Source organism: Leopardus geoffroyi, chromosome D1 (genome assembly GCF_018350155.1).
Source record: "Leopardus geoffroyi isolate Oge1 chromosome D1, O.geoffroyi_Oge1_pat1.0, whole genome shotgun sequence".
Taxonomy (NCBI): Eukaryota; Metazoa; Chordata; class Mammalia; order Carnivora; family Felidae; genus Leopardus; species Leopardus geoffroyi.
The window spans coordinates 68,963,875-69,169,105 of NC_059329.1; the positions used below are offsets into that span (position 1 = coordinate 68,963,875).

The 205,231-nt window shown below is 45.1% G+C and overlaps 1 protein-coding gene and 1 long non-coding RNA gene across 9 annotated transcripts; one reads left to right on the forward strand and one right to left on the reverse strand.

The window, feature by feature from the left end:
- Positions 1–690: 690 nt before the first annotated feature.
- Positions 691–192,976, forward strand: PARVA (parvin alpha). 7 transcript variants are annotated; one of them, XR_006714074.1, is made up of 15 exons: positions 775–1,086; positions 101,808–101,897; positions 101,977–102,047; positions 104,306–104,408; positions 141,963–142,103; positions 148,821–148,936; positions 153,140–153,198; positions 155,437–155,456; positions 156,817–156,878; positions 157,591–157,659; positions 161,247–161,348; positions 162,078–162,150; positions 189,288–191,422; positions 191,625–192,014; positions 192,802–192,976. XR_006714074.1 is itself a non-coding variant. In XM_045484548.1 (13 exons), exons 1-13 carry the CDS (start codon positions 951–953, stop codon positions 171,956–171,958), a joined length of 1,119 nt encoding a protein of 372 aa, XP_045340504.1. In that variant the 5' UTR covers positions 691–950; the 3' UTR covers positions 171,959–173,930. The 7 variants fall into 7 exon arrangements, 1 of the variants encoding a protein (XP_045340504.1); XR_006714075.1 differs by having other exon boundaries at positions 191,681–192,014; XR_006714073.1 differs by having other exon boundaries at positions 189,288–190,133; positions 190,906–192,014.
- LOC123601388 lies at positions 100,041–154,839 on the reverse strand. Of its 2 annotated transcripts, none has more exons than XR_006714079.1 (2): positions 154,405–154,839; positions 100,041–100,263 (listed from the first exon to the last, which is right to left on the reverse strand). It is a non-coding gene; the product is annotated as an uncharacterized LOC123601388 (long non-coding RNA). The 2 variants fall into 2 exon arrangements; XR_006714078.1 differs by lacking the exon at positions 100,041–100,263 and adding an exon at positions 105,713–105,877.
- Positions 192,977–205,231: the final 12,255 nt, after the last annotated feature.

Here is a 205,231-nt window from a genome sequence, read left to right on the forward strand (position 1 = left end):
GGCGAGCACAATAAAATGTGTCTTTTCATCATTTCCAGCAAGAGTCCTTGAAACACTGAGGCTTGTGCCACTCCCCTGTTATCCCAAAGGAGTCTGGTTGCCATCGTGTTGCATTCAGTTAAGGCAGGAAAAGTTTGGGGAAGGGGGCTGTTTCACAGGAGCCCATGGTCCCCAGACCTTCCCATTCGTGTTTCCACCAACATTTGGGATCCTCCTTTGTACAAGCCTTTATGCTGCTTAGATGCGGGTGTCTGGTAAAAAATAAGAAGCCTCAGCCCTGCTGCGCTCATGAACTTGGAACTTTTCCGTCTGGAGAGGAGGTTGATAGCCATAGATCAGGGCAGGAACATGAATATACCTAAACACATTTTGGTTCACTCTCTCTTCCCGGAGCTGACTCACTCTTTCGTGGACACAAGACATGGGCCTAATAACCGTACAGGTAGAAATTCAGGGGGAGTGGAAGCTCCTCACCCAACAGCCCAGCGAAGACACTGGGGGGACAGAGTAGCCGGTAGCTTTGCGTTACAAATCACTGAGCCCCCGATTCGTACCAGGATCTGTAAGGGGTGCAAAGGCCAGGGGCAATGTGTCCTCTAGGTTCGAGCGCTCCCAGGCTGGAAGGACACACACACACACACACACACACACACACGGAGACAAGGCCAGCCGTCCCGCAAGGGGCAGATTTGGGGCGCCCTCCCTTCTCTGGGCAGCCAAGGGGCGCGGACACAGGCCCAAACGGCAAGGGCCCGAGCGCGCAGCTCCTTCCAGGGCGGAGGGCGGCGCGAGGGAGGGAGAGAGGGAAGGGAAAGGCGAGCGTGAGCTGCCTCAAATGCTTGGAATAATTCCGCTTCCGTTTGGAAAGCCGCAGCCTCAGTCCCGCCGCGCCCGCCCAGCGCCAGCTCCGCGTCCCGGCCGGCCCGCGCGCGGCTGCCCGCTCCGCCGCCATGGCTACGTCCCCGCAGAAGTCGCCCTCCGTCCCCAAGTCCCCCACTCCCAAGTCGCCCCCGTCCCGGAAGAAAGATGACTCCTTCTTGGGGAAACTCGGAGGGACGCTGGCCCGGAGGAAGAAAGCCAAGGAGGGTGAGTGCGGCCGGGCCTGGCGCGCTGCAGGGCCCGGGCCGAGGGGCCGGGACTCCGGGGCCGGGCGGGAGCGCGCCGCGGGTGCCCGGCGCGGTGGGGGCGCGCGGCGGCGCGGGAGCGCGCTGCCCGAAATGCGGGCCGGGGCCGAGCGCGCCCCGCGGGTCGTCGCCGCTGTCCCGCTCCGGGTGTCTAGGGCCCGGTGGTGCCCGGGTAGGGCGTCCCCGGGACCCGGCGACGCCCGCGCTGGGCCGGGGGCGGGCGCCGCGTGGCCCGAGGGGGCGGCCGGGCCCCCAGCCGGAGGCGGCGTCCTCCCGCAGGCCCGCGCCCGTCGTTCCCCAAGTTCCTGCGGAAACTTTCCTGGGTGCCGCGCTCGCGCTCGTTGCCCTCGTTGGCCTTTCAAAGCAGCTGGGTTCCTGGACCCACGGAACTCTAGAAGCAGCATCGGCCCCCGGAGCCTGTGTCCGCCCCCAGGGACCAGCAGGGCGCTCTTAGTGATCGGCATCCTATGTTTGTGGAATGAATGAGTGGAAAAGCTGGCTTTCCTAGCGGTCGGGCCCTGTAATAAATGAGGAACTCGCAGTCAGGGAGAAAACTCGGATTAGACACACTTAGCATCACGCGCTGTGACCCTTCTGTGAACTCAGGAGTTGAGGGCTCTTGTAAAAAAAAAACATTTTCTTTTTCCCCGCCAGCGTGGATTGAGGTGATCTTCCCCCACCCAGGACAATTTGCATGTAAAATATTTTGTGTCATTGGCAGATTTCACCTTTCGGATTTTGGTCTGAAAAATGAGGTGACAGTTCTGAAGAAGTTCTGGTGATAGATGTGTCGATAGAAGTTGCTTGTTGAAAGTTTTTCATGGACTGCTTAGCGGTTTGGGAAATAATCCTTTTGAGGGCTGTGATGCTGAGATGTAAAATAAGGTCTGTGTTTCTGAGGTGTCTGAAAGGGTAAAAAAAAAAAAAAAAAAGAACGTCAGTGCTGAGAATTATCACACTCAAAGAACTAAGCTGCTGTTTTCTATATTGGAGTGAGCAAACATGGTTTTCCCCCAATTTGGTTATTTTGGTAAACGACGGTCTGAGTAGTATATAGCCGGCAGCAAATCATGACATCTTGGCTTGGAAAGACCTAAACTACCCTTCTAGGCTTTTCCTACTGTATTCCTGGTATGGGCTGCTTTGCCAAGACTAAACAACTCGGAATTTCTGAAGCCTGTGGCCTACTGAGAGTGCTCACCCCACCTTTGCCCACTCTTTAGAAAAGTTTATGGTAAAAATACAGAGTTGGTCTCTCTGTATCTAGTACTGTTTATGGAGCCAGGAGAATGAGTCTGAGAGTAGCCCTTCACTTCTTTCAAGTGGATTAGCCTGTTTTCTGAAGCCTTCCCTTCACCAGCACAAACATCCTCTGTTCCTCTAGTTGGTCCTCATAGGCACGATTTTTTTTTTTTTTTTTTTTTTTTTTTTTTTGGCCTGCTGGCCTCCTACCCCTTCAGTTTCATTTGGGAGCCCTGCTGGAAACAGAAGGTCAACTCATTCGGGATTTTGAAAATACTGTAGTGAAGGGACTACTTTCGCAGGTGAGGGCAGGGGTAAGGGAACCCAGAAAGGACGATAAGGAACTTGGGAGCTAGCAACCGACAGGTGGAAGCTGTTACCACCTCTAGACCTGAAGGGACAGGGGGAGCAAGCCGGAACCCACAGAGTGCTGGAACTGCAGAAGGGGGTGCCGTCTGACACTGGACAGAAACACAGCCACTGTCAGGAATGTGGAGACGGAGCAGGGAGACGTTGGCACAAGAGATACTCTGTGCGTTCTCTCTTCTTGCCCCTGACTCCCTTGCTGGTGCTCCTGATTGGCTGCACCCGGTGGGATGTCACCAGGCAAGGAATCTGGACAATGCAACGTGTAGGGGTCAACTTCCTCAGGGCACAGAGCAGTGCAGAGATCATAGTGGGGAGTGGGGAAAATGAAAATCACTAGCAGACCCTCTCAAAGTGAGCTGCCCAGAAGTCCATGTAGTAGTGTGGTAGTCTGGTCCAGGTTAGAACAGGGCTGTCCCCTCCTTTGTTATGGTACAGACGCCAGGTTCCAGCAGTGCAGCGAAGGCTGTTCTTCCTTATTCTCTCAGCTACATCACACTGTTCTGTCTCACTGAGTTTCCTATCGGCTTACTCAAAGACTTTTTTTTTTTTTAATGTGTCTTATTATTTATTTTCGAGAGAGAGTAAGCGGGGAAGGGGCAGAGAGAGAGAGGAGACACAGAATCCGAAGCAGGCTCCAGGCTCCGAGCTGTCAGCGCAGAGCCCGATGCGGGGCTCAAACTCATGAGCCTTGAGATAATAACCTGGGGCTCAGACTCATGAACCTTGAGATCATAACCTGAGCGGAAGTTGGACGCTCAACTGACTGAACCACTTAGGCGCACCCTTACTCAAAGACATTGTTACGTTTCTTGCTCCTGAACCACCCCCTTTCTTATCTCAGATGGACTCAATTGGGTTTTTGAAACCAGGTGCAAGATCTTATTTGTGTCTTTGGCTATACTTAACTGTTAAGTCCTGGTCCTGTGACTCAGCCTATTAACTAATCCAGGGGATGTAAATGGTGAGTTGAAGAGCACACACTTCTTGTTAAGGGGCCCACCACCCAGCCCCAGCTGCTTGCCACCACAGGTGGTAGTTCTGTGAGCTCAAAGAAGGCAGTGGGGTTGGTCTGAAATGATCTCTTGGTGTGTGCGTGCTGGGTCTCAGTGATCATTGCTGTACCTGTTAAGGGCCCGCTAACCCTCACTTCGATACTGGTAAGGTTAGATCTTGCTCTGGATCTTGCATAAACCTTCAGCTCTGTGCTTTGCAGAAACCGCTTTCTTCTATTTCCACCCTCCTAATTTTCTACAATATGATTCCTCAAGTTCACTGATATCATTCTATCTACATATTATCTCAGTGCTTGAGCACTGAATTCTCCTGGGCCCAAGGACTGCCATTCATTCACTTGACACCTGTTGTCCCACTGTAGGACACAAAGATTGGAAAGATATAATACACGTTAGATTATTGAGTCAATAAGTTCATATGAAAATATGCTTTCCTAAGAACGCCTACTGCATACATCAAAGAATGACTGTAAATCTCAGAAGAATACATTAAAACTAGTCATCACTCCTGTGTCTTCAGTAAGAAAAAAATAACATCAGAAAGAGAAAATAGAGGTTAAAACCATGATTTTGGGGACCAGACACCTTTGGGTTTGATTTCTGGCCCAGCCCCTTATTTATTGCTATGACTTAGGACAACTTCCTTATCTCTCCAAGTGTCTGTTTTTCTTCATCTATAAAATGGAGATATAGTATGTAACATGCATAGCATGGTATGAATAATGAATGGCAGCTATTAAAATCGATAATTCAATTTGACATAGTCTTTAATTTGAGATAGTCTTTTCGTTATGGACTGCAGAAGATTCCATGGGTTTTGCAGATGGCCAAGGAGCTCATGACACTATGAAGCCCTTATAATCCTGCTTTGGTCCCTTTGGAAATTAGGGATCTTTCCTTGCACGTCCACTATTCGCGATTCCAAAATGTCACATTTCAGCATTTTAGAATATCTGGGCCCATTTTCATGAGTTGTAGTTAACTGGCTTTGTTTTTCACTGTGGATCTTCTCTTTTGAGGTTCTGGTCCTCATTTATGCTATACACAGACCTCTGGTGTAGGTCCTTAGACTAGCCTTTCAGAGTCCTTTGCCAAAGGGCCCCTTTTTTCCTCCAGATCTGTCCTTAAGACTTGCTCTTTCCAGGGACACCATCTTAAATCGTATTGGCCAGCTGAAGGTGCCCTGAACTGGGTCAGCAGCAATGATTATTCCTATCATTTACCCATTTTTTTTATTATCCCTTAGAGCTTAGCATTTTGTCCAGTGCCCAAAGTGTCCAATAAGGGCTTTAATCTGATAACTTTATAATAATTCTAGGGCTTACACCTTTGGTTATCATTGGCCTTCCAGTGTAACCGGGGAAAATCCCAAAAGTCTGCAACAGATTTATGGAATGGGGGGGGGGACCCCAGCCCTGCTGAGCAGTCCTCTTCTTCTCCCCTAAGCAGCATGCATTCTTATTTTCTAAAGTGCCGCCTCAAACCCTCACCACTCAAGCTCAAACTCAGACCCTGAGATAGAAAACTGTGTACCAGGTTTGCCCCAGATCTACACCTCCTTTCATGCTCCTTTCCTGCCCCAGTCCCTTCAGAGAGATCCCTTGTCCCCTTGTTTGTGAGGACCATCCATTTCTGCTTCCCCCAGACTTGGCATAGCTAAATACCCCTGCCCTTGTATCTTCAATCTCTTTCATAGCTACTCTACCCCTTAACATGCTGTAAATACGCTTGAGCCTTTCCCATTTAAAGAAAGTCTCCCGATGATGAGTTCCTCTTAAGCGACTCAACCAGAGGTCTTGAAAGACTTGCCTGTACTGACTTTCTCTTTCTTATTTCCTAGTCACTTCCTGACCCACTATTCCTCACTCTTTCAGTAATCATTTACTGAGTGCATACCGTGTGCTAGGCACCATGCTAGGCGCTGGGGTGTCATGGGGGGAGAAAACAGACAAAAATCCCTGCCTTCATGGAGCTTACATTCTAGCATTGGAGACTGATAATAAACAAGATAAATTGGTAAATTATGTGTATTGTATTAGAGTAGTTATAGGGGCTTTAGAGCAAAATAAAGCAGGAAACAGAACATTGGGTGTTGAGGGATGAGAGATGATGGTTGGCGGTGTTAAATAGGATGGCTAAAACCTCCCTGAGAAGGGTTTTGCTTTTTTTTTTTAATTTCAGAAGTGGGAGAGAGAGCACAAACTGGGGAGAAGGGCAAAGGGAGGGAGGGAGGGAGAGAGAGAGAGAGAGAGAGAGAGAGAATATCCTAAGCAGGCTCCACACTCAGCACAAAGCCCGATGGGGATCTCAGTCCCATGACCCTAGGATCATGACCTGAGCCGAAATAGAGTTGGACGTTCAACCGACTAAGCCACCCAGTCTGCCCCGAACAGAGTATTCTGATAAAGACTTGCGGGAAGTGAGGGAGAGAGTCATATGTGTATCTTGGAAAAGAGCGGTGCAGGCAGAGGGAATGGCGAATTCAAAGGCTCTGAGGCAGGAGTGGACGTGATGTGTTGAGAACCAGCACGGAGGTCACTGTGACTGGAGGAGAAAGCAAGCACTGTTGTGGAAGGTAGTGAGGTCTCAGGGATTAGACTGAGGGTGGGGGCAGGTTGTGCAGGACCCTGGAGGCGATTGTATGACTGGGGCCTTTACTCAGAATGAGATAGGAAGGTATGGGGGGGGGGGTGGTGTTGCATAGAGAATAACACGACTGCACTTCTGTTTCAGCGGGATCATTGGTGACTGAGGGAGTCAAAGCAGGGACACGAGCTAGGAGGCTGCTCTGATGACCCGGGAGGGTGGTGGTGGCGCCCGGAGTGGAGGGGTGGACACCGAACCCTGGATGTAGTTTGAAGACATGGTGGGTAGGGTTTCCTGCAAGGTTGGAGGGAAGACAAGCAGATAATTGAGAGCACTCCAGGGACTTGGGTTTGAACAACTGGAGAGACAAGACTGATTTTAACTGAGCTGGCGAAGTCCACCAGAAGAGCTGGTTTGGGGAGAAAGCACGTGGTGCCTGGTCAGTAGAGGTGCCCACTGGACGTCGCAGCGGCCATGTTAGTTCTGAGAGCCCAGTTCAGGGGGGAGGTGTCTGGGCTAGAGAGTAGAAGAGGTCCAGGGCCTGAGCCCCGAGGCTTTTGAACACTGAGGACCTGTGGAGAGAGACTGAGTGGGAGTGGCTAGTGGGACGGAGGAAGGCAGTTATGCGTGGAGTCCTAGAAGCCGTCGGGTCTTCACCTGTTCCCACTGTTCAGCTTCCCTGGCTGACGGCTCCAGGACCCACGGTCTCCTCTTCTGTCCTGATTGCACTTGGGCTCTTGACATTTCTTTTTTAGCTCTCTTTTCCTTAAAACATCTTCTCCCTTGCCCTCATTCACACTGAAATTGCTCCCTGTGTCTCTGCCTTGTCTTTCTCAGATTCCTTCTCGGACTTTTCTCGTCTGTGTATCCCCTCAGTAGCATTTCCTGGATTTCTGACTTCGCCGGCTTTGCTCTCTGTTTTGGGGTGTGTTTATGTTTTTCTGTCCCATGGATTATCTCACTTCCATGGCTTCAATGACCATCTGCCCACTGATGATGCCCAAATCCACATTTAAATCCAGATCTTTCACTTATGGTCCAGGCACATCTTTCCACTGTCTCTTGGGTATGCCACAGGTTCCTCCAATTCAGCATTGCCCTCGAGGGAATTACTACACTGCCCACTTGCCTCAATCTGCTTTCCCTCTCCCACCATCCCACCAGTTGCTTAAGGCCGTGGTCATCCTATATTTCAGAAGTCAGCAACCTTTTCTTAAAGGGCAATTAGTGGGGCGCCTGGGTGGCTCAGTCAGTTGAGCGACCGACTTTGGCTCAGGTCATGATCTCATGGTCTGTGAGTTTGAGCCCCACGTCGGGCTCTGCGCTGACAGCTCAGAGCCTGCAGCCTGCTTCAGATTCTGTGTCTCTTGCTCTCTCTGCCCCTCCCCTGCTCATGATCTCTCTAAGAAAGAAATAGACATTTTAAAAATTTTTTTAAAAAAGGGCAAACAGCTATTCAAGACTTTGCTGGCCCCCCGCCTGTCCTCAGCTCTGCCCTTGTTACTGTAGATAATAGGTGAATGAACACATGTGGCCATGTTCCAATAAAACTGAGTTATGGACCCTGAAATTTGAATTTCATGTAATTTTCATGTGTCGCAAAATATTCTTGTTTGTTTTCAGTCATTTAAAAATGTGAAAGCCGTTCTTAGCAGTTGGGCTGAACAGAAATAGATGCAGGCTAGCTACAGCCCATGGGCAGAGGTGGGCCCAGCCCTGCTCCATTTGTCTCCACACACAACCGTCTCTGAGGGAGACCTGCCAATTCGACCTTCCCTCCCCGCCTCGGGTGAGGCCTCACAAGTGCTCTTTGTCTCCTTTGAGATTGTTTCATTTTATAAAATTTTACTGTTTTTATTTTCCAGCTGACATGTTGTACATCCACCCTGCTAGTCCTCTGGTACTTTTTTATTCAACGCCCCCCTTCATCCTTTTGCCAATATACCGTTTTATTTAAGCGCAAGGATAATATCCCCTCCGGGCAAACTTCTTAGCCTGGCGTTCAGGACCTTCTCAATTGCTCCTTGGTCTCCCCTTCTGGTCTTGCCTTCAATTCCCTTTCAGGAAGCCTCCATTTTAGCCACACCAAACCACCCTTTATTCCCCAGACACATCACGTTCTTGCACGTTTTAACCTCCCCACATGCTGTTCCAAATTTCTGGAATGACCTTTTTCCTTTCTCTATACAACAAACTTCTATTTTAGTCATTAAAACCCAATTCAGAGCTCCCCTTCAACTTGATGCCTTCCTTAGCTCCCCCAGGGAGCAAGGTGCTTCCTTCTCTGTGGTCCCTCCCCACCTTGTCCGTGGCTCTGTTGTAGCACTGGCCGCATTGCACTGCGACCATCTGTGGGTGAGCCTTTCGCCCCACATGGCAAGAGCCCCCTTCCTGTAGCCCTCCTGCCTCGCATAATATTTAACGCCTAACGATATTGGAGTTTCCGTGCAGTGAATTTCCCTGTATTTACCTTGGTGAAAATAGTCCCCTGCTAACTGGTTGTGTAATCTCAGGCTTCTTCCTCTTGGCCCATTTCTAACATCGGCAGGTTAGGCTACATAACCTCCGAGAGCCCTTGCAGTTCTGGCATTCTATGATTTCTGAGCTCTCATTTCACCAGGCTTCTCTCAAATTCAGTTTTATTGTCTGTGTAGGGTGGTCTGGGAATGACATCATCACAAAGACCTCTTTCTTTCCTCCACTAATGAAGGCACCTCTGTGTCGGGAGGAGGAGATGGGAACCAGGATAAGTGGGCCCCAGCCCAAGGACACCTCCATATTAGGAATCGTGTCTCATGGAATATCTCTGTCTGGTTAACAAGCACAGTTCATAATTATGTTTTAGCCATTAGCACAGAAGAGATGAAATCCTCATGTAAACGTTTGTAAGCATCTAAAATCCCACTCTCATGGAAAAAAGAGCACATTTGGGGAAAGCTCTACAACAATTCCGATGATAACAAAGCTGAAAAAAAATAAAATACTTGAAAATAAGGTATAAGCATTCTGTTAAGTTTTCAGTATGTTCTGCGGCCTGAAATCAGTTAAGAAAATCCGTATGATGGTTTTGTCTGAGGACTAGAGCCCTCAGGACAAGAAGGCCTCATCATCTAGCTTAGGCCCTGACCTCATCCCTTCTCTTCTTTTCCCTGTGGGCTCTGGGAGGGCAGGAGTCATGTCTGGTCTGCTCACATTTGCACCCCACGTGCCTTGCCTGGCACCAGGTACTAAACAGGTTCTCTGCAAAATGGCTAACTAACCGCCTGAATCATCAGTGGGCATCTGATTCCTACTGAGGGTGTCCCCAGGTTACTTCAAATTCTGCCGAACCTTGGATGGCAATTCTGGTCCTCTGATTCCATCCAGGCCTCGACTGCTGGGTGGGTGTGTGGGTGTGTGTGTGTGTGCGTGTGTGTGCGCGCATGTTATAAAACTACCTCCTCCTACCAGGAGTCTCTTTACCCTTTGTGGAAGGACTTTATCACTTATCCCTGTTCTTTGACAAACACACAAGGCCCCCCGGACCAGAGGTTTGGGTCCTAGGATCTGGGGGTAGTGATGATGCAGTGGAGGCTGGGAGCCTGCAAGGAGGTCCGCTGGCCAAGGGCGGTGACCAGTCCGAGTGTAGAGGCCGGAGTTCTTCGTTTTCATCCAGAAAAGCTTGCCCTGTGGAAATGGTGTTGCGGGTATGCAGGACAGTGAGTGAATGATGGAGGACTGAGTGAACTAGCCTCTTGGCAAGGTTTGGGGGAGACCAAAGACCCAAACTCTGCAAGAGAGATTCTGAATTCCTGTAATTCCCCAAAGTCCGAAGTCTCCCTGTTCGTTCCCCTGCCCTGCTCATCCCTTCCTGAGCTTCTCAGCTTCCTTTACTCACCAGATGCCCAGCCAGGGAAATCTGCAAAACAGCCAGAGCAGGGCCACTGTCCTTGCTGCTTAATGAGAGAGCTCAATCACTACAAGACTCCCTACTCCCACCCGCCAACAGATAGAACCTACTAAAAGGGCAGACTGGCTCGCTGCACAATCTGTTAATTGTAGATGCTGTGTCCTTGCTGTGGCCCGGGATGCGCATTTGCATGGAGTGCGGATCGCTGTAGGACTCACCGAAAATCTGGTTCTACTAGTACGTGCTAAGTGATCATTCTGTCGCCGTGAACACGCCAGCCTCCTAAAGCCTGAGAAAAACCATCTTTGTGGCTAGTGTCCTGGTGTTTCTTTCACACGGACCTTAGGGAGAAGGTGGGCCATGGATGGAAGAAGCCGTCAACTTAGTTGAAACAGAAATATTCTTTTCTTTTTAATTTTTTTGACATTTATTCATTTTTGAGAGAGAGAGAGAGAGAGAGAGAGAGAGAGAGAGAGAGAGAGAGAGAGAGACAGAACATGAGTAGGGGAGGGGCAGAGAGAGAGGGAGACAGAATCTGAAGCAGGCTCCGGACCCTGCACTGTCAGCACAGAGCCTGATGCAGGGCTCAAGTTCACGAAGCGTGACTTCATGACCTGAGCTGAATTCGGAGACTTAATCGACTGAGCCACCCAGGTGCCCCAAAATGGAAATATTCTTTACTATTGCACACTTTCTCAGGGGAAGAAAGAATGAACCAAATTGCTTAGCATCTAATTTTTTAACAAAAGTGTTTCTTTTTCCCATTATAAAATTAACCCATGCTTTTGGGATTTATGGGAAGATAGAAAACAGCTGTGCAAATTCCACCTCTCAAAGGCAATCACTATTATAATTTTGGTTTACTTCTGTCTGTTCTTTTTCTTCATGATAACTTTTTATAATCATAAGTATGCCATGTATATTATACAGATAAAAATCCTATAACTGTATTTTTGGTTTATTATTATATAAATATAATTTGTGTTAAAATATTACTAAACATATTTTTACAGGTGCATAATATTCATTGAGTGAATGTTCTCTTGCTCACCCATTTCTTTCGGTCCTCTAGCGCTCTTTTTTTTTCCCCCCTAGAAATAATGCTGCCTAAAGCTTTTTTAAAAATTAAGAACAATTTTCCTCGGATAGAGCCTCAGAAGTACAGTTATAGGGTCAAAGGGTGCCAGTTGGCTTGTGTAACACTGATAGTTTATCATTGATGACCAAAGAGAAATTTCTGCTTTGGGGTCTGGGTGGTCTTCCCAGGAGGCTGTTGGAAAGTAAAACCAACATTGTCAGGCCAGAAGTTTTTGTTTGCTTCCAGCTAGCAGGACCAGGGCACCTAAGTTGTGGGGTGTGGGGTAGGGTTATGGGTCAGGGGAGTGCAATTTCCCTCCTGGCCAGTAACATGTTCACAGTAAGGTGTAGTACAGGCTGGTCTTTATTTCAGAACATTCTCTTGGGCCCATCCTTCCATCCGTACGTGGCCTGGTATATCAACCCAAGTTGCCTGCTCTTCTAACAGGGCCCACGGTGCCTTTGGAATGGTTTTCCTTAAAGTTCCCCTGGGAGTCACAGCCACCCCCTGCCCCGCTGAGTTCTCCCCCATTCGTGTGAGAGCCAGTGAAGGTTTGATCAACAAGTCCCTCCTTGTCTCGGTCCCTTCCTCCCCATCTCCCGACTTCGGAATTCTTGGACTTGCCCCACACTCAATAACCACAAACAGGAGGTCATGACAAGACGGTGGGAAGTGCTATGGTGGACAAATTTGGGTTGCCAGCGTTGAGGACCCCTTAGGAGACATGGTGTTTGCAAGCAGGGTCTTGAAGCCGGAGGAAGAAACCCCTCCCCACCCCAGGCTGACAGAAGAGAAGGGATAGGATTCAGGAGCCTTCTGAGTTTCCGAGGGATCTTGACGGAGTAGGCTGGGCTGATGCCTCCAGGGTTCAGTTTCCTCAACCTGCATCAGGAGTCAGCAGTCAGGTGTCTCATCTCCTCTGCTAAGAGTGGACCTGAGCCAGATGGAGCATGGAATTATCACACCCAGCACCCCAGGGAGTGTTTCTGGGGAGTCGTTTATGGAGGCCGACTCCCTCACAGGGAGTGGTGTGTCAGGGCATTTATTTCATCCTTGAATCATGCTGCGTTCCCTTCACTCATTTCCTTATCTCTTTTAAAATCCAGAAGCCCCTCCCCTCTTCCGTGCTGGGAAAATCCCAGTCGGGCGATGAGGAGCCATGAATGACGCTCTTCATGAAAACGCAGCAGGTCTCCTGGGGATCATGATGGTGATGATGTGGGACGGCCCGGAGGCGAGGCTACTAGACTGTTTTTGCTCCCTCAGTGACATCAACCCAGGTAACGGGGCTCCCCGAAACACCAAGGTGCTCCATGGAGCAGGATCCACGCTCACTCCTTTCTGGGATGTATTCATCAGTACAACCAGTAATCTGCCAATTGCAGTATTTACATTGACTCTTCAATGCAAAACAATTCCTAGCCAACGTGGCTTTGGCCGTAGCCCCCGTGGAGAGGCAAAATTAGGGAGGGGTTCAGGAACAGGATCTGCAAATTTAGGGGACAGGGCATTCCAGCTTCGTTGGGGCAGGCATTGAAGTGGCAGGATGCAGTGGTTCGTGGCATCTGTTGGGTGCCTGCGTTCTGAATCAGGGAGGCTTATCCAAGTCCAGGATGGGGTCTCAGATTCAGGGGCTTGGGGCAGACACTGGTGGAACTGAGCAGGTGAAGGACAGGAGCAGGCTACAGCCTCAGTGTGGACTCGGGAGTCACTGGCCCCACAAGCAGAGGTAAGTGAGGAGGCTCCTAATGTTTACACAGGAACCCTGAGTCTTGCCTCACTCATCCACCCCCCCGCTCCACGCCAGGCATGGAAACAAACTTTCAGTGGAGAGGGGTTTTCCTTTTTGCCAGGGCTGAGCTATCGCTGGCTCCCAGCCCTGGTGAGGTGACCTGTGGATGACAGGTAGTTCATAGTGACAGCCGGGAGAAGCAGGGGCAGCAGGAGCCAACAGTTTTTTTTTTTTTTTTTTTTTTTTTTTTTTTTTAATTTTTTTTTTTCAACGTTTATTTTTATTTTTGGGACAGAGAGAGACAGAGCATGAACGAGGGAGGGGCAGAGAGAGAGGGAGACACAGAATCAGAAACAGGCTCCAGGCTCTGAGCCATCAGCCCAGAACCCGACGCGGGGCTCGAACTCACGGACCGCGAGATCGTGACCTGGCTGAAGTCGGACGCTTAACCGACTGCGCCACCCAGGCGCCCCGGAGCCAACAGTTTTTGATGCTGTTTGCAAAAACGCAAAAGGAGGGTGACACAATTCTGTTGTAAAGCAACCCAGGATACGGGGAAGTGCCGAGACAGCCCTTTGCAAGGAGTAGCAATTTCCTCTTGGCTGACAGTTGCAAGACCTCTCTTGGTGGGCTCAGTAGCCCCTCCAGCACATGTCCCAAGTGCCTGGAGCACAGAACGATCCCTTCACCTGCTTTTCCTCTGTGCCTGTCATTATGGTAAATTACAAGGCTCCCATGATAACTATGGAGAGGCAGATTGATTCGTTCCTTGTGATTGTCGCCGTGCCGGGGTGATGGGCACCCAGATTTCACACCTTGTAATGGCCCTGCCAGGGGTGGATGTTAGCACAAGTGGGACCTGACACTTCAATAAATCTGAGACATTCTGCCGTGGAGATCAAAGTTCAGAATTGCTTAAATTGGTGTTGGAGCAGGTGGGAAACAGGAGCCCAGGGCCAGGAATTGGATAGATGGCAATTGTCGTTCCATTTGTAGGGCCCGAATGTCAGCTTTTCAAACGATATGACATCAATTTAAGTGACTTGGGCTCCCAGCTACCTCGCCTATTTAGTATTACTGGTTCTGGGAAGTGTGATTGGTGGTCTAGCTGATGCTCTAAAAAGGGGGACCTTGGGGAACCAACCCTGCTTGTATATCTGGGGTCAGAGACTTGCGTTTGTGGAGGGTTGGTAACATGGGGTTATTACTATTCATGGGAGCGTGGATGAGCGTTTTGTCTCCTACCTGGATGTGTTGGTAACCTCCCAACTTACACTTCCAGCCATGACCTCTCTCCTGAGCTTTAGACTCATTAGCACATATATGTCATGGCATTGTCATTTGCACACAGAGGTGAGCCTGGATTTTAACACAGGGCATGTAGTTCTCAAAGGCTTCGGATGAGGTGAGAATGTGCTCTGGCTTCTTCTTCTTCTTCTTTGTAATATAATTTATTGCCAATGTATTGGCTGACATACAGTGTATACAGTGAGCTCTTGATTTTGGGGGTAGATTCCTGTGATTCATCGCTTCCATACAACACCCAGTGCTCAGCCCAACAAATGCCCTCTTCAGTGCCCGTCACCTGTTGCCCCCTCTCCCTCACGCCATCCCATCAACCCTTAGTACGTTCTCTGTATTTAAGAGTCTCTTATGGTTTACCTCCCTCCCTCTCTGATTATAACCATTTTGTCCCCCTTCCCTTCTCCCGTGGTCTTCTGTTAAGTTTCTCAGGTTCCACAGAAGCGAAAATGTATAATATCTGTCCTCTGACTGACTTACTTCGCTTACCATAATACCCTCCAGTTCCATCCATGTTGCAGCAAATGGCAGGATTTCATTCTTTCTCATTGCCAAGTAGTATTCCAGTGTATCTCACTGTGGTTCTCATTTGCGTTGCCCTGAAAGGTCATCTTTTCTTGTGCCGTTTGGACATTCATAGATCTTCTTGGGTGCACAGGCTTTTAAGGTCCAAGGAGGTCAGTGCACCTCCCCTCAGTCCTGAGCATGAAGAGAGCTCTGGACACTAACCCAGAAAGGTACACGCCGGGAAAATCTCATCCTCCCATTTTTTTTTTTTTTTTTTTAAGTTGGCTGGGAGTGCCAGAGACTTGCCGCATCCTGTACGAGGTGCAACTCATCTCAACAGAGTGACTGTATTCCTGAAATATTTCCTGCTGAGCAAATTGTCTTAATCCTGTTATACCACCGGCTTTCATTATTGAACTGGAAATTGACTGGAATAAAATTTTGGCCCCAAATTGTAAATGTGGAAATTCTTGATGGTATACCATTACTTTTCAAATAATGATACTAAAGACAATGATAATAACACAAATACATCAGGGGCAAGTACTTTTGCAGAACTAAATGGGCCAGGCAATGTAGTAGATGCTTTACATACATTAACTTATTTGATCTTCCTAACTGCCCCATGAAATAGGTATTATTAGCAGCTTTGCCCCTTTACAAATGAGGAAAGTGAAGGGCAGAAGGCCAGGTAACTTGCCCAAAGTCAAGGTTAATGTACTAGTTAAGGTAGCACTAGCTGCTATGATAGATAAGCCCCAGATTCTCAGATGGTTAACGTAATAAAAGTTTATTTCTTATAGCAAAACCCCATGGCGTCATTCTTTTTTTTTTTTTAAGTGATCTTTACAACCTACATGGGGCTTGAACTCACAACCCCAAGATCAGGAGTCCCATGCTTCACCCACTGAGCCAGCCAGACCTCCCCCACCCCCCTTGATTGGATTGCCTCTCACGTGATCATTCAGGGATCCAAGTACCTTGCATCTTACTGCTCTTCATTTTTCTAGGTTCTTTGAGTCCTCACCGATCAACCAAGGGGGGCTGGTGAGAAAGAGAGCAAGACTTCAGTGGGAGGCTTTTACCTGCCAGGCATAGACTTGATGCATATTGCTTCTGCCTGCTTGCCACTGGCCAGAAGTCAGTCAGTTATGTGGCCACACCTAAGTGCAAGAGAGGCAAAGAAACACAGTTGTCTGCCCAGAGGGAAAGGAAATGAATTTTGACAAATAATACACGTCGTTTTGCCATTGCTGGCGAGTGGAAGCCATAGGATTTGAACCTGGGTAGTCTGGCTCCAGAGACTCAACTCTTGACTCGAACATTCTACCATCTCTCTGGGAACAGTGGCTCAAAGTCTGAGAAAAATGTGGCAGGTTGCACCACTTTTTACTCCATTTCCCTCCCATCTGTAACTGTGTTTGGTTGCCTAGATGCTGTGCTTGGGAATGTTCTCAAAGTCATTGTCTTTCCGTGAGAGGCTCTGTTCTATGCATTTAATCGCCACAATCACCCCCATGAGATAGACAGTTATTATCATTCCCGTTTTCGAGGTGAGGAGGCTAAAGCAGGGAGCTTGGTTATGTGTCCAAGGCATAAGTAAGTGGTGTCTCTGGGCTTCCGGAACCCTCACACCAAGCCACGGAGCAGGGTGGGGGCTGAAGGGAAGATGAGAGAAGGTGAGAAGGCCAAAGCCACCAAACCCCACCCAGCCAGAACCTCGTTTGGATTCTGCTTCTGCAAGTTTTTTATGGGACAGGCAGGGAAGTGTAAGCTCTCACTGGATATTTGATGACCCTAAGGAATCGCTGTTAACTTGTAGGGCGTGAGAAGGGTATCGTGGTCGTGTTACAAAAGAAAGTCCTTATCTTTTCCAGGTACGTACTGAAACGTGTAGCGGGTGGCATGATGAAATGTCTAGGACTTGGCGGGGTACCAGGGTGTCTCAGTCGGTGATGCCTCCGACTCTTGGTCCTCAGCTCGGGTCATGACCTCGTGGTCTTGTGAGTTCAAGCCCCGAGTCGGGCTCTGTGCAGACAGCGAGGAACTTGGGATTCTCTCTCTCCTTGTCTCTCTTCCCCTCCCCCGCATGCTCGAGCACGCTCTCTCTCTCAAAATAAATATTTTCTTTCCACGTCTAGGAGTTGCCTCAGATAATGCAGTGGAGGGATTGAGGTATAGATGGACAGAAGGGAGCCACAAACAGCTCCTTAGTGCAGAATGGTGATGGGTACATGGTGGATTGTCATTCTAGTCTCTCACTTTGGGGCATATTTGAAATTTTCTGTAATAATGATAATAAAAAAGAAGACTTTAACGAGTGGACTCTCTGTAGCCCCCTAGACTGTAAATGAAGTAATGGGGACAGAACATGTTTGTTGAGGAACAGCTGAGCGGCCTGGAATGTTTTCTAAAGCAGGTCCTCAGGGACCCTGTTTGGGAGCTATTGGCCCGTGTGTGAATTCTGATTCTGAGATTCTCCCAGAGGCGGCGTTTAGTGCCTGGAGAACTGAGCTCGGGAAGATAAGCCTGGGGCCTCCGAAAGGCAGAAAGCACAGACTCCCGGGGTGAGAGGGATCCAGGCAAAGTCTGGGCTTTGCCCCGGCCCAGTGGCCTCAGCCCTGGCTAGCTGTGCAGCCCATGACAAATATCTCGCTGAAAGGTACAGCACGGCCCCAGGCCCCAGCTGCACTTTAATTAAACACTGAAAATCCATCAAAGACTCGGCCTTCTCAGCCAGCCAGTTCTCGGAGTCCCAGGTGAAGCCAGCTCTGGGCTGGCTGCGGGCCAGGAGGAAGGTGCACTGCGGGCCCTCCCAAGTCCCTGGCTAAAATCAACAGCCAGGGCTCCGCAGCCCAGCTTCTGACCTGATGCAAATTAAGCTTGGCATTTGGAGATGGTATTAAATTGTCCTAAATCAATATTCTAGTGGCAGGATCAGAACAATTAAAAACCCCGATTTCCTCCTCAGATCGTTGGAGTACATGTGAATATGAATTGTCAGTTCACTTTTAAAACTCAGCAGGTTGAGAAAGGCGGAGGTCTGCTTGGTGATGCGCCGGGCATAATTTATTCCAACCTCAGCATCTCTTCCTGTTTTTACATGTGTGCGACATATGTCAAGCACACAGGGGCGTTCATATATGATATAACGTGTATGATGTAACATCTAATCCCTGCAGCAACCCCAGGAGGCTCTGTCATCCCCCCTTTACAGAGAGGGAAACTGAGGCTCAGAGAGGTGAAGTCACTCACCCAAGGTCTCAGCTACTGAGTGGTAGGGCGAGAATTTGAATTAATTTCTCCAAGCTCAAGGCCAATGCTTTGCCCTCTGTAACACAGCTGGCTTTTCCCAATATAGTGTTTAATTTTCATTCATCATGATAATTAATAGCGAGGAATGAATGGCAACAATAGTGACTGTTTAATAATTTTGTTTCTCTAGTCTTAAAAGTTGGTGGCAATTTTTCTAGTTTGTCCACTTGTTCAACAAACGTTTATTGAGAAGCAGCCTGGGAGGGAGGTTTCCGGGCTCGGGAGTCCGCCAGACTGGTCCCGCCCACCACGTCCGGGCTGTGTGACCTGGTACAAGTTCATCATCGTCTCTGAACCCCAGCTTCCTCATCTGTAAAATGGGATGTTACTAGTACTCACGCCCCAGGTTTGTCATTAAAATAAAAGGAGTTGGTACTCGCAAAGTGTTTAAAGTAAGGCCTGGCTCTCAGTGGGCATTCTGTCAACCTGAGCCCCTGGCAGACGCTGTCAGGGCCCTGGAGGAAGAGCTGTGTCTATGTGCTGTCAGAACTCCCCTCTTCTGTTTAGTCAGTTAATATTATTGCTTCTATTTTTATTAAACCAGCTAAACATGTTTAGGTTTATGGTAAAGAATTCAAAGAGTTGGGGCCCCTGGGTGGCTCAGTCAGTTGAGCATCGGACTTCGGCTCAGGCCACGATCTCACGGCTTGTGAGTTTGAGCCCCGCGTCAGGCTCTGTGCTGACAGCTCAGAGCCTGAAGCCCGCTTTGGATTCTGTGTCTCCCTCTCTCTCTGTCCCTCCCCTGCTTGCACTCTGTGTCTCTGTCTCTTTCTCTCTCTCTCAAAAATAAATAAAGATTAAAAAAAAAAACTTTTTTAAAAATTCAAAGAGGCCAGAAATAAAAACTGAAAAGTAAGGGCTTCTTTCTACTTTCCTATAGTTAGGACTTAGATAGACTAGTGTAACCTGTGATAATAATAATGATGATGATGATGATAGTATATGATAATGTAATAATAGTGTGTCAGAAATGCTCTGTTGTACAAGCATACACACGTGTCTTGTTTTTATACAACTGGAATACCACGGTAAAGGGTGTTCAGCAGTCCATACTTTTCCACTTACCCACTTACCCGTCTTAGGTACAGGCATACCTCATTTTATTACACTTTGCTTTATCGCGTGTCGTGAATATTGCTTTTTTTTTTTTTTTTTTTATATAAATTGAAGGTTTGTGACAACCCTGTGTCAGGCCTGCCGGTGCCATTTCTCCAAGAACATTTGCTCACTTCATGTCTCTCGCAATATTTCAATATTTCAAACTTTATCATTGTTTGTTACATCCATCTGCGGTCAGTGATTATGCCTCGCTGAAACTTGAGATGATGGTTAGCATTTTCTAGCGAAAAATATTTTAAATGTTTTTTAAAAGAGGTCTAAACATTTTTAAGACATAATGCTACTGCACACTTCGTGGATTATACTACAGTGTAAACATAATTTTTATATACACCAGGAAACCAAAAAGTTCATTTGATTCACTTTATTGTGGTATCTGCTTTATTGCGGTAGTCTGGAACCGAACCTACAGTATCTCCAAGATATACCTGTGTCTTTCACATAGGGATGTACCTAATTTTTTTTTTTTAATTTTTTTTTTTCAATGTTTATTTATTTTTGGGACAGAGAGAGACAGAGCATGAACGGGGGAGGGGCAGAGAGAGAGGGAGACACAGAATCGGAAACAGGCTCCAGGCTCTGAGCCATCAGCCCAGAGCCCGACGCGGGGCTCGAACTCACGGACCGCGAGATCGTGACCTGGCTGAAGTCGGACGCTTAACCGACTGCGCCACCCAGGCGCCCCAGGATGTACCTAATTTTTAAGCAACTTTATGCATTGTCTGGATGTGCCATAGTTAAATTTAACCATCTCCCTATTGTTTTTACTAGGGTTTTGCTACTCCAAACAGTGCTGCATTAAACATGCTTGCAAACAAATAAAAGCATTCTGTATCTGTTTATCTGTATAATATAATAAACTCTTAGAGATGGAATTGCTGAGTCAAAAATGTGTTAGGTCTGAGTTTTGTTGGATATTACCAAATTGCTTTCGAGAAGGAAATACTAGGGGGGAAAATGCTACCCATGCTTTAAAATTCATATTTCTTGTTAATCAGTTTTGAAAGAGAGGGTGGAAATGAGCAGTTAGCCTGATCTCTCATTTTATTGGAAATGCTTCTCCTTGGCCACAAATTTTTAGACATTACATTCTCTGGCTCCCCTCCTCAGTTCTTGATACAGAGAGAATGTTCTGGATTTCGAGGCAAAATCCCATGTGTGCTTCATTCTCTCTCCACTCCCAGGCCCCCTGCCCCCCATTCTCTGAGGGAAGGACTTCTGTTCTCTAAGTTTCAGGATAAATGAGGCTCGCAGAGGCCCAGGATAAATGAGGCTCGCAGATTTCTTACGGGAGGAGAGAGTCACACAGGAACATCTTCAAGTGGGTATCTGAAGCCAGTGTCTGGCTAAGCGTCGGCCAGCCTGGCCCAGGCCTTTCTGCCTCCTCGAATTCCTCCAGGCCCACAAACAGCTGGGTGCCGCCAGTGTCCTTCCTTCTGCGTCCGACAGACTGATTTCCTTTTAGGGATGACTGCCTCCACCCACCCCCAGCCAACCAGGAGCAGAAAACCCCATGACGAAAATAATAAATTGCATCCAGGGCCACGGAGGAGGGGAGAGAAATGACTCACAAGCCCCTACATCCTCCTGCCACATTCCAAGAGCTGCCTTCCTTGGGGCTTAAATCACTCCCTGGGAGCAACACCCTGAGCGGATGGTGGAGGAAGGCCAGCTGTTGTTGCTGGCTGGATGAGGCGGGTGGGGTGAGGGCCCTCCCTGGCTGGAAACAAGTCCTGGAATTTTTCTTTAGAATGGGCTGGTGATCCTGGCTCCCCCTGGGAACAAGGCACAGGGCATTTCTGCCCTCAAGGGGCTTGTGCTGTAGCATCTAGAGCCCCCTGTCCTCTTGCCCAGTGCCCTGGAGGGAGACAGACCTAACAGTCTGGTGACCCTGGGCAAGTCACTTCATTTCCCTGAGCCTCAGTTCCCCACCCCCCCCCCCTTACAAAATGGGAAAGAAGAATTCAGTACCAGTCTCCAGGGTTATTAATAATTAATGAGCTAATTCATGTCAAGTGCTTAGCATGGAGGCTGGCTCGCCTTAAACACTTAGTATTACTTGCTATTATTGCTACTGCTACTGCTCCTCTCGACAACTCTGCAAATAAAAAATTAGGAAATGTGGTCTGGCCGTGGCTCTCACCCCTGCCCGTGATTTATAATAATGATTGTGAACATTTATATAGAGCTTACTGTGTTTTAGAGCTTTATGTATGTTGACTCATTTAATCCTGCCAACCCCATGAGTAGCTACGCTGTAGGTTCTGTTACTATCCCCATGTGTGAATATACCAAGGCACAGAGAGTTGAACCTCTAGCCCAGTTAGGAAATAGTGGAGCCGGGATTCAGACCCAGGTTGTCAGCTCTAGAAGTTACTTTCTTTAAATTTGATTCTTTTTAATGTTTGTTTATTTTTGAGAGAGAGCAGGGGAAGGGCAGAGAGAGAGGGAGACACAGAATCAGAAGCAGGCTCCAGGCTCTGAGCTGTGAGCATAGAGCCCCACGCGGGGCTCGAACTCACGGACCACGAGATCATGACCTGAGCCGAAGTCGGACACTTAACTGGCTGAGCCACCCAGTTGTATGTAAAAGTTACTTTCTTAACCACTATGTCATCCTGCCTCTCAATATGTGTTTGTATATTTCTATAGGACAGTTTTCTAAAGATACAGCAGTCAAGTGATGTTTATTTTTTTTTTCTTTTTGCTTGCATTAAAAGAAAATGTTGGTTTTAGAGGCTCCTGGGTGGCTTAGTAGGTTGAGTCTCCCGACTTCGGCTCAGGTCATGGTCTCATGGTTCATGAGTTCGAGTCCTGCATCAGGCTCTGTGCTGACAGCTCAGAGCCTGGAGCCTGCTTCAGTTTCTGTGTCTCCCTCTCTCTGTCCCTCCCTGGCTTGTACTCTGTCTCTGTGTCTCTCTCAAAAATAAATAAACATTAAAAAAGATTTTTTTAAATTGTTGGTTTTTCTTATAATAGCAACATAGCATTATTTTTTTTAATGGAAAATAGGAGTACCTGGGTGGCTCAGTGGGTTAAGCATCCAACTTCTGATTTCTTACAGATTGTGAGATTGAGCCCCAAGTCAGTCTCTGAACTGACAGTGTGGAACCTGCTTGGGATTCTCTGTCTCTCCCTCTCTCTCTTCCCCTTTCCTGCTCATTCTCTCTCCATCACCCCCCCCCCCCCCAAATAAATAAATAAACTTACAAAAAATGGAAAATATAGAAGAGGAAGATCAACGTATTTGTCTACAGTACTACCACCTGACCAGTGGCCTAGATAAAGGGCCGGTTCTTTTTTATTTTCAGTGATAAAACTGTGATGTCCTCCCGTGTATGGCTGCTGTGTAGCTCGTGTAACCTGTAACTCTCCATCCCCGTTTGACAGCACTCAAGCTGGTCTCTATCCTGTTTTTCGGTACAGTTCCATGGTATGCGTACTTGGATGTCACAGGAAGAACAAATTGCTAAAAGCTTCTGAATTATCTTCTTGTCGTGTTAGGTGACACCCCGTTCACCGACTGCTGCTGGTCTCTGAATCCTACTCTGAGCAGCACTGACCTAGACAAACACTATTTACAGTTTAGCGTATTTATTTCCAGCATTTTTCCAGCACTTTTTTTTGTTGTTGTTTATTTTTAGTCTTTATACACCTTTCTTTTGCTCACTACGCTTCGTGTTAGAAAATTACTGTAAGCAATTCTTGAGTGTAATTTTAATGACAATAATATCATAATATTCCATCTGGAAGAGGTACCATAGATTACCAGCGTATTCCCTTTTTCATGGACTTTGGTAGGTTTCCATTTGTTTGCCATGATGAAAATGTGATGGTAGTTTTAGTATAACTATTTTTCCATAGTTAATGTTATTTCCGTAGGGTAGGTTTCCTACAGTGGAATGACTAGGTCAAACAATATGAAGTCTTTGAAATTGCTTGTTAAATTTACCAAATACTTCCTAAAAGTGACGTGCCGGGGCGCCTGGGTGGCTCAGTCGGTTGAGTGTCCAACTTCGGCTCAGGTCATGATCTCACAGCTTGTGAGTTTGAGCCCCACGTTGGGCTCTGTGCTGACAGGTCAGAGCCTGGAGCCTGCTTTGGATTCTGTGTCTCCCTCTCTCTCTGCTCTTCCCCAGCTCATGCTCTGTCTCTCTCAAGAATAAATAAACATTGGGGCGCCTGGGTGGCGCAGTCGGTTAAGCGTCCGACTTCAGCCAGGTCACGATCTCGCGGTCCGTGAGTTCGAGCCCCGCGTCGGGCTCTGGGCTGATGGCTCAGAGCCTGGAACCTGTTTCCGATTCTGTGTCTCCCTCTCTCTCTGCCCCTTCCCCGTTCATGCTCTGTCTCTCTCTGTCCCAAAAATAAATAATCGTTGAAAAAAAAAATTAAAAAAAAAAAAAGAATAAACATTAAAATATTTTAAAAAATAATAAAAAAATAAAAGTAATATATGCCAATATATGCTTCCCACAGTAGTCTATGAGAGTGCCTGCTTACATCCTTTTCTGCATTCACTATTATAATTTGATTACGGGAACAATCTTAATTGTTTTGAGTTGCTTTGATTGCTGATGAGGTTGAATGTTTTCTGCATGTGTAGCCATTTATATTTATCTTTTGCTTTGTACTCAGTTGGGCGCTAGAATCAAATGTTACTATCTTGCACAGATTTCACCCTACTTTAGATCAGAAGCCGAGTAAATCCATACATAAAGTCTGTACATATTGATGTATGGTATCTCCATTATTTAGATCCTTCCCTTTTTTCTGCTGCCAGAACTGGGGGACGCTTTTATGTGATCTTGATGGTGGTTTTTGTCTTTGCACCAATAATGTAGTAAGTATATGGTCTGAATATTTGTGAATATGTTGTGAACATGTTATTTCATACGTTGAAATCCTAAACCCCCAAGTGATGGTGTTAGTCTCTGGAGCCTTTGAGGGATAATTTGCTGGGGGGGGGGGGGGGGGGGGATTAGTGCCTTTATAAAAGAGACTCTAGAGAGCGCCCTTCCCCCATCCGCCATGGGAGGACACAGCAATGGGGGTGCCAGCTATGAATCAGGAAGCAGGTTCTCGCCATATGCCAAATACAACCATTCTGGTGCCTCGATCTTGAACTTCCCAGCCTCCAGAACTGTGAGAAACAAACATATTTCTGTTGTTTTTAAGCTACCCAGGCTGTTGTACTTTGTTAGAGCAGTACATGTGGACTAACACAGGGATTTTTCTTGAGTATTTCTGATATTTCCTCAGCTATGTTTTCTCTATTTTTTTTCTTTTCCTTTCTCTCTCTCTCTCTCTCTTTTTTTTTCCTCCTTTTCTTTTTGGTATGATTTGGACCTATTTAGTAAGTATTGCATGCCAGCTTGAATTAATCAATTTTGAAACTACTGATCTGTTCGAATTCCAGACATACTTTTGTTAATTATGGGAAAAGTAGGAAAAAACTTCTGAAATCTGGATGATTTTAGGAAATACTAGATGCCCGAACTTAAACATTTCACCATATTCCTGTGTATAATAGCTGTATGGGCAGAGTGAAATACTGAGGAGTGACAAGGGCAGTTTGGGCCTGTATTTCTCTCAAAGGGACTTGTTGAGGGCTTGTTTGCCTTTTAATAACATAGGAGATATTTGTCAATAAGACAGGGATGTCTCCCTGTGCCCCAAAGTGCTCCCTTTCAAAGTGTATGGTAAGAGCCACGTGTAGTGGTAATGGTGGGGGCAAAGTATTCCACTGCACTCGAGTCCCCCCTTAATAAGCCTCAGGTCCCCTCCCCGGGTCGGTAGATAGTTTTAGGCAATGCAAAAGACCATAATTGGAATCTATAGTGACCTTATAGGCAAATAATTACAAGTAGCTAAAGTATGGGTATTAACAATTTAGAATGAAAGTTTAGCTAAGTTTCTATTTAGGGAAGCTATTAGTAAGTGTCCACAAAAAAAGTACACCGTGTTCAAATTAGTTCAGAAAAGCTAGGTTAGAAGAGCTTCTTTTCCTCCTATTAAAGCTTGGTACATTCTCTGAATTTCCAAAGCAGCAACAAAGTAAGATATAGTTTTTGCAAAACTTCTTTTGCCTACGGGGTCCTATTTTTCAAGAGCTCCGTCCTCCTAACCCCTTGGCAAATAGTGTCTTGCAGCACACAACAGATCATGGAAAATTCTGTAAGCAGGCCAGCTTCTGTGGCACTGATGTTCACATTGGCTATGAATCTTGGGGATTGTTGTACTGACGTGCAGAATCATTTGCGAACGGGGAGTGATGGCTCATACTTTCTAAGGGTTCGTTTTTGAATTGTAGTTCTTTGCCACCTTTATGTCCAATGGTAGATCAATAACCTTTGGGGAGCAGTAGGATTGGGAAGCCATGGTCACAGGTCAAGTCTTGAATGGTACTGAAAATGCTTCTTTTTGTTACTAAAATAGACCACAGTCAAGACAGCCCAGTGCGTGGAGACATTTAATGCATTTTGAGTTAGAGGACAATATTGCACGGTCATTAAAGAGAATCCAGGCACGGGAGTACAACTCTCTGTGCCTAATCCAAAACCTTCCCATTGAGTGAGCTGTGTGGTTCTTGGCACTTAGTGAACCTGTCATAATCCTCAGGTTCCCCAGCTCTAGAAGGATAATTTCACCCACCAGGATTGATGTAGGGAATCAAAATGCACATTACAGTGCTCACGACCTCAGGTATCCATTGAGGTCCTGGTGGGAACAGTTGGTGCTCTTACAAAGTTGTAGGTTGAAGGGAAGCAGCGAGGGTCACACACCCCAGGGCTGACAATAGCGGAGAACACTTACTACCCCTAGGCCTTCAGGGACAAGGGAATGGGGTGCTGGCCAGCTGCTGGGGACAAAGCTGTGGCAGTAAGAGAAGAGTTGAACGGTCACTGCCAGCTCATGGCCCAGCAGGGAGGGGCCGGGGAATCAACATTCTGCCTCATCCACTGGCCGAACCCAGCTGTGGCAGAGATGGCGTGTGGAGTAGCTAACAGATAGCTCCAATAGGAAGAGCTCAGTACATGTTAACTAATTTTGATGGGTACTGCACAATTAATTTCCATTTTTTGCCTTGGTTACTTGCTTACTACCTGTGTAACTCTTGGAAAATTGAAAATTACTTGACCTCATCGTGCTTCCCACTCTGTCTGCAATGGACATACTGCCTTTCCCGTGACGTAAGATCGTGAATAAACTCTCCATTAATGTGAAGTGTAGAGCTCTTTCCCTTCCTCACAATTTCAAAGAGATTGCGTGCACATGTCCGTTCCGCTTTGTTGCAGCTAATGTGCACATATGCGTAAGAAGGAACTTATTTTCCTCCTGGTGTGGCCTTCTATCTGAAAGTTTAATACCTTCCTGATCTTGTGATTCAGTTACTGAGTCCCCATTCTGGACCTCACAGCTCAGTCCCAGGAACCCAAACACATTTTTCTGATGCTCAGGGTAACTTTTCTGTAATGTACTTGGCACCGCTGAAGAGATATTTCTCAATCTCTCTCTATAACGCGTGGTTAGCTCTGCCCATTCAGTCTTTGTGCTAAAGTGCATGACATCAACCCCAATAGCACATTTCTCAGCTCCCCACCTCCCTCCCTGCACCCCCCCCCCCCCCCACAGAGGCCAATATGGGACATCTCTAAGGTCCAGTCTTCTTTTCTCTATTTTCCTTCTTTCTTTCCAAGGCTTCGTTATTAAACCCAGACTCCATCCTGCCTTCTCCTTTCCCCCCGCTTCCCCCTTCCTTTGCTATTTCTATTAATCATAATGATGCAAGGAGGGGAAGGAGGAAAACTCTTGCTTTCCCAGCTTTGCCATGAGCAGCCTGAGGCTTTGGTGTTGAGGGCACCAGAGCATGGAGCAGGTGTCCTGATCAGTGTCCTGGTGGGTGCTGGGATGCCACCTAACCCTCACGAAGGCCGATTCCCAGGGTTTCCCCATGCTGATGATTGGAGCATCATCACCTTCCCAGTGCCCAGCCTGTGCTCCAAGCATTTCAGCTGTGCCTGAGGGATCCTGATGGGACCCAGAGAGTATCAGCCACATACTTGAAGTATGATATTGTCAAGTGTTTACGCAGTGGGGATGGGGAGAGCCTGATATTTATATAAATAAAGCTAATAAGCCTGTTTATTTATATTCCAACTAAGGGATGACATGTTTTTATTTCATGTGAGTTTCTGAACTAAGCAAGGTCTTGGAAAATATACTAAAGGAGTTAAAATTTAGTTACTCAAATACATTAGTTATTCCCACGAAGTGGCTCCAATGTCTAGGGTGATTGTCATTTCAAAATGTCAGCTAACCTGGGCCTGCTGACTTTAGCTTGCTTGTCAGCTGGCTGGTCTCAGGGTTGATGGCCCTGTGTGGCCTCTAGTTACACCTTGCACATCTGGCAGCCCAAACATGTCCATCCAACATAGCTTCTTCAGTGGACTCTGCCTTTTTGCCCCCTCTCACCAAGTGTACTATCTTCTTTGTCAGAAGTGAGATCTGTGGAAGAAGCAGAATGTGGACACCTGAGTTAACTGGTGCCATGTTTCCAATTTATTCCAGGGATGTTGTAGCATTTCTTCTAAACTTGCATCCCAGGCGGCAACCCAGCTAGCTCACATTTAATAGCCCCCCCCCCCACCCCCCGAATTGGGAAATGCTTAGGTGTTTTGCCATGATCTCAGTTATGGCCTATGAATGGTGTGTTTATTCATTCATTCAGCAAACAATAGATGTTATTCCAGCCTGGATTACCACTGGGTCTTGGGATTGCAGGTTACAACAGGATGCCGTGGGCACTGGTGCTTGAGGGTGAAGGGCTCATAATTTGGAGAGATCAGCCTATTTGTTGCAGAGATGCTAGTATAGTAAGGCCCAGTTGCCTGGACATGCCAAGGAGGGATCAGGGTCCTAGGAAGAGGGTTCAGTCCTAAAGGGGTTCGAGAGTATGCTCCATCTGGGCAGACCCAGGAGGAGGAAAGAGGGAAAGGCCTTGGTGCTAAAAGTCAGTCCAAGAACTTGGAAGTTGCCGGCAATGAGAATTGCTCCTAAGTCTTCTGCAGGGGGAACATCCTTTCATGGGCACAGAGACAGCAGCTGGCCAGGCCTTGAGCCTGTAATTAGGTGGAGACTGGAGAGGCTGCTGAGAGTGGAAAGAGAGCGCTGAACGTGGCCCTATTTGGGGCCGTGTGGGTGGCCCTGTGTGCTTCCAGCTGTGGACAAGTGGCAGAGCCCAGGGCCTCTTCAGTCCCGGCATCTGACCCTGCCATCCTCATCTTCTCTGGAGCTTAATGATGCCATTGTCTGAGGCCCCTGAGGAAGGCTTTAGAAGGCCAGGGAGAAGACACGGAGAGGGCCCCATACTGTAACTGATATGGCGCTCACACGGTCTGTGTGGGAGAGTAATGAAAATCACTCACATGGGCCTAGTTGTACTGTTTACAAAGGACAAACTTTGGGCTGTGCCAGCTACCACCTGGGCATCTGTGTACCAACCACTCAAACCCTCTTTGCCTCAGTTTCCTCATTTATAAAACAGGGATAACAAAAGTCACTGTCTTGCCCATCTAACCAGTTTTTCGTTCCTAAGAAGAAAGAAGGGGCGGGAAGCAGAACTAGGCATACAGAAAAGTGGGGCTGGGGCAGGCCTGGAAGAAAGGCCAGAATGAAATATTTGACTATGGTAGCAGGTGAGATGGTCTCTTGAAATGACTCTGTACCTTGTAATGATGTTTTCCCTAATTACATAAAGAACACATGCTTTTAGTAAAAAATTTAGGAAAAAATATTAAGCATAGCGACCCACATTGAAATAAACCATGGTCTTTTCACAGTTAATATTTGGATTTGTTTTCTTTTTTTTCATTGTTCGTATACCTAATATTTTAATAAAATTAGAACCGTGCTGTGTGTTCAGTTATGGGACCCAAGCTTTTTCAGTGTAATTTATACATATATATGTTTTTAGCTTTGTTTTTACAAAATTGGAATTGTGCTGTGTATCAGTCAAGGTTCTCTGGAGAAACAAAATCAATAGGGGATATATATATGTATAGGTATTTACACATATACACTTTTATACTCATATGTATACATATTAAGAGGTAGATAAAAGTATTTGCACGTATACATACATAGATTTATTTTAAGGGGTTAGTTCACATGAATTGAAAGTCTGGCATATCTGAAATCTGTAGGGCAGGCCAGCAACCCGGAAAGTCAGGTGGGAGTTAAGGCTGCCATCTTGAGGCAGAATTCCATTGTCTTTGGGAAATCTCAGTTTTTGCTTACCAGGCCTGCAGCTGCTTAGATGAGGCCCACCTACATTACAACTTGTACCCTCCTTTACTGAAAATCAGCTGATTGTAGATGTTGACCACATCTACAAAATCCCTACACAGCAGCATTTGGCGTTTGATTAAATAACTGGGTACTATAACTTAACCACGTTGACACATAAAAATGACTGTCACGTACAATATACCCCAATTAGTATTTTGATTTTTTCACTTTGCATGTGATGAATATTTTTCCATAGTATGAAACATTTTATAAGAACTTGATCTTTTTTTTTTTTTTTTCACCAAGTGGCTTTACCATGATTTATTTGGAAATTTCCCTGTTGTCAGATATTATGTGTTAACAAGTTTTTACTTTAGCTTTAACATCATGATAAACATCTTTGGGTGCATTTTCTTTTTATATATTCCTAGAATATATCATTAATGGGGAATTGCTGAGTCAAAATGTTTGGAGATTTTAAGGCTTTAATATACATTGCTGGGGCGCCTGGGTGGCTCAGTTGGTTGGGCGGCCGACCACAGCTCAGGTCATGATCTCACGGTCTGTGGGTTCGTGCCCCGCGTTGGGCTCTGTCCTAAGAGCTCAGAGCCCGGAGCCTGCTTCCGATTCTGTTTCTCCCTCTCTCTCTGCCCCTTCCCTGCTTGCTCTCTCTCTCAAAAATAATAAACAATAAAAATTAAAAAAAAAAAAAGATATACATTGCGAAATTTCCTTTAGGACAATACTTCTCAAGCTATTATCCTTGCACCAATACCATCAGTATAATTGGGTAGCTCGTGCAAAAGATAGATTCTTGGGCCTCTCCCTAGACTACTGAATCAGAATCTGGATTTTCTTTAGACTCCCATGTGATGTGTATGCACGCTAACGTTTGAGAGGCACCACCCAAGAAAATCTGTACTGAATGTTTGTGTCCTCTCAAAATACATCTGTTGAACTAATGCCTGATGTGATGGTGTTAGCAGGTGGAAACTTAGGGAGGGACTTAAGTGGATGGGATTAGTGCCTTATGAGAGGCTCCAGAGAAATCCCAGGCCCCTTCTGCCATGTGAAGACACAGGGAGAGGTGGCCAGCTATGAACCAGGAAGAAGGCGGTCATCAGAAAACTTGACCTTACCAGTGCCTTGATCTTGTACTTCCGGCTTCCAGAACTGTGACATATAAATTTCTGTTGCTTATAAAACATCCAGTCTTTGGTATTTTGTTATAGCAGCCTGAACAGTCTAAAACATACCAGAAGTACATAGAGACTTGTTTTACTTCACTCTCATCAAAATGGGGCATTATGTTTTCCTCTTTGTTAATTTGCCATAAAACGATATTCTATGGGTATTTTGATTTTTATTTTATAACAGATTGATCGAAGAGGCTGGCTACCGTAGGCATTCAATCAGGAAAAAGCCTTTTGTTTTCCAAGCACAGCCTTAAAATATGCTCTGTGATATCTTAGGTGGATTGCATGACTTTCCGGTTGCTTCCATCTGTAAGAGTAGTCTCATTTAGATAATTATGTAGGTTTGGCGTTCTAGTCCAATCTGAAATCAAAACTTCAGTTTCCCGTATAATTCCATGCTCTGCCCCTCCTCCTTGCTCAGCTTCCCCCACCACTCGGGCACCTGGGTGGGGCTAGAGGGAGTTGGGGGCGAGGGGGCGGCTAGGAGGAGTGGGCAGGGGGCCTGGTTGGGCCTTTCACACTTTCTCTACTGCCTCTTCCTGTTTCTCCTCGCCATGGGCAGGGTACCAAGGTATCTGTTGAGAAGAGACAAAAGCCTTCCAATATTGGTGCCATTGTTATCATTCTCTCCCGATTACTGCTGGCTGGACTAGCTCATTGCTGATGCCCCATATTTGGCTCTTCAGAGGCCCGCATAAGGAATTTTCTTAAAAGAGTTCTTCAATGTGGTGAGCCGGGTTGGGATTTGAGTCTCCAGAGCCCATGATGCAATGGCCTTCCCGGTCATGCATTAAAATAATGGCACTCAGAGCGGCTGTTGCTATCACCCAGAGAAAAACATGATGACAGCCATTTAAACTCCCCCAAATGACAGCAAAGTGAACCGAAAATTCTGGTGTTTAAACTGTGCGTAGCTGATGATTAGACTAGGGGAGGATCCACTCCTTTGCAGGTTGGAACCATCTTTTATTCCTGAAGCCTCAGTTCTGCGTTGGGTATCTTCAGGAAAAGTGGTGTGTCCATCATTGTCCCTTGCGACTGCCGGTGTTGCGGGTCTAACTGACCCTAGGGAAAGGGAGGAATACAGGTTGTTATTCTCGGGCATGGCGGAGTTTATCCCCTCTAGGCGATATAAAGGGATAGTTTTCAATGTTGCACTTAGAACATGCTTGGTGAATCAAAAATTCTTTCCGGCCACCTTTTCAAGCTGGTTTCTAAAATCAGGAAACTGTAAATATCCACTTTGGGGCTGGGAGAAGAGAAGGTTGCTTCAGCTCCAGGTATAGGTCACGATTCCTAGGCTTTCCCGCCCCCCACTCTTTGGTTGTTTTCATACCCTCCCAGGTGTTCCCAGCTGCCCAAATGATCCCCAGCGTGACGTGCTCATGGCCTGGAAAGGTTGGATTCTGCCTGCATCATCCTCACTCAGGGTGTCATCTCTCAGCACCCCCCTTGAAGACCCTTAGCACGAGGGCAGTGCTTAATCCAAGGGAGAGGAGCCCCAACAGAAGGCTTTGCGGTTTGGGGGTGTTAGTGGTTGGAAACTTTCTAGCACTCATGCCACCTAGTAGAGAGCAGGTCTTTGTGCTTTCCAATGCATGCTACCTTCCACTGCTAAAAGAAGTCTAACTAAAACACAGGCTTCTCTCCTGCTCAAGAACCTGCCAGGGCTCCCCATCCTTCTAAAGATACTGTATAAATTCCTCAGTCCAGCTTTGAAGACCTGCGGAGTCTGACTTTAACTTGACTTTCCTTTCCTCCACTTCCTAATGGGCACCTTCTGCTGATTGCCTTCCACGTGTGGCCAGCCAGTGCTGGGCCTGTGCCTTTGCTTGCATATTCCCATCTACCCCACCCACCTGGCCCTGCTAACTAAACCCAGCCACCGTGGCCTTCACTGTGCTGTCCCGTGTCTGGCCCTGCAGCCCTTCCTGTCAGAGCAGTGAACCCTGGATCATATGCCTCCTGGTGCATCTGATTGTTTCATGTTTTGGATTGGGTTCCTTGACTTGATTAGGCATTTCTGGTTTGCAGTGACCGTGTCTCTCCCTGTCTCATTGCCTTCCTGGCCAAACACACAGACTGTGCTCAGGCTCACTGATTGATTGGGGCATGGCAGCCTGGTCAGCAGGCCTGTGTCCCTGTTTCACTGAGCAGGGAACTGCTTGAGAGCTGGACCCTGTGTTTCCACCCCTGCACCTCCCTGCTAAACCATGGGTTTCTGACGAGAAGCTTGGGGGGGGGGGGTGGTTCCTTGAGAGGCTGGGGTGTGGAATATGTCCTGTGCTGGAATCCTAACTGATTACCTCTGTGCATTTGGGCATTATCACTTCATTTCCTCCTTTATGTAGTTCAGATTTATTCATTTAACGAGTATGTATTGAGTGTTTAATACATGGCAGGCCCTATTTTGGGAGGTGAGAGTATGCCCTGAATAGGGTAGAGATCTGAACAATGAGAGAGGGCGAGTTCTGTGAAGATCTTGGAAACAAATGTTCCAGAAGGAGGGGTGAGTAGGTGCAGCCTCAGAAATTCAAGGAACTAGAAGGAGGCCCACAATGGCTGAAACGAGGAGGTCGGGGGAGGCTGGCAAGAGATGGGGCTGGGATTTGGGCCCAGGCTGGATTCCCCAGGGCTTCACATGGCCATCAGAAGGCTGTGAGTTTTTCCAAAGACATATCGGAAGCCATTAGAGGATTTTAGCAGGTGAGCAACATGATGTGGCTGATTAACAGAGCCTGCCTCATTGAACGTAAACTATAATTAAATGAGAAAATGTATGTAAGGTGCCTAGTTGTATGCCTGGTACATAGCAGGGGCTTGATAAGTAGTAATTATTATTTTCAGGTTTTGGAGAAAAATGATTATCTCTTACAGTTAGTCTGACCTTAAAAGATGAAGTTTGTGATAGGCTAAATAATGGTATCCCCAGAATGCCCATATCCTAATCTCTGGAACCTGAAAATATGTTAGCTTACATGGCGAGGGAGAATGGAGGTTGCCGATGGAATGAAGACTGCTAATCTGCTGACCTTAAAATAGGGAGAGCCTCCTGGATTATCCACGTGGGTCCATTGTAATCCCATGGTCCTTACAAGCGAAAGAGGGAGGCAGAAGAGAGTCAGAGGAAGGTCAGAGAGATGCAACATCGTTGGCTTGGAAGATAGCTTAGGGGTCCAGAATCAAGAAATGCTGGAGCCCGCTAGAAGCTGGAAATGGCGAGGGAATGGATTCTCCTCAAAAGCCTCCAGAAGGGAATGCACCCCTGCCACCATCTTGATTTTAGACCAGTGGAACCCAAGTTGACTTCTTTCTGACTGCCAGACTTGTGAGATAAGAAGTCTGTGTTTTTAGCCACTAAATATGTGGTAATTTGTTACAGCAGCAATAGGAAATGGATACAAGGATTTTGCGTCAAATACTCTCAATTCCCAGTTAGCGCACTCCCCTATGACCTATGACCCATGAGTTTTTAAATCTCTCTTGTGTTCAGTGCCCATTGATTGACATCTGTGCTTGTGGGGAGTTGACCAGCTAGGAGGAGGCTTGCTGGTGTTTTCTGTAACCTCTAGGGGTACCAAATTCCACATGTGCCTCTAGGTGGCACGTTGTAACCTTCAAGCACGGTGGTGAAATGCGTCCTGCTTTTCATTGGTCTGGGAGGCCAAGAAACTCTATAGAGCTCAAGGTAAGAGACTGGGCTCTCAACCCCAGTACCCTCTGGCTGGGGTACCCAGGAACACACACTGCGAGGAGGGGTGGGATTGCCTTGTGCTGGCCCTGAGCCTCTGCTTAAAGTCCATCTGCCTTTTCCCAGCCATTAGAGCCCAGCCCGCAGGCCGCCTGCCTCCTCCGTGAAGCACCCCAGGCTACCAGCCCATAGGAAGTATTTACTCTGAGACCTGGCCTCTCCGCTGGCATGGACTCTGGGCTAGACTGCTGCACTGTTCAGGTTGTGCCTATTTTCCCTTTGCTAACCATCAGGTCCTGTCTTTGGAGGTGGCAGACAGGGAGCCCCAGGCCAGACACACATTTATGGGCTTAGCAATACCAGTGGTTTGATTGGCTGGGGCTGAATACAAAGGGTTCCTACGGAAGGGCTTTTTGCTTTATCCTTTTAAGGAAGTTCATTCTCTCTGGTTGGTTCTCCTCCTCCTTTTGGAGACAGTGTTAGAAAAATCTCAGCAACAGAGGCCCAGTCGCCTGCACCAGTCCAGCCTTCACGCTGCGGCTGCCAGAACGTTAGCTCCAAAACCTAACTCTGACCTAGTCCCTCCTCCTACTCACCCCATATATAGCTGTGGTTTCCAATGCTTAAATAAGAACAGTAATAATAACAGTAAAATCACTACAGAATCTTCTTCTTCAATGAAATATCACTGTATAAAAATAAAAGTCGGCCGTATACAGTCATCATTAAGTGTCTCGACCCTGTTATCAGACAGACTAGGTTCAAATTCAGGCCCTATCACTTAGTTGATAGCAGGCAAGTTGATTGACCATCCGGTGCCTCATTTTCCTCATCTGTAAAATGGGGATGCTGATAGCACCTAGCTCATGGGGTTGTTGCAGAAATGATATATCACAAGGTATATAAAGTACTTAGCAGAATGCTTGGCCAGGCATAAGTACTGTTGTTCCTAGCATATACGTTGATTTTCTAAGTTCTCATTTATAGCACTTAATTATCATAAAGCCCATCAGGGACAATAGTTTGGCTGTTTGGCTGAACACAGAAATAAAAAAACCTTTTTTTTTTTTAATGTTTATTTCTTTTTGAGAGAGACCAAGAGCATGAGCAGGGGAGGGGCAGAGAGAGAGAGGGAGACACAGAGAATCCATAGCAGCTCCAGGCTCTGAGCTGTCAGCACAGAACCCAATGCAGGGCTCGAACCCATGAACCATGAGATCATGACCTGAGCCGAAGTCGGTCGCTTAACCAATGAGCCATCCAGGTGTCCCAGAAATTTTTTAAAATAAATTTCACTTTTTAGAATAGTTTTAGATTTACAGAAAAATTGTGAAGATAGTACAGAGTTCCCATATGCCCTGCACCTACTTTCCTCTATTGTTAACATCTTACGTTAGGGCGCACGTGTGTTATAAATAGTGAACCAATGTCCATACATAACTATTAACCAAGATCTGTACTTTTTCAGATTTTTTTAAAGTTGTTACATAACAATGCTCATCTTCTGTTCCAGGATTCTATCCAGGATAGCATATTACATTTAATGGTCCCATCTCCTTACGCTCCTCTCCCCGAGTTCTTGGACCTCTCTTGTTTTTGACGACCTCGTCAGTTTCTAGGGAGTCCTGGTGTTTTGTAGGTATTCTGCAGGATGCCCCTCTATTGGAATTTGTCTGATGTTTTTCTCCTGGCCAGACAAGTTGAACGCAGACATTTGAAGTCATTGGGTCACGGATGGCTACTAGAGCTTTCTGTTAGCCTCAGCATCCATGAAATTAGAATCAAATGTCTGTGGGAAGCCTCAGGCACATTTTGGAAAATCACAATGGGGAAGATGAAGTCCCCTATCCTGGGTGTGGCCTCCCAGGTCCTCTGTCCTCTCCGCCCACTTCCTCAGTCTCTTGGGCCTGCAGTGAGCACTCCAGCTTCTCCACATCCTCTGGAGAGGTCTGGGCTTTGGGGCATGTTCATTCTTCTACCTGGAATGCATTCCCTCCTTTCTCTGCCTGGCTAATTCCTGGTCCCTAAGAAAAGACTCTAAGATCCAGTTAAACTCTTACCCCCTCCCTGATGCCTGTCCCACTTTCCCTAAGAAGACAGGCACTGTCCCCAGGGTTTCCACAAGACTTGCACATCTCTTTTCAAAGTTTGTTTGTTTGTTTACTTATTTATTTATTAATTTAGAGAGAGAGAGAGTGGGGGAGGAGCAGAGAGAGAATCCCAGGTAGGTTCCATGCTGTCAGTGTAGACCCTGACGTGGGGCTTGACCTCCAATAGGATGGGGATGACCTGAGCTGAAACCAAGAGTCAGACGCTTAACCGAGCCACCCAGATGCCCCAGCACATCTCTTTTTACATTGTCCTTCTTGGGTCACATCTCTACCTCTTCCTCCAGATTGGAAGCTTCTTGAGAGCAGTGACTGAACCCTAATCCTTTTTCCTCATGCCCATTGTGGAGCCTGGCATACAATAGGTGCTCAAGAGATGCTCAACCAATGACTGACATGGGAGAGAGGTGCTGTATCGGTACTAGCCTTAACGTAGATCATGTTGCATTTGTCCTAAAAATGTGGGGTCCCCCAGTGAATGACGGATGCCTGCGATAAGCCCTTGGGTGGAAAGCTGCTTTGTCCCTGCCCCAAAGAGGTGTGAGAATGCGGTGTGAATACAGAAAGGACCACCAGGGGGCTCCAGGAAGCAGTTCAAAAGCCCTGCCCGAGAGGGAGGCTCAGGGGTGGTGGCTTCTGCTGCAAGCCTTGGGTCCGACAGAATCCACAAAGAAAGTGTGTCAAAAGAGAGGTCTGTTTTGCTACTGATGTGCCAGGCTCTGTACCAAGGACAGGATGTACCAGCCTGTTCTGAAAACATGTGTGGGCCCTGGTCGAGCTCTTTCTCCCAGAGGTCTCTGCCTGAAGAAATTGGGACAAAAGATACTGATAGCTAAGAAATAATGTTTGCAGAAGCAAATGATCTTGTTACAGCCACGAGCAGACCTGCACTTCATTCAGATTTCCCAATTTCTGCTTCCCTTCAGTGTTGATAGTTCTCCTTGGATCGGAAACTCTTAATCCTAAAAGCCAAGATTATCACTGAGAAGTTGGAACCAAAATTTCCAGGCTTTTTTTTTTTTTTTTTTTAATTCTATGAGGAGGGAAAAGAAATAGCTGAGTTAATTTGAGATAATGAAGGTTGAATTAGAAATTGCTCTCTGGGGTCAATAACATCTATTATTTTGTTCTTGTGGCTGATTATTATTAACACTAGTAATAATGACAATAGGTCTCGCTTACTAAGTGCCTACCCCATGCCAACATTGGTGTGGAGATGTCTGCTCACGCCAGGCATTTGCCTTGAGGCATCTAAGGGGAATCAGACCAGCATAGTCCCTGCCCATTCTGCTACAGAGATCTTAGCTCCATTTCATAGATGAGGCAACTGAGGATCAGGCACATTAAGTGATTTGTCAAGCCTTAAGATCTGATCCCTTATCAATCCCGTAAACACACCCCAAAAGGATCTAAAATATTGGCTAATCATAAAATGACGAGGGGCGCCTGGGTGGTTCAGTCTGTTGAGCATCCGACTTCAGCTCAGGTCATGATCTCACGATCAGTGAGTTCGAGTCCCGTGTAGGGACTCTGTGCTGACAGCTCAGAGCCTGGAGCCTGTTTCAGATTCTGTGTCTCCCTCTTTCTCTCTTCTCCCCCGCTCATGCTGTCTCTTTCTTCTCAAAAATAAACAAACGTTAAAAAAAAATTTTTTTTAAATAAAATGACGAGAGGAAGGGAAGGGATAATAACACAAGACCGAAATATATAGACATTACTTTACAAGTAAACCCATCGTTAATAATAATGATAAAAAGAATGATGTCTTACTGTTCTGGGACCATGAACTTCCTAGCATTCATGATAGACAAATGAGAAGATAGGGGAATACTGTAAGAATTTCATACTGTTTGCATTCAAAAGACTTTTATCCTTTAACAAAACGGTTTACTTTAAAAAGCAAAGTTAGGATGGAACCTCTAAAATCACACTTTTTTATTTAAGTTTTTATTTTAACCACCCGGTGCTCATCACAGCAAATGCCCTCCATAATCTCCATCAGTATTTCATTCCTAGTCCCCCCACCTCCCCTCTGGTGACTGTCTATTCTCCATATTTAAGAGTCTATTTCTTGGTTTTCCTCTCTTTCCCCCCCCCCTTTGCTTGTTTGTTTTGTTTCCTGAAATGCACATTCGTCTTTCTCTGATAGACTTATTTCGCTTAGTATAATACTCTCTAGCTCCACGTTGTTGCATATGGCATGATCTCACTCTTGTTTATGGCTGAATGATATTCCGTTGTATAGAAATACCACATCTTTATCCATTCATCAGTCAGTAGATACTTGGGTTGCTTCCATATCCTGGCTGTTATAAATAATGCTGCTCTAAACATTGGGGCACAAACAAATAATAAATAAACATCAGGGTGCATGTATCCCTTTCAATTAGTGTTTTTGTATTCTTTGGGTAAATTCCCAATAGTGCGATTGCTGCATCATAAGGTAGTTCTATTTTTAATTTTTTGAGGAACTTCCATACTGTTTTCCAGAGTGGATGTACCAGTTTGCATTCCCACCAACAGGGCACAAGGGTTCCTATTTCTCTACATCCTTGCCAACACCTGTTGTTTCCTGCATTGTTGGATTTAGCCTTTCTGACAGGTGTGAGGTGATATCTCACTGTAGTTTTGATTTGCATTTCCCTGAAAATAAGTGATTATTGGCAGGTTTCATGTGTCTGTTGGCCATCTGTATGTCCTCTTTGGAGAAATGTCTCTTCATGACTTCTCCCCATTTTTTAATTGGACTATTTGTTTCATGAGTGTTGAGTTGTATCATTTCTATGTTATATATTTTGGATACTAACCCTTTATCAGATATGGCATTTGCAAATAATCTTCTCCCATTCACTAGGTTGCCTTTCAGTTTTGTCAATTGTTTTCTTCATTATGCAGAAGCTTTTTATTTTGATGTAATGCCAATAGTTTATTATTGCTTTTGGTTCCCTTGCCGCCAGAGATAGATCTAGAAAAAAGTTGCTACAGCTGATGTCAGAGAAATTACTGCCTGTGCTCTCGTCTCGGATTTTTATGGTTTCAGGTCTGTTTAAGTCTTTAATCCATTTTGAATTTACTTTTGTGTATGAAGTAAGAAAGCGGTCCGGTTTCATTCATTTGCATGTTGCTGTCCAGTTTTCCCAACACCATTGGTTGAAGAGACTTTTTCCCATTGCATATTCTTACTGCTTTGTTGAGGATTTATCAACCATATATTTGTGGGTTTATTTCTGGATTTTGTATTCTGTTCTACTGACCTATGTGTCTATTTTTCTGCTGGTACCATACTGTTTTGATCACCAGGGCTTCATAACATAACTTGAAGTCCGGAACTATGATGGCTCCAGCTTTGTTTTGCATTTCCAAGATTGCTTTGGCTATTCAAGGTCTTTTTGATTCCGTACACATTTTAGGATTGTTTGTTCTAGTTCTGTGAAAATGCTGTTGATATTTTGATGGGGACTACATTAAATGGGTACATTGCTTTGGGTAGAACTGACCTCTTAACAGTATTTGTTCTTCCAATCCATGTAAACTCACATGTTTGAAAAGGCAGACTCCTCCTTCTAAGGGTCTTGACCCAGCTACATAGGATCCTCCCACACCCCTCCTCTGCCCGCCCCCCCCCCCCATGACAATTGTGCTCCTGTGAGGCACCCATCAGGAGGCTCCCGGAAGCTGGCACCCGTGGCTCGCTGTTCCATCATTTCTGAGGATGAGAATGCTAAGTGGTAAAGCCCAGAACCAAACTTGGAGAACGCTCGAGCCTCCAGCTGAAAGACATTAATCGTCCGTGGACAGCTTTCTTAAACAAAGGAGAATTTGTAACCAGAGAGCAAAGCAGTTTTTGCACAAAGCCATGTCAAAAGGTGGATGCACAGGAACCATTTGGACCTCTGTCCCACACGATAGCCTCCGTCCCTCTAGAAGCCGCCGTGGCTCCCAGGCCCGGGTGTGCATGGTGCCCTTGGCCGGGCTCTGGGGGTGTGTGGGCCCACACGGTGGCCCTGCCTGGCAAGTCTGCTTCCCCTCGCTCGAGACTCATCCGTGCCAGCACGGGGCCGGTCATTATTTTCCTTTGTCAAACCTTTGTCAGCAACTTCGTCCCAAACGTAGTGGTTTATTTTCCCTTTGGCAGTGTTTGCACCTCTAGTAAATAAGAGATAATTATACTCCGGTTTTAAAATTAAAACAGAAAAGCCAGAGATGCCAGTGAAGAATTATTTACATTTTACAGCAGCCTGCATCCCTGGCCAGAGAGTCCCCAGACTTAGTTTGCTGTGTTTCATGCAGACTCTGAGGGGTCTAAGGGATTTACATTGTGAAGTTTTTATTTTTTGCTTCGAGTTAGTCTTCAGTCGTGTTTTAAATTCTTTTGTGTCTTAGGGTCTCTGGAGGAATTTAAGATTCTAAAACTGCGATTAAAATCGTAGACCTTGAGGAATTGCTAGATGCGATGAGAGCATGTATCAGCATTTGGAGATGGTTTTGTTGCACCATGACCTTTCTGTGTGCATAATGCCCTGATGATTTGGCAGCGGGGGGAGAAAGCCGATCTTGTCTTGTGGCTGCAGAGAATTTCCTTCCTTTTCTTTCTTTCTTTTCTTTTTTTTTTTTTTTTTTTTGGTTGCCTAGTTTGTGCTTGGAAAAGTGAAAATATATTCAAACGGGTCCTTCCAAACATTTGATCTTGTCCTAGGAAGTGAAAGGAATTTTTTAAAACGGAATTGGATTCCTCATGTTGTTTGGCCGGTGACCCCCTGTGGGGGGTGGAGAGGTGTGGCGGGCAGGGAGGGGGGGGAAGGGGGAGTGGTGGAGGGGGGGATAGGGCCTCCGAGGGATGGTGAGGGGGCTCTCTTCACTGGGCCTCCAACTTTGCTACGTGGAGGCTTTGAGAGGAGAAGACACCTTCCCCGTGGGTCAGAGGAACAAATACTACAGATCCAAGGGCCGTGTTCTTTTCAGAGCCTAAGGAACCTGCCTAGACCCCGGCAGACTGGCCTCGCTCCTTGCTTTTCACCTACACCCCCCACCCCAGTGCCACCCCCTTGATGGAGTAGACTACTGAGGGCAGTAGGACCTCCCCACCTGGGGGAGAGTTTACTGGTGACAAGTGAGCTACTGGCCGCATGTATGCTGGAGGGCATTTGAGCCCTGGAAATCTCTGAATACTCTCAACGGAACAGCCACTGTAGGGCCCATGGGAGTGAAGATGGAACGAGAAACTGGAAAGCAGGTTTCCAATATGGCAGAGTGGGAAGAGTAAAGTTTTGTGGACTAGGGCCTCAGCTTTCTCGGAAGCCTTTATTTCCACAAGTCATGGGAGAAAGCCGTATTTGGACAATCCTGCATTTAAAACATACCAACCCCTTTGACTGTTAAGTGGCATTTCCCCCCCCCCCCCCCCCGGTTGTGCTGTGCTAACCTGGTAACACTCCGTGATGTCATCACTACTTAAATTTATTTGGAGGGATGAGGAGAGTTTTGGCCGATGAGAAACAACTCCCAGTGTTTACTCCCAAGGGGAGTCAGCCTTTACATCATCTGAACCTAAGACATTTTCTGGACCGCAGTATATATTATCACAGATCTTAATTTGAGGCATAGATGTTAGAATAATTTCATTTTGAAATATGGCGGTAGTAAAATTCAGCATTAACATGAGCAGTCAATAATTCAAACCTTTATTTGCTCTGATATCAAAGGGATATCTTTCTGCTGCCCTCAGCCAGAGGGCAAAAAAAGAGCGAAATCTAGCATTTTGCCAATAATAGTATTTTTTCACCCCAATTTAATTTTTTTCTTTCCTTAAAGAAGAGCCTTCATAATTGATTTGTTTGTTCTCTAAAATCCACGAGAGTCCTGTATAGCTTCCTGGGTCTTTGTGAAAAGGCTCTTGGCCTTTCCCACTCAGCTGTTGGCGCTAATCTATGCATGCCTTATTAGGGGCAGAAAGTTTGCGAACTTCGAACTGTTTATAATCTCTCTGTGTTTCTCCTTTCAGCATCTTAATGCCATGGTGAACTGGCTGCTTTGGCAAAGAGGTCTAAAGTGGAACGATTGAGGGGGGATTTTTCCCCTTGGTGAAACCGATCGAGCAGCCTGTGTAACCAGCTTTAGAAAACTTTTCATCTGTAGAATAAATTTGGCCATTATGAACCTAAATGGCTCTGTCACCCTTCAGCAGGCAGATGGAACATGTGTTTCATATTATTAATTCAAGGGAGCATTAGGGCTGGTGGAAGCAACTTTTAAGAAAGCGGAGTCTACACATCCCCATCTCGCTTCCAGTTCCCCCTGCAAAAGGCACTCTTAAAATTGTCCGGGGCTGCAGAACAGCCCCATCTGATGGGAATGCTGTGTGACATGAACCTTGCCAAAAACTAATGGATCATTTACAGGAAGTAAGAAGTTAAAGGGGAGGATGAGTCAGTAGACTTCAAAGCTAACCCAGTTCCACAGAACTTAAATAATGAATACCAAAAACTGAAGATTTCACAGACAGCTTACACAGCTCTCGGCACAGCTGGGACCCTCACCCAACTCCGGCACTGTCTGCTTGGAGGAAGGATCCCCACTGCCTCTGGAACGGAAAAGGAGATAGGGACAAAGGAGGGACAGAAAGGGGGAGAGAGAAGGGATGGGATGGAAAAGAAAGAAGGGAAGTGATCTGGAAGGGAGACCGTGGGTAGTTAAGTCTGATTTTTGCACAAATATATTTTGTGTGGCAAGTACCCTGGTGCATCTGTCATGTGGATCTCTGTGTAGCTGATTACTAAAGTCAAATAAAATTGTGTATTTTTTAAATGCCACTGAGTCATTTCTGAGCTCATAGACAAGGAGTTTAAGGAGTTCTATTTTGGAACTACTTATAACGGAGAACTGCGTTTGAGAAAACCAAGGGCTGGTTCAGATTATAAGCACAGCGCAAAAGTCTGTCACTTGAAGGAAACTTGTATATCAACGGAATAGAACCGATTAGGGAGATTTATGCATATTACAAAAACATTTTGATTCAGCAATTCCACTTTTATGAGTTTATTCTTAAGAAATCATTGGACATCATGTATGATTGGATACCAATCATATGGTGTAGCCTATAGTAATAGACTATGTCATTAAAAATACAATGCAGTTCTTGGGGCGCCTGGGTGGCTCAGTGAGTTAAGCGTCCGACTTCAGCTCAGGTCATGATCTCCTGGTTCATGGGTTCGAGCCCTGTGTAGGGCTCCGTACTGACAGCTCAGAGCCTGGAGTCTGCTTTAGTTTCTGTGTGTGTCTCTCTCGCTGCTCCTCCCCGCTCTCACTGTGTCTCTCTCAAAACTAAGCATTTTTAGAAAAGTTAAAAAAAAATAAAATGCAGTTCTATATTACTGACATGGAATGATTTTCACAGTATATTAACTAAAACTTTTTCAGATTGTTTATACATATTTATATAGATATATAGATATATAGATATAGACATAGATCTTTTTTTTTTTGCATTGAGAAGTCTGGGAATGTATACCTAAAATAGTAACAGTGATTAAATCTGGAAGGTAGGGTTTGAAGTGATTTTGATTTTTCTGCCTGCGTTTTCTAATTTATTTTCTACAGTGAACGTGTATTGCTTGCCTAATATAAAAAACAATTGGTAAGAGAGGAGGATTTTTCACTCTGAGATAGGATTTGTTTAATAAGCTTTTTCTCCACAGAGAAGGGCCCAAGTTGAATTTGTTTACAGAGCCCCTCCCAATGTTGGGAGGGGAAAAAAACTTTCCCAAATGTCAAAATCCTGTTTCTGGACCTTTTTTGCTTTAAGGGCCTCCTGGTGCCAAGCCTTCCTTCCTACTTATAGCTTGACCTGAGTCTCCTCCAAGGGCTGGACCCAGCAGATACCCTTCCAGCTTGCGGGGTCAGGAGCGGGGCCGGGGGGTGCGCAGGGCACCCCGGGCCAGGCGGCACTCCTTTCTGTGGATTCAGGACCCCATCGCTACCAGGTTCTGATGGGAAGGGACTATAGGCCACTCAAGACCAGCTGGGGTGTTTTCAAAGGCTTAGGGTCGAAGTGGGAAGGAGAAAACATTGGTTTGCAAGAAAAAAAACAAAACGAAACGAAACACCCACCAAAGTGCAAGTCACTGAAACCTTCCTGCTGGCACACCCCTCTGGGCCCTGAGGAAAATCAGGAGCTGAATTCCTGCCCCATTGTCAGAAATTCCCCAAGGACATCGGCCTGGGCCCAATGAGAGTCCAAAGTGGGAGCGGGCCGCCTACCTGGGCCTTTGTTCTCCGCGACAGCTGCTCCCAGTCTCTGACTGGGTGGCATGGACTCTGTTCCCTCAGTGTGGGCTTGGCGAGGCCGTCCCGGCAAACCCCAACCACAGCAGGCCTCAGAGGTCTCCCCTCTGGATCTCGTTCATCCGTGTGTTTGGGGGCTGTGGTGACCTCCGGGACCGGCTTCCCACTTTTGTCTTGTGTTCTGTTTGTTAGGTCCAGCTGGTCTTATCCCTGGGGCAGGATGGGTGTGGGCGGAGGGCGAAGACAGTTGGGATTCTTTCGCTGGTGGGTTGTTGGCCTGGAGTGGAACCGAGCTTCTCGGCCATCCCTACCACAGCGTCCACCACCCCTACTTCATGGTCGGGACAGAAGCTCCACTTCTGACTTGATCTGGAGCCAATGTGATGATTGCTTATTCTCCATAAGCCAACCGCGCCTCATTGGAACCTAGTTTAATCTTTATCCTGCCACCCACTGGCTTTGTGACCCGGGCTGATCACTTAACCTCTCTGAGCCTCTATTTCCTCATCTGTAAAATTTCAGCTTTATTGGGGGTGGAGGTGGGGTTGTTGGACGCTAAATGCCGTGACAGGAAAATGCTTCCAGTGCTGCATCACACTCTGTAATCATAATAATTATTACTGCTGTGATAACTGACATTTATTGAAGAATGCTTTGTGCCAGGAACTCTTATAAACACTTCAGGTGTAGTAATTTACTTAATCCTCACAATGGCCTCTGAGGTAGGTACTAACAAATCCCATTTACAGATAAGGAAATTAAACCATGGAGAGACTGACTGACTTGCCCAAGTTAGTAAATGAAGTAGTGAAGTAACCGGGCTGTGACGAAGGCGTTCTCTTTTGTGTGTGTGTGTTAATTGTGGTGAAACACACGGAGCATAAAACTTCACCATCTTCACCGTGTTTAATTGTACAGTTCGTTCGTGTCAAATACATTCACGCTGTTGTGCAATTCCTCCCCGCAGCTCTTTTCATCTTGCAAAACTGAAACTCGATACCCATTAAGCAACAAGTTCGCATTAACCCTGCCACCCCCAGACCCTGGAAACCACCCTTCTCTTTTCTGTCCCTATGAATTTGACGACTCTAGGTACCTCCTACAAGTAGAATCTTGCAGTCTTTGTCTTTTTTGGCGACCGGCTTATTGCACTTCGCGTAATATCCTCCAGGTTTCTCCATGCTGCAGCAGGTGCCAGAACTTCTTTTTTTTAAGGCTGAATAATATTCCGTTGTGTGTATATACCGCATCTTTTCTCCATTTATCTGCCAGTGAACAAATGTCTCGCTTCCACCTTTTGGCAATTGTGACTAATGCTGTTAGGAACAAAGGTGTATCTGTTTGAGTTCCTGCTTTCAATTCTTTTGGGTATAAACCCAGAAGTAAAATTCCTGGATCATAGGAGAATTCTTTTTTTTTTTTTTTTTTTTTTTGAGGAACTACCACACTGTGTTCCTCAGCTGCTACCACATTTTACGTTCCCACCAGCAGTGCACACGTCTTCCAGTTTCTCCGCATTCTTATCAACACTTGCTTTCTGGTTTTTCGAGAGTAGCCATCCCGACGGGTGTGAGGTGGTATCTCCTTGTGGTTTTGATTTACATTTCCCTAATGGGTAGTAATTTCAGTGTCTTTTCCCGTGCTTATTGGCCGTTTGTGTATTTTCTCTGGAGAAATGTCTATGCAAGTCCTTTGCCCATTTTTTAATCAGGCTGGGTTTTTTGTGATTGTTATTGAATTACCCTAGTTCTTTATATAGTCTGGATCCCAACTCTTTATCCGATGAACAGTTTGCAAATATTTTCTCCAGTTCTGTGGGTTGCCTTTTCACTCTGTTGATTGTGTCCTTGGATGCACAGAAGTTTTAAATTTTGACATGGTCTAATTCATCTGTTTGTACTGCTGTTACCGATGCTTTTGGGGTTCTGTCCAACCAAGGGGTTCTTTTGGAGTGATCTATAGTTGAAGAAAGCTGGAAGAAGCAAATTCTATCCAGTTTTTATGGAAAGTAAGACATGAAGACCGAGGCCACCACTCTGCATGGTGTTGAGCAGTACAGAGAGACTTAATAAAAAAGATAAAGTATAACTAAGGGAAGGCAATTTGAGATTGGATCTCAGCCCAAAATCAAGAGAAAGAGCCTCAGAATACTCTATTACCAGACACTATTTGAGGCAGAAAAAAAGAAAGGGTCCTAAAGGGCTGGGAGCCAAAAAGTCCAAATGAGAGTAAAAAATTAGAAGATGGGAAAATGATGGAGATTCGAGGATCTAAGGGGGGGAGGGGGTGCACATTTGGGAAGGAATTACTGCATGAAATTCGAGCAGAGAAGTTGACACATTCTCCTGGCTGGGGAAGAGGGAGGTTCTTACAGACTGGGTTGAACTGGATGGTACAACTGCGCAGGGGAAAAAGCAGGACCGGAGGAAGCTGAGGTTGCTAATTAAGAGAGAGGGAGGGCTTTTCAGAGACCCAAGGAAATGACTGCAGAGCTAAATTCTTAGTCCCTTTCAGCCTTCCCCATCAGGGTTCCAGTAACAGTGAATCTGGCACAGCCAGAGCAGCAAGGGAGCAGGAGGAATGGGAGCCCTAAAGAGCATGCAAAGAAATATCTGGAGCCCATGCATGCCCTTTGGTTTCTGTTATTTATTTGAAAAATGAAGAGAAATGCACTGTGGCAGGAAGAACCCTGGCCATATTTGCTGCTACCCACCCCTGAAAGTCCGGGCAAGCCCAACAGAGAGGCAAGCACATTAAAGCAGCAGCATTACTCAAGATTGGTTCCCCAAGCCCCAAAGCGGGGAGGAAGTTCAGTTACAAAAGCAGTGTGCTGGGAGGCAAGAGCCCTGGGGCCGCCTGGCTTTGCCATGAATTTCCTCTGTTTCAGTGGTTCCTCACATCTTTTTTTTCTTCTTTTTAATATCCTCTCTTTTTTGAAGTGCAGTTGACATCCAATGTCATGTTAGTTTCAGATGCACAACATAGCAAATCGACAGTTCTGTGCGTTACTCGGTGCTCACCAGGATAAGTGTAGTCACCATCTGCCGCCATACAACGGTTTTACGGCAGTATCGATGATATTCCCGGTGCTGAACTTTCTATCTTCATCTAGAAAACAAAGGCTAGAGCAAGCTGATCTTAGTTTCAGAGAGGCAGAGAGCTTTATTCAAATGATCTCAGGTGGGATGCCTGGGGAGCTCAGTCTTTTAAACATCTGACTTCTGCTCAGGTCATGATCTCGTGGTTCGAGAGTTTGAGTCCCACGTCGGGTGAGCTCGTGCCCTGCTTCGAGTGAACACTAGCCCTACTTCGGGCAAAACGTGTGCCCTGCATGGGGTGAGCTCAAGCCCTGCTTCGGGTGAGCCCTGCTTCTCTCTCTCTCTCTCTCCCCACCCCTCATAGGATTCTCTCTCTCTCTCTCTCTCTGCCCCTCCCTCACTTGCACCCTCTCTCTCTCCCCCCAAAAAACAAAGATCTCAAGTAACGGGGGTTTACTTGAAAGACACCCATTGACAAGAGCTCTGAAAAAGCAGAAAAGTCAGACTGTGAGCTGAGCAATCACCATATCCCACCTGAGATCATTTGAATAAAGCTCTCTGCCTTCAAGCTCAACTGAAGGAAGAAGGAACACTGAAGGTGTTCAGAACCTAAGGCAGCAGGAGAGGCTTTGCAGGTAGAAGTTTCTGGATTTCCAGGCTGGTGTGCCACCACTACAGTGACCCTGTCTACTCTAGATACTTTTTTCCACCTGTGCTTCTACTTATCCATCCTTTCTACTTAAGGTAATGATTGATCTGTGAGCTCAGATCCGGAGCCCAAATACTCGTTTGTAGTGCGTGATGAAAGCAATGATAATGGCTAACATTTATTGAGGGCATCGTATGTGCCAGGCCCTGTCCTCAGCACTTTACAGGTCTTCCGTCCCTCAGTCTTCTTTCTGACCAATCGTATGGGGCAAGAACCATCAGTATTCCCAGTTGATAGATGGAAAAAACTGAGACCAGCGAAGCATTTTGCTTACGGTCACACAGCTCAGGAGGCGGCATAACCAGTGTTCATTCAGGTCCAGAGCCTGTGCTCTTCGTACAACCCGCTGACTCCCAGCAAGGAGGGAAGGAGCTGGCTGCCAGAGATCTTAAATTCCTGCCTCCTTCAGCAGTCACCCGAGCAACTGTCAGCTGTCTATTCATATCAACCTGTCGAAGACTTTCAGTATTTTTCAATCTCTAGCAGCTCTGAGAAGTGGCACCCTCCTGAATTTACTGGGTATTGTAGCTCGATGGACACAGGTGTTTGCCATTATGGATGGCTTGACACGGGACTGGCAAGGAAGTGGGTTGGCAAGAGGGGCAACTACAAAGAGTAGCACAGATGAGGACATCCAAGCATGGGAACAGGGATTACAGACGTCTCAGCCCTAAATACAAGTGTTTGCATTATATCCTATTAGAATATCCAGGCAAAGACATGGGACCGGAATTAGGGGTGGGGGTGGGGGTGGGCGTGTTCAGCTGTGAGAATGAATGAACTCTCCTAGAGAGTATGAGGTGGTGACTCCAGCTACATATGTCAGATTCTTTCCCTGCAAGTCTAAATACCAGATCCAACAACAGATTTTTTTTTTTTTCTTTTAATATGCCTTTTAAAGTCGCCTATGTTTGCGGTAATTGCAGAAGAGCTTTGCTGAAATGGACTTCACGTGGTCTTAAGATCCCCACCAGGGCATATCTCCGTGCCCACCTGGTAAAGCCCACCTGCCGAGGCCATCCTTTATGGACAGGCTGGTGATGATTGCGAGTTTGGTGATGATAACACCAAACTCTCAGTGCCCTAATTGCAGTGCTGTTACTCATTCATGTATGTCAATAGGAGACAGTGACTTACTTAACTGGAATTGAGTTTGGACACTCCTTCCCTTCGTTCACAAGACAATCAGAAAAACCACAAAAGGACGCATTCTAGAAATGTTGGGACTAATGGTAACTTTCTGGTTGTGTTCTTTTGGAGCTAAACTAAGCTCTAGAAATACTGGAACAGGTCGGGCGTGGAGCATTCTTGATTGAGTGCTTCATGACCACTTGATTGAATTCAGAGCCTTACCAGGTGACTGTGCAAGCCAGGTGCTGCAGCTGTAACCTGACTTCTCCCTGCATTGGAGGCTGTTCCAGCCGGGAAGGGCTTTGACTCACAGCTGTCAAATTGTCATCTTCTCTGTCTCATTGGAAATGTTTTGCAATTCTTTCCCTTTTAGGATTCTCATGCTTGTTTTTTGTTTTTTTGTTTTTTTGTTTTTATCTTAAAATCATTCCATATTTACCTCTCCATCCATAGATCCACTCACAGTTTTCAATAACTTCATAAAATCCCTGTGAATTGTTACATCAGATTTACTTAACCTGTTCCCCTATGGTTGCACATTTAAACGTATTTGATTTTGGTTCTTATTAATCTGCCATTAGAAACTTGGTTCACATTTCTTGCTTTTCTTTCTGTTTTGTGTCTCTTTTCCTCTTGTGTACATCCTTGAGATGTAGTCCCCAAGAGGAATGAAGGATCAGAAGGTTTACGGCTCTTGTTCCATACAGTCAGCCAGCCTGCAGAAACCCCGGAGTAATTTACAATGCCCCAGCATGTTCCCTACAACTCTGCCAATACTGTTTTACCATTGTCTCTTATATTGTTTTTAAATAGATGTACAGTTCTTTTGTTATTTCTTTAGTGGTGAGACTAAACACCTTCCCAGGCGTTGGTTTGTCAGGTGCAGTTACCAGTGTGCACAGTGCATATATATATATATATATATATATATATATATATAGTGTGACTGGCACGGGCTGCCACTTATTAACATTCCTTCTCTCTCCTTCTTTTTCCTCTACCTTGTTAGCTCTTTGTCAAGTGGGGTCTCATTACTGATGACAATGTATGTTTATATCACAATGTAAGATTTCATTCCTATTTTGGATCTCACATAATTCACCCCTGTATTATATCTTAGAACTTCCTTTTGTCCCCTTTGTATTTCTGTGGTTACTTGTTATTAAGGAGACCTTAAAATATTTGAATTCCCCTTCCTCTGGTCTTAGGATGCTATTCTGTTTTTCAGTAGTCATGAATTTATCCCACTGCTACAGCTGACATAAAATACACTTTTTTTTCAAATGCTCTTTGTGTTTAATTCGTTCATTGACCAATTTGGAAAGTATTACCGTATTTGGTAAGTTATGAATATAATCTGCTTTTCTTCATATTGATGATACCAGATTATTCTACTGGCATTTATTAAATAGTGATTCCTTCATCCATCATTACTGTGATTCTTTGTTTTGTTTTGTTTGCTGTATTCCAAGGACTTATCAGTGCTTAAATCCATTTCTGGAATCACTATTTGATTAGTCTTTGTCCTGGCTTTGATCCAGCAAAATTCAGTCTTGATGAAGATCACTTTATAATATATCGTTAAATTTGATTATTATATCCTCCTCCAATCTTCTTTGGTATTATTATGTATTTATTTTCCTTATTAATTTTGCTAGTGATTTATTACATTCTAGAACATTCTAGCAGGAATTCAATTGTTCATACGTTAATCTATTTTTTATGGACTAATGTTAACAGATATTACTCTAATTATTTAGGTATTCTTTTATTTTTCCTATTATGATTTTTATCCTTTTTCCTTCACTAGATATCTTATTTACCTAGATACAGAATTCCCAAGTATTTCATTTTTCCCAGTATTGGGCCTAGCACCGTTGTTTTATTGTCTTTTCTAGCTTCACATCAATGGTATGCGTTTGGTTGATCTTGCATTTTCTATTTGGTCTGTTGGATCACCTGCAAAGAAGTGATATTGCTAATCCTGCCTTTCCTATATTCTCCAATTCTCTTCCATCTCGTCTGGCAATATTTTCCAGTATTACCTCCAACAGGAGTGCCGAGAGACGCTTCTTAGGCTTCTGCCTGTATTTGCAGCTACTGGCTGCTCATGGCCATTTAAATGTAAATAAATTAAAAGGTAAAGTAAAAAATTCACTTCCTCAGTCACTTTAACCACATTTGAGTGTGCTCAGTGGACATAGGTGACTGGTTACTACTATACTGGACAGCACGGAAATATTCCATCCGTGCAGGACGTGTTAAGGGATAGCACTGATCTAGGATTTCCACATGAAGAATAATTTTGAAACTCAGATTTAAATCTATGATCTTTTTTACCTTAAGGTATGTGTCTCCTCTTCCTATTTTAAAGACTTCTTAAAAATAGTTAACGTTGAATGTTAATGATGGCCTTCTCAGCGTCCACCAAACTAATTCTTAGATTTAAAAATTGATTTTTTTTATATGAACTGTCCTAATAATTTCCCCATCTAGTGCTGTTTCAGTCTTTGTAAAGTAGCTCATGCTTGTTTATTTTTGGAACTTGCCCCCTTGGTCTATAGGAAATGATGTAAGATTTATTAAACTACGTTCTTATATCAATCAGGTAGTCCTCTCACTCTCTCTTGCTCAGTGTTGTCCTCAGGTGTTTTAGATCAAGATCTCATTTACTCCCTACTATGACTTCTACGATATACAATCTTGTCTGTATTTTGAAACCTTTTGTGTTACTGCTATTTGAAAATTTGGAGATGTTCTCTGGAGAACCCATTAGGGGCTTCTTTTAGAAATGTATGCATGGAGGGGACAGAGCTTTATGAGTTTTCCATTCAACATAATTAGTCCAGTAAGCACCACTGAATGTAAAGCTCTGCTGTAGAACCAGGGGCAGAATGCTCTATGACAGGATGAACGTGGTATTGGCCATGTTCGAAAAGAATGAGGATTTTCACATCCCCTCTCCACTGGCTTCTTCAAGGTCCTCTCCCACCCCCCAGTTCCCCGCTGGTGGACTCCCCAACGTGAACCCCCAGGTCAGCTCTCTCACACACACCCAGCCCCACTACATCGACCTCGTTCCCTTGCCCCAACCACGAGTTTCTCTTGCAGAGGAATGCCCTTTTCCTCCTCACCTCATTCACCCTGAGGACCCGCCCAAAGTTCCTGTCTTTGTGATTTTTCTGAGTGATTTCTCTCTGCTCTCATTTTCATGTATTTCTCGAGTGTGTCATTCTTTTTGGCAAAGAACTATTCACAGCCTTGTCATTTTATCTGAGTATCTTCTGTGTTCTTATGTACCTCTCCTGTGTCTAATATCCCTGTAGGGGTAGGAAGGGAGGAGGATTTCAGGTCTCTTTTTTTTGTTGTTGTTGTTTAGCACACACAGGCCAATATATAGTATGTGGCAGACATTCAGAGATACTTACTGAATAAGTATGCTGATAAGTTAGTGATTCTTACTCTGTTACCCTGCAAACCAGCAAAATCTGTGTCTGTGGGCAGGTTTCAGTAGCTTTGGCAAACTAGTATAACCTATTTGGAGAAACAGGCAAAATAGTTCCCGTAAAGGACCACGCTCATCTTCCTGATTTAATTCAGCTACGTGCTCCCACTCACTCACCAGGTAACTGCTGACTTATGCCCTCCTATGTGCCACAGGTGGGAGATACAGGGTTGCACAAAATAGACATCGTCTCTGGCCTCATGGTGTCCACAGTCCAGTAGCAGAGATTGGTGTTATAGAAGTAAACCACGAAATAAAGATGTTGTGACAAATTGTGCTAAAAGCTACAAAGGAAAGAGAAGGATGGGGATGAAGGTAGCCTGGGTGGCTGGGCTGGGCCTCAGTCAGATTAGGAAGTGACACTTAAGGCAAGAGCTGAAGGGTGAGATACATTATGTTCGTGTGAATGAAGAAACGAGGCAGAGGAAACAGCATGTACAAAGGCCCTGAGGTGTGAAAGAGCTTTGTGGGTTTGAAAAACAACCAAAGGCCAGTATGTGAGTAGAACATGGTAAATAAGGGGTTGGGGGAATTGACATGGTTGAGGCAGGTCCAGATCCAAAGGGCCCTTATGGTGCTGGATGGGGCATTTGGATTTTAAGCCAGTTCTAAGAAATCTGATGTACATTTTAAGAGATTTTTCTAAGCCAGTATACGTGCCTAGTGTCGCTCCAAGCAATGTACATATATTATTCAATACAGAGAATATTCATATGATATAGGTACTTTTAATACACCCATTTTCAGTTGAGGAAACCAAGGCCCAGAGATCGTAAGCAACTAGCCTGGTATCGCATGGTATGTTTGTAAAGGGGCCAGTATATAACCAGGTTGTCTTGAGCCTCCAGAGCTCAAGCTCTGTCTGACTGCTAGGTGGCTTTACCACAACGTCACTTGGCCACTCTGTGGCTTGTGGAGTTGGGCAGCATAGGAGCGGGCAGATAAATTTGGGGTCTCTTGCAGCAGTGCAGGTGAAAGGTCGTAGCTTGTACCAGGGGAGTATGTCATTGGAGAGAAACCAATATTCTGGGGTGGAGCAAAGAAAGAGAAAGGGAAACAAACCTGATACATGGGAATAAATAAGTATGATTTATTTAGACATTTTTATACTCTTTGAAGTCCCATTCTAAAGAATTTAGAAAAGAAACCAAGTAATCAGCGAAAGCACAGTATGAAAGGGAAATAAAAATAGGATCAGAAATGAAATGCAAATCAGACTAATAAAACAAGTTGGTTTTTCTTTAATTGGCAGTGGAAAGAAAAGGAGAAGCAAGAAAGGAAATACAGTTGTTATAAAAGAAATATGTCATTTGAATGGAATATGGTTTATAACTCCTTGCTAAGTTAGCTAACCAAGCTGAAACAGATAACTGAATTAGCGAGTAAGGAGATAATGCAGTTTGTCCATAATTTAGTGTTGTGAAATCAGATATGAAATCTACTGCCCTCTGTGGTACCCGCTGTTTTCCTCCCCTCCATTCCACTCCCCTCCCCTCCCCTCTCCTCCCCTCCCCTCCCCTCCCCTCTCCTCCCCTCCCTTCCCCTCTCCCTCCCCTCCCCTCCCCTCCCTTCCCCTCCCCGCCTGTTGAAATCTGACCAGTCCTCATGACCCTGTTCAAGCCCTTCCCTAAAATAGAAAAATAAAACTATCACCATGAATATGTGATTATTTTAGCCCAAACCAACAATTACCAGCAGTACAGATGGCTTCACAGTACTGGAAACAAAGGTTACGTGATGTTCAGCCTTTTCTATTGAAGAGAGCAAGGAAGGGTTTAATCTGCTTTAGAATTTTTTTTTAAATCTTTTTAAATGTTTACTTCTTTTTGAGAGATAGGGCATGAACAAGGAAGGGGCAAGGAGAGAGACACAGAATCTGAAGTAGGCTCCAGGCTCTGAGCTGTCAGCACAGAGCCCAACACAGGGCTCGAACTCAGGAACCTCAAGATCATGACCTGAGCCAAAGTAAGACGCTTAACTGACTGAGCCACCCAGGCACCCATAGAAATGTTTTCTACCCCAACAGACACATTTTCAAAAACCAACTTTTGGAGCATAAAGGCATAAGAATTATCTAGAACCTTCTATCATGTGGATTACCAAGTGGGCTACATAAAGTTCAGGTGAAGCATCTGTGGGTCAACTGAAGGTGTAAGGTTGTGGGGTAAAAACCTCAAATACAGCTGCGATGCTGTTAACTTTTATTCTCTTGAGAAAAGGTGAATGACAGCGGTTGGAAGTAAATGACCAGCAGGCCATCCAGCGGACACGGGAAGGAACCTGATGCTGGTTGGCAGTGAACAGGACTGTGTCCAGTCCAGGTGTGTGTGCCCCAGGAGCTCACACCGTGAGAGAGCTGGGGAAGGTAGAGGAGCTCCCAAGTGTGGCTGCCGTTCCCACCTCATGGCTGTCTTCTTCAGTACTCCCTCATCCTGGGAGCGGTCTCCCCAGCTGTGGAAAACCCAGGACAGGGCTCCCCACCAGCCCATGTGACCTCCCTTAGAAAGTGAGGGGCCCTTTTAAAGGGTGACAAGTGCTCTCTGTGATGGCACTGGGGCATGCACAGAGCGGCAGTGGAAGGCGAGGAGGGAAATCAGCCCTCTGCAGCCCTGTGCCTTACACATTCCAGATGACAATCTTGGGAAAGCAATCCTGCTGTCATAGGTCAGGTTCGCGTCACTGCACTTCCCTTTTCCATAGGGAGTCCCTCATATGAAAGGAAGGAGGGATAGTAAGGTGAGCAGGAGGAAGAAGAGAAGAAAGGACGAGGGGGTGGATAATCGGATGCTAACACCAGGCCAGTCGTTCATCCATGGACTTGTGTGTGCATCTGGCCTTACTGAGACAGGACAGAGCAGTGTCCCGAGAACTGGAGTGACCAAGGTACAGTCTCGAGGTAACGTCCTTAAAAAGTCAAACGCGTGACCACAAATACTGGTTCGCCCAGACACCATACGCAAAGTCCTTGACGTGGCGTCTGGCGCATATTTGGCACTTGGCAAACCCGGGCCATCATCACAGAACCGTCTCCGTCATCATCACGAGGCTGTGAAATCCTTGAGGACAGTTGTTCATACAACTCGGTTCTCCGAATTGTTCTCCAAATGAGAACTGCATGAATGAGTTCTCCGAATCTGTGGCTTGTGTCTAGTGCAGAGGTCAGAGTCCATGAACGTTTGTTGACCTATTGACTAACTGAATGAATAAACTTCTGAGCACCTATGCCCTGCAGGCACCTCTAAAAGGCATGGAAAAAGCCTCCGAGACTGACCTTTGTCCTAAAATGAGATGGGGCATAAATAAAAAATGTTGTAAATTGAAAAGCCAATGTGGAGGTGAGGTAGCATTTGCAGATGCCAAAAAAAATGAAAAACAGAAGAAGCTTCAGGAATTGGTGGGGGAGGAGTACATTATGTGAGTTGGTAGGGAGAGTGTGAAATGTATTAATCCAGAGTCGGATCAAGTTCAGACGTTGGGAAAAGTAGTAACCCTTTAACCCTTTGGCAGTGGGAATGGGGAGAATAAACCCGTCCCCAAAGCATGAGTTTATAGACATCCTCATTCAGTTGGGTGCTGGTAAATATTTAACAAGTAGCTTTCCAGAAAAAAAAAAAAAAAAAAAAAAAAGTGTGTGTGTAAATGCATGTATAAACTTAAAATTTTCTGATCTAAAGGATCTGTAGCACATAATTCACAAATAATAATAAAATGCCCAATACTTTCTTCTAAACTCCATAAGCCAATTGATTGTCACAGAATGTTTTTGTTGATTTTTTTTTTTTTTTTTGAGCTCTTGTACCCACAGGTGACTTGTGGGTGCAGTTCAACCACGACTTGACTGGTAGAATTTCATCCCGATCCACTCACTCTTTCCCAATACGTTCATTGTTATTAAATCTGATAATGTGATCTGCTCAACTGGTTTTCACCCTGGTGCATATTCATTAAACTAAAACCTCTTTCCGCTTCAGCACTTAGTATGTCAGAACTTACTCATTCACCAGTGACATGAACATCTTTGCTGAATCAGATAATAGCTTTCAAATACTGGAAGAGTATTTTCCTCTCTTTTAAAAAAAAAAATACTACTCACAATGTAATGACTACAGATGTGACTCACTTTTAAGGTTAATCTGCATTATTGCCATTTCTTCCATCTACATAAAGAAAGACCAGAAATCAAGCCCTGACTTGTAATGTTTGCTGATTTCCAAGATGCAGATACCCCCTCTGTGGCCCATTTTGTGATCTCCTTGAAGGTAGAATTGGAGAAAAATCTGTAACAGCACACCATTATGTGGTATTTCTACCATATAGATCCTGTAAATGTAAATAATGTCAAGAGCGTGGATAAAATAAGTGATGAGTTTGAGTCTTTATTACCTCTGTTTTAAAGCATAATTTATTTAATTATAAGTTCATGTTTTAAGTGTTAATAATGGCTGTTTTTGACAACCGGCTCGATGAATTCCTAACAATTTAGTATCGGAGAGCTGGTAGGAGCTGGTTTCAGTATACCTGTTGCCCTCCTTCCTGATGAGAGTGAATGTCTCCTGTTTGGTGAGATGCTCGGTACTTCTCTTCACCTTGCCGCTGCCTGCCATACAAGGCTCAGTGGCCCATGCTGCCTCGGGCAGAACTCCCACAGGGGTTCGTTCCTTTCCTGAGTCTGACACCACAGCAGGCTGCAGGGAGGCTGACACGGACCTAGCCTAAAGCCGCATTACTCACCCTCATCGTGATGTTCAGCGGCTTCGGCTTCGCTATACTTCACATTTCACACTGATTTCCATTGTATCTTTCAAGACAAAAGAAGGAAGGATCTGTGTGGCTGTGACAGAGGACACTTATCAACAGCCCTGGGGCTGGTTACCGCCCCCGAGGTGTTCTTCAAAAGCTCCCTCCTGACCTGCCTTCAGAAAGAGACCCAAACCTGCCCGACAGGTTGGAGAAGTTCCCGACCTTCTGGTCTCTCCCACTCCTCCTATCACAAGCCCAAACTTTTATCGCCAAAGCAAACTTTTACTGAGAAATTGGACAAAAACAAGCTCCCCCTGGCCCTGCCCTCGGCCTTATTTTCCTTTCTTAAGCAATATTCCTTTCACACAGATGTGGAAAGGCTGCCAAGTGGGAGGTGGGGATAACCTGACTGCCCCACTCCCCCTGGCTGACTCAAGACAGTTTATTTTTGCACTGCTTGGTAAAGAGCCCATCTCCTGTCTGGGCCGGTGCCCCTCTCACCCCCTGCAGGCTACCTTGCCCTTCCCCAGGCCCTGCTGGGCCCCCCCACAGTCTGGCGGACGCAGGTGCCTCTAGACCCGCTCCCACATCTGACGGTGGGACAGTGCTTGGATTCTGCCCATTGTTAACTATGAGTATCACCTATCCAGCAACCAATCACAGGGTCAGAGCCACAAAATACCCTCTGTGCTCAGCCCCTACCTCCAGATCCCAGCCAGAAGCCTGAGGCCCACCTCTTGGCTATGGGACCCCTTTTGTTTTTAAGAGAGAAGAACTCGATAACTTTGAATACAGTGAGCATCTTCAGAATCCAGGGTCCCTTCTCAGAGGCGACTGCCCTGCATTTCCAGGTTGTTTCACTCATTTATCCCCACATCCAAAATCCTTTAAAACCCTGGGTACTCTCCCTTGCACCCCCCCCCCCCCCGCAACCAGAACCTTCTGCCTGTTAGACCTTCCAAATCTGCCCAACTGGGCCCTACCATGCCTGTGTCCAGACTCCCCATGCCACCTGGTACCCCACCTCACCCTCTACTGGCTTTCCTGACTCTTGTCACTCTTCCTGTGCCATCAGCGCTCAGTCACCCTGCCTCACTTGCCCACAGGGACTATCTCCTCTTCTGCTACGGGTTCCAAACCTCCCGGCTCATCTGAGCCTGGCAGTTGTTGGAATTCCCAGCTTTCCCTCTTCCGGGCACAGCCATGGCCCCTATAGAGGTAAGGGGAACAGTTTACATTGGGGTCTTCTGTCCTTTGACCAAAATCATAAAAGAATGGAAGGGAAAGGACTACGCAAAGGAACTGTAATGTGATCAATATCCAATCATAATAAAATCGTTTTTCCATTAACATGAAATTTTTCCTACTTTGCTTTGGGTTGCGAAATTACTACTGAAATTGAGTAATTAGATGGTGGATTTTTTTTTCTGATTTTCTTTCTTGCCTGTTGCTTTAAAAACATTGCTCACAGATGTTTAAGAATTTATATTAGTGAATTCCAATAAGAGGCCTCTTAATTATTCAACCTCATTCAGTAATTCTTTTTAAAAATAATGTGCATGTTTAGAAACAGGAGTGTTTTCTAATTGTCACTTTGTGAGAGAAACGTGTTGGGAAATGAAGAGAGTATAAATAGATGTGAATGTCATTTTACCTAATTGAAGGTGAATGCTGACTTTTAGGAGCTCTTGTAGAATTGAGTCCTGGTTCAAACTTGCCTTGAAAGAGATTTATGATCATGGGATATGAAGCCTGGTCTCCCAAGGGCTGTCCCGGTGACCGTTAACTCCTTCAGCTCAGTACTGTGTGCATCCAGAGGGACCAGCTTGCAAGGTGGATGGGAGAGAAAGGAAGGATGTTGCAGACGGTGTGACAGGTCAACAGAACAAAACCTGAAAACAACGGCTTCATCCTGGCCGTGGAACATAAAGTGGTTTGACAAACTAAGAGCCCCATTCTGTCCAGTGTTGGTTTTGCCAGTCGGCCATCCTTTGGGCTTTTGTGTCTTCTTTTTCTGTTCGTAACACGATTTTGCAGAATGTTGCTTGAAGGGGGAATTAGTAGCAGTTCTAGCACTGTTTGTTGTAGACATTATTGTTGAAGCCCGGCATAGCCATTGTGTTTGAGCTCGTTTTCTACCTTGGCCTCTGAAAACCTTTTTCCAGAAAACTGAGTGCTTATGTCTGATCTGTGGTTACACACAAAGGAGATCGTGGTTAGAAATGAGGGCTCCGTTGTGGCCGCGATACTGGAAGATGCTTCCCTGCTGGAATACGGCAAGGCATGGTTTAAAATATTAAAAGGTGTATTAAACTGAATTGTTTTGTTGGGTTTAATACCTTTAGAGGTTGCTAGGGAAAACTAGAGTTCTTAATGACCCACTTGAAGAATAAAATGGCCTTGAACCTGTGGGTCAAATGGTGAATTCCTTCTGCAGGTGGAAATGCTGCACCTTATGGGGGAGGCCAAGTCTCGTTTTTGTGATGACCTTACCCATTTGAAACTTTCCCGGAATCTCTTATCATTAGCTCCCCACCCAAAGGATGAAAAACACCATCTGATTTCCAGTTTTTCCCATCTCTTATTTGAGTTTGCAACTTTCCCGAATAACAGATGGCCAGAAAAATGTGTAAGCCTAAATAAAAGCAAAGCATGGGCTTTACTGTCTTCACTGGTGTCAGTTGCTTTTTAAAATTAAAATTATGTAAATGATCCCTCGGCTTTGAGTAGGAGAGTCAGAAATGAAGGAAACAACCCCAGCGCTTAAGAGTGTTTTAGTTTGGGTTGTGTGTAGAGCTTTTTTTTTTTTTTTTTTTTTTTTTTTAAGCTTTTAATGTTTCCTTTTAAAGGGAAAGAAGAGAAGAGGCATTTGGTAGAAGCATTTTGCAAGTTGCTCATTCACAAAGCACACAGAGTTTCACCGGCAGCCAGCCTAGCATATCGGGGCTGGCAGAGACCATAGAGATCCTTGCTTTAATTGACTTGAGGAGGGAGGAAAAGACCAGAGGAGGGCCTGGCCGCCCCGGGTTTGGCATCTTTCTTACCTCAAGGAGTTAAAAGTCTGGGGCTGAGCGTGATCAACCAGATGGTCTTTAACAGTAACACGGTTCATATTGTTTAGATTATCCTGTTGCAAGCACCGTGCCTCGTTTACCTTTTATGGAATAAAGTGTGGAAAATTGACCACAGATGTAAGTAACCAAGAATGACGGGGAAGCTGTTGTTACCAGGCCTCCTCTTTTCTCTCCAACACTCCTGATCCCGCAGATAAAAATAAAGAGAGAAATGGGAGGCGGGCCGAAAAATAGCTTGCCTTACCTCCACAGCGCGGGTCTGAGCGCCGTCGGCCCCCTGTTCTACGTTTTCATAAATCCACGGTTGGCCTCGAGACTCACGCGCAGGCTGCCCTCAAATTCTGATTTTCCAAGTGCCCTCCAGTTAAAATATCCTACCACGTAAGCACTTTTTCCATCCTGCTCCGAGAGGCAGGGGGGCAAGGGCAGATCACTGACATGGAGCCGTTTTTGCAGCCCTGCCTTCCCGGCAGGAGAGAGAAGTGAGGGGCATTTTGCAGCCCGAGGGGCACAGATAAATTCTGCATTCCCGCTGCTTCGATTACTATCTCAGCTGCGGGCTGAGCCACATTTATCAGAACTAGGCCCTCGTTATTCCCCAGAATGTATCTGGGAGCTTTTACGGAAGAGCTGGCTACCAGAATGGGCCCGGCACAGAAAGGAGCTTGTTGGGACAGGCCTGTGCGTTCCTTTACGGCATGCTTTTTAGGATTATAAAGGCATCTGTGCCTTTTTAAACCCTCAGAGGAATATTCTCCAACCAAAGTCGTACACTGGGCTTTATGATGCCCCTTTGTTTTTACTCCCTCTTTCCTCAGTTCTGTGTACTGTTTGCCAGGGCCACGCTGACTCTTGCCTCTCATCCTTCTCTGTGGCCCTTGTGGCACCCGTCTGGGACCATGGTCAGGTGACTGGGCATCTGCTTGCACGACTGGAGGCAGTGACGGCCACAATTAGCCACTTGGGTCACAAGGGGCCTCTGGAAAACGGACTTCTCAGAGCAGTCTATCGGCTTGCCTTCCCTTTGTGTGGAGCCCGACACAAGATGGGGCCCAGTCCTCTGCTCATTTGTGTTTTCTGTCTTCTCATTCCCATCCGGTTCAGCTCCCTTTTCTCCTGCCAGGCCCTTCTGCTAATCTCTTCCACCAGGCTCTCCCTCTGGAGTCCTGGCTTTGCTGTCAAGAAACTCGCCTACACGAGACACCCTTAACCCGTTCCTCACACACTCTCCCTGGAAACCCCGGCCTGTCTCCCGGACGCCGCTTTCTTCCCAGGCTTCTGGTTCTCCATGCACACTTGTAGTTCACTGTCCTCCATGACCCCTTGGGCACCTCTGCTTTTAAGCCGAGGTGCCTGGTTAGCCCACTCCCGTCTGTTACAGACTCCTGGGTGCTTCTTCATACCTGCTGAGGACTTGGCAGGTGGCTTTGTCATACACTCCTTCCTTACTCCCTGGTGGCCTTCATAGTCCCCTGCTGGCCTGTCCACCAGCGTGTGGTTCCTCTGTCTTCTCTGGTCCCCTGACTGTTCTGTCCACTCCCCCACATGACTTTGCTGCCATGCTCCCATCTGGGATCATGAGTGCTTGCCCTCTGAACTTCCCTTCCCTGACCACAACCTTTCATTTCACCACCCCCACTGCTCTGTAATTCCCGGAAGGACCTCTAGCTCCTGACCCTCTGTTCTTCCAGACCCTCTGTCCCCTCTCACCCCAGCCTCAGGGCTGTAGATGACTTCAGCCACGTTCTCCAACGTTCTCCATTTCCCCCACCCCCACCCCAACTCCATTTGTTCTTCCTCTGCTCCAACCGAGCAATCCCCAGCCTGAATCAATTCGCACGGCCTTTATCCTGAGCCCGCCACGGGCCTGCTAAGAGCTGCTGGAGATAATCACTTAATCTGTCTAAATGACTTGGGACAAACCCTTGGCTTCTAACATTACCCCAGCCCTCAGTGCCACCCCTGGCCCTCGTCCTCAGTTAGCTCCTTTTCTCCCCTTCTTCACCAAATGACGGGAAAACTCACCCCGAGTGCCACCTTTTTGTTTCCACTAAGGCATCAGACTGCCGTCTGGCTTCTGCTGCCACTGAAATTGCTCTAGCCTCGGTTACCTGGGACCCTCCAGTTTCCCAATTTTCTTTCTTCATCTCACAGGGTCTCTCTTCAGCTGTCTGCTTCCTGGAGTGCTCAAGCCCTTCTTCTTCGGCTGTGACAGGCGTCTCCCAAGGTTCCCCCCCACTCTCTCTCTGGACACTTGTGGTTCCATTTCCCCTTTTCTTTCTGCTTCTTAAAAAACTGTTGTTCCCTTAGCTCCCATCCTCTGCCCCCTGTCCCTTCACTCCAGCCAAGACCCTGATCCTGCAGCGAGGCAAGAAGCGAAGAGGGTTGACCATACCGAAGGCCACTTCTGAGAACATCCTTTTGATTCAGCACAGATGGGAAGCAAAACACCCCAGATGACTGAATAGTGCTTAGCAGTGTCCTTCTGAGATGATGGGCATGAATCCCAGGACTGAAAGGTGTTCCTCTTGGTGGTAATAGTGTCAGGGCCCATGGGCTCTGAGTGGGCAAGCCTGTGGCATTAGCAGAGGGTTTGAGCTGCGATGTTGGGTGTTCCCATTCTCACAGGCCATCAGGGACCATGAACAGGAGGTATCTGGAACCTGGAGAAGAGTTGTCATTTCCCAAGTTGGGATGTATAATGGGAACAGGTGGGGTTTGGAATTAGACATTACATTTCAAATCTTGCTCTTCTCTTACCACTTGTGTGACCTTGGGCACTTACTTCTCTCCTGGCTGTACCTCAGTGTTTTCATTAGCAAAGCAGATAACATTATCTTCCTCTTCTTAGAATTAGGGATAATGCACATACTAAGAAGATACGAATTGCGAAGCTCAATTTGGTAGGATGGTTAAGCTGATGTAGACATATCCTCTGAGGCTAACCATAAACCTGACAAAACAGGCAACCCATCAGAAATCACTTGATCACCTCTTTGATGGCACTGGGCTCAAGAGTCACTGGAGAGAATGAAAAGTGGTCTCTGCTCTCAGAATGGTTGAAACGACCTGAAGTCAGAGCCTGTTCAGTAACAATCTCTCATCCAGGTTTCACTGATCTGGGGTAGCAGGAGTTCTGGAGGTGGAGAGATGAGTGAGGGCCAGAGGAGGCAAGACAGGTGGCCTCGGAGAACCTTTGACTGCCTGGAACAGAAATGTCATGTTAGTACAAAGTAAGTAGTGAGTGATAGAGTCAGAGGCTTCTGCTAAACTTGGGTGGGAGAGTTAAAATTGATGCCAGAGGCCACTGGAAGCCGTTGAATATTTTTGAGAACATGATGGAACAGAGTTTTAGGAAGATTTGTTTAGCTTCCTTATATAGAAGACATTTTTGATTGGGATGATGGAGCCATGGAGGCATTGGACAGATTGTTGCAGGAATCAGAACCTGATTTGAAGGCATACAGGGTTCGGTTGGGAAGGAAAAAGATGGAAATGCAAGAAAAAAAAAACAATTAAAACTATTCTATTGTCATATTTTTAGTGGACACTGATTGGATTGCAGTTTCGCTGACTGATTGCAGTTTCGCTCAGGTTCTCACACTATTTACCTGGAGATGCCATCAGATCCTACGGGTTAAAGGCTTAGTCCTATAAGACTGTTCCTGCCCCCCCCCCCACTTTAAATGACACCTGTGTTTCTGACTGACTATAGATTGAATGCTCCCACGAACCCTTCCTCAAGTTAAATTAATTGTTAGAGTGACTCACAGGAATCAGGAAACAGTTTACTTACTAGACTACTGGTTTATTAAGAATATAACCCAGGAACAGCCAGATGAAAGAGATGCATAGGGCAAGGGGTGGGGGAAGGGGCACAAGGCTTCCATACCCCCCCTGGGGATACCACTCTCCTAATGCCTCCTGTGTTTACCAGTTGGAACCTATCTGAACCCTGTCCTTTTGGGGGACTTTATGGAGGCTTTATTACACAGGCATAATTGATAGATCATTGACTGTCGGTGATTGATTCAACCTTTAGCCGCTCCCCACTCCCAGAGGTCCTGGGATGGGGTGAAGTGCCAACCTCTGATTCCCTGGTTGGTTCCCCTGGCAACCAGCCCCCCATCCTTGGAGGTTTTCCAAAAGTCACCTCATTAACATAAATTCAGGTGTGGTTGAAAGGGGCTTGTTATGATAGGAGAACATTGCTCTTATCACTTAGGAGATTCCAAGGCTTTTAGGAGCTCTGTGCCAGAAACGGGGATGAAGACCAAATATCTCTTTCTTCTTATAAATCATAGCATTGCAGAATTGAAAGCAAAAAATGACTTGAAAGCAACTCCAAAGTTTCCGCTGGGATGTTACAAAAATGAAAGCAAAACTTTTTTGTGTGGTAAAATACAACATGAATTTTTACCATTTTTAAGTGCACAGGTTAGTGGCATCATCTATATTCCCATTGTTGCACTACCATCACACCAGAGAAGAAACTCGTATAGCAATTTGACATTGCTGCAGTCTCTGAGTACATGATCACTGTGCTTGTAGTTTTGTATGCTTTGTCATTGCAACATTTTCTGGTAATTTACTTTATCATAGATTACAAAATATCAGTCAGCAATGATTGGGAAATTAAAAAAAGAAAAGAAAAGAAACTGGTCCTTTTCTTCAGATTGCTTTGATAAACACTCTTCTAGAGGAATGGGAAAGGTAAAGCGTCCCTGGGAAGGAGGAGGTGAGGTGGAGGAAGGATGTCCTCTCCTCTCCTCTGCCAGGCAAGAGTCTCTTCATTCTCAAAGCTCAACTCCTCGGTCCCTCCCTCTGAAAAGCCTTCTTTTCCTGAGGAGGGGCCAACATGGCAGAGAAGTAGGGGAGAACCCATACTTTCCATGTCTCTCAAACAAAGAAGTGTAGAAGCCAAAGGACTTTGAACACCAACGCCTGGGAGGAAAAGAGACTGAATCTACTAGGAAGAAAATGGGAAAGCTGGAAAAAAGATAGGGCTCCTCCAAGGAACAAATCAAAGCACACCTAGTGGAGGGTCCAAAATATTACTACGAGTAGGGTAATAAAATAACCAAAGTAACGACAACAGAGAGCAAGTAACAATCCCAGAAAAAACACCTTCTAAAGGGCCAGGCCCTGGACAGTGTGTGACCCCCCCTTTAATATAGCAGTGTTTACAGGTGCAGAGCACACAACAAGCTTTTAAAACGTATAAGGGACAGAAAACTAGCCAAAATGACGAAACGGAAGAATTCTCAAAAGAAATTCCAGGAAGTAGCGACAGCTAACAAATTGATCAAAACCGATTTAAGCAATATAACGGAACAAGAATTCAGAATAATAGTCATAAAATTAATCGCTGGGCTCGAAAAGCCTTCTCTTCCCAACCACCCCCCCACCCCACATCCCCAAACCTTACCAGAGACCAATCAGCCCTCATGCTGCCACTGTCCCATGGACCTATTTCTGTTGCTGCCGTTGTGGTACTGTATGAACTGACCATCTTGGCGGGATCCCCCGCTAGAATATGAGCTCTGCATGGGAACAGTGGCCTCTTCAACTCTGTGTCCACATCGCCTTGCACACAGTAGGTCCTCAGTGAAGGTTTACTCAACATGAGTCAAACTGAATAGAAGGAGTAGACTTCAATGGTGGAAATATTTTATAGATAAAGGAGCATCAGGGCCATGCTTGGTATCCAAGAGTGCCGCAGGAAGGAGGCCATTCATCTGTTTTGAGTAAAACATGTGGGGAAGGCATGGAAGCCAAAGCCCAGAAGTGGATTTGGGCAGCCTGTGTGGGAAATGTGTGCTGGGGAGGCAAAGAGAAGAAAAGAGGGAAAGACAGCAGCATGGTCTTCCCATTCCCTCTTTGACCTTGTACTTCTGCTAAAGCAATTGTCAAGAGTTTTTTCATCAATATCCAAGCATCAGATATACTTCAGATTCTCTCGTTTATTCATTCATTCATTCATTTACTCAACAGATATCCACTAAGCGCCTAGTTTGTGTCCAGCTTCATGCTACAGACTTTATTTGAATTATCTTTAACCTCTGAGCACTCTTTCAAGGTAGATATCATTGTCTCCATTTTGTAGAAGAGGCTCAGGAGATTGAGTTATTTGCCCAAATGAAGGCAGCTAGTTTGTGGCAGAATCAGATCATGAGCTCAGAGCTTGAAGCCCTCCTGCCTTGCACAGTGTCGTGAGGCTGGTGCTCAGTAAATGTTTGTCGGATCTGCTCTAGGAAAACTTGGACCAAGATGGGAAGAAGAGGGACAGAAGAGACAGTTTGAGGTTAGGGATTAACTCTGCTAGTTCCCAGGAGAATCGACAAAGAATGAGGGTGGGGGCAGGCACTGGGGAGCCTTGAATGACCCTGGAAAGAGAAGGGCTGCATGAGTAAGATGGTGTTTAGGATGGAAAATGAACAGGTTTGGGGATGTGACAGAGGAGACCCCCACTAGTTCTGGTCCTGGGGGAACAGTAACTCTTTTGAAGTCCCTATACTGATTTCTAAGCTGAATGTGTCCTAATGCACTCTCCTCTCTTGGGACATGAGGATGAATGGGGGATGGGACCACTCCTTAGCCAGTGGTTCTGCAGATTCTTCTTCAGAACTGCATGGCAGGAGAGAGGGAAGGAGGGCCCAGCTGTGTCTGTAGGGAGCAGTCTTGGCACAGACACGTTTTACTGCATTCACCATTATTGCCTGTGGACTTCACTCTTGATTTAGTCCTCAGGCTTCCACTTAAGGAAGTGGTTGGAATGTGATTGAATTAACCAGTGTTGGTCTTAGCTATAATGGGGGCATGAATTAAGTAGTTGTCTAGTCTAAGTTACCTTCTTTGGGAATAGAAGCACCCAGAGGCTCAGCTGAAGGGGCAGGTGTGGGAGGCCATGCTTTAGACTTTGTTTGGATCTCTGACCCAAGACCAGCCAATGTCTGTCACTACCTTGCCTTCAACTCTAGTGGTTTCCAAGGTCCATATCATGACCTCTAGATGCTCTTTGTGTTGGCTCATGCTCTCTCTCCCTCATTTCCTGTCATTTCCCCTTGTTTCCTCCACTCTACTCCACATGCCTTCTGCCGGGTATTTGCATATCCTGCTCCTTTACTTAAATCCGTTTATTTTTTTAAATGTTTATTTATTTATTTTGAGAGAGAGAAAGAAAGAGAGCATGTGAGCATGAGGATGAGTGGAGGAGGGGGAGAGAGGGAGGGAGAGACTTCCAAGCAGGCTCCACGCTCAGCCTGATGTGGGGCTCAAGCTCACGAACCATGAGATCATGACCTGAGCTGAAGTCAAGAGTCAGATGCTTAACTGACTGAGCCACCCAAGTGCCCCTCAAATCTGTTTAAATCCTTCCCTCCACACCAGGCCTTACCACCTACTTAACAAAAAGCACTTCCCGTTTCCCTTTATCCTGTTGCCCTGCTCTGTTTTCCTTTGTAACCCATCATTGCTGGCATAACCTATGTAATTGCTTGCCTTTTCATCGTCTCTCCCCTTCACTAGAATGTGAACTCCCTGTGAGCAAGAATTTATCTTGCTCGTTGTTACATCCCCCGCCCCCACCTAGAATGATTCTTCATACATTGTATGTGCTCAGTTATTATGTGACGAAGGACTGAATGACCGGTGACCAGCTTCTCTCTCAGGAATCTGAATGAAGCACACAGTGACTTTCTTGGTTGCTGATAGATTCCGGCCGGGTGGGGTCAGTCAGACTTGGGACTGAAGGGAAGAGCAGGTTTTGCTGGGGGAGGGGGGGGGGGGTTCTCTCTTTGCCGTTGTGTCCTGACCATATTCATATTTGTTTTGCCCACTGACTTGTCCGAGTGTCTGTTATGAGTTTTCTCTTACTGCTTGACAAATGATCACAAATTTAGCAGTTTCAGGCACCACCCGTTTATTAGCTCACAGTTCTGTAGGTCTGAAGTCCGGGTGGGCTGGGTTCTCTGCTCAGGGTCTCACAAGACTGAATTAAGGTAATGGTAGGGCTGGCCTCTTATCTGGAGGCCCTGGGGAAGAATTCGCTTCCAGACTCTTTCAGCTTCTTGGCAATCTTCAGTTCTTTGCAGTTGTAGGATTGAGGTACCTTTTTCCTTGCTGGCTTTTGGCAGAGGCTGCCCTCAGCTCCTTACCCTGTGGCCCCCTCCCCATCAAATCGCTCCTACAAGCTCTCTGACTTCCTCCTGTGCTACCAGCAGGAGAAAACTCCAGCCTTTTAAAAGGTTTATGTGATTAGGTTAGGCTCTAGGCTTGCCCGGGTAATCTATTGATGGACTCAAAATCCACTAACCAGTAACCTTAATTACATCTGCAAAATTCCTTTTGCCTCGTAACCTAACATTATCAGAGCGCAACATCTCATCATGCTTAGTCCTCGCATTAGGATAGAGAATCTTGACGGACCATTTTAGGATTCCGCCTACCACAATATTTATTTTTTTAATCTTCTTTAATTAATTAGCTTGAAGAGGGGGCGGGGGGGGGGTGTCTGTTGCTTGCAAATAAAGAGCAATGGACATAGTCCACAGAGGCCTAGCCTTGGGGAGTGGAGGTGGGGGATTGCAGTTATAAACTTTGTCTTCCTGACCTCTGCTAAATCATGGTTCTTTATTTTTCCCCTGGAATAGAGTTCAGAATATAGAGATGTGAAAGATTAGACCATCTGCCATACTTCAGATGCCAAAAATAATGAAAATAGCTCCTTGCCTCCAAACTCTGGTAGGAAACTTTTTTTTCTTTTTTTCTTTCTTTCTTTCTTTCTTTCTTTCTTTTTTTTTTTTTTTTTTTTTTTTTTTGTAAATGCTTTTCCTTGCAGCTCACTCTCCAAGTGAGATCATTGGTGATCCCAAGCCTTTTCCCATGACTTAATTGATGAGGAGAGGGCCGCCCAGCTAAATCTCACAGAATACATTCTGAGGGTAATTGGCTTAAAGCCTCCAGGCTCTTGTTGAAATGAGTAGTTTTGGTTAATCCACACCATGAAGCTGAAAAGCTATTATGTATGTATATTTTTGTCCTGAGGTACTATCGAGAAATTCCATATAGAAGGAAATAAACTATGGTTTGGGAATGAAAAAAATTTTTAAAGAAAAATGCAAGACATAAACTTTGTTTCCTGTCCATGTAAATCAGAGCAAGTTTTAAAGCCTTTCGTGACTCACAGAGAGGTCACCGACCAAATCTGCTGAGGGAGGCAGGATGAAACAAAAATGGTTACATTTTTGTGATTTTCTTCCCCCCTGCTGCTGTTAGCTTTTCCATTTTTGTGATGTGACGCAGTTTTCCAGAACGCCGTAGGAAAACGGAGATATGGAACTCCTCTCCAGGTCACTGCCTAGCTTCAAACACTGGATAGTAGTAGCTGAGTGTCAAACATAGCATGTGGCAAGTTGGGGGGAATAGAGGGGGGAGGCTTACTTGGCAGAAAATTGTGAGATTGTAGAATCAGAGAGCCTCAGAGTTGGAAGGAGCCTTCCCCGCTGTGGATGAGTCGTGTCCTCATTTGATGCACGAACCAACTCGGTAACGCAGAGACAGCAGGGCATCGGCTCTGCTTGATCCTACTCTTGAGAGTGAGTGAGAAGAAACAAGGAGGCAGTAACTGTGAATGACGATAAGGGGTCTTAGACCTCGGTGGCACCTGGTGCTGCAGCTGGGGGACCTGGCACATGCGAATCTCACTGTCAATTGGCGATCATGATACCTAGTGAACAGGGTTATAGAATCCAATAAAATGTGTGTGTGCAAGCTTTGTAAACCATTAAGCGAATGGACGTTATTGTGCCATGTAAGTACTGTGTTAGTGTTGTTGATAGGAAGACACGGAGACTCTTGCCTCTGGGATGCTGGATGGTCAGTGTCTGAAGAGAAGGTGCATGGAGCCCAAGACAGGTCTAGGAAATGCAGTAGGAGACGTTGTGGGTTCAAGTAAATAGAGCACTAGGAGCTTGAAACTATTTTATTTATTTTGTTTGTTTTTGTTTGTTTGTTTTGAAACTGCTTTTAGAAAGAGAGCAGAGGGGCGCCTGGGTGGCTCTGTCGGTTAAGCGGCCGACTTCAGCTCAGGTCATGATCTCGCGGTCTGTGAGTTCGAGCCCCGCGTCGGGCTCTGTGCTGACAGCTCAGAGCCTGCAGCCTGCTTCGGATTCTCCCTCTCTCTCTGCCCCTCCCCCACTCATGCTCTGTCTCTCCCTGTCAAAAAATGAATAAACGTTAAAAAACAAACAAAAACCTGAACTCTTATGAGCTGCTCCCCAGGCTTCCTGAGAAAGCAGATGCCAAGCTTGAGTGTCAGGACCTGAGGGGCCAAGAGCCTGCCCAGAAGCTTCCACAGCTCCTCAGTGAAGTAAAGGCAGTTTCCATAGCCTTTGGACAGCTGTATCCAAGTGGTCCGTGTTACATGTTGACTTCTTTAAAAGTGTCTATCACCAAATGTCTCCTCTCTTGGGTGACCCTTTACCCCTACAGACGTAGGATTCAAAGAGAGCTGAACTCTTGGCTTTTGGCAATACAGGGTCAAGTGTATTTGTTCATTTCTTTATTCAACAAGCATTTATTGATGCTGCTTTTGCCCAACCTGTGCCAGGCCCAGGGCATCAGAGATGCAGCCTAGTGGGTGTCAGGTAGGAGCAGGAGTAGTGTAACCTTGGCTTTCCCTTCCCTGTGCCCTCAGCTGACAGTGCTGCTGATTTCTGTCCCTCAGATCTTGCTTTCAGACATACTTCCTCTCCTCTATCTTCGAGTAATAGGCTGAGGGGTACCTGGGTGGCTCAGGTGGTTAAGTGTCTTACTTCAGCTCAGGTTATGATCTCACAGTTCGTGAGTTCAAGCCCTGCGTCGGGCTCTGTGCTGACAGCTCGGAGCCTCGAGCCTTCTTCAGAGTCTCTGTCTCCCTCTTTCTCTGCCCCTCCTCCATTCCTGTTCTGTCTCTCTCTAAAAATGAATAAACATCAAAAAAAATTTTTTTAAATTATAGGTGGAGCTCTGGTTCTTCCTTCAAAGCCTTACCAAATCTTCTCATGCATGTGGATCACCATTTGCTTGTTGTCTTGCCCTAAATTTACTGTCTCTGATCGCATTCCCGTTGGCCTCATCCTTTTCAGTATGATTTGATAGTCCTGAGGCTGGTTTCATGGGCGCTTGTCAAGCTGAACCTAAAGGTTGTCACTTCCAGAGCTGTGGGGCAGCTGCCGGGAGGCAGGTTTGAATTTCTTGCTCGCGGACTTCTCTCTGCTCATGGTTTCCCTGGGGAGAGGGCATATCAGTGTTGCCCTCACGTGGTACGGACTTGCCAGAAGTGGAATCCAGGTGGTCAGTGGGAACACGCAGGAAGGCATCGCATAGTGCTGTGGATAAGGTGGGTCAGTAGAAAAAAGAGGCGTTGCAAGGTACTCCAGGCGGCACCAGGAGCCAAAGTTCAAAGGCCAAGAAGAAATGAGTCTCCACTAATGGAGATGGGGGGAGACCAGGAACAGGCAGCTCTAATTATCACCCATTCCTTGTGATGACTGATCCCATCCTTATGTATAATGACACTCAGCCCAGAGTGCCTTAAAGGCATTTTATAGTGTCTGCATTGTTGTTGTTCTTGAAGAAGGAAGTCACTGGCTGTTGCCAACAAATTCCAAGACCTTGGCCCTGGCCTGGGGGAAGAGAAAGCAGCTGGGTTAGGATACAACCAGAACAGGAACTTCACAATTGCAAGATGGTGTGAGTGGAGGCTGCGTCACAGTGCCTGTGGTCTGCCCCAGGGGGAGCCATCCTACCGTCAGTGGGTGGAATTGAGAGATTCTATCCTCCAAGGAAGGGTCTGGCAGAGCTGTTAAGGCCCGAGTGGTTACCGAAATCCAGAGACGGGAAAAATGGTGTGAGAAGGGCTACGGAGCAGACAGAGCATATGTCCTTTGGCCGTGGTGACTCCACAGCAAGGGAACCAGGAAATGCCCCAAGTTCCTCTCTCTCCCCTGGTCTTCTTGGGGCACTTCCCATTGATCTAACTTCAGCTGAAGGCAGACAGCAAGCGTGCCCATGAATGTGGCCATTCCTGGGCGGGGAGCAGGGTGGGGTACGAAGGAGGAGATGAATCTGGAGGGCTAACCATGGGCATTTGAAACCTAACTAATTCTGGATCCTTTTTTCTGGTGGGACTGACCCTACTGTCATCCTGCCAGCGCTAGGAAGGCTGGGCTCAGGACTCCTGGTGAGGTGACCCTCAGCCTAAAAATCTCTGGTGCTGCTTAGAGTTGACAGGAGCTGAGAGAAGAGGGTCTAGGATCTGTACCTTTAAAGTAACAGCTTGCTCCATACATACGGGGGCCATATGTCCTCAATTTTCCAGGACAGTCTCCATTTCAAATATTCTGTCCCATTTTGCCCATAAGAATACTGGCACTTGTCAGATCACGTGCTCCAATTTTTGATTCAGAAAATATGGTCACTGTATCCTTATACCACAACAAATGCCAGATGGTTTAAAGAGCTAATTTTTTTTTAATGGTATACTTATCCCGATTGTTGAGAAAAGACAATTTTCTGACGATTGAAGCAATTGAAGAAATTATCAGTGACAAGTGTGATGGGTTCAATTACATTTAAAAAAAGAAAAACACCTTTTTTGGTACAAAGAAAATCAACAAAACTAAGAGATAAAAAGAGAAGCAACAGGTTGAGGAAATAGTTGCAATAAAAGTACATAACTGCTAAAAACTTAATACCCAGACACTTTGGAGTTTTATATAGTCTTAAAGGACACAATCAAGACTTCATTGGACAGATGGTCAAAGGATATGAGTAGACGATTCACATAAGAGGAACATTCACTGCAAACAAACCCCAGGGAGGGATTTTAATAAATTGAGGTTAAAACAATTATGAGTTATCACATCACACCTATTACATTATCAAACATAAAAGCTATAAAATATAACGTGGGCAGGGCTTTGTGGAAACATACATTGCAGAAAGCATTATACATTATCTTTTCTTTTTCTTCCGAGAGAACAGTGTGATGATATGTAAAATCACAAAAACAATCCGCCACTCTGACCCAACAAATCCACTTTTGGAACTATGTCCTAGGGAAATAATATTAGTTAAGTAAATAAATCAATATTTATTTTTGTAGAAATTAAATTTGTATGTATATTTAAGCTAGACCAAAACAACCCAAATCACCCACAATTATATATGTATATTCTTTGCCTACAGTGAAACAACCCAAATTGCCAATAATTGTGTGATGATTAAAATATAAGAGTCTAGGATAAATAAGTATTATCGTTAAAATATCAAATATGTTCACTTTGTGAATATGAGGGAAGATGTATTTTAAAATGTTAAAATAGGGGCACCTGAGTAGCTCAGTAGTTTAGGCGTCTGACTCTTAATTTCAGCTCATGTCATGATCTTATGGTTCACAGGATCAAGACCCGTATCGGGCTCTGCACTGCTTAAGATTCTCTCTCCCTCCCTCTCTGCCCCTCTCCTTCGCTCATGCTCTCGCTCTCTCTCTCTCTGTCTCTCTCAATAAATAAATAATTGATTATGGTCATGGGAAAGCTACTTTTGTCTAATTATAAGGACCTGATAAAAATGTAAGCAGTATAGATCCTCGGTTTTCTATAGTAAAAGTGTATTCTGTGCTGTCTGGCAGATTGCTGCATTATTGTGGGTTTAGACATTTCAAACGTAGTCAGATTTTCTACAAAAACAATGAGAAAAGTCAGAATAAGGCTCTGACTCCGGTCATCTGTAGATTTATTCAAGGGTGAATGCTGGTTGCTTCTTTTTTTTTTTTTAAGGTATTTTAATTTTTTAAAAAATGTTTGTTTATTTTTGAGAGAGAGAGACAGAGCATGAGCAGGGGAAGGGCAGAGAGAGAGAGAGGGAGACACAGAACTCGAAGCTGGCTCCAGGCTCCATGCTGACAACACAGAGCCTAACCTGGGGCTCGAACTCACAAACTGTGAGATCATGAGCTAAGCCAAAGTCAGATGCTTAGCTTAACCGACTGAGCCACCCAGGCACCCCAAGGCACCTAGTTCTAACAGGTGGTGAGCTTCCTTCTACGTGTTACTCATATCCTCAAGTGTGGTGGTACATACTGAACCACTAAATGTTGTCGGGTCTGTCCACATGAAGATCAGTCTAGTTACCCCCACCGCAAGGAAAAGCCAATATAATCTCTAGTGTATATTTTTTATGGTATTTTTAAAGCCTTAAGTGCTAATCTGTTACAGGAGGAGGGGCAGGGGAGAGGATTCTTTGTGCAAATGTGAAACTCTCAAATACCATACCCCGTGTCCCTCCTAAAAACATGCAGCCAATGCTTAGCCAACTCTTCGATCTCTGGCATACCTCTTGTCCCCAGCAGGAAGAGAGAGGCCAGAGCACATTGCTGAACCCCAAGCCCTGCAGACAGGTCTGTTGGAATGCATTGACTTCCTCTGGGAAATCCAGGCCCCACTGGTACCTCGTCATTGGGGCAGTGGCTCCTATAAATTTACGAGTACTTATATGTAGACCCCTTGAGAGTGTTTGAAATTCTACAGTTTGTTTTCTCTGTGATCTCAAGTCAAGTGCTTAACGCCTGAATTTTCATAGCAGAAACAAATCTGGGGGAGGGAGGAAACTGAGGACAGTTTGTGTGAGAGTGCTCTGAGTTCATTCAATAGCTCTGAGAGCAGCTGCCATGGATAGTAAGAAATTTTATAAAAGGTGAAAGAGAAAATAGAAACCCTCTGGGGTTCCCGTTACCGATCACAAAGACCACTTCTGGTTGTCAGGGAATGAGCATGAGTTTTGAAGTCAGCAGGACCACTGTTCAGATGCCTTCCTGCCTCTTCCTCATATGGCAAATGTTACTGACAATGTCCACCTCTTGGGATGGTTGTGAGTTAAAATTAAATAATTCCGTAAAGCACATAAATGGGTCGTACAAAATAAACCTTCAATAAGTATTAGTTTTCCTCTCCTTCCTTCACCTGATAGGGTGTCCGGCAAATGGGGGGTGCTCCATTTATCATGCATATACATTATCATAGAGTCACACATCAGAGCTGCTTTCTGATTCATCTACCACACGGCAGAGATAACCAGACACAGAGAATATGATTCTGTGGATCATAGTGGGGCATAGCCAGTTACCAAGAAAGGCAGAGAGGGATGAGATCTGGATCTGACTCTTCCCCGGTGATAGGATCGCCCTCAGATTGCTGGTCCACATGTGAGCAGCAAAGATGCAGTCTGGCCACCATCCCAAAAGGACAGCAGCAATGAAGGGTCCAAAATGACATAGTAGGACGTCCCAGTGGGTACACTGAGTACAGCAGCAGGAACTTGAAGGGAAGATGCTCAGATACACAGAAAACAGGTAGCAGCCTCAGGTAGTCTGACTCTAGGTGTGGTTACTTGTTCAGGGCTCTGGGATGGGGTGCTAAGCAGATTCTGGGACCGGGGTTGAGACAGAAGGTCAACAGTAAGAACCTGGGTAATGCGCTGAGACTCTCCCGAGTACTGGAATAAAGCATCATACTGGAGTCAGATGATGATGTGGAGTCCAAGATAGCCTCAGGTCAAGTTGGATCCTGAAAACTGAGGCAAGAGTGAGTTGCAGAGGAGAGCCAGTGGTCTCAGTCACGAGGATGAGATGGGATGCAGCATCTGGGACCCAGGGTGGACCAGCCATTACCCCTCTTTGAAAGCAGATTCTCTTGTTGCTACTAGATCACAATTTGGACTCATCTCCACAAATGTCCGTGGACATTGCTCCAGAGTTCTTCAGGGGTGACCTTGAAGGTTCCGTTTCCCTTTTCCCTTCTCTTTCTTCCCTCCCCGGCTTATCTAAATCAATAAGAGCGTCTATCTTACCGATAGAGTAAGAACTTCTATCAGGATTTTGGTGGAAGAAGAGAACTGTATGTAATGGAAAATTATACTTGATGTATTATAGCTGCTTTAATTTGAGTTCAGTCGCGATGTTTAATTTGTTTTGAAATCTCAAATCTCAACGAAGTGATTTTTTTGTTTATCAAAAGGGACATTGGTTCACAGTGGTCATGAAGCACTATTTATGGCCCCTCTTCTAAGCAGTACTCTCTGGCTTTCCGTTGACAGGCTCTCTCATTAACTGCCTGTTGCTTTTTTCCTCTGACCACAGATTCTAGCTCTTCATTGTCTGCCTTCATCCTGGTACATTATACTTTTCAGCTGGACCAGGAGTTCTCTATGGGGGTGATTTTTCCTCCTAGGTGACATTAGGCGATGTCCTGAGACATTTTTGATGGTCGTGTCATGACTAGGGCAGGGAGTGGGTGAATGCTCCTGGCATTTGGCAGGGAGAGGCCAGAGATACTCCTGAACACCCTACAATGCATAGGACCACCCTCCAAAACAAAGAATTATCCAGCCCACAACATCAGTAGTGCTTCTATTGAGAAATCCTGGGATAGATGGTAAGCATATTACAAGCTGATGTCACCACTAGCAACTAACATTTATCAAAATCTTACTGTGTGTCAGGCATTGTTCCAAACATTTTCTACATATTAACTCATTTAATCTTTCTTTGTTAGGAATTATTGTTACTTCATTTTACGAATGAGAGGACTGAAACACAAGGGAATTAGGTAACTGACCCACGGTCATGCAGCTGGTAACTGGTGAGGCCAGTCAGTAATGAGAATCGTAATAGTGGTAGCACTGGAATTTGTATTAATTTGGTGGGGTGTATTTGTCTGTCTGTCTGTTTGTTTTAGAGAGAGAGAGCTTCCGAGCCAGGGAGAGGGGCAGAGGGAGAGAGAGAATCTCAAGCGGGCTTCATACTCAGCTCAGAGCCAGACACGGGCTCAATCCCACAACCCTGGGATCATGACCTGAGCCGAAATCAAGATTTGGACGCTCAACTGACTGAGCCACCCAGGTGTCCCTGGGTATGTAGCAATATGTATTAAGCCAAGGACTTCATACTTATTGGCCCATTTCTTCACTGCCGCAACCCTCTGGGACAGGTATCTGTAACACCCATTTCAGGCATGCAGAAACTAGGACTCTCTGGAGCTTGCCTGGTAATTGTGAATTTGTACATTTTTAAAATTAGTATTCGTCTCCCCCACTGCACCGTCATCCTAAGTATGCAGGGACTTTGTTGCTTTCTTGCTCCTTGGAATAACCCCAGTCTTCGGCTCAAGATCTGCCGCAACGGATTGAAGGACAAGGGAACAAGGTGGCAAGGTGTTAGGTGCCCGTGGATGGACCTGTTGAGACCAAGCTGTGACTCGGCAGCTTTGCCATGTTTTCTCTGCCCTGGTGCTTTCCTGTGAGTCCTTCCCCCCACTGGAATTCAAAGCTACCCCCATGAAGGGTTCTGGTCCTTGTCACCACAGAGAGTCCTAAAAGTGGTGGGGATGGGTTCAGAACATCCACTCTCCCCTCTCCCGGGCTTGTCAAAACAAGCAACAGCATGATTGTTTACAGCAGCAAAAAGATATCATGACCGTGTCAAACCCCAGATTTTCAGGCACCTTTGAAAATTTTTATGACCTGCTCTCAGAGGAGAGGTACGCTTTCTTGTGACTGGATACTCATGTCCCTACCTAATGAAATTTGATGACACATGACACTAGGTAGGAATAGTTTTTTTTTTCTTCTCTTCTGATATCTGGATATTTTCAGAAGTTAGATAATTTTATCCTATTTACATCAAACAGGCAGGTAACTCTAGACTTTTATATCTGTATTCTTTCTGGGGAGGTATAACATGATTATGAATGACAGTAATTGACATTACATGCTTTAATTAAATTTCCTTTGCTGTGAATCAAAACCTTTTAGTCCAGTCCTGCAGTGCTATTTCTAGACTCCTCTTTTACATGCCCTGATGCGTTAGGCAGCAGGTATGACATAAGTTTACTTTTATAGAGTCTGTATCCCCTAGATTAAATGAGATAATATGTGCGAGGTCAACTTTAATGCCAGCCACGCAATAATTATTAATCAAAAACTGTTAGCTACATTTGCATACTTTGTGCCTTTCAGGTTTGGGCTATTTCAAGAATAATGTGCTTCTTCAGTGATCATTATAAAGCCGATGGTTGCAAAAAGACCCCGTTTTCAAATGATTATGGGTAGGTAGCATAGTAATTACATCCCAGGATTTGTCCTTGGAGAGCTTTTAAGTGGCCTGTAGGACTGTAGGGTCTTACTCTTCTCCAAACGGGAAAAGTACCCCAAATAGCCTCCTGCTCCCCACGATCCTTCCCCTCCCCCAGACAACAAATACTCCACCATCTGGAGCTTCCAGCCTGGTAGAGGGGACCACAAAGGAGGGTCTGGGCCAGTTCGTCAAGCCTAAGCCCTCTCCCTTTATTTAGGTACACAAAGCACCTTGCCTTGGAAAATGCACCTGCAGCCTTTTCCAGGTATCTGACCGCCCTGAGCTTTAAGGAGCCTTGAGCACAGCTGCAGCACTATCTCTCTGCATGATCTATACCTTCATCTTTGGGACCAGAGGGAGCAGGAAGCTAAGAGTCCCCTGCTTGATTAGCTATGGTGCCTCTTCCCAGCCCAGAGGTTTTCCCTAGAACTGACGCTTAGTAAGGCCAACTTTGTCTTCTTGCTTAGTCTCTCTCCTCCCCTAGGGCAAGGGTAGTTTTGGCACAGGGTCCTGAAGGATCAGCCACAGTAGTGGGCATCCCTGCCAAGTCCCCCAGGATCCGGCATCTTGGAAACCGGCCTGGAGTCTCTTCAGGGCTCTACCATAGCACAGATGAACTGGTCCCAGGATCTGAGGAATCCATTTAGCCCAGTGCCCCTACTGGGTCACTTCCCTCCCTGCTTCATCTGCAAGTGGTACAGGGGCACAGAACCAAGGCCTGCCTCCCCCAGCAGGGTTTTGCCTTAAATCACCCAGCCCACAAACTTGAAGGGCCACAGTGACAAATATTCAAATACAAGAGAGTTTTCTCCCAGTTCTTAACACTTGCCTATACGATGATGAGTTTCATGCCTAGAAGAAATGTGTATGTAGATACCCTCACACCTTCATTACCTAACTACACATTTATGTTCCCTTTCCTAAAATGATGGCTTCCCCACAACAACTGAGAAAAGGCTTCAGGGCACAGCATGGCCACTCTGTGTCCAGGGCGGCCTGGGGTCACCTAAGGAGATGCATATGACTTTGAGTCTATGAGTGGACTAAGAAATTCGAAATCACCCCAAATGAGACTCGCTTCTCCGCAGCCCCCAGCAGGTGACCCGTGGCAAATACAGAGCCCAGCCTCCACGTGTGCCCGGCTCAGACAGGTAGCTTGAGGTGTATCCCCAAGCTGAGCAGAAACAAGCAGGCCCTCCGGATTTCCAGTTGCCAAGAGGCGAGAAGCGGAATCCTGCTTGCTTTGCAACAAGTCTATGAGTCTCATGTGGCATGATATTAAATTATATAGGCAGCCACTTGTTTTCAACTGATGCACTGAGCCGAGAGTTGTATCCAGCAGGCAGCATTCTCCTCAGTAGACGGTTGAAAAGATTCTATAGCTCCGCAGACCTCCAAACCTCTGAAAATTGGCCTGACAACAGAGGGGTCGGTCAGCTCTGGGCAGAAGGTACCATGCTTGCAGCTGAAATCCTGGACCATGGGCTGTGGGGCACTCTGCCCTAAAGGTACGTCAGAGCTGAACAAAGTTGCACATGCCGCCGCTGGGGAAATTCTCTGTTGGGGGTGCCCTGGCCAGCTCCTGGCTCCTCTGTGCAGCTGGGGCTTCTCAGATGGTAGGTGCCCCTTCCTTTTGCCTCTGAAGGTTGTTTATATCAGCCTGTGCTGCATTAGCCTTGTTCTGTTGTTAGAGATAAACAGTAGAGGGAGGGGCTGTGTGTGTGAGTGTGTGTGTGTGTGTGTGTGTGTGAGAGAGAGAGAGAGAGAGAGAGAGAGATTGATTTAGGGGTGGAGGGAGGAGGTGAGTATGAACAAAGAAGGGAAAAACTTAGAAAAGCTCTCCCTAATTTCACTGCTTGCTGTCTTCTGCTCCTGCATAAGGGTAAATCTAAGCATGCATTATGAACGCGTAGAAAGAAGCTTTTGGCCTCTCTGAGCAATTAGACTGCTAAATGCGTGTCCTAAGACCTAACAGCTAGCTCTATTCCGTAGCTGGAGCAGAGACGGTGTTGTAATTCTCATTAGTGACAGTAATATGAATAGGACACATATCTTACTTGACGAGCTCATAATCAATAATGCCTAATGGGCCTTTCCAATTCCCCAAATAGTTCGGGATAAATGTATTAAGACAGGAACTGAAATGGGTTTGATTGATGTGCATGCAAGTTCTTGGCAAGACTTCCCACTCGGTTTCCACCCAGATGAAACGTGGTTTGACAATTCACGTGTTTGGGTTTACAGCTGGGCTGCAACGTCTCCCCATGGATTTTTGACAGGTTAAAGGTTAGATCAATATGGGCTCCTTGATCCTGGTTCTGCGAAGACCACAATTAATAAAAGAGTGAAAAGAGTAGCCATGAGCCCCCTTTCGGCCACACGGAGACCCGAGGGACCACCATGGTGAATGAGCCTTCTTGGCCGCCCCCACCCTGCGAAGAAGGACAGGGGAGATGTGGCTCTTCCCTGGGCTCTTACATCACAGCCTGCTTACATTAACAGCCTGCTCCCAACTGAGAAATGTATAAACCCCAAATTTCACTCCTTTGCACTCTCTAGGAAGCATTTGTGTTGAAAGTCTCAGCCAGAGAGAATAGCCACTCTGGGGGGGAAAGCAGGAGGTTTTGAGAGATCCAGAGGTTACAAGCAGACCCCTGAGATCCTAAGAAGAGCTGGTGTTGGCCCTTGGATTGATTGGGGTGGTGCGTGGAGCAGACACAGAGGGAAGGAAGGTGCGGTGAAGGTTCTGGGAGGCCCCGATGGGTGTTTCACTGTTGCTTCGCTTCTCTGTGCAAACCAGTGGAGATGAATGTTTCTCCCAATATTTACAAGTTATTTATATTTTTCCCTTCATATAAATTGCCACTTAATATAATTGATTAATTTTCCTTAAGGGCTTTGATAGATTGTTATTATGGATTTTTATAATGAAGTTGTTACATATGAAGAATATTGATCTCTGCTTGCCACATTAGCTGCTTTTTTCCCAGACTGACCTCCTTCTCAGTTGTTTGCCCTAATCTGCCTCTTTATTTTACAAAACAAGCCTGTGGTTTCCTTCTGCTCCCCACACCCAGAATCCAGTTCTTAAGTGCCATGACAAAAACAAAAATAAGAGTTTCTTACTAGACATACACAAAAGTAGAAAGAATAGCATAGTGCCTCCCAGGGAACACATCACCTCCTTGAACAATGAAGCTTGTTTCATTTTATACCTCCCCTCTGACCCTCAGCACCGCCGCCCCCCAAGAAGGTTCCTTTGCAGTGAATCCCAGATAGATCATTTCAGTACATATATCTCATTTATAGCTCTTTAAAATAAGGATTCCTTGTAAAAATGCAATTATATTACATGAAAACGAGAATTCCTTAACATTCCCAGCTATTCAATTTCATTTTGAGTATTTCACTTATTTATTATTTTTCTCGGTTTGTTAGAATCAAGACTGAAATAAGGCCCATGCATTGCAATTGAGTGATATTCTCTCACATCTCTTTTATTCCTTGATATTGAAGAAACCTAACGAGTTTCCCATTGACTAGAGATTGCCAGTTGCATCTGAATGGTGTCAGTGAACATGTTCCTCGGATCCCTGCATTGCCTGACGATTTGTGGGTAGTCTTTGCCTGACCACTTGTGGGTAGATCTAGGACTGATGGTGGTATGTGTCTTTGGAGGTCAGGGGAAGGGAGAGATTACAGCTGGTCATGTCTCATTTGTGGAGAGCCACTGGCCATCATTGCCTAGATACATTAATTCATTAGGGGTTTCCAGATGGTTATATTCTAATTCATGTGTTCTATCATCATTTAATGTTAGAGTTTTCCCTTTATTTACTATTTTTCAAAATGAGTGGGTTTCCAAGCCTCCTCCAGAGGTGACTTGGGTGTTGCGTTGTATTTTCCAGTATTATTATTAACTCGTGGGTGTAAATATATTTGATGCCTTTCAATCCATTGCTGTTATTATCCTTATTGGTGCTCCATTTTTTCTGTCTTTAGCCAATAGATGCTTCTTTGCTAGGACTGCACCTAGTAGAAAGTCATAGCTTATCAATTTCTAGCAATAAGATGTCTCAGGCTCGTCTAGAATCAACCATTTCTCCAAGAACCCTGATTCCTTCTAGGGGGAAATGGAATTATTAGTTAGAGGCCACAGTCCAGATGCTGTGGGTATTGAGCACTATTTTTTTCCACCTCTGGAAATTCATCCAAACCACAGTCACCACTATCATCAGCATCACCACCCGTTAGGGCCACCGTGGCTGCCACCCGCACTGCCATCACCAGAGAGCCTTTCTCTTTCCTAAGTGTCCCTCTTCCAGGCTCCATAACACCCATGAGATATTCCTTCTCCAACATGCCTTGGCATCACTATGCCACTTGTTCCAGAGTGCCCTTCTGTACTGCAAAGCACTCACGGGCCTTCTTCTGGTTCCTCTTTCACTATGCTGTCCCTTTTCATCTGTTTGAAACCCAGGGCAAGGGGATAGATCATAATTTCACAGTCTTCTCCAATCTTGTTTTTGGAGCTCTTGCCAAAGTCATTCCTGTTTCACTAGATCATTTCTGAGCAGCCCTTCTCCCCCATGCTTGCACACATTGCCAGCACACATTGGGAAAAGGTGGGGAAGCACTGAATGCTTACTAAGGCATGTTCTGCTATGCTGGGCATTTAGTGTGTGTTGTGATGTCACCAAAGCTTCATTACAAACTTGTGAGCTAAGTGTTATGATTCCCATTTTAGAGAGGAAGGAAAGTTAAATAAGAGACAGAGCTGGGATTAAGCGAAGGCCTGTCTTCCTCCAGTGCCCAGGCCAGCTCAGACTGCCTGGTGGTGGTGCATCCCAGGAAGACTTGTGCTTAGATGGTCCCACTCAGGAACTTTCTGCAGCCGTCCTGCAAACTTGCAGATCTCTGCTTTTCTTATCTTTCAGTGGCTCCCCATTGCCTTCAGTATTAAATCCACACTTCGTATGTTCTGGACCTTGGCTTAACTCTCTAAAACCCCACAGACACATTCATCTCCAGCAACCTTTCTGAAAATGTGCTTGTTCTCTTGTCTCCAGCTCTTTGATAAACCTTGCTCCCTCTTCACCTACTGAACCCCTACTTCTCCTTGAAGAGGCAAGTAAAGTGTCTCCTCTGAGAAGCCCTCCTGACTTGCACTTCCACATGAGTTCAATGATACTCCTGTGGCACTCACAGAGTGCGATGCTGTACTCTGGGTAGCTAGGTTTTACTCATCCCTTTGGCCCTAGGACCCAGCACAGCACCTGGCCCGGGGAAGTTACTGGCAACACTGTTGAATGCATATTTCAGCAAACGGGGGAGTGCGTGCTACCTGCTATCCCACTCTTGGTCATACTGGTGTAATGTTACCTTCTTTGGAATGGTCTTGACTGTTTCTTGTGGCCTCTTTCACTCTTTGCTTCTGTTATGCCTGTTTATTTTTGCCCATAAGTTAAATTGTGCTCTGGGCCTGGAAGAAGCACTGGAAGGAGGCTAAGAACACATCGCCTTGCACGTAGTCAAGTCTCAATAATTATCCATGTAATTGAATCAAATGGAAGGTTGTACAAAAGGAAGCCACATTGGAAGTGTCAGGCAGGCAATCAGCAGAATGCCAGCCAGACAGTTAAAGCATCTCTGATTTACTACAATTTCTTTTAATAGGCTCTCTATATAGATTTGCTGTCAACATGTATTGTTGGTTTAGGAAAGCAAACAAACAAACAAACAAACCCAGGAGGCCACTTCTAGCGTGATGATCTCAGATTTCCAGTTTGGGACGGGACTTAGTCATTGATGTTGGGGAGATCTAAATGTAAGCAAAAATGCCTTCCACTAAATGGCTCGGACCCCCACGCTCAGAACCAACACATACATGCCCTCTCTGCTCCCTCCCTTGCTGTATCCAGTTCCTTATCCTTCTCTTCCTGAAGACCAGACCCACCATGGGGCGCCTGGGTGGCTCAGTCGGTTAAGCATCCGACTTTGGCTCAGGTCATGGTCTCGCGGCTCGTGGGTTCAAGCCCTGCGTCAGGTTCTGTGCTGACAGCTCAGAGCCTGGAGCCTGCTTGGGATTCTGTGTCCCCTCCTCTCTCTGCCCCTCCCCTGCTCATGCTCATGCTCTCTCAATAATAAATGCTAAAAATTAAAAAAAAAAAAAAAAAAAAAAAGACCGGACCCACCCAATATGAATGTCTGGCTCTGATGTAGAAGATTATGAAGAGGTTTATTTGGCTGTGGGAATCTCCTGGAAGGGAAGACTACTCAAGGGCCAGCATTGCCAACTAGTTATTCACTCAGGAAATTCGCATTAGGCACTTGTTGTGTGGCAGGTACTGGCAGTGCAGTGGTGGGCAAGGCCTTGGGCCTCTCGAAGCTCTCCACAGAATGGAGGAGACAGGTGTTCCACAGATACGCACATGGATGTGTAATTACAAATGGTGGTAAATGATATGGAAAGAAGAACAGAGATCTGTCCACAAAAGGGTCTGGCAGCGCTATCTTCGTGAAGCCCTCCCTTGTCCCTCCTGGCAGTGCAAGGCCAGCCTGGGGCTCCCTTGTCACCTGGAGCCATGCCCGTATCGGCCCTTGGGCCACTGAGACTCTGGGTGTACGTGACCGTGAGTTCCTAAGGCAAGGGTTCGTTCTGTCCTAGAATAGCATGTGGCATAAAGCAGGTGCCCAATCAGTGTTTAGGGATGGAAGGAAGGGAATGAACACTTTTACAAGTCCCCATTCCATCAGATAAAGGAGTCCTGGACTTCCCTAGCACTGTGATCATAAGAGTGTGATGTTGAACTGGTTCCAAAACTGCAGCTTTGTCCCCAGGAAGAAGGCATCTCTTCTTCTCCTGAGGATTGTAGAGGATGAATCATGAGTGGAACCCTCCACACAGGGCCTGGCCTGGGGCAGGAGTTCAGTTCAGGTTATATCTCCACCTCCCACAGGCTTCCTCGGTATGGTGTTCTGCTTCTGATGGAAGCCACCTGCCCGCCTAGCAGAGTAGACCTGAGCAAGGTCAAGGGCAGGACTCACATCCTGCTCATCTCTGAATCTCCGTGTGGGCATGTCAGAGTCAGGACTAAGGAGACCCTTACTGTGAATGGCACTGGCTTAGTGAATCTTAAGAACAGGATTCTGCAGCCCATTCATTCTTGTTTGTGTCTTCCTTGGAGAAGAAGAAGAAGGGTATGTTCCTCTCTCAGATTTGTTCCTAGAAATATACTCTCTTAACTCCCCTGCCCCATCTCCTGGGATTTCTCTTCTGGGGAGAGAAGAGGGAGGACCCTGGCCCACTGTTCCCTGGGTGAGCGCAGCAGATGATCTTGTGCTGCCCATCACAGTTCTTGGCTACCTTTTATTTCAGCCAAGCTGTGATGGACCGTTTGGTGCACACAGCAGACCCCACCACAGCCTGGCACCTACACTTTTCCATCCAGGGCTCTGGCTTCTGAAGCCCCTTGGCCAGCATCCAGCACAGCTTGGAGGTGCGGAGAGGTAGCGCCCTGTAGGGAACCTCAGCTACCTGGGAGGTCTCTTGGAGATGGTGTACGGGTTCCTCAGAGAGCCCACGCAGAGGATGGGGTCAGTTGCCCATAGGTGAGTGGCTCAGTAACATGTGCCCCCTTCATCCCTGTGACTCTGTGTCGCTCTCCTTGCCCCCCTCGCTCCCTTTCTCTGAGGTTCCTTTCTGCTTTCAAGAGACTAAACTGAGACACTGGGGAAAGGAGATGACTAACTCTTCAAATCATTTTCTAGGAAACTTTTCAGGCACGTCTCTTAAACTCTTCTGAACTTTAGTTTCCTTACCCATGAAAGAGAGACTAGCTTGTGCCTGGACTCACAGGGGGCCGCGCATCTAGCATCCCAAGGGCACCACACTCTATGCTTGCTCGTCCCGCGGCCTGAGCAGGCCCGCTCACCCTTCATAGCTGGCGAATGACTCAACCTTCCCAACTCAGCCGCTGCTCCCCACAATTGGAAACCACCTAAATGTCCGACAGTTATGGAATGATTAAGTAACGTGTGTGTGGACCTTCAATAGAAATTGAGAACACTGTTTAAAATGGTATATTTTTTGATGTGCATTTATTTTTGAGAGAAAGAGAGTATGAGCGGGGAGGGACAGAAAGAGAGGCAGACAGGGGATCTGAAGCGAGCATTGCACTGACAGCAGCAAATCTGATATTGGGCTCGAACTCACAACCCATGAGATCGTGACCTGAGCTGAAGTTGGACGCCCAAACAACTGAACCACTCAGGTGCCCCTAAAGTGATATTTTTGATGGCATAAGGAAAGATAATGAGATTATGTGATATGATAAAAGCAGGTTATAGAACTATGTACAGCGTGTGTGTGTGTGTGTGTGTGTGTGTGCGCGTGTGCATGTGTGTGTAAAACAAAAAAGCTGTAAGAAAATGCAATGTGTTAACAGGGTTTATCTCTGAGCAGTAGGATTATTTGCTCTCTTACTTGTTTTATATTTGCAAAGTTCTCTTAAATGAACCTGTTTTTCTTTTATAGCCAGAAATAAATCAACCCGTTATTTCAAACAAAACAAAAATCATGCTCATATGCCACCTCCTTTTGAATCTATTTTCACCGAGGCTGAGTCTCCATAGAGTGACCAGACACCCTTGTAGGGCTTAGTGTATGCAAGATGATGCCCCGTGAAACTTTCTCCTAGCCTTATGTGGGAACGCAGAAGTGACCATGTTCTAGACGTTCTCATATAAAAAAAAATAAATAAAAGCCATTATGTAAAACTGGGACAAAGTATCGTGTTAAGGATGTAAACTCTGCAGCCAGCTAGCCCGGGATCAGCTGGGTTCCACTTTCTAGCTGTGTGGCCTGGGGTCAAGTTCCATAACTTCTCTGGGTCTCACTGTCTTCATCTGTAAAATAGGGATCATAATAGTAGCTACCCATTGGATTGTTAGGAAGATTAAATGTGTTAATATATGTAAAAAAAAAAAAAAAGGGGGGGGGGCCACGTCTCCATGCCCAGTACGAAGGAAGTGCAGTGCAACTGGGTGCATACTCTCCCAGTCACCATAATTGTTCATTTGAGAGTTTCCACGAAACCCCTCAGGATAAACCACTGACTGACGTGCAGACCAATCCAGAATGAGCCCCCCAGAGAATCGGTCCAGTCAGGACACAACAATGCCTTGTTCACTCACTGGCCACACCCAGAGCTCCTTTCCACAGAGGCCACCACGTGGGAATTCAAGTGGACTAGTATTGATGTGACGCTTTTTAAGCAGCATTGAGAGCCACTGCAAAAACAAATGATTGGCTGTTCAGTATTCCTGAAGAAGAAAGATATAGACATGAAGGTCCAAGAGCCACAGAGAATGAAATGAGGAAAGGAAACTTGGCACACAAAGATGAATGCAAGTGGGGCGCACAGGCTGTGATGCATCCTGGGGCTCTCCGGGCCCTCCCATGGCCCCTGGGTCTCCCACACACTCCTCTGTTACTCCCTCCATTCTGAAAGGGCACTCTGCCCTCAGGACTTGGTTCCGAACCACATGGGGGCCCATAACCATATCGCATTGCAGGTTGTATATATGTCTTTCCCCTCCCGTCCCCAACTAAAGCACCCTCCCAGCACGTACCGAATGCTTACTGCATGCCTGGCTCTGTGTTGGTCTCTGAGAACCACTGAAGGCAACTGCCCTTCAGGAACCTACTGACCCTAGAAGAGAAGTAGTTGTTTATCTACACCAGAGATGCCCGCACCTGTTTAGAAATGGAAGAGATCATAGTAGTGCTGGTCCTGCACTGGCTGTCCAGGGTTGTTCATTGTACCCACACTTTACATGTAATTAGGCAATATGCCAGGTCAAGTTCTTTGGTCTCCCCCAGGCTGTTGTAAGTTGCTTAGGGTGTATGGATGCTCACAGGAGCACACACATGCAAAATGGCTTGGAGGTTTTCTTTATCAGCTCCCAGGCTGGCACATCCATACCACCTTCTGCTTAAGTAGGAGTAGGTTTCCTTTAAAACCAAGGAAATGGTTCTGATTCTCTTTCTAAAGACCAAACAGAACGTAGCATGGCAAAAGACAAGGAACAATGATGTATTGTTCCCCTGGACCCTCTGTGCCTGTGCAGTGTTTCCATTCCCATGACTTACTTGAGACCTCCACCAGTGTTTCAGTTCAGATGGCTTTGACCGCCCAAAGCCAGCCAATGGTGCATCCATCTTCCTCCTTGTTTGTTAGTAATTGGAAGGCAGCTGAATCACGTGCTTGACTGAACAATGAATAAATGTCCAGGGTCCATTTGCTTGGCAGACTTCCAATTCTGCAGAGACTATAAAACTGACCAAAACAAAGACTATGGTGGAAACTATAAGACTCATAAAGACTATAGATCTCCCTGTCAGCCCCCATCACAACACCAGCCTCTAAGTTCCCTTTTCTGGCTGTGCTCCAAGGGCTGGATTTCAGACCGTGGTGACTAAATAGCTGTGTCAAGTAGAGGGGAGTGTGTTGAGACCCTGACGGTCTGCTGAGGCCACCATGAGCTGGCTCCCATGTTTGCCTGATGCTTTATATTATGACTGCTGAAACAAGTATCCTTTTAGCTGAAAGTAATAAAACTCCTCTGGTTTAAGGGCTGGGATGGAAAGGTTTGGAATTCTGCATTTTCTTTTGGCAATCTCACATAGAGGGAAAGTGAACCCATATGTTGTACCCAAGGGTGAGTATGGAGAACAGAACCTGTCCCCTTAACCAAGAAAGCTGTTATAGGCAGAATAATAGTCCCCCCAAAGATGGCCGTAACCTAATTTCTAGAATCTGTGAATATGTTTCCTTATGTGGCAAAGGGTAATTAAGGGTGCAGGTAGAATTTTGGTGGCTAATGAGCCCTAAAATAGGGAGATTGTCCCGGATTTTTCAGATGGACCTGGTGTAATCACAGGGTACTTAAAAGTGGAAGAGGGAGGCGGAAGGAGGCGCTAAGTCATGCAGTGTGAGAAGGATGTGGCCCCCAACCCCCATTGCTGGCTTTGAAAATGGAGGAAGCAGGCCGTAAACCAAGGGATGCAAGTGGCCTCTAGAAGCTTGAAAAGGCCAGAAAATAGATTATCCCCTAGAGCCTCCAGAAAGGAACACAGCCCTCCCAATGCCTTGATTTTGGCCCAGAGAGACCCATGTTGGACTGGTATCTTATAGAACCACAAGGATAAATCTGTGTTGTTTCAAGCCACCGAGGGTGTGGTCATTTGTTACTATAGCAATGGAAAACTAATACAAAAGCCCATGGTGTAAAAACAACCCCCCATCAGGGGCCATGGATAAAGGTAACTTCCAGAGCAGTTCCAGAGAAAATCATTAAAATCATTAAGGAGACCAATGTACTTTAGTGATGGTTGTACTAGTGGGAAGGCAGAAATGACCTTGCCAGGCATCCTTAAGTACTGAGGAAGCTTTGTCTTCTCGTCTCAGCCCTGGAAACAAACACATAAACTATGTACTTTCTTCCTGGAAACTTAGGTTCTCACTTGGGAATGAGTAGCTCTTGCACTTGTAGGGCTTTGAAGTGGTCTTTGTGCTTTGTCCCCTGTATAAATGCTTCGGTAGGGCGTAGCTACTATTGGATAAATTACCACTGTCTCATTGGTGATGAAAGGAAGCGTATGTGTCCCATAATATCATGGATTTCCCCCTAGTGAACACTGTATTTGGTTGGGAAAATAGCAAATTTGGAATGATTTTTTTAATAGGTTATTTTTACAGTAATTTTAGGTTTGTAGAAAAATTACCAAGGTAGTACAAAGAATTCCCCTCTAGCTGACACCCACTTTCTCATCTTATTAACATCTTACATTAGTGGGGTACATTTAAAATTCGTGAACCAGTATTGATATGTTATTAACTAAAGTATATAATTTATCTTTAGTTTTTATCTAATGTTCTTATCTGTTCCAGGATCCCATCCAGGACCCCACATTACATGTAGCCATCATGTCTCCTTAGGCTCCTCTTGGCTGTGATTATTTCTCAAGCTGGTTTTTGATCACCTTGACAGTTTTGAGCAGTACTGATCAAGCATATTTTAGGATGCTCATCTATTGAAATCTAATGTTTTTCTCCTGATTAGGCTGGGGTCATGGGTTTGGAAAGGAAGAACACAGAGGTAAAAGCTATTTTCATCACATCACATCAAATCCCATGATTTATGACTGTGATGTTGACCTTGATCACCTGGCTTAGTTTGTCAGGTTTCTGCACTGTAAAGTAACTCTTTTCCCCCTTTCCATATTGTATTCTCTGGAAGGAAGGCCCACGTTGAAGGGGTCAGGGGCTCTGCCTCCCCTTCTTTGAAGACACAGGATCTACATAAATTATTGGGAATTCTATAAGGGAGATTTCTCTCCTCTTGCCCATCTATTAATTTATTCAGTCATTTACATCAGTATGGATTTGTGGATATTTACTTGCATGGCGTTATAATCCAATATCACTTACTTTATTTTGCTGCTCAAATTGTTCCAGGTTCTTTCCTTGCTGGTTCCAGACTCATCTTGCAGATTCCTTTTCCACTCCTAGAATCAACCATCTTTTCAATGAGCTCTGGTTCCTTTTGTTGGAGAATCGTACCAGAAAAAAACAAGATCTGGTGCTAGGTATATTCACTGTTACTGGAATGTCATTACTTTTAGGACTTCTCGGCTGACAGAGCAAGAACATGTATGTGTGTACATTAACCCATGTATGTACAGCTGACCCTTGAACAATGCAGGGGCTGAAGGGCACTGACCCCCTCACAATCAAGAAAATCTGTGTATAACTTTTGACTCCCCCAAAATCTAACTACTGATAGCCTATGGTTGACTGAAGCCTTACCAATAACAGTCAACACATATTCTATATATGTGTTATATACTGTATTCTTACAGTAAAGTCAGCTAGAGAAAAGAAAATGGCTTTCTAAAATTTTTTTTTTAAGTTTATTTATTTTCAGAGAGGGAGAGAGCACCAGTGGAGTAGGGACAGAGAGAGAGAGGGGAGAGAGAATCCCAAGTAGGCTGTGCACTGTCAGCATAGAGCCTGTTGTGGGCCTTGAACTCACCAACCATGAGATCATGACCTGAGCCAAAACCAAGAGTCGGACACTTAACCAACTGAGCCACCCAGGCGCCTCAAGAAAAAATTTTTAAGATGTTTGTTTATTTATTTTGAGAGAAAGAACACATGCTCATGTGAGCAGTGGAAGGGCAGAGAGAGAGGGAGGGAGGGAGGAAGGGAGAGACAGAGAAAGAGAGAGAGAGGAAGGGAGAGAGAGAGAATGAATGAATCCCAAGCAGACTTCTGCTGTCATCACAGAGCCAGACACAGGGCTTGATCTAATGACCGTGATATCATGACCCGAACTGAAATCAAGAGTCGGCTGCTCAACCAACTGAGCCACCCAGGTACCCCAAGAAAATGTTAAGAAAATCATAAGAAAGAGAAAATATATTTACAGTACTCTAGGTATATTTATTGAAAAAAAAATCCACATATAGGCTGGGAGAGGGACAGGGGAGGCAGTAGTGGGCCTGGCCCAAGATGGCAATGCTTTGCAGCCTAGTGGCCTCAGCTGAGCAGTGGCAGCCACCAGGCACACCCATGGGGGGTGACAGCAGCCCGGAGGCATGCTACAGCTGCTCCATCTACCTGGAGGTGTACCACCGGCCTGTGGCCTTTGGCAGCTGTGGCTACCCATGAGGCCAAAGGGCTGGGCGCTGCCACAGAGGAGGAGTCCCTACTCTGACCAATAGGGTCTGTCTGAGGTCTGCAGCCAGCCCAGCACAGCCCTGGAACCTGAAGGATTCAGGGTGCATGAGTGCCATGGGCACAGGGTTACACGCATAGTGCTGTCATCCCTGCCCTCTGGGAATGTTCTTCTCCATCAGCCCAGCCTCCTGCCTGCCAGCCACAGGCCCTGGACCGACCACCTTGTTGGCACATGGGTGATCTGCAGCCCTGCCCAGGCCTAGGGCCGTTGGGGGCTTCTAGCAGCCTTAGGAGGCGTCCCCAGCTATTCAGAGGGTAGCAGGTATGACTCTGGGCCAGCAGCCTTTGATCTGGTGGAGACTGGAGTGGACATTTGTAAATAAATGCCTTGTGGCTTTTGCTGTCAACTCAAAAAACAGTGCGTAAAAGTGGAGCCACGCAGTTCAAACCTGTGTTGTTCAAGGGTCAACGATAATCATTCCTCTCGGTATTTCCATATGTAACCATCAGGATCTAGATTAAGCTAAACATGAATGCTTACTGACACCTCCACCCCTCGTCCTCTCATCCATTGCCACAAGGATCCTTCTACTCTTTGCCCCTGCTCATCCGTAACCTCCTACTCCAACAGTGAGGGACCTGGCTCCTACCATCCACCATCCATTTACTTAATTGTTCAGTTCCAGCGTGCGTGTATGGCAGTATCAGAATTGTTGACCTGCACATCCCTGGGAAATAACTTTATCAACTAGAGTACGTTCTCATGGGCAGTTCCTTTTGACTGTGGTTTCCCAGACACCACTCATTTCCAACAATGCTTAGGTCAGCTCCATCCCCCTAACCCCTTTCAGTGAGATTGTCTCATGCATTTGTAATACTGTTTAATTCTATCATCATGGTCTACGTTCCACCCTCAGATCCCCCAACCTCCTAAACGATTTTTTGAAATTTGCCTACATTTAGGTTTACTCCCAGGGCTCTGAAGTTCTGTGGATTTGATAAATGCACAAAATCACGTATCTATCACTACAGGATCAGACAGAAGAGTTTCATCTCCTTAAAAATGTTCCATACTTTGCCCGTTCAAACCTACTCCCAAACCCCAGCAACCATTGATCTTTTCATTCGTTGATCATCTTTTCATTCATCTTGTCTCCATAGTTTTCCCTTTTCTGAATGTCATAGGACTGGAATCATACATTGTGTAGCCTTTTCAGACTAGCCTCCTCGACTTAGGAATTGTAAAGTTCTTCCATGTCTCTTCATGGCTTTATTACTCATTTTTTTTAAATCACTGAATGATATTTCACCATATGGGTATAACACAACTGATACAATTGTCTATTGAAGTATGTCTTGTTTGCTTCAAATTTTTGGCAATTATGAATAAAATTGCTGTAAATCTTCAAATACGTACTTTTGTATTAATATATGTTTTCAAATCAAGTGAATGCTAGGAACACGACTGCTGGATTATAGGGTAAAACTCCAGCTTCTAAGAAGCTATCACACGGTCTTCCAAGATGGTGTTATCATTTGCCATTCCCACCAGCAATGGACAGGGGTTCTTGTTCCTCCACATCCTTGTCAGCATTTGGTACTGTTAAGTCTTGGGGATTTTAACCATTCTAATAAATGTGGCAGTATCTCATTGTTTTGTCATTCCCTCATGACAAATGATGTTGAACCTCTTTTCATATGCTTATGCCATTTGTACCCCTTCTTTGGTGACATGTCTGATTAGATTGGCCCATTTTGTAGTTGGTTTGTTTTCTTCATTTTTAAAGTTTTTTAGATGTTTTGCAAATACTTTCTCTCGGTCTACGGCTTGCTTTTTCATTCTCTTAACAGTATCTTTTGCAGAGTAGAGATGTTAATGAAATCCAGATTATGAATTTTTCTCTCACGGATTATCCTTTTGTGTGGGATGTTAAAACTTATTGCCAAACCCTACGTCATATGGATTTTTCTATTTTTTTTTTCTAGAAATTTTATAGTATTGTGTTTTGTTCTTAGGCCATGATCATTTTGAGTGAAAGTTTGCAGAAAGTGTATGGTTTGTGTCTAGATTCATTTTTTTACATATGGATGTTCAGTTGTTCTCATCCTGTATGTTGACAAGACTATCCATTCTGCATTGAATTGCCTTTGCTCCTTTGTCAAAGATCAGTTGAATGTGTTTGTGTAGATCTATTTCTGTGTTCTCTATTCTGTTCCATTGATGTATGTGTCTGCTCTTTTGCCAATTCTACACTGCATTGATTACTATAGCTTTATTTTAAGTCTTAAAGTTTGGTAGTGTCAGTGTTCCACATTTGCCATTTTTCTTTAATATTGTGTCAGCTGTTCTGGGTCTTTTGTCTTTCTGTGTAAACTTAAGAATCAGTTTGTTGATAATCACAAAATAGCTTGCTGTGATTTTGAGTGGGATTGCATTTAATCTATAGAGGAAGTTGGGAAGAATCAACACCTTAGCCATATCAAGTCTTGTAATTCATGAATACTTAGTATCTCTTCATTTATCTAAATCCTCTTTGGTTTCTTACATAAGAGTTTTATCATTTTCTGCATGTCAGTTCAATATGTGTTTGTCAGATTTATACCCAAGTGTTGTATTTTGTGGTGCTGCTGTAAATAATACTGTGTTTTTAATTTTAAATTCCAATCATTCATTGCTGGTTTATGGGAAGGCAGTTGACTTATATATTTACCTTGTATCTGCAACCTTGCTATAATTGCTTACTGGTTCTAGGGGCTTGGGGTTTTTGTTCTGTTTGTTTTGGTCAATTCTTTGTTTTCTGCATAGATAATCATGTCATCTGCAAACACAGTTTTTTTTTCTTTGTTCTCAAGTTCTATACCTTTTATTTCCTTTACTTGTGTTATGGTACAGACTAGGATTTTTAGTGGTTTTGAATAGCCATGGTGGAAGGAAACGTCTTTACCTTGTTCCCAGTCTTAGGGGGCAAGCATCCAATTTCCCACCATTAAGTATGAGGGTAGCCATAGTTTTCTGATAGATGCTCTTTCGGGTTGATTTTTCACATAGACAAAACTGTTGGGACTTGCTGAGCAGACCATTGTCAAATTACTTGTCTGTTGCTGCCAAGAACTTTTGTGGGAGACCTTGATCCTTTTAGAAATTAAGGGAACTTTAGTAGCTTTCAGAAGGACCAGAGATTAATCATCAGAGTCCTGATAAGGATCTAGAGTAGCCTAAATGTCTCACTGGTGCCCACTTGCCCTGAAGGAGAGAGAACATCCTAGCTATTCTCTTGTGCCCCCCCCCCACCCCCCATCTTGGTATTTTTGGTTTGGTTTGGTTGTTGTTTTGTCTGTAGGGACAAAACAGGGAGCATGGTCCAGAGAGTGCTAAGTAGATGAATTCATGACCCTTGACACTCTGGACCCCACCTACCTAATTTGTTCTTCTGCTCCTTCCCTTCTTTCCCCCTCTGTGCCCCCACATTCCCAGTGCTCAGATGTAATCATTACTCTCAACACCTACCCTTTTTTTTTTTTTACACACCTTTATGTGTTTTACACGAGATGTGCCTTTTGGGGGTCATCTGTGCCAAATGAAATATATATTTTTCAAAGTCCAGCTCAAATTCCCCCTCTCTAGGAATCCTTCCCAGTCTTCCACCCAAAGTTACCCTTGGTCTGCCTGAGCTCTCACAGCGCTGTAGTCCCACGTCCCTCACCCCTCTGCGCGGCATCCCTGCATGTTGTGGTTATGCGTCTGCCCCTCCCACCACCCATGTGCAGACTGAGGCAGATCCACGTCAAATCGCCAAACCTATATTCCCAATGCTGGCTCAAGGTCTGCTTCAGGAGAGGTGCCTAGTAATGTTTGTTGGTTGAATGAATGAAATTACTGGCTTTGCCTAAATGGACCCTTTTGTACTTGTAGAAACCTCTGTCCTTTCTTTTCTCCATACTTGTTCTCCCCGTGGTGTTCTTTGAATCCCTTTGTGCGTTCTGAAGTATAAGAGATGCCTGCAGCTATTCTGCTTCTCATGGAAAAAAAGGAAAGGAAAATGACCATTCATTGTGTCGCCCTACACTATTCCTCTATCAACTTTATAATCCTGGTGTCCTGTGTATTAATTAGGGAGTTGGAGCTCCAAGCCCCAGAAAATGCCAACTCAACTAGTTTAAACAATAAAGGAGCTTAGTATATTTCTTATAACAAGACACATAAAGCTAGAGTGGTTCCAGGGATGTAGGCTAAACAGCATCAACAAGAAACCCCTTTCTTTCTTTTTTTCTCTGCCAATCTGAGTATATTAGTTTCTTCTTTGGACTTGGGCTAGCTCACCTCGTGACTACAAAATGGCTGCAGCAAATCCAGGCATAGCATCCTCATACCACAGTGATTAGAAGGAGAAAGATACCCTCTCTTCTTTGGACCTCTCTTTAAAATGGAGGAAAACTATTGTTAGAAGCTTCTAGAAATTTCCTCTCACAACTCATCGTATCACATGACAGTGCTTGAGTCAGTCACTACCAAGAGAATTAAGATTATCATGATTAGCTTAAACCAATCAGGATCTCCCCTAGAACTTAGGAGGGAGAAGTGTACACGCTGGAACAAAACGAAGGTTCTTTCAGCAGGGGAAAAGAGTAAAATAAATATTAGCAAGGAAACCAGCAGTGTCAGCTCCAGCGTTGTTTTATAGAGAGTTGTTTGATACTGAATTTCAGGGAAGCTAAATTTCAAGGTCGCCCAGCTGATAAAAATAGAAGTAGGATTCAAATCCTGCTCTTTCAAACTCCAGAGCCCATCCTTGCCCTTTTTCTGCTGCACAACTAGACCAGAGAGAGCCTGCGTTTCCCGGAAAAGCCAAAGCCCCCTTTCTGATGGTGAGCGCTTCAGGAGTTGAAGCAATCACCCTGCTTTCCCAAGCTCGACCTTCAGCTGGGCATTTAATCTGTTTATTAAGTTATGACTAATGGCGCCGCGAGACACGGAGGGCTGCACACTCAGACCTAGTTTTAGATTGTTAGAGGAGGTTGAAGGGATAAACATCATATTCATATTCTGTGCCGAGAAAATTCAATTGCAGCTCTTTTCTCTTTCAGAGCGCGGGGATTGGCGAGGGGCTTCTGCTGGGTCCTGCTTTGGTTTAATAGAAATGAAGCCTCCAAAGCAGGCAGGCTGTTTTGGGAAAGTGGCCACTAATGCGGCCCCATGGGGCGGGGGCCAGGCCTGAACGGGGCAGTTTGCATATTCACTTTTACAAACAGTTGGCTCAGAGTCAGCAGTTAATGGGATGGGAATGATGTTCCTGTACCAAATCATTTCCTGAAAAAAAAAACATTTCCAATTGCAAACATATCTCAGCCTTTCTTGTAGGGTTTGTTATGTCTCTGTTGAGTGAATTAAAGAGGCAGGGCAGAGGGGAGTGTTTCGGACTGGGGATTTTTCATCTGAAAACATTTTTATGATGTACACATAAAAAAAGATCCTGTTGAGACCCACCTTGAGGAGTCCTTGCCACAAATAGTACATTTCTAGTTGCATTTTAGAGGTGTAAATATCCCTATATTCATAAATTGGCTCTCGCCATACAACAGTCTTGGAACAGATGTGGCTTTTCTCTCCTTACAAAATATAAGCACACACATATGCACACACATGTGCACACAGGATCAGGCCAAAATTTTATATATATATATATATATATATATATATATATATATATATGTGTGTGTGTGTGTGTGTGTGTGTGTGTGTGTGTGTATACACACACACACACACACACATACTTTTTTCCCCCCTGAGAACAAGCTGGAATCTTTCTTTGCATCCTGTATACTAATTTGGCAAATTCTGGCTCAATTCATAACCTGTGCAGTTGAACGGTGGTCTTAACAGTTTTGGTTATTCGTTTACTCAACTAATAGTTCTTGAGTGCTTACTCTGCATGAGGTATTGTCTAAGTAGTAATAATAGTTATAGCATAATAGCATGCATTTATGCAGTTCTTACCAGGTACCAGGCATGCTTCTAAATGCTTAATGTAAACCCATTTAACCTTCTCAACAACCCTAGGAGGTAGGTAATATTATCACCCCCAATTTGCAGATGGGGAAACTGAGGTACAGGAGGTTAATGAACTTGCCCAAGGTCACATAGCTAGTAGAACATGGATTTCAGCCTAGGCACTCTGGCTCCTATTTGGGGATCTAACAGTGAACAAAAGAGAAAAAGTGCTAGTCTTTTCTCTAGGTGGGGAACAGACAACAGACATATGAATAATTATTATTTAAGATTGTGATGAGTCCTCTGAAGAAAATAAAACATGAGAGGGAAGCTAGGGGCTAATCAGAGGGCCTTGCAAGTGTTAGTAAGGCGTCGGAGCCTTATTCTGAGTATGATGAGAGGCCAAGGGAGGGCTTAAAGCAGAAGAATGTATCATGCTATTTACATCTTTATAGATCATTCTGACTACGCTCTGGGAAGTAGACGGGGGTGCGGAAAATGCATCAGAAAGCAGTAGACCACTTAGAAGGTGGCTCTGGTTGTCCAGGTGAAAGCTGAGGGTGGCCTGAACCAGGATGGGGTGGTGTAGATGATGAGAAGTAGGTGGCATTGGATCCTAGTGTAGAGGTGGAGCCCACAAAACTTGCCAATGCATTCGATGCAAAGCATGAGGAAGGAAGAGAAGTTAAGGGTGACTTTTTTGGATTTTGGCGTAAACTGTTGTATAAGTGGCGGTGCCATTTACTGAAGAAGAGAAGAACAGGGGAGTGACAGTCTTGTTTTAGGGTTGTTACGGTGGAGGTGAGAGTGTTGACGATCATTATGTTTGGGATATATACACTTGAGACCTATTAATAGACAAAAGAGGAGACATCAAGTAAGTCTGGAATTCAGGGTCAGGCCCATTCTAGAGATTTAAATGTGGACATCATCAGCATTTGGGGTCAACTAAGATAACACCATCCAACTGAATTTCCTATAACGATGAAAAGCTACATCTGTGGTGTCCAGCCTGGCAGTGGCCACTAGCCTGCCACACGTGGGCCATTGAGTGCTTGCAATGTGATAGGTACAACTAAGAAACTGAAGTTTTAACTCAGGTAAATGTGTATATTTGCATGTGGTTGGTAGCTACCATTGACAGTACAGACCTTAGGGAGAATGTAGGTAGAGAGGCCCGGGGCAGGAGCTGTTGTCTTCACCAGCCAGTATGCCCAGTCTCGCTCCCCCATTTAAGCATGACTCGACTTCCACTGCCCAATGCTTGCACAGCAGTGCTTGTTCAGTAGTGGAAATCTTGCCTCTTTGTGAGAAACAGCCTGGAAAAGAAAACAAACTACTAGTCTTAGGAGGACTATTAGAAGAAACCTAGGACTCTAATGAAATTATAGGAGTCAATTGTTTTTCACTAGAAAGCAAATGCAATCCTATACTTATTCGAATCATTTTAGCCTTGAAGGTGTGGCTTCTATTTTTCAGTTCTATTTTGGGGGGGGGGTAATTATAGAGAGTGGTGGGTGTCTGAATTTGCAAATTCAAGATGGTGACTGGCTGATATCCCGTATGAATGTCAAGAGCCCACAGCGACGGGACTAAATACCAGCTTCATAATGCAAGTTGTGTCTCTTTAGGGTAGAGTGTGTTTCACGCTCTTTGTTAGGCAATCTCGTTCCCCGTCCAACTGCAAACATCAGTGAGTTTGCTAATATGAAAGAACTCTTTGTAAGTGGCTGCCTTGTGCTTAAGAGTTCTTGCAAGTATATGCTGGCAGTCAGGGAGGCCAGAGTCAATAAAAATAATAATAAAATGGAAAGATGGGACATTGCTTTTATTAAGGTTGATTGCAGCTGCCATATTAGCTCTTTGAGAGCCTTTTGGTGACCAACGCTTTCAGAGAAAATGGTCTTTCTGTGCTCAATTGGTAAAAAGGAATTACCCAAACTGGCACTAAACAGGGGTGAGGAGACTGAAGGCACTCATTTTAGGGGGAGGGTTATCCAAGGTCATTGCTCAGCAAGTGTCCATCACGCAGTAGTTTTGTGGTAGGAATTTGTTTTTCACTAAGGCTTCATTTGGGGGGTGGGTGCATGGAGGGGAGCAGGCTGGAAGTCTTTAGCGGTCATTGACCTCTTTTTGTTTTCCTTGAGGAAAGTGGAATTGTAGGTTTCTAGGACTTGAAAACTGTAAAAGGACTCGCTGGCCATCCATCCAGTTGAGCTCTTGATGTTCAGTGGAGGGAATGGACCTGGAGGCGAGGTGCCTGGCCCCACGGTCCCCTACTCATTAGAGCTCAAGAGACAAGACGAGAGCCCAAAGGAGGGTGGCCTGAGGCATTCTCAAGCAGTGGCTGGGGTGGGATGAGGTAAAAAGAGAAGGCAGGATAATCAGAAAAATAGTTAGGGAAGCCAAACAAATAGGGAGAGAAGTTGGCTGGAAATGGCTTACATCATAAATGTAGACTTGACCTGGTGACCTCGTTTAGCCAAGCAGGTACCGGGCGGCCACTGTGCCCCAGACAGCCAACCCTTAAAGGAGGGGTGGGCAGGAGATGACAGGCAGAGACCCAAGAAAGACCTCAGTGACCACCTCACTTCCATGTACCCTGAGATCGTGTCTGGGAACAGGCGGAGGCCTCCCTCTTTCTCTGAGGAAAGCGAGTGAGGTGATAGTTGGAAGAGGGGACATGCAGGAGACAACTCAGTCCTTCTAGCGAGGAGAGGCAGGGAATCTATTGCAGGCTGAGTAACAGCTGTAACCTAACCTCAGTAGTTTTATTAATGTCAATCTCAAACACCGTTTGCTACAGAGCCCCTCCCTGTCATCACTGGGCTGCCGTGTGACTCTGCCTTTCTTCTCTTTGCAGTATCAGAGCTTCAGGAGGAGGGCATGAATGCCATCAACCTGCCCCTCAGCCCGATCCCCTTCGAGCTGGACCCGGAGGACACCATGCTGGGTAACTGGGTCTCTTGTTCTCTGGGTTAGCCTAACGCCTCCAAGTGGAGCCACCCACTGACTGCCTTTTCCTTTTAAAGAGGAGAATGAAGTGCGAACAATGGTGGACCCCAACTCCCGCAGCGACCCCAAACTGCAGGAACTGATGAAGGTAAGAAGAAATTAGGAGGGGCCTCAGCTGCCTCCCAGACTCAACAGGCACCTGTAGACCACCTGCTCTAGGCAGGCAGCACACATGCCCCAACAGAAGAAATAGAAAGTTACAGGCAGCTCATGGTCCCATAGGTAGACATCTCTGATTTAACAAAAATGGGACATGGCCGCCGCCCAACAAATGGTGTTGATTGTAAGTGCCAGAGAAGTTAGCGCAAAGGAGCTCACGTTTACCAGGATCTTAAAGTTCACGCAGTCTTTCCACTGCTTTTCTCAAAGACCCTCAACAACATCCTGTGAAATAGGACTTCTTATCATCCTCATTTACAGATAAGGAAGAGGAGTCTTAGAAAAGCCAGTAGTTTGTTTATGGTCAAAGCTGAGTAGAGGAGATGGAATTCAAACAGAAGTAAATAAGATTGAATGAGATATTGTACCTTGTGCCTGGCACAGGGGCTGGCTTGTAACCACCCCCTGAAAAATGTTCATTTCATCCCCCTTTGCATTCCCCGTCCTGTATTTTTCTTCTTTAGCTTCTCCAAGCTGAACTCAAAACAGGACAAAAAGGCACTGAATGCCAGAGTGGCTCATTCAAAATGTAAATGAGATCTATCATTTTTCTGCTCAGAACCTCTGTATAGATTCCTGTCAACTGAAGTCTGAAGCCCATACTCCTGGGGATGGTGTTTGGGGTCTCATGCTCTAGCTGCCTCTTCAGATTCAGATTGTCCCCTTAGAGTCACCATGTGATGACTGCTTACTGCTACTCAGACACTTCTCTGTCTTCACTAAATGGTGAGCTTCTCAGGGTTCAAGACCCCCCCCCCCTTTTATTCATCATTGTTCCCCCAGGATCCAGCACAGAAAGTGACTTGGAGCAGATGTTCATAAACGCTGGGTGGGTGGATGGGGGAGAGATGGGAGGGTGTTGGATGGAGGGAGTGGAGGGGAGAGGAGGGAAGCTTCTATTCTAGAATAGTAGAACGATGTTCTGTGAAGACCCCGGGCTCCACCCACTTATGCAAACCCAGCCCAGCTACTACCCCTGTTATAAAGGCAATCTATTGATGCAAACACAAAAGGTGATGTTCCCTGTGGTTCCATGTATTACCAGATTGTGGTGGTTGCCTGAGGCCTGTCCTCAGGGGAGGGGACTGAGCACAAAGCCCAAAGGAACCTTCTTTCAGCGAGGGAGTTGCTTTTTATCTTGATTGTGGTGGTGGTTACACAACTCTGTACAATGACCAAAACTCAACAAACTGTATTTAACATTAGTTAATTTTACAGTACATAAATAATATCATCATAAACAAATGAGCTGAAAAAAAATGTAAGATAAAAGGCAGTGGATTTTTGCAAACTGCAGTTTCCTTACCTGAAAAATGAAGTGAATGAACCCTCCCTCAAAGGGGTGTGTGCAGATTAACTAAATGAGCTACCTCAGGCTGTGCCCCTGCTCAGTGCTTCATGCTGAGGGCACTCAGGCAAGGACAGGAGAGCGACAGAAGAGGAGAGGAGACTGCATTGGCCCACCGAGAGGTAGCTTGGGGATAAGGAGGAGAGCAGTACCTTAGAGGGCCGATGGATAGGAGTTCAATTCCTGTCTGTGTCCATGGTTAGCAACGTGACCTTGGCAGATACATTCACTTCTGTGTTTGCTTTCTCCTCCTGAACATAGGAGAAGGGGTGATAGATGGGGGTGATAGGAACCACCTGACCAGATGTCCTAATGGGGGAGAGCTTTATTTATTAATTAGACGTACCTTTATTGAACATTCGGCCCTTGACGTATGTGATTCTTTTCTGCTACCTAGAGCGGGAGAGATTTTCCTCCATCTTAGAGGTGGGGAATCAGAGGCTCAGAGCAGAAACTAGTTTGTCCTAGATTCATAGGTCATGGAGGCACACACAGAGAGGTCCATGGATGACGGAGGTGCACAGACACAGGTGCATACATCACAGAGCTACACAAATCAGTTGGTGGGTAACTAACCCCAGTTTGTATAACTCTAAAAGCCCATATCCTTGCCTGGTATGAGCCACACACCCAAACACTGTGTGAATGTAGCTTGCCATTGGGGTAAGGAATGGTAAGGGGCCAAAAGATATTAACAGGGACACAGGTGCCACCAGAACTAGAAGCACTTACCCCGGAAAATTAACAGGGCCACTAGGGCTCACCCAGCCCGATTTTAATCTTCCAAGATAAGAAATCTGGCCTATGAATCTTCTCTTATTCTCTCTCTCTCTCTGTAGGTACTAATCGACTGGATTAATGACGTGCTTGTTGGAGAAAGAATCATTGTGAAAGACCTGGCTGAAGATTTATATGACGGGCAAGTCCTACAGAAGCTCTTTGGTGAGAAGGGGGTTGAATGTTGTGGTGGAGGTCTTTGCTCTGCAGGTGGATGGCTCTCAGGCTCCTAGTTGGAAGTGGTTCTCAGCTTACAGCCGTTCACGTGCCGTTCACACTATCAAAGTGTGGTGTGTGGGCCCACAGACTGGTGGGGCCTTTAGATGGCCTCCTGGAATCTGTTTCACATAAATGAATTGCCGAGGGAGTTCATTGGCCAGATGGGGCTGCTCCCCCTAGCAGTTGAAGGGCAGCAGCTGGGTAGATGAAAAGATTCCACTGTGTACTAGAAAACCTGCCTTACCCTCTCTAGAAAACCGTGCACTTGTGACCTCTGTAGGTGTATTTACACGTGTGTGTGGGGTAAGCGTATATACGTATACCTCTGTCACCTATGGGTGGGTGTATGTGTGCGTGTGCACGTGCGTGTATGCATACCTCTGTGAGCTGTGGACCTGTGTGTGTGTGTGTGTGTGTGTGTGTGTGTGTGTGTGTGTGTTCCTCTGTGTACCTCTAAGTCAGGTGCAAGAACGTGGGAGCCTGTGCCTCTGTGACGTTCAGCCTCTGCGTGCCTAGATGTGTTGTCTCTGGGAAGGTGTGTTCCTGTGAAAATAGGCCCCCGGGGAGGAAAAGGAGAATTCAGGGGTGATCTAGTATTGAAATGACAAATTCAACCTGAAAGAATTTGGACTTTGCCTCAGCTGCTCCCCATTGTCTCTAGTCCAAACCTTTGCCCCAAGTTCTAGACTTCCATTCCTAGCTGCCCACTCAGCCCCTCCCCCTGTGTGCCCCTCACACTGAGCTCATCCACTTTTCCAAAGAGGTTTCTTGCCCTCTGAGTTAACCGCCTTCCCCTCTTCCCCGCCACGCCCCACGTATGTGGGGGGCCTCCAGGGCTCCTTTCTTCTTGCTTACATGGTCTCCTGCAGCCACTCTCCCTGCTGTTTTCACTGGTCTGAGCTGTCGAGACAGCCTCCGACCTCACCTGCATTCCGCCTCTCTCTGCCTCCAGCCCATTCCTGGGCCGCCAGCAGAGGAGGCCTTCTCAAAACGCAAGTCTAGTCTTGCTCTCCCCTGCCGGGGTTGGGGCGGTGGGGGGGGCGTGCCAGTCAGGCCCAGCAGCACTGCATTCACACAGACCCTCATGCGACCCCCCTCTGTCTTTTCAGCCTCACTGTTCATCTTTCAGTCTCTAAGGTCCATAGAGCGCGCCTGCCTCTCGCACCTCCGACAACAGGATCACATCTAGAAGTGATTGTCACGTGCCCTTCTGTGTTCCCCGGATACACACACACATACGTACATAAATGTACATGACACACATGCCTTTATTATACGACGTTCCAAGTTGTTTGTAGCTGTTTATGGAAATGTCTGTGGGCTTCCCAAGAGCAGGAACACCGTATCTTCCTCATCGATCCAGTCTCCTCCAGTTCTAGCAGTTTGCCTCCTGCATGTTGCCTGGCACTTAATGTCTATTGAGTGAATGAATGATATAAAATCTAGTCATTTCTAGAAAGCTACACTGATTTGGTACTCAAACGTCAATATTAGTGAGTATTAATATTTAAAGACTTGTAAATGCAACCGAACGCACAGAGGAGAAGGCTTTGGCACATGTTCCCGTGGAAAAGCCATGAGCCTCGCTGGTCATCTCTTTTAGCGACTACAGCTTTTAACTCCTCCAGCGGATTTCTGGCCAGGATCTGAAAGTGTCTTGAAACGCTCTATATGCTGGGCTTTCAAGGCAAGGGTGGAATTTAGCCATGGAGTGGTGGAACAAGGTCATGAGGTCATCTTGCCTCTGCGCATGGGGAGAGAACTGCCCAACATCACACCCATGCAGCCCCGAGTCGGGACGGAGCACAATCACGTTAGGTTTATTTCAGATCTCAACCTTCGCGTTGAAAAGGTGATGTTCCTTCTGTCCACCTAAGTTTAGACCGTTTGTAGGTAGATGGGGACACACATGAAAAGGTACAGGCAGGGTGCCCAGGTGGAGAGAACCAGTTTGCAGGTAAAAATATGCATCGTGAGTGCCTGGGAGGTGTCTGTCAGGAGGCTGACTAGGATAGGCTCCAACCTTGACTTCCCCTCTATCTTCCTCTTTCCCAGCAACGTTCCTCAAAAGAATATTTGGCACTGTATCTGCTTCCTCACCACTAATCACTACCTTCTGAGGTACAGCCTGGGTATCATCATTCCATCTGCTTTCTCTTCTGAGGTCTCCAGTATCGATTCTGACATCTCCTGTGCTGTGGCATCTGACGCTAACTACCAAATGTCTCGTCCCCCTTCCCCAGCCCAGTGGTCTCTGGGATCTCATGCCGCCTCCGACACACCCTCTCTTCCCCGTCTTCTTCATACCCTTGACTTCTCTCTGTAACGGAGGGACTTCTCAGTCTTCCATCTGTGGCCCCTCCCTTCCCTTTTTCTCTCCTATCCTCTTCCTGGGTGATTGCATCTACTCCTGCGTTTCAACCATTACCTCTCTGATAATCACTCCCTGAAGCTGTGAGGTGATGTGCTAACTGCCTTCCACGCATGCCCACCTGGGTGTCACCTAGGAACCATGCTGCCTCAAACTGATCTGATCTTCCTCCTCCCCACCAAAGCTATTCTGCTTTCCAGAATAGAGCCAAATGCTCAGATTAGAAACCTAGGAGTCATGCCCTTTTGCTCCTTGTCCTGTTAGTCACAAATTGTGACGACTGTACTCCCCTATGTAATGTGTCGAACCACCCCATTTCTCAGCCAGGGAGCATGTGCGAAGCACTTAGAAAGTGCTGGCTCCCCACGTGCTGGGTTGGTGGCGCTTTCTCTGATTTTCCAGCTCCTCTGCTCCCACCTTAGCTTCTCCGGCTCCAAACACCCTTTTCTCTGTGATACGCCGTTTCCTGCCTCGATACTATTTGTCTTGACACTTAATAGGCCATTTGTCAGTGGGTTTTTTGTTTTTTTACTTTTCTTTTGAACTACTTTTAGACTTACAATATTGTTGCACAGAGAGTACAGAGTTCCTGTACTCTCTCTAATGCTCCCTCTAATGCTAACGCCTTACCTGACCATGGTACAGGTACCAAACCCTAAGAAATCAACCTCAGTCCCAGAATTTATTTGGATTTTACCAGATTTTTAAATGAATGTCTTTATCAGTTCTAGAATCTGATCTGGGATTGCACACTGTACTCGATTGTATCACGTCCCTTCCAAACTGTGACTGCCTTTTCTTTCATGACCTTGACACTTGTGAAAGAGGACTGATTAGTTATTGTGTAGAATAGCCCCTAACTTGGGTTTGTCTGATGTTTTCTGATTATTAGATTAAGGTCATAAATTTGGGGGAAGAATACCCCAGAAGTGACAGGCCCTTCTGGGTGTGTTGTACCCAGGGTCCACAATGTTAACCTGTCTTAGTACTGGTGAGTTCACCTGGATCACTTGGGGAAGGCAGTGTCTGTCAGATCCCGTCACTGTGAAGTTACTATTTTTCTCTTTACGATTCATTTGTTTAGGGGGCAAGATAATTTAAGATTATGCAAATATCTTGTTTCTCCTTACATGTTTCCCACTGATTTTATTCAGTGGATCGTAGCTGCCTCAATTATTACTGCAGTGGTCTAGTGGAGATTTTCTATTTTCTTCATTCCTTCTACATTTATTAATTGGAATCCTTCTGTAAGGAAAAATTGGTCCATTTACTTATTTATTCAGTATTTATATCAGTATGGACACAAGGATACTTTACACTCTAGGTTATAATCTATCAGGGTTTTTTTTGGGGGGGGTTTTTTTGCTCGTATACCTCCAGCTTTCATCATTTGACCATTGGGAGCTCTTTCAGGTTGGCTTCTGGACACTTTTGACCTGCTGCTCCATATTTTTTTGTTCTTAGCACTTACTTTCTGGCATCATAAGATGTTCCAGACTCCTCTTATGCTTTACTTACTCTGACCCTGGGATCAGTCATTTCTCCACGGAGCTTGGATTTTTTTTTTATTAGAAAATGGTATTTTGCAATCAATATAGGGGCACATTAGAGAGTGTTTGTAACCTGCTATCCGTAGCACACATAAATGTAGACACCAAACGATGACCTGGTGGTACTACAATGAATGAGACACGATCATTTCTAGAAATCCAGTTGGGCTGGGCCCGGAGATCAGGAGTGGGCTGAGGTTGGGATTAGTAAACTAACTATGAAACACTGGTACTTAGAAGAAGATGGAAATGCCACAGGGACCTCAAGGAGTCCGGATGTGCCAGGTCACACCTCAGGAGCAGGAAATGCATCTGGAATCCAGGAAACGAGGTTGATGACCTCATGGGGCAAGGACTCAGAACCTGGAAGTGAACAAGATGTGGAGGCAAGAATCTCTCAGCAAAAGGCTCTGTGTGTTTTAGGGTCATGGTGAAAGCCTGAATGGGTGAGCGTCCCCAAGATGACAGATAGACTCTGCTGAGCAGCATGGCTGGGTGTTCTCTGATCACAAACCCTGTGAAGGCAGTGTCATACCTGGGTCTCCTTTGTGCAGCCAGATACTGCTTGTTCGACAGCACTGGGGCTGCTCAACTTGCCTTTCTCAGGGACCCCAGGCATATCTGGAAGGTTCTTCTGACATACCTTCCCCCAGTCCTTCTTTCTGAGCTGCCTAACCCAGCTGCCTCTGTTCCCAGGGTCTTCTCTCTTGCCCTGGCTGCAGTTCTGAGTTCAGGTTTTCCCAAAAGCAGATGCCAGGACAAGGACTTGGGTGGAGGAAGTTCATATGAGAGGTGATCTTAGAAAGTAAATAGTTACGTGGGGAATGTAAGAGAGCAAGATAAAGGCCAGTGATGTTGAGTTTGCAACCAGGGTTCAGTCCTGCAGGGTTCCCTCTGAGAAACACCTTAAGTCATCCTCCCCAGGACAGGGAGGGTCCTCCCATCCCCCTGTGGTTGAGGATTGCCTACGTAAGAATTAAGAGCTTCTAGGGGCGCCTGGGTGGCGCAGTCGGTTAAGCGTCCGACTTCAGCCAGGTCACGATCTCGCGGTCCGTGAGTTCGAGCCCCGCGTCGGGCTCTGGGCTGATGGCTCAGAGCCTGGAGCCTGTTTCCGATTCTGTGTCTCCCTCTCTCTCTGCCCCTCCCCCATTCATGCTCTGTCTCTCTCTGTCCCAAAAATAAAATAAAATAAAATAAAATAAAAAAAAGAGCTTCTAGGTTGTACTTCTGATGGAGAAGCTCTTGTGCAGAGAAAAAGAGCTTCAGGGCCAGAATTGGAACCCATGGTGTGCTGGGCGCCAATTGGGGGTGAATGCAGGTGAACCAGGGAGCTCCAGGAAGGGGCATCCACATCACCCAGGAATACGAGAAGGTACAAGTTCTGCTGTAGGGGCTGCTCCTGCTGAGTCCCTTGGTGTTGCTGCCAGGGAAAAATCAGATACTTATGCCGCCACCCCCATCTCCTCACAGCAACAGCTCCAGACCTTTCCACACCTCAGGACAAAAGGTTGCTGCATTTGCATCCCCAACACCTAGGCCAGAGATACTACCAAGAGAGGCAGAAGATAAAGGATTCTAGAAAAATGCCCGCACAAGATAATCATTTCAGGTGAACATAAGCTTTCCTGACTTGGGATAGCTCTGTGAGCTTCCTTAGGGTATGTTTTAGTTAACAGATTCTTATCTTTAAATATGTGCATGTACTCGCCTGTGTTGAGGGCTAAAAGTCATAAGGTTCTTTTTTCTACTGTTCACAACGGCATATGCCCGAAACAGGATATCTTCTTCAAGCATGAGACTGAGCAGGTCTCTGGGGCATAAAGATTCTGCGGGAGAGTTTTTTGTTTAGCTTTAGGGTATGTGTTTGTCCCTGGTAGACCCTAAAGAGAACATCTTACATTGACCTTACTCTTGTCGATTACTATTCATTAAGCAACAGCCATTTCATTTGCAAATGGTACCTGCTGAGTTAAGGGATACGAAAGGAAATGTGTTGCAGTGTAATATACTGCATAACACAGTGCCTTCAGGTAACTCAGAGTCTGCTAGTATGTGTGGGATACCAAGTAGTTTAGGAAAGGTGTCATGAATGAGGAGGCATTTTGAATGAGTCCTTAGGGAAGGAGAATTTAAACCAGATGAAGAAGGAAAAGAACATTCTAGTTGGCACAACAAAATGTAAGCCCATGTGGATTTCAGGGTGAGTGGCGGGAGACTGTTGTACAGACAAGGAATACGTGGGTAGGCAAACTTCAGGAGTGGTTGTGTGGGACTTGTGGCTAACACAGATGAGACCCAGCACCCAGATCTTGATTTCTTACACCATTCTCCAATAATAGAAACCAGGGTATGCAGAAAATTGGCAAACTGTAGGACTGGAGCATCTTGCAGTGCCGAAAAGAGGTACTAAGAAAAAATACAGTTCTGTGGGACAGCATATGGAAAGTATTCAGGACCAACCTAAAACAGCTCCCAGTGGCTAATGGTAGAATAATTTGAGCACAGAGATGAATTAAAATAGTATTGGATTATAGCCCAAAGTGTAAATATCTTTAAGTCCATATTGATATAAATAGGTAAATAAATGAGAAAAGGAACAACTCTTCCTCAATGAATTATTCTAAATAATTCATGTATTTACATTCCCCTCAAAAAAATGAAAGTTAACTCCCACCTCTTGAGTGAACTCCATTTAGTGACTAGCTTCCAAAGATTACGGGATGGAGTTGGAGGAGGCAAGTAACTTTGCAGTAAAGAAACAAAACTTTGACCGAGTGATCAAGGTTAACATCACCAATGATAAGTCATGTTGATAGCATGCATCCTTGATATGATTCAGTGGAAAGGGCACTTCACCTCTGTGATCTTCCTCCCAAGACCCATAACCTCAGTCTAACCATGAGAAAAACATGGGAAAAACCCAGTGCTCCTCAAAACCGTCAAGGTCATAAAGAGCAAGGAAAGTCTGAAAACCTATTACAGAATAGAGGGCACTAAAGGTGACAATGATGAGAAGAACCCAAAGCATGGACTTAATGTCAGTTCATTAGTTGTGACACACATACCATAGTATTATAAGATGCTAACAATGGGTGAAACCGGTTTCAGAATATGCAGGAACTGTATGAACTATTATTTCAGCTTTTCTATAAATCCAAAAATCGTTCTAAAATGAAAAATTTAATGGCCAACTAATCTTTGACAAAGCATGAAAGAATATCCAATGGAATAAAGACAGTCTCTTCAGCAAGTGGTGTTGTGAAAATTGGACAGCGACATGCAGAAAAATGAACCTGGACCTCTTTCTTACACCATACACAAAAATAAACTCAAAATGGATGAAAGACCTAAATGGAAGACAGGAAGCCATCAAAATCCTGGAGGAAAAAGCAGGCAAAAACCTCTTTGATATTGGCTACAGCAACTTCTTACTCAACACGTCTCCAGAAGCAAAGGAAACAAAAGCAAAAATGAACTATTGGGACCTCATCAAAATGAAAAGCTTCTGCACAGGAAAGGAAACAATCAGCAAAACTAATAGGCAACTGACAAAATGGGAGAAGATATGTGCAAACGACATATCAGATAAAGGGTTAGTATCCAAAATCTATAAAGAACTTATCAAAGTCAACACCCAAAAAACAAATAATACAGTAAAGAAATGGCAAAAGACATGAATAGACACTTCTCCAAAGAAAAAATCCAGATGGCCAACAGACACATGAAAAAATGCTCAACATCACTCATCATCAGGGAAATACAAATGAAAATCACAATGAGATACCACCTCACACCTGTCAGAATGGCTAACATTAACAACTCAGGCAACAGCAGATATTGGCAAGGATGGGGAGAGAGAGGATCTCTTTTGCATTGTTGGTAGGAATGAAAGTTGGTGTAGCCACTCTGGAAAATATAGAGGTTCCTCAAAAAATTAAAAATAGAACTACCCTACGACCCAGCAACTGCACTACTGTTTTGAAGGGACACATGCACCCCAATGTTTATAGCAGCACTTTCAACAATAGCCAAAGTATGGAAAGAGCCCAAATGTCCGTCAATGGATGAATGGATAAAGAAGATGTGGTATGTATATATACAATGGAGTATTACTCAACAATCAAAAAAAAATGAGATCTTGCCATTTGCACCTACGTAGATGGAACTATAGAGTATTATGCTAAGCGAAATTAGAGACAAATATGACTTCACTCATGAGAATTTTAAGACACAGAACAGATGAACACAAGGGAAGGGAAGCAAAACTTATATAAAAAACAGGGAGGGGGACAAAACAGAAGAGACTCTTAAATATGGAGAGCAAACAGGGTTACTAGAGGGGTTGTGGAAGGGGGGATAGGTAAGGGGCATTAAGGAATCTACTCCTGAAATCACTGTTGCGCTATATGCTAAGTAACTTGGAAGTAAATTAAAAAAAATGGGGAGCAACTTTTTGATATAAAAGCAAAAAAAAATGGATAAAGGAATGAAATGAAAATGAAATGAAAAATTTATTTACAGAAAGAAGAGGAGCCTGCTTGACAGAGGACCTTCAACAAAGAATTGTGGACTACATTTGGTGGGTAGGCAGTGGTAAATGCTAATGGCTTGTGAGCAAAGCGACATGATCAGAAATGAGACTTCTGAAGATGACCAGGAGTAGTAGAGGAAGTGGAGGAAGCTCCAGCAAAACACCTCTTTGTGCAACAATGATGATGTTGAACTAGAGAGGGGGCAGTATTGATGGGGGAAAAGCTTCAAGTGATGTAGGGAATAAGTGACTAAAGGAAACTGGTGGATGTTGAATAGGGATGACCCCTTAATCCCAGGAGCAGCAACGTCTTGTAGGGTTTGATCATATTGGTTTTGATGATCATTTTCCCACACCTACAAGTACTTAGGCTAAAGTAGAAGCTGTGGTAAAACTGAAAGAGGAATGAAGACACGGACAGGAGATCTAAGATCTGCGTTTCACAGCAGCTCAGATCACTCTTCTGTAAAACCAGGAAGATGCCCTATACAACCTTACAGCTGAGCTAATGCAGTTCCACTAGCCACATGTAGCTAATAAAAGCAACCAAAAGTAAAAATCTACTTAGTCACACCAGCTACACTTCAAGTGCTTGACACCCAAATGTGTCAAGTGGCTACCATACTGGATAGTGCAGAAATGAATATTTTCATCATAGCATTAAGCGCTTTTGGACAGCATGCTCTAATCTTCCTACTGGAATAGTCATTGATTCTAGAATACTTGAAGGTAATGTATACTACCATTCTTAAACCGGAGGAGGAATTTTCTGGCCTCAAGCTGAATGGCAGTCTTTTTATTTTTATTCTTTTATTTGTTAGTAGAGATGGGTATATATTTGGCACCCCAGCACAAAGTACTCTGGAGTCAAAGTAGACATAGCTGGGAAATCCCAGTCAACCTCCAGGGTGCCCCATGTGCAAGTCACCGTGGGAACTCCTACCTTGTGTTCACCTTCATTCCAGCCACTCTGCAAGGGCATCCCATGCATGGGGAAGCCCAGGACACCCCCCTCACTCACTCTGCATTCCAGCTTGGCTCTAGCTGCCCCAAGAGGCCACCCTCTACCTTGAGAGCCCTAGGGTATTCCAGCTTGAAGTTTTCACCCACATCAGCTTCAAGTGTCATTCCAGGGTGCCTGCTACACAGAGAGGCCAGAGACTACACCAGCTTATGTCCACTTCAGCTGCCCTGTTAGGGCATACTCTGAGCCCTAAGACCACCCCAGCCCATAGCCACTTCATAGCCCACAGCAGGCACAGCTCCAGCCAGCCAACCAAAGTCACCAAGCACACACAGTCTACACAAGATCATTCCTTCAAGTTTAGGAGAAGTAGCTGCTCTGCCTAATTCATAAAAACAAACACAGAAAGTTAAGCAAAATGAGGAGACAGAGGAATATGTGCCAAATGAAAGAACAAAACAAAACCTTAGAAGAAGAACTAAATGTAATAGATATAAGCAATGTGCCTGATAAAGAGATTAAAGTAATGATTATAAAGATGCTCAATGGACTGCAGAGAAAAGTGGAAGAACTTAGAACTTCAATAAAGAGACAGAAAATATAAAAAAGGACCAATCAAAATTGAAAAATAACCAAAATGAAAAGTACACTACAGGGAATTAACAGATTAGTAACTGCAGAAGAATGACAGCAATCTGACAGTGTCATGGGAAGTTCCCAAGCTGAATAGGGAGGGAGGGAGAGAGGGAGGGAGGGAAGGAAGGAAGAGAGAAAAAATTTTAAGTGAGGATATGTTAAGGGATCTCTTGGGCCACATCAAGAACAATACAATTTGCATTATAGGGGTCCCAGCAGGAAAAAGAGGGGGAGAAAGGGACAGAAAGTTATTTTAAGAATAATAGCTGAAAACATTCCTAACCTGGGGAAGGAAAGACATCTAGGTTCAGGAAGCACAAAGAAACCCAAACAAGGTGAACCCAAGGAGGTCCGCACTACAACATGTAGTAATTAAAGAGAATTTTAGCTCACTCAGCCAGTGGAGCATGCCACTGTTGATCTTGGGGTTGTAAGTCCAGGTCCATGTTGAGTATAAAGATTACTTTAAAGAAAAATAAAATCAGGGTGCCTGGGTAGCTCAGTCAGTTAAGTCAAACTCTTGATTTTGGTTCAGGTCATGATCTCACTGTTCATGAGTTTAAGCCCCACATCAGGATCCTCACTGACAGTGCAGAGCCTGCTTGGAATTCTGTCTCCCTCCCCCTCTTCCCCTCTCCTGCTCACATGTTCTCTCTCTCTCAAAATAAACCAATAAACTGAAAAATCTTTTTAAAAATGTAAAAAGCAGCAAGAGAAAAAATAGTTCCACACAAGGGAAACTCCATAAGGATGTCAGCTGAATTTTTAGCAGAAACTGTGCAGTCCAGGAGTGGCATGCTCTATTCAAAGTGATGAAAAGAGGCGCACCTGGGTGGCTCAGTCAGTTGTGTTCAACTTGAGCTCTGGTCATGATCTTGCAGTTCATGGGTTTGAGCCCTGCATCAGTCTCTGTGCTGACAACTTGGAGCCTGGAGCCTGCTTCAGATTCTGTGTCTCCCTCTCTCTCTCTGCCCCCTCATGCTCGCTTGTGCTCACTCTCTCTCAAAATAAATAAAAAAGATTCTCCAGGGTAGATAACATGTTAGGCCATAAGTCTTCATAAATTAAAAAAAAAAAAAAAAAAATTAAAACCATATCATCCATCCCTTCTGACCTCAACAGTGTGAAACTAGATGTCAATCACAAGGGAAAAAACTGGAAAAAACACAAGCACATGGAGGTTAAACAGTATGCTACTAACCAACCAATGGGTCAATGAAGAAATAAAAAAATATGTGGAGAAAAATGAAAATGGAAACAGAACACTCCAAAATCTTTGGGACACAGTGAAAAGCTCTAGGAGGGAAATTTATAATAATACAGGCCTACCTCAAGAAACAAGAAAAATCTGGGGCGCCTGGGTGGCGCAGTCGGTTGGGCGTCCGACTTCAGCCAGGTCACGATCTCGCGGTCCGTGAGTTCGAGCCCCGCGTCAGGCTCTGGGCTGATGGCTCAGAGCCTGGAGCCTGTTTCCGATTCTGTGTCTCCCTCTCTCTCTGCCCCTCCCCCGTTCATGCTCTGTCTCTTTCTGTCCCAAAAATAAATAAACGTTGAAAAAAAAAAAAAAAAAAAGAAACAAAAATCTTAACCTAACCTTATATTTAAAGCAATAGAAAAGGAACAAAGCCCAATATTATTGGAAGTAAACAATGAAGATCAGAGCAGAAATTAATGAAATAGACTTTAAAAAAATAGAAAAAAGCAATGAAATCAGGAGCTGTTTTTTTCAAATATGTGTATATTTGAATATATATATATATATATATTTAAAAAATAGATAAATCTTTAGCCAGACTCATCAAAAAAAAAGAGGACCCATGTTAATAAAATAAAAAATGAAAGAGAAGTGACAAAATGAAAGAGAAGTAACAATCAATACCACAGAAATACAAAGGATTATAAGAAACTACTATGAAAACTTATATGCCAATAAATCGGACAACCTAGAAGCAATGGATTCTTAAAAACATGCAATCTTCCAAAACTGAATGAGGAAGAAATAGAAAATCTAAACAGACCAATTACTAGTAATGAAATTGAATCAATAACCAAAACAGTCCCAACAAAGGCCAGGACCAGAATGATTCACAGGTGTGTTCTACCAAATATTGAAAGAAGAATTAATCTATTCTCCTCAAACTATTACAAAAAGAAGAGGAAGGAAGGCATCCATACATTCTGAGGACAGCATTGTCGTGGTACCAACACCAAACAAAGACACTACAAAAGGCCAGTATCCCTGATCAATATAGATGCAAAAATCCTCATCCAAATATTAGCAAACCACCTTCAACAATATATTAAAAGAATCATTCATGACAACAACATGGGATTTATTCCAAGGATGCAAAGCCTGGCTCAGTATCCACAAATCAATCAACATAACACACAACTTTAAACTGAAGAATAAAAATCATATAATCATCTCAACAGATGCAGAAAAAAAAATCTGACCAAATTCAACATCTGTTTATATATAAAAAAGAAAACTTTCAACAGATTGGTTTGGAGGGAACACACCTCAACATAATAAAGTCCATATATGAAAAACTTTCAGCTAACATCATACTCAATGGTGGAAAACAAAGCTTTTCCTCTAAAATCACAATCAAAATGATGTCTACTCCTGCCAATTTTATTCAATGTAATAGTGGAAATTCTAGTCCTAGCAATCAGAGAAGAAAAAAGGCATCCATATTGGTAAAGAAGTAAAAATGTCACTATTTGCAAATGACAGGATACTATACACAGAAAATCCTAAAGATTTCACCAAAAAAAAAAAAAAACAAAACCCCATAAAAATTAGAATAAGTGAATTCAGTAAAGTTGCAGGATACAAAACCAATACACAGAAATCTGTTGTATTTATATACACTAATAACAAAGTAGTAGAAAGAGAAATTAAGAAAACAGTTCCATTTTCAGTTGTACCTAAAAGAATAAAATAACTTAACCAAGGAGGTGAAAGACCTGTACTTTGAAAACTATAAAACACTGATGAAAGAAAATGAAGATGACACAAATGGAAAGATATTCCATGCTCATGAACTGGAAGAATTAATATTGTTAAAATGTTCATATTTACCCAGGACAATCTACAGATTCAATGCAATTCCTATCAAAGTACCAACAATATTTTTCACAAAACTAGAAAATAAATCTTAAAATTTTTATGGAACCACCAAAGACCCAAAGCAGGCTTTAGAAAGAACAAAGCTGAAGGTATTACAATCCCAGATTTCAAGATCCACTAAAAAGCTGTAGTAATCAAAGCCTAATGGTATTAGCACAAAAATCAACACATAGATCAATGTAACAGAATAGGGAGCCCAGAAATAAACCCATACTTAGTCAATTAATCTATGACAAAGGAGGCAAGAATATACAATGGAGAAAAGATGGTCTCTTCAGTAAATGGTGCTGGGAAAACTGGACAGCTACATGCAAAAGAATGAAAGTAGACCATTTTCTGACATCATACACAAAAGTAAACTTAAAACGGAATAAAGGCCGGGGCACCTGGGTGGCTCAGTCAGTTAAGTGTCCGACTTTGGCTCAGGTCATGATCTCACAGTTCGTGAGTTCGAGCCCTGCGCTGGGCTCTGTGCTGATGTCTTGGAGGCTGGGGCCTGCTTCAGATTCTATGTGTGTCTCTCTCTGCCCCTCACATTCGCACTCTTTCACTCTCAAAAATAAATAAACATTAAAAAAAATATTTTATGGATTAAAGGCCTAAATGTGAAACCTGAAACCATAAAACTCAAAGAAAACATAGGCAGTAGTAGGCTGGGAAGATGGCAGCAGAATAGGAGGACCCTAAGCTCACCTCATCCCGTGGATACTAGATAATACTCCCATCAGCATAAATAACTGAGAAGATGACCTAAAGACTGGCAGAAGAAACCACGAAAGGGAGAGAAGAGGCCACATCAAAGAAGCTAGGAAAGGCAGAGACACAGTTTGGAAGTGAAACAGACCTTGGCCATCTGCAGTTAGAGGGAGCCAGGAATGTGAAGAAATAGACTATCATATCAGGGAGCCCACCCAGGGAAGATGAATCCCCATATTTGGTTTTGAAGGTGAGAGGAGTGAATCTCATGAGTTTTTACAATTAGCAGGATTTAAAGCCTCCAATTTTAAAAAAATAAGCAAGCTCTGTTTCAGGGCAGTCCAGAGGGCATTAGGAAGCTGAGTCCTGGCCCTTAAAGAAATAGTAGGAAAAATAGCCCATGGAGATACAACAGTTTCAAAAACGGGTGAGCATACAGGAGGGAGATTTATTTACTCATCTCAGAGCATGGCCCAGAGAGTCAGGGATTGTGAGGAGACACCTCCAGCCCCCTTCCCCCCAGGATAAATACAGCCACCCATGGGAACCAACACAGTACATACACTCACTACCTAACTTGCTTACACCAAGTCCTGCCCCCAACCTCTATTTCAGCAGATCCACCCTTCCTAGTCATGCTTGCCTCAGTACCAGTGCTACAGATCCCTTCCCAAGACTGGTGCAAACTCTGCCAATACCACCTCCTGACCCTCACATTTTGCAGGGCCTCAGTACCAGTGGGGGCAGGTCTCATTTCATGAACAGACTATCTCACATTTTGTTAAAATGTACCCTGCGTGGCTGGTGACCAAAAACTGGCCACAACAGGCAAAGAGAGCCTCTGCAGTTGACTAGACTGGAGGAAAAAAATGGCAAGGACATAACAACGAGGCACACACAACACATAGGAGACACTTTCTGAAGCACCACGTTCTGGGGAACAGAGGACACTGCACTGCAGGGCACTGTAGGTCCTCTTCTTCATAAGGCCATTACCGTCAAGAGCAGGAGATATTAGCTGACTTTCCTAACACACAGAAACAGAGTTAAATAACATAGGAAACAGAGGAATATGACCCAAATGAAAGAGCAGGAAAAAACCACAGTAAGAGACCTAAGCAAAATAGATGTAAGTAATGTGCCTGATAGAGAATTTAAAGTAATGATCATAAAGATACTCACTGGACTTGAGAAAAGAGTCGAGGATATCAGTGAGACCATTAATAAAGAGACAAAAAAGAACCAATCAGAGACAAAACAATCAATGAAATTAGAAATACACTTGATGGAATAAATAGCTGGCTAGAGGAAGCAGACAAATTGTGATTTAATGACCTGGAAGACAGTGTAATGGAAACTAATCAAGCTGAGCAAGTCAAAGAAAAAAAAAATGCAACATAAGAGTAGACTTAGGGAACTCAGTGACTGCATCAAATACAATAAAATTCACATTGCAGGGATCCCAGAAGAAGAAGAGAAAAGGGGTCAGAAAATTTATTTGAGAAATAATGGCTGAAAACTTCCCTAATCTGGGGAAGAAAACAGATATCCAGATCCAGGAGGTACAGAGGTCCCCTAACAAAATCAAACCAAGGAGGTCCACACCAAGGCACATAGTAATTAAAATGGCAAAAAGTAGTGATAAGGAAAAAATTTTTTTAAGCAGCAAGAGAAAAGACAGTTACATACAGGGAAAGCCCCATAAGGCTATCAGCAGACTTTTCAGCAGAAACTTTACAGGCCAGAAGGGAGTGGCATGATACATTCAGAGTGCTGAAAGCGAACAATCTGCATCCAAGAATACTCTATCCAGCAAGGCTATCATTCAGAACAGAAGGAGAGACCAAGAGTTCTTGGAAAAACAAAAACTAAAAGAGTTCATGACCACTAAACCAGCCCTGTAAGAAAAAAAATTTTTTTTTAATTTTTTTTTTTCAACGTTCATTTATTTTTGGGACAGAGAGAGACAGAGCATGAACGGGGGAGGGTCAGAGAGAGAGAGGGAGACACAGAATCAGAAACAGGCTCCAGGCTCTGAGCCATCAGCCCAGAGCCCGACGCGGGGCTCGAACTCACGGACTGCGAAATCGTGACCCAGCTGAAGTCGGACGCTTAACCGACTGCGCCACCCAGGTGCCCCAGAAAATTTTAAAGAGTACTCTTTGAGTAGAAAGGGAAGACTGTGAGAGTATGAAAAGTAGGAAATATAAAAGCAGTAAAAATAAGGATATCTGTAAAAATCAATCAAGAGATTCACAAAAGGATGTAAAATATGACACTATATATGTAAAGTGGGGGTGGGGGAGTAAAGAATGGGTCCAAAGTTAAGCAACCATCAACTTAATACAGACTGCTATATGCAGAAGATGTTATATAAACCGAATGGTAACCATGAATAAAAAACCAGTAATAAATATGCAAAGAATAAAGAAAAAGGAATCCATGTCAGTAAAGAAAGCCAATAAACCATGAAAGAGAGCAAGAAAGGATCAAAGAAAAACTAGAAAAATAACCACAAACAAAATTATAATAAAAACATTCTATCAATAATTACTTTGAATGTAAATAGACTGAATGCTTCACGCAAAAGATATAGGGCAACAGAGCAAATTTTAAAAGGGACCCATCTATATGCTCCCTACAAGAGACTCATTTAAGACCTAAAGACATCTGCAGATTGAAAGTGAGGGGTTGAAGAAAGATTTGTCATGCAAATGGATGTCAGAAAAAGCCAGGGTAGCAATACTTATATTGGCCAAAGTAGACTGTATAACAAAGACTATCACAAGAGACAAAAAAAGACATTATGTAAGAATAAAGGGGACAATCCAACAAGAAGATACAAAAATTGTAAATATTTTGCATCCAAATACATAAAACAGTAACGAACATAAAGGAAGTAATCAATAGTAATACAATATAATAGGAGACTTTAACACCTCACTCTCATCAATGGACAGATCATCCAAACAGAAAATCAACAAGCAAACAATAGCTTTGAATGACACCCTGGGCCAGATGGATTTAACCAATATATTCAGAACATTCCATCCCAAAAGCACAGAATGCACATTGTTTTCAAGTATACCTGGAACATTCTCTAGAATAGATCACATATTAATTAGGCCAAAAAAGAAGTCTCAACAAATCATGCATCTTTTCTGACTTAGAAAGCAACCACAAGAAAACAATCTGGAAAGACCACAAATACATGGAGGTTAAATAACATGCTACTAAACAATGAATGGGTCAACCAAGAAATCAAAGATGAAATAAAAAATCACATGGGAAAGTGAAAATGAAAACACAGTGGTATAAAATGTCTCAGATGCAATAATATAGGCCTACCTCAAAAGCAAGAAAAATTTAAATGACCTAACCTTACATATAAAGGAGCTGGAAAAAAAAAAAAGAATAAACCCCAAATCAGCAGTAAAAGGGAAATATTGAAGATTAGAGCAGAAATAAATGATATTGAAACTAAAGCAAACAAACAAAAAAATAGATCAATGAAACCAGGAACTAGTTTTATCAACAAAATTGATAAACCTTTAGCCAGACTCATCAAAAAGAGAAAAAGAAAGAAAGGACTCAAACAAAATCATAAATGAAAGAGGAGAAATAATAAGACAGCCCAGAAATACGAAGGAGTTTAAGAGATTATGAAAATTTGTGTCAACAAATTGGACAATTTAGAAGAAATGGATAAATTCCTAGAAACATTTAACCTCCCAAAACTGAAGCAGAAAGAAATAGAAAATTTGAACAGACTAATCACTAGCAATGAAATTGAATTAGTAATCAAAAAACTTCCAAACAAAAGTCCAGGACTGGATAGATTCATGGGCAATTCTACCAAACATTTAAAGAGTGAATACTTTTTCTTCTCAAACTATTCCAAAAAATAAAAGAGGATGGAAAATTACCAAATCCATTCTATGAGACCAGCATTACCCTGATACCAAAACCAGATAAAGACACCAACAAAAGAGAGAGAGAGAGAGAAGTGCAGGCCAATACCTCTGATGAACATAGATGCAAAATCCTCAACAAAATATTAGCAAACTGAATCTAACAATGTATGAAAAAAATAATTCACTGCGATCAAGTGATGCAAGGGTGGTTCAATCAGTATGATACATCCCATCAATAAGAGAAAGGATAAAAACCATATGATCATTTCAATAGAAGCAGAAGAAATATTTGACCAAAGTACAACATCCATTCATCCATGATGAAAACCCTCAACAAAGTCGATCTAGAGGAAACATACCTCAACATAATAAAGGCCTTATACAAAAAAAACAAAAGCAAACGTACTCAGTGGGGAAATACTGAGAGCTTTTCCCCTAAGGTCAGGAACAAGACAAAGATGTTTATTCTCACCACTTGTATTCAACACAGTACGAGAAGTCCTAGACATAGCAATCAGAAAACAAAAAGAAATCAAAGGCATCCAAACTGGCAAGAAAGAAGTCAAATTTTCCCTATTTGCAGATGACGTGATACAATATATATAGAAACCCCTAAAAACTCCACCGGAAAGATACCAGAACTGATAAATAAATTTAATAAAGTCACAGGATACAAAATCAATGCACAGAAATCTGTTGCATTTCCATACACTAAAAATGAAGCAACAGAAAGAGAAATTAAGAAAACAATCCCATTTACAATTGCACCAAAAAGAATAAAATACCTAGGAATAAATTTAATCAAGGAGGTGAAAGACCTATTCTTTGAAAACCATAAAACATTGATGAAAGAAGTTGAATACGACACAAAGAAATGGAAACACATTCCATGCTTGTGGATGGGAAGAACAAATATTGTTAAAATATCTATGCTACCCAAAGAATCTATAGATTTAATGTGATCCCTATCAAAATACCAACATTTTCCATAGAAATTAGAACAAACAATCCTAAAATGTGTATGGAAGTACAAAAGACCCAGAATAGCTGAAGCAATCTTGAAAAAGAAAAACACAATTGGAGACATCACAATTCCATATTTCAAGTTATATTACAAAGCTGCAGCAACCAAAACACTATGGCACTGGCACAAAAATAGATACATAGCTAATGGAACAGAATAGAAAGTCCAGAAATAGATCCACAAATATGGTCAGTTAATCTTCAACAAAGCAGGAAAGAATATCCAATGGGAAAAAGATAGTCTCTTCAACAAATAGTTTTGGGAAAACTGCACAACAACATGGAAAAGAATGAAACTGGACCACTTTCTTACTCCATCCACAAAAATAAACTCAAAATGGATTAAAGACCTAAATATGAAACTTGAAACCATAAAAATTCTAGAAGAGAGTACAGGGAGTAATTTCTCTGACATCAGTCATTGTCACTTTTATCTGATAGGTTGCCTGAGGCAAGGGAAACAAAAGCAAAAATAAACGATTGGGACTACATCAAAATGAAAATCTTTGTACAGAGAAGGAAACAATCAACAAAACTAAAAGGCATCCTACAAAATGGGAGAAGATATTTGCAAATGACATATCTGATAAAAGGTTGTATCCAAAGTAAAGATATGTAAAATATATAATGAACTCAGCAACTCCACACACCCCCCAAAATAATAATAATCCAACTTGCAGATGGGTAGAAGACACAAACATTTCTCTATAGAAGACATGCACATGGCCAACAGATACATGAAAACATGCTCATTATCATTTATCAGGGAAATGCAAATCAAAACGACAATGAAATATCACCTCACACCTGTTAGAATGGCTAAAATCAGAAACACAAGAAACAACAATTGTTGGCAAGGATGTGGAGAAACAGGAACCCTCATACACTGTTGGTGGGAGTGCAAACTGATACGGCCACTCTCAAAAACAGTATGGAGTTTCCTCAAAAAGTTAAAAATAGAACTACCCTACGAACCAGCAGTTGCACTCCTGAGTATATACCCAAAGAATACAAAAACACTAATTTAGAGGGATACATGCACCTCAATGTTTATAGTAGCATTATTCACAATAGCCAAGATATGGAAGCAGCCCAAGTATCCATTGATTGATGAGTGGATAAAGAAGATGTGGCATATATATCCAATAGAGTGTTATTCAGCCATAAAAAAGAATGAAAATTTGCTATTTGCAGCAACGTGGATGGAGCTAGAAAGTATAATGCTAAGTGAAATAACTCAGAGAAAGACAAATACCATATGATTTCACTCATATGTAGAATTTAAGGAATGAAACAAATGATTAGAGGGAAAAAAAAGAGAGAGGCAAACCAAGAAACGGATTCTTAATTATAGAGAACAAACTGATGGTTACCAGAGGGGAGGTGGATGGAGGGATGGGTTAAATAAGTGATGAGGATAAAGGAGTGCATTTGTTGTGAGGAGCACTCAGTATTGAATGTAAGTGTTGCATCTCTAAATTGTACACCTGAAATGAATATTACGCTGTATGTTAACTCACTGAAATTTAAGTAAACACTAAAACAGACAAGCAAACAAACAAACAAGTGTTGGTGAGAATGTGGAGGAATAGGAACCCTCATACACTGTTGGTAGGAAAACCTCCTCAAAAAGTTAGAAATAGAACTACCCTTTGATCCAGTAATCACACTACTGGGTATTTATCCAAAAGATACAAAAACACTAATTCAAAGGGATACTTCCATGCCTATGTTTACTGCAGCATTATTTACAATAGGCAAATTATGGAAGCAGCCCAAATGTCCACCGATAGATGAATGGATAAAGAAGATGTGGTATGTATATACAATGGAATATTATTCATCCATAAAAAAGAATGAAATCTTGCCATTTGGAACAACATGGATAGAACTAGAGAGAACAGTACTTGGCTAAATTAGAGAAAGACAAATACCATATGATTTCATTGGTATGTGGAATTTAAGAAATGAAACAAATGAACAAAGGAAATAGACCAAGAAACAGATTCTTAACTGTAGAGAACAAACTGAAGGTTACCAGAGGGTAAGTGGGTGGGGGATTGGGTGAAATAGTTGATGGGGACTAAAGAGTACACTTATCATGATGAGCAGTGACTAATGTATAGAATTGTTGAATCACTGTATTATACACCTGAAACTAATATAACACAGCATGTGAACTATACCAGAAGTAAAATTAAAAACTTAATTTTAAAAAACATAGTAATTTCTTTGACATCAGCCTTAGCAACATTTTTGTGGAAATGTCTCCTCAGGCAAAGGAAACAAAAGGCAGCCTACCAAGTGGGAGAAGATATTTGCAAATGACATATCTGATAAGGGGATAATATCCAAAATATATAAAGAACTTCTACAACTCAACACAAAAAAATATAATTAATCTGATTTAAAAATGAGCAGAAGACCTGAATAGACATTTTCCCAAAGACATACAGGTAGCTTACAGACACATGAAAAGGTGCTCAACATCCGTAATCATCAGAGAAATGCAAATCACAACCACAAAGAGATCTCACCTTACACTTGTCAGAAATGGCTAAAATCAGGGGCACCTGGGTGCCTCAGTTGGTTAAGCGTCCAACTTCAGCTCAGGTCATGATCTCACTGTTCATGAGTTTGAGCCCCACATCAGGCTCTGTGCTCACAGCTCAGAGCCTGGAGCCTGCTTCAGATTCTGTGTCTCCCTCTCTCTGTCCCTCCCCTGCTCACTCTCTCTCTCTCTCTCAAATAAATAAACATTAAAAAAAAAAAAAAAAAAAAAGAAATGGCTAAAAAAAAAAAAAAAACCCACAAGCAATAACAAGTGTTGACCAGGATACGGAAGAAAGGGAACTCTCATGCACTGATGGTGGAAATGTAAAGTGGTACAGCCACCGTGAACAACAGTATGGAGGATCCTCAAAAACTCAGAAATACCATATCATCCAATAATTCCACTACTGGATATTTACCCAAAGAAAATGTAAACACTAATTTGAAAACATATATGCACTTCGGTGTTTACTGCAACTTCAGTTACAATAACCAAGTTACAGGAGTAACGTAAGTTACCATATCAGTGGGTAAATGGATAAAGAAAATGGGGTGTATATATACATATATAATAGAGTATTATTCAGCTATAAAAAGAATGTGGTCTTGCCATTTGGGACAACATAGATGGGCCTAAAGAGTATTGTGCTAAGTGAAATAAGTCAGAGAAAGACATTACCATATAATTTCATTTATATGTGGAATCTAAAAAGTAAAACAAAAACAGAATCACAAACACAGAGAACTGATGATTGCCAGAGAGGAGGGACTTGGGGGATGAGAAAAACAGTTGAAGGGGATTAAGAGGTGCAAACTTCCAGTTATAAAATAAATAAGTCATAGGGTTGAAGGTACAGTATGGAGAATATAGTTAATAATATTGGAATAACTTTATATAGTGACAGATGGTAAGTACATTCATCATGATGAGCATTTCATAATGTACATAATTATTAAATCACAGTGGCTCACCTGAACCTAATATGTCAACTATACTTCAATTAAAAATAGAAACAATTAAAAAATAAGTTTGCTATATTGTCAAAAAAAAAAAGCCCCTAGATTAAGATGTAGTTAAAAGTTATTCCAGATTATTAGTGCTTCCCAAGACAAAAGCAAACATATGTCCTTTTAGAGGAATGAACTTTAAACCCAGGCCACAAAAAACTCCCAGAGACAAAATTCCAAAGAAAACAGCTAAAAATCAGAAATTATCAAACACATGAGAAGCCACTTTGAGCAAAGATCAACAGAACAAGAAACTGTAAATTCATCCCACAAATGCTATATATTAACAACTGATAAGTTATGGAATATCAAATATGTTTAATGTCAAAATAAAAGTTTAAAAGACTATTGAAAGAATGATTTTTAAAAAGTAGCTATCAAAACTGGACAAGTCAATGTGAAAGAGAACCAAACAGAACTTCTGGAAATGAAAAAAAAAAATGTAATTAAATTAGAAACCTCAATGGATCAGACACAGCTAAAGAGGAATTTGTGAACTGGAAGTTGGCACTGAAGAAATTCCTCAGAATGCAATAAAGAGAGACAACAGTACCTAAAATAAGAAAGAATTAGAAGACAAAGATTTTTCTAAGAAAATCCAACATATGGCTAATTAGAATTCCAGCAGGAGAAGATAAGGAAAATGGAGCATAGGCAATATTTAAAGACATAATGAATGAGAATTTTCTAGAATTGATGAAAGATATTAATTCTCAGATTAAGGAAGCTCACAGATTCCCAGATAGGATAAATAACAAGAAATCTATACCTATGTACTTTATAATGAAACCTAAGAACACTGAAGACAAATTATTAAAAGCAGAGATTAAAAATAAATTACCAATTAAGGAACAACAGAGTGAAAGCTGTCTTTCATCAAGAACAGTAATAGTCTAAAGATAATAAAATGAAATCTTCAGAATTCAGGAAAAAAATGGTCAACTTATAAGTTATCCAGGAAAAAAAAAGCTGTTTCAAAAAATGAGAAAGTGAAGGCATTTTAAGCAAACATGAATTGAGAGGGTTTACTTCCAACAGATCCTCACTAAAGGGAATCTCTGAAGGATATGTACTCCAGGGACCGAGAAAAAAAAAATGAACCCAAAAGAAAGATCTGAAATGCAACAAAAATGATGAGCAACAGTCACCATGGTGGGCAGAATAAAAAGCTCAGAAATAAACCCATGCCTACATAGTCAATTAATCTGTGACAAATCTTACACCATACACAAAAATAAACTCAAAATGGATTAAAGGCCTACATATAAGACCTGAAACCATAAAAATCTTAGAAGAGAACATAAGCAGTAATTTCTTTGACACTGGCCATAGCAAATTTTTCTAGATATGTCTCCTAAGGTAAGGGAAACAAAAATAAAAAACATCAAAATAAAACTTTTGCACAGTGAAAAAAATGATCAAAAAAATGAAAAGGCAACCTACTGAATGGTAGGTTAAAAATGACATATCTGGGGGCACCTGGGTGGATCAGTCAGTTAAATGTTTAACTTCAGCCCAGGTCATAATGTCATAGTTTGTCGGTTCAAGCCCCACATCAGTCTCTGTGCTGACAGTTCAGAGCCTAAAGCCTGCTTCAGTTTCTGTGTCTCCGTCTCTCTGCCCCTCCCCCATTTGCGCTCTCGTTCTCTCGCTCGCTCTCTCAAAAATATTTAAAAAATTTTAATGATATATCTGATGAGGGGTTAATATCCAAAGTATATAAAGAACTTATACAACTCAGTGACAAAAAAGCAAATAATTCAATTAAAAATGGGCAGAGGACCTGAAAAGACATTTTTCCAAAGAAGACATACAGATGGTCAACAGACACATGAAAAGATGCTCAACATCAGGAAAATGCAAATAAAAACCACAATGAGAAATCATCTTACAACAGGGAGAATGACTGAAATAAAAAAGACAAATAACAAGTGTTGGTGAGGATACACAGGAAAGAGAACCCTTGTGCACTTTTGGTGGAAATGCAAATTGCTGCAACCACTGTGGAAAACAGCTTGGAGGTTCCTCAAAAAATTAAAAACAGAGGGGCACCTGAGTGGCTCAGTCAGTTAAGCGACCAGCGCTTGATTTTGGCTTAGTTCATGATCTCGCAGTTCGTGGAATTGAGTCCCATGTGGGGCTCTGTGCTGAGAGCACAGAGCTTGCTTAGGATTCTCTCTCCCCCATGCTCTCGCTTTGTCCTTCCCCCATTCATGCTCTGTCTCTCTCTCAATAAATATTTTTTTAATTAAAAACAGAAATATGCTATCATCCAATAATTTCACTACTAGTTACCTAAAGAAAACAAAAACACTAATTTGAAGATAGATGCACCCCAATATTTACTGCAGCATTATTTATAATAGCCAAGATATGGAAGCAACCCAAGCGTCTGATAGATGAATGAAAGAAATGGCACATATATTTATATTTATTATTTATATTTATGTTTATATTTTTTATATAATGGCATATTAGCCATGGAAAATGATGAGATCTTGCTATTTGTGACAGTATGGATGGGCCTAGAGGGTATTATGCTAAGTGAAATAAGTCAGACTGAGAAAGCCAAATATCATATGATTTCATTCATGTGGAATGTAAAAAAACATGACAAATGAATAAACAAAAAGCAGAATCATACCTAAAAATACAGAGAACAAACTTATGGTTGCCAGAAGGAAGGGGTAGAGGATAGACAAAATGCACAGAGGGGAATGGGAGACATAGCTTTCTGCTTATAGAATGAATAAGTCATGGGAATAAAATGTAGAGTATAGGGAATAAAGTCAGTGATATTATAATAGCCCTGTATGATGACAGATGGTAGCTATACTTGTGGTGAGCACAGCATAATGTATAGAGATGTTGAATCACTATGTTGTACACCTGAAACTAATGGAACATTGTCTGAACTGTACTCAAAACAATTTTTTTAACAAAATGAAAATCCTTTGCCTATGATAATAAAAAATCACCAAGGTAGGTAGATTGAAGCAATAATTAAATGAATATAAAAGAATCACAATAATTTCTAATTTGTTGATTTAAAAACTTAAGATAGAATCCCAGACAAATTATAGCATTTAAGTCAGGAAGAGCGTGAGAAGAGTCAAAGTGTGCTGACATCCTGTATTATTTAGTATGTGGATAAAGATACTAATTAACTTAATACTCTATTAAGTTAAATACACATGATAAATTTTTTAGGGTGGCCACTAAAATAGTAAAACAAAGTATATAACCTCCCTACTAGTAATGGGGGAAGAAATGAAATGAGAGAGATAAAAACCTTATTCCAGAAGAAGGCAAGGATGGAAGGGTGGATAAGAACCAGAAAAGCAGAATATTAGAAAGTTGAAAATAAGTTGGTGCAAGTGAATCCAAGTATATTGATGAACCCAGTCAATATAAATTGACTGTATCCATTTAAAAGACAAGGATTTTCATGAGGTCCCAACTATTGGGGCCTCATGAAGGTAAAAAGCTTCCGCACTGCAAAGGAAACAATCAACAAAACTAAAAGAAACCAATGGAATGGGAAAAGATATTTGCAAATGACATATCAGACAAAGGGCTAGTATCCCAAATCTATAAAAAACTCACCAAATCCACACCCAAAAAACATAATCCAGTGAAGAAATGGGCAGAAGACATGAATAGACACTTCTCTAAAGAAGACATCCAGATGGCCAACAGGCACATGAAAAGATACTCAACGTCGCTCCTCATCAGGGAAACACAAATCAAAACCACACTGAGATATCACTTCATGCCAGTCAGAGTGGTTAAAATGAACAAATCAGGAGACTATAGATGCTGGAGAGGATGTGGAGAAACGGGAACCCTCTTGAACTGTTGGTGGGAAGGCAAACTGGTGCAGCCGCTCTGGAAAACAGTGTGGAGGTTCCTCAAAAAATTAAACATAGATCTACCCTATGACCCAGCAATAGCACTGCTAGGAATTTACCCAAGGGATACAGGAATGCTGATGCATAGGGGCACTTGTACCCCAATGTTTATAGCAGCACTTTCAACAATAGCCAAATTAGGGAAAGAGCTTAAATGTCCATCAAATGATGAATGGATAAAGAAATTGTGGTTTATATATACAAGGGAATACTACTTGGCAATGAGAAAGAATGAAATATGGCCTTTTGTAGCAACATGGATGGAACTGGAGAGTGTTATGCTAAGTGAAATGAGTCATACAGAGAAAGACAGGTACCATATGTTTTCACTCTTATGTGGATCCTGAAAAACTTAACAGAAGACCATGGGGGAGGGGAAGGGGAAAAAAAAGGGAGGGAGGGAGCCAAAGCATAAGAGACTCTTAAAAACTGAGAATAAACTGAGGGTTGATGGGGGGTGGGAGGGAGGGGAAAGTGGGTGATGGGCATTGAGGAGGGCACCTGTTGGAATGAGCACTAGGAGTTGTAATGGAAACCAATTTGACAATAAATTCATATTTAAAAAAAAATAAAAAAAGACAAGGATTGTCAGACTAGATAGCCCAACAACATCTTGCTACATGCTATTTACAAGAGACATAATTTATGAGGGCAAAGAACAGTTTAAAGAGTGGGAAAAAATGGGGCACCTGGGTGGCTCAGTCGGTTGAGCGTCTCACTTTGACTCAGGTCATGATCTCGCGGTTTGTGAGTTCGAGCCCAGCTAAGGCTCTGTGTTGACAGCTCAGAGCCGGGAGCCTGCTTCGGATTCTGTCTCCCTCTCTCTCTGCTCCTCCCCCACTCATGCTCTGTCTCTCTCTCCTTCAAAAAAAAAAAACAAAAACAAAAACAAAACATTTAAAAAATGGGAAAAATTACATACGTTACACAAACACTAATTAAAAGAAAGCTGGAGTAACTGTTTTAATATTTGACAAAACAGACTTTAAGGCACTAAGCATTACTACGGAGAGTATATATTGAGGAGACTAAACCTACTAGGAAAATACAGCCATTTTAAACCTAAATGTACTTTTATGCATCGTTATATAAAAACTGAAAATGACAATCAGAATTACAAACACCTGATAAATCTGCCCTCACAGTGTTAGATTTTTAACATATTTTGTTTATGAACACATTAAGAAAATTTCAAAAGGATAGAGAAGATTTGGGGAAAGCAGTTAACCAGCCATGCCCCAAAACTAGAGTATTCTTTCCTTTCAACTGCACATGGAACACTTAAAAAGTGACTGTCAAATAAAGTAGGTCTCAACAAATTATTATACAGACCAAGTTCTCTAACCATGGTACGATAAAAAAAATTTTTCTAACAAAGCCTCTCCATATATTTGGAAATACAAATCTAATAACTCAGGAATCACTCATACTGGAAAGAGTATTTTCTGTACTCAAATTCTCTGAAGGATGTTGACATTAACATAGTATGATCTATACAGTAACTGTGTGTGTGTGTGTGTGTGTGTGTGTGTGTGTGTGTGTGTGTGAATATCCCAGTTTTTCTACCATTCAGAGTAATTGAGTTTATTCTTCCCTGTCTTGATACTTGAGAACTTGTGAATACTATTTCATTGTTTTCTAAAAATAATCACTCCAAAAGCACACTTGGATGCTAAACTCAAAAAACAAGAGAAAGATTCACAAAATAATCCTGAGAAAATTTTCTAAATAGCATCCTATTTCAAAATCATTCCTGTTACTTTATAACAAGTTAAACTAATGATGAACAATTTGCAGAACTATAGAAACATAAAAGGAACAATTTCGTGGAAGAATAAAATTTGAGCAATAGGAAGTTTTCGTGGAAGTTAGCCTAATAATAAAGAGCAAAAGAGGGAAACCAGGAGTCTTGAGAAAGAAATTATCTTTAAATACTTAATAACAATGAGTGAAATTACTATTTAACTACAGGAATATTTGAGTGGATCTGTTAAATTTTGAGGGTTGAATATTTCGAAAATAAATAGATAGGGGTAAATAAATAGGGGTAGAAATAGCAGAAAGAGGTTCTCAAATCTTCTCTTTTAAAATGTCATATAAATGAAAAATAAAATAAAATATCATAAAATTGAAATAAGTGATACAAGTTTACAAAATAGGGATAACTATGTTTTACCTTATTTCCATACCCAGAGAATGCTAAAGACTCAAAGAAACAATAATAGAACTAATAAGGAGATTTGATAAGATGACTATATTTAAGGAGAAAATCTTTAAGGCAACAAGCTTTTCTTTTTACCAGCAATGATCAGTTGGTAACACACACACACACACACACACACACACACACACACACGCACGCACATACACACACGCACACACACACGATGTTTATTGAAACTTTAATACAAATAGGAAAAAGGTGGCTTATAACCTGACTATATATCTACAGAGGAATAGTTGAATAAGTTCTAAGTCCTATAATGTATTATGTAGATTTTTTAAAAGAATGAGTTGTATCGATATGTACTGATGTAGAAAGATACTCATAATATGTGTTTGAGTGAGATATTTGGGACATATTTAGAAACTAAAAAGATAATAGAGAAGATCAATGAAACTAAGCTGGTTTTTTGAAAAGATAAACAGAATCAACAAACCTTTAGCTAGACTTACAGATACAGGACTCAAATAAAATCAGAAATGAAAGGGGAGTTATTACAACTTGTACTACAGAAATACAAAGAATCATAAGAGACTACTGTGAACAACTACACACCAAAATTGGGCAACCTAGGGGAAATTGATAAATTCCAGGAAATGTGCAACCTACCAAGACAGAATCATGAAGAAATAGAAAATCTGGACAAACTGATTATTAGTAAGTAGATTGAATCAGTAATCAAAAACTCCCCAATAAACAAAAGTCCAGGACCAGATGACTTCACTGGTGAATTCTACCAAACATTTAAAGAAAAATTACTACCAATCCGTAAACTCTTCCAAAATAGAGAAGAGGAAGAAAAACTTCCAGACTCATTTTACAAAACCAGCTACTAAAACCAGACAGGGATGTCACAAGGAAAACTACATTATCCCTAATGAACACAGATACAAAAATCCTCAACAAAGTGTTAACAAAGTGAATTCAACAATACATTAAAAGGATCATGCGCCATGATCAACTGGGATTTGTTCCAAGGATGCAAGAATGGTTTCACACCCACAAATCAATCGGTGTGATATGCCCATTAACAAAATGAAAGATAAAAACCACATGATCATCTCAATAGATGCAGAAAAAGCATTTGACAAAATTACACATCCATTCATGATAAAAATTCTCAATAGAATGGGTACAGAGAAACATATCTCGACATAATAAAGGCTCTATATAACAAGCCTACATACCCAATGGTGAAAAGCTGAAATCTTTTCCTCTAAGGAACAAGACAAGGATGCCCACTTTAGCCACTTTTATTCAACAAAGAATTGGAATTCCTAGCCATAACAATTAGACAAGAAAAAGAAATAAAAGGCATTCAAATTGGCAAGGAAGAAGTAAAACTGTCACTATATATATATATATATATATATATATATATATATATATACACACATACATACACACACACACATATATACATATAATACATATAATATAATACATATATATAATATATATTATATATAACTATATATATGTGTGTGTATCTATATATCTATATATCTATCTATATCTATATAGATAGATAGATATCAAGAAAACCCCAAAGACTCCACCAAAAAAAAAAAAAAACCTGTTAGAACTAGTAAACAAATTCAGTAAAGTCACAGGTACAAAATCAATATACAAAAATTTGTTGTATTTCTATACACTAATTAAACTATCAGAAAGAGAAATTAAGAAAACAGTCCCACAAGGAGTGAAAGACCCTCTGTGCTCATGAATTAGAAGAATATTACTAAATATTCTTCTACCCTAAGCAATCTACAGATTCAAGACAATCCCTATTAAGTTGCTAATGGTAGTTTTCACAGAAATATTGGAGTGGGAGAACTTGGCTTCCAGTTATGAAATAAGTCACAGAATGAAAGATACAGCATAAGGAATATAGTCAGTGATGTTGTAACAAGTGATGATGTGTCAAGACAAATGGTAGCTACACTTGTAGTGAACATAGCATCATGTATAGACTTGTTGAATCACTATGGTGTACGCTTCAAACTAATGCAACATTTTGTGTCAATTATGCGCAAATGAAAAATAAAAATAAAGACACATTGCACAGAAAAAAAAATGGAAAAAGGATCCTCAAGTTTGTAAGGAATCACACAAGACCTCAAATAGCCAAAGCAATCTTGAAACAGAAGACTAAGGGGTACCTCAGTGGCTCAGTAAGCTGAGCATCTGACTTTGGCTCAGGTCATGATCTCACAGTTCCTGGGCTCAAGCTCCACATCAGGCTCTGTGCTGACAGCTCAGAGCCTGGAGCCTGATTTGGATTCTGTGTCTCCCTCTGTCTCTGTTCCTCCCCTGCTCATGCTCTAAGCATGAGAGTTTTGTTTCTCTCTTAAAAAGAAATAAACATTAAAAAAAATTTTTTTTTCTTAAGAAAAAGAAGACCAAGCTGGAGGCATCATGCTCCCTGATTTCAAACTATTACAAAGCTCTAGTAGTCAAAACATTATGGTAGAGCATAAAAACAGATACATACGTTAATGGAACAGAATAGAGAGCCCAGAAATAAAGCCACACATATATAGCCAATTAATTTAAGCCAAAGGACCCAAGAATATACAGCTTCTGCAGTAAGTGTTGTTGGGAAAACTGGACAGCCACATGCAAAAGACTGAAAGTGAACCACTATCTTACAACGTATACAAACACTAACTCAAAATGGGTTAAGGACTTCAACATAAGACCTGAAACGATGTAACAAAATGAAAAGGCAACCTACCAAATGGGGATTTGGAAATATGTGCAAATCATATATCCGATAAGAGGTTAATATCCAATGTATATAAAGAACTCATGAAACTGAATAGCAGAAAGAAAGAAAGAAAGAAAGAAAAGGACAAAAAGAAAATAAAAAAATACAATTAAAAAACGCACAGATCTGAATGGACACTTTTCCAAAGAAGACACTCAGATTGCCAACAGACACATGAAAATATGCTCAACATCAGTTATCATCAGGGAAATGCAAACCAAAACCACAATGAGAGATTACCTCACACCAGTCAGAATTGGCTAGTATCAGAATGACAAGAAATAACCAAAACTGGCAAGGAAATGGAAAAAAGGGAACCCTTGTGCTCTGTTGGTAAGAATGTAAATTGGTGCAGCCACTCTGGAAAACAGTATGGGGGTTCTTTAAAAACTGAAAATGGACGGGGCGCCTGGGTGGCTTAGTTGGTTAAGCATCCAACTTCAGCTTGGGTCATGATCTCACGGTTCATGGATTTGAGCCCCCACGTCAGGCTCTGTGCTGACAGCTCGAGCCTGGAACCTGCTTCTGTGTCTCCCTCCCTCTCTGCCCTTCCTCATACATTCTCTCTCTCTCTCTCTCAAAAATAAAAAAAAATTTAAAAATTAAAAATGGAAATATCATATGATCCAGTGATTCCACTTCTGGTTTTTCCTAGAGAAAATGAAAATGCTACCTTGAAAGATATGTGCACTCCTCTGTTCACTGCAGCATTATTTACAATAGCCAAATATGAAAACAACCTAAGTGTCCATCAATGGATGAACAGATAAAAGAAGATACAGTGAATATACATTTATACCGTGGAGTATTACTTGGCCATAAAAAAATAATGCAATCTTGCCATTTACAACAACATAGATGGACTCTGAGGACACTATGCTAAGTGAAATACTATATGGTCATACTTATATGTTGAGTCTTTATTTAAAAAAATAAGCTCATAGATACAGAGACCAGATTGGTGGCTGCCAGAGGCAGGGGATTGGGGGGGGGGGTGGGCAAAGTGGGTGAAGGTGGTCAAAAGGTACGCAAAAGATGAGTTATATCCATATGTATTGACATTGGTATTCATAATATATGTTTGAGTGGAAAAACAAGTAGCAGAAAAATATATATACACAGTAATCTCACTTTCATTGAGGGAGAAAATGAGAGAATGCTTTCTGTTTGTGTAATTGTGTATGTGAGCATGGCATAGAAATACACCTAAAACTGTTAACAAAGTTTGCTTCAAGATCTTCTATCTACTCAAATCCACATAATACCAATGCCATTGCCTAAAATAAAATATCCAACAAAATTAAAAGCAAAAAAAAAAAAAAAAAAAACAACCCAAAAAAACTAAAGTAGAAAAAAAGTCAAACAGAATTACATTTTCTCAAAAATTAGTATGCAAAAGAAATAAACAAACCATAGAAAGTCTTCTCCTGAATAATGCCAGATGCTAAAATACACAACTTTTTTTTTTTAATTTTAAGAAGGCATTATAATAGCATTGTGGCAATTAAAAAATATTGGCAGAAACAGAAAAAAATGAGTATTCTAGTAGGTCATGTATAAAATCCAATTTTTAAAAAATGAGAACAGAATGGACAACAGTGCAGAAAAAGTTTTTGAGCTAATAAACAGACTCAGGGACCTAAGAAGTCCAACGTCAGCAGAAGGTTATAAATATGAAACCTTATAAGCCATGATGTAACAAAACAGGGCAGGTGGGTACGCAGTCTCCTCCCCTCTCCCTCTCCCCAAGCCCTCTCCCAAGACTGTCATCACTATCCCCAGTGATCTTTTCCTCTCAGCCAAGATAAAGCTGCAGAAATTTTCTTAACCGAGCACTTCGGGCAGCCTCTACCAAACTACCCAAACTGTGATTGCAGTATTAGATGCAAACAACTTGTCATTTCTTCAGTAGGAGAGGATCCAAGATAAGAATCTGCGGCCCCAAAAATGGAAAAGGCACACGTGATCTCTTCAAGTATGAACAATCAAGAGGAAGACATTTAAATATAGGCTTATTGCTCTGGAAAACAGTGTGGAGATTCCTCAAAAAATAAAAAAGAGATCTACCCTATGACCCAGCAATAGCACTGCTAGGAATTTACCCAAGGGATACAGGAGTGCTGATGCATAGGGGCACTTGTACCCCAATGTTTATAGCAGCGCTTTCAACAATAGCCAAATTATGGAAAGAGCCTAATTGTCCATCAACTGACGAATGGATAAAGAAATTGTGATTTATATACACAATGGAATACTACTTGGCAATGAGAAAGAATGAAATCTGGCCATTTGCAGCAATGTGGATGGAACTAGAGGGTATTATGCTAAGTGCAATAAGTCAAACAGAGAAAGATACCGTATGCTTTCACTCATATGTGGATCCTGAGAAACTTAACAGAAGACCATGGGGGAGGGGAAGGGGGGAGGGAGTTACAGAGGGGGAGGGAGGCAAACCCTCCCTTTAAGTCTTTAAGAGACTCATAAATACTGAGAACAAACTGAGGGTTGATGGGGGGTGGGGGAGAGGGGAAAGTGGGTGATGGGCATTGAGGAGGGCACCTGTTGGGATGAGCACTGGGTGTTGTATGGAATCCAAGTTGACAATAAATTATATTTAATAAAAAAATAAAAATAAATTAAAAAAATAAATATAGGCTTATTAAATCCCTGACATTTAGAAATAAAGAATGATGGCCCTGGGGCACCTGGGTGGCTCAGCCGGTTAAGAGTCTCACCGTTGATTTTGGCTCAATTCATGATCTCACTCATGAAATCGAGCCCCACATCGGGCTCACGGACAGCATGGAGGCTGCTTGGGATTCTCGCTCTCTCTCCCTCTCTCTGCCCCTTCCCCACTTATGCATGATCTCTCTCTTTCTCTCACAAAAATAAAATACATAAACTTAAAAAAAAAAAAAAAAGAATGATGGCCATAAGCAACTAAAGAGAAGAGAAAGATAATACTTGGGCCTTCGAGGTGTAAATAGCTTGAGCTCATTCTATCCAGGTGCAGAAAATAATTTCTTTTTTTAACGTTTATTTATTTTTGAGAGAGAGAAAGAGCATGAGCAGTGGAGGGACAGAGAGAGATTGGGACACAGAATCTGAAGCAGGCTCCAGACTCTGAGATGTTGGCTCAGAGCCCCATGTGGGGCTCAAACTCACGAGCTGCAAGATCATGACCTGAGCTGAAATCAGATGCTCAACCGACTGAGTCACCCAAGTGTCCCAGATACAATTCTTTTTTTTTTTTTTTTAATGTTTATTTATTTTTGAGAGACAGAGCGTGAGCAGGGGAGGGGCAGAGAGAGAGGGAGACACAGAATCCGAAGCAGGCTCCAGGCTCTGAGCTGTCAGCACAGAGCCCAAGGCAGGGCTCACACCCACAAACCATGAGATCATGACCTGAGCTGAAGTCAGACGCTTAACCGAATAAGCCACCCAGGCGCCCTCCCCCCAACCCCGAAAATAATTCTTAAATCCATAGAAAACTGCAGAAATTCTCCAATGAACAATCTCATCTTCAAATAACTACCCAAGGCACATTTGAGCTGGATAAGATATAACTGCAGAAAAATAAAAGAAATACTATAAGCATTGGGGAAACCATTGCTGTAGGTTTAATTCTTTTGTGTGGTGCTCCTTAAAAATGTGGAGAAAAGACATTTTAAGCATATTTTGGAGTGTCCGTTCTATCAATCTTGAATGGGTTGTGGAGAGTAGATTCGGTGAATCCAACAGCAGATAATACTTCCCATTATTTAACTCAAAGCTGTTCTCTTTAACAGATAAAAATGTAGACCTGTAAGTATTAAGTTATACCATTGGATGCAAGAACAATTGATTTTAAAACACACCATTTTATAAGTACCACTCAGAAAAAGAAAAAATCATGTCAATTACTATTACTCAAAGCTTACCAATTCCTTAGAATTTTTATTTCCTACTTTTTGAAAGTGTTCTTCTAGGCTTATTAAGGTATGGAAGTGCCCACACTATGAAGAGGTAGGACGCAGTGCACACACGTGGAAGCAATGAGAACCCCTGTCTTCCACCAGGCTGACAACAATTATAGAATGCCATCCATCTTATGACACTCTTATTTCAGGGATGTTAAAAAGTGAAAAACAACAACAAAAAAGTGCGCCCTAAAATTCATGAAATGGGACACACCAAATAAGTTACATTTCCAGTGGGTTTAAAAGGAAAGAAGGTTTGGGGCGCCTGGGTGGCTCAGTCGGTTAAGTGTCCGACTTCAGCTCAGGTCACGATCTCGCGGTCCGTGAGTTCAAGCCCCGCGTCAGGCTCTGGGCTGATGGCTCAGAGCCTGGAGCCTGCTTCCGATTCTGTGTCTCCCTCTCTCTCTGACCCTCCCCCGTTCATGCTCTGTCTCTCTCTGTCCCAAAAATAAATAAACATTAAAAAAATAAATAAATGAAAGAAGATTTTTAAAACAGATATGTCTCTGGCAGCAAGGGAAATAAAAGCTAAAAGGAACTACTGGGATCTCATCAAGATAAAAAGCACAGGGAAGGAAACCATCAACAAAACTAAAAGGCAACCGATGGAATGGGAGAAGATATTTGCAAATGACATATGGATAGAGGATTAGTATCCAAAATCTGTAAAGAACTTACCAAACTGGCCCCCCAGAAACAAATAATCCAGTGAAGAAAGGGACAGAAGACACGAATAGACACTTTTCCAAAGAAGACATCCAGATGGCTAACAGACACATGAAAAAATGCTCAACATCACTCATCATTAGGGACATACAAATCAAAACCACAATGAGATACCACCTCACATTTGTCAGAAAGATTATAATTAACAACTCAGGAAACAACAGGTGTTGGCGAGGATGTGGAGAAACGGGAACCCTCTTGCACTGTTGGTGGGAATGCAAACTGGTGCAGCTGCTCTGGAAAACAGTGTGGAGGTTCCTCAAAGAATTAAAAATAGAACTACCCTACTACCCAGCAATTGCACTGCTAGGTATTTACCCAAAGGATACAAAAATGCTGATTCGAAGGGGCACACGCACCCCAATGTTTATAGCAGCACTATCAACAATAACCAAATTGGAGCACCTGGGTGGCTCAGTCGGTTAAGCATCCAACTCTTGGTTTTGGGCTCAGGTCATGATCTCACAGTTTCCTGAGCTTCACCCCTGCGTCAGGCTCTGCACTGATGGTATGGAGACTGCTTGGGATTCTCTCTCTCTCTCTCTCTCTCTCTGTCTCTCTCTCTCTGCACCTCCCCTACTCACACTGTCTCTGTCTCTCTCAAATAAATAAACTTTTAAAAAAAATAGCCAAATTATGGAAAGAGCCCAATGTCCACCGATTGATGAAAGGATAAAGAAAATGTGGTGTATGTATAAACAACTGAATACTACTTGGCAATGAAAAAGAATGAAATCTTGCCATTTGCAACAACATGGATGGAACTAGAATATATTATGCTAAGCAAAATAAGTCAGAGAAAGATATCATATGATTTCACTCATATGTGGAATTTAAGAAGTGAAACAGATGAACATAGCAGAAGGGAAGGCAAAATAAGATAAAAACAGAGGGAGGCAAATCATAAGAGACCCTTAAATACAGAGAACAAACTGAGGGTGGCTGGAGGGGAGGTGGGTGGGGGATGGGTTAAATGGGTGATAGGCATTAAGGAGGGCACTTAGGATGAGCACTGGGTGTCACATGTAAGACAGGAATCACTGGGTTCTACTCCTGAAGCCAAGACTGAGCTGTAAGTTAACTAACTTGAATTTAAATTCAAAAAATAATAAAACAGATAAATGTGATTCAGCGTGACACATACCTACACATGACACATACAAAATGCCTTGAATGAAGAGGAGTGCCAGGGGAGGCACGCAAGCCTTTCCGGTCGGGGCCCAGAGTATGCTTGGAGAAGGCAAAGATGAAGAGAAGGAAAAATCCAGAATGCTGGGAAAGAGTTCAGGTACGACAGGCTGGGCTACATGCCCCACTCTGAGCTCACACAGCTCTCTCAATGCTGGTGACACATCAGATGAGGCGGGGAGAGCAGTGTCCCTCACAGAGCAGGTGCTCAGTATATACTTGCTGAGCGAGTGAACGTGTGAGCATGTGTGTTTGTGGGAGCGAGTGAACGAGTGTGTGAGTTAGGGGTGTCTGTGGCCAGAGATAACAGCTGTTCTCTTTCCCCCCGCCCTTGTCACCCCAGAAAAACTTGAGAGCGAGAAGCTGAACGTTGCTGAAGTCACCCAGTCAGAGATTGCTCAGAAGCAAAAGTTGCAGACCGTCCTGGAGAAGGTCAACGAAACCCTGAAGCTTCCTCCCAGGAGCATCAAGTGGAATGTAGACTGTGAGTTTTACAAAGAAGGATGGAACGGTTAAATGTCCCCTGTGGCCCCCACCCTGGGGTTTCCCCACAAAGCCATCCAGGACGCTGGCAGGCCCCGGGTGGATGCAAACCCATTTATCATTGAGTGAGACGTGCCCTTCTTTAGAGAACTTTTCCTCTGTGCTGCTGGGAAAATGACAAAGTGTCCAAAGCCAGTGTGCTTTTCTGTGAAAGGCCGTTTGTAGCAAGTTCACGTGAGCTAGGGAGCAGAGGAGACTGCTACGGATTGAGCTACTTCTAAGCCCCTGTACAACCTTTTGAGAAAGCCACGCGTCCAGCTCATAGAGGCTTCAAGAAGCCAAAATCCCTACGTTCAGGCAGCTGAGGAGCAGGGGAGCAAGGACTTGGCTCTGTTTTGAAGCCCATGCCCTTCCTCTCAGCCCCTTATTTTCCAGAAGGAGCAAAGGTCTGGGGCTGAGATCGCAGGCCCTGGAACAGGATTTTCAAATTCAGGTTGCATGGCCAGTGTCGCTTGAATATCTCCAAAAGTTATAAACTGCTTGTTCTTTTGCTACTTTAAGAGCCCGCCAGGCAAATATGGACATGATGAGTCCATAACAGAATCAGCCTTGAATCAGCAGATCAGGTGACTCCAGTAGCAACCTCAGATTTCTCAGAGGGAGTCCAGAGTTGTTCTGTTCTTTGTAATCGATGAAAATATGAATTCAGATTAATAAAATGATTTAGATCGTGTTCTCTGCTTTTAAGTATTAAGGGGTTAAGTTCTAGACAAAATCGTATCCAGTTTAAACAACATAAAATGGACACCTTCCCCCTCCCCCCAAAAAACCACCTTTCCAACTTGGGAAAGAAAAGGAAATCTTGGGGCACCTGGGTGGCTCAGTGGGTTAAGCGTCTGACTTCAGCTCGGGTCATGATCTCGCGGTTTGTGAGTTCGAGCCCCGCATTGGGCTCCGTGCTGACAGCTCAGAGCCTGGAGCCTGCTTCGGATTCTGTGTCTCCCTCTCTCTCTGCCTCTCCCCTGCTGTGTCTCTCTGTCTCAATAATAAATAAATAGTTAAAAAAAGGAAAAGGATATCTTTATTCCTCAGCTTAGAGACCCAGTAGCTGCCAGACCCAACCTCTTCAGCAAGTTTCTAGCAACTGACATTGGAGGCGAGACAACAGGTAGCTCCTTCAGCATAATCATACCTTTGCGTGCACATCACACAGTGCTTGAAACAGGGCGACCTCTGTGTGATGGAGAGAAACACCGGGAAGAGGGGAAGCCACGAACTGGGTCCTGATTGCTGCCCCAAAGGCCAGGAATGCTAACAGTGTTGGAGGAGGGGGGAGGGCGCCTGATTACTAGTGTGGGAACTTCATCTACCTTGCGGAAATCCACAATAGTCGTGAGCATTGAAGTCCTCTGATAAAGACCCCTGCTTAGTTTTGTTTCAACCTATTTCCTCCTCCCTGAATGTGGACCATCTCCATGCACCCCTCCCAACAAAACACCTTTTCACTTACCAGGGAACCCAGTTTCGGAAAGATTGAGATAGAATGGAATTTTTTTTTTTTTTTTTTTTTTTTGAGAGAGAAGGAGAAACAGAGCACTTGCACCAGCAAGGGGGCATGGGGGGCAGAGGGAGAGAGAGAATCTCAAGCAGGCCTCATGCCCAGCATGGAGCAGGAAGTGCGGGGCTGGATCTCCCCGAGATCACAACCTGATCCAAAATCCAGAACCGTCCTGAGCCAAAATCCTGAACCATCCAGGCGTCCCAGCATGGAACTTTTTAAAGCCACTTCAGGACCATGGTCTTTAGTGGCTTCTAATGATTTGTTTGTTTCATGGTTACCTTCATTTCTTTAAAAAAAATTTTTTTAATGCTTATTTATTTTTGAGAGAGAGAGACAGAGACAGAGCGTGATGGGGGAGGGTCAGAGAGAGGGAGACACAGAATCTGAAACAGGCTCCAGGCTCCGAGCTGTCAGCACAGAGTCCGACGCGGGGCTCGAACTCACGAACTGTGAGACCATGACCTGAGCCGAAGTCGGACGTTTAACTGAATGAGCCACCCAGGCACACCCTTCATTTGTTATGGGGATACGTGTACGAGTAAAATAATCACCCGTGTTGCCACTCTCATCTGGCTGTTTTCATTTTTTGCCCACTACTGTCCCTATCAATGCAAATGTTTACTCACACTCCTGTGTTTTGTTATTTTCTCTTAATATTATATCAGATTTTCTATATTCCCATGTAGTATTCATTATCCCATGTATTCACTATCCCAGGTAGCCATTATTTTTGATGGCTGCTTCTATTTCACTGGGTAGAAAGTCCCATAGGGATCTTAAACCCTACATTGACATTGATCCTATTAGGATGTTTGCTCGCCTACTGGCTACTGTCAGGGCCAAGTCAAATGTCTTAGGTTGGGTCTCTTTTTGCTTCTCTCGAGTTATTCCTGTCAGATAGATTTCCAAAACGGAGATGAAGTACCAGGCCGGAGGGATCATTCTCTCAGCGGCTAGATCCCTGTGATGACTGTTTACAAGCATGAATGGTTTCTTCCATAAGGGATGTGATGGGTCCAACTCCTGGAGAGAAGTTCTGTCCCTCCCCTCTGCTATTCTCTCTAGCTCCTAGACATTGTGTCATCTTTCCACTCAGGACGAAGGTGGCAGAGACAGCTGTGAGTTACCAAGGCTCTTGATCTAGGGCTTTAGGGAGGTCTGCCTTTTCTTCTTGCTTTATTCACAACAATTTTCATGATTAAAAAGCTATAAAATGAAAACAAATTTGAATATTAACAGCTAACATATCTATGGTGCTTACTGTATGCTTTGTACTATTCTAAACCGTTTACATATTTTCATCCTTGTAATCCTCACTCAACCATCTGAGGTAAGAATTCTATTATCCCCATTTTACAGATGGGAAAATAGAGGCAGAGAGCGATTCAGAGACAATGAATGTAAGCTTTAAGAAGTCAGGGATTTTTGTTTCTTCACTACTGAATCCCCAGAAAGTGGAAGAGCAACTTGCAAATACCAGACACAGTAATATTTGCTGAAGGAGTGTCCTTGTCCAAGGTCACACGGGTGGTGACGGGTGTAGCCAGAACTGAAAGAGAGTCTTGCCGTGGAGCCCGTGCACTGAGCCTACGCATGCGGTCCCTCTAAGCTGCCCACCCAGAGACGGGGACTGTCAACCTGTGGTGTTCCCCTTCAGGTCGAGTGTGAGTGTGTGTGTAAGAAACAGATAAGTAAATTAAATGTGTGTATACATAATTACATATTTTTTTTACAAAGATGAGATCAGTTTATAAGATGTATATCTTCACAGATCATTAAATATTCTTTCATTTTTAATATTATGTAGCAGGATATCGTATGGCTATAGTATAATCTATTTAATGAATAATGGATTTTAAGATTGTTTTCCATTTTTCCACTATTATCAACGTAGCCTGATGAGTTCTGTCTGCTGATAGCCACAATTACTTTTTTAGTTCAAATACCTAAGAGTGGCATTCTAAGGCCAACGTGTGTGTATATTTCTAAGGTCATAATACGTATTGTCAAATTGTCTCCAAAAAAAATTACACCAATTGATATTTCCACCACAACTCCTATTTGGAGGACTATGCCTAACTCAGCAGCTCCTTTGAAAATGTCCACCAGCTCCTGGCACAATGGCTAAGTGCCCAATTTATATAGTAGAGCCTGGGCGCACCTCTAAATCTGCACAGTGCCATCCTGACCCAAGGGCAGGACCACAGAATCCCTAGATTCTATCTGGCATCAGGGAGAAAACCAGGAGATAAGCTCAAATGTAGCAATGATGAGGGGACCCCAATAGATGAAGGTTGTTAGGATTTTTCTTAATTGAAAAGATGAGGGGCGCCTGGGTGTCTCAGTCGATTGAACGTCTGACTTCGACTCAGGTCATGATCTCACGGTTCATAAGTTTGAGCCCCGCGTCGGGCTCTGTGCTGACAGCTCAGAGCCTGGAGCCTGCTTCAGATTCTGTGTCTCCCTCTCTCTGCCCCTTCCCTGTTTATGCGCGCTCTCTCTGTCTCTCTCTCTCTCTCTCAAAAATAAATAAACACTAAAGAAATTTTAAAAAGAAAAAAGATGACATACCTTTATTCTAAAAAATTTTTGAAATAGGAAACTATCATATTTTCATTTTTTTAATATTCCTTTCCAAGTCTTGGCCACAAGCATGTGTGTGTGTGTGTGTGTGTGTACACACATATATGTATATGTATTTACATGTATGTATATCCATAAATGTGTATCTTTACATTGTTTCTATTATTTCTGTTTAACATTACACTATTAATATTTATAGTTACACTGTTTCAACAGTGATTTTCAGTGTGTGGAAATCATTCCATTATGTGGATATACCATAACTTATTAAAGCAGTGATTATTAACCATTCTTGGCCCAACCTAGTGATTTGCCAGGAAAACTCAGGCGTCACTGAGGAGAGTAGCAGCTGTGGGTAGCAATTAGGCCTTGGGGACCAGGACACTTGTGCTTTTTTTCATCTGTTTTGCCTAATGGCTTTTAAACAAAGGGTTTCTCTGCCTAATAAAAAAAAATGTTTTTGAAAACCACCAGTCTGAACTATCCTCTTATTATAGTGTTTTCCAGATTTTTAAATACTATATTACACAATAATTAACATCTTTGCACATGTGTGTGTGTGAGAGAGAGAAAGAGAGAGGAAGAGAGAAACTGTATAATTATTTCTTTTGAAAAACTTCCCAGGAGAACCGAGCACTCCTCGATAGAGACTGGCATCTGTATGGTGCTTATAAAATAGCTCTATACTGCTCAGTACAACAGTCAAGATGAAGTACAGTGTCACTGGTGGGTAAGAACAACCTTTTTGACCACATCTTCTCTAGCACTATGTTTTGTCATTAAAAGGGAGAGGCGCCTGGGAGGCTCAGTCGGTTAATCGGCCAACTTCAGCTCAGGTTATGATCTCACGGTTCGTGGGTTCAAGCCCCGCGTCGGGCTCTGTGCTGACAGCTCAGAGCCTGGAGCCTGCTTCGGATTCTGTGTGTGTGTCGCTCTCTCTGCCCCTCCCCCGCTCTCACTCTGTCTCTCTCAAAAATAAACATGAAAAAAAAAAGAAGGATAGAGTTAGCAAATGTCCTTACAACCCTCAGAGACTGGACTGACATACAGCAGCTCTGATCAGAAGAGCAAACCCAATTATGCCTCTGTCTGGCTGCAAGCACACCGTGTCGGTAGGTCACTCCCAGGCCAGGAGCCTCCTCCGAGGCTGTAACTGTGGGTGAAACTTTGGACGATGCCCAAAAGCTCAGAATTGACAATGTCTTCTGGAAGATCTAAATGGGAGCAGATCATCTGCTGCTCATTGGCAGTGGAAAACCTTCTTCCAAATAGCAGTGATAACAAGGAACCCTAATGAGTTCCTAAGGAATGTCTGAGTCATTTCCTTTTCTTGGGGATTTCTTAAAGCTCCTGTTAAAGCAGACTCATCAGTCCCAGGGCAGACAGAATGACACCCTAATAATGGGCCCAGTTTGTGCTAAGTACACAAAATGAGCACTTTTGTTGTTGTTCTTTCCTTAAATGCCTCCCTGTAAGGAGGATCCCATGAGACTGGTAGGACTGGGAAGGCAGGTAAAGTACCTGGCGAAGCTTTCCTTTTATGAGACAGAACGAGGAGAAAGTTGACATGGTTTAATTGTGTAGGTGTGAAGTGTCGTCTCGTAAGTTGCAATAAAAAATATCAACCCTTCTTCATCATCTGCTATGGGCTGGAAGCTTTGTCTATACTATTTCTGGGAATTCTTACAACTTGTATTTCTGCAAAGGTACTACTATCCCCACTTGTGAAGATTAGCAGATTGAGACTCAGAGACCTTGAATGGCCTATCCAAGGTCATGGAGGCAGTAGATATAGAGCTTGTCAAGTCAGAACTGAAGCTCCAGTCTGCCTGGCCCTGTGTGTACCCATTACATTACAGTCTTCTCCTCTCATCTGTGAAATCTACAACTCACCAGTTGCCCACCCTCCTCTAGTACAAATACGTTTAACATCTAGCACGTTGCTCAGGAGCTATAGAAGCCAGCTGGGTCGTACACATCCTTTCCCCGCTCTTCCCAAACGGCATTGCCTATGCTGGCCATACACGGTACTCCAAAGAGCAACAAAGGCCTTTAGATGTCTCATGCCTTCCTCGAGGGACTGCAAGCCCTGAACAAAGGAAAGGATCCAGTGTTCCTGACTCAGTGTTTATTGAATGAGGACTTGCTTTGGGTAGAGCCCTGGGACAAGGGTAGTGGTGATAACCCAAAGAGTTCAGAGTCAAGAGGGAAGGGAAAGATGATGCAGGGCAGACATGAATGAACAAGGTTATTAAAATAGAATGAACAAGAACATGGGGGTGGCAGAGGGCTGATCTTTTGTCAAAATTCAGCAGCTGTCAGGGTCCCTACTGGAAACCTGGATTAGAGTGGAGAGGCTCTATATTGGAAATGCAGCAATAACATGACCCAAGAAGTAGCTCCATGGGACTTGGCCAAGAATGAGGGGACCTAAGGGCAAGTCCCTTAGTGAGATCCTTAGTGGGGCGATAAAAGGTGCATTGGGTGTGGTACTGCTACATTTTGAATATCTGCTTCTATTTGCCTAGAACCTGGAAGACGATTCTCTAATTTTTGATTCATCTTTTATTTCAGCTGTTCACGCCAAGAGCCTGGTAGCCATTTTGCATCTGCTGGTTGCTCTGTCCCAGTATTTCCGGGCACCGATCCGACTCCCAGATCATGTCTCCATCCAAGTGGTTGTGGTCCAGGTAAGACAGCACTACAAACATCTGCGCCCTTAAAGAGGCACGGAGGCTGAGTTCATACGGGAGCTACGGCATGCCGGGTAGCCGGATACAGGTGGAATGGTTGCTGAGTGTCCTTGATGTGCTGTGTGTTGGGAGGCGCATGCGTGTGCCCTGTGATGCACGTGGGCAGCAGTCAGTCACATGTGCAGTGGGTGGAAGAGTGTGTACTTGAGTATGGGCTAGCCTTGTGTGGGGCTTGTCCGTGGGGTTTGCAAGTTTTCGTAAAGAGGGTGTCTGTGTGCTATGTATTTGAGGGTGTGACGTGTGAATGTGAGGTGTGTGCAGTGGGGTCAGGAGAAAAGGTGTATCCCTGTGTATGTATGGGTGTGCCCTGCAAGCCAGGGAGAATCATTTTTTGGTTAAACAAATGAGGGACAGATATTGGGAAGAGACAGATAACCCGTGCATGTGAAGGTGTGTGTGTGTGTGTGAGTGAGTGAGAGAGCGAGCACCCCTGACTGGCCATGCCTATACGGAGGGCATGGCTGCTTTTCACCTGCCCAGAGAAGCATGGCTGGGATCTCAAGTCACCCTTTCCAGATTGTCAGATGGAATTTCCATTCGCATATGGCTGTGTAATTTCCACGGCGAGAGTGTGCTCTCTCCCTGTGACTATCTCACTCTGCTCCTAACCCTATTACATACCCAAATTCAATTTTATTTTCCAACTTTATGCCCATTTAGGAAAGGTCAGCATTCTGTTTGCTTGTTTCTGTTCTTTTCAAATAAACATGCTGCAAGGGAGAACGCCCCTTCTAAGCAGCTCACTGGTTATCCAGCGTTCTGGAATAGAGAACCATATGGCGGATCTACCGCCCCTTGGTGAGAAAGAGCCTTGAGGGCTGGTAGGCTTGGCCTGACCCCACCAGGCCAAGTTTCTAGGACAGAAGCTGAGCTTTCAGGGATCGGATGTCGGTGGAGGGGAGGAAGATGTGAAGGTGTTCTTCAGTCGGCTGCTCGGCCGTGCCCTGGTGATAAAGTATTTCTTCCATGCCTTCTGGGTATCTCCCTTGCTAAACGTCAAGGAAATATAATAGAAAGAGTCACGTTGGCCCTGCCTGCCAGGAGACAAGACTACACCAAGGAGAGGGCGATCAGAGGGCCACAGGCGGTGAGCATGTGTGTGGTTTAGACACTAAGTGCAGCTAAAAGGACTAATTGGCCTCATGGATCGAGCAGTCAGCTGCGGCAAGCGTTTTATGTCTGCCATGGATATGTCGCCATCCCAGAGCAACCTGGTACAAGCATCTTACTGGTGAATCCAAGCCATCTCTATTATATTATTTTCACCACTCATGTATAAATTAATTTCAGTATATTTTTTAAAACGCTGATTCAGGATTGGGGTGGGGCGGACCCCTGTTTTGGAACAGGGGTTACTGCAAGCCCATGTCTCAAGCCTTATTTTAAGCTCAGTTATAGGCCCATCAGAAGGCTGTTGTCAGTTTAATGTCTCTGTGGACAGTTCTGTGAGCAGGAGGGTGGAAAACAGGACAAGGTACATAAAAACCTGCATGTCAGGTTTTATGGGGTGTTTTGCTTTGTTAAGTTAAACAGGCACAGAAGCAGGACTCAGAATTAGCCAGAAGTCACCGACCCAACCACAGAAAGAGTCCTCGAGGCAACAAATAACAGATCGAGGTGAATCTAGGTGCTGTGTGGGGGATTATTTCACCCAGATTTCCTTTCTATTCTGTACAAAAGCACTGAATTCTGCATGAAGTTGAAGATGAGTTTTTATGTCTGTGAAGAGCCTTACAAGATCAGGACACAAATTCCATTAGCCCCTTGTAAAAATTACACATTTGTTGAAGCTGAAATGGGAAAGGCTCTTGATTTATCCTTACCGGATCCCTTTAAAAATTTTTTTTATTGTTTATTTGTTTTTGAGACAGAGACAGAGCATGAGCAGAGGAGGGGCAGAGAGAGGGAGACACAGAATCCAAAGCAGGCTCCAGGCTCTGAGCTGTCAGCACAGAGCCCGACACGGGGCTTGAACTCATAGACTATGAGACCATGACCTGAGCTGAAGTCAGACGCTTAACCAGCTAAGCCACCCAGGCATCCCTGGATCCCTTTTAAATTATATCTTTATTTTTCTTTTTACCTTTTTCACTTTGATAACCCATTCTTCCAAATCTAGTGCAGATACACTGTTGACCTTTATCCAGCTCTACCTTTCCTTCGATAAAAGTATTTTGCAAGGACACTAGTTTCTGTGGCTCTTAGGAATAGAAGAGAAGGTTCTAGAAGTTTGGGCAGGAGGGCAAGAAGGCAGGTTTCAGCTGAAACACTAACAGTTGTAGGCTCCTTTTTGACACTCTTCTCTGCCTTTGTAAAAGATGAACTTGGGGCGCCTGGGTGGCTCAGTCGGTTAAGCGTCCGACTTCAGCTCAGGTCACGATCTCGCGGTCCATGAGTTCGAGCCCCGCATCAGGCTCTAGGCTGATGGCTCAGAGCCTGGAGCCTGCTTCCGATTCTGTGTCTCCCTCTCTCTCTGCCCCTCCCCCGTTCATGCTCTCTGTCTCAAAAATAAATAAAACGTTAAAAAAAATTTAAAAAAAAAAAAGATAAACTTGATGTGACAGGTGCTTGCCATCCCCAGACTGCTGTCCACATTGTGTCTGGGAACTGACTACAGAGACCTGGTCTAATGAATCTCCCTCTCCACACCTATCAGAAGGTCTTCCTGAGGGTGCCTGGGTGGCTCAGTCGGTTAAGCATCCGACTTCGGCTCAGATCATGATCTCACAGTTTGTGGCTTCAAGCCCTGTGTTGGGCTCTGTGCTGACAGCTCAGAGCCTGGAGCCTGCTTTGGATTCTGTGTCTCCCTCTCTCTCTCTGTCCCTCCCCTGCTTGTGCTCTGTCTGTCTGTCTCAAAAATAAACATTATAAAAAAAAAAAAGGTCTTCCTGAGCCCTGACACTCTTTCACTGGCTCTCATGCCCACACAATGGGGTTTAAATTTCAAACTGGCACTCAGTTGACTCCCCATCAACTAATGGCAGCCATCGTCCCACGAATGGCAGCCACCATTAGTGGCTCCGTTCCAGTGGTGCTCTCCTGCCTCTGCCTTTTTGCTAGGGCCATCCCTTCTGCTGGAATGCCCTCTCCTCTGCATCCTGTCAAGTTCCAGCTTGAGGACCCCCGCCCCTTGAAAGGGTTCCCCGACCATCCCAGCTGAACGTGCCTGCTCTCGTCAGCACTTCTGTCTGCATGGGACCACCACATAATTGGTTACACACGACACTTCTGAGAGTGAAAGGGGGGTCCTACTGTAATCATTGAGCCTTTGAGCCACCCCATCAGGCACAAACACCGGTACTGTTTCTTGGAAATCTTTCTCACATACCTGTTTCATCTACCCCATTGTTCTCTAAGTTCCTCAAGGTCAGAAATTATGTCAGACGTTCCATAGTATTCGCTCTTATCCAACAGAGGTTCTTGTACAGAGAAAACACCAATTCGTGAAATAAAGAAGAAAGAGGCTAGATTGATGGGAGGAGGCAGACAGATGATGGATGGACAGATGGACAGATGGATGAGTGGGCGGATGGGCAGATGGGTAGGTGTGGGAGCCTCCAAAGTGCTTATCCTTTTCTCAGAGAATAAGCTAGTCACCTGAGGACTGTACTGCTTGGTGAAAAGCTCCCCTATTTATCCATTAAAAACAAAAACAAAAACTCTCCCCCTATTTAAATTTTCCAAGTTGGCCTCCGTCCTCCACCCCAGCCAGCCCCACTGTTAAATGTGTTTCTCTGCTTCCCTCCGTGGCCCCAGCTGGAGGGCAGACACGCCCTAGGCCTTCATTTCCATTTGGTTTACTGTGGATTACTCCGGGAGGCCAACAGTTTGCTTCCAGCAAAATGTCTTCCAATAAAGAAAGAAAAGATTCACCATCCAAGAAACAGCCAACTTGTTTGGAATAAACACTAATTGCTCTTAAGTATGAATGGTATGGTCCAATCCCAGAAATCTGGGGCCTCCTTTTGCCTCTGGTAGTATCTCCTCTCTGGTTTCATTTCTTGAACAGCAGTAACTTTCTCAATATCAGGAACGCTAATCAGTTTTGGGTGGGTGTTTTTTTTTGTTTTTTTTTTTTGTATTTTTCTAAAGCATATTTTTCTCTCTGCCTCCCAACCCTTCTCCCCACCCCTGTTTCAGAAACGAGAAGGAATCCTCCAGTCTCGGCAAATCCAAGAGGAAATAACTGGTAACACAGAGTATGTCAACACCATTGTTGCCAGCCATTCTGTAATGGAACACAGATGTTTCTCCGAAATTCATCCATTTGCTGATATTTAGTTTTCATTTATTGGGATTGCAAGAGGGATTAGACTTCAGCCAATGATTATAGTTTAGCCTTTTCCATGCATTCAAAACATGCCTCTCAATGCTTAAGGTACAAACTTGGGTGGGGAAGTGGGGAGAGGGAATTAGCAGTGATTGAAAAATTCTAATTTTGTGGCACTCCAGGAAAAAGTATGCCCCAAAAAGCCAACCAGCATGAAATCGTCATGCCATAAACATGGGGTTGAATTTAAATTGCGAGCCTCCAAAAGGACGTTTTCTTCCTTTTCTCAATCTGATTTATTTGGTCACGTGCCATGACCCAGAAAACCCTTTTCTACCTTAGAGTGGTGGGTTGGTGCTTGGTGTTTTTTCGTTTCCCCGTTAAGCAGTTGGCAGATCAGAATGCAGGAGGTTTGCCACGGGACAGAGAAGTTTGTTCTTAGGTAGAAAAAAGGCGGGGGTCTTGAGATCACTGGGCAGGCCTGAGCCCGGGCCACGGGCAAAGTGTGTTTTCATGAGACCCCAGCTTTCCTCTATGTTCTCTTGAACAGGAACGAAGTGGAAAGGGCAGGGAGGGACCTTTAAGCCGGCCTGACTTGAGTTCAAATCCAGGCTCTCCCGCCCGCTCAGACCTTGGTTTCTGTATCTCTGAAGTGGGGAGTGTTTTCCTAACCAGAGAGGTTGTGACGATTCACTGTGGCAAGGGCTGGGCCCCCGTGACCATCAGCGCTGCCTGTCGTGGCTCTCCCCCACCACGGCTGACCCGCACCCTCCAAGCATTGCCCAGTCTCTAGGCAACTTGCCTCCCCAGTGGTGGCTGAGGGAACTCCAGGGTGCCTCCTGCCTGGACCACAGTGTGCTTGTGCCTTAAAAAGAGCCCAGGGTAGGGCAGAGACGTGGAGTGGTGCTTCCCAAGGGGCCCAGTTTATGGCCTGTGGAGAGCCTATCGGACAGCCTCCGCATCACTCCAGGGCCAGTCTTGGCGGCCAGTAGGGCTGCTGACACGCAAAGCACGCTGATTCCCAGCCTTGGCTCTGTGAGGGGCAGGAGGGACGCCTCCCTGCCCCTCACCCCCCACCCTCTGCTGGGCTTGTCCACGCCCGCTGTTTCACCTTCTGGAAAAGAGAAAGACATACCTGAGAGGAGTCAGGGGACGTGACGTTTGGGTTTGCAGTGCTCTGTCGGCTGCACGCCAGGCCTCCTGTGGTCTCCCTCTGCCATCTTGCCATGCAGACATGAGGGTGGATGTGAACTCCTAATAACAGCAACACAGAACACTTTATGAAGCACTTTCGTATCTACTGACGTTCAAAATACACAAAGCAACGCTCACCCCTCCTAAAACCACATATCCCAAAGGTGAAGAAGCAACTATCCTTGGTCTATCCAACACCTAACTCCCAAGTTCATTATCCCTTCCAGTACATTACCCACAGGTCATCATCTAGTAGGTGATAGATGCACAGTTGGAATAAACCGATACAATAGGAACCAAAAACGTATTCAGAAAAAAACGAACTGAGCACTTACTATATACTAGGAATTATGCTAAAGTCCTGCTCCATATTAAGTCATTTAATGCTCCGAACATCCTACTGGAGTATTTACCATTATCATCCTCCTTTTAGAGAGAAGAGACTGGGAGCCCAGAGAGGCTCCATAGCTTGCCTAAGGTCACACAGCGTCTCTGGGATTCAGACCTAAGTAGTCTGTTTCAATGCTTGTGCCGTTAGTACTTTGAGGCTTCGTTGGTATGAGTATGGTTCTATTTCCTGCGCTATTTGAGAAACTGATTCTGAGTCAATGGCAGGTGCGGTTTGGTGGGAATCACAGGATGAACTAGAGAAAGACAAAGCTGACATCCCCAAGCTGATGCAGTGCAGTGGTTGGGAATGTTGAAGCCCCGAGTCCGATATTCCTTCTCGACTATAAGCAACAGTGTGATTTTACTTAAGGCAAGAAATAGTCCTTTAAATATCACTTACACCAGGCTTTGTGCAAACACCAGTCTATCTGTATGGCAGAGGGAAAAACAGGTGGCAGTAGGGTAAAGACTACCAATAATTGGAGACTTAGTGCAGAAGAAAGTGCCAAGGAAGGAAGCTTTGTGGGCTCTTCAGTGAAGGGCAAAGAAGAATCATGCTGTTTCCTTTCTCCTTTTCCTGCAGGGCTCTTTCCGGAAGGCACGGTGAGTTGCATAAGATTATCCTCTGGTGCTGGTGGCTGCCACGGGGTTTCTAGTTAATTCTGCAGCAGCTGGGAAGAACAGGCACTCAGCTTACTTCCTGCGTGTGTGTCTGCACCAGCCCGGTGACAGGGCCACTTGGTAGGGAGGGTCGGCTTACCGGTGGGAAGGGGAAATCTAACCATGGCTGCCCAGTCCTCTTGTAAGTAGCCAGACCACTGACGTTGCCAGGCCCTGGATGGGTCCTGGGCATTTGCAGGGCGGTCATGCTCTAAGTTTGTTGTGGAAGTAAAGAGGTGTATGTACACGCTTGGGAAAGTCCACTGTCCCCGCTCAGTCCAGCCCTTCTAGAAGCAGTCTTCTCCCTCTTTCCTCATCACACGTCATCCCGCTCCAGTTTCCCAGAACTTTGGGTTTGTTTATACCGTCTGAACGTTAGAGACCTCAGTCACCCTTCTGGCGGTCCCAGATTTATTCATCAGTGCAAGAGCAGGAAAAGGCAGACCCCGGGACCACCAATCTTCCCAGCCCTGGGTCCCTCCTGGACATTCTTCTCATCCCCTGCCTCAGATCCTATCCTCTATTTTACGTCTCAGTTTAGAGAATCTGGGGGCTACAGCAAGAAAAACCCCGGCAAGGGGCGTGGCTTTGCCATTTTCAATGAGCCTGTATATACTATGGATAATGTGAGAAATATCCGAGTCATGCTAACAAACTCAGATCAGCACACACTTCAAAGTTTACAGAACGACGCATGCACATGCCTTCTTCTCTTTCGTCCTCACCACACACCTGGGAAAGGTTTTTCAGACGGCATTTTATAGAAGAGGAAACTGAGGCACAAGGGTCGAAGTGACTAGATCACTCAAGAGGAAGACCACACATTCTGTCCCGGGGCTCCCAGGCTCCCAATCCGGTTATCCGTGCACGGATGTTTGTCATGGGTATCCTGGATTTGAAAATTAGCGGGCGAGGTGATTTGAGATTTGGATAACATTCTACCTCCAAAAAGCTTCAGAAACCCTTTAGGCCCATAACTAAGTCATGATGTGTAATGGATATAAATAGTGAAGAGAAATCCCAAGTCAATCTGGGATTCCACAGCCTAACAGAGCCCCCCACTCCCAGCCCAAAAGAGGGGTGACCTAGAGAATAGACACAGAGAAACAGAGAAAGCCCCTAAGCTAAGAATCAATCCCCAAAACCTACCCAAACCCAGTTTCCAGAGTTCCCAGCACGGTTTCACGCACCAAAGAATTCCTGCCTATATCTGACCTGGTGGCCATCTTGGCCGGGCCCTGGGGTGGGCTTCCCCACCAGGAAGCAGGTCTTGGCTGCATTTGACATTTTCCTGTGTTTCCAGAACGTGATGCCTTTGACACCTTGTTTGACCATGCACCAGACAAGCTCAATGTAGTGAAAAAGGTGAGCAAGAGGTGCCTGGGAGGGAGGGGGGCGAGCTGCACCAAACAGTAGAACACACGCATGCAGCTTGCAAGCTTCTTCAAACTGGTGTCCTCGCCAGCTCTCGGCAAACTCGGGGCTTTCCCACCTGATGTACACTTTACCCGTCCCGTTCCCACTGGATACCTTACCCACTCCCTTCTCCCATCAGGATGACAGTGTCTCCTGGGGGTTCTGAAGCTACAAGCACCCTGTCTTCCCATCCACACTGAACCCCCAACCAACCGGGCCTCCTCACTCAGCCCTCCCTCCTCCCCAGGCAGAAGGCACCTGCCCCTAGGAGGGTCTGAAGGAGGGACCCGGTGAGGGCACTTCTTCTCTGGCCCCCCCCCAAACCCTGAGCTAGGACATTGCACCTATCATTCTGCCCTCTCGGGACCCCCTGCCCCTTTCACATTCCTGAGACTGGCTATTTGAATCCCACAGTGCAGGAGACCACAAATCCTGGGGGCCGTCCTTTCCTGCGAACTCAAGGAGCTTTGCAGAAGAGCCTCATAGGCTGCTTATTCTCACCCAGCTGAGCAGTGATCCCTGGCGCAGCACCCTTGGCTGGGCCTTGTCCTGTGTTATTACACTGGTCCTCGTCCTCACAATAGGGTCACACAGGTGGCCACCAGGATCTGGCACTGGCAAGAGTCTCCATCTCAATGCCTGGCTTGTGCTTCTCTTTTAGACACTCATCACTTTTGTGAACAAGCACCTGAATAAACTGAACCTGGAGGTCACAGAACTGGAAACCCAGGTGGGTGACAGCCCTGAGCGCAGGGTGGGGGGCAAGGCCCTGTTCAACAGCCACTCTTCCAAGTGCCCCATCCCTGCATTGCCAGGGTGACTTTCCATGCTGATCCTGAAGCTTTCCCAGGAGGGAGTGAGATTCTGTCCTGCTCACAGGGGTGAACTGCGTTAAATGCTGATTTTTACCAGTGTTTTATTTTGAAAAGTTGCAAGAATATCATCATGAATATTCGTACACGTTTCACCTACCTACACCAGTTTTTGGCAGTTGACTACATTCGTTTGTTTCTCTCCCTCCTAAATACTTGAGCGTACATCTCTAAGAACAAGTACTCTCCTAAATAATCACATTACAATTATCAGATTCAAGCAATTTTCACATCAATACATTAGTCTATTTAGGTTGAACCACATGAAGTCATTGATATTTGGCTACTTAGGACAGTGTCATAGGGATCAAAGAAACAGTTGTCTTAATATTCTCAGGCTGCTTTTAATGGCCATGTCTCATTAGTCTCTTTTTTAAAATTTTTTTTAATGTTTATTTTTGAGAGAGAGAGACAGACAGAACATGAGCAAGGGAGGGCCAGAGAGGGAGACACAGAATCCAAAAGCAGGCTCCAGGCCCTGAGCTGTCAGTACAGAGCCTAATTCGGGGCTGGAACTCACAAACCACAAGATCATGACCTGAGCCAAAATCAGACGCTTAACAACTGAGCCACCCAGGCACCCCTAGTCTCTTTTTAATATAGAACAAATCCTCAGCCCTTTTTTGTAGGACATTGACATTTTTGAAGAGTGCAGGCCATTAGATTCATAGGACCTCAATTTTTTTCCCCCTTATGATTAGATTCAGGCTATGCATTTTCAGTGACAATTCCACCCCCATAACACTGTGCTCTTCTCAGGTACTTTGTCCCTTAGTCCCGTTCCTGGTGACAGTAACTTTGGTCACTTGGCTAGTGTCCACCAGATTTCTCTACTGTAAAGCTTTCCCCGCCTTTACAATTAATCTTTATCAGGAGGTACTTAAAGACTGTGCAGTACGGGGCACCTGGGTGGCTTAGTCAGTTAAGCATCTGACTTCACCTCAGGTCACGATCTCACAGTTCATGAGTTCGAGCCCCACGTCGGGCTTTGTGCTGACAGCTCAGAGCCTGGAGCCTGCTTTGGATTCTGTGTCTCCCTCTCTCTCTGCCCCTCCCCCATTCATGTCCTGTCTCTCTCTTTCCTTCAAAAATAAACATTAAGAAATTTTTTTTTAAAGACCGTGCAGTATACCCTGTTTCCCAACCCCCTTTCATCTGTGATGAACTTCTAAAGTGTGGTTTTCTTTTGAGGATATGTGGGCACCTCCTGGTACATTCAAAGACGATTTCCAGGTCTGCCACTGAGCTTTACCTGAGTGTGTCTTGTCTGTACTCTGTACTCTTTGGGAAGACAGGGAACCCTCTAGAAAAGTGATGTGTCCTCGGAAGAGCTAGAATGAGTTCTGGAATTCCCACTTCAGTTTTCACGGGCAAGGAGGGTTGAGAGGCAGCCTCTGCCAGGCACATTTGGTTCCTGTCTGCAGGTTCAACCACCAAGTCGTCAGAACCAGCAGTCAGGGGTGGGGACAGTCTAAGTCGGCGGCACTCAGAGTTGTGAGCAGACCTGACCCTAACCCAGGGTCCTCCCCTGGGTAGACATATTGGATTCTTTTTATTCTCAGTCAGTTCCAGCCACTGCCAAAAAGAGGCCCAGCTAGGTCCACGGGAGGGCCTTGATTCTGACACAGACGCTGGGGGTCTGTTCTCCCGTTCACCCTGGCATGGCCTGAGGATGAGTCAGGGTTAGGCCCTCCCCACTGGAATTGAAGGCCAGCTGGCTGGAAGCAGGGAAGAATCTTGTTCCTAAGGTCAAGTTCAAGGCCGGGCGGGACACCCATCATGAAGCCTGAGCCACAAGCCCACCAGCTGGTCACCCAGCAGACACGGTCCAGCTCACATTCCAGGCAATTCTGTCTAGTTTTGTTTTAAGTTCCCTGAGAGGATTCCAAGAACTTTGAGCTCTTAAGACCTCTTTAACAACTGGGGTTTATGCCCACAAAGACTTGGGGGCCCCACCTCCTTTGAAGGGTTCTCTAATTTTAGGTATCCATCTGACCTCTAGATCTTTTTTGTATTTGATTTTTTAATGTTTTTATTTATTTTTGAGAGAGAGCAAGCGGGGGAGGGGCAGAGGGGGGGAGGCTAGACAGAGGATTGGAAGCAGGGTCTGTGCTGACAGCAGAGAGCCCGATGCAGGGCCTGAATCCACAAGTCAGGACATCATGACCTGAGCCGAAGTCAGATGCTTAACCAACTGAGCCACCCAGGTGCCCCTGACGTCTAGATCTTTGCTCAGACCATCCTTGGCCCCTGGCACGCCTACTCCTCCCAAATGCCCCTCATCTCACAGGCCCCTCACCGCCTCCACGAAACCTGCACTGACTGCCCACTGCACATTCTCCTTGCCCTCCCGCAGCAGAAGACCCGCACCTCCCACTTCGCTCAAGAGCCTACCGTCCCTCGGACCAGGTTCCCAACTGTCCTTGATGGAAGGGACCAGGCTCTATGCCTCTCGCTGTGGCCCTCAGCACACAGCTGTGCTTCGTCAACAGGAGCCAGGAAGTTGTATCCTGACTGCTTTGCTGTCCTCCCAGATAGTAATAGTGATAGTTAACATTTAGTGTCGCCTACATGCCAAACCGTGTTCTGGGCACATATTAACTTGCACATATTAACTGCTTTATCCTCATGAGGAACCTCTAGAGCAGGTACTGTACTCTCATTCTCCCCACATCACAGATGAGAAAAATGAGGCACAGACAAGTGACCTTTCTCAAGTCACACAGCTAATAAGCAGGACAGCTGGAGGCCTAGGGCCAGAGCCATATACTTAACAGCTACGCCCTGCTGCCTCTCAATAATACAACGAGAGGTGACAAAGGAGAAAGCCCAGGCCTGCGGAACACTAGAGTTCTTTCTCTGTTCACAGAGCAGAAGTCACCCTGCCGTGGGCTTTCAACCCCATTTCCCTCCTCCCTGTGCCCCACCCACCACCCGCCCCCTGCCCCCGCCCCAGCTAGCTCCTACTCATCCCTCAGGTCTCTTTTCAGGCTGTGCCACCTCCAGAAGCCTTCCCCATGGTCCTCAGGGGGAGTGGCCGACCTCGGTCAATCTCACACGGGCCAGTGTGCCTGCCTCCATCAGAGCAGCTACTGCCTTCCTCCACACTAGACTGTGAGCCCCTCACGGGCAGGGCCACACTGACCTATCTCTGCGGTCCCCGGGCCGGATCAGGGCTGGGCACATGCTCCGTGTTCAATACATGCTGGATCAGCCGAGAGCCGGACCGTGGGCCGTGGCTCCCGGACTGGACCAGCCAGACATGGGCCGGGCCTGCTGCACACAGGCCTTCCTGCCTCAGGCCGCTGCCATTGACCCTCTGCCAGCAGCCTGCCTGGGGATGGAGCCTTCAGGGCGCTGCCATGACAGCTGACCAGCCCCCTGGATAGGGCTTGCCTCGGGGGGCTCAGGGGTCCAGTGCCTTCACCTGGCCCTCTCCCTTCAGTTTGCAGATGGGGTGTACCTGGTGCTGCTCATGGGGCTCCTGGAGGGCTACTTCGTGCCCCTGCACAGCTTCTTCCTGACCCCAGACAGCTTTGAACAGAAGGTAAGTGGAGGAACCATCAAGGGAGGGCCCCAGCCCTCATCCCCCCATCCATCTGCCCTCACAGGGAAAAGGCAGTGGCTTCCCATCTGCCCAGAGTCTCCCATGGTTGGATGTGGGGCCCCTTCTGATGAACAGCTGAGCTGGGAAGGAGCTACCTGCGGACTGCTGAGCCTTCTGAACAGCTCTCTGCCTGATCCCCTAGCCATACGCTCCTGCCACGGGCACAGCCCAGCCTCCTCTCCCCCCCAGACATGACAGGGAGGGTGGCGGTAGAGCCCGCCAGACCTAACGCTCACACTCAGCCGGGTTCTGATGCCTCTCATGAGTACCACGGCGTGCCTGCTAGACAAGCGACGTTTGGTCCAAAGCAGAAACCCTTCTCTGCCTCTTGAACGTGTTTTCCATCTGATCCTTTCAACTGTGCATCCTGAGTCCCCAAGCTCAAAGTCCTGGCAGTTGACCTGGGAACATAGCAGGACAGGAAGAAGATCTTGAACTTCTCCAGGAACGTTTCACCAACAGCCAGCTGGGACCGGCCAGCTCACACTCCACATGGCCTGCCCACCTTGGTAGCTTCGTTTCTCCTTCAAATCAGGGCCTCAATTTTACTCAGCCCCTGCCCCCCTGGCTATAGTGCTGGATCCTTTGCTTTCCAGGGTCAGGTCCTGGGAGTCCCAATGACCCAGGAATCAGTGCACATGACACAGCCACCATGTTTCTCTTTTCCAGGTCTTGAATGTCTCCTTTGCCTTCGAGCTCATGCAAGATGGGGGATTGGAAAAGCCAAAACCACGGCCAGAAGGTACTTTGCTCTTCCTTGGGTTTGTGATAAGACCCCGCACGTGAGTGTGCAGGGCACAGGGCAGGCCTCGTGTTCGACTGGTATCAGGGGAATGTCTCTTCTCTGAAGTCGTCTTTGCCATTTGCAGGGGGAGGTGGGACGGGGCGCAGCTGCTCTGTCCTAGAGATCCTTTGTGACTGCAAGTAAAGATCCCACACATGGGATTGCAGAGTAAGGCCTGAGCGGGGGGTGCCGCAGGACCTGCCCTGTGCCCAGTTTCCAGGTTCTTCCGTCCCTGGACAGGCCACTGACCTGTCAAACAGCTGCGCCCCAGCCAGGCAAGGGGAGGAAGCGGGAGTCGTCACCGGCAGCTCTGCCCTGAGCGTCATTCCCTTTTCTGTTCTTCGCTCACTCCAACTCTGCCCCAAGACGAGGCCTGATGTGTTGGGCTTGGGTCGAAAATGTAAGACTGGATAAAAACACAGAAGTAGCAGGCTGCTCATGCAGCCTTCCCGGGCTCACGCTTGGAGCCGTGTGCCTCTGTGCATATGGGAGGCACGCTTCTCCTGGGAGCCTCCTTGGTACGGACGTTTATTGACTTCCTGACTGAAATATTCCATTTTATCAGCGCTGGTGAGTCAACACTGTGTTGCAGATAATTTTCTGTTTTCCATTCGCGGGCCCTTTTGCTTGCCCCCGCCTAGTCGTTTAAAGGAAAGTGGATCAGTAGGGGCTGGCTGCGTAAGCTCCCCATTGTTAACTTGCACCTGCTCCTCCATCCACACCTCCACTTTGGGGGGCGGGGAGGGTCATTCACTGACTGTCCAGTGGGCCCAAGACCCCACAGATGGTGACGTGCCAACAGGGGTGGGCTGTCCCTGACCTCAAGGCACTCACAGCCACTCGGGGGTCACCAAAGATGCACCCGGTAAGCACAACGGAATGGCAGTTGTGGCCACTACCATGAAAGAGGGACAGCTAAGAGAGCGAGAGAATTGAGGAGGTGACATCGCTTCAGACTGGGCAGATGACGGGTTAATGGAGATGATGGCAGTTGGGCTAAACTGCAAAGATCAGATAGGATAGAGGAGGCGGCATCCCAGATAGGATGACAGTGGGAGCAAAAGTCCTGCCTGGGGGATGGGGAGGAGCCCCGTTTGTGAGACAGCAGAGCATGGGGCTAAGCTGGTGACAGCCCCGGATCCAGTCCCCACCCCACCAGCTAGCCGTGTGGCCTTGGGCAACTTACCGATCAATCATCTCTGAGCCTACTTGTCATGTCTATAAAAATGGAGCTCCTAGAGACACGCACATGACAAGATTCAATGGGATGACGTCTGACGCACAGCACCTGGCACCTGACCATCAACATGAAGCGGTCGCCTGTTCATCTGGAATATGAAGGGTATGAATTGGAAAATGGTTGGTGAGGATGAAGTGAACTGGTGCTAGGTCCTGGAGGGCCCTGATGCTAATAAGGCAGGGAGTTTGGACTTTATTCTGTAGGTAGTGGGAGACATGGAAGTTTCTTAGGCAGGCAAGTGATGTGATTGGAGATCCGTTCCAGAGAGATCATTTGGAAGGCAGTGTGAAGAACAGACTCTTAGACGTGGGGCATTGGGGACCCCAGGAGGAAAAGCAGGCTTGGCAGGGGCCATAAGGATCTCAATCCTGAGGATTGACCGAGCAGAACCAGAGTTCAGGGAAAAGATCAGGGCTGTGGTTATGTAACTGGAAGTCTCCCACTTAATGGAAGCTGAACAACAGGAAAGCATGCCGAGGAAAGAAAAGGGTTAAGGGCAGTATCTTGTGCAAATGTCTTTCTTGAAGCTGGAGGAGAAAGCAGGAAAACCAGAGGAGATAGGTAGATTATGAAGATGCGGGTTGTGTCCCGGTGTCATGCCTTATCACAGACCTCATTAACTCAGTTCTGGCCAACAAAAGCCAATCCCTTATTCTCATTTATTGCCACCTGTTCTGAGTGCCTGGTCACTGCCGGAGGGCTTCTAGCAAGGTTGGTCTCCTTCTAGGGACCCTCTCCTGGCAAGGTCACTCTGGCCATCCTCATGCCATTAGGAACGGACTCTGAGCCCTGGGGCCAGATGATGGGCACCCGCTTCAAGTAGGAGGGAAAGCAGGAGAGGAAAGATCTGGCCAGGGTTTCTCTTTCCATGTTCTCAAGCCGCTTAATATGAAACTTCCTGGTCACAGATGGGAAGTACTCCTCCTGATACGTCCATTTTCAGGCATTTATTTCTTTCCGAACAGACAGCCTTCCCAATATCAATTAACCTACAAGGCTATTTCAGCATTTAGAGGACATTTCTCATACAATTACCGACTGAACTGCTTAATATGGAACTTCCTGACCCATGGCCATGGAAAAACACATCTGCTTTATTTGTTGTTACACTGGGCATCATGCCCACGCTGAAAATTTCCAGTGCGTAAAGGAGAACTGAAATGGCATTTTGTGAAATTGTACTTTGTGAGAGGTATATACCCCAGCATTCCCTCTGGTTTCTGTGCTTCTACCTGGAAAGTAGATTCAGTGGTAAATGCTGCAGACTTTACAAAAGGTGCCAGTGTGGGTAATTCTTTGAGGGTTCTTCCAAAATCAGACTGGCTGTGGTGGAGGCGTTTTTCGTGGCAAATGTTTTTAAGGTCAGGAAAACTCATTCTCTGCCATACTGTTTGACATTCAAGGTTCCGTTGTACCTTGAAGTCTCTTGGGAACTGGGTTTGCATCTCAGATGACTTTTGCTGCCCAGGCTTCATCAACTTTTAGTACGCCAAGTGTTAGCATCAAGTTCATGGCCAGCGAAGCCTTTGAAACACTGGCATAAAGCTGATGGCTCTTTATTTGGGGGATTACACCACCTGTCTTCCAATGCACATGCCTACCCTGTTATTATTCAGGGAGAGGTGTCACTGAGCGTGGTTAAGACTCTAGCATGATAGCCAAGTGGGGACTCAGAAGAAATCTAGTTCCAGGCAGGAATGAAGGCTGTAGGTCAGCCAGCAGGCTGATGGAATATCTAAAATTTAAAGAGTCCGAAAGTTGGGGCCAGACTTCAGGCAACGCTAAAAAGCCAGGCAGGTGACAGAAGCTGAGGTCCAAGTGATCAATTCATTTGGAAAGGACTTGTTTAGTGGCTAGAAATACGGAAAATGGTTCAATTTCTCTTCCTCATTCCTTTAGGAGATAGTGTGCGCACAAGACAGTGGCAAAAATTTAAAACTGGTGGTATTAAGGGTTAGCAAGGATGTGGAGCAACAGAAACTATTGGTGTGACTATAAATACAACCATTCTTCTAAAGCAGTTTGTCTTTATGTTATATACGTTATATATTGTATAGTTTACTGTCTTTATGTTATGTAGTTGGAGATTTGTAATGCTTTATATGGTGGGCGGAATGATGGCCCCCAAAATGTTCACATCCTAATCCCCTGGATCTGATGATAGGTTACCTTACATGGCAAAAGGGATTTTGCAGATGTGATTAAGTTGAGGATCTTGAGACAGGGAGGTTATCTCAAAGCATCTGGATAGTTCCAGTATAATCACAAGGGAAGCAGAAAGGCTCAGTGTCAGAGTGAGGCAGCATAAGAAAGACTCAAACAGCCATTGCTGGCTTTGCTGATGGAAGGGGCTACAAGCCAAAGAATGCAGGCTTACAGAAGCTAATCCCCAGAGCTAGAAAAAGCAAGAAAACTAGTGCTCCCCAGAGTCTCCAAAAGAGATCGCAAGCCTGCTGATACCTTAATTCATCCCAGAGAAGCCCATTTTGGACTTTGACCTTTAGAACTACAAGATAACAAATTTGCGTTGTTTTAAGCCACCAACTACATGATAATTTGTCACAGCAGCAATAGGAAATTAATACATCTGTGATGCAATAACTCGCTCATACATATATGCATGTCCATACACCAAGAACTAAACTAGTCCAAGACTATCCATGATAGCCTAGACTGGACAGCACACCCCAACAGACTAGATAAATTGGAGAACAGCCACACCATGGACTAATACACAACAATGACAATAAATGAACAGAGAAATTGGGGGAAAGACTTCTAGTTACTGTAGCATGAAGAGGTCAGTGATTATTCTCTGCAAAAAGGCAAGTATAAAACCAGACAAAAGGATCAAAAATGACCACTTCAAGGCACTGAAAATTGACTGTAAGTAGACAACAAATTGAGAAGCACTTATTCTTGAAAAACTATAAAATTAGAGCTGGATAATTATAGTTCTAGCTCAATAAAACAAATTACACCTCAAAATCATTTACAAAAATGAACAGCTCAGGGGCACCTGGGTGGCTCAGTTGGTTAAGCGTCCGACTTCGGCTCAGGTCATGATCTCACAGTTTGTGAGTTCGAGCCCCACATCAGGCTCTGTGATAACAGCTCAGAGCCTGGAACCTGCTTCTGTTTCTGTGTCTCCCTCTCTCTGCCCCTCCCTGCCCCTGCTCACACTCTGCTCTCTCTCTCTCTCAAAAATAAATAAACATTTAAAAAAAAAAAATGAACAGCTCACGCAACATGGATGAACCCTACAAACAGAATTTTGAATAAGGAAATCACAAAAGAATACACATAGTAGATTCCATTTATATCAAACATAGAAACAGGCAAAACTAAAATCTGCTATTTAAAGGTACCTATGGGGCACCTGGGTGGCTCAGTCGGTTAAGCGTCCGACTTCAGCTCAGGTCACGATCTCGCGGTCCGTGAGTTCGAGCCCCGCATCGGGCTCTGGGCTGATGGCTCAGAGCCTGGAGCCTGCTTCCGATTCTGTGTCTCCCTCTCTCTCTGCCCCTCCCCCGTTCATGCTCTGTCTCTCTCTGTCTCAAAAATAAATAAAACGTTAAAAAAAAAATTTTTTTAAATAAAGGTACCTATGTTGCTGGTGGAATTGTGAAGAGCTAGGAAATAATGACCATAAGAATCAGGACACTGGTTATCTTTTCCCGGTGAGAGGGGCTTATGACCGGAATAAGCTCATGATCATCCTCTGACATTCAAAGTTCCGTTGTACCTTGAAGTCTCTTGGGAACTGGGTTTGCATCTCAGATGACTTTTGCTGCCCAGGCTTCATCAACTTTTAGTACGCCAAGTGTTAGCATCAAGTTCACGGCCAGCGAAGCCTTTGAAACACTGGCATAAAGCTGATGGCTTTTTATTTGGGGGATTACACCACCTGTCTTCCAATGCACATGCCTACCCTGTTATTATTCAGGGAGAGGTGTCACTGAATGTGGTTAAGACTCTAGCATGATAGCCAAGTGGGGACTCAGGAGAAATCTAGTACCAGGCAGGAATGAATGTACCAGACAGGGACGGGGCTCTTTGAGGGTGCTGATGATGTTCTGCTTCTGTCATGGGTGGTGGTTACATAGCGCTTCTCTTCCAAGCATTTAACACCATACATGTAGGTTACGTGAACTTTTCTGGATGTTCGTCATATTGAAGTATTTTTAGCATGTAAAGAAAAGAGCAAGAGTGCCAGATAGGTAGCAGGCCAACATCAATATGACGCATCTCCAAAGGATGGGTCCTATCCCGCGGTGGGTGGGAGGTGGGGAATAGGGAGCAGACAGGAAAGTGAGGCAGGGACTAAGAATGAGCTAGATCCATCAGGAGTGGGATGGAGGCTGGCTCACCCCAGCTGGCCTGTGGCTGCCCATCTTATTCCAGCCCCCACCACCTGGTGGCACTGAGCTACCAGTGTCTTCCCACCTTGGTCAAGGGATTTGGGGACCCAGCTGGAAAACTCCTGAGAAAGGGCCTCAGCAACTGGTCCAGGCTGGGATAAGGGAGACATGTGGCACAGATGGCTCCATGGAGGGCATGGCCATACAGGGCCCTGTCCCTCTGTAAAGACTGTGCAAAGAGAGTTCCCCATGCCCCTTTGACTTCTGCATCCTTTAGAGAACCATGAACTCATTTTGGATGGTCAGTTAATGAACAAGAAGCATTCCTAATGCCGCCGGGCGAGAGGAGCAAACGTGGAGCCTTTTCCCCTTGGCCAGAGGCTATTTTCTCCCTAGAGTAGTCTTGGGTCTGATTGGTCTCTCCCTTGGCCACAGCCAGCCGGCTAACCAACTCTGGTTGTTTCTAACCAGGAGCTCCACCGTGCAGACCGCTCCCAGAGAGGGGCCCCGGGCCAGCACACAGCGGTCATCAGAGCAGTACTGAGTTAGTAATCACACAATTTATTAGGCCAGGGCTTTCAGGAGGTTCTGTTTATATAGCATGGAGTCACAGTTCATTCCCAGGAATCCAGAGCCTCTCCCCTGGCTGACATAGCCCATCTGCTGACCTGCTTGGAACTGTGTGGTAGTTGGCTTCCTCGATAAGAACAGACCATTGTCAGTGTCTCTGACTGTAGTCCCCACTCTTCACCAGGCCTACTTGGTGGTGATGGCCTATAGAAAGAAGGAACTCGAGTTTCCCAGGGAGTGCGGCCCCGTCTATGTAAATGGCACCCCCTGGAGTTGTGCACTACACAGATTTGGCAGCTGTACATAACAGGTGAAGATGAGAAAGGGGAAGGAAAACTACCGTGTAGGGAGGCCTTCACGTGTTCTAGATGTTTCTTGTAAACCCAGTTTTACCAGTGAGAGAACGAACTCCAGGAAGTCAAGTGACTTTAACTGGGTTACATAGCTGTCGTGAAGATGGGCTTCAAACCTCAGCAGGCATTAAAATTAAATGGTCAGCTTGAGACAGACATTCTCCCATAGTGGGCATTTTCCTTTTCTAGAAACGTCCTAACTCACCTGTCCTTAAAAGGGGAGAACAAGTCCTCCTGCATCCGTCTCTGCCTCTCCTCCATCAGCCCCCAAGTTCCTCCTTTGTGCCCATGCCCACAGCCTCCATTCCTCATCTGCCCATTCTGTGGCTAACACGTGGCCTCCACCTGCATATGGCTTTGCTCTCTGGCAAGCCACCATTTAGAGCCATGTCCCCTGGGAACTCCTTCCAGTCTTACCCTTGTGGGAGCACGGAGCCCTATCAGCTCTCTCTTCTTCCTAGAATTGTCTTCCTTGGCTCGCATGACATTGGGCAATCATTCATTTATCTATCTACTCATATCTTGTAAGGTCTACACATGCCGGGTACGAGATTAAGCCGCGGATACAAAATAAGGCTGGCTGGCTGTGATCAAGTCACACACAGTCCAGGACAGAGGCAGATTTCATCAAATGAGCACCAAGTCACCAATTTAGAACTGGAGGGAGTGCTATGGAAAGCATGGGGGCTCCGAGACCGTAAAGCAGGGCACCCTCACCAAGGCCCGTTGTCAGGAAGGCTTTCCTGAGGAAGCAGTGCTTTGAGCTGCGATCTGCAGAAAGTTCAGGCGTCGGCTATTTGGGAAGGGTAATCTAGATGTTGCAACAGCATGTACAGAGGCCAAGGTGATGGAGAAGCACAGCCATGGGGGGGCGGGGGAGGTGGGGGGGAGTGAAAGGAAGTCTGTGTGACCTGTGCATAGTGAATGAGCAGGGAGTGTGGCATGAAGTGAGACTGGAAAGGTGGGCCGGTTCACATCATGCCTTGCAAAGTCATGATTTAAGATTTTGGACCTTATCTTAAGTGAAATAATTATATGGCCATACAAGTTATGAGCTACACAATTTCGAGGGGCACCATTTATGCCATGGCCTATGGTAATGATACCGCAGAAATGTGAACAATGCACCCTGGAGTTGTGCAGTGTACATCCTGTACAACCATACCCAGAGACTGAATAGTCTATCTACAGTGGGTGGCATGGATTAGAGAGGCAAGAGGCTTTGAGGAGTCCAGTCAGGAGCCTGTTGCACTCGTCCCGGTACTACCCTACCTTCCTTTCATGCTCAGTCCCTTGCTGAGCTCACCTCTGTCCCTCTCTGCTTTCCAACAATTCCTCCCTTGACTAACTTCTTAATGATTGACTTGAGTGGAACTTAAGAACTACTCAACAGCAAGCAGTCAGGGACAAGCAGGAATTAGCCCACAGGGCATAGGACTCCTGGCAGAGGGTACCTTGGCAGGGGCAGGGCAAGGTAGCAGGGCAGAGCCGCTGGCCAGGGCCCTAGATCTAGGGAGACTCTATATGTGCCTGAACCGAAATGGGAGCAGAAAAGGAAGCTGAGCTCCAGGCCTCTCGAGTGGTTCCTGGGAGACCCTGGTCTATCAGCAAGAAAACTTGGAGCGGGATCCGAGCCCAGCTAGGGTGGAGCAGGATTGGTCACAGCTGGGATAAGGCCTATGAGGAAATTGGGGCAGCCCTAAGGAGGTGTCCCGGCCCTGGACTCGGCTTGTAGCCCAGTCAGCGTTGATCTTTGCAGAGCCTGGACGCTGGGGCCTGAGGGGGCCTTGCTGCGGCAGCCACAGCTGCAAGGGTCCCAAGGCTAAGACCTGGGAGCCACAACCCAGCCTTTTGGAGCCACTGGCCTCCTTCTCTCCCCGATCTGGAAGGATCCCTGTCCCTACTGACCCGGGCGTGGTTAGAGCTCGGATATCTTCCCCTATCCCTCCTTTCCCAGGGGTTCAGCAGGAGCTCTCCCCGCTTTGAATCCCAGAGCGTTTATACTTTCTCTTACATCATTTACCTCATCTGACCCTCTGCATAGTTCGGTTTCTAAAAATCATTCTCGTGGTGAAAAACAGCACATATACAGAAAGGTACATGCAACATAAACATACAGGTCGGCGAAATCTCAGCCAGCAAGCCACCCACGTGACCACCACCCAGCTCCCAGTTTCCTTCCAGCTACGGTGTCCTCAGCCTTTTCCCTAAATGTAACCACTCTCCTGACATGGGCTTTTGCCTTTTGCTTTCCTTTTCTTTTTTCTTTTGTTTTTCCTGATTTATTTACCTAAATACGCACTCCTAAATAGGAGGAAGAACTCCTTCTCTTGTTTGTTTTCTCTACTCCCGTTCTTCAAAGGACAGCACTCCAAGGGAGTGTGTGCAGGGGGACCAGAGCAGAGAGGGGGCCTTGTAGGACAGAGGCGGCAGCAGAGGGCTCAAGGGGCAACCAGAGAAGAAAGGGATGGGGGGAGGAAATGGTTGTACAGAAGCTGGGGAACCCGTGGCAGAACTCTCCTGAAAATACAAACTCCCAGCCGCAAAGCCAGCTGCCTTGCCCTGTCCTCCACCTGAAGCAGTCTGTCCCCTGATGACCCTGGTCTACTGCATATTCTCACCAGGTGGGCGTCTGTGCCCTCGGGGGGGCCCTCCCTGCCTAAGGAGAGGCAGCTCAGTCCTGACTCGCCTCCTGGTCCCCCAACTATAGCCCCAGGCCCTCCACTCCTCCCCACCGCTCCTGGCCGGCTCTGTGGCCGAGGCTGAAGGCAGAGGAGCCCCACAGACCAGGGAGACTCAGGGGACGGGGCAGGGGCCCCTCGTGCAGAGATGTGGCTTCTAGAGCAAAGCCTGCATGCCCTGGGGTCAGGGGAGACCCCCATGCTCGGCACCTCTGCCCCTCGCTCCAAATTTTTGCTGCGCACACTGCCCGTCCTTCACCACCCACCTGCCTCTGGTGGCCTTGTGGGGGATGCTTCTTCTCTCCCAGCAGTACCAAACGCTCTTCAGGAACACAGAACGATGTCCTGTGGGTGAGGGGGGACACCCACCCCGGGACCATGCTGGGCACACGAGGCGGGCAGTGGAAGGAAGGAGACCAGGAAGGCCGTCTGCTTTGGGCTAGGCGGCCCCACTGAAGCAGCGTGTGTTTTGTTTTCTACGCAGACATTGTCAACTGTGACCTGAAATCCACACTGAGAGTGTTGTACAACCTCTTCACCAAGTACCGGAACGTGGAGTGAGGGGCACCCTGGCCCGTTCCCCGGCCACCTTAACCTGCTTGTTCCCGTGTCCAGCTCTGTGCTCTCCCGCCAGTCCAGCCACCGCCCGGGGAGAGTGGAGCTGAAGTTAGGAAGGAAATGATCAGTAACCGGGTGGGCTGACTCACACCTCCCAGGCAGTGGGGACTGACCCAGCCACTCCTCCCGTCTGGTGCCAGCTCCAGAGTTCCTCAGTGCGATTCGGGAACCAGTTTAGGCACAAGAGACTCCCCTTAGAAGATGAAAACGAAGATAATCGTTACCATTTAATGGTTGTAAACTAGGTGCCGGGCACCACGCTAAGTGCTCTGACATCCTCAAACTCCTTAACACTCAAGGATCCCCACTGAAGCAGGTATTATAATCCCCTTGGAAGATTATAATGCTCAGATGAGGCAACTGAGGCTCAGAGAGGTTACGTGACTTGCCAGAGGCTGGCATGTGTTTTTCTTCTTTGAACATGCTTGTTAATAACTAGCCCATCCCATTAGTCTATAGTTGTGGGGGACGGTTTGGGCACCTGCACCCTCAAAGATGGCGGGAGCCCACCCATCCCCCCACCAGGCGAGCTGCGTCGCGGCTTAGTGATTCACACTGAAATTGGCGAATCCAATTTAAGTCAATTAATAGTGTGTGTGTGTGGCAGGAGTCCTGTCCCTCCACTACTTTGTACAAATGAAAATTACTCTTAATTCCTTCAGATTTGTAATAACCCCATACTCTGGTTTCAGGGTGATATTTGGGAAGAATTCTGTTTAAAATTAATGGAGTGGCACATTCTGCAGCCTTTTTGCTTGATTGCATGTAATGGAAGTGCCCTATATTTTCCTGCAAAATAAGTACTCAATTCATTATCGTTAGGCAAATGTACGGTAGCCTCAGGCAGCACAGAGAGCTGGGCGCAGGCCCACGTGAGCGTGGCTTGGGAAGCAGGGCCCTTCAACAGGGACCCTTGAACTTTAAAGAAAGGAACTCCTTTTTGCCTTCTAATTGATCATTTAGACCATTCCTGGCGAAGTCTGCCCACATGCAATTACTGGCTAATTCAAGCGAGGAAAAATGTAAGTCATTTAGACCCAAGCCGAGCAGTTTCCTTGCGTGGGTTTACTCGCGGGCTTGCGGTTACTCGTATCCCCTCTCTGTGAACCCAAGTCTGAAATGTAGGTCTGGTAGTCCCAGGCCGCTGGGTTCTGCGAGAATAGAAAAGGGGCCAAAATGGGGGTGACCAGAAGGACAAGAAGCATGAGGAAGCATTTGCACACTTGACATGGGGAGGGGGACACCCCCAGAAGAGGGTTGGGGCTTGTGGTACTTAACACTTGTACCCTTCCATTGACCAAGGCCTTGGGGTAAATAGTAACTCGTTCTCATATTATATCTTCATTATAGAATTTTCCTAAACATGCCAGATGGACACCAGCCTGTAGACCCGCCTGAAGTCTGTGCCTGCTTTGGCACTACTTTCGGCTCACCGCCCAAAGCCCACCTCTAGTTTGAGGAATTAATTTCGATCTCTATCTACAGCCCACAGCCCCACCCCACCCCCAACAAGTTGGGCCTCCCATATTGTCCCAAACATTTCCTTCCAGCTTCGACGCATTTCCTGCTCTCTATCTGCAGTAACTCAGAACCCATAAAATTTAGATACACCACAATATTTCCGTGGACATTTTGCTCTAAGAAATCATTGTTACTCGGCATAATGAGCTTTTAAGATATAAAGACAATGTACTCTCTCGTGCCAATTATGTAAAAGAATACAACTCTTTTTATGTGATTAATGAAATACTACCTTTTTCATTAGGAAACACTAAATAGTATAATATTTCTGTGTGTGCTCATGTAAATTCCTGACAGCAAATCAAGATAAACCATTGCTTTGTCTCCTTGAGCAGTCCAGAAGCGGGATGAAATGAGAGGAATGTGTTCACTTAAACATGCTTTGCTATACGAATTTTGTCTCCTCTGTTGTCCTTTTTTCTTTATATTCATGCTGCAAATGTACAAGGTACAAGTGGCCTCATTAAGAGCCCTCCTTTTGTATTCTGCATATACATGGTATGGAAATGCATGAGAACACTGGGCAGGTTTTCAATAACGGGGCTAATTTGTCAGAATACTATGTCTCAAGATGGAGGTCTTTGCCTCATCTTTGCCCAGACCTAGGGCCTGGGTCCGACATCTCACCTCCTCTGGAGGCTTTCCTTTAGATTCTAGAATCTCTTGCTGAATACGCGACCATGTTTTTGAAGGTGGAGAAAGGGATCAGAACAATAAATAAACCAAACTTAACCCTCACCTCTTTAAAAAGAAGAAACCAAGAATCAACTCTCTGTAGGCTTACTGCCTCTTTTTTTTTTTTTTTTTTTGGCCTTTTCTCTTCCAAATTTAAACTGATATTTTGAATAGTTTACTTACAAATGGTACAAAACTCAAAGAGCATGAATGAGTAGTAAAAAAAAAAAAAAAAAAAAAAAAAACTCAGTCTGCCTCTCTCCCCTCCCCCAGCAGCAGATACTATTGGCAACTATTTTGATCTGTTTTTGCATATTCATTTCCAGAGCTATTCCAGCCACAGAATGCATCAACACATATATAACATCATGTCTTTACATAAATAGCACAGTATGCATACTGTCACGCTTTTTTCACTTAACATTACATCTTGGAGATTTACACTGGATGTTAAAACTTCTTTAAGTGAGATTGTAAACACTTTATAAATCCAAATAAACATCTCTGGTCTGCTTGAGCCAGGCAAGGAAAGCCTTCCTCGAAGGAGGAGACGCTGCTGAGGTGATGATTTCAAAAGTTGAAGCTGAGATCTAGTGGGTTATGGGTAAGGGGTATGTTACCAGAGACGTTCTCATGCGTCCTGAACTGAAATTTTTTAAAGGCACGCGCTGCTCCGTTCCGTCACCAAATTCCCATTTCCCATGTGCAGGCACAGAGCTGACGTTCCCAAAATCTGGGAGAAGACCCTTTATCGGCACATCGCCAGTGTTGCCTAGAGTTGGTTGCGATTTGCAATGGCTACATTCAGTACTTTCTAATCATGAATTACTGTCAGCTTGGTTTTACCATTATCAGTTTATTTGGTTGTGGGTAACCCTCCCTAGTATACTGAAGCTTATTTGCATCAACAGTATTCTGGAACTGTAATTTTCCAATGACCAGATTCTCAGACGTGTATACATTGTGGTTCAAATATGACTTGTCCATACTCCAGTGCTAAAGCCAATGTGTACAAGATCCACTTCCCCCCCAATTATCACCAATTTATTTTTCCGCTGGAAAATGAGACTAGATGGAGTTGGTAGGTCAAGCAGTTTTGCCCTAAGCAGGGGCTGATCAAAAATAATTTGAGACCCAATGCATCTAATGCAGCTGCACCTCAGGAAGCCTACCTACATTAAACATCCTAACTATGCAAGAGGGATATGTCCTGAAACCTTCACTCATGCTAATATTGCATGCAATCGCCCCTCCATAAAATTCACTCAGGTCTGTTGGAAAATTCACGAAAATACTAAGAACAGGAGAACTGCATTGAGATGCAAATGCTACATAGGAGGTAGACTCACTCAGCCACTGAAGGACCTGTGTCCACACACCAGCTTCCCAACACTTACGGATTCAGGTCTCAGCAAAAGAGAAGTCAGCGTGTACAAGTTGCTCACTGTCATAACTACAAAGATTGTATCTGCAAACACCATGTTCTATCTGCAAATACCAAACGTCGACTGTTTTTCCCTCTTTCCCCTGAAAAATATAAACCCAGGCTAGCTCCAGAATTTGCTCAGGCTCCCTGCTTTATTAGGGTGGTGACTGCCCACGTGAATACATGCACAGGCATCCAGGAGGGTGCTCAGCACAAGATAAGCGGCCCCCACACCCAGCCTGACGATCTTGAGTTTCAGGCTTCCCAAGTAGGAAGCCACCAGTGAAGCACGTCTTAAAGTACATTTGTGGGATGTAATTCAATGTTAGATGGAAAAAAATGTCACATTCAAATACATTTGGGAAATGTGAAGCTAAAGAAAATTAAACTCACTTCCTACAGCTTTGGTTTTATTTTTTCCCTTTTGTTTTCTTTTCCTTTTGTAATTTTTTTAAGTTGTATTTATTTTTGAGAGAGAGAGTGAGTGGGGGAGGGGCAGAGAGAGAGAGGAAGAAAGAGAATCCCAAGCAGGCTCCACACTGTCAGTGCTGAGCCCCATGCGGGGCTCGAACCCACGAACCGCGAGATCATGACCTGAGCTGAAACCAAGAATTGGATGCTTAACCGCCTGAGCCACCCAGGAGCCCTGACTTTTGTTTCCTCACTGGAGCTCACTGCAGAGTCTCCTACACGGAGGCATATTATGACCCTCTGCAGGGAGACAGATGAGGGCACGTCCAGATTGCATCTGACCACGGGACGGACTTACCCCCTGAAAATCTGCAGGATGAGCGCTCTGTGGAGCTCATTCATTCATTTAACCAGCTGGCCAGATAGTCAACAAGCATGTACTGAGTGTCTACGATGTCTTAGGCGTGCCGGGTCCCATGACAAAGGAGGCTCATTTGTGGAGCTCACTTGGGGACACACATAGACACAAAAATCATAAATCAGTGGTGCCTACAAGCTATGGTGACTGCTGAGGACAAATACAAAAACCTGTGAAAGAGGCCTCGCTTGGGTTTTGAGGTCAAGAGAGGCCTCTGGCAAAGTGATGTTTTCAAGTGACATCTCACGTGAGGAGCTTGTCCTTCAAGGGAACAGCATAGGTGAGGACCCCAAGCCAGGAGAAGACTCGGCTCCCTGGAGGGAGCTGCAGAAAGCCAGGCTGGCTGGAGTGCAAGGAGTGAGGTAGGGAGAAGGGGTATCAGCTCAGAGGTGTCAGAGGCCTGTGGATTTTATGAGAAAAGTGGGAGGCAGTGTGTATTCACAAGCCTTCTGGCCACCGTGCGAGAAAACTCTGCAGAAAGCAGTCAGCAATAATGGCGTCTGAGGCTGGCCTTCCATCTACAAACCATGGTGACAGCCAGAGAGCAAAGGAGATCAGGAGAGGAGACGAGCCTCTGCCCACCCCCAATCTGGAAGCCGAGGTGTACTTAGGAAAGCCTCATCCTCCGCCTCCCTGGGGCTGCTGGGAGGGCAGGAGGTCCTAAGCCACCTCCAACCTTCCTGTATTTTCGTCCCCTGAGAAGAGGTAAGGGAGCCTGAAGACCAGAGGAGGGTGTGTGCGTGAAGCAAAGGAAAGGGCTAGAGCCAGAAAGCCAGTCCCTGAGGCCCAGTGTTTCCAACCTCCTCACCACAGAGGACTTGTGCCGTTGGGTCCCAGTGTGGATTCAGCGGGGTCGGGGGTGTGGGGGAGGCAGGAATGCGGTCCTCCAGCCTAGAGTCAGGTAAGGTATAGGCTTCCTGGAGGTGGAATAATAATTTTATTTTCCCAATTCATATTAGTCAGTACAAGTGACTGTTACAATGCCCACCACATTGTATCAAGCCTACCCAAAGCGGGTCACTTCTGCTTCACAGTTAGCATCTTGTGAAATATCTCCCATTCCGATGGTATATTATTTTCACTGAGAGTTTTGAAATCCCAGAAATATCCCTGGAAACCCCCGCTGGGGAGCAATCTGGTTGGAAACCAGTCCAGTGGGGGACTGCCCCAGAATGACGCTTCTCCCCAGCAGGCTCCTGTGGCCTGAGCCATCGGCACTTCTGCCTCGATGACTCCCCTGGGCCTTCCACATACACGTGGTCCCCAGCTTTGACGCTGGCATTTCAAAGGGCACTTAGGAAATTCTGAGAAGCCCCACAGATTAAGATAAACGATGCTTTATCAGCGAAACAGCCTTTTCATTTCTTGTTATCGATTTTCATGTTTCCACATCTTCAGATGCGATTTGTTAGCCCAGGGCCGCATTCCAACACACACAGACGTCATTAAGGCAGCCGTTTTAAAGAGTGCCATGTCTTATTGAGGTGGACAGGACAATAGATAAATATTTAATCTGTTACACATTTGCTTGGTATGGGAGACAGGGTTGGGACTCCGTGACTCTCAGGTTCGTACATGTCTTCCTGGAAACCCTGACAATGGCCTCACCGCTTGCCCACAGAAACACCATGCCTGCCCTTTGGCAAATGACGATGTTTCTGAAAAGCTGCTCCTGGAAGCCTTCTTCCACTCAAGCTTCAGAGGTTACCCCATCTCTCCTCATTCGTCACGATATTGGAGAATACAAACTCACAGAACTGGGGGCACTTGGCTTAAAAGAATGGAAAGTAAGGGGCGCCCGGGTGGCTCAGCCCGTTAAGCGTCCGACTCTTGATTTCAACTCAGGTCATCGTCTCACAGTGGTGAGTTCGAGCCCCGCGTCAGACTCCGCACTGACAGCACGGAGCCCGGTTGGGATTCTCTCTCTACGCCTACCCCACTCGTGCTCACTCATGCTCTCTCTCAAAAAAATAAACAAAAATGAAAAACAATAATGGACCGTAACATGGTAACCAGTGAGCATGCGCTAAGCCAGGTTACCGAGGCCATGGTGCCCTCACCTCGACGGTGTTCTGAGTCTTTCCGTGTCTTTGGTTCTCTGGGCTAATTCCCATAATGACCCACTCTCTCACATCAGAATTGCATGTCCAGACCCATGACCAGGTCTGTCACTGACTGTGAAAGACCAAGCCCACCAGCAACCACCCTAATCAGGGGACCTGCCAAATCGCTTTCATTCATGAAATTCACTCATCCGGATGAAATGGCTTCCTGACCCGCATACCTTCGGTGCTCTTTGTTAATAAGATACTCGGCTTCTCTCCTGTTCAGGAGGATTCCAACCCCTATATAAGTATGCCCAAGCATTGATGAGTGGGACACCAAAACACCACAGGACAACAAGAATCCTATCAGCTCCCCGGGGCCAGGCCCCGGACTGTGCATGACCAGGATGCAGTCGAGTCAGGGAATATTCATGGACTTCCTGTTCTGAGTTCAGCCCCTCGCTATGCACAAAATGAGATCAGAAAGTACAGAGTCCCTTCCCAAACGGATTCTTCCAATCCAGTGGAGGTAGGTGACAGACACAGCTCACTTGAAAGAATTCAGTGACACGATGAGATAGGACCAGATACGTTTGAGGCGCCCTACGTAGATTCTCCCAGAAAACAACCCAGCCCCAGCTGCCATATAATCATTAGGGGCTTTTGCCCCTAGGATCGGTGATTTCACGTTCCATACAGGTTTGCTGCTACAAGAAAACACACAACCTACCCTAAGGCCAAACGGAGATTTACGGTCATTTGTCTCAAATCTTACTTGTGGCTGAGAAATCACTGTCTTTATTCCACAGACCGCAGATAGTGAGCCAGGACTCCAAAATCCAGTCTGGACCCCACCGCTAGTCATTTTGACTCTGTCCTTGCACTCAAAGTTTCCTTGCCTCTCCAAATCATGTCCCACTAGTGGACATTTTTATTCTTGTTTCCCAGCACGGAACTGCTGCAGAAAATCACAGATTGGACACGTACCAGCTGACGCCTCAGTTGCGTTCAGATGCTCCCTGGCTTCTGTGCGTCCTCTGCCATCTCTCGTGGATTCCCTTCCTCTCCCCCAAACACCTGCTCCCTATCTTCTCCTCATGCCCCTCCACCTGCTTTCTCCCCACACCATGCCTTCACCTCTTCCTTTACCAACAACTCAAAGCTGTTGGCTTCGTGGTTTTCCCGTAGCATTTCAATATCCCACCGCGTCTCTCTTCCTCCCGCCCCAGTTCCCAGGCTGCCCCTCCTGCCGCCTGCCTCCTCCAGGACCAGCTCCCTTCTCCTCCAGCATCCTGGCTTTCACTCCGGACCATGCAGATTTCTGAGATGAAAAACAACTTGCACTTAAGCCAGTTCTCCCTCACCCTGTGCCCTGGTTCACATTTTTCCTATGACGCTTCCTCCTGGTTCCACTTCCTCCCTTTCTCCTTCCTCTCATGAACCCCCAGAAGCCACCACTAGTTTTCCAGCGGCTGAAATTGCTCCCTGCGTCGTCAGCTCTTTATCCACGGGGCTGGCCCCGACCCCTCTTTTCCTGGCTCTGCAGCATCTGACCTCACTATCCATCACCTCCTACCAGGAGCTCAGCCCCCAAGGTTTCACAGACGCCACGCTTTTCTGCTTCTCTCCCACTCGCTGGCTGCTGCCGTTTGCACCCAGGTGGGCTCTTTGCCGCTCTTTGCCTCTCCCCAGATGTGAACGCCACCTAGGTGCATCCTCCACACTTCTTAGGTCTCTGCCCAGCTTCTGTGATGGCCTGCTCTCCCCCCAGCCCCAGTATCTCACCCAGCTCGTTGGGCATTTCCAGCTTCACATCTCCCCATGACTGGGCTACCCCAAGTGCAACTTAGCATGACCACGCTGAATTTTTATCCTCCATACCTGCTCCTTCTTTAGACGTCCGTCGTCCCTCCTGGGGGGTGCCATCTCCTACCCAGGCACCCTCGCTCTCAGAGGCACAAAGGAGTCCTGAGTTTTCTCCTCCCCCCTCCTCTGACCTTCCCCTCCACCACAGCCAATCAGTTCTGTTGATTGCTTCTTCATGAACCACCTGTTTTGCACTGCTCTCCGCTTCAGGCCTCAATCATTCCCCTAATTTAGGCCCTATCCTCTCATGCCTGGATATTGCAATGACCTCTTAACTAGATTCGCTTTGGGATAATCCATCCCGCACCTGTTCCCTGCTTCACTATCTTGAAACACAGCTCCGATAATCTCCCACTCCTCTCAAATAGTCCCAACAGCGGTGCTTACCGAGCACTTAGTGTGGACTTCCTACAAATAATCTCATTGAATCCTCTCAACAAGCCTGTGACATACCATTACCATCCTTGTTTTATAAAGGAAAAAGTAAAGGCACAGAGGTTCGATACTTGATACAGGTCATATGCCTCGTGGGTGACAGCACTGGGCTCTGGGCAGTCTGGCTCTAGAGTTCAAGTTCTAACGTCTTGAATTCACTAGATCTTCCTCAGTACCCTCCATGGTTTCCATCGTCCGGAGACCAGAATTTCTTTGCCTGCCCATAGAACCTGCTAGAATCCGGTTCCACGCTGCCTGACCAATCACTAACGCTTTGCATCCAGACAGACCCGTCGGCTTGCCAGAGGCGCTCTGCTTCCTGCCAGCAGCTGGTCTCCTTTGCCTTGTTTTGAAAAGGAATTCCTGAAGCAACCAGGCTCCAACTGATAAGGTTGTCATTCATTTATTCTTCATTTGTTCAAGAAAGACAGTGCCGGACACTGTGCTAGGTACACAATACCACAGAGAACAAAACAGGCATGCCCTCATCCCCGTGTGTGTACAGTCTAGTGACTTTCCAAGCCCTGCTCCTTTCCCCTGGCCCCCGGTTTAGACCCCACACGGAACCCACGTTTCTGCTCTGCTTGACCCCCTCCAACTGCAGTCCCTGCTGGGATCCTGCTAATCCCCTCGTCTCTGGGATCAGACCCCGTCTGGTTGTGCCAGGCAGAACCCACATTTTGCCAAAGCTGAGGGTGTTGCCCGGGGACAGATGCTCCCACTCAGGAAAGCTCAGCTCCAAGCCCCTTCCTGGTCAAGAGGCTTTGATTCAGAGATGAGCCCCAGAAGTCAAGGAGAGACTGTAGACAAATCCTTGTGGCCTCCAACCATGTGTTAGGCACATCATTGGCTTTTGCAGAGAACTCAGCAGCTACTCTCATGTAGGTGCTATTTTTATCCCTATTTTACAGAGGAGAAAACAGAGGTTCTAAAAGGCTCACTAGCCAGGACTCAAAACCAGCTCTGACTCTGAAATCTTCATTCTCCCCACAATTCCCTGCTGTCTCCATGTTCCTATAATCCCAGTTTCTCGGGGCCACACAGGCTAGAAACGGGTCAAGAGCAGTTATCGATGGGGTTCAACTCCAACTGTGTTCCTTTTAACATCTCAAATACTGTGTTTCCTCTTGACTTTATTTTATGTATTTATCTAGTTAGTTGGTTGGCAGAGGGGGAATGGTGAAGCTTTCCTTAAGAGGAAACTCTGAAGTTGAATCAAGAAAGATGGAACAAAACTCCAAAGGTGTTCTTTTGAAGGTCCGTTCTGTTGTCTTTTCTTGCCAAGCACTTGGTTATTTGGGGTGCTCTGGGAAGGGGCGCAGGTGTTAATGGCTGAGGGAGCCTTGCTTTTTCTCCAGCAAAGAAGTGGCCTGCTTTTGCCCTGGAGTAGGGAGTTAGGGGGACTGTCCCAGTCTGGGCAGAAAGCAGGAGACAGGCTGAGTCTGGAGGGAGGAAAAGAGCCTGAGGGCTAGGGAGGCTGAGCACTGCTGTGCCCAGAGAAGCAGCCAGAACTGCTGAGGTCTCACAGGTGAGGCTCACACAGGCTGGAAAACAGTTCAGGCAGGAGGACTCCAGCAGGTGGGGCTGAGCCTGGGCAGGAAGCGAGGCTTGAGATCAGAGGGAGTGGCATTATTCACAGAGGGGGCTGAGCAGAAAGCCTTGGAGCCCCATGGGGGGGATCCACAGGGCAGGGGTTGAGGCAGGAGCTCAGGCCTGGGAGCTGATCAAAAGAGCCAGGAGGAGGGCGCCACCATCAAAGTGCCCAGGTCCTCCAACTAGACGCTGGGTCTTTAATAACCACGCCTTTCCAGGGCAGCCTGCGATCCCTCCCGCCACCCTTTCCAATCTTCCTTCCCTACCCGCCCCCACCCTGCAGCCAGGGGATGGCTCTGGCATCTGCTTCAGGGAATGTCTACGGGCCCAGTGGCAGTGAACTAAAGAAACGTGGTGACGGCCATCCTGGCCCACAGTCCAGGCCCAGCCTGGCCACCCTGCAGAGAGCACATAATTCTGTTGGCATCGCCTGTGCTCGTGTGTGAACGGATTCCACTGAAAGTTGCTGCTTCTTCCACTCACAACCAGGATTACTCACACAGGCCTCTGCATGAACGCTGTTTTGATGCATATTTATAATAACGCACCGATGAACATTGACAATAACTCCGTGAAGTATTTCAAAATGGAACTCCAGGGAAAAGCAAGCAGGCCATCTAGCAGACATCTTCTTTTACATTATCCCAAAGTGTCAGGGAGTCAAGTTACACGGACCCAGGAGAGACCCAAACAGGAGTGCACAAGCACATAGTTTAGGTACAGCCAGGGGTGCCTGGAGTCTGACTTCGGCTCAGGTCATGATCTCATGGTTCGGGAGTTCGAGCCCCACATTGGGATCTCTGCTCTCAGCACAGAGCCTGCTTCAGATCCTCTGTTCTCCTCTCTCTCTCCGCCCCTGCCCCATTTGCGTTTTTTTCTCTCAATAAATAAACATTAAAAAATAAATAGGTACAGCCAGAACCCCTGGGAACTTCTAGTTAGAGCACAGCACCCAGGATCAAGGCCTGGCGCTCTCTAGCTGTGTGCTATTGGGCAAGTCACTTTACCTCTCTGAGCCTTGTTCTTTGTAGTGAGATATGGGGGCGGGGGGGGGGGGGCTTGTCACATGTTAAGGATGAGGCTCGGTTCTGCTTGCCTGACTCAAGTGTCTCCTTCCCACCTCACCCTCTTCGGGCTTGAAGCTGTGCTCCAACTACGTTAGTAACCATCCCAGTCTGAACAGGCCCATTGCATCACCCAGTGCTGGTCAGGAGGACTGAACGGTAGTGTTGCTGTGGACATTGGGTAAAGCTGAGTGTTCCACGTTAAATATGAATTCTTACTGCTAGGACCAGGGCTGGCAAACAGCAGCATGCTTACTCTGCTCCTCACACACCTGGGGCAGACATTACTAATCAATCCCGCACTCTCCCCCGCCAGTGATGTCTGCAGTGGAGTGGGAGGGAAGTGGGAGTATAGAAAGGAAAGCTATTTGCCATTGTGGACAGAATTTATAGCTTAGGACACCAATGCAGGGCTCCAAATCCGTGCCTGAATGCTAATCACTGGCTCTGTGTGGGTCAGACGCCCACCCCTGGGCCAATTAGCTGCAACTGGGGTTAAAGACCAGAGGCAGCATCTGTAAGAAGAGAGTAGCTACCGTTCAAACTCAAGAGAAACAGTTACTAGGAAAAAGCACGCGTGTTATTCTGCTCAGATAGATTTTTCTCCTCTAGACAAGCCACTACCCTAGGTTCTCAGGGGTGGCAAGCCATGTGAAAAATGAGCAAAAAACCTGAGATGTGACCAAGATGACCCTCTAGAAAGGGCTAGAACCATCCGACTCCAGTTTCTATGCTTTTTCCCTTCAGGAAGGCAGCAAGGTTTGCAAATACCCATGTGTTAGGCAGCCAACCTCATGGAGGCCATGACCCTGCAGCCAAAGGGCAGCCCTGAAAAGTGAGACCCAGGGAGTCCTTGGCCAGGATCTAAGAGCTGAGAAGCAACCACAATGAAATCCAGAAAGCTTCTTTAGAGACGCCTGCAGTTTGGGAACAATCCTGCTAAGTCATAAATGCTTCGAATTCCTCAGCTTTTGCCTTTAGAATTTCTGGCAGCTGAGAGCGAGTGTTCAGGGACAGACACCGATTCTCCTCTGCTGGGGAAGGCCAGGCCAGGCCAGGCCAGCCCGGGGTCCACGAAGCCAGCAGACCGAGCCTCTCCTCTAGACACGTCCGGGAGAAGGGAGGGCTGTTGCTGCAGGTGCTGTGGCACCCACTCCGATGCCCCTCAGGACCCGCACTCATTCCCCCCTGCTCCCCACCCCCCACAGTCGTTCCCACTGCCAAGGAAGCTGCCGGTCCGAGTCTCAGCCCCTCCCCCCAACCCGGGACACAAGAACCAGTACTTAGCTTCCATCCGGGGCATCTCTCATCTCGGCGGTGCTCCGGTGAGACGGTGGAGTCCCTCTGGCCGGCCCCGGCAGGCTGGCTTCTCTCCTCCCTCCAGCAAAACTGCTGCCACCTCCCAGGTGTTGACCCTCATGGCTGTTGGTCCTGCGATCTGTGCTCCCGGAAGGTAGAGCTCATTCCCTCACAGGCGCTCCGGCCGTCACGTCTGTCTCCCACCGCCCACCCGGCATCTCCAAGACCGCAGCCCAGGACCGCGGCCTGCTGCAGCGGGAACATGGAAGGAAGATTCACGGGGTCTAGATGCTCACGGCACGGGAAAATCACCGCATCCAGCCCTGCCAGCTCGCCGGTGGACCGCCAGCCCAGGGCCACCCACAGAGCTGGCTGGTGGCTAAGTCGGCCCCAGGGGCCTTTGACCTCACGGCCCTCCACTTCTGTGGGGTTGCTAACATGCTCGCTACCCACTCTGTATGCAAGCGTTTCTCCGCATCTGTGAGGGAGGGGTTAGCGGCTCCGCGTTTCACAGATGTCGTAACTGAGTTGCTGGAGGTTGCGCAGCTCAGTGGTGACGGAGGAAAATCCCAGCCCGGGTCTGTGCCACTCTCAAGCCCGTGATCTTTCTAGCCACACGGCCTCTAGCTCCTGTGGGCACGCGGGGTCTCTGGGTGGTTTATGACACAGTCATGGGGCCTACACGGGTCCTGGGCTAAATGTGGCCCGTGTGCCGAGCCCCTCCCCTGCAGGTCAAGTTCCCGCTCATTCCTCAGGGCAGCCCTGCCAGCTGCCATTCCAGCCCAGGGGGGCCAGAGCGTGGAGTCGGGATTTAAGCCAAGTGCCCAGCAGGTCTCCAGGGATGTCCCCAAAGGGGACAGAAATAGGTCACACCCATGCTCTCTATACTAGATGAAGCTGGAATTGTTGCGGCTCAGGACGTGGCTCGTTGAGGAGGCGGTAGGATCCTCCCAGGATGACACAGGATGAGGAAGATATGAATAGAAAAGCCTCATGGTCTACCAGCCAGGGGAGAGAAGAGAGGGATTACCTCTGCACAGGGGAACAAGGGAAATGGGCAGGAAACCAGGAGGATAGGCCTACCAGGCCCTGTAGGCTTCTGCTCTGCTCCCGCATGTGTAAGCACACCCCCGGGTCCTGTGCACCTCAGGCAATGAGGCCGCTACCCGCAAGTTCAGCCTCCTCAGGCCCTGGGCCCCCAGGAGACTCTCGGTGCCCCAGTGATATTACTTTACTCACGCCTAGTGGCTGAGGCTTAAAAGGCTGGGGGTCTGAGCACTGGCCTATCGCCATTCCCCCAACACACCAGCGTTCTGCCTCAGTTTCCTTTCCTGGCACTCTTATTTTCCCAGCAGAATTATTGCTGCTCATGAGTCCAACCTGCCCGCCTGTGGTTCTGACATCGCGCCCAGCCCGGGCTCCCTTCTGTCAGAGTCAGGAGTAAGGGATGTCAGTATCTCTGCTCCAAAGCACGGCCACGGCTTGTGGTCCTCCTCAAGGGGATAGAGCTCCCAGAACTTTGCCACTGTGGATGATGGCAGAGCTCTGGGGATCAGTAGCCCAACCACGAAGGGTGGTCAGAGGCAGGTAGCACTGTGGCTTCTGAAGCTCAGACAAGGTGCAGGTGGGGTGGACCTGAGAAGAGCCAAGAGTAGTCCCCAAAAAGTGACCCAGGGTAGGCAACGGTGTATCCCAGGAGTGAGTGCAGGAGACCTGTGCTCAGTCTTGGACAGAAGGGTTCAGGCTAGGGGGCGGGACTGGCCCAGGAGTCCTGTGACTCCTGTTCAAAAGCCAGCTCCGCCACTCAGTTGCCAAGAGACCTTGGGTGGGTCACTTCACCTCTGTCTCAGGTGAGCCCCTGCAGGAAATGGATGGACCACTCCAATGAGTGAGAAAGATGAACAATGGGACTGTGCATGAGAATTTAATGAAGGAATGGTTTTCAAAGTTGGGGGCAGGGCTGAGGGTGGTGACGCACTGGAGTCCAGCAGCACTGGGCAATGGGTACCATGCCAGGGCCAGGGGCAGAGGCGTCTTGTGGGGACCCAACAAGATCTATAGCTACAAGGAAGGGCCTCTGGACAGGAGCTGTGGCTTTTGGTGAAGGAGTCTACTCACTACCGCCAAACTGAGGCCAGGCAGGGAGGAAGCAGGGGAGCGTGAACACCCTCCTTTCTCCTCCAGCCCTACAGTCTCCTGCCCAGAGGCCAGGGGGGGCCCAGCAGCTTCCTGAGGGCACAGAGAAGGAGAGACAAAGTCTGAAAGCAGGCCCGCAGGGGCAGACAGAAAACAGCCAACACACACTCTGGGAAAACAGGTTCTTACCCCAAAAAGCAGGAAAAGATACCTATCCTACTTACCTCCAAGGAAGCTGTGAGGATCCGGCAGGAGGTTCAAGCTCCAGGGGAGGGGGACTGGGTGACTTCAGCTCTCAGAGCCTAGGTGCTTTCAGCTCTCAGAGCCTAGGAATCTCAGCAAAAAAAATCAGTAGTACTGAGAATCTCTGAGCAGAGCACGTGCGGCAGAAGAGAAAAGTCTGGGGAAGCTCAGTAGAGCCAGTCTGGAGCCACAACAGAGTTCAAGCTTGAGTTTGAGCTTAAGTAGCCACTACGGTTGGAACCAATGTCCTCAGGAGATGGTATACGCAAAAGTATAGGTGTGGTGAAAAGGCCGGGTTCAAATTCTGACTTTGCCACTTACTAGCCGTAGAAGGAAAGGTACTAAATCCTTCTAACTATCCTGAACTGTTCAAATGGGAATACACTCTCACAGGCTTGTTATAAGGATTGAATTCAAAGAGATGATATGTCACCATGCCTGGCATACAATGCATTCTCATGAAATAGCGGCTCTTTCCTTTCTTAGGGACACAGGACATGGGAGGAAACAGCACAGCCATAGCGAGACATGGTGGAAATAAAAGTGAAAAAGCAAGTAAGCTCAGTATGTCTCAGGAAGCAGGTTGCCCATGAAACCAGTCCCCCCAAAGGAGGTCTGGGAAGGTCCCCAAGAAACCCAGAAATGCTGGAAGACAAGTAACATGAGACCACGGAGTGACCCCATGTGACTGTCCACAGATGACTCAGCCTCGGGTGGAACAGGACTGTCCGTGGTCCAAAGCACGTACCAGCCAAAGCCCTGGGTCCCCCTGGCAGCTGGCTCATCATGTCTCAGTGAACGCGTGTGTCTTCAAAGGACATCCAGTGGCTTCCAGGTACCCTGGTGCTTAGGACAGGCATGGAGGGTAAAGCCCTGAGCACATGCCCTCCTCTGGGTGAGGTGCCAGCTCATTAGTTGAATGAGGCACGTGGGTACCGAAGCAGCAGCCCTGGACAGAGCCTGCAGTTCTGGGTTCAGTTCCAACTCTCCTACTAGTTGTGGCTTCTCCCTGAATCTCCTTCTCTCTTCTCTCATCTGCAGAATAAGTGGTAATAGTCTCCCGGAGGAGTCAGACAGAGCACATTGCTGGGGATGGGGGGTGGCGGGAAGGAGGGGGCTCCTGGGTGGCTTGGTCGGTTAAGCGTCCGACCTTTGATTTTAGCTCAGGTCATGATCTCGGGGTTCATGAATTCGAGCCCTATGTTGGGCTCTGAACTGACAGTGTGGAGCCTGTTTGGGATTCTCTCTCTCCCTCTCACTCTCTGCTCCTCCCCCACTCTGGCTCTCTCTCTCTAAATAAACAAATACAATTAAAAAAAAAAAAGCAGAAGAAAGAAAGAGCACATGGAACGCGGAAGAGCGTACGTACCCAAGCATGTGGCATGATCGAACCATTGCTCGCCATTGCTTGCAGCTGTCCCCAAGACAGCTGCTGCAGAGAAGCCACAGTGAAGAAATGACTCCTCCTATCAAAGACCCCATCAAAGAGCTAACTCTTGCCCAACTTGGAGCAGGAGGGAGCACACGCTGATTGGAACTGAGAACACAGACATCCAGGCCCCCAAACTCTAAGAGCCATGGTCACGGAGAGAAAAGTCACTTGGGGATTTGGGGTGGTACCAGTGGGGCAAACGGATTAGACAGAAGTGACCTCCATGGTAACTAATTCCCCCAAGACTGTGCCCATAGCAAACCAAACCACTGCACGTCTACAGAAGGGGCATCTCAGTGATCAGGAGTATGGTTCAAGGCTTGGATTACTTCCTGTAATCACAGGAGCTAAAAGGAGTGTAACCTGCCTGAGTCTGGTGTTCTAGAAAGAAGCACTAACTGGGTGCAGTTCTCATTGCACAATGTGGGACCAGTCCTTCTCAGCAAACCTTTCTGTTACCCTTCGAAGAGCTCTGGGTATTTGTGGTGAGGGGAGCCAAGTAGGTAGACTCTATCTGTAAGCTTGATGATACTATTCTCACGATAGGCTAAGTGAAGCAGTCCCCACTTCCTACTCTTTGTTGGGAAAAAAGACATCTGAGGTAGGTTGGTTCCTCTCTGGGAGTGCTTCTTAGGACACCAGCTGCCAGAACAATTCCTGGCTTCTTTCCAGCACTCAAGAAATGTTCATGGTATCGTTCTTCCATAGGATGCATGGCCATCCACACCCAGGAAGACTGACACTCAAGCCTAATATCTGTGTCCAACTCCTTAGAAAAGGACTCCTTCTGGAAGCAGCCTGGACCCAAAGCCTTCAACAGCACCAAGGTTCCAGGCCCCAGCACATGTTAAAGGAGACGGCCCAGGACCCAGGACTTCTGGAACTCAGCCCAGGAGTCAGCAGGGGCAATCTAGACCTTTCTGGGTCTATGGCCTCCTTGCCCCATGTCCCATGCCCCATTGCTTCTATTCCAGCTCTCTGGACCCAGTTGACAAGGGACAGCTTTTCCTTCAGTTCCTGAGTGTCACAGCTGCTCCAGATACCGGGCCAGGATCTGGGGATCGAAAAAGGCTTAAGACTCAGTCCTTGCCCCCAAAATGCTATCCTAGCACCTGTAAATAGGTGTGAATGGGAACAGAAAGTACAGAGTAGGAGCAAATGTTGAAAGAACAGGAGCTGAGTCATGAAGGACCCCGAATGTCAAGCTAAGGGACTCTTTGTCCCACATTCAGGGACCAGAGACAGTCTCAAAGGTTGACTAAGTGGGGAAGGGATAGGACCAGGTGCGCCCAGGCAGAGAGGGAAAGAGGGGTCCCACGCTCCCTGAGACATGGCTCCCTAGCCACCAGAAATGCCAAAGGGCATGTCAGCTTCTCCCCCCCACAGAGTCCAGGTACCAGGCTGGCTTTGCCCTTGCTCTGTGGCTTACTTTAACCCCAGGCCCCTCACCCATCTTGCCAGCATGACCAGGGGATTTGGATCATCTTGTTGAAGACCCAGAAGTCTCCTAGACATCACAGTAATGCAAATGTTAGATCACTGGCTTGGAGACAGGTGAGTTGGGTTCTAGCACCAAATTTCCTTTCTCAATGACCCTGAACAGGTCATGACGCCTCTCTGAGCTGGGTTCTCTTTCCATAGAATAGCTTCACTCATTGCTGTGAGAGTACAATGAGATCATGTGTGTCAAGGCAGCTAGTGTGTGGCCTGGGGACCCAGAAAGAGGTCAATTAATGCTTGCTGAATGTGAACCTGTCTAGCAGTTCAGGCTGGGGTCTTTGAGAGAGGAAACCCAGCCAGGCCCAGCCCAGCAGGAGAAAAGTTCCCTAACAGGGAGAATTCCAGGGATCACCAGTATTCTGAGACCATATCAGGCAGTGCTCTGACCCCTCTGCTGTCCTGGGGTAGAGTGGGAGGGACCAGGGCTCCACTCCAAGGGTTTATAGGCTATTAATAGCTGGTGGCAGTGGGGCTGCAGGCCACTGTCCAAGGGACTCCTCTTTCCCCTCTGCTCTCAGCTGTGCTGTTCTTTAGAAGCACTTGGGAAGATCTGTGTTATTTGGAAAAGCTGGTAGGGGAAAGAGCATGAAATCTTGCCTGGAAAAGACCACCACTTTCCCCAAATTGTTTGTTTCCCAACAGACGTATTTATATTTCATTTCTCTGCTTCCAGTAAGGCAAACAAATGCTTTTCATTTGCTCTTTGCTTTGTATTTTTCTTTAAAGTAATTATCTATATATAGCAGTTCACACTGAAAAGCACATGGACGTTTCCTCATTTAATCCTTATCCTAAGGTAGGGGCTACCTTTATTCCCATTTTACAGGTAAGAACACTGAGGTTATGTGATTCAGCCAGAGCTGCACGACTGGAAATGGAATCACCAAGCACCCAACTCAGGATGCCTGCCTCCAAGTCCTGCACTCTTTCTAGTGCCCCAAACTACCTCTCAATCTCCCTGAGGAAGTCTTGCTAGCTCCCCACACTACCTCTCCTCTCCCTGAAGAAATCCTTGCAGTGGCTTTGCAGAGCTCCTCTCTGAAAAGCACAGGAGCAGAGAATTCCAGAGTTTGAAAGGACCTGCTGCATTCCCACACAAGGCAAGAACCCCTCCCACGGTATTCGTGGCGGACGCACACTTCCTGTTTCCCGGAAGGGGAAGTGCGGTGGCCCAACATTAACAAGGCCGTGATGGAGTGGATTATCTAGGTGGCATTCGCCACTAAATCATAAGGAAAACCCGTCTATGGAACAAGAAAACCAGCACTGGTTAATTCAGAGGCTCCATGATGTCATCGGGGACCCAGGTTCTTTCCCGCATTCGGCTCTGTCACCCTTAGGAGGTGGGTGTTTCTCCACAAGGGCTTGTAATGGCTGTCTCCCTTGCAGGCTTCCCAGGCAGCCTCAGCAATAGCCCGTGGATAGCAGACAGGTTTTTTGGTGGTGTTGTTTTTTGGGTTTTTTTTTTTTTTGTTTTTTGTTTTTCGTGAGAGAGGGGTGTTTGTGTGTTTAACCTACGTGTCTTCTTCTTCCTCCTTTTTAAAGCAAATAAAACTCTCCTGGCCTCCATTAGTGACATTTCCTCACGTCTCCTTGGCCAGGACTGAGCCTCATGACCACCCTCAAGCCACTCACAGGCAAAGGGAGTGAGATGCCCAGAAACACTGGCCTGAAGAATGAAGACTGTGCCCCCCTGAATCATAGAGAGGAGGCTTGGAGCCCTAAGTACAACCAGGGTTCTGTCTGCAAGCAAAAAGAGGAGAAGGGCTTAGAGGAGCTCACCAACCCTCTCTGCCCTTGGAAAATGCTGTTTTCTCTGATTTGCTGGTGAAAACCACTGAGGTTGAGAAATGACTTGGATCCTTGTCGCTGGACTTTGCCCTGCATCTCACTCACTTATATAATCCCAAGAGGATTCAAAACAATGCTTTACATGTAGGTGTTCAACCAACCAGCTCAGTTTAATCCAAAGAACGTTTAGGGCTTGCCTCCTACATGCCAAGTGCTTTGTGGTGTGCTGGAGATACAAAGATGATCCAGAGTCTCTATCCTTGAGCACTACAATCTGGTAGTGCTTTTAGTTATCATTATCATTATTAATAAATAGTACTATTTATTAATAGTACAGGTACAAGAATAGTACTATTCTTATTATTTTCAACCAACATTTACTCAGCACACATAATGTGCTAGACATTTGGAAATCTATAACATTCATGCCAGGGCTCAGGATAATTTTTATATCCCAATTGGCAGAAAAGAACACTTAGGGACAAGGAGTTACTTGCCCAAAGTCTCACAGCTCATGGGTGTCAGACACAAGAAGAAACTCAGGTGCACCTAAGTCAAAGACCACCTTCTTTCTGCCGATTGTATTCTCTGCACCTCTCAAAAATTGAATGCTCTAGCTTACCAATAATATATATATAAAACACGTTAAGCCAATATATGGATAGGTAGATCTCAAAAGTTGTTTTAAGACCTATTTTCATTAGTCTCTCCTTATCTATTTTGCTCTACTCAGTGGAGATTGCCCTTCCCCTACAAGGAGATGCAAAACTGGGCAGTTTTGTCATTTTCCTCTGGCTTCTTATATCTCACATTATGTTTCCAACAAAATAATTAAGAGATTAAAATGTCTCCTTCCCCTGTGCTGGAGACTTATGCCAGGAAGAACCCACCATCAGGGGAGTAAGACGCTTCTTCTCTCTTTACTTTTTAGATAATGAATTTTCCTCAGGTCAGATTCGCTGGGGGAGTTATTTCTGGAATCCAGCAATTCCTCCATTTTGAATGCCAGGCCTTTGTTATCACCAGCCTTCTGGAGCTGCCTCAGGATGATATAAAGAACCTGTTCTAAGATGCCACGGGTGAAAATAAAAGACATTTGTTAGCCAGCTGTGCTCAGAAGTGTCCTTCCTGATGCATCAGGTGGTTCAGGACATGAACACAGATCCACTATGAACCCATGCTCCTCCTTTTCACCAACACGAGCTGCTGGATGTTGCTGAGGTGGACTCTGCTCAGAGGCCCATCTTCCTCTCTGGGTTGAGGACACTTCGTGCCCTAAACTAGATCTGCTGCCATCCTCCTGGGAGCCCAGAATTTGGGAGTCAGGCAGTGAGCCCCCATCTGGCCCAGGAAGCCTATTTTAAAGAAATGATAAGAAATTCATGGGCACCTGGGCAGCTCAGTTGGTTAAGCGTCTGACTCTTGATTTCAGCTCAGGTCATGATCTCATGGTTGGTGAGGTCCATCCCTGTGCCGAGCTCCAGGCTGACAGTGGGCTGCTTGGGATGCTCTCTCTCCTTCTCTCTCTCTTCCCCTCCCCTGTTCTCTCCCTCTCTCTCTCTCTGTCTCAAAATAAATAAATAAACTTAAAAAAAAAAAAAAAAAGAAATGCAATAACCATCCCTCCCTAAGCCTGTCACTTTTTTCTACATGTTCTACCCATCTACCTCTGCCTTCTTTCACCAGGATCTCAGTTTCCTCCCGTTAGTTCACCTTATGTTTTCTTGTCCCAGTCTCTTTTCCTGGACTCTAAATAAAGCCTTCTTGCTCATGGCCAGCTCTGTAGTATAGCAAGACCCAGCAGAGGCCTGAGATTCGGGCCATAGCCAGGTTCAAATGCAGGCACTTCTACTTACCAGCTATGAATCCTAAGGTAGAGACTCAACCTTCCTGAGACCCAATTTCCTCTTTAGCAAAATAGGAATAATAGTTCCTACTTCATAGTGCTATTGGTGGATTAACTGGAATCTTTCATGTAGGAAGCCTGGCATATTGTCAGATACACAATCCCTATTAGTCGGCATTACACCACATAGCCCACGTAAGCAGACTCACTGGTGCTCAACAGAGCTTTCTTGAATTAACCTGAAATAAACATTTTCTAGATTTCCAGGCTCCCTGGAAGAATTTCCTCCACTACCCCTATCTCAGTTAAAAAAAAAAAAAAAAAAATCAGTGCCTGGCTGGCTCAATTGGTAGTACACACAACTCGTAATCTCGGGGTTGTGGGTTTGAGCCCCATCTTGGATGCAGAGATTACTTGAAAAAATCTTTAAAAATTAAAATAGTTTTTAAAAAAACAGAAGCTTGAAAAGTGGAGGAGGGATTGGAGAGAGGGCAATGAAGTAAGCCGGATGCAAGAGCCTGGATTGCCTTTGGCTCAGTCTGGGTTTGAGGGAAACCTGGAATTACTGCGATTTCATCACAGCAGCTGGTCCAAGATAAACCTGCCAGAACTGCTCAGAGGCCAGATCTGGATTGCAGTGATAGCTAGGGCCTGCTGAGAAGCAAGGAAAAACTATTTATCTGACATTTTTTCAACCCCAACCAAGAATTTTCTTTGGCTCGAGATGCCGCTGGGACCGGTTTTCATTTGCATGGATCTCATATGAGGATCCATGCCTCTGACGGGGGAAGACTTCTTAGAAAGACTTCCATTCCCCAGCCTCCTTTCCACGTGTGCCTTTCTCATGATTCAGAAATAATTATCCATCCAGGAAAGCTAATCCCTGAGTTACTTATGCATGGACTGTGCCAGAACCTCACATATAGGTTCGCTCTGATTCAACTCCACACACAGCCTGTGCAGGTCTGAGCATCAGCAAAGATGGCCGCCAGAGAACATTTGCCCTCCTTCCAAATTGGCAGCCTTCATGTCACTGAAGCCATGTTAACTGATGTGGCACATTTTAATGCATTTCACTGTCTCAAGCTGTGGCAGCAAATTTAGAGTGTGAATCTTCTTAACAGCTGCTTCTAGAGCGGCGGTCTGGAATCTGCATCCTTGACTCATTGGTGCCAACCAAAAAAAAAAAAAAAAAAACAAAACTTGTCCGTGTATCATATATGGCTTTCAGTGGCTTTAAGACAGTCCTGTCTGAACTCAAATGCCATTGTTCTTGTAATATGCTTATGAAGACCGCACTTTTCAAACAGGTAGCATTTGGGGAGTGGTATAAATGTTCTAGGAATAAAATAGTGAGTTTGAGAAGTCAATCCAGAATATGTCCAATCGGATTAGCATTATCTGTGTTCAATCAGGTACTTTATTTGAATGAGATGGCCTTACAAGCCTGTTGCATGTCCTGTTGATTTATCATCCTCATCCGTCGCAAGGCAGAGGATACTGCTTTATGAGCCCTTTGGTTTATCATCCTTAGTCAAAGCTAGGCACAAGGATGGACTTGGCTGCATTGTTGTCATAGCCAAAGACTAGAAACAAATGTATCTATTAGGATACATCCAGTCAACGGAATGGCATATATCATTTAAACAAAAAAAGTGATTCACCGAAAATGTACAAGTGTTGTTATGAAATAATTTCCAAGAAATAGAGTTAAATCTGGAAATATACAAGATCCTGGTCATACTGATCATCTCAGGGGAAAGAACCAGGGGCAGAGGGTCAAGAGAAAGAAGTTTCTGTAATTTTTGTATGCTCTTGGGTTTTGTACCTTGCGTTACCCATATACACCATGATAAAATGGTTGGTTTTTCAAAAACTACATTCAGGGTCGAGCCCGAAGAAAGATGGTCAAACTAGCTATATAATTCAAAGAGTTATAATCACAAGAGCTCTCATTTGCTGAGCAATTACTCTGTATCAGCCTCCTGTTAGAGCCACTTACACATTTCATCTGGTTTTCCCTTCAAAGCAATCCTGTGAAGTAGATTTTACCGTCTTCAATTTTAGAAACAAGGACACTGACTCAACGGGTTCAGGAAAGTTGCCCGAGGTTACACAACCCGCACAAGGCTAAGCTGGGATTCAAACCTAGGTCGGACTAACTTTTTCCACTGGTCCCTGCGGACCTTCTCCGATCAAACACTCAATGGGACTGCATCTCATCACTCTGTCCCCAGGGCCTGGCAGAGCACTTGGCACACAGGAGGTGTCTAATACATGCTGAACTGATAATAAACAGAAAAGCAAAACAGTGACAGCAAGATGCAGCCAGCAATTCCCTAAGAGGAATTTTATACATGTTTGAGCATCTTGGAATTGCACGACTTCTTTCTTTTGTTTTATCCCCTGGTTTCCTCTATGATTGTTGGAAAAGGCCAACAAGCTCGACCATTCATTTCAGGGTGAATTTGGGACCCAAACGGTTAAACAACCGGCCAATTTGGCTTCCTTGCGGCCTCCCAGCCAAGGAGATGAATGGAATGTTCACGAGGTCGCTTGGCAGGGGTCCACATTCCTATGGGAACGTTGCAGCAGTGAGAGCTTTGGGACACTGAGAGGCAAATGTGTGGGAGTCGTGGGGCAAACTGCAAAGGATCCAAATTCTCAGAAAAATGCATGGAGCTCCAATGGTCCAAGGATGCTCTGCAGAGGACTAGCTAAGTCTCCGCCCTGGCTCAGAGGGAAAATAGAGACAGGAGCCAGCACCCATCCAGCCCTCCCCTACAGCTGCCCAGGCCTAGAATGGTACGGGTCACTTCCAGCACCGCTGTGGATAGGAGTTCATTAGAAGAAACTCATCAGGGAGTCCCACTCCTTTGGCTGATCTTTAGATTCCTTCCATTTTCCGTTTTCTAAAGAAAAGGACTTGAGGGGAATTTGCCCATCCCCCCCCCTGGCTTTTCCCTGGCCCCACCCTGCAGCTGCCTCTGTCCTTCCCCATGGAAGAGGACCCAAACCCAATGCATTTTCATTTTCCTCAAGTACATCCTTGTCCGTAACACACACTCCAGAGACCAGGTGAGTCACTAAAATTCCACATTACAACTCCCTCCAGCTTTTAGAAAGGCCGCATCAGTGATGATGATGATGATGAACACTGGATTTTCTGTTTAAAATTAGAAACTATGATGTTCACATTTTCCCTCAAACAGTAGCTCACAAGAAAACTTCTTGTCACCACTCTAAAAAAGAAGTTCAAGCCTAGAGCTGTCCAGACAGAGACTTCTGTGTGAACCCCCCAACATCTCTCGTGCCAGTCATCTGGAGAAATTCTCCAGCTCTGAGGAGGGAGCCCTGCATCCCGATTTCCCTTCTCACTTGGTGGCATTGGTACCGGGGTCTGGTAGTACTCGAGCAGACTTTGCTGTAGTTAACTCAGGCTGTTAAGAAAAGACTCTGTTTTGGGGCGTCTGGGTGGCTCAGTCGGTTGAGCGGCCAACTTTGGCTTAGGTGATGATCTCACAGCTCATGAGTTCGAGCCCCACATTGGGCTCTGTGCTGACAACTCAGGGCCTGGATCCTGCTTCAGATTCTGTGTCTCCCTCTTTCTCTGCCCCTAACCCACTCACATTCTGTGTCTGTCTTTCTCAAAAAATTAAAAAAAAAATTTTTTTTTAAACATTAAAGAAAAAAAAAAAAAGAAAAGACTCTGTTTTATCCTGGCGCCATGAGGCTAGGATATGGAGGCACTGGAAGCTGTTTGCAAAATGACACCTTTCCATTCCATATCCAAAGGCTAAGAGATAAACCAGTAGGTTGCTGGCTCTGTTAGTGAAGTCTTAACCTATTAACGCTATGGAAGACAAAACTAGAAGTCTCTCCCAAGGCCAGGAAGCCAGGCTAAGAAGCTTACAAGGAAGGGACCATTCTGGGGAGAAGCAGGAGTAACTAGGGAGGGAAAGAGCATCCTGACTTTGTTGGTACCACGGTACCTTACAAGTCTTTTAGGACCAGAACAAAAAGAATCAAGGAAATAACACGCCATGGAAATGACACGAATGAGCTATAATGATGAAGTCATCTGCTCTGCTCATAATCCGCCTTCCGGAGAAGCTGCTGTGTTCGCTTGGCCACAAAAGTAGCCTTTGGCTATAGCATCATCTGAACATATGCCTTGCTCCCCACCTCCGGGGATAAATGATCATAAGTGGACACCTAACCCAAATTGAATAAATCAGGTTCTCTCTCCCAGGGGTTCAGATGTGGGATCCAGAGATGTTGGATGTACCATGTAATCACTTGAATTGAAGAGATGGCATTTGGCAGCAGTGGGTAGCCATCTTTTATCCTGTAGATAGAAAAGCCTGAAACCCCCTCTGTCAAGAGAGACGGAGGGGAATGAATTGACCAGGTGAACAGAAACAGAGAGAAAGAACTCCTAAAAGACCCGGAGCCTGGCTCCTCAAGGTCCTTTGTTCAGGCCCAGTCACATCCTTGGACTCTTGGAGGCTTGGATTTCCCACCTATTTTTATAATAATCCCTCTCCCTGTTTTCTTGGATTAAGCTAATATGAGTGGGTTTTCATAACTTAGAAGCAGAAGAATACTGGTTAATGCAGAAGCGCAAGGCCCTTAGGCCAAAGTAGGAACAGAGGGAGTTCAGGTAAGATTTGCAAGGTAAGGTTGTCTACCTGAGCAACAGGATGGGATTGCAACATCTTACCTGGTCTGGACCGCCCTCCTCAAACCCCGAAAGGTTTGTTGCTGCTTTCTTACCTAAGTCACACACACACACACACACACACACACACACACACACGCGCGCGCACACACACACACACACACACACACTTTGCAAAGTTTCAAATATAAAAGGATATAGAATAAGTACAGAAGTCTCTTATCATACTTACCCAGTCTTAGGTCCTACCTCCAAGATAAGCTTTGCTCATGCCATATTTTATGCTCTCTGAAATGCTGTTAACTGTAAAACACATCCCAATTTTGGAAATGTTAAAAGATAGAATCATATATACTGTTCTGTTGAGTCTATTTCCAAATATTTTCTCAGTATTCCACATTATCAGTAGATTTTTGTATGGTTATTAGTTTTTATCATTAATCAGACTCAATCTAAGCACATTGTTCTGTAACTGCCTTCTGAACAACACTTCTCGGGGCATTCTCCTGATTTCAGTAAGAGAGTCTGTTCTATCCACTACTGTATCTCCAGGGCTAGAACTGTACCTGCCACATAAGTAGGAAGTCAATGAAGAAAGAATTAACTAATGAATAACCAGCTTCCTTTGCTCTTTTAATGCCAGAGGTCTTTAGTAGTATTTATTTGGGACACCTGGGTGGCTCAGTTAAACATCTGAGTCTTGATCTCAGCTCAGGTCTTGATCTCGAGTTCACGAGTTCCAGTCCCACAATGAGTCCCACGTTGGGCTCCATGCTGGGTGTGGAGCCTACTTAAAAAAAAAAAAAAAAAACAGTATTTATTCAACCTTTCCCCCATTACAGTAACCATTTTGGTTACTTCCTATTTTTTACCTTTATAAATAATACTGCTGTGAATATCTGGACTCCACTGTGTTTCTGTAACAGCAAAAGAGTTATCATGATTGGGTGCTCACTATGTTACAGATGCTAACATAAGTAATTTACATGCATTAACTTACTTAATATTCACAACAGACTTTGGAGGGTGGTACCATTCCCATTTCCATGTTTTGGATAACAAAACTGAGAATCAAAGAGATTGAATGACTCACCAAAAGAGTCAGCAGGAAATAAGTGAATGGGCAACCTTGCTCCAAAAGCAAGGCCAGGCTCATATCACTGTGTTCCTTTGTTTGGATGAATATTCTAAGGTGGAATTGTTATGTCTGAGAGAAAGAATGTTTCACTCCAAAACTTCTGCATCAGTTTAATTCACTCTATTATCGTTTGAGAGTACCTGCTTCCCAACATCATTACCAATAATGGATGTTACCAGTTTTTAAGTCATTTAAACATACAGGTAAAAAATAATATTTCATTATTCATTTAATTTGTATATCCTGGTTTACTGGGACATTGGGTTTCTTTCCATTGATTACTGGCGACTTGTATTTTTCTGTGAATTGCCTGCTCATTTTCTTTGCCCATTTTTTTCTATTGGGTTCTCTGTCTTTTAGTTACTGATTTTTAGGAACACTGAATGTTATCACAAATGTGGCAGAGTTTCACCAAGGCTGTATTTTCAATAGGATACATTTTGTTACTCAAAAGTTTTAAAATTTGATATAATCTAATTCATCAGTTTCTTTCCACATATGCCTTCTGAGTTTTGTGTCCTTTCCTACTCACATTGATAAAATATTCTGTTCTTTTCTTCTAACGTTTTATTTTTATGTTTAACTCCATATTCCATCTGGAACCTATTTCAAGATGTAACTTGGGCTCTAACTTCTTAAGTGGAGACCCAGTGTTCCTATCACTACTCTTTGATGTGCTATGTTTGTCATAAATTAGATTTCCATAAATACAAGAGTCTGTTTCTAGACTTTCTATTATGCTTCATTGTCTTCATGGTCTATTCCTGAGCCATAACATGTGTGTAAAGCAGAGAGACATAGTTGTCACACAATTAACGTCAATTATCTTCTGCATCTCTTAACTTCCCTGTACTTTTTTTTCTTTTTCACAGTTTCAATCTATACATTCATGCCTGTGTTGCTTTTAACCTATCTAGAATCTTTCACCCTGAATTTTAGGGTACACATCGGACTACCCTAATCTCTAATGAAGGGAGATAATGTGGTCACTTTACCAAATCATTTGTATAGTGTTATAGCTATCTACAACATAGCTCCCTCCCAGGCCTAGTAAGCCAGCCAATCTCTCCTCATCGATCAGAATAAGAAACAGTTGAATGTGTTCTTAGGATTCTTGGAGATGGAATCATTCACAGATCTGCATGTCAATCATCCTGCTGGTAGCTGAATCTGAGGTTTTGGGAAAGGATGCAGAGAGGTGATTCCCTGTCTTGGCTACAGGTGTCATTTGCGTCCTTTCTGTTGGTTGGATCCAATGGCATCATTCAATGTCTCCCCATGGCCATGTGGCCTGCCACAGAGTCCCACAGGTGTCCTCACCACCTCCAAGCTCACTGATTCTCGCTCAAGTGACCCATATTCCAACCCTGCCTCTTCTCACAGGGCTGTCTCTTGAAATAAAGGTGACTCCTCTGTCACCATATTCCAATCCAGTTCCAGTCTCCACAGTGTCAATGATACCATGAGGTCCTCCTCAAGTAAAGAAGAATCATATGTTCTGTAAGTTACCTCCTTTCTGTACCTTGGTATTTCAATATTTGAGGCTACAATAATCCAGTCCCCATTCCCACTATTCCTTCATATAATGCGGTGAGACATCTGGTGAAGAGCATGGCCCTGCAAATCAGTTGGCTGTGCCTGAACCTGGTTGCCCCCATGCCCAATCAGCTCAATCCTCAGCTTCCATCCATATTTTCTTCATAAGGCACATCATAACCTTATTTACTTAAAACACTAGACAGCACTCCAGCGCTACATTTGGGGGCCATTTTAAACTGCAAAATCACCAACAAACAGTGCAGAAATGTGAAAAATGGGGCACTTAATTAGACCACAAAAGGGGCATTTGTTCACAGTGCAAAGGCTGAAACAAGAAAGCAGAGCATCACCTTGTTCAGCCTCAGCTGGAAACATGCAGGTGTCAGGCCACTCAAAGTTTTGCCAAGCCTTGTGGGTTGGCAAATGTCAGCCAAGGCACTGCAAGTATTGATTTGGGGTTACAAATGGATTTTAGCAAGGAAATGAATTTGTATATACAGTCTCTGTGAATAAGGATAGACTGTAGTTAGGTCCACATCTCACATGGTATTTGAGAATAAATTCTAAAAGATCAGATAATAAAAAGTAGTAGAGAAAAATAGTGGAGAATTTTTTTAGGCCCTTGGAATAGAGAAGACCTTTCTAATTAAGGGATAAAATCTAAAAGCCACAAATAAGGATTGTTAAATTTGACTACAGACCACAGAAAAAAATAACGAAAACAAACAACAACAAACTACTTTAAGGCAAAAAAGAATTACTATAATCAAAGTCAAATTTAACTTGCTAAATAATCAAAATAGCAAAAGATAAATGACAAATCAGGAAAATATTTGCAATTCATGAGAGCAGAAAGCTAATCTTCCTAGAATATAAAATGTCCAGACACAGATGAGAAAAAGACTAAACTCCAATTAAAAAAATGTTCAAAGGACCCAAAAATTCACAGAAAAATATGTAAGCAGTTCATAAAACAAATGAGAAGGTGCTCAGCTTGATTCATAATGAAAAGAATGGGTACTAAGTCTATACTTAGATACTACATCTCTCCTATCAGACTAGCAAAATCCAAGTTTTTATAATAGTTTTTAGAATAGCTGAGGAAACATGTATTTCCATACACTTCTACCAGAAGGTTTAGTTGGTACAACCTATATAGAGGACAAATTGGTAATAATTATGAGAATTCAAATGGACATAACCTTTGATCCAGAAATTCACTCTTAGGAATTTGTCCTATACTTGAGCACATGTAAAATGACAGACAGGGTTACTCATCGTAACATTGTCAGCATTAGCCAAAGATTGGAATGTCAATAAAATGAGAATTAAATATATCATGATTATTTACACAATGGAAAATTGTACAGCTGTAAAAACACATGATAAAGCTCTTTATGAATTTTAACACAAAAGGATTGCCAAGATATACTGTTAAGTGAAGAGCAAGATGCAGAAAAATACTTATGTTGTCCCTTGTGTATAAAGGGGAAAAAAGAAAAAATAATTAGGCACTCTGGCTTATATATGCATAAAAGCTCAATGAAAGGATTATTAAGAAACTGATAAAATTAGATACCTATTGTGGGAACTGAGCAACTATAAGAAGGAAGTGGGAAGGGCGTTGTTTTAGAATTCCTGATCTTTAACTTGTGGGAATGTATTCCATATTCAAAAAATTAAATAGAAAATTATATTTAAAAATGGAAGCTGGAGGGGCACCTGGGTGGCTCAGTCGGTTAAGTGTCCAACTTCGGCTCAGGTCGTGATCTCACTGCCCGTGGGTTCGAGCCCCACATCAGGCTGGGTGCTGACAGCTCAGAGCCTGGAGCCTGCTTCCAATTCTGTATCTCCCTCTCTCTCTCTGCCCCTCCCACACTTACACTCTGTCTCTCTCTCTCTTTCTCTTTCTCAAAAGTGTTTTTTAAACATTAAAAATTTTTTTAATAAAAAAAATGGAAGCTAGATAGATTGTATTATAAGATAAAGGCACATTATCTTTTTGTCAACACAAAACAGAAAGGTAATTAGAAACTCTAAGAATGAAACACACAAAAAAGCTAAATAAGAAAGTCCTGGTCCAAACCGGAAGCAAACCAAACTCCATACTGCTCTCTGTAAATGGTATGCTATACGCACAGTGAATCCATCAAACCTTCTTGCCTGGGACAGGATTCTGAGCAGCCAAATCAGGTCTGCAGGTACCAATGTGAATTCAGCCCAACCTGTTACACCCTTGATGAAACTGAGTTCAATGACATTCAAAAGCAAATTTATCATAACTAGAAAATCACTATTTGGCCCAGCCTTGTAAACTATCGAAATTAAAACTAAGTCTAACTATTAAAAAAAAAAAAAAAGACTTTCTTTAAATCTTGCCCATTTTTCTAACACATAAACTATAATCTCACTTTGGTCATTGTACCAGCCCTACCAGGCTCTGGGATGACAAGGATGCTTTCAAAAGTCTGTGGAATAATATTATCTTCATGAAAATCTCTTTAGCCAATACCGACGATGCTCACCTTCTCTTTGCAGCCAGGCTGTGATAAGATAATAAGCGTTGTGTGCCAGAGCTCATTTTCTCTGCACACTCGCAGAGTTCTGAGAGTTGCCATCCAGATCCTCTCTACCTGACTCAGCCTTTGAGAGTTTCATGTGTACAGTGAAAGCCTTGGTTTATGGATGCATTTATGTCACTCTGGCATTTCATCATGGAAGAGACTTAAGAGCAAAAGGATCAGGCCCATGGCCTGATTTATAAATAAAATGTAGTTGGAAGATGGCCACACCCTTTTATCTAGCTATTGTTTATAGCTAATTTCATGCTACAACAGCAGAATTGAGTCGTTGCAACAAAAGAACGCATGGCCCACAAAACCAAAAATATTTACTATCTTGCCCTTTAAAAATTTTGCTGAGCCTTACTCAAGAGTGTCCAGGCCTGGCATCCAGCTGATCCCACTAACAAATCAGACAGACATAATAGCATAATGTTGCCTGAATCAGTATTAAAAATCCTGCGTTGGAGATATATAAATATAGATGCAGATAAAATTATCATTATTATCATATAAATAATCAGTATATATATATGTGTGTGTATGTATGTATATATGTATATCATATATATGTGGAGTTGTATCTTGAATAATGCAGGGGTTAGGGTGCTGATCCCCCACACAGTCAAAAATCTGCATATAACTTTTGACTCCCCCAAAACTTAACTACCAATAGCCTACTGTTGACTGAAACCTTATCAATAACATAAAACAGTCAATTAGCACATATTTTGTATGTTACATGTATTATATACTGTATATTTTTTTAAGTAGGCTCTACACCCAGCGTAGAGCCCAAAGTAGGGCTTGAACTCACAACCCTGAACTTAGATCAAGAGTTGGACGCTTAAGGGGCACCTGAGTGGCTCAGTCAGTTGAGCTTCTGACTGCAGCTCAGGTAATGATCTCATGGTCTGTGCGTTGGAGCCCCGCGTCAGGCTCTGTGCTGACAGCTTGGAGCCTGGAGCCTGCTTCGGATTCTGTGTCTCCCTCTCTCTCTGACCCTCCCCCGTTCATGCTCTGTCCCTCTCTGTCTCAAAAATAAATAAACATTAAAAAATAAATTTAAAAAAAAGAGTTGGACACTTAACCAACTGAGCCACCCAGGTGTCCCTGTATACTGTATTCTTAAAATAAAGTAAGCTAGAGAAAAGAAAACATTATTAAGAAAATCATAAGAGGAAATACATTTATAGCACTGTACTGTATTTATTTTTTTGAAAATCTGCATATAAGTGGACCATGCAGTTCAAACCTGTGTTGTTCCAGGGTCAACTGTATATGTATATGTATTATGTATGGCAGCACACTCTTACTACAAAATAACAGTAAGATTAGGAGCAAAATGTTCATTCAAAGAGACTATAATAATCTTATCTTTATTCTTTCTCACAAGAATCCAATGTGCTCTACACATCTGAGAGGCAGCATAGTTTAGTGGAAAAAAATAGATAGATCCAATTAAAATCAGCTCTCTTACATTCCCTGAGCTCTACATCTCTTCTCTGGACCTTGGGGATACTATTACCTTCCTAAAGGAAGGGTCAATGAGACACCACATGTAAAATGCCTTGCACATAGTCAGCACCCAATAAA

Coding starts and splice junctions, on each gene's coding strand:
- PARVA (XM_045484548.1), top strand. CDS start 951: ATGGCTACGTCCCCGCAGAAGTCGCCCTCCGTCCCCAAGTCCCCCACT. Junction 104,409..141,962: donor AGTCCTACAGAAGCTCTTTG/GTGAGAAGGGGG, acceptor TTGTCACCCCAG/AAAAACTTGAGAGCGAGAAG. Junction 157,660..161,246: donor TCACAGAACTGGAAACCCAG/GTGGGTGACAGC, acceptor CTCTCCCTTCAG/TTTGCAGATGGGGTGTACCT.